The sequence below is a fragment of the Eptesicus fuscus genome, chromosome 9 (genome assembly GCF_027574615.1).
Source record: "Eptesicus fuscus isolate TK198812 chromosome 9, DD_ASM_mEF_20220401, whole genome shotgun sequence".
Classification (NCBI taxonomy): domain Eukaryota; kingdom Metazoa; phylum Chordata; class Mammalia; order Chiroptera; family Vespertilionidae; genus Eptesicus; species Eptesicus fuscus.
In genome coordinates, this window is record NC_072481.1 from 53,843,664 (window position 1) to 54,107,524 (window position 263,861).

The 263,861-nt window shown below is 39.7% G+C and overlaps 1 protein-coding gene and 1 long non-coding RNA gene across 2 annotated transcripts; one reads left to right on the forward strand and one right to left on the reverse strand.

The window, feature by feature from the left end:
- Nucleotides 1-122,522: 122,522 nt before the first annotated feature.
- Nucleotides 122,523-206,928, reverse strand: LOC114230739 (uncharacterized). Its single transcript, XR_003616694.2, has 8 exons — nt 206,851-206,928; nt 198,631-198,741; nt 193,716-193,774; nt 165,468-165,509; nt 164,958-165,010; nt 128,919-129,096; nt 126,205-126,275; nt 122,523-122,576 (listed from the first exon to the last, which is right to left on the reverse strand). It is a non-coding gene; the product is annotated as an uncharacterized LOC114230739 (long non-coding RNA).
- A 6,656-nt stretch (nt 206,929-213,584) lies between these two features.
- LHX8 (LIM homeobox 8) lies at nt 213,585-239,047 on the forward strand. The gene is made up of 9 exons (XM_028142442.2): nt 213,585-213,648; nt 215,573-215,659; nt 216,119-216,280; nt 219,988-220,109; nt 222,139-222,359; nt 222,880-222,983; nt 228,510-228,605; nt 234,824-235,007; nt 238,817-239,047. The coding sequence occupies exons 1-9, from the start codon at nt 213,589-213,591 to the stop codon at nt 238,891-238,893; spliced, it is 1,113 nt and encodes a 370-aa protein (XP_027998243.2). The 5' UTR covers nt 213,585-213,588; the 3' UTR covers nt 238,894-239,047.
- Nucleotides 239,048-263,861: the final 24,814 nt, after the last annotated feature.

Below are 263,861 nucleotides of genomic sequence, written 5' to 3' on the forward strand. Positions count from 1 at the left end.
TAATTGTTATATATAATTGTATTTAATAAACCAAAAACTAAATATTTAACTTACCTGCTTAGTGATTTCTTTGTTCATCAGTCAGTCGGTTTCTTTTGTTGGTCTTGATATTATTTAGCTTGTGTGGGGTGCCGTGAACTAAGATAAGTGAGGGGGAGGGGAAATTCTTTAACTAACCTGCCTATTAGTGACTTTTTTGTTGCTGAATTTTATTGGCTAAATCTTCAATTGAAGGTTGGTATTTTGTACACTTCAGGCCCAAGCAAGCACTACTAACTTCATCTGTCAATCTGTTTCGTTTGTTGGTTTTGATATTATTTAATGCTGAGAATAAGGCCTCACAAAAGTATGTAGAGGGAAAAATTGTGAGTAAAGCCATTGCTATATTTTTCAGGGTGCTAAAAGTGTCTGGTAGTCAGTTCCAGGCACTCCAAATTTCCTGTTCGTAGTGGCACTCCTCTTGATTCTCCAAGCGGCACCTTTCCAGATTCTCAAGCTTTGACCTCAAGTCGACAAACACCAGAGCCCAGATACTGTCTTGAAATTCTGCAAGTTGCATCTCCAAATCATCAATTTGCATCCATTGGAAACCATTTAATTCCAAACTACTGTAGACTACTACATCAGGATACTTAATTATTTTCATGGTCTGTTCTAGACTTCTAAATTGACTAAATCTATCACTAAACTGGTCAAGTAACGAGTCTAAAACATGCTGGTACTTAATATGCAAGAGTTCCATTTTATTTTGTACAGCTGCACTGGCCTTCTGAAAATACTTTGCTACTTGAGGAAAATACTTATAAGTTTTAGTTTCTACATCTTGCTTGAAAATTTTAACTTTACTTTCAAAAGCTTTTATGTATCCAAACATAATGTCAATACTTTTGCCAAAACCTTGTAACTTTAAGTTCAGTTCATTAATATGAACAGAGAGATCTGTAAATAACATCAGGGTGTTGACCCACTTATTATCATTAAGCTGAGGAAAGTTTCCCAGATCCTTATCGTCAAGAAATACCTTAATTTCTTCAAAGCACTCCGCAAAGCACTCAAGAACTTTGCCTCGGCTCAGCCATCTTACATTATTGTACATCAGCAGTCCACTGTAGGTGGAATCAACCTCCAGTAAAAGTGCCGAAAATTCTCGCTTGTGAAGGGGGCGAGCAGCTATTAAGTTAACTATTTTTGTAACAACTGACATTAAGTCGTTTAAGTCGGTGAATCCTGCCTTGGCACATAAAGCCTCCTGATGGATAATACAATGAAAAGGCACAATCGGATGTCCAATAGCTTCTGTAAACAATTTGACAAATCCGACTTTTCCCCCCACCATATTTGGTGCCCCATCTGTCATCACTGACACAACTTTAGAGATATCAATGCTTAGGTAATGAAATGTTTGTATAACAACCTTACATATTTTGCTTCCTAATTTAATTGTTGACACTGATACTAACTTTATCAACTCTTCTCTCATTGTGAGACCATCAGAATATCGACCAATAATGGCCAACTGAGCATGTGATGTGACATCAGTAGTTTCATGAAGAGAAATCGAAAAATATTTACACTTCCTTATGTCTCTCTTTAATTGATGTTGTACGTTTGTGTTCAGTCTCATTATTCGGTCTTTTATGATATTTCTACTGAGTGGTAACTCAGATATTATCTTAATAATTGCATCTTTATTCTGCATATCGTGAAATAGAACTGGTGCACATCTTAGGAGAGTTTCTTTAATAAATTCTCCCTCACTGAGCGCTTTTCCATGCTGAGCTATAGAGTGAGCAATGCTCAAACTTGCAGATGTTAAATTTGTAGAGCCTTTCATAAATTTAAGGATGGAATTGGATTGGCTCTTATAAAGGTGTAGCTGCCTGGAAATGTATTCCTTCCTTTCATCCTCACTTTTTTCCAAGAGCTGGGAATGATTAGTTTCAAAATGTCTATTTATATTCCACGTTCTGCTTACTACCGTTTCAATACATAGAACGCAAAATGATCTGCCATTTTTTTCTATAAAGCCATACATCTCAGTCCATGTCTCTTGAAAGGGTCGGCCACTGCTACTACCACTTCCTTTACTTAACCTTAGTTTTTTATTTTTTGGGTTCTCCATCAAGGGGGCAGTGACAGAAGATAGAATTATAGATAGCTTGTTAAGCCTACAGGCAATTAGGGGTTAACTAGCTTAACTAACCACAAAATGGTGCATATAACTGTCTTTTAGGAAAGGGCAGGGTTAATAAGCAGAAATAGGGGTTAATAAGGATGCACAACAGTAATAGTGGTGAAATGGAGTCTGCACTATGGAGCAAGATGGTGTTCCTTATGTGAATTAAAATGGCTGCCACTATTCCTAATGGAGGGGAACGGCACCCATAGCACGCCACAAACCCTCGCCTCTCCCAGCCTCCCCCTCACTTATCTCAGTAATGATGGATTAGAAATCCATGACACCCCAGAACAGTAGATAATGGTTGCTGTGGTTAACTGTTATTTGGTTACTGGTAATGGCAGGGCCCCTAGAGATGCGTCCCCTGCTGTGTTCCGCTGCTCCTTGCTCTGCCGGCGGAAGTGAGGGCAAAGATCCCGGCTTACCGGAAGTCCCACAACTAGACGCTCTGTGCTGGACTTCTGTTGTTTTGGCCTACAGACCTCTGGCACAGAGTGTCCAAGACTCTAGTCACAAATGTTTCATCCTCAGGAGCAGCAAATGTTTCATCCTCGGCATGCAGCCGCCTCAGCGGCCATGTGTCATCAGAAATGGCTATGCGTGTCAGTGCTGACACGCGTGTCATAGGTTCGCCATCACTGACATAAATGGTTATTTTATGTACTAGTCATACCAAGTTCAGGCCAGAGAGTGAAGGCTACTTCAGTGAAATTGTTTTAAATATACTTCTCCATCAGCCTTCTATTTTAAATACATCAAAGCTACATAAACTGAAAGAATATTATTTGACTGTCAACATTAATAATAAAGTCAGAATCAGGATGGATAAAAAGCATGAACATATGATCAGTATTTCTTATTGGTGATTCTTTTATGTTTAATGCTAGAAATAAGAGTGTATAAAGAAATTAAATGGGTCATACATTTTGGATCATTATTCAGAGAAATATTTATTATTATTACTATAGCTTATTATAATATTTTCTGTGTCATAATTTAATACTTTTATTATTACATTTTTTGTAGTTAAACATTGAATCTCTATCAAATTTTGCACAAATAATTAAGGCTGCCATTAACAAAGAATGATTGCTGGGAATATGTATTCTTGAAGAATGTTTTTAAATTTCAAACAAAAAGAACACTGGCTACTATTTTCAGTTTTACTTTTTTCCCTTCTTAATACCTATAAGTAAGTAAAAATTACTTGCAGTTGCTTTTGGAATTGTGAGGCAGAGTTGTAACTTTTATTTAACAAAAGGAGAGGGAGGAGCAATAAACCTAACTTCAAAGCTTCCTGTCAATATCAAATCTTCCAGTCCACGTCACACAGTTTGCTTGAAGGAAACTGATCTGCTGGTTTTCAAAGCTTTACTTTTGGCAAAGTGCTTAGATGGCAAATTTCTTGCAGAAAACTCACTTCCAATTTATTCCTGGTGCCCTGCCCCTCACAATCCATAGGGGCCATACTACATTAAAACACAAATTGCATGCAAATAGTTGGCCTCTGGGAAACAAATACTGTATTATAAAACAGCACACCCCTGTGCGCTGTGATTGCCATTCATTTACATGGTTTCCAGTGAGAGCGGTGTTTCCAACTGATGCAGAACTGAAAGCGGATCCTGCACGGAACCCCCTTCCCATTCTGCACCTGGCCCCCCTCCCCCGCCCTGCCAGCCCCTCAACACGGAGGGCAGCCCAGGCCTGTTTCCTGTCACTAACCAAGTTGCAGGCTCAAATCCCAAGTCTGTGTTCTGGTTTCCCTCTGGATCTTACTAGAGGTTTATCGACAAAACACAGGCTCCTCATAATCTGTTTGAAAATCCCACCGCATTCAACAGGAAAATATAATCATCCTTTAGTGGTGAACGCCACTGCTGTGTGTTGTCATGGTGGAGTGTGTGTTCTGCAAGTTGAACGCATGCAGGGAAGTGAACTTGGAGGCGTGGGGATGTTTTCACTCGACTAGAGAAACAACCTCCTCCCTGCCAAAACCCTAAGACCTGGTCGCCTTTGGGGAAGGAACTCTCTCTGGGCTTTGCTTTGGAAACCATCTGCTCTCTCCATGAGGACTGGCTCTCCAGGGAAATCCTGGCCTCTCAAAGTCATGGCCTCATGTCTGGGGAATTCCACACCCAAGCTAGCCAGGACTTGGCTAGTCCTTCTAGAAGAGAAGATTTTGCAAATCTAGGACTTTGCATGTGTTTATCCATTGGGCCAAGTGTTAACCAGAGATGAAACTAAGCTTTCTAATTATGCAAATAAGTACTAAATATTCAATCATTCCTCTCTCTCTCTCTCTCTCTCTCTCTCTCTCTCTCTCTCTCCAATAAAGAAAATCCTCACATAGTGTAAACAGTACCTGAATTTCGGCTTCAGTTTTGCCAATTAACTACCACATGGCCAGGGACAGTTGTGAATGAAATCTGGATATTGAATGGGCTGAATTCAATAGCATATGAGCAGAAACCATAACGAAACCAAACAAAGAACAAATATCTGTATTCTTGTTCACTGCTGTCCCTTTAAACTCACTCTGTGGGCTGCTTCTTCCTCACTGCTACAGTGAAATCATAGCAGAATCTTTTCAGCGTGCTCAGATAATGCAAGTATTCCAGTCACTTTTATGCATAATCATAATCTCATTACAGAACTAAAAATGTCATCGTCACCGCTTCTTATTCTTATCCTTATCACTACCACCACTCCCTTCCTCACGCTCCTTCCCCATTTTGGTATTGCTTTAAGGCTGGGAGTTCAGAATGACAGAGGACATGCTTGGCTTCTCTCTTTTCTCCTCCTCTCTCTGTTTTAGACCTTTTCTGGCAGAGATGTAACTTTTATTTAACAAAAGGAGAGGGAGGAACAATAAACCAGGGTGGAGGTGGGGTAATGTGGGAAGACAGGTAAGCAGCAGAAAAGATCTTACCCGAGTAGCATGGAAGTAACCTGTGAGTGTGGCGGTGTTCCAAAGCTGTTTCTTCCTCTTGTAGGATGTTTTCATGAGTTCTTCAAGGATATCTCACTGGATCTTTTCAATTGCAACTTCCTTGATGCTTCCTTGTTGCTTGTTGGCTGCTTCCTTCAGCCTCTGAGCATGTGGCAATGAGCTATCTCAGTGGTCGGCAAACCGCAGCTCGCGAGCCACATGCGGCTCTTTGGCCCCTTGAGTGTGGCTCTTCCACAAAATACCACGGCCTGGGCGAGTCTATTTTGAAGAAGTGGTGTTAGAAGAAGTTTAAGTTTAAAACATTTGGCTCTCAAAAGAAATTTCAATCGTTGTACTGTTGATATTTGGCTCTGTTGACTAATGAGTTTGCCGACCACTGAACTATCTCATCAGAGTTCACCTTCATCCATTCAGTTTCTTAGGGTGGGAGGTGGAATTCCAAGTACCTCCTGTGTGGCCCATATTTGATCCATAAGCACACCTGGTTCATCCTTGTCCTACCATGCTCTGGGTGAAAGCTTTTTATTCTCAAGGTGGTCCTTTTCCTCTCTCTTCTACTGCCTTTAGCCAATCTAGCTCCAGCTTCTCTTGCCATTCTTATATTTCCAAACTCAAGGATAACAGGATATTCCTTCTAAATAATTCCCTTAAGGCTATCTTTCTTATTTAGATTAAGGGAGAGGAGGAATCACACTTTTATCCCACAGAAGTAGAAACGCACAACTTATCAACAGCTTTCTCCAGAGTAATTTCAGCTTTAATTTTGTGTATCTTCAAGGTGGATTATGGATCATGATTTCAAAATCAGGTTCATGTAACTTCAAATCATGGACTCTGAATAAATAAGTCATGTATATTACATCATTGTAGATTCATAGAGCTTGATAGCTCTCAAAAAGGAAATTACAATTAGAGGGGAACAAAGCCTTATGACTAGATTCAGGTTAGGCATTTTTGGCTGGCATTCCACAAAGGTAATATTGTATCTGTCTTAGTACATTATATCAGGAGGCAAATCATGTCTATTTTTCCTATTATATGAAAGTTAACTTTGAGCACTGAATAATATGTGCCAGGCTTCTTCACTATAAAATTACTATTCCTCCTTTGTAATAAATAAATTTCCTATGGAGAGATAGTTTAAGATTATGCAAATACCCACTTTCTTATCAAACTTTCACTGATTTATTTTAGGATCCATGGATAATTCTTGCATGAAACAATCATTGCTATATTAGTTTCCAAATGATGATAAATTAGTATATTTTAATACATTAAGACATAAATAAGGAAGTAAGATAATTCAAAAAAGGAAACTGAGAAAAAAATACCAGGTAAATATAAAAAAGAACCAAAGCAAATGACTACAAATAAAAGGCAACATCATTTAAACTAACTAGTCAATGGGTGAATTAAGTACATATTAATACAATTAAAAAGAGGATTAATACACTAGATCATGAACCAATGAACTTATTCAGAATCCTGTCCAGTGAAATAAAAGATAAAATTTAAAGCAGAAAGCAGAGAAATGGAGGATAGAATAAAAATGTTACATATGTCTAGTAAATGTTTTAGAACAAAAGTTTGATAGATATTTCACAGGAAATAAAAAAGAAAAGAAAATTAATTTTCAATAGACAGTGGTTGAAAAACTTCCAAAATTAATAAAAGACATGTATCCTTAGACTCAGGAAATATAACAAGCAGGATAAATAAAACTAAGTCCACAATACCTAGACCTTAGTGGAATTGTAGGACATCAAAAACTAAAGAAAATTTAAAGAATAAACTATAAAAAAGAACAGATTTGCTACAAAGATTGAAAATTTAACTGACATTTAGATAGCAATAACAGAGGTAAGAAAACAATAGAAAAATATTTTCAAGCTGAAAGAATATTACTGTCAACATAGAACTCTATATCCTAATATATAAAAACCCAGGGTCCGTAACATCCAAAATGACCAAAGGCTTGACCAACCGGAAGTCAGTCTGTGGATCAGGCCCAAAGAGAGGCCCGGGAAGAGAGAAGTAGGGTCTGATCCATAGCCTCCATGGCAACTGTTGATCAGCACTTGCCTCTCTCTCTCTTTCACTCAGGGCCTGGCCAGCAGCCGCACCTCTCTTTCTCTCAGATCTCCGCTGGGGTTGCTGATAAGCCCCGCCTCTCTGATCAGGCTCATTGATAGGCCCGGAGATGCTGACTGGCATAGAAACTGACCAATCAGAACCAAATCTGGGTGAAGTGTGAGGAGCCAATGGCTGCCTAGGTGGCAGAGCTTTTGATGCTGACTGGCATAGAAACCGACCAATCAGAACCTAATCTGGGTGAACTGTGAAGGCAGAACCTTAGGTGGGGGCTGAGGAGGGGTTTTAAGGGCAACAGTTGTTTGGTGTAAGGTGTAAGAAAGCGGTTCAACTTTTTAATGACTGGTTTGGCAGTATAGTGCATATGGCTGGCTATCAGTCCATATATAGGGATTATGTATTTTTGTCTGCCAAGAACATCTCCTCCTGATGAAAAAGGCTTCCCCTCCCCCCCATTTAAGCAATCCTATCTTATATAATCTATCTCTACTACTAAAAGGGTAATATGCTAATTAGACCAGGTCAACCGGCCATCTTCTGGACGTCCAGCTCCACTATTCATAAGCTATGTGAACTTGGGTAAATTATTTAACCATCTGAGCCTCAATTTCTTTATCTGTTAAACAGAGAGGGTGAAGATATAAGTTTTCTCATAGGATGGTCATTGACTTTTACAGTTCCATGACTATTATTAATTTCTAAAATGTCCTTATTCAAATAATCTTGTTCTGTTCTTATAAAGTCTTATAATTTTATAAATATCCCATTTTGGTATTTTACCTCTTTAATCACTTTAAATATATTTCTTTTATAGGGTTTTGGGGAAAACTCTGTATTTTCTGATTCTTAGGATCCAAATTCTCCTTTTTGTTGTGTTATTTCTCCATTTTTTTGATGAATTATTTCTTTGTCTAATCAAATATCTTTTTTTTTTTTTTCATGAGTAGATTTTAGGTCCTCTAGGTACTATGTCCTCTTGGATAATGGCTGCATGGGGTCACCTGATTATCATGATAGCTATTGGTCACTCTTAATTCTAACACATATAAGCTACTCTTTTTTGTGTTTGTGTTGTCAAAACTGAAGGCATTAATTTCCATTACTAAAATTTTTTACATGGCTACCAAAACTGGGGAAAAATTTAAAGGGGACACTTGCCTTCCCAGCACTCTTAGATGATATCATGTAAACACCAACTCTTTCTAGCAAAGTAAAAGTCTGGTCTTGATCATCAGTTTTCCTCTCTTGAATCAAAAGCATACACATTATTAGTCAAGCAATGAATTCTTATTTGCTATCTGAGCTGCAAGGAATGATAGGAAGGGTGTGGAGATGGTTATGGAGAGGAGGAGATAAAGAATGGAGTATGAGCTATTATAACAGTCTGAGTTCTGAGTAAATCAAGAACTTGCAGATAAAATGTACATTACTTATTTTCCCAGTCTCTTCTCTAGAGAGCAATGCTTGTGGAGCTGCTAAGGGAAATAATCAAAGCTATTAGAATCATTTCATGACAACATGCAACTTGCACACTAGAAATTTGTACTAGAGTAATAACCATATTACATTACGTATTAAAAAACAATGTGACCATTGGCCAATGACAGGGTTTTTATAATGTAAAAACCACAAGATATTTTTAAAATAATATAATCCACATGTACTAGATAGCTGTAACAGCACAATAAAGACAAGTTACTAAAAATGTCCTGAATCATAAATCTGAAAATTATAGTGCAACTCAGACATTTCAGGTTCACCCTGAGCCTGAGTAGCCCATAATGGTGATATTTTCTGCTTCAGTTTGCAAACAGGCTTCATAGGATCATTAGAGCATGCACACTTCAGGCTGGGAGCCCTTATCTGGAGCCTCAAAAGTACACTGAGGACCTTAGACAACGAATCCCAAACATCCCAGAATGATCTTCTCCAAGGCAACATTAACATGAGATGTAATTGTATAGAATCTGATTCACTTTCCAGCAAGATTGGAAAGTGATCTGGTTTGGAGGAAGACTTGGCTACTATCAGGCATACTACACTTAGTTTTCTTTCCCTCAAGGGCCTTAGGGGAGGTCAAGTAGTAACAAAATATATATTTTTACCTCCATGCTAAGATATCATTTTTTTCTCCCCTCCCACTCTGCCAAGATTCAAATCCCATCTAACAGTAACACATTACTTAACTACTCCCTGCCTATTTCCTCATCTAACAATGAATATTACCTGCCTCGAGTGCTGATTGTGAGGATTAAATGAGCTGAGCCACAGATGCCACATTACTATACTATAATATGATCACTTTTATCACTTTAGGCCCTCTGGGGGAATAATGATGATGATAATGAAAAGTTATTTTGCAAGAGACTTTCTACGAGAGGCATCTACTGGGTACTTATACTGTGCCAGGCAATTAATATTCATTATATCTTGTTTTTCTAACAATACTCCAAAGGAAGCACTTTAATCCCAATTTTATGGATAATGAGGATGTGGTTCAGAGAAATTAAATAAGTTAACTGTGAGCACACAGCCAGCAAGTTGATTTGAAACTAAATTCTTCTGTCACCAAAAAGCCTATGCTCTTTCCACTATTTCTATGGACCTGAGGAAAATATGACCTAAATACAAAAGCAATCCTGGCCACTTCTGTCTCCCTGGATGAGAAGCAACTCTGGTTGATATAGAGCAGGGACATACATATAGCTAAGTACTGGAAAGAGGGCTGGAAAAAGTCGCAGAGCTTCCTCTGACAGTGAGTCATCTTACCTCTCTGGTTCTTATTTTCCTCATTGGTGGAAAGAGGAACTTGGACTAGACTAGTGCACCTCTCCATTTCATTTCTCTGGGTCTCCATTTCCTCAAGTACGAAACAGAAATGTAAACTTGCCTGTCCAGGGAAATTTGGGAGATAAAAGTGTTATTTTTAAAATATGTTTTTATTGATTTTAGAGGGGAAGGGAGAGGGAAGAGAGAGATAGAAACATCAATGATGAGAGAGAATCATTGATCTGCTGCCTCTGGCATGCCCCACCCTGGGGATCAAGCCTGCAACCCAGGCATGTGCCCTGCCCGGGGAATCGAACCGAGACCTCCTGGTTCATAGGTTGATGCTCAACCACTGAACCACACCAGCCGGGCTAAAAGTGATTTTGTAAAGTGTGTTCTAGTTATCTATTGCTGCATAATAACCCATGAAAACAATGACTTAAAACAATAACAATTTATTTATTTTGATAATAAATCTTGGTTTTGACAAAGGCTTAGGTAGACAATTTTTGCTCGGGTCTCTCATGGAGTTGAAGTCAGACAGGGACTAGGCTTCAGTCACCTCTAAAGCTTCCTCACTCGCAGTGCCAGGGCTGAAACGACCCCTACATCCGGGGAGTGGAAGACGTGGGGCTGTTCTCTTTCTCCAGATGTCATCACTCCATGCAGGCTCTCCACAAGGAAGCCGCAGGACAGCCACACTTCCTACCTGATGGCTTAAGCTCCAACAGTTAGTATCCCAAGGAAAACTGGCAGAAGAGGCACAGCCATTCCTAACCTACACTCCCTTCCTCCGCCTTATATGCATCAAGTCCTCCTCAGATGGGTGGGAGGGAGCATAGACTCCACCCCTTCATAGGAGGCGTGTCAGAGAATTACAGACATCCTTTAAAACCACCACAAATTGCTATAAAGCGTAGGCATTGTTATTATTAATTTTATCCAGCTGCAGATCATTCTCTCTGGGGATTATTAACAGCAAATGTAAAACAGTTCATACCAAGTGGATTCTGAGTCGGCCTGCTCCAAATGTGAAATTGTTGTGTTCTCAGAAAATACCCACCAACTTTTATATTAGCCAAAGTAAAACATAGCCTGGAAGGGAAATTCTCATAAAAATATTATTAAGTGTGATGCTATCTCAAGCCAAGTGCATTTTTAAAAGCTCATATGCTTAAAAAAGATTATCCTGTGTTGTTGTTTTTTTTTTTCTGTCTGTTAACATGGCTAATAAAGAAGTGACTATAAGAAGTATTTGGGGGCATTTGGTGACTCTTGTAAGTGTTAGTGGTACTTTGATCTATGCTCTATGCTGTGGGCCTTTTAGCTATGAAGTATGCAGCCTGTGGAGCAAGAACGGTGGGATGTATGATCTCTCCTGTATGACTTGAAGTCTTAGAACCATAGCAGTCCCATCACTAATGGAATATTAAGTCCTACTGAGAGGCCTAAATGACCACCTCAGGCTTTCAGGGAATTGTCTGTTTATCCAAGACTGGAACCCAGGTGTTCTAACTCTTACTTCACTGCCTATTCTATGACTGTACACAGTTTCTTAAGATGACTGCAAAGCTTGGGTGGTTTCCTACTTGGGTACAATATCTCTGGATAGTAATTACATAATAAATGACATGCTGATTAAACCCATTCTTATCAAATTGACAGTGGTACCAACATATCTTTTCAATAATGACAAGTTTATCTTAGATGTAAATCAGTAAATATCCCCCACTTTCCTTTATTCACTGCTATAAATCCTCAGCCCATAAATTTATGTAAACCCTTCCTGAATTTTTTTTTTTAAGTTTGTGTAAGTTCTGGGGACAATCACCAATTCTAGAACTCCATATTTTTTTTAACCTAAAATGAACTTTAAAACTATGAGGTTACTCATAAAGTTTTTGATGGCTTTTATTTCTCTGTAATGAAAAGGTATAAATATATAAATTAGAGATTCTGTGTCCACTTTGACATTTTGATTATTTTCTCATTCTGTTCCAGCTTCAACTTTCCTTTTTTCATATATCCTCTATAGAAATGTACATTATGGGTTATAGTTTTGTACATATCATGATGCATATAGGACAGCATTACATTGAACAGGTATTACTTCTCTCCCTTTCTGTGCTCCATCATGTAGCCCGAACATTGTCTTACAATCCTTCTGAACATAGCACCCTAGGTATCCAGTATTAAGTGATTAGAATAAGTGGACAATGCGAGGCCCCTTTGAGACATCTATTTCCATACTGTAGTGTAACCACATGCTAAATGCTCACTCTTTGAGACCCTGGTAAAATGACAGTAAAGTGACTAATAAAGACATAACAGAATAATCCCACAAGGACAGAGGATTTGGAAATAGTTGTAATTTGTCAATGACTCAGATACCACATAGAGAAGTGGTATCTGAGTAAGCAGAGTAGGTGAAGCACAGAGTACACAGAGACAGGAATACAACCAGCAAGCAAGTCAATCTTCCTCCAGAACTCTGAAGAGGCTCAGGACCTGGGGCTTGGGCCTAAAGACAAGATTCAAATTCTGTGTGATGTCTTCAAACTTCTATACTCCATGGCATAGAACTCCCAGAAGCCAGATATCACTCTTCCCATTCCTTCGCTCCCAAGAATGGCTTCTGTGCAAAGACCTCTGTGTTTAGAGATCCTTTGATGTAATGAACAGGTCTTTGAACCTACTAACCTGAAGCATAAATGTTGGCAAGGCCTATTTTTTAATCTAGAGCTCTAATGTAGCTTTTTATTGTCTCATTCTTAAATGTAAACTTTCAATCAAGGCTCCCCAGACATTTAAGGAAATTGTAGAACATAAAAGAGAAACCAAGAAGAAAAAAAAAAACAGAAAGAAAGAGAGAGAAAACTGATATTTAAAGGAAAAGAAATATATATATATATATATATATATATATATATATATATATATATATAGTTATCTTCAGAATGGTTTAGGAAGACATTGTATTTTCTAAACAAAAACAAGATATTATAAAAGGAACTAAAAGAAGTAGAAAGAGCTCTAAGACTATTATATGTGACTGCTAAGACATGATATTATATATAGGAAACCCCAAAAACTCCACCAAAAAAACTAAGCTATTATAACTGATAAAAAATTCAGTAAAGTTGCAGAATACAAAATTAATATACAGTGTTCTGTTTCTGTACACTAATAAAGAGAAATTTTTAAAAATCCCATTTATAATTGCATCAAAAAGAATAAGGTACCACCCTGGCCAGTGTGGCTTAGTTGGTTGAGCACTGTCCCATGCATCAGAGGTTTGCTGATTTGATTCCCAGTCAGGGCACATGCCCGGGCTCTATCCCTGGTAGGGGTCATGCAGGAGGCAGTCAATTGATGTTCAGCTGTCACATTGATGTTTCTCTCTCTATCCCTCTCTCTTCCACTCTCTCTAAAAATCAATAAAAATTCTTTTTTTTAAATGAAGAATAAGATACCTAGAAATAAATTTAACCAAGGAGATAAAAGACATGTACTCTGAAAACGACAAGACATTAATGAAATAAATTGAAGAAGGCACAAATAAATGTAAAGATATTCCATGCTCATGGATTGGAAAAATTAATATTGTTAAATTTTCCATACTATCTGAAGCAATCGACAGATTAAGCTCAATCCCTATCAAAATTCCAATGGAATTTTTCATGGAAATAGAACAATCTTAAAATTTGTTTAGAACCACAAAGGACTCCAAGGAGCCAAAGCAATCCTGAAAAAGAACAAATTTGAAAACATAACACTTCTTAATTTCAAACGGTATTACAACCTTATAAATCAAAACAGTATGGCATTACTATAAAAAGAGAAACATAGACCAATGGAACAGAATAGAAAGCTTAGAGACAAACCCCCAAATATATTGTCAATTAATTTATGACAAAGCAGCCAAAGATATAAAATAGGGGAAGAATAGTCTCTTCAATTACTCTTGTTGGGAAAACTGGAGCCTTAGACACCAAAGAATGAAACTGGAACCCTATCTAATTCCATACACAAAGATCAACTCAAAATGGATTAAAGACTTGAACATGAGACTCTAAACCATAAAACTCCTGAAAAAAAAAATGCAGGTGGTAAGCTCCTTGACATTGATCTTGGTGATGTGTTGTTGTTTTTCTTATATATGACACAAAAAACAAAGGCAACAAAAGCAAAACAAACAACTGAGACTATATCAAACTATAAAAACTTCTGCACAGAAAAAAAAAGCCAACAAAACGAAAAGGCAGTCTATGTAATGGAAGAAAATATTTGCAAATTATATATCTAATAAGGGATTAATATTCAAAGTATATAAAGAACCCATATAAGTCAGTAACCCAAACAACAAAAACAATAAAAACCAATCTGATTAAAAATTGGGCAGAAGAACTTTATAGACATTTTTCCAAATAAGACATACAAACAGCCAACAGATATATGAAAAGATGCTAAACATCACTAACCAGTAGGGCAATGCAAATCAAAACCACAATAAGATATCTACCATCTCACACTTATTAGAATGGCTATTTTATTTTTTAATTTATTTTTATTAGCAGTGGTTATTTATTTATTTATTTATTTATTTTAATTTTTTACTGTTTAAAGTATTACATAAGTCTCCCTTTTTCCCCATTGACCTCTTCCCGGCCACCCCCAACCCCCAGCACATGCCCTCACCCCCCACCATCCCCAGTCTGTATCCATTGGTTATGCTCATATGCATGCATACAAGTCCTTTGGTTGATCTTTATTAAAAAAAAAACAACAAAAAACTTAAGTTTTGGCAAGAATGTGGAGAAAAGTAAACTTTTGTGCACTGTTGGTAATGTAAATTGGTGTAGCCATTATGGAAAGTGGCATGGAGTTTCCTCAATAAATTGAAAATAGAACTACCTTATGATCCAGCAATCCCACTTCTGAGTATTTATCCAAAGGAAATGAAAACAGAATATCAAAAGATATCTACACTCCATGTTCATTGTAGTATTATTCACTATAGCCAAGATATGGAAACAACCTATGAAGGCATTGTTGAAATAAGTCAGACAGAGAAAGACTACATGGTATCATTGATATGTAAAATCTAAAAAAAAAAAAAAGTCAAAACATAGAGTAGAAAAGTGTTTTTCAATGCTGATGGTGGGTGAAATAGGGAGAGATTGTTAAAAGGATTCACAAGTTCAGCTATCAGATGAATAAAACCTGAGGATCTAATGTAAAACATGGTGACTATAGTTGCTAACATTGTGTTATGTCACTGAAATTTGCTAAAGTAGAACTTAAATGTTCTTACACAAAAATACTTATATATGTATGAGGTGATGAATGTGTTTATTAATTAAATGGTGTGAATCCATTAACAATTAAAAACAGAGGAAAAGAAGATGTTATGTATGTGCTCCAGCCAATAGAATAAAGAAATAAAAGAAAGACATAAAATTAAAGAACTGGTGGCTCTGACATGAGAGAAATGAAGGAAAGTTTCAAAAAATAGCTTTGAAGAGTACTGACTCTGAAGACTAATAAAATGCAACCTCTACCATGAGAAATAGATGTTAGAGTGCAAGGGAAGCAGTTCATCTTCCCTTAATAGGTGAGCAACAACTTTTTCAAAAAACATTTTGTTAAAGACTTATTAAGCACCTACATATACCAAGCACTGTGCAGGGCATTACAGAAACATCTTATTTAATCATTATAACAATTTTCTAATGAAATTATTTTAATTGGTGGCTTTGATTTTTTATTTTATGCAGTACTAACAGTTCAGTCTGGCATTTGACTATTGGATAAATGTGCATATTTTTTCAATATGTGCCATGCTAAGAATCTCTACTGGAGGAGAATTAAATAAATCATTGGTCAAAGAAAATAAATATCAAAGTAAGCACCATGTGATTTTTTATTAATTATTATTGGTCATTAGAAAACATCTGAACTTTAGCCAAGATACCTATGAGACTAGTTGTATGGAGACCTGAGATCTTATAACTCTGACACCACTGTGTAATGAGCTTTACCTTTCAGGGCAATGCATAGTATAATTAGATTATGATCATTATTAGGGCATGCTGAAGTCATTAAATTTTCCCCTATATTTAAGGTGCTTATTTTCAGAGAAGAAATGAAGCAGTATCTGCAAATACCTGGCTGAAAGCCCTTTGCCTATGAATTGTTTTCTCACTTTTTAGTTATGTTTTTCACTACAGATAGAGGAAGGAGAAACCTGTCTGTCCAAATAAGGTTAAAAGAAGTTATAAACAAATCACAGAGCAATCAGAACATCTCACTCCTTTTTGGACATCTCACTGGAAAATCTCTACCAGGTTCTGGTTGTCATATAAAACTAAACATCTCGTGTCCTCAACCTCACCATTAATGATCTTCACCAGCTCTGTAGTTTCAGATTATTCTAATGATGAGGATTTCCACATTTCTGCAGAAACTGGAAGAAACATGGATTTTATCTGGAATTGCAGGGCAATTGGATTTGATAGAGTTCAGGGCATATAAAATCCTTTGACCAATCTGTCTTTTGATATGCTGGTATTTCTATCCCATTGTGACCAAAAGAATCAAATTAGTATCTGTCCATAGAGGGTAGCTCTCTAAGTTTGGCAAATCCTACCACACAATGAAATGGAGAAATGAAAAGTAAAACATATAACCCAACACATTCCACCAAACAAAACCCATCAAATAACTTAAAGAGCTAAAAGAAAAAAGAGTTTATACCACATTGACCCAGACTACCTTGCCATACTCATTAAACTATCCAGGTTATTTTTTATTCTCAATCTTACATATGTAAAATATAGTGTGTGAAAAAGTAACTTAAATAGTAAAAGCTTAATTCCCAATTTTTAAAACCCTGGAACCTTTTGTGGAAAAAAACTAAGCAAATCATGCTCTCTTCTGTTCAACGCAGCCTAGGGAATAGTGGCCCTCACTCCTTATGTGCTGAAGGCTAACATTATCCACTTCTTAGATCTACAAAGCTTTCCAACACTCACACAGCTTTGCCCTGAATATACATGCACTTAAGAAATACTTCTGGATGATGTTTAAAGCACTAAGAATAACGTGCTAAATAACAACAATCATAAACTTTGGCCATATGCCCTATTAGCACATCTTCAACTGCTATATGAGCAGCCCTAAGCAAAAATTAGCCCATGAAGTTCCTCTAAGTACTCTGCTAAAAATAAGTTTCATTATCTCTCATTTCAATGTCCATGAGGTCACAGCATCTCATATACTCCAAGAGTTTGTTATGTAAGTTGAACTTAGGAAGTTGACATCTTTAAAAAAGTTAATATTTAGATCCAGTAGATCCCAGGAAATATATTAGGTTATCCCCTTCTGGACTGTAAAACATGAGAGCTTTCAGATTACTGGTTATGCAAAATACATGTATAAGTCAATATAGTATAAAGTGTGTTGCAATGGTTTTCTTTTCTTACTTTTTTTCAATTGCTTGCCCAACATGGGCTTAAAGACTTAGGATGGAGACTGTCCTACAGACACTGAACACATATTTATGATTATTGCTAAAAATGCCAGACAGAGCTCATAACCAAGAAATTAGAAGGACCTGAGACATGCTCATCTCATAGTATAATTTTGAGAGTTAAATGAAGTAAAATAAGTAGAGTACAAAGCTTAGTATGTTGTAATGTTCAACATATTAGCTGCTATCCCCTGTCATCTACCTAAAACACTAATTTCTTAATGTTCCCTTTCTAGTATTTTGGTTTCTCAAAATATTTGTGTGTGTGTTTTTTCTCAGCAGTAAGTCATATAACCTTCTTCCGGTAGAACTTTTTAGCTTCTCTGCACTGTCTAAATGTCTATGCCTGAATTAAACTTCCTTTTTTTTTTTTTTCCCCTCAGAACACACCTCCATTGCTGAGACTGCTTGCTGTATCAGGCCTCAGAAACCTCTGATCCTTTGGATGATAAGTAGATGTCACTGGCAGATAACTCGTGCATGGCCCCAGGTCAACACCAAGTTCAGTGCTTCTATGCCAAGGCTTCCCAAACACAAAATGAGAGTGCCTCTTCCTGTTTGTTCCAAGCATGTCACCTTCTTTCACTAAAATATCCAAAGTACCTAAGCAACCTCTTTTCTGCTCTTTCATCAGTCTCCAGGACCTCTTAGTAAATCAATCTGAATCTAGTGAGATGTCCTCATTTAACTGAGATCCTATAAGCCTAGAGCTGGTTGGAGAAAAGCGAAAATATCAATCCCACATTCTTATACATATTCAGGTTTACATATTTTCATCCACAGTTCATCTTGTTAATGTCAGCCTTCATAATTTATTGACCATGTAAAAATATTTTAGCCTGGGAAGTGGAGAAAATGAGTGAGAATAAATCATTCAGTCCTCTTCCATAAGCCACAATGCAGTCCAGAGGACCTTCATTTTTAATTTTGCATTCAAGTGCCAGTTGAGACAAATTGGTTAGTGGTTCATCATGGGAGCAATTCCAGAGCTCATTCATTTAGCCTCTAAGGACTTTTCAGCATCACCAAAGGCAGCCAACATATAGTTGGTGACCTCAGGAAAAACACAATACTCGGAGAATTAGAAAAACGACAATATATGCTTCAGTCCTTAAAATTCATCATCTAATTTCCTCTATCTCTCTTCCACTGGGTAAGAAACATCTGTCAACACATGCACCATTGGCCTATTATTCTTCGTAATGTGGTTATTGAGCCTGACTCTCTACACCCTGCCAGAGGAAAGCTGTTCTGAAACACATGCAGGCACCATGGGGTAATGTAAAACATGCAAGGGTTAAAATCGCTTACCTCTCACCCCCACCCCATTGCATCTACCTAGAGAGAAAACTATGCATTGTTTTAAACAATCTGACTCTTTCCCATAATCCAATATATTAGGAATTTACATTGTAAAAAGTTCACTTTATTATTTTTTTTTCCTAACAAAACAACATATGTTACGCTTCCATTTGAAAGCAATCTCAGAAAAAGGGCCTGCATGTGAATGCAATTGGCTGTGAGTTCACATTTCCCTGAGACAAGATTGTGAGCAAAACACATGTTTTTCCATCTAAGTTAGAGGATGGAAAATCATGCATTATTTTTCAGGCTTTTGTGGCATGCAGTTTAAAATCAATGCATATTTCTTTCATACACATTTTCACAAATGTCTGTGTCGATACATCCGTTCGGACCTGATGTGCTCAATCCCTCAGCACCTGGGGAACTTTTCCTCTTGAAAATATTTTTTTTCCTCCTAACTTTTCAATTTGTTCCCAAGAATTGTAATGATTTTTGACTAGTGATAAGTGAGAAACAGAACCCTCCATCTTCTTTTCCTACAAAAGAAATAAGAACATTTCTACATGTTCACTCTTAACTCCAGGTAAATCAAAGAATGGTTGTTTCCCTCACTGCTACACAACAGTAATCTCTCCAAGTCCTCACAAAACTCACGAAGGAAAAAGAAGGGAACTAGCCACTAACATGTTATAGGTGACATCAGATAATGAGATATCAGCAGGAAGAACCTAATTATAAATACACTGCAAATAAAGAAAAAGAGATCTTTATTTTGTTGGAAAGGTACCTCTCTCTCCCTGTGTTTAGTAAAAAATAAAATAAAATTAAAAAATGAAAGCTTTTGCTAAACTTCTATTTAAAAAAAAAAATTGGCTAGAAGGGAAATTGTAGGCTCTCATTTTAGCTATACATATTGAAGAATAAGGTTACCAGGAAGCCAATCAGACATGATTGGAAAGCAGAGAGAAAAGGACATGCCCCTCGAGTAAAGTAATCTATTCAATATTAGGAATGGCAGAAAGCCAACAATCGATGTGTGCAAAGAGTGACTTCCCTCGGTTACGAAGAAGGAGTAGAGGTAAGCAGGCCGTAAACTATTTGCTGTAAGTACCTAGAGAGATGTAGAGTTTTATCTTTAATTCGTTCAGGTATATGATTGGTTTTGAAGTGAGATGAGCAGAAAAACTATCCACTGAACTGAGAAAGTAAAGTTGGAACATTTTATTCACTTACTCAACATCTGAGTAATTTAAGATGCAGTAGCTTTTAAAATCAAGAACAAAATTTTAGTTTGTAATATGCTGTCATTGATGCTGTCAGAATCAATGTCCTTTTATTTAACCTTTTCTGCATATCATTTCTCATGCCTTTGGCTAAGAGTAAATGTAGTATTTCTAAGGTAAATGACTTTATCACATTAGCAAATGACTTACCTTGGAGAGCTAAGTATTATCTGAAGGCTATGGAATCAGGGTAGAGTCTTGTGACCTATAAAATGTATCAAAACGTATTCCTTCTCTACTCAGACTAAAAGACAAATGCACTTACTTTTAACCAGAAAATAGTATAATGAATGTAAAATAAGGTAAGTAAATTAATCTTTATTTTAAAGTATGTTATAACAAAATAGGGCACTAAAATAATTAAATCTCAGTAGTGAATAGAAATAAGTGGGTTGCATAAATATAAATACTACAAAACTTCAAAAGTTTAGTCATCAGCACTTACTCCAGAGTTTTCAGAGCATGAAGTAAAACTAAGTTGGTGGAAACTAGCATTTCAAATTATAAAATCAATGTTAATCCCTTTTTGAGCACAAATATAGAAACTACAAATTTCAGATAGGATCAAGTATCTTTCGTTAACAATCCCTAAAGGGGTTCTTTTAACTTGAAAATGTGTAACAACAACAAAAAAGATGAATTTAAATGACTTGACTCCTTGTGATGAAGTAACATACAGCACACCAGCATTTAACTTATGTGTAAAGAATCACAGTCATTTATAAGTCACATACAGGCACACAATCCTTAAAACCAATTGGTGAAGCTCTAAGCCTGGAGTGACCATACGTTTTAATTATGTGTCTGATAAAGTTTAATTGTTAATAAGTTCCCCTTTTATTCTCAAAAGAGTCACAATTTAGATTATACATTTTATGGCTACATATCTAAGCCCCCAAATGGTTGATATGGTGTCTCAGTATGAATTCTCTTATATTCCTGTTCTCTACATGTCTTGTCTCTAGTTTGCCCATATTAGTCGGGCCCTTCAGACAATATTAATAGTTCAGTAAAGAGAATGAAGAGCTTATAAGTTCCTTTGTGTGTAATTGTTCAAAGTTTAATCCTTCAAAAAGTCTTTATTCCTCTTCCATAAAGATATCAGCATGTATATGTCTTATGCTCTTACAACTTCTGTTACTAATTGCTATTACTTACTATTTCTGTTACTAATTTCTTCCAGATGTGAAATTGTGCAGTGCACTCTAAGCTTCCACATTTTGGGGATGCATTTACTTGCTTAGAAACTGTCCATCATCACTCAAGACACCTTTCGTCTATTTTTGCCTTCATTCACCATTGTCCCCATCCCAGGGCATCAGCAGCTATGTAATATCCTATCTAATAAAAGAGTAATATGCTAATTGACCATCACTCCAACACACAAGATGGCTGCCCCCATGTGGACACAAGATGGCCACCACAAGATGGCCAGCAGGGAGGGGAGTTAGGGGTGACCAGGCCAGCAGGGGAGGGCAGTTAGGGGCAACCAGGCCAGCAGGGGAGGGCAGTTGGGAGGGACCAGGCCAGCAGGAGAGGGCAGTTGGGAGGGACCAGGCCTGAAAGGGAGGGCAGTTGGGAGCAATCAGGCCTATAGGAGAGGTCAGTTGGGGGGGACCCAGGCCTGCAGGGGAGGGCAGTTGGGAGGGACCAGGCCTGTAAGGGAGGGCAGTTGGGGGTGACCAGGCCAGCAGGGGAGAGCAGTTAGGGATGACCAGGTCAGCAGGGGAGGGCAGTTAGGGGTGACCAGGCCAGCAGGGGAGGGCAGTTGGGGGTGACCAGGCCAGCAGGGGAGGGCAGTTAGGGGCAACCGGGCCTGCAGGGGAGAGCAGTTGGGAATGACCAGACCTGCAGGGGAGGGCAGTTGCGGGGACCAGGCCTGCAAGGGAGGGCAGTTGTGGGCAATCAGGCCAGCAGGGGAGGACAGTTGGGAGGGACCAGGCCAGCAGGAGAGGGCAGTTGGGAGGGACCAGGCCTGAAAGGGAGGGCAGTTGGGAGCAATCAGGCCTATAGGAGAGGTCAGTTGGGGGGGACCCAGGCCTGTAGGGGAGGGGAGTTGGGGGGAACTAAGCCAGCAGGGGAGGGCTGTTGGGAGGGACAGGCCTGTAAGGGAGGACAGTTGGGGGCGACCAGGCCAGCAGGGGAGGGCAGTTAGGGATGACCAGGTCAGCAGGGGAGGGCAGTTAGGATTGACCAGGCCAGCAGGGGAGGGCAGTTGGGGGTGACCAGGCCTGCAGTGGGGGGGAATTTGGGGCAGACCAGACTTGCAGGGGAGGACAGTTGGGGGCAACCAGGCCAGCAGGGGAGGGCAGTTAGGGGCAACCAGGCTGGCAAGGGAAGGCAGTTAGGGGTGACCAGGCCTGCAGGGGAAGACAGGGCCAATTGGGCTGGCAGGGGAACAGTTAGGCATCAATCAGGTTGGCAGGGGAGTGGTTAGGGGGTGATCAGGCTGGCAGGCAGAAGCAGTTAGGGGCAATCAGGCAGGCAGGCGAGCTGTTGGGAGCCAGCAGTCTTGGATTGTGAGAAGGATGTCTGACTGCCCATTTAGGCCCGATCCCATGGGCTCCCAGACATCCCTCGAGGGCTCCCAGATTGGAGAGGGTGCAGGCTGGGCTGAGGGACACACACCCACACCCCTCCCATGCATGAATTTCGTGCTCCAGGCCTCTAGTTATATATAATTAAAATTGAACTCTAAGGATAAAGTACAAACCTCTCCACCCAGGCTGCATGGATGAGGCCTGTGCTATTTACTTCCTCATGTCCATGATGGGTTAGCTACACCTGGGAGTGAGAGAAGATATTTGGAGCCTGATGGTACCTTAGGTACCATTATTACATATATACTGAGTGGCCAGATTATTATGACCACCCCATTAGTACTTCGTTGGGCCACCTTTTGCCTTCAATACTGCAGTGATTCTTCTTGGCATTGACTCCACGAGATGTTGAAAGGTGATGCGAGGAATCTGACACCATGCCTGATGAATAGCACTGTCCAGTTCTGTGAGATTTGATGGTTGTGGAACCAGCTGTCTGATGGCTCTTTTAACTTCGTCCCACAAATGCTCAATTGGATTGAGATATGGTGATTGTGGGGGCCACCTAAGCAAGGTAAAGTCTCCCTCATATTCTTGAAACCACTCCTGCACAATACGAGCACCGTGGCATGGCGCATTGTCTTGTTGGAAGAAGCCATCTCCATTGGGATACGCCATCAACATGATAGGATCAACTTGATCAGCAACAATACTTAGGTATGTTGTGCTATTCAGATGTTGTTCCACACGAATTAAAGGGCCCAAATCATGCCAGGAAAACATGCCCCAAACCATAACATTGCCCCCACCAGCTTGAAGGGTTGTACTTATGCATGTGGGGTGCATGCTTTCATGCTGTTTCCTTGAAATTCTCACTCTGTTATCTGCATGATGCAACTGGAAATGTGATTCATTGGACCACATGACTTTTTTCCAATGCTCGACTGTCCAATCCTTGTGTTCCTGTGTGAATTGGAGAAGTTTTATCTTGGTAACTGCAGTCAGCAAAGGTGTTCGAACAGGCCTTCGTCTTCCATATCCCATATGATGCAGTGTACAACTAATTTGCCTACAAACATCAGGTGGTCATAATAATCTGGCCACTCAGTGTATATTGCTAGAAGGTATCCGAATTTGATGTGCTTGGGCCCATATTTTGGATAGTGACTGGTTCACAGATACTGAGTATGTTCATATATAATCCTGAGTGGTGTCCCTCATACAGTGCCAGCCTCTGGAAATCACTGTGCTTCAAGTTCCTCAGCAAAGCCCTAAAGCCTAGAGCTAGGCTAGACCTGTAATCATTGTAAGGAGAAAGGCTCCCCTGACTGAGAAGATCTGGGTGGTGGGAATGTCAGGAGTCATCAGGATAAAGGCAGCAAGAAGTGAATGACAAAACATCATCAGCAAAGCTGACAGCCACAGCACCTGAGGCATCAAGAGCTGGTCATTTCTGACAGGTTCTGACAGCAGCAACCACTACTACAGAACATAATGTCCAGGATCTGGGTAGAATGGAAACTTCAGCAGCAATAGTAGTCAGAAACCATCAACTTTCACTAGTGGTGGGACAATGGCAGGGATGGGAAGTGAGGAAGATGGAGTTTGGAGTTCAAAACCACTAGACCGGATTCCTATACTCTATTGTCACTAAAGCTGATGTAACCTGTAGAAATAAGAGTATTTCGGATAATGATCAGTTACCTATTTCATTGATAGCTGTTAGGTAGACAAGAGCTTTCTGACACAGTAGCAAAGAAACCATCTATCCTCAGGGTAGCCAAGAGAGTCCCATGTGTCTATCTTATGGTTGTTGAGCAACAATCAAAGAAAAAAAAAAGAACATCTATTGAATGCTTGTCCATAATTATGTAACTTTTTAAAATCCTCACCCAAAGATATGCTTTTAGAAGAGGAAGGGAGAGAGAGAGAAACATTCATGTGAGAAACATTGATTGGTTGATTGCCTCCCGTATGCCCCCAGACCTGGGATCGAACCCACAACCTAGGTATGTGTCTGACCAGGATTCGAACCCACAACCTTTTGTGGGAGGAGGCTCCAACCAACTGAGCCACCCGGCCAGTGCACCATAATGATTTAATTTAATCCTCACACCAACACGGCAAGTTCTATGATTATGAAACCCATTTTCTAGACGACTAAAATGGGTCTCAGGAAGATTTAAGTGATTTGCCCAAGTTCGCACCAATAAGGATGCAGCTGAGATGTGAGCACAGTTCTGACTCACTCCAAAGCCATTGTTTTTCCCACCAGACTATGGGAGCCAGAGACAAACAATGGAAACAATCACCACAGAGACCCAGCCCCGCTCCCTCCCAGCCTACCTCCTGCCCCCTGCAGAGGGAAGCAGATGTGGAGCAAAATATCCACAGTTCTGGACTCTGAAACCTTCCATTCCTGAAACTGAAATTCAAAAACTGAGAAGCTGCTGACACTGCTGCTGAGCCCTGCCAAGTCCCCTGCTCTGAGGGCAGTTTGGTGTAAAGAATGTTGATAATCACTGCAAATGGAGGAGTATGCCTCTTGGCCCGGGAAATGAGGCTAGTGCGTAAGTAGTTTTGGCAGCCGCGTGTATGCTGTGGTACTGGGAGGTACATGCTATTCACATAGAAAATAAAAAATAAAAATAAACAGATTGTCTGGAACTCTTCCAGGATCCCACCCCACCCCCCTTCTCCCCATCCAACCCAATATTCTCAGTCCCAAATGCGGTTTTCCCAGCTAAATGCTTGCAGAAACCAGGTGAGGTATTTGTTGCACGGGTGGATAGTGATTGTATCTCCAGAGTACCGGTGGGGCACCAGGGAGTGATGTGATTTGGGTTGCTGCACATCCAAAGGGGAAAAGGAAGGTCTTTCTGAGGCAAATAGCATCAGTCGTTTCACATGCAAGATGGATGGCCCAAAGAAAGCTAGCCCTTCACAGAAAGGAGGATATAGTGGAAAGTCACTGATGTCAAAGAACGAAGGAGAGTTTGAAAGAATCAAAAGCATAGGAGGCCAATTTCACTCTTTAGTTGGTAGGTAATTCTTTAGATATTTGAATTGGCACCAGGGTAGTTTTCTCTAATTTCAACATGAATGAGGACGGATTGTCCTTAAGATGTCATTACATTAAAGCTGCAGGGAAGATTCCTAACTAATAAGTGGAAATCTATTCCTAGAATTTTTTTTTATATCTTTTCATCGTTAAGTCTGTGGAAAAATAAAATGTTTCCATATTGGCACTAACACTAATTGAGTATCTATTCTGTTCTGGTATCTATACTGGGCTTTAACTGTATTATCTCAGTAACTCTTCACACAATACTTGCAAAGTATTTCACAGATAATAGTTGTCATTTACTGACTGCATTCTCCATAAAAGACATACAATTTTCTCCATTTTATAGACAACAGTAGAAATAATAAGGAAGGAGTATTTAGATACAAAAATAATAGCTATTATATACTAAAAAAGATACTCTATGATATGCTCTATTTTAAATACTTTTCATGAATTAAACAACTCTGTGAAACAACTACTATTATTATACCTTTTTCACTCATAAAGCATTTGGCTTAGGGAGATTAAGTAATTTGCCTAAAATTACCCAGCCAGTGGGGATTAGCATCCAGTAGATTGCATGTCAATGTCCATCATTTTAACCTCTGTATAATATTTCCTTACAACTTAGTAAAGTAAGACTCAGAGAAGTTTATAACCCATCTAAGATAGCACAGTTATAAAGAATAGACAGAACCTAGTCCAGGGTTTTGTTAGTTTTGGTTTTTACTTCAAAGTTCATTTTTTCCCCACTTCATGACCAGGCTGCCCTTCTAAGGAGTGTTTCTTTAGCAATAAGATTTTACCACAGGTCCCGCAATGCAAACTCTTAATTATTAAGACCAATTCAATTATTTTTGTGTATATAATATGGAAAAGAGATATTCCTGGACTTGAAGACTCTGCCTTTTAGGCACACTGAAAAGTTGAAGACAATACTTTCAAGTTAAGCAACCAAAATGAAAGATGTTATGAACAGTGAAAATAAATTGATACTTTTGGCTTTACAAGATATAAAAATAAAATCATGTTTTCTCTAAGGAACAACATTTTCTAAGTCAGCTATATAACTGAGTGGCCAAATATTTGATCAATGCTGAAGTAAATTTTCAAATGATTTATTCCAGGTATATGAGCATAAATTCATAAGGATGGCAAAACAAGTGATCTGTTCTTGCACATATTAGTATGTTCATGTTCATTAGTTTATAGTCTTGGGATAGATCCAGAAAAATATATCCACGTGTATTTCTAAAAGAACATTCTCAAATGGGGCTTTTAAACCAAAGTCAGCAATATGCTGTATCACTTACATATTTTGTTTTGGCATGAATCCACAAGTCATCTTTTATTAGTGGAAGCTTATTCTGAAGTTTTATTGATTATTTACAGCTCTTAAAAGTCAGATGAGTATGTTTTCAATGTAATTTAAATTCCTTTATCATTTTGCCTTTCAAACCTTTCATCTCATTATCCGTGATGAGTTAAAATCAAATGTAAGGAGTAATTTCATACAGAATATATAAGCCATGCCTTCACCCTATCATGAAATAGACACAGCAGCAATCCCTCAAATGCTAACTAAGTTTTGAGTTAAATGTATGCAGTCTTATCATTTCTGAATTCAGTGTAGGCTAGAGTCAGATATGAAATATAATTTTATAATGGAGGTTCTCAAGACCTTTTCTTCCCATCACAATATCTGTAATTGACATTGAGTTGGCTCACAAGGGGAGAAATATTGTGAGAGAGAGAGAATGAACCCCATCTTTATTAGTATCTGAATATTTTGTGTGCTTTTGGCTGGCTATATCACCCAATCCATTTCCTATGTACTAATGGGCAACCACTTAAACAAGATTATCTAGAGCAAACTTAATCTAAAATATTTGAATTATATATACGACTAATGTAATCTGCGTTATGTTGTAATTACTTGTGTATATACTTACATTTCCTATCAAATTATAAGGTCTTGAAGGATACAGATCAACGTCTTAAGCAACTTTGTGTGCTACACAGCACCTAGTACAGTGCAGTTTTAGATGTGGCAAGCAGAGAGGGCCGCACTGAGAAAATGGTGTTTGAAAGAAGGTGAAGGAGCAAGCCATCCCATATTTGTATAAGAGCATTCCAGGCAGAGAGAAGACAGCAAGTGCCGAAGTCCTGCTGTTCCGTTGTGAATAGGCTAGGTGCGGAACAGGAAGCACAGACCAGTGAATCCAGCAGAGCGGTGATGGTGGTTTGGACGAGAACAGTAACATTGGAGGTGTTGAAGAGTAGTTCAGTTCTGGATAACTCTTGGAGGTAGTGCTGACAAGATCTGCTCTGAGCGATTGGGTGTGAATGGTGAGTGAAAGACAGAAAACAAGACAGCTTCAGGGGTTTTGGCCTGGGTAACTGTATGGATGGTGATATCATTTACTGAGATGGTAAAGACTAGAGGAAGGAAAAAGTATTGGAAAGAAGATCCCAGAGTCTGTGGAATCTAGAAAATGTTAAACTTCTCCATTGACATTCTAATTTCTCTCTAAAGCCAAGAGTGAAGCTGACCCCTTTGCTGGGTCCATGCTTGAGGGGCCCTGGCGTGGTCCTCCACTGGCCACACTCCTCTGTGGGATGAGGCTTCTTCCATGAAACCAAGAGGACGTGTCACTCAGCCTCTTTTAGATCATGCCAGGTAGGATTCTTGGACTCCCTGTCAAACTCCCCAATCCCACATCCACCGTCTATGTCTATGTCCATGTTTCCAAGAGCAAGCCAGACTATCAACACATGCACCCCTAGGCCAGTGCATAGCTACGGGATGGGTGAATGCGAGGTCAGAGGGGTTGTGGATGGAACTTGTGGTGAGGTGCTCACACACATCTGTGCCAGACCCTTTGCAGGGTGGGACAGAGCGGGGTGGGAAGAGAATGGGGGTAGGCCACAGGCTAATGGCTTTTTCTGCTCTGCCACATTCTGCCATGGCACTTTAAGGAATCAGAATTTTAAATTCCATGCCAGCCTTACCGGCCATCCTGCAAGTATATTTGTCAAGACAAGAAGACAGTCCGCTTTATTCAACAGTTTAATAGCTTGACTTAAACATTCAGCTATATGGTATCTGGGCCTCCATGTGTACTCTCAGCACAGGCACTGAAAGGCATAGGCTCCGGCCGGCACTGCTGAACATCCTGCCAGCGGTGTCAGACACACATTTATTTTTAGAGGAGACCTGAGAAGTAGGGTCTGGCCTGCATTCCTGTACACAATATCACAGCTTTCTTCTTCTGCGGTAACAGATGCGGATTTATTTTTTCAGATGAGACCCTGAAAGGAGTCCTCTCTATATTTGCGCCCCCTCTCCCCCGAGTCCTTAGCTCAGTGTTGAGAACCCGTGATAAGTGTTGGAAAACTATTGATCCTCCCTAGTCTCAGTTTTCACACCTGAGAAACGGAAGGGATTAGCACTTAACCTCAAAGGCTGCTGTGAGAAAGGTCAATAAGCAAAATGTAAAGCAAAAAGCAAAAACGCTAAGCGTATTGCGTCTCACACATAATAAGCAGTTAAATGATTGTTGTTGCATTCTTAGGTCTATAAAACAATATCTTACTTTCTATGCATTCTTAAATTCTAGAAAAGTACAAACAAGTGCAGAAGCAATGGAAGGTTTTATTTAAGCGTTTTGCCAATTCCCAGTGAGTTCTCTCTCCCTTCAAAACAAGTCACAGCATTCAGATGCCGATCAATAACTCAAGTTCTGTTTCAGTTGCTAGTGCTTGGCTTGCTTTCTGAATCAAATACAGGATTCCCATTAGTATTGATGGTAATTACCCCTGCAGAACGAGGTATGATGAGTAGAGCCCCTGCTGAGGAATTACTTTAATGACTTTGAACTTTAAGAAAGAAACTTAAGAAAGTCACACATGATGACAAGCTCAGGGCTGAACCCCTGCTGCCGCCCTAACTACCATTTTCAATTGGTTCATTCTGAGCAGGGCACTTCTGGACCGTGTTGTTCTTTATGACCAAATAGTGAGAAGCATATTCCAGAGAAAAGTGCCTCAAATTAGGAGCTCAACATTTGGTGGTACAGACTCCTTTCCTACCATAAAATGCCTCAGCTATCAATTCAAAAGCCATTCTAGAGGAAACCAAGATGGCGCCATAGGTTAAACACCTAACCCGCAGCCGGGCACAACAATTTCAAAAATACAACTAGAGGTCAGAACGGTCATCGTCCAGAACCACAGGAAAGCTGGCGGACTGAAATGCCCACAGCTGGGGAGAAGGAGAAGGCCACGGGGACAGTCGGGGGAGCCGCAAAAGCCTGAGGTATGGAGAAACGGACGGAGACACGAGCACGCGCGCCTGCGGGGAGGATGGAGCCGGAGAGGAAGGGGCGGCTGACGGCCTGGCCGGCGTTCACTGGCAGGAAGGAGATAAAGGCTCCGGATTGCGCTGAGCGCCGGCTCCGACTGCACTGAACCCCGTTCAGCTGCTGTGGCGGCGGCCGCGGACTCGGCGCAGCGGCTCTCTGTGAAGGAAGAGACCATCTTTCTGCAGGAGGGGCGCATCCGCGCCACCGACCTGGCCGAACTGCGCAGTGAGATCCTCGAGGCCCCGGAGGCCGCCAACACCGATTTGGAGGATTCTTAGGAGTTCTCATCTTACATTCAAGCCCTTTAAGCCATTTTGACAGAGGAGAATCAAGAAGGCGGCTAAGTTAAACAAAGGAACTGCGAACTCCACCGCGCACAGCAATTTCAGGGGCACGAATGGAGGACAGAGCCTCTGCCATCCAGAACTACAGGAGAGATGGCTGAATGGTAGATTTATAGCTAAGAGGGAAGAGGAAACCAGCGAAATCGGAGGGGATGAGGTGTGGAGGCGCGTGGGTCTGGTTGGTGGCGGGGGAAAAAGGCTTTTGTTCCAAACCTAGGGGAGATTAGCTCTCCATCACACTGAAATCCAGCTTCTGGGGACCCGTGGGAGACCCAGATGCCTGCGGGGAGAGGCAGGACTCTTGCGGAGGTGCCAAGCGCCCCTGGGTCTGGGGGAGGCCGCGCTCCCCTGGGTCCGAGTGAGGCCAGGGGTCCATAGATCCAGGTGAGGCCTCGCGCATCTAGGCCCGGGTGAGCCCAAGTGGCCCTGGGTCTGGGAGAGGCCAAGCGTCCCTGGGTCCGGGTGAGACCATGTGCTCCTGGATCCAGATGAGGCCTCGTGCACCTAGGCCCGGGTGAGCCCAAGTGGCCCTGGGTCTGGGAGAGGCCAAGCGTCCCTGGGTCCGGGTGAGACCATGTGTCCCTGGATCCGGGTGAGGCCTCGTGCACCTAGGCCCGGGTGAGCCCAAGTGGCCCTGGGTCTGGGAGAGGCCAAGCGTCCCTGGGTCCGGGTGAGACCATGCGTCCCTGGATCCGGATGAGGCCTCGTGCACCTAGGCCCGGGTGAGCCCAAGTGGCCCTGGGTGTGGGAGAGGCCAAGTGTCCCTGGGTCCGGGTGAGACCATGCATCCCTGGATCCGGGTGAGGCCTCGTGCACCTAGGCCCGGGTGAGCCCAAGTGGCCCTGGGTCTAGGAGAGGCCAAGCGTCCCTGTGTCCAGGTGAGACCATGTGTCCCTGGATCCGGGTGAGGCCTCGTGCACCTAGGCCCGGGTGAGCCCAAGTGGCCCTGGGTCTGGGAGAGGCCAAGCGTCCCTGGGTCCGGGTGAGACCATGTGTCCCTGGATCCAGATGAGGCCTCGTGCACCTAGGCCCGGGTGAGCCCAAGTGGCCCTGGGTCTGGGAGAGGCCAAGCGTCCCTGGGTCCGGGTGCGACCATGTGTCCCTGGATCCGGATGAGGCCTCGTGCACCTAGGTCCGGGTGAGCCCAAGTGGCCCTGGGTCTGGGAGAGGCCAAGCGTCCCTGGGTCCTGGTGCGACCATGTGTCCCTTGATCCAGATGAGGCCTCGTGCACCTAGGTCCGGGTGAGCCCAAGTGGCCCTGGGTCTGGGAGAGGCCAAGCGTCCCTGTGTTCGGGTGAGACCATGTGTCCCTGGATCCGGTTGAGGCCTCGTGCACCTAGGCCCGGGTGAGCCCAAGTGGCCCTGGGTCTGGGAGAGGCCAAGCGTCCCTGGGTCCGGGTGCGACCATGTGTCCCTGGATCCAGATGAGGCCTCGTGCACCTAGGTCCGGGTGAGCCCAAGTGGCCCTGGGTCTGGGAGAGGCCAAGCGTCCCTGGGTCCGGGTGCGACCATGTGTCCCTGGATCCAGATGAGGCCTCGTGCACCTAGGTCCGGGTGAGCCCAAGTGGCCCTGGGTCTGGGAGAGGCCAAGCGTCCCTGGGTCCGGGTGAGACCATGTGCTCCTGGATCCAGATGAGGCCTCGTGCACCTAGGCCCGGGTGAGCCCAAGTGGCCCTGGGTCTGGGAGAGGCCAAGCGTCCCTGTGTCCGGGTGCGACCATGTGTCCCTGGATCCGGATGAGGCCTCGTGCACCTAGGCCCGGGTGAGCCCAAGTGGCCCTGGGTCTGGGAGAGGCCAAGCGTCCCTGTGTCCGGGTGAGACCATGTGTCCCTGGATCCGGGTGAGGCCTCGTGCACCTAGGCCAGGGTGAGCCCAAGTGGCCCTGGGTCTGGGAGAGGCCAAGCGTCCCTGGGTCCGGGTGCGACCATGTGTCCCTGGATCCGGATGAGGCCTCGTGCACCTAGGTCCGGGTGAGCCCAAGTGGCCCTGGGTCTGGGAGAGGCCAAGCGTCCCTGGGTCCGGGTGCGACCATGTGTCCCTGGATCCAGATGAGGCCTCGTGCACCTAGGCCCGGGTGAGCCCAAGTGGCCCTGGGTCTGGGAGAGGCCAAGTGTCCCTGGGTCCGGGTGAAGCCAGAGCCTGGGTCCGGGTGAGGCTGTGTGCCCCTGGATCCATCCGGGTGAGGCTGGGTCCCAGGCCCGGGTGAGACCACGCGCCCCTTGGGTATGGGTGAGGCCACGTGCCCCTTAGTCCGGGTGACGCCGTGCCCCTGGGTTCGGCCGAGACCAAACCAGAGGGAGTCGGACCTCCGTTACCGCCATTTGTCCACCATCCAGAGCTGGGGGGTCAGTGCTGACATGTACACATAAGGAACTACTGGACATTGAAATTGAGTCTCAAAAGAACTGTTGGTCCAGGGGGAAGCTCGCTACAGTCTGATTCATTTGCCTGTCAGCATAACTATTATTGCTCGTCTCACATTCAGTGCTTATTAGTATATATCTAGTGACATATGATCTCGCTCATCTAGGGGAAATGATGAACAACATAGACTGAGGAACAAGAACAGAACCAGAAGCAAGGAGGCATCGATCGGACTATCGGGCCTCAGAGGGAGGCTAGGGGAGGGTAGGGGGCGGGTGGGGGGAGGGGGAGAGTTCAACCAAAGGACCTGTATGCATGCATATAAGCCTATCCAACGGTTAAGTTCAACAGGGGATTGGGGCATGCGTGGGGAGAGGGGTGGGATGGGAATGGGGGGATGAGGACAAATATGTGACACCTTAATCAATAAAGAAATTTAAAAAACAAAACACAACAAAAAAACAAAAAAAAAACAAAAGCCATTCTATATCATAGTGTAGTAGCAGTGATAGTGGCAGTTGTAATAACAGTATCTACCTATATTACTACCATTACAAATTTCTGATCACTGACCTAAACTGGGGCCTCAACTCTACCTGTCATTTTTAGTATAATCTTGCTATGGTCATGCTGTGATGTAATTATCCTACTGACCATAAAACCATTTATACTTTCTCTACTCTCCATAGCCTTCATTGAGTCACACTGAGAAAAGACCATACAAGTATAAAAATAAACTTTCAATCTATTTGGCATGGAAGCATGGAGCAGACTGATGAATCTCAGAGGGAGGGGGGCAAGGGGGTGGGGAGAGATTAACCAAAGAATTTATATGCATATATGCATTGTACCATGACACAGACAATAGGGTGATGAAGGCCTGACTGAGGCTGGTTCGGAACTGGGTAGTGGGGGGCAAAAGGGGGAGGGGCACATTTTAATACTCTCAGCAATAAAGATTTTAAAAAAGAAAATAAACTTTCTATTAAGTTAAATTATACTTAGTATAACTTTCTGTTAAAATTAAAAATAGAACTACCTTATGATGTATCAATCCCACCTCTAAGTCCAAAAGAATCGCAAGCAGGCTCCAAAAGGTATTTGCACACCCATGTTCATAACAGCACTATTCATGGTAGTCAAGAGGTGGAGGCAATCCAAATGTCAATCAATGGATGAATGGATAAACAAAATGTGGTGCATACATTCAATGGAATATTATTCAGCCTTAAAAAGGAGGGAATCCTGTCACATGCTACAGCATGGATGAACTTGAGGACATTATTCTAAGTGATATAAGCCAGGCACAAAAAAAGACAAATAGTGTATGGTTTCACTTATATGAGGTATATAAAAGAGTCCAATTCATAGAAATAGAAAGTCAAATGGTGGTTTCAAGGAGCAGGTGGGAGGGGGAACAGGGATATTGTTTAATAGGGACAGAGTTTCAGATTTGGAAGATGAAAGAGTTCTGGAGACCTGTTCCACAACAATGTGAATATACTTTACACTGTACACTTTGAACTATACCCTTAGAAACGGTTAAGGTGGTAAAGTGTTTGTATATTTTACCACATAAAAAAATCTGAAAAACAAACAAGGAAAAAAGTTTGTGTTGCAGTTGTTTAACAAATATGCTTTTGTGCTTACTATGCACCATACCCTGTGCAGGTTGAGTATTTTGGCAGTATTTATTTGGCAATCAATATGAGGGAGTTTGGAGTTTGGTACTGTAATGAATTTTAGAAACACAGCAACATAGTTCTAACTGTTTATGCCTTTAAAAGTATTATGTGAAGAAAAGAATGCTCTTTTGCTGGGCAAATCTTGTGTTGATTTCTTTTTCTTTCATTTATACACATCCTCACTTTAAACACCTCTATTGTCTCTGCAAGGCCAAAACATCTACAAGAAGCATCAATTAAATAACAAGAGGGCTGTTAAATGGCCTGACCCTGACAGGCATTCCTTGGCCTGAGATCACATGTATAAATTCTAGGAGGAAGGACCACTTTGGTGTTTAGCTGTGTTCAAGAGCAGATGTGGTCCTGAGAAACTGCTTTATGTGCAAAATTTTGAGTAGCAAAGCTATTTTTTCTCACTTATATTTAAGAATTGGAAAATTGTTTTTATGGAAAACATTTCATCCTGAGACATAGTAGTGTTCTAATTACATCTACACAGGCAGGTTTTCAAGAATGCATCGGCTCCATTGGCAGAGTTCTTTTTTTTTTTTTTTGGCAAAGAGACACAAACTTAGAAATTCTATCAGCAAATTTGTTGAAAAAGGTCTTAAGATGACAGGCAAAACCCCTGACCCACCTAAAAAGAGTTACCAATAAAGCCAAAAGACACTCAAAATTCTCAAACTTGGACTTCAAGTAATCTCAACAAACTTGGAATTTTTAAAAGTTGTTTTCTTTTGTACTTTCTTTTTCTCCACCTTCTTCCCTCACTCTTGAGATGTCATATGTAAAGGGGTTGGCAAATATTTTCTTAATGAGCCAGATAATAAGTATCTGAGGCTTATAGGACATACAGCTTCCATTGCAAGTATTCAATTCTGCCATTATAGCACTAAATCAGCCATATAAAATAAGTAAATAAGTGGGTTTGGCTGTGTTCCAATAAAACTTTATTTACAAAGACAGGTGGAAGGCTGAATTTGGCCTGTAAGCTGTCATTTGCTGACCCCTGTTTTAGGCCTTAGTCAGGAATTCAGGTTTTAGTCTACAGCAGTAAAAACCATTGTGTAATTTTAAAATAGAGAACAAATATGATTTTACTTAGTCTTTAAAAATGTCACTTTGCCTACTGAAGAGAGAATAGATGGAAGGGAGTAACAAGAATGAAAGCAGGAGGCCAGTACAACCTTTCAGGCTATATATGAAGGTAGCTTGAACCAAAGTGGTGGCAGTGAAGGTGACAGAGTTAGGGAGAGGCCAGAGTTAGAGTAAACTTTGAAGTCAGCAACAGATTGATGGTATTTAAAACCATAGTACCAGGTGAGATTACCCAGAGGGAAAGCATAGGTTAAAAGTACAAATAGAGAAGATGGTGAAAGACTGAGCTCTGGGGCATTTCCACCTGTAAATGTGAGGCTCAGTGGCTGAGCATCAACCTATGAACCAGGAGATCACAGTTCGATTCCCAGTCAGGGCACCGGGTTATGGGCTTGATCCCCAGTAGGGGTCTTGCAGGAGGCAACTGATCTATGATTCTCTCTCATTATTGATGTTTCTGTCGCTCTCTCACTCCCTTCCTCTTTGAAATCAATAAAAAATACTTTTAAAAAATCATAGAAGCATGGAACAGACTGTCAAATCTCAGGGAAAAGGCAGGGGTGGATGCTTGGTTGGGAAGAGATCAACCAATTAAAAATTCCTGTGGCACACCAGTGTGTCCTTTGCGGTACAATGGTTGAAAGTTGCTGCTCTAGATTCATAAGTCATTGTTAAATAACTATACTCATGCAGCTACTTTCCTTTGAGTACCCACATAGACTTGCCCATGTGAGAAATAACAGGTCTGCAAACCCATATCTATAGCCCCTTAACAGGATAACTACCTGTTTCTTTGAGGTAGCTTTCAGGGTTACCCAAAATGAATTTTTGTATATCACTTAAGCTATATTTTCATACACACACATATATTTAAATGGGTTTATTGTTGACATACAATAAACTGCACACATTTAGATGATACAATATGATAAGTTTTGACATATGCATATATAAGACCATCATCACAACCAAAATACTGAATATATACATCACCTCAAAAGTTTCATTGTACATAATTATAATTTCTCCCTCTCATCACTTCCTAGGTGTGATGAGGGAACACTTTCTGTCATTATGAATTAGTTAGAATTTTCTAAAGTTTTATTTAAATGGAATCATATGATATGTCCTTTTTTTTGTCTGATTTCTTTAATTCAGCATATTTTGAGATTCATTCATGTTATTGCATATAACAATAGTTCATTCCTTTTTACTGCTGAGTAGTATTAATATATATGTCTATAGCATATTTGTTTATCCATTCATCTTTTCATTGGACAGGTTTTGTTGATTACAAATAAAGCTGCTATAAACATTCATTTAAAAGCTTACCTATGATATATGTTTTCATTTCTCTTGAGAGATATACAGGAATGGAATGACTGGGTAGTATGGTAAGTGTATTTCTGTCTTTTAAAGAAACTGACAAACTGTCTGCTAAAGCAGTTTTACATGCCCACCAGCAGTGTATACAATTTCCAGTTGTTCCATACCCTCACTAGTACTTGATATGGTCAGTCCTTTTTATCGTAGAAATGTAAACAGATGTGTGATGATATCTCATTGTAATTTGCATTTCCCTAATGACTAATAATGTTGAGCATTTTTCAGCATTTGCCATCTAAATATATTTTTTGATGAAGTGTCTATTCAGATGTTTTGCCCATCTTTATATATTCTGAATTCTTTGAGAGTTCTTTATCTATTCTGAATACCAGTCTTTTATTAGAGAAATGGCTTGCAAATATTTTCTTTCAATATTTGGTTTATTTTCCTTATTCTTTTAAAAATCAGAAATTAAGTCCAAATTACCAATTTGTTATTTTATGATTTTTGGTTTTGGTGTCACATCTAAAAAAAATCTTTGACTAACAAAATTACAAAGTATTTTTTGTTTATTTCATTCTAGAACCTTTAAAGCTTTGCATTGAAGCCTATGATCCACTTTGAGTTAATTTTTGTATACAATTTAAGGTATGTATTCAAGTTCTTTTGCACAACACACACACACACACACAATTGTTTCAGTACTATTTGTTGAAAAGACTATTCTTTCCCCATTCTTTCGGTTTGACTTTTGTGAAATATCAGCTGTCCATATAAATGTGGATTTTTGTGAGGGACTTCTTATTCTGTTCCATTGGTCTATTTGCCTAATAAATAGATTTATCTAATAAAATGATATTTGCTTACAGTAGTTTTGTAATAATTTTAAAATCAAATAATGATAGCCTTCAACTTTGTTCCTCCCCCACTCCAAAGTTGTCTGTTCTATGTCCTTTGTATTTCTACAAAAATGCTAAAAGATCTGCTGTGATTTTGATTGGGATCTTTCTATTATTAATTTCTAATTTAATTCCATTGTGGTAAGAGAACATGCTTTGTATGAATTGAATTGCTTAAATTTATTGTGATTTTTGTGATTTGTTTTGTGGCCCAAATATGATGTACCTTGGTAATATTCTGTGTATACTTGAAAACATTTTGCATGCTGCTATTGCTTGTTAGAGTCTTTGACAAATGTCAGTCAAGTCAGTTGACAGTTGTTTAAATCTATAATAGATCTTGTAGATTTCCTACCTGTATTCTTTCAGTAACTGACTCTAGTAGAGATTGCCCTATTTATCCTTACAGTTCTATTGGTTTGCTTCATGTATTTCAGAGCTATCTTATTATGTGAATAAACCTAATTGATTATGTCCTCTCTTGATTCATTGACCTCTTTATTATTATGAATTGAGCTTTCTTATCCATGATAATATTCTTTACTCTGAAATCTACTTGGATATTAATATAGCCATTTCATTAGTGTTAGCAGGGCATATCTTTGTCTGTATTTTCTGTTTAACCTATTTGTGCTTTGTATTTAAAATGTACTTCCTTTAGGCAAGGTAATGCTTCATAGAATGAATTGGGAAGTATTATTTCCTCTTGTATTTATTGGAAGAGTTTATGAAGAATTTGTATTAATTCTTTTTTAAATGTTTGGTGGAATTTACAAACCATCTGGACCTAGACTTTTCTTTGTGGGTAGTTTTTAAATTATTAATTCAATCTCTTTATTTGTCATAGACTTATTCAGACTTTCCATTTCTTCTTGGATCCATCTCTGTAATTTGTGCCTTACTAGATATTTATGCATTTCATGTAGGTTATCTACTTTGTTAATACAGAGTTGGTCATGGTATTTCCTTATAGCCCATTTTATTTCTGTAAAGTTGGTATTAACATACCCTCATTAATTTTTTATTTTCAGTCTTTTTTTTCTTGGTAGGTTTAGTTAAAGGTTTGTCAATCTTAAAGAAGAAACCCACAAATTTTGGTGTCATGTATTTTTTCTATTGTTTTCCTCTTCTTGATTTCATTGCTTTATGGTCTAGTAACTTGGATTTCCTTCCTTCTATTTGCTTTGGATTTAATTTGCTCTTCCCCCTCCCCCCACCCCTTAATATCTTAAGGTGGAAATTTAGGTATTGATCTGCAATCTTTCTTTTTTGTTGTGTTTTTTTGTTGTTGTTTGTTTTGTTGTTGTGTGTTGTGTGTGTGTGTGTGTGTGTGTGTGTGTGTGTGTATTATGAGAGAAAGGGTAGTTTTATTTTAATCTTTCTTATTTTTAACATAGGCATTTACAAGTATAAATCCTTCTCTAAGCATTGCCTTAGCTATAAACTATAAGTTTTGGTATGTTGTACATTCATTTTCATTCATCTCAAAGAATTTTTTAATTTCCTTTGTGTGAGAGAGACAAGATTCCTTCTTGTAACCTTTTGGTTATTTAGGGAGGTTTATTTTCCACATATTTGTGAATTTCTCAAATTCTTTCTGTTATTGATTTCTACTTTTATTCCACTGCATTCAAATAACACTTGGTATGATTTCCACCCTTTTAAATTTATTAAGCTTTGTTTTAAGGCCTAGCACATTATCTACCCTGGAGAGTGTTCCTTACGCCTCAAGGAGATGATGGTATATTCTGCCTTTGGAGGTAGAGTAATTTATAGATGTCTTTTGGCCCAGTTGGTTTAATGTTGTTCAAGTCTTCTGCTTCCTGTTAGTCTTCTGCTTGCTTGTTTTATCCATTGTTGAAAGTGAGGTATTGAAGACTCCAACTACTATTGTTGAATTGTTTATAGTTCCCTCTGACTCTTGGTTTTTCCTTCATATCTTTCCATGCAGGCAAGCAGCAGACTCTTAGCTCCATCTCCTGAACTCAGGAAGCCCTTCCTCCACTATGACATGGAAACTCTCCCAAGACAGTAACATGGGGCAATCAAGAGCTTACCTCACTTGGTTCTTGTCTCTGTAGAATCATAGTCAATTGCTTGACATCCAGATCATTGGAAACTATTGTTTCATATATTTTGTCTCATTTTCTTTGGTAATTTCAGGTGTAAGGATAAATCTGGCCCATGTCAGTCTAACTTGGCCAGAAAGAAGAACATTAAGCTATATTTTAAGTCAAATTTTTGAAGATAATATCATAAAATAGGGGTTAAACTTTTTCTTAAAGGGCTGGAGGACTACCCCCCCACCACCACCACACCCCCAGCACAAAATAATTTTGCAAAATTTGCAAAATAAATATAAAAATAATCAGTGGCCGACTGTGATATTCCACTCGCCTATTCAGGTGTCACCAAAGAAAATACACCTGATGATACACTCATCATTAGTGCAGGGTCGTGTCAAATCCAGAGCACTGTGACCTTCCTCGTGCAACAACAGCCGGTTGGTTTTGTTGATCTGTTTCTGGTTGCTGTTTTCTCTTACCAATATAATTTTTCTTCACAGTCATGTCCCTCAGAGTTGATTCAAAAAAGTGAGCCACACTTAAACTGGCCTTAGTAAAAAGAGATTCGTTATAAAGAATCAAGAGATCAACTGAAGGACTTGTATGCATGCATATAAGCACAACCAACAGACACAAGACACTGGGGGCAGGGGGACTAGGGCAAGTGCCAGGGGGGTAGGGAGGCCGGTAGGGAGGTCAGTGGGGAAAAAAAAGAGACCTATGTACTACTATTTGTAATACCTTAAACAATAAAATTAAAACACACACACACACACACACACACACACACACACACATGCGCGCGCGCGCGTGCACAAAGAATCAAGGATATTTCCAAAACCCTGAGGCAAGAAGTTCAGCTCACACTTTATAAGAACTCTCTGGAATCCCATGGATTCTCACCTCTTCCGCTTACCACATCTGCCTCCATTTGCCTGTTCTGTTTTTGTTGTTGTTGTTTAAATAAAGTGGGTTCTGTGAGCACTTGCTCATCAATACACACAATCCAAAAACTGCCACTGAGAAACAGCAGCCTCAGTCCCTTAGTCCACATGCCTTTCAGGTAAAGTACCTTTTCTAAAAAATGTATGGAAGCATAAAATAAGTTATTGACATTTCTAATGTAACTGAGTATAGCAATAATGCTCACTGTCAAAATTGCTTATGTAGGTATAAAACTGTAGGATTTTTTAAATGCTTCCATATTCTCTTATGTTTACTTCACCTTAACCGAAGAGGAGGCAGCCAGGTGTCATTGATCCCATTGTAGGGCTGCAAAAACAAACTCTGAGACTTTAACTGATTTATTCCAGCAGCAAAGTCAGATCTTGCATCCAGGTTTCTTGGCTTCTAGTCCATTTGCCTTTTCAATACTCACATCCTTAGCCACTGGCTTGTGAAAAGAAGAAATAGTGGTGATGTAGTGGAGGTGATGACAGAGGCCAAAGAATAGGTAAATTGAGTAGCCACCTGACTATTTTAAAACTTGGTTCAGAGTTCTGTCATTCTTTAAACTGATTATTATTCTTGGACCCAACTGTACCATTTTCTCTCTTTTTTTTCTCCTTCCTTGTGAATGCACTAAATTATTTTAATCTGTGTTTTTAAATTTTACTTCACTTTAACTTCCTGTAGTCAGATTCCTCTTCTGATAGTGAACCAGGAGTGACCTGAAAAACTGGCAGAAAATAATGTGGATGATGATAATAATGACAATAACAACCCAAGGCCAGTCATCTATAGGATTAGAGTTTCTTTTGAAACTGAGGAACAGCACACAAAAATGTGAAGACAGATGTTAAATATCTGCCACTAGATGAAAGAATTCCTTATTCAGTGATTGATATGACGTCTGAGGAACTAACTCCATGTGTTAAAACAGAGCAGAAAACGTGAGTACAAAGGTATTATGCAAACAAAGAACAGCATTTCCATGTGTATAAGTTTAGCTGGGTCTGGCTGAAGTGAGCTCTGGGGCACCTTCCCTAACACAGACAAGGGAATTTGGGGTTTGTATCTAAAACATTTTGCATGGTTAGATCACTGTTTACATAAATGTAAGGTGGTAGTTTCCAGTAAGGGTATTCTGAGTGAGATCTGCTAGTGAAGAGATTATGGGCAGGTATTTTAAATGTTTCCAAGTTGTCTGTAGACAAACACAAAGATATGCGATGATAGCATCAGGCTACATCATGTAAAGTACATATTATCTCCATGTCATGTTTCTCCCAACTACAGCTCTGCCATCTGAACACACTGGGGATCAAATCTTGAAGAAACAAATGTACCTACTAAAACAGAAAAAATCTTACCTTATAATGGACAAATATGCAAATTGACCACACCTTCGCTACGCCCAAGCCACGCCCTTCAACCACGCCCACCAGGAAACCGCTGCAGGGAAGCTGGGGTGTGGCTTGGGCGCCAGCGGGGTGCCTTCGCAGATCGCAGGAGCGAGGGGTCGGCTCGCTCCTGAGATCGGGTAGCAGGGACGCTGGGTGCAGCCGAGCCCAAGGCCACCGCCCAGGGCCAAGCCCGGAACCTGAAAGAAGGCAGAAGGCGGTGGCCACAGCCAAGGCCTGGGTCCCCAGTGCCGGCAGAAAACTGGTGCAGGCAGCCAGGTGAATGAAGGTCTATTGCACGAATCTTCGTGCAAACAGGCTACTAGTCTATTCATATGGCTCATAGGCCCAGCCTAGAAAAACAAACAAACCAAAAACAACAACAACCTGTCTATAGCATTTTGATTTAAATTGAAACTGCAGCAGATTATTGCTTCCTAAAATTCTCATTTACATACTTTTAATTGACCACTTTGTGCTCTTTATAAAATGTGCTGTGTGATCTTTATAAAATGAATTCAACCTTGAATAATGTCAATTATTACACTAATAATCAAGAAGACGAAGAAAAGTAATGTCTTCTCCTACCGGGAGAGTGGATATTCTTACAACTGCTAGCCTTCCTTTTATTTAAAGCTTCCTTTTGGCTATGTTAGTTGAGCATGGTCCCATGCACCAGGAGGTCACCAGTTCAATTCCTGATCAGAGCCAATGCCCTGGTTTCCAGCTCAATCCCCAGTAGGGGACATGGTGGAGGCAGCTAAACTATTTTTCCATCTCTCTCTCCTTCTCCCTTTGTCTCTCTGAAATCAATAAAAACATATTTTAAAAAATAATACAAACAAAGCTTCCTATTTAATTCAACACACATAACTTTTGCGACCCCTGATCACCATTTCACCAAGTCTCTGCTCCCCTGTTCACCCCTACCTAAGCTGATACAAGGGACTGGAAGAGTGATGATTCAAACAATGGAAGAAACAACCACAACAAGCTATGAGAATAAAGGAAAAACTGCCTAACAGAAACCGAGTCCTTAAACCCTGAAAGCACAGGATTTAGAATTTGAAAATAAACCCTGTAAGAAAACAGTGAATCCTGTGGGAAAAAAAGAGATTAAATTGAACAGGTGAATGGCAAAGAAGATAAGCGTGGCCCTTCCCCTCATTTGCCATAAGGCTATCTACTGGATGCGACCAAGTAATCTAATCTCTTTGAAAGTGAATTTTGTCATTTGCAAAAAGGGATTATTTAACCCTGTACAGTTCAGGAGTCTGTTAAAGGAATTAAAGGTAAAAGTTCTTAAAAAATGCCCTGGCTGGGTGGCTCAGTTAGTTGGTGCGTAGTCCTGTACACCAAAGGTTGCAGGTCCAATTTCTGGTCAGGGCACACACCCAGGTTGTGGGTTTGACCCCTGGTCAGGTGCATGTGGGAGGCAACCAACCAATCCATGCTTCTCTCTCTTGCTTTCCCTTCCTCTCTCTAAAAATCAATAAAAACATATCCTTGGGCAAGGATAAAAAATAAGTTATTTAAATTTTATTCTAGTCTATAAAGCACTACAAAAATATAAATATAAAGGATCCTTTTAAATTCTTATTTATTGCTTCTTTTATAATCCTCACTCTTGTGTTCTAATTTATCAATCCCTTTCCTCTTTCTTTAGTCTGCATTTAACTTTAAAATGTGGAAGCCTTTTATTATAATTCACACATAGTTGAAAAACCACTTGGTCTGGGTAGTACTTCAGCTCACAGAAGTGGCAAGTTCTGCACATGCTTACCAGCCCACTGTCAGGTCTCTGCACGGGGCAGGGCTAATCTGTCTGCACCATGTCTGGCTCGCGTGGCCACTGAAGGGTCTTAAAGCCTTTTCTCTTCTGGTTTGGTTGGTACTCAAGATGAGCTAAAAACTCCCTGGTACTACATAAAGCACAGTTGCTAGTAAATCTGGGGGGGAGAATGGAAATAATTATGGTTTTGCGGGGTCACTTTAAAAATACAAGCATCTTTTCTATTGTTTTTCTTTTCTTTGAAATAACCCAGAAGTAATGAGATTTCCCAGGGATTAACTTGCTCATCTGACCAAATCTGGCTCAACATCCTGACAATGTCTGGTTAAAAGATGTGACTACCACAAACATAGCTTCTCATCCCTTACACCATGTTTTACTCATTACCTGGCAAAGGTACAAGCCAAAATTCTCGTAAACCTCCTGATTTCCCGTTCATAATTTGGGGAAGTAAACCATGGCCGAGAAACCACATGAAACTCCATTAAATGAATCTAAATAAATTATATCTCTGCAAATGAATCACCACTTATCCAAATTCCATGTACTGCAGAGACAGGACTGGTCAATAAATACCAGACTCCCAATAACCACAACACACAGACTCAATCTCAGGCACAACCCCATGTGAACTGCATGTAAAGAGAAAGCAATACCTACAACTCCTGGTCAAAGCTAGAAATGTGCAGATCCAACAATAGCCCTCATGTTGGTGTAACTGCCTTGGCATACAGGATAAATAAGGAAAACTGAGTCAAAACATTACAATGGATGCCAATTTTAGATAAGGAGCAAAGAAGCAAAGATAACAAGTACTGAGGACTGCTCTGCAAGAGTGCACATGAAGCAACTTAAATTGCACAACTTTTTCATCATCACAGGGAGGCCACTTTCTTGGCAAGGTTGTACTAGATTGTCCTTTATTCCTTAAACAAATGTTTGTGGAGTTAATTGTGTTTCAGGGAGTGTGCTGGGGACATAATAATCAACAAAACTGTTTTTCCTACCTTCATGGGCCAAATGTAATCCACTGCCTTTTTTTTCATAAATAAAGTTTTATTAGAACACAATCATTTGATTACATGTAGTCTATGGCTGGTTTTATGCTAGAATGAGAGTCAATTAGTTGTGACAGAGAATGTATGGCCTAAAAAGCCTACAATGCTTACTGTCTGTCCCTCAATAGAAAATGTTTGCCAATCCCTGGTCTAGGGCGAGAAATGGATAAGTATATAAGAAATTATAATATTGCTTAATAAGAGCTATGATGTGGGAATTTTGCAGTCTCAAATTAGGATTGTAAGGATTAAGGAAAACTGAGGTGACATTTAAACTGAGACCTAAAAATGAACAAGTAGCTAACCAGTTGATGGGAAGAGAAAGTATTCCAAGGCAAGGTCACATGCAAAATCCTGGAAGCCAGAGAGAGCTTGTCCCATTCTGAGGACTGGAAAGTACAGCATGTCAACTTCGTTGAAATAAGGAAAGTGAAGGGGTTTGGCATGAGAGATGATGGCAAAGAGAAAAAAATAGGATCCAGATCACAAATGTTCCTTTACATCACCTGAAGAAGTTTGGAAATTATTCTGAGGGTTTAAGCTGTGCAATGAAATAATCCAACTGTATGAATCTATGGTTTGGTATTTATACAGGATTTATGACAAGGCTTATTTCTGATGTAGGCACCAGGGGGAAAAAAAGCAATGAACTTTGAGAAATTGAGATTCACAAGGAAATGCTAACATTCTAAGAATAGATTACTTCAACCCTCCCAACCCATGGCTCTGGGAGTGAAGTGGTTGGGACAACATAATATTACAAGTTCCTATAACACTTATGTCCAATTCCAGTGTGTGCTGATGGCACAGCAAACACACATCTGAAAAGATAGTTAGTGATGGTACTGAAAAGGAAGCCAACCTGCCTGCCTGAAAACAGGCAACTGAGGGCAGCCTTTCCTAAAGAAAGTCTATGTAAAACCCCCTCCCCCATTTTCCACTCTATCTCATTGGCTGCCCCATCCAGTTTTATGCCCTTGTTTGATCTCTTCTAGACCGCTTAATGTTGAAGTGCCCCAGCACTCAATCTTTAGACCTATCCCCTATTTACACTAAGTTATTTAGTAAATAAATCCAGTCTTATTGCTTGAAATCACATCAATAAATCGTGATGCCTAAGTGTATATCTTTAGACCAGGCTTTTCTCTCGAACTTCAGTCTTACTGTTTTCCTCTTTAATTACTCTTAGGGAAGTTGATAACGACTTTGAAGCCTATTACTGCAGGGAGAGAGATAGGTGCTGGGGGAGAAACCACAAAGGTCCTATAAGAATGACCGGGTCCCAGCCCTGGCTAGGTTGCTCAGTTGTTAGAAAGTTGTCCCAATATGCCAGGGTTGCAGGTTTGATCCCCAGTGAGGGCACATACGAGAGTCGACCAATGTATGCAGAAGTAAGTGAAACAACAAATCCACCTTTCTCTCTAAATAAATAAATAAATAAATAAAGTATTTTTTAAAAAAAGAATGACTGGCTTCTGCTTTAAAAAACTTTTATGGGAAGGGATTCATGCATACAGTTAGAATATCTCTAAGATGCAAGAAAGCAAATTGTTTTTCAGTACAGAATATAAGGATTAGTGTGTGCTAGAGAAGGAGAAATGAAGAAGAAGTCTCTGCATCTCAAAACCAATTGAAATGTATATCCTGCAGTACCACTAGGATTTGGCAAGACGCCAAGAAATTACACATGTCTGGTATATCAAGTTCATAAAGGATTGTAATGAGAGACAAATCTAGGTAAGTAGATTGGGGTCAGATTTTGCCACTTTATTGAGTATAAACCACATTGTTTAACAGAAATGGACAAGATTTAAGATGAGAGAGACTTTATTCAAGAGCTGTTTTAGGAAGATTCATCTGAGGGAAGTCAGAATTAAAGGAGGGAGAAAACTGAAGGAGAGAGAAACTGGTGGCAGAGAGAGATTAGAGAGAGATAGAAGTTGGAGTTTATTGTAATAGCTGGAGCCTGAGGTGATAAAATCTTGAACTTGTATTGTTTGATCCTCCCAATTCCTGGACTTGAAAGGCTTGGCCACAATTTCAAGATGCTCTTGGCCTCGCCAAAGAGAATTACAGCCACCTGTGAGCTAACCCAGAGCTTAAAACACAAATCCCATTTACCTGGTCTTGGCATACTAGGCATATTATAGGAGAGACCATTTGTCTTCTCTTCAGCAATTCACTTAAGATGACCTCGGGTCTAAGAGGTAGAAAATTGGATGCTACTGAAAGGGGCAGCCCGAGAGAGGACTAAGTAGCACACTGATTGTAATGGCTCCAAAATCAAGCTTGCTTCTCTCTTAAAGGCAGAGGGTGTGTGTGTGGTGTTTTCTTTTACACAGTACCCCAGAATCCTTTTACCTATTTTAAAGGTGATTATTTCCATTACAAAACAAACTGGACTTTTATTGGCACTAAACAACATCTATTGCAAAGCTCTGATGGATGTTGGTTAGGCTTAGGGAAGGTTTTTCACTGTTCTTGGAACTATTTTCTCTCATCCAAGATAAATTCAGATTCCCCAGTTTACAGTAAAGCATTAACAAGATACTTACTGAGTCTGCCTAAAAAATTAGTTACTATTGAATAGAGGAATAAATATCTCGTGATCAATTATCCAGTAACTATAGAAAGTAGTTCTGGCTAAAGATTATTTATCTAATCTCTATTTTGACTTAGAATGAAATCTGTAGAGATTATAGTTCAACTAATTTGCCTCAAGGAATACAGAAAAAGAGAATTAAATATTTTGAGATTCTATCATGTTCCAGGTACTTTGCTAAGCCCTTGGTATGTATTACTTCATTCAAACTTTACAGCAACCCTATAAGCTAAATATTACTATTATCATTTTACAAATGAAAAAATAGAGCCTCAGAGAAGTAAGATCACATGGCAAAAATAAAATATATATAAAAATGTCTTAAAACTGGGGTTTTACTCTAAGTCTGTTTCTCAAATTTTAGAAAATGTAGGAGAGGGGACTATGTGACTAATTTCCTAACAAAATATGTAAGAACTACTGATTATCATTAAAAGGAAAGAAAGGCACATCCAACATGTAAGGTACTTTATATGTGCTATCTCATTAATATTAGTCTCATCTTATAAATATGGAAATTAAAGAGCTGGGGTTGAATTCTCTATGAGTCAAACACTCCTGCTGTCTCCCACTGCACCAAATCATAGAAAGCTAGGACAAATGGTCCCTTACCTCATCCAACATCTTCATTTAACAGATGAGTGAGTAGAGGCCAATAGGTTAAGTGATTTATACAAAGGCAAACAAGTTGTCAGTAATCAACAGTTCTTATGATTGCTTCTGAGATTCTTACCAAGCCCTGAGGCCCTTTGTTCTCCTAAATTATGAGAACTGTCACTCGGGATCTATCCATTGAACTATCACTAAATGCCTATCTTTCCCTACACCAAGCATGTCAAACTCAAAGGCTAACATGGGCCAAATAAACAAGGTTTAAATTTACTAGTATGTGGGACACAAAAGAACAAAAGCTTCAATTTTCATAGAAACGTAGCTTTATTTCGATAGAGACATGCTGAATACAAAGGGCTGAAATAAATGAGTAATCGTTAACATAAAATAATAGAACATTTTAATAAAAATTAATATTTTTCTTGAACATTAACTTACCACTGAATAACTGAACAAATTTATAAGCGTAATGCAAATAAACCTATTTTTCTTGTTCTCCGAAAGCTAAGTATTTCCTGTTGCACACACCAAACAAGTCAGTCCAAGACTAATGATGTGGGAATCAGCTGCTAAAATATTCGCTGCTAGTATTAGTGGAGAGAAATGGTGCGCCTGCGCGTAAGATGCGTAAGGGAAATGAATATAACACAATTATAGTAATCAGTCATTATCGGATGTTGTAGTTTGTTATTAATGATTATGTATAACAGAATATTGTGAAAATTAAGTTATGAAATTTTTATTAAAATGTTTCTTACATGCCTTTATATTGGCTGGGCTGCAAAAGTATTCGTTGTGGGCCACGAGTTTGACATGCTTGCCCTACACCTTTCTAGAACAATGATTCCTAACTTTGGGTTTTTACTACTTAGTTTTGGTAAATCTTCTCCTGTTCCATTTTTTCATTTTTGTGCATCTGTGGTGATTCTATCTACCTGGTTGCTAATGATAGAAAATGGAAACCATTCTTAGTAACCCATTCTGTCTCACCCATGGTCAAGTTATGCTGCCTTTATAATAACTGCCCTCCCTTGCAGGCCTGTCCCTCTCAACTGCCCTCCCTTGCAGGCCAGGTGCCTCCCAACTGCCCTGCTGGCCATCTTGTGGTGGCCATCTTGTGTCCACAAGGGGGCAGGATCTTTGACCACATGGGGGCAGCTAATTGTGTGTTGCAGTGATGTCAATCTGCATATTACTCTATTAGATAGGATAGAGGCCTGGTACAGGGGTGGGGGCAGCTGGTTTGCCCTGAAGGGTGTCCCTGATCAGGGTGGGGTACCCTGGGGGCGTGGGGCGGCCTGAGCGAAGGGCCTGTGGTGGTTTGCAGGCCTGCCACGCCCCCTGGCAACGCAAGCGGAGGCCCTGGTATCTGGATTTATTTTCCTTCTACAATTGAAACTTTGTAGCCTGGACAGAGCCAAGCCTGGGGCTCCCTCCGAGGCTGCTGCCTTTATAATATATGTCTGCTTCATTTTGTCTCCTGTCTGCCATTAATCTGGTTCAAATTACCATCATCTCTCACCAATGCAGTCACCTCCTAATGGATACCCCCCACTGAACACTTTCTCTCTCATCACTTTTGTTCTCTAGCTATCTGTTCTTCACAAAACCAGAAGTCAGAGAATCTTTTAAAAATACCAATCCTATGTTTTAGATCTCTTTAAAACCTTTCAATGATTTCTAGTGCACTTGAGATCAAATCTTGAAACTACAAATGGCCTTCAAGTGCTTGTATAATCTACCTGAATTTAGCTCTTGGTTTTGCCTTGTACCACTCTCTCCTTCCATCACTGTACTTCAAACACATTGACTATCTCTCATTCTCCAGATGCCTTCAAAACATCATTCCAGTATTTTACCAGTTGTTTAATTGTAATTTTCAGATATGTTTTTCCTGCTTTCTCAGAGTAAACTGGATACCCCTTTTTCATTTATAAAATCCTGTATATTTTGCTTTGTTGTATCTATCTCAGTTTCTAAATACTTGCCTATTTTTGTGGTTAATTGTTTACTATTTGTCTCCATCTCTAAACTGTGAAGACCATAAAGGTAGAGACTGGGTCTATTTTGTTCTCTGCCAAATCCTCTGCCTTACCAATGTGCCTGATGCATAGTAGAAGCTCACAGATATTTGGTGAAAAGATGAATGACTAAACTTTCAAGAATAACTCAATTATAACAGTTCTAATGGGATTATCTCAAAATATATTTTTTTCAAAATTGGTTTACTTTTATTTTTAAATTAAAGTTTTTATATCACACTTTTAAAATATATATACATATATATATTTAATATGTTTTTTATTGATTTCACAGAGAGGGATGGAGAGGGAGAGAGAGATAGAAACATCAATGATGAGAGGCAATCATTGATTGGCTGCCTCCTGCACACCCCCTACTGGAGACTAAGCCCACAACCTGGGCATGTGCCCTGACCAAGAATTGAACCGTGACCTTCTGGTTCGTGAGTCAATGCTCAACCACTGAGCCAGACCAGCCAGGCTATCCCACACTTAATAGTGGCTAGGAGAATATATTTTACTTCCTGAAAAGTATTTAATGAATGACCACTTTCTCTGCCCATTCCAAGCTCAATTTCTTTTAAAATAATGAAAAGTGAAAAAGATCTGGCATTAATCATTTTCCCCTCAATCTTACTGTTCCCTGATTAAGCCTGGTCCTGGAGATGATAAAATGTCCACAGAGTAAGTGAACAGGGATTCCTGGCTTACATGAACAAGGGCAGCTGTGATAATCTACTCAGAACAAAGGATATGTATATACAGACACAACAAGATGTGACATTGGACTGGTTTCAGATACATAAAGCAGAAGGTACTGATTCATCAAAAGGTATCTGCCTAAGAAATACATGACAGTAAAGAAATTAGAGGCTCTTGTCAAGCATTTACTGACTGACAGACCTCATGATTTAGTTGTGCACTTATGGAATATCCTTGACAAAGTGGCCTGACAAAAATTTTTCTGCTAGTTTCCTGTCAATGAACTGCTCATACTGAGCACAATAAACAGTATTATCATAAAATTCAGGTAATTCAAGAGAAACATATATGTATATATGTGTGTGTTACATACACCTATATATTTATATGTCGATGCTGTTTAAGCAAAAGGCATGGCCCTAGCTGGTTTGGCTCAGTGGATAGAGTGTCGGCTTGAGGACTGAAAAATCTGGGGTTCGATTCCAGTCAAAGGCACATGCCCAGGTTGTGGGCTCAATCCCCAGTAGGGGGTGGTGGTGCAGGAGGCAGCCAAACAATGATTCTCTCATCATTGATGTTGCTATCTCTCTCTCCCTCTTCTTTTCTCTCTGAAATTAATAAAAAATATATTTTTAAAAAAGGGGGATAGTCCTTAGCATCTTATATTGCACAGAAATTCTTCATATAATTTGTTCTGTATGGATATAACCACTGTAGCATATATTCTCATATAAATTTTACATTAAGATTGCCACTAAATCAACATTTAGAGCTACTTTTGCCATGATTTTGACATCATTATAAGTGGTAAACTAGCTCTCATCAACTCTCCTACCTAACTTCCTCAATTTTTGTGTGGAATTAGGCAGAGTAGAAGAATTTAAATAAATGAAATAACCTGCTAACTTTATCTTGCTTTATGAATGTTATAAGTGAGCTCTCAAGTCAAATGTATAAATTTATTATCCCCTGCGAGCCCCAAGGCTTCTGTTTACCAGATGGAAATGAAAAAATGACAGTGCATGCAACATGTGCTCCAGATCCTGCTGTCAAGGCTTCCATAAACTGATATGTCTCTAAACATCCCATCATAGTCCAGATGTGTTGGGCCTGACCTGAAAAAAAATAAGTTATAATAAAACAGCTGCAGGTACCAGCAGGAATCTGTTCAGCTTCCTTAGGAAGGTTGCTTGAAATGTAATGCATGTTAAAATACAAGGCAGTAGAGAGCTAGAGGACATCATCAAAACCTGATTGAAAATGCTTGAAAATGACAGGTTATTCTAAGCCTCAATCATTATGCTCTGGGATCTAGGTAAAAACAAAATTTTAAAAAAGAGCGTGCCTCCATTAGGTTACAGGATACCACCTGGCCAGCAGAGGGCAGGATCAAGAAAACCAGTGTCAGAATGGCTATCATCAACAAATCAACAAATGACAAGGGCTGGCAAGGATGTGGAGAAAAAGGAACCCTTATGCACTGCTGGTGGTAATGCAGACTGGTGCAGCCACTGTGGAGAACAGTATGGAGTTTCCTCAAAAAACTAAAAATGGAACTCCCATTTGACCCAGTGATCCCACTTCTAGGAATATATCCCAAGAAATTAGAAAGGACATATGCACCCCTATGTTCATAGCAGCACAATTTACAATAGCTAAGATTTGGGGAAACAGCCTAAGTGCCCATCAACAGATGAGTGGATTAAAAAACTGTGGTACATCTACACAATGGAATACTACGCTGCAGTAAAAAAGAAGGAGTTCTTACCATTTGCAACAGCATGGATGGAACTGGAGAGCATGATGCTAAGTGAAATAAGCCAGGCAGAGAAAGATAAATATCACATGATCTCACTCATTTATAGAATATAATGAACAACATAAACTGATGAACAAAAATAGATCCAGAGACAGAGAAACATCGATCAGACCATTAAACCTCAGAGGGAAGGTAGGGGAAGGTAGGGGTAAGGGGGAGAGATCAACCAAAGGATTTGTATGCATGCATATAAGCCTAACCAATGGACACAGACAACAGGGGGGTGAGGGCATGAGGGGGGAGGATAAGGGGGTAATGGGGGAATAGGACACATATGTAATACCGTAATCAATAAAGAAATTAAAAAATAAAAAAAAAAAAATAAACTTAAGAAGAAACAACAAAACAGTGGATTTCCTTTTACACTGACCATTAACTTTCACATATCTTCTGCTATGGTCCGAATGAATGTTTGTGCTCCCCCTCCCAACCCCCGGACCCTCCCTTCTCACAATTCATATGTTGGAGACCTACCCCCCAAGATGATGGTATTAGGAGATAGGGCTTTGGGGAGGCTTCACCCTGATGAATGGGATTTAGTGCCTTATAAAAGAGGGCCAAAGAGTTCACTGACCCAGGGGAGGACACAGTAAGTCTTGTGGCTGGGAGAGGGCTCTCACCTGACCATACTGGCACTCTAATCTCCAACTTCCAGCCTCAGGACTGTGAGATATAAATTTCTGCTGTGAATAAGCCGCCTAGTCTTTTGTCATAGCAGCCCGAATGGTCTAAGATGCCTTCTTTTTATCCAGTTCTTACTGCAACTCTGTGACAGATATCACTGCTCCCATTTTGCAGATGAGGGAAATAAGACCCTGAAGATTATAGTGACTTGCCTGGTGTCATCACTGCTGCTAACTGATAGAGCCAGCTTTTACATCCAGTTCTTCATCCACCAAATTTAGTGCTTTTCTCACAATATCACTAGTAGGTTCCATCAAGCTTAAGCTCCTAAGGAACTTTTGAATCTTGCCTTTACTCGCGCAGATCACATTTCTCAGGCCACATCAAGTCTGAGCACCTCTTTTAGGAAAGACGATACAGTAGTGTGAGTGTGAGTGAGTGGTAGACAGCATGGTAACGAATTGAACTGTCGCATCTCCAGCCCTGAGACGCAACTGTCGGAATGGGAATATGGCCTTGAATGAATGAATGCTATCCCCTGAGCCCCTTCAGGCAGGTGCAATTTTTGTTTCAGTTTGTTGTGTACTTCTTTATTCTCTCACACTCATAGCCCTGTTCTCTTTTGCTCTTTTCTTTATTAAAATCCAACCTGTTGTCTTAAGAAACAACTCAAGATAAAATAAAACTAAAATTCACAGTTTATTTAATAGTGATTCACATTATTTCATTATAATGTTACTATTTAAATCTGTCCTTTAGGAGTCAGATGCAACCTTATATCTTTCACAGAGCCTTTCCCCATAACTCTGATCTTCCAAGGATTAAAGAGAAAAAGCTTATCTCTGCCTAAGTGGAAACTTTGGTATTAATTGAGCATAACACTGTTACATAAGATAAAAGATTCTTTACTTATCACATCTTCTAACATCTTATGTGTTATATGCCATTGTGTGTGTGTTTTTAAAGCAAATTATCCAATGCTTGAACAAAAGCAAAGAGGAAACTATATGTTCCTTCAATGTTAGCCTGGAGCATTTTCCAACAGGCTTATTTCCAAGGATTGCTTGACTATCTAGCAGGTGTAGAATTGTTTGAGTGCTGGTTAAGGGACAGAAACTGAAGTTTCATGTTATTTTGCACATTTTCATCCAGTAAAACTTCAAGTTACTTGTGTCTCAGACACAAGGTATACCCAAGGATTATGGCCAGGCTCCCTAGGACATTAACCAGTTTGGCATATAACCTGGCGATCTAATTCCAACATTCTTTCTTCACTGCCTGTAAGGACTCAGTGCTTCAGATGTTCTTTGAATTGGTTTTATTGTCCTTCTGATTCTCTTATTAGTGAATTAAATCTTGGCACATGTCCATTATATATTTGTATGAAAATTATGCTTTTGGACTTTCAAAAAATAATATGAGCACTATGTACTGTAGGCTTTTTTATGAATTCTTAATTAATTCCCAAACCAATCATATGAAGTATTATAATTCCCACTGTAGAAATGAAGAAATATAGAGTTGAAGACATTTCCCTGAATTGACACAGCTAAAAAATGGCAGAGATGGGCTTCAAACTCAACTCTCTGATCTAGAGCCTGAGTCATGGTCACAAAGACCCTTTTGCAGGAACTGTAGAACATCCTAGTCTGCTCTGAGATAGGGACAAAGAGTAGCAGAGGAAAAGTGAATACCCATGAGAAAGGTGCTATTTGTTACTGTGGGTTCACCTAACAGATTGATTGAATATTATTCATATGTTCATTCAATAAATATTCATTTATTGAGCACATATTATATGTCAAGTGTTGTATTTACTGATTGGAGGAGGGCAGGCGATCAATAGTAAAAGATAAATCAGACACAGAATCTATTCTTAAGAAACTTAAAGTCATGAAAAAATAACTTTAAAAAATAAAATATAAGGTTTCCCCCCCAAAATGATTAATTCCTTTGGGTTAAATCTGAAAAGAAAGAAACATCAATCGAGCTGTCAGGAAAAATGGTGTATACATTTTTGGGGACACCCAGTAGATGCACAAAATATTAACGTAATCTGAGTTTGTTAATTTAAGGAGTATTTATTAAATGCTTAATATGAGACACTGTGCTGGATACTTGAAGAAGAAACAGCAGTGAATAAGACAGTATAACCTTTGTATTTGTAGTGTTTATTTTTAAAATATAAATTTTAAATAAGTAATTATAAGAGTGGTATTTTAAAGAATACTTATAGTATGTTTTGCAAGCACATACCTGAAGAATTTTATAGGAGCTCTGTTTTCTTTCAACTCTTCTAAAATGTCAAAAATGCTGAGAATATTAATCTTATAATCAGATAAATATGAATAAACTAGTAGCCCTGCTCATGAATCGGTGCGCCAGTAGCTCACCAGTATCTCACTGCTGCCCTCCAGTAGCTCTCCGCCCTCTGCCCTGCCCTCCTGTAGCTTCCCCCGCTCCGCCTCTCCCCGCCCCCCCTTATAGCTTGCTGCCCTGCCCCCTTCTGTAGCTCTCCGAAGCCCGCTTGTAGCTCACTGCCCCACCCTCCTGCTGATCCGTGATCATGTCATTACGTGGTCCGTCGTTACGCTTCACGGCGTAACGACCATATGCATATTACATCTTTATTATATAGGATATCATTTTTAAAATACAGGCTTAAAAGGGACTTGTGCCACAAGAGATATAGGCAAGTAAATATAAGGTTTCAGAGGAAAGAGAAATTGCTTCCACTACGTGCGATAAGGGGTGCCTCTACCACCTGGTGGCATTTGAAGTGAGGAATGACATCAGAGCTGTGTTATATGCCTCTTTTACATGAGATACTTATCAGTTGTATGTACCAATGCAGACGGGTTTCCTAACTGGGAGAAATGATGAAAAAGGACATTTTTGAAAACTCAGAAGAATAAAAAGAAAACTCATCTATTTGATGGTAAGTGTGAACTTGTGACTTACACTGGTCAAGAAAATGTTAGTACAAGTATGTCACTTCCTTGGAAAAGCTTCAAAAGCCAGTCATTAATGTGTTTTCCTCTCCCCTGTCAAAGTACTTGTAAAGGGTTATGTCAGAACAGAGCCTCCATCAGCATGGGTGCCTGAGTGGTTATACTGAGGAGTATCCATGTTGACCTGTCTCACACATACAGCATGAACTGAGAAACAGACTAATACTGTGCTATGTCACAGGCACCAACCCTGATGAAGGACTTGGATCCACAACATATGCTAGTAGACAACTCTCAAAATTGAATTATAAGGAAACAACACATTTCAATATTTTAAATGGGCAAAGATAGGAATAGACACTTCACCAAAGAAGATACATTGATTGCAAGCAAGCATATGAAAAAATGCTCAACATCATTAGCATTACTAGTTATTGCAAATTAAAACAAATTTAAGATCTCATTAAATACCTATTAAAATAGATAAAATAAAAAATTCTGATCATACTTAATATTGGCAAGAATATGGAACAACTAGAACTCGCATATGCTACCAATTGGAATGTAAAGTGGTATAACCCCTTTGACAGTTTGTCTTATAAATCTACCATGTGATCCAGTCATTCCACTCCTAGGTGTCTACCCAAGAAAAGTGAAAGCTTGTGTCCATACAAATACATGTATATGAATGTTATTGGCAGCTTTATTTGTACTTGGCAAAAACTGTAAACACTACAAATGCATCAATATGTAAATAAATAAATAAACTGTGATATATTATAGCAGAATATTACTCAGTAATAAAAAAACACAAATTATTAATTCATCCAGTACATAGGCAAATCTCAATTATGCTGAGTGAAAGAAACTAGAATCCCACAAAATATGTGTATACTCCATTATTCCATTTATATAAAATTCTAGTAGGTAAACACTAATCTATAATAACAGAACATAGATCTATAGTTACCTAGACATGGAAGAAGGTACAAGAAGGGACAGGAGGGAGAATTACAAAGGGACAGGATGAAACTCTGAAGGTTAATGATCATGATTGTGGTGACATTTCACAGGAATATGTAATTCAAAATGTATCACATTGTATACATTAAGTATGGATTGTTTTCTTATGTGTCAACCAGAGGCCTGGTGCACGAATTCATGCAAAGGCGGGGTCCCTTGGCCTGGCTGGTGATTTGAGCTGATTGGGGCCATCTTGCCCAGTCCCAACTGGGGCCGATGGGGGCTGGCCAGTCCGAGGGAGGGACCTTCGGAGGTTGGCCGGCTGTGGGAGGTTGGCTATGGAAGCGCACTGACCACCAGGTGGCAGTTCTTGTGTTGAGTGTCTGCCCCCTGATGGTCAGTGCACATCATAGCAACCAGTCGGCCAGTTGTAATGGTCACTTAGGCTTTTATATATATAGATTATACCTCAATACAGGTTCTTTGTGTTTTGTTTTTTTTAAAAGAGGCAAATTCATCAAAAGAAGCCACATGGAGTTGTTCCTTGCTTGCATGTTTCTTAGTAGTGATATCTAGCTCTTCTCCCTCCACCTGCAGAGCCACATGTGACCTCCCTGATCCTAATTGCTCACCCCCTTTGGACAACATCCTAATCAACCACTATAAGGTATGTACTAAGGCTGACAGGGTGTCTCCTCTCAGTGCTTGAAGAAATGAAGCCCATAGACCTCACCAGCACTCTGCATAATACTACCGAGAGGTAAACCTTCTCATATCAAACATATACTATCCAACAGTTATCTCAGGATATATCTAACTTGATGCTTCTCCAGCGTTTGGGCATGGATGAATAACTGAAATCAGGAAAAGTTGGAGATCCAAGATGGAATGTCATTGGGTGACATGACATGGTGCCAGGTGCCCCAAAGCATTTCTGAGATGATAAAACAGGAAGAAACTGTAAACCAAAAGAATGTACACATTTTAGTCTCTAGATGATGAAGCAAAACTGTGGACAAAGTGAAACTAATCATACCCCTCAAGAAGTTGTAAAATATTGGCCCCAGATAGCAAAGCCAATGTTGGTAAAGCCAAGACAGAAAATATTAGGGCAATTTTGAAAATGGTGGTGGCTCCTTGGTTCTGCTGTCCATGAAAACCAGGCAGGAAACGTTCGGAGAGCCTCTGCGTGGGTGAACATGTGGAGATTCAAAAGCATGATGCATGTGGGAAGGGCCTGGAAGCTCTGTGTCCTTTCTCCAGACCTTGCCCTGTGCATCTCCTCCATCTAGCTATTCCTGAGTTATATTCTTTTATAATAAACTGGTGACCTCATAAGTGAAATGTTTTTCTAGGCTCTTCACTTGATCTATAGACTCAAGCAATCATAGTCAAAATTCTAAACAGACTATGTGCCTGTGTGTGTGTGTGTGTGTGTGTGTGTGTGTGTGTGTGAGAGAGAGAGAGAGAGAGAGAGAGAGAGAGAGAGCAAACATATGCAAGACTAGAATGGCATATTCTATAGTGTGTGGAATGAGGCGGCCGCATGCTGCTCCTGAGGATGAAACATTTGCGAAATAATGTTTTTTCCTCAAAGTGACACACTACCCAAGTTATGCTCAGTTTTTTGGCGAAGTTTGTCACACCAAGCTCAAAAGGTTGCCCATCACTGTCTTAGGGTCATGAACAGCAAAGATCTACCAGATATGAAAATGTATTACAAAGCTGTAGTAATTAAGTCTGTATAGGATTATTGCTTAAGGAGTTAATTATATGTTAAGAGATGACAGCAAAAAATACAAGCAATTCAATTTCTATCTTGTTTCTATATGCATCTTAATATATTTTGATTTTTCATTTACCATTAGGCTATGTTTCTGTTAAATAATGATTTAACATGTAAGACATAAAGTGTTGATGGATGTCACTTGAAAGAAAACTTCAGGTTTTCTTTCTATAGGACTCTGTCTCTGTGCTTTTTAACCCTTTGCACTCACTTGCTTTTTTCTCGATTCCTGCTACTGAATGCTAACCATGTCGAGTCACACTCGACATCCGAGTGCAAAAGGTTAAAAAAATATTTTATTTTTTTATTGTCTAAAGTTTTACATATGTCTCCTTTTCCCCCAACTGACCCCCCCCCAGCCATTCCACCCTGAGCAAGCCCCCACCATTGGTTATGCTAATATGTGTCCATTGGTTATGCTAATATGCATGCATACAAGTCCTTTGATTGCTCTCTAACCACCCCCCCATCCCTGTGCTTTTAATATTTAATAAACAACATGGAATGATGAGAGACTTAGGTTTCAAAATTAACTTAGTAATTATATTTATGTTTAATACTCTTAATAAACAACATGAAATGATGAAAGACAGGATTCAAAATTATCTCAATAATTATTTTCTTTATATTTTCATATAGTATGTATTCTATAAAACACATTTCATAAGCATTACCTAATTTAATCTTTATAACCAACCTATGAAATAGTGAGAATATGATTTTGGGTGGAATAAGTTGGATCCAATTATCAACTGAAGTCAATAGGAGGTAATGTTCTGAATTGGGTTTTAAAAAATGAATTGAGCAAATATGGATGGGAGGGACCTAGCTTAATGACAATTTTAAAACTGAGTTGTAAAGTGCTGTAAATATGAGACAATCATATTAACCAGAATTAGTAAAAGTGTTTTAGTTGGTTTAATAGTAGCAAAATACACATTTCAAAGGAAGTGATGACAAGCTGGACTCTGCATTGGTCAGATAATACTAGGATGTGTGTCCATTTCTAGGTACCATATTTGAAGGACATTAATAAACTAGAGAACATCTGCTGAAGAAAAAACAAGATGATTAAAACTGTCATGAGAGGGGTGGTTGAGATTAACCTGGAACATGAAAGCTTTCATCAAATATTTAAAAAGGCATTATGTAAAAAAAGAGAAATATAAATACTTAATGTTGGCTCAGCAGACAAAAATGATAGAAATGCTCATTTCAACTCAGTAAAGAAAGAACTTTTCTAACAGTAATTCAAAGTGCTCAATTTAACAGCAAGGTTTGATATTGTTCAGATTAAATACCCAGATCAGTGCCTGACTTTTCATTCTTATTTATTGGGGCATAACTTGCATAAAGTGCACTGATCTATGATGTACAACTCACTGGATTTTTATGTATGTAAACTGCCATCCAAATCAAGATAGAGATCGTTTTCCAGAACCCCAGAGATAAAGGCTGTGTTCTCATGGAGTTTACAGTCCTGAGGAGAAGACAAAGATTAGAGAAGTACAACATGATATGACAAGAGGGAAGTCCTGAAGGCTCTGTGAGAGCATCAAACAGGGAATTTAACCTGATCTGGGGATGAGGTGAAGTATCCCAAAAATGAGACATTTAAACTGAGACTTGATGGATAAGTTAACCTGGCAAAGGATGAGTGTGTTTTGGAGGTTTTTTTTCAAGATGAGTACAATGTATGCAAAGTTCCAGCCTTTCAAAGGCAAGAGAGAGAGCATGGAATGTTCAAGAAATAGAAACAACTATGAAGGGAAACATAGAATAAAATTTCAGATAAATAAGCACCAAGCAACTGGATTATTTTCTTTTAAATGATTCTAAATAGCTATATATATATATATATATATATGGAGAGAGAGAGAGAGAGAATATGCAAATTAGCTGGGACACCATAACAGTCATGACTGCTCAGGAGGAGGCTGCCCATGCAGGTGGGCGGGAGGGGACTGCTGCATGGTGAGGCAAGCCACAGATGGTGTAGGCCCACAGAGAGCAGGGCTGAGCAGGCCTGCAGAGAGCAGGGAGCAGGGCCTGCCCACAGGGAGCAGGGCCTGCCTGCCGGCTGCATCTGTGGCAAGCAGATAGTCCCACAGAGAGCAGAAAGCAGGGCCTGCCTGCCGGCCAAGGTGAGCAGGAAGGCCTGCAGAGAGCAGAGAACAGGCCCTGCCCACAGAGAACAAGTCCTGCCTGCCAGCCGCCGTGGTGGTGAGCAGGCCCGCAGAGAACAGGGCCTGCCAGTGTTCTTGGTAACTTGCATAATAAGAATCCAAGAAGGTGATCTAGGGTTTTTCCACCACACTCCTGGAGATAAAAACAAAGGTCCACTGCTGGAGGGCTAAGAAATGTCATATCCTGCTCTAGCCGGTTTGGCTCAGTAGATAGAGCCTCAGCCTGCCGACTGCAGGGTCCGGGTTTGATTCTGATCAAGATCATGTACCTAGGTTGCAGGCTCCTCCCTGGTCGGGGCCCAGGTCAGAGCTCATGCAGGAGGCAACCAATCAAAGTGTCCCTCTCACATTGATGTTTCTCTCTGTCTTTCCCTCTCTCTTCCACACCCTCTAACAATCAATGGAAAAGTGTCCTCAGGTGAGGATAAAAAAGAAAGAAAGAAATGTCATATCCTATGAAAGAGACATCTTGAAAATGCCTAAAGAAAGTTGTCATTTTTTTGTGGTGAAGGGACTGGAGTCCATGTCAATGAAAACACCTTGGCAGCTGCGGCAGCTAGCAGTGGCAGCAGCAGCAGGCTGATGGAGGCGGTGCCTTCCCCTGATCAGCCTGGTTGCCTCATGCAGAGGGAGGCCAGATTGCGGCTGTCAGTAGGACATCCCCTGAGGGCTCCCAGATTGGAGAGGGTGCAGGTAGGGCTGAGGGACGAATTTCATTCACCGGGCCTCTAGTCTTCTTCATATAATATTGATGAGAAATAAAATAATTGATTCAAACAAACAAGCAAGCAAAAGAATATGGTAATTTTTCTCCTCATGTCTGTTTCCTAGAATGTTCTATTTATGCCAAAAGTCCCCTTCCCTAAATCTGTGCTCTCAATTCCTAAAGTCTCCTTACGTTTTATTTCTTTTTTTTTAATTTCTATTTTATTTCTTGTATCTCTTGGTACCTGGTCTTTCTAGCTTCTTGTTACATAAATATTTCTCTTGGGATTCTGTATGTTTTAAGGCAAAATAATTGAATCCTACTTTCTCAAAAACGAGATAGAAAATGGAAGTAGCAACTGTTATTTTGTTAGAAAACATCTTTGTGGGATAAAAATTATAAAATTACATCTTGTGTCTCAACCCAGAAAAGCAGTTTCATCAAATGCTGTTAATTAAGTATAAAAGAAAAAATATTCTTATTTTAAAAATACTATTAATTACTATAAAGTAAGATATCAAAACGTTTTGTGTGGTCTTTTCAATTATATCCACAATTTCCGTGGCATGCCCTGATTTTAACTTTCTATGAATTCTAATAATAGCTAAATTAAATGAAAGCTTGCTCGGAACCAGGCACTTGTTCTAAGAGCTTCCCACGTGTTTATTCATGTAATTCTTACAACAACCTATGAGTTAGCTACTATTATTATGACTATTTAACAGATACGGAAATTGCCCAGGGTCATCTAGCTAGTAAGAAACAAGTCTCTCTCAGGTAATCTGCTTCAGATCCTCAGCTCTAAAAGAGTGCTTGTTAATAACAATAATGAAAAAAATTATAACTGTAGGAAATATCTGGTTTGCAGAGTTTCTCCTACATATCACCAAGGCCATTCACAGAGAGTACTTTTCTTGCCTAAATAAGTTCCATAAAGAATTTCTGAAAATGGTCGAATTCTAAATTCCCTTCCTCAACAAACCCTATATTTCCCAACATGGACTGATAGTGGTTAGAAGATACCATGGAGCCTCTCTGGAGCTGTGGCAAGTGGAAGAAGAGTTACTATTCATATTGCCATGAGCAATCATAAAGAGTGGGGTTGGTCTGAGGATTTCTACTTCTGTCTTTGCCATTTGGACTTCTTTTGATCAGCTCCATCTCTCAGCTCAATCCACCTCTTACCCAATCCTGGGTTCCCAATGTCACCTGACCTAAAGCACCTTTTCAACTCTCTCCCAACTCTGACCCACTTATCTGCCTGTGTATTAACTGGGGAGCCACTAGTCTCTTATATCCTTGTTGTAATGTAATAATTAAAGCATTAGACTTGGAGTCAGAGCTTCCATCTGCCATTAACTATGTGACCCTGGGCAAGTTTTATAACTGCTCTGAATCATTTCTTCATTGCCAATAGGAGAATGACAATGGCCCACAGAACTGTCAGAAAGAACTTCATATAAATCATAAAGTATTGGGAAAATATAAAATTATTGACACAAAGTCAACTACACTTTAAGGGAGTCTTAGAAATGCCTTAATACCCATAGGATGAATTTTTATGATGAGAATGTCAGGTGATGCAGGTAGCTCATGTAGAAGTAAGGGCAGAGATGATCTTTCTGTGTCCTGAGAAAAAGCATCAAAGCCAGGTATCTCTTCTCCCACACAATTTAAAGTATATGTATTTACCATAAAGGAACATTTATTTTCCAATTTATTAGCAAATACAGAGTCTGAATTGCTGGAGGGTTCAAGAGGCTAGGCTATTAGTTACTACTTTGGTTTGTACTGTCCTAATCAGCCTCCTGAACAGTATATTGTTCTGCATGCATATTCTAACAAACGCCGAGGCCCGGAGAGGTGCCACCGGCATTTCAGCAAGATGCCTTCATCTGGTACAAACCTCAGATTACTGGTAGGAGACTATTTTGTGTTTAGAATGCCTGAAAAATATACTACCTTTTAAAACTATATTTAACTATTGTTTTCTTAAGCATAAGTCACTGAATTTGGTCATATGCCACCTCCGAATTTGTTGATACAAATTTGTATTTGGGGCATATTAATAGCAGAGTATAATCTACAATCCTTGTCCACACTAATTGCAGAAAATGACAGTTCATCAAATTGGTGTACTGAGAGGAAAGTAGAAATGGTTTTGGATTTATAAAGCAAACATAGTATTCCATAAATAATTACAGAGTTGTCACCTCAAAATACCCAGTTGTTACTCAAAAGTGGTCACTATTAAATAAACACATTTTCATCTTATTTTATATTTAATTGATAGTTACAAATTCCCCCCATTTGGGGGCATTTATTTTAGAAAAGTTGCTGTTTTTTTCTTTATTCTTCTGGAAAAAAAGTAATGTGTAAAAATAGTATTAAACATTTATATAGATACAAAAATTTTATTTGTAGAAAATTATGTGCCACTGATGTTAAATGATTTATGAACTAGCTATAATCCATTAACTATAGAAAATTTGATGGATTTTAAAACCCTTGGATATAAAGTAATTCTTTTCTTTGTTTTGTTTTGATTTTGAAATATTTGGCTTTTGAACAAGCTAATGTTATTAGGAAACAGGCTTTTTCAGCTTCCACTGTCTTATGGGAACTTTCATTTTAAATAAATTACTTTATGCATATGAAAAGCATATGTAAATACACAGTTTACAAGTTACTCATATATTAAATTTACATCAGAAAAGGCAGAGAACACACCCATTTCTCAATATAAAACAAAAAGACAACTTTAAATTTTAAGTTTAGTCCTTCTGAATAACACCCAGAAAAAGATGACTGATAAGCTCTTCCAGAAGCCAAAAAAATACAAACATGGAAATTAAAAATGTCCTCTAAAATGAAATTGTAACTAAAATGCTTATCAATACAGGTCTATAAGTATTTGTTTCATGATTTTCAGAGCTAAGTAGAAGGGTTTTGAGTTTGATTCCAAACCTTCCACAACCATTTCACAGCATTATACAACCAAATTACAAGTTCACCTAAAGCTGATGAATCCTATAGTCAGTGTTTTCAGTTGTTCTATGTAAGTTCAACTCAGTGGGGGAAAGTCACAAGGAGTTGATGTTTAATGCTAATTTTGATTTCTAATGCTTACAATAAATTAAGTCAACCACTTTCTAAGTTCCAGACTGCCACACATGAGCTAAACCGCTCTGTGGGGATAAAACACTTTAGAAGCTTATAATTCCTACAGAGTGTTTTGATTATTTTATACAAACTAAACTCAAACAGCAAAAAATTTCACAAGGGAAATCGTTGTGTGGGTTAAGGCCACATAATCTGGTTTCAACTCTTGCCTTTGCCTTGAGTTAAAGGCATACTCATTAACTTGAAACAATAAACTCAAACCTTAACATTTCTGGAAAGAATTCAATTCAGGACTTTGGCAGGATCAATGGTAAATATTACACACAGGCTCAATGTGATCTTATACAGATATAGAGGGCATGGAGGTAATGCAGGCAATGCCAAAGTTTTAAATGAGCACCAGATACATTTCATTTCATATCATTGCCTTAGAGATGTGCACTGCCCACACACACACACACACACACACACACACACAGAGAGAGAGAGAGAGAGAGAGAGAGAGAGAGAGAGAGAGAGAGAGAGTTTTCTAGCTTTCTCAGTACTGAATTATAAACTGTGGTTATAACTTAAACATTTATTTAGACTAGAAATGTAGACTAGAGTTGGAGTGGTATTAATTAAATACCACATTAAGAAAACCCGGGCCCTGTGAAAGTAGACTAAAAAAACAACTTTCTGTTTAGGGTTGATAGTCAAAAAGGAATGACACAGGCTAAGTAAGCAACCTAACACCTCAGCAAAATGTGATTGAATTGGATAAGGCATTAACAAAGAAAAAGGAGAAAAAATTATTTTTAAATGGGTAACAGTTTTCTCCTTCTTCTTCTTCTTCTTCTTCTTCTTCTTCTTCTTCTTCTTCTTCTTCTTTCTTCTTCTTCTTTTTTAATCCTCACCCAAGGATATTTTTTCCATTGATTTTAAGGGAGAGTGGAAGAGAGAGGGAAAGACAGAGAGAAACATCAATGTGAGAGAAACACATCGATTGATTGCCTCCTGCACGAGCTGTGACCAGGACTGTACCCTTGACCGGAACCCTTTGGTACCCAGGCCGACACTCTATCCACTGAGCCAAACCAGGTAGGGCCAGTTTTCTTCTTTTGAGAAAACTAATGTGAGTTGAATTTGGGTGAAGAAATAGTAGGATACAGCATATTGACAAGAGAAGGAAACATTGTAGGAATGAGTACAAGGGAAAAATAAGACCTAGAAGGCAATGAGGCTGAGGAAGGAAGAAATCGTGTTCACAGGTAAGAGCAGTTCAAAGCTCTGCACATATTTCACTCAGGTATGTCTAAAACATAATCAGCCGGTTTAACTCGCTCAAACATCAAATAAGACTACTAACAGATAAGAGAATAATAAAACTTGGTGATGCCAAACAATCTTTTAAAATCATAGCTCTCCCATACTAGCTACACATTTTTCTTTGTAATAACAAGGTTGGGAGTCACTAATTCACACTGAACTAGCCATTGTATATATTTTTAAAAATTATCACATATTTAATCTTTTATTAAAGTTAGACTACTATAATAAACACAAGATCAAATAAAATGCCATATAATTAAAAATAGGTTTGCCAACAAAAAAGAGTTTTGACAAGGTGAAGCCCATCATTCCAAGTTAATCTCCCCAAATTTAGTCACTGTTTTCAAAATTTTACTGGACAGTACACAAAACATCTACTGTTGCCTCCATCCTTACCCCCCGCCCCACACACACACGCTAGCCCTTAACTCAAAACACTATGAACTATGAGAACATCTGTTGAGTAAGCCCTAGCTCTATCCATATTGTCTAATCAAGACAGGTATTTATTGCAATCCCTTTTCTGGGTACCTACCCGAAAACTTTGAAAATTTGTTCATGAAGATATATGTTCCTCTCTGTTAATTGCACCATTATTCATAATAGCCAAGATGTGGAAACAACCCAAGTGTCCATAGATCAATGTTTAGATAAAGATGTGATACAAAAATATAATGGAATACTACTTGGCTATAAGAAAAAATAAAATATTGCCATTTGTGACAACATGAATGAACCTTGAGGATATCATGCCAAGTACAATAAGTCAGATGGAAAAAGACAAGAACCATATGATTTCATTCATATGTGTGATATAAAGCAGAAAACAACAAACAAAATGAACAAACTCACAGACATGGACAACCATATTGTGGTTTCCACAGGGAATGGGTTGCGGGGAGGTTGAAAGGGTAAAGGAGGCCAAATAAATGGCAATGGAATAAAACTAGACTTTGGGTGGTGAGCACACAATGCAATATAAATATTATGTCATTAACCAATGTTATAAACCAATGTCACCCCAATAAATTTAATAAAAAACAAAATATTGGTAAATTGAATCCAACAGTGCACACAAAAAAATTACACACTGTGACCTAGTAAAATTTATTCCAGGCATGTAATGCTGATTCAATATTCAAAAATTAATGTAATCCATTACTAAAGAAAACTCACATCATTATATCATTCGGTGCCAAAAAGCATTTGACAAAATCCAATACCCATTCATGAAAAAAACTCTCCACAAACTAGGAATAAAGGGGAATTTCTCTAACTTCATAAAGAAAATCTACAAAAACCTACAGCTACCATCATGTCCAATGGTGAAAAACTAGAAGCCTTCCCACTAAGATGAAGAACAAGACAAGATACCCCTGGTCACCACAGCTTTCAACAGCACTGGAAATACTGGAAATCCACGCTAAAGTGATCAGAGAAGAAAAGAAAGGGTATAGAGATTGCTAAGAAAGAAATAAAACTGTCTTTGTTCACAGATGACCTGTTTGGCAATGCAGAAAATCCCCAAGCAAACTCCTGAAACTAATAAGTGATTATAGCAAGAAGGAAAAATGAAAAGTGAATATATAAAAGTCATCCACTTTCCTATGTAGCAGCAATGAGCAAGTGGAATTTAAAATTAAAGACATGAAAGCATTTATATTACAGCCTCCAACATGAAATACTTAGGTGTAAACCTAACACGATATGTATTGACACACAAAAACCCCCACACAGCTGTTTATAGCAGCTTTATCCATAATCACCAAAATTGGAAAGTGACCAAATGTCCTTCAGGAGATAAATGAATAAATTAACTAGTACATCCATACAATGGAATATTATTCAACACTGACAAGAAATGAGCTATTAAGCCATGAAAGAATCTTCAATACATATAAATAAGTAAAAGAAGCCAATCTGCTATATACGGTATATTTCCAACTATACAACACTCAGGAGAAGGCAAAAATATGGAGATTACAATGATCAGTGGTTGCCAGGAGTCAAAGGGGAGGGTGGGTAGAATAAGCGGAGCACAGAGGGTTCTCAGAGCAGTGAAACTAGGTTTCAACAGTCACGTAGGTTTCAACTTTCTTTGAGTTACTGAGTCAATTGCTATGCATTTCATCTTTTTTCCATGTTCTGGAACTTTGTTTCTTTTCCTGATCACTTAGTCCTTTATACAGTTAAAAAAAATAAACTATAGTTTTTAGAGCAGTTTTAGGTTCACAGCAAAATTGAGCAAAAATATATGGAGTTCCCCTGTACCTCCTTTCTTCACACATTCCGTTTCTCCCACACTCAACATCCCACGCCAGAGTGGTGCATTTGTTTTAACTGGTGAACCCACATTAACACAACATTATTCCCCAAAGTCCATAATTCATAGTAGGGTTCCTTCTTGGGTTGTACATTTTCAGGTTTTGACACGTATAGTGGCATGTCTTCATCACTGTAGTATCATGAATGAATGAATCGTAATGTAAATATCTGTGTTTTCCGATGGTCTTAGGCTCTACAGCAGCGGTCATGACCCACAGGTTGAGAACCGCTAGCAGGGTCACCTAAGACCATCAGAAAACATAGATATTTACATTATGATTCATAACAATAGCAAAATTACAGTTATGAAGTAGCAAGGAAAATAATTTTATGTTTGGGGGTCACCACAACATGAGGAACTGTATTAAAGGGTCACGGCATTAGAAAGGTTGAGAACCACTGCTCTAGGTAGAGATTGACTCAGAGAGGTTCTGGTATTGGGAACAGTAAGACAAGAACAGGCAATCCAGGACATGAAAATCTAAATGAAAGAAAGTATCCCCAAGATAATGATGAGGATAATCCAAAAAACAAACAAACAACAATAAAAAATTTACAATATCATAGATTTAGAAAGCACAGTCATATTGGATCCAGGAGGGATGTCTCTAAGGGAAAGAAGTGAAACTTAGTTATTATCTATGATGTTTGACAATAACAAGAGGAGCCTTAGAGTTTAGAAAGAAAGCTTGGGGCTGAAGAAGCAACAGGTACATAGAAAGAAAACTAAGCAAAACTAAATGCACAAGATCATTTTCTCCAGGAAAAACAGTAAGTAGATTTTTAAAATGTAATAGATTATTACCTGTGGATCACCTGTGACCAAATTTATAGAGTCCTATTTATATTAACACAAAATTACTTAACCAAAAAAATTTAGAAGAATGAAGGTAGGTAATGTTTGTTTAGTCAGAAAGTATAAGAAAACTAAAGCCTTGTGTTCCATCGTATAAATCACTATATTACCTAAAATTGAAAAATCAAGAATTTACAATAGGATGTTATTTGGATAAATAGTTTTCAATACAATTCCTGAAAGAGGAGCTCTGAAATATAAAATAAAAATTTTAAAAGGCAGCAAAACAGTTTAAAATAGTTGCCTCTGAGGAGCAGGCATTGGGGAGTAAGGAATACTCTAGCCAGGGACTGCTGTTTTTCATCATAAATTAGGTGGCCATCCACCCCACATTTCTCAGAAATGTTCTGTTTTATGCCTCTTTTCCCAGTGGCCTATTCAGTTAGCAACCCTCTTTCATTCTCAAAGGAACACAGCAAATTAAATATTCAACCCAATTACAATATTTGTCATTAGTTTACTTCTAAACTATGCACATTTGTTACTGTTTACAAATAAAAGTGTCTTTGTTTTGTTTGTTTTGTAAGTGGGGCTCTGGAGTTGAAATAACTAGGTTTGTGTCCTATTGTGATTTGAGGCTGGTTCACCAACCACTCTGTGCCTCCTCTTTTTTCACATCTACAAAATAAGAATTATAACAGTTCCCATCTCATAGATTTGATATAGGATTGAGTAGACCCCTTTGCACAGTGCTTTTCACTTGACTCAATAAATATGCTCAGTAAGTGTAACCTACTATTCTATCAAATACCTATGAAATTTGACGTGATGCAGAATGAATCTATTTCCTCATTGTGGATTTTCATCTAAGCCTTTAATCTTGTAATTGGAAATTAGTGACAAGTTTAAAGTTACATTCCTCTTTCTTAAATCTACGGAACACACTGAGCAGGCTCTCTGCATGATTGTTTGAAGAAAAGGCCAAATTTGAAGTTCTGATTACAAAGCAAAGAGCCAGTAAAACTGCAGCCATTTAGTTCATTTGGATATTGTTTTAATCTTCAGATTATAATGAGAGAAATAAATATGTCACTTGTTTTTGTCAGGATCTTATTTTTCTCTCTCTATCTGCCTATTAATCTTCATTCACTACTTGCGAGGACTTTCTGGACAAATAATCATGGGTAAGCACAGACAGCTAGCTATTGTGGGAGCCTGGCTGACTTTCCAAGCTGGGACTGCAAGACTTTCTCAGCCATCACATCCTATGGGATTCTGGGAGTACACTCTAAGGGATCTATAATCTATAGGTTCATCAGACATGGAAACAATCTCAAGAAAAGACACCTAAATGAACGAGGCAATGTTTCCAACATTATTTCATAAGACTCCTATCAAGAGCTAACACTATTTTACAGATCACATAAGGATTAAGTCATTTTTGTAAATTAATTAGAGGACTTTTATAATGTTGCCCAATATCCTTATGGTTGTTATTTCAAGAAATTGCTTAATTTGGGGACCCTTTCCCCCTCCCTACATGGGAGTCCATCCTGTGGGACTCTTCCCCTCTCCCCACGTGGGAGTCTGTACTTGTTGTGCAATAAATCTCCATCTTTGCTATACTAAAAAAAAGTTGCTTAATTTAAAGATAATGTTTAATTAGATGGCTTCTGTGCTTTAAACCTTACATTCTCATTTTTTTATGTGGCAGTTTTCCTAATTTTATTTATTTGAATTCTCACATTTCCCCATGATTTTTGCAAGAATTCCAGTCTATAAACTTCCTTTCTCGAACTCAAAATTCATTTGACAATTTTTTGTTTTGTATAGTAGATTCTTTTATAAGTTATTTCAGCTTTGCTGAGGTATAATCCTATCTAATAAAATGGTAATATGCAAATTAACTATCACTCTGTCACAAAGATGGTGGTGCCCATAGCCACAAGATGGTGGCACCCAGTCCTCTCAGCCCCGCTGGAGTCCCCCAGTCCCGGGGGTGTGGCCATTGAGAGTGGGCAGCATGAGCAGCCTGGTGGAATGCTTGCTTCATCGCCACGGCGACTAGGTAAGCATTCTGCGCCCGGCCACGGATGGGCCTCTGGGCTGCAGAGAGCCTCTGGGCAGTGGGCACTGAGTGGCCAGGCCCCACAGAGAGCTACTGGTGCACAGATTCGTGCACAGGGCTACTAGTTAACAAATAAAATTGTAGTATATTTAAAGTGTACAATGTGATGATTTGATATACATATACATTGTGAAAGGATTTCCACAATCAAGCTAACTAACACCTGCATCTTATTTAACATGGTTATCTTTTTGGGGTGCAAACTATTAAAATCTGCTCCCTTAGCAGATTTCAATTATACAAAACTGTATTATTAACTATAGTCATTATGCTATACATTGGATCCTCAGAATTTGTTCATCTTTTAGCTAAAAATGTATGCCCTTTTACCAACCTTTTCCCAGTTTCCCCATCCTACTCCACCTCTAACCCCTGGTAACTGCCATTCTATTCTCTGTTTCTCTGAGTTTAACTTTTATATATTGCACTAACAATTGTTTTTAGTCTACTTTTAACTATTCTTTAAAAGTCTTACATGTGTAAGCCACACAAAATATTAATCTATCTAATGTCAGTGACCTTGTGTTTACAGCCTAACCATAACATAAGGTAACTTCATTTTTAAACAAGCATTCAAAAACTTAATACATTAAGATGAAAGTTATTTTCTTCAGAGTAGTCACTTTGGAATTCAGTCCCTGTTCAACACTGCTGCCATTTTAAGTACTAAGAAGCCTGTAGTACATTCTTCTGTATAGCCTCAGTAATAGTAACTTTTTTTCCTTTGAAAATGAAATTTATTTTGCAAGACAATTAGTAGTTATTTATCACCAGATCTAGTACCAAGGTCAATGAGCAGAGCAGTGCTGAGACTGTCTTGTAGCTCAAATGGTTTTGAATATAATTCCTGAAATAGGAGACCCTAAATTTTTTAAATGTAGTGACTTTTAGCCTCCTATTGTTTTGACATTGCTGTAGACTTTCCTTATTTCTATATATTATTTTTTGGACTGTTTGTTTTTTTTTGGTCTCATATCGCCCCCCTATACTTCTCCTCAGTTCAATGTAAAATGAAGACACACGATGGGCACTCCACCAATGTCTAGAATATTGAAACGCCTCTGCCCTTCTTTTCTGCAGGAGGCAACCGGCAATCAGACTGAGTCGTAACAAGAACCACCTGGGTAATTCCAGCCACCTCAGAGTCCCTGGATTGAAATTACGGGTTCCATTTCCATCAGAAATTGCCTTTGTTGTTGTTGTTGTTGTTGCTGCTTTTCTTCCTTTTTTAGGACTAAAGACACCCATTTCAATACCTAGTAACAAATTCTAGACAGGTCTGGGTTTCAAGTTCCAGAAAACAAAGATAGAGCTGCTAGAACACTGTGCCCAGATTCTCTCAGCTTTACCTCCTGTACAAATAAATACTCCACTGCTGTCCTTAGCGAGGTGACAAAAACAGCTGCAAGGGGAGGCAAAACCTGTCCTGGCAGTGGCTCAGAAGCTGACTCCCTCTTAAGGATGCTCCTCATTCTGACACGTGGGTCTTACTAGACTGACAGAAGGAGGTGATGTGGTGGTTGGAGGGAGAGGAGAGTTCAGCTCACTGACCCTTGACTAAGCTCTGCTTCTATCTGTCCCCAGCTTTTTCAATTAGGTAACCTTTTCCACTCTGGCCCTGGAGATTCCTATGGGAATGGTGGAGTTCCTGATCCATAGTTCTTCAAATGGGAAGAGATATTACAAGATCAAATAACCCAGAGGTGGGAGGGAGGAAGACAAAAAGGAGAGAAGAAAAAGAGGTGGAGAAAAAATGAAAAGAAACAAAAGTAAAAGAATCTACTGTGATGGATAAATGAGGAGGCAAAGACAGATCTGAGGATGAAGGTCAGATAAATAAAAATTAGTGGGTTTGTTTTTCAATATACTATTTTTTTAAAGAAATATCTTTCCATCGATTTCAGAGAGGAAGGGAGAGGGAGAGATAGAAACATCAATGATGAGAAAGAATCATTGATCAGCTTCCTCCTGCATTCCCCAGGAATCCAGTCCACTACGGGGTATATGCCCCCGACCGGGAATGGTACCTTGACCTCCTGGTTTAGGTACTCAACCACCAAGCCACTCCAACCATGTTAGAAATTGTTTTTATTTAAATTGAGAAAATAAAGAAGCAGAAAGAAAATATTTTTTAAAATATGAAAATTCAGGTGAATTCTGCCAGTCACTGGGGAATTTTTTCCACTGTCTTTTATTCTCAGCTTCTCTCAAGGTAATGCATCCATTCCTCTGCCTGGATTGGGATTAAGAGCATGGATTTGGAGCCAGATTTCTCTAGATCTGCCACTTCCTGGATGTGTGACAATTACTTTACTTCTGCATTAGTTTCCTCATCTGTAAAATGGGAATGTTTACAGTGCCTACCACATGAGATTATTGTGAGAATTAAATAGGGTAGTGCATGTAATACAAAAGTTTTAAGTAGTACGTGCATACTCAATTTTTACTTGTTATGTTTTGATGGTACCAGTGCATAGTTTTGAAAATTAAGTCACCTAGTGGAGGTAATCCAATACACAATCCAATCCAGGCATACTTATTTATGTTTCTATCCCTTTGTTCATACTTTTCCTATCTTGAAATACTTACTTTTACCTCTTTCTCTCAGTCAATGAGAACCTACTCATCCTTTAAGCCCCTATCAGTTCCACAAACACTTATTCCAACCTCCTCTGTGAAGCCATTCTTGATCTTGCCTGTGAACTACTATAACATTTAACATCTGTAAGTTTGGCTAGTGGTTCCCACAAGCTTCATCATCTATCAGTGGGGAACATCCGTCTTGTGAGCAGTATAAGGCCCACAGAATCACTTGGTCTGGCCCTGCCAAGGTATTAGGGGTGAGTTAATTAAATGTTTGACCAAATATAGCAGGCTAATTTTTAAATTGATAATTTTGTATGCCCTGCAAATAAATATCCAAATGGACCTTGGCAGAAAAAATGGTTCCCCATCCCTGACATGGTATCTTGCAGAGAAGTGACTGCTGGATAGCAATAATTCCAGATTATTCTCTCATAGCCTGCCTTGTATTCAGAAGGGAAAAAAAAGAATGGTCAAAATATATGTGTAAGTGCCTCCATGAAAATATATTTCTTATTGTTTTTGGCCACTGAAAATTATAGATGTCTCCAGAATCTCTTGAAGGATAGAGTCTCTTTAGATGGTGGTAATAAAAGAATAAGTGATCTGGCACACATTGCCAAGGGAAACAGAAATATCCAGAATAACTCAACTATAATCTCAATCCATAATTATAACTGCTAACAGACATAACTAAAGGGGCTTTAAAGTCAGATAGAACAGGGCTTATTCCTTGGCCTTCTATGTACTAGTTGTGCAATTCTGAGAAATGCATGAATCTCTATGAGGTTCATATTCTTCATCTATAAAATTAGGGTAACAACATCTTCTTCATAAGATAGCTATGGAGTTTAAAGAATTTACTACAGCATCTAGCATTCAACAAATACCATTTCCCTTCCTCTTATTAGAAGGGAAGTGAAGGAAAGAAACCCCAAATAAAGTAAACTTTTCTTGAACCAAGTGCCTCCTTCTCATGTACAACCAAAGTCAATTTTCATAGTAGACCTTTTTAAATTCAAAGAACCAAAAGTCACGTCAGACATAGCTATGATGGATACTATTCTGAAGGACTGCAGTCCCAGGAGTGTGTTATCTTAGCTGGAAGAGTTAAAAATCACACCCAGAATATGTTGGATAAATAAAAGAAATAGGTCACAAATGGCTTTTTTTTTTCATTTTAACTGTGTTACAGTTGGTTTGCTTACTTTTTATTATAAACAAGTTGTAGAATGGCAGGTCTTCAAATAAGTTTGACCAATTTTCACCTGTTCTTTTTTGCTATAAGTTTATCTCAAGTATAATGAAGGAAAAAAAGATAAAGAATTGAAAGTTTTAAAATATTTTCGCAGTGGGAAGTGCTTCCTCCTGAGATGGGATTTATTTGTCATATCATTAAACTGGAAGAGACTTGTGAGCTAAGGAAACAGAAATCCTCTTAAATACAATGTCCATTTGTCTCCTGTGGAAATTCTATTTGTTATAATTTTCTGTCAGAAAGCTAATACTTTATTGCCCTTCTATACCTTCTATAGATGGATGAAATTAATACTTACAGTCAGACTCAGAGAAAACTGATTAATCAAACTAGTAAGAACCAAGATATGTAAAAGCCAGTGGGTGTATAGCAAAGCCTTGGAATCAGACTGACACATATGACCACTATCGCCAGAGTGGTCAATGTCAGCAGGAGAAAAGTTAAGTGATTGACATTGTGACCAGGCAGAAGTTCCTTAGAGGTGACCTGGGACCTATGCGTACGGGGTATGTATCTAAAAACATACACCCTTGAGAATGGAAGAGAATGAAAAGGGCCCCGTACACATAATGCACAAGTGTGTAGATACAGAGAAAAGGGAGAGAAGCTTAGTAAGTGCGGGCCAGAGAAAAGAGCAGAGAATTGTTGTTCACGGGAAGAAAATGTCCATGCATTTATTTATTCCCTAGACAAATATGTATTGAGCACAAACCAGGTGTTAGATAAGGCAACAAAGATGGAAAGTCAACCCTTGCCTACAAGAAGGATAGTGAGGAGAGAGAAACACGTTCAGTGGGGATGAGGAGGAAGAAATCTCAATCTGCCTGGTAGAAGGTTGTCTTTTTACTAAAACTAGATGGACGAGGAGTTTTCTAGGAGTCCAAGGGAAGTGGTTTCTGGAAAGAAGGATTAATATGTTCTAAATTTCAAAAATGTGAAAACTAATCAGTATTTGGGGAACTGAAATTGGTGCGGAATAACTAGAATATGATGCTGAAGTGAAGTTATAGTAGACGATAAGGCTAAATTGAAACATAAGGGCGACCATTTGAAGAATCGCAGGTGCCATACAAAGAAGTTTAGATTTTTTATAAAATGTATATATATATATATATTTATAAATGTGTATATATATATATATATATATATATATATATATATATATATATATTAATTGATTTCAGAGAGAGGAAGGGAGAGGGAGGGAGAGATAGAAACATCAATGATGAGAGAGAATCATTGATCGGCTGCCTCCTGCACGCCCCCTACTGGGGATTGAGCCTGCAACCCAGGCATGTGCCCTTTACCAGAATCCAACCTGGGACCCCTCAGTCTGCAGGCCAATACTCTTTCCACTGAGCCAAACCAGCTAGGGCAAGAAGTTTAGATTTTATTCTATAGGTATTGAAGAACAACTAAAACTTTTGAGCAGAGTAGCAATAAGATCAGATTTTCATGGTAGAAGTGTCATTCTGGTAGAAGTGAAGATAAAGAAGGTGAGGAAAGAGGTTATAGCAATAGTATAAGAATGTTAAGAGTCTGAAACAAATAATGCAGAGGGATGAGCATGGGAAGAAGGAAAGATTTTAATCAACAGAATCAATACCAGTAGTGTTTATGTATAAAGGGCAGTGATGGCTCTAAAAAAATCCAGATTTCAGGGGTGGAGAGCTGGTGGCATTTGGGGCCATTCATCAAAGTAGGAAATATTGTAAATAGTCAGGAAAAACAATGAATGAGTTTAATTTCCAAACTTTACGTTTACATGCTTTTGTGACAACAAAGTGGCATATAGGTATGCAGAAGGGAGTCTGTAACCCCCTCCATTATAGCCAGAGGACTCCTCATCCATCTAGTTTTAGTAAAAAGACAACCTTCTACCAGGCAGAGTGAGATTTCTTTCTCCTCATCCCCACTGAACGTGTTTCTCTCTCCTCACTATCCTTCTTGTAGGCAAGCGTTGACTTTCCATCTTTGTAGCCTTATCTAACACCTGGTTGGTGCTCAATACATATTTGTCGAGGGAATAAATAAATGAATGGACGTTTTCTTCCCATAGAACAACAATTCTCTGACTCTTTTCTGTTGCTACAGCCCTTGGGTGGCGGCTCTTTTTTCTGGCCCGCACTTACTAAGCTTCTCTCCCTCTCTGTATCTACACACTTGTGCATTATGTGTACGGGGCCCTTTTCATTCTCTTCCATTATATGGAAGATATTGGGGTGGGTATCAAAAGGAACGAGATAATGAAGATACTAAGGACTAAAAACAGGATAGAAACAGACCTATCTGTACAGAATTCTTACAAAAAAAATGAACAAAACCAACAAACAAAGAACCGAATTTACTAGAATACACTCCAACTAGATAAACAGGGATTTAGATATTAGGTGAAGGATTCTTAAGGCTAAAGAATAAAGCCTCCAGCTTCCCCACCAACTGCACCAACAACAGGAACTTGACGCTACTGAAACCCCTGGTACCACCACGGCCAGTGCTGGTGCTCAGAGACAGCCCTGCAAACCCTGCAAATCGCCATCACCGCTGCTCCTACCACCCGCACCAGACAAGCTGAAAGCTCCCTGGACAGCCTCCCAATCAACAGCCTAGGTCAAAGGTAACTGAATGGCAAAGGAAACTTGGAATTTGAGTTTGGACATATCCCTGGGGAAGAGGAAAGGGGAAGTCAAACTGACCCAACATGAACAAGAGAATAAGATCAGAGAGGAAAAGAGGGATTGGGACTCTGAGACTAGAAAGAGATTTTTAACTTTATGGAGAGAAGTTGGCAAATATAACAACAAAAAGATGATCAAATCCATTAGTAGTTTAGCAACTATTACATGCCAAGCACCGTATATGCACTACCTATAAACTTCATAATCAGGCTATATGTCAGGTATTACTATCGCCGTGTTATAAATGATAAAACAAGAATCAGGTAAGTAAAGTGACTAATATCAAAAGGCTAGTAAGTGGCCAAGCCAGGTTTGAGTAGAAGTCAGCCTAAGTCTGCACCCTCTCCATGCACTTCTTCATAATGCTGCCAACATAGGGTACCTGTAGTTAGGTAAACATTCATACATAAATAATGTGGTAAATGTATTTATACTTTAACTTCTATAGTTTAAAGGGAGTTTTAATATTTGCATTGATTCTTAAATTCCCCATTAATGACATCTGTCCTGTGCTGTAAAAATATCTAAGTCCAGGCAATTGCTAATGAACAAGAAGTCAAGAAATGTGGCCACAGAGTAGGGAATGTTTCAGTAGGGAATGTTTCCATCTCTACAATGGAGATCTAGGGGTTCTGTTTGGCCTCAGGAAGATTATGGAGATACATCCTCCTGAGAATAGGAAGATGGATCAGGCCATCATTAACCTGTTTTGTTCTCCTACAACAAAGAAGGCTTTTCACATTATCTCACTTAGAAGTGGAATATAATGAACAAAATAAACTGAGGAACAAAATAGGTCCAGAGGCATGGGTGTATGGAACGGAATGACAGACCTCAGAGGGAAGGGGGTGGTGGAGAAAGGAAGAGATTAACCAAATAACTTACATGCATATATGCATAGTCCATGGACATGGACAATAGTTTGGGGAAGGCTTGGAGTAGGGCAGAGGATGGGTGGATGAAGACAGAGGAGGGGAAAATGGAAGACATCTGTAATACTGTCAACAATTAAAAAAAAAAGTATAAAGGTAAGTCTACATAAGGGACTAAATTTAAGAAAAATATGGGCAGTGTCAAACCATTTTAAGCTTCATGTGTAATTTGTTTTGAGAATGAACTTTATTTACATCTATTTTTTTAAAGAAGGCTTTTCCTGACCAAGGAAGGCTCTGCTTTTGATACACAATTAAACAGTCCTGCCATTTTTAAAACTTCCAGCATGTTTATCATCAGGATGTATTTTTACCTTGTGAATTTCCATTAATTTTTCTGCCAAAGAGTTAAAAGATATGTGTTCTGGCTGAAATTATTTTGGGAAGGATGATAGCAGCTCCCGATAGTAAATCCACATAGTATGACAATTTCTTTGTCTGACTTTTGCCACATTTAAATTTCTCTGTCTAATTATTCTTGAAGATTTCAATAATGTGGACTTATGTGGAATGTGTGCGGTATAAATGATTCAGTTCCCATGAACAATCTTTTTTTTTAAATCATCAAAATGAAAGCATAACAGAGTGATATATTTTAAATGTAAATTGGACTGTGTGAATTCCCTGCTTAAATCCCTTCCATTGCTTTTGTAAGAGAATCCAAACCTCCTGGCCACGATGAAGGGGGCCCTGAATTATCTGACTCCTGCTCACCTCCCCAACCTTTCCTGGTACCACTGTCCTCTGGCAGACCATGCTGTAGCTGCACAGGCCTCCTTTGGATTTCTAAAATACACTGAGGCCTTGTCTACTCCAAGCGTATACGTATATTGTCCCTCTGCTTAGAGTGCTCTTTATCTACTTCTCTGCATGGCTGCCTCTTTCTCAGTCTTTGAGTCTCATCTCAAATGTTGCCTGTTCAAAAAGACCCTCCCTTATCAACCTATCCCTAGTGGTCTACTCCTTACGTCATCACTTAAGACATTTCAACAATACCTGACATTTGCAGTACTTCCCACAATGGATTGGTTGTTTATTTATCTGTTTCTCATCTGTCTCGATCACTGGACTATAGATACATGAGAACAGGGATGCCATCTGTGTGTAATGCTGTATCCTTAGCATGTCTGGCAGGTAGCAGTTGCTCAATAAATTCTTACTAATAGAATGAATGAAACAGAGGAAGAATGGAATCAGCATAGCCTGGGCCATCTATCCTATCATAAAGTGTTCTAGCTTTGTATTCCATGTCACATCTTGGTATTCTAGCCACATATAATAAATGGTCCTGTAGTTCTTGGTTGATTTTTAAGGCCCTGATTCTATCAACAAGAACATCATTATCTAGTTTAACTCCCTTGTCTTCAAGACTTTTACCTCAAAAGCTACTAAGTCCCTATGCTACTCTCAATTGTCCAGAGAAGTGGAAGTTTAGTCCATGGTGTACCCTTTATGCAAGTTAGAACTTAATGTACTCTGTATTGTAATCTACCTGTTACTTCAATGCAGGTATTGTTAGCCATTGGTAAGGCCATAAGATTTCCCCAAAGTCATTTCACTTGTCACCCTGGTGCCAGAAATATGTCTCAGGAGTACTTACAAAGTGGTTTAAGCAATAGATTTGGGATTACCTTTCTTATTTATTCTGAATAAATTGGTTCCTTAGGATATGAAATCATCTAACAATAACAAAAATACTGTTGTAGTCATATAGGTGAGAATTTATTTTAACACCTGGGCAAGAAATTTCTTCTTCATATGTCCTACCCCTTAAAAATTGATCACCATGCTCATAATACCAACTATAAAAATTTCCATCAGGTAATTATAGCTTTTGTTAAAGAAAAATATCTCAAACGTGATGAGGGAGAAACTAAACTAAACTGTGTAGAGCAGAGATTGGCTAGTGTTTGGGCATTCTTGTGCATGTGTTTAAAGTACTTTGTGACCCTTAATCAACAAAGTAATTAAAAAAATAAAAATAAAAAAATAAGTAAAGTACTTTGTGACATTGTTTTTCTTGTGTGTGTGTGTGTGTGTGTGTGTGTGTGTGTGTGTGAGAGAGAGATTGTTTTCCATGTAGTACAAGCCTTATTTTCAAAATAATTTCTTTAATTATACTTCTATTTGAAGGCATAAATTATATTGGATAAGTGATCTTCTTATGCAAAACATACCCAGCGTAAGTATTCAATATCTTATACAATATTCAACCTTATGACATGCACTTTTTACAAATAAACTAAAATGATATTTGAAAAAACAATCACACTGCTTCATCATGGCTGAGAGTGATTTTAAATGGCTTTCAGACAACTAAAATCTCTACTTTCCAAAGAAACCCAGTGTTTTCTGCATTAATCTATAAGATAAACACTCAATTAAAAAATAAGATAAATGTTCCTTAAGTACATAAACTCTTTTTTTAAAGTATATTTGTAGTGAATAACAAGTGTTTTGCATTGTACTGTGTCTCGTATAATGATTTCCAGTACTGTCACACTAAAACATCCCTGCTTTTAGTCTAGCTACTATGAGAACACATCAACATACATCCAGTCCAAAATCTAAAAAATCCCTTATGATGTTTTGCTCCTCAACCCACACACATTCCCAATCATTTACTGACCCCTTAATCTTCCAAATGCAATTACAATACACAGCAGTATGTGTGTGCACGCGCGTGCCTGTGTGTGTGTGTGTGTGTGTGTGTGTGTGTGTGTGTGTGTGTGTGTGTGTGGATAATGATGAGTTAACCTTAATTACATCATTAGGCAGGAGGCCACTGAACTCCTGCTGCCTTCAGGGACTGATTGGAATTTGAAAATATTATTTTCATTTAGGGGAATCAAAATTAAATAAATAAATTCAATTTTAAAAAATGTGGTACCTTTGCTATTGGTTTTTGTCTGTTTATAATTGTGCTCAAAACTGAGTTAGCCAACGGAGTATTTATTATCTTCTTGCAAACACCCAATAATGCTATCTAAAATATGACTGACAAGATTTTTCTGTTTTGCCAGAATATTGCGTACTTATTTCTTAAAGCATTTTCTTTTTGTGCACCTCTAGTTTATTCCCCTAACATTATTCTGTACCTTCCAAAGTATTGTTTAATGTAAGTCATTATTATATGGTGAATGGACTTATGCTTTGGTTTACATTTCTATACATTTATTTCAGGGTGACATTTATGGTTCAACCCAGTCAACTGTTGCAATCTGAGGAAGGCCAAGACCTAACCTGTTATTCTCTGAGTTATTCCTAGCTAAGCTATGAGAAAGGTGAAAAGACAGGAGAACTTAGAAATCTGATTTGTGGTCCTAAAAAGCTAAAAGCATTAGATAAGTCCTTTTACTATTCCTATACAAATCAGACTACTTCTTCATGTAAGCAAGGTTATAAAATTGTTTCTATCCTCCCTAATTAAAGACCTGAAAAACATGAATGTTAGGTTGCTTAGAGAGTCAGGGTCGGGCTTGAGGCACCACAGGCCACCCAGGGAAAATCCAGCTGCATCGCATTTGGAGCTGTCCTATCATAGTCTGGAAAAATGTTCCAATCTCAAAAATATGTCTAGACCACTTTGTTTCATTCCTAAGTGATTCTTAGGTGGAGTGGGGGATGGGGTGGAGAAAAAAATGGGTAAGATGGGGTTAGCAAACAAGCATTCTACATGAAAAGTCTTTTCTAAAAAGAACCCATCAATCTGTAATGAAGCTGATTTACAATTTAAAAAAACTGATGTTGTTGATCATGTGTGTATGTCCCTCATCAGTCTGCGGTAGGGAGTTTTATGCACTGCTTACAAATAAAGAGCAGGCAAAAGGCCCTCCGTGGTCTCAGGGACTCAGCAATGGCCCCAGGCATGTCAGGGGCTGAGTGTCTTTGCAATGGCCTCACTTTCCTGCAGGCATATCCCTTCCTTATAATCCCGGTGCCTCCAACCCGGATTTTCAGATTCTAGTGTGTTGCAGTTTGCATGGGTCTGCTCTTCCCAGCAGAACCACCCCCAATTTAAGATACATCACTATCCACAATCTCTTATGAAAACTTATCTGCATTCACTTCTGACCCAACTAGATAAATGGTTAACATTTCTCTTTAGGAGCAACTAAATGGTCTGGGGTAAAATTGCCACAAAAACATATAATCTTAGAGTTTTGGGGACTAAGAACTCAAAGGTTATTTTACAAATAAGGAAGCCACATTCCCAGAAAGGCTGTCTAATTTCCCCAAAGTTATACAGCTACTTAATAATTTAACTGGGACTAACATCTATGTTCCTCAGTTCCTAATCCATTGTTTTTAATCGATGGCTCCAAGCTGCTTCATGTTTTGGCCTTTTAAGGAAATACCATTTAGACATAGGGTTTCCAATCCCTTAACCAAATGAATAAATAATATGGGCATTTAGGTACTGATACACACTCTTAAGATGTAATATAACCAATCCTCTGAGAATGGTCTTTCTACAACAATTTATTTACACTCCACAATTTATTTAACTGAGTTGGTTTAAATCTCTCCTCATTTGTGGCTGGCAATGCCATCCCTCAACCACAGGAGGAGGGACTGCAGGAGTTTCTTCTAGGAATGCTGGCAAGGGTCATTCCCCTGAAAAGCAGTAAAGAAGCAGTGACTCTGGTCTTTGATTAAATGGGTCACTTAATAGAGCAGATAGAGACAGTCTAGATATCCCGTTATGCCATCCCATTAACACATGTGAGTGCATGAGTGCAGAGGGGTATCATTAGGGTAAATGGAGTTCGTTTGGGGATTAATGCTGTTAACACTGCTGCCCGCTGATAGGAAGAGAAGGCAATCTCAACTTGTTAAACAGCCCACCACCTGGGAAGCTGAACTGCCCACAGTCAGCAAAGACTGGCATGGTATCAAGAATGAGCTTCAAAAAATTCTGAGCCAATGCGATATCATAAAGAAAGGGATGCAGAGAAATCTTTAAAGGGAGAAAGAAAAGATGGGAAAATTAACCAATGTTTAGCTGTCTTACAAAACTTGGGAGTACTGTGGCCTAATTGATTGAATACTGAAAAAAGTATTGGATGCAAAAGTATTTTGGCTTTTTCAGTACTCCTATTTTATAATTTGCCAAGGTCACCTTGTTTGGGTTTTCAAGTAGTCTTTAACTGGCAATTTCCCTCCAAAATATCTCTGTGCTAACCCTCTTAGGAATATATACATAAAATATATCTGTGGATTTCTAACAAGATGGTATACCAGACTGTGACCTCCTTTCCTCAAAATCAACCTTGGGGAGACTACAGACTTACAGAGAGAAGCATAGGGCTGAATAACTAATATGAAAGCAACAAGGAAAATCATAGAAAGAAATCTATGAAAGCCAGTGCGTAGGGTGGCAGCAACCTGGAGCAGAGGCTACTGTGTTGCAGCATTAAGGACTGGTTTAGTGAGAGCTTCCAAATTTTGTACTTTTTTTTTTCCAAATGATTTTAGAGAAAGGAAGAGGGAGCAAGAAAAAGAGAGAGAGAGAGAGAGAGAGAGAGAGAGAGAGAGAGAGAGAGAGAGAGAAACATCGATGTGAGAGAGAAACATCAGTTGCCTCCTGCATGTGCCCCAACTGGGGGATGGAACCTGCAACCTGGGTTTGTGCCCTGACTGGAAGAACCCGCCACTTTTTGGTTTATGGCGTAATGCTCCAACCAACTAAGCCACACCAGCAAAGGCCCATTTTTTTTTTCTTATCTTGGAATGTTCATTATCTGCTTTGTCATCAAAGAATCCACAATAACAGTCCAGGTCACTACCATGGATTAATATCAGGGCAGGATAAAAGTTCTGCTGGAGTGAAAATATACTCCCATCAGCCAGTCACATGCCATAAATCGCTCCTCTATCTCTTCCCTACTTAAAGTTCCAGAGCTAGTGGATTAACACCAAAAAGGATTGCCCTCTGCCCAGGAATATAAAGGAGGTGCATGGTGGAGTGCCAGTGAACCAAGATGCTCTATAAAAATAGGTCCTAGTATAAGTGTTTACAATAAATTGAAATGGGTTTAGAACTACTTAAAAAACAGATTCTCACACTAGTTTTACATTTTTTAAACAAGATTTAAGAACATGCTGTTTACAAGAAATACCATTTAAACAATAGTTATAGAAAGAATAGAAAAGGTAATGTGGCAATTATTCAAAATTCCAAAGAAAACTGGAATTGTACTCATAACATCTGACAAGATAAAAATCCACTGGGGGGAAATCCTAACGAAGAGGGATAATGTCTATACCTTGATAAAGGGAATGAGAGAACAAGAAGACTTAGTCATCATGAACATAAATGCACCAAATGATATAGGCAGATAGTTCTGTGGGGTAAAACAGATAAATAAAAAATTGTAGCCCTAGTCAGTTTTGCTCAGTGGATAGAGTGTCAGTCTGAAGACTGACAGGTCCCGGGTTCTATTCCAGTCAAGGGCACATGCCCAGGTGGTAGGCTGGATCTCCAGTGGAGAGCATGCAGAAAGCAGCCAATCAATGATTCTCTCTCATCATTGATGTTTCAATACATCTCTCCCTCTCCATTCCTCTCTGAGGAATATATATATTTTTTAATATATTTTATTGATTTTTTACAGAGAGGAAAGGAGAGGGACAGAGAGCTAGAAACATCGATGAGAGAGAAACATTGACCAGCTGCCTCTTGCACGCCCCCTACCGGGGATGTGCCCGCAACCAATGTACATGCCCTTGACCGGAATCGAACCTGGGACCTTTCAGTCCGCAGACCGACGCTCTATCCACTGAGCCAAACCGGTTTCGGCAGGAATATATTTTTTAAATTGTAGTTGGAGACTTTAACACATACCTTCTGAAACTGATCAAGAAAATAATATTAGCTGGTAGCTTCTTAATTATATTACAATAAAACTAGAAGTTAATATAATTTTCAATTCCATATGTATTAAATCCACAAAATATATAACAGCTTTGGAAATCATAAAAGAACTGACAAAGTATTTAGAATTGAACAATGAATTTATATTATATGTCATAATATGCGGGGCATATCTGAAACAATGTTTATGGAGAAACTTACAACTTTGAGCGTATTCATTAGAGCACAAGAAAGAGTGAAGAAAAATATAGCTGAGCAAGAAAGTAAAAATAAGAGCAGAATTTAATAAAACAGGAAGTTTAAAAGAAAATAGAGAGAATCATAATAGAAAAAGTTCATTATTTTTAAAAATCATGTTAAATAAACCTCTGACAGGACTGGTTGAAAAAATAGATTAAAATATGCAAATAAACAATATCTATACTTATAATAGGGTAATATGCAAATTGGTTGGGATGCCGTCACGTAAAGAGCGATCAGCAGGAGGGCGGGGCAGTGAGCTATAGAAGGGTGGGGCAGAGATCTAGGAGCAGCGGAGAGCTATGAGTGGCGGTGGACCGGAGGCCAGCTGAGGCAAGCAGCAGCGAGCTACTCACACATGGATTCGTGTGTAGGGCCACTAGTATAGTATAAAAGGGACAAATATATTAAACAATATATAGTATAAAAATATGCAAATAAAAAATATATAGAATAAAAGAGATCCTACATAGACTTTTAATAATAATGAAACAATATGCAAATATGAAAAATTATGTTCAACTAAATTTGAAAACCTCAAAGAAATGGATAAACTTATGGAAAATATAAAATGCAAAACTATATATAAGAAAAAATACAAAACGTGCATACACAAACTTGCATTAAAGAAATTTAAGTGGTGAGCAAAGACTTTTCAAAATAGTCTCAGACCCATATTGTTTTACAGTTGAGGTTGACCAAACTTTCAAAGATTAGTTAATACCCCAAATAGAAAGAGAAAGAAGACTGACCAGTTCATTTTATGATGCTAGTATAATCTTTATTCAAAACCTGGGTAAGGATAATATAAGAAAAAATTATATATCATTTCACTTATAATAATAAATGCAAAAATTCAAAATAAAACATCAGCTACATGAATCCAACACTGTTTTTTAAAGTACATACAGTATCAACATTATCATATAGAGTTTATTCCAAGAGTAAAATAATGTTTAACATGAGAAAAATCTATCAGTGATATACATCACATTAATAGACTAACAAAAAAAAATCACAGATTTTCAAATAAATGCAAAGAAATAGTAATGTTCAACACCCTAATATAGGAAGTAGCAGAAACTTCCTTAACCAGGTAAAGGTTATGCACACAAACCCTTCAACTTTCATCCCATTAGAAACAAGGGTTATCTAACACATATGGCACATAGATATTAAAAGCAGAGTATTGAATAAAACAAGCAACAATAAAATGCATAGCACCAGATTATTACATAAATAAGAATGCATAAATATAAAAATAATATACATTTATAATCCTATCTAATAAAGAGGGAATATGCAAATTGACTGTCACACCATCACAAAATGGTTGTGCCCAGTCCCCTCAGCCCCACCGGAGTCCCCCAGTCCTTTCGGCCCTGTTGGGGTGGGGGGCAGGTGCACGGTGAGGCCAGACCCGCCCTCAGCCTACCCAGCCACCCAGGGCCGGCTAATGCTAGGTCTTCGTATTATCTTCTTCATCAGTGGTTCAAATCTATGTTCCTAATGGTAATTACCAATTCAAAAAAGAAATGGAAAGAATTTTGAGAAAAGAGTCAGAAGAGAAACAGAAGACAGATGAAAAAAATATGACTTGTAAATACATATTTGTTGTTTTCTGTTCAATGTAGACACTTATGTCTTTAAGATTAGGAGAATAAAAGGAAAGAAAATCACAGATTTTCTTTGGAGCTAGAACTTCACATCAATGACACCCCCAACCATTTATCAGAATCCATTCATGCTCAATCTCCTTGACAGCTAACTTTTCCTGCTGTACAAGGTTCTCCATAGCTGCAAGCCAAAATTGGTTGACGATCTCCAGGTTCGACGGCACGTTTGGTACCTGGACAGCACCTATAGTTATTTCTTATCAGAAATGAATTTACAGTTGTATTTTCAGAAAGAGATTTAGCCTTGTTACTTACATCTCACTTTGGCAATCCCTTACTTAAAAAAAAAAAAAAAAACTGCTTTGGCTTGCTAACAGAGCACCCTCCAGGCCCCACAGCCTGAAACCCCCTCCCCACCCTCCCAAGGATCTGTGTTCTTCTGCAGTGAAAGTGCCTCAGAGTTCCATCACTCATCTTGCAAAAAGGAAACCTAAAACTAATCCTCACTTCAGATGAACAAGTACTAATGTCTTCACTCTACTAGACTAAATGAATAATAATAATAAAATAATAATAATAATAATAAACTATAGCAATTAAAAAAAATGTTTAGGAAGAGGCCACAGTGTGGCCATGAAGTCCCATTATCTTCTTTAATAAAATATATCCTACATGCAGGGCTGGTTTCAGGGATGCATGCCCAGTGCAATCTCACAGGGTCTCATGTTCAGAAGGGCCCTGCTCAGTGGTTAATGCTGTGTGAAGGCCATATGGAAACTCTCCCAGCTCTGGCCCACCACCACTGCCACCTTGGTCTAGGACCACGTTCTCCCTCTCCAGATCAGGTGTGCATCCCATTGTGTCTGAGGCTGGCAGAGCAGCAGCGCCTTCAGTGAGTGACTCCATGGGATCTCTTCCCACTCCCCTCACCACCCCCCGTACCCAATAGCACCTCCAGTGAGGCCTAGTGCTGGAGCCTGTCTGCAGTAAATTGGGCAGTAGCAGTTCTGTGCAAAGGGGAGACTGACTTCCCTATCCTGGCGGACGGCCCACAATTTTATTTTGCCTTGAACCCTGCAAATTATGTAGCCAGCTTTGCCTGAGTCCTTCTAGGATCAGAACTCAGAGAAAACATTCCTAGGGGGAAAAAGAAACTTACCAAGTGTAAGACTCTCTTCCCCTCACTTGATCTTCTTGAACATCGATCATTATTGGTCCTAGTAGCACCGTCATGCTGGCTTCTGGGGTTCACTCCTTCCTTCACTACTCTGTAGATTCAAGTGATCCTCTTTATGCCACATAGTGCAAGTGAACCAAGCCAGAAAGTGCAGAGAGAATTTGTTAAATAGTAAAGAAAACAAAAGGAAAAATGAACACAATGCACAAGAAATATAGATGAGCCCTAACCGGTTTGGCTCAGTGGACAGAGCATCAGCCTGTGGACTCAGGGGTCCCAGGTTCGATTTCGGTCAAGGGCATGTACCTTGGTTGCGGGCACATACCCAGTAGGGAGTGTGCAGCAGGCAGCTGATCGATGTTTCTCTCTCATCGATGTTTCTCTCTCATCGATGTTTCTAACTCTATCCCTCTCCCTTCCTCTCTGTAAAAAAAAAATCAATAAAATATATATTAAAAAAAAAGAAATATAGATGATCCATCTGACAGAGTAAAGGTTGTGGACCTAGGATAATGGACTTGTTCTTAGGAAGCCCATGCTTCAACCATTCCACACAACACCCCACTCAGCTCCTCTCACCTCCCCACAAACTTCCCCTTGAAATAGTTTTAATTGTGTCAGACAGCCCTAGTTTGCCCTCTTCTTGTTGAATAATGAATACTAGGGACTGAGTCATACCTCAAAGGAATGGCTGCCTTCTCAAAAAAATTTGTAATGTAATTCTAGCTTTGTAGGCATACCAGGACACCTATATCTTCATAAAGTACAAAATTATTTATTTCCATACTGAGAAATAACTGATAGAGTAGGAGGACTACCATTCCCTAATGTTGGAAATGTTAGGATATTTTTGTTTTCATTTTAAATCCTCTACATTCAAACAATGATGTGTTCTCTGCAATCCACTAAAAAAGTAACATGAGTATTAGTGGCGATACAAAGAAAGTGACGTGTTCAAGCATTCCACTGTTTCTGAGAGTTTTATCCTGTTGTTTTAATTCCTGTTTTTTTTTCCTAAAATGTATGATCTAATTATAAGAATATTCAATGATTTCATCTTTCTTTTGGGTGTTATAGGTTGCTTCCCCCACACTGCCCCCCATATTTCTTCCTCATGCAATTGCTTGACCTGTGGCTACGACAGACTTTTTGTTCCAGTTCATATAACAAAAGGCAAAGCTCTGCCAACTAATTCTGAGTCTCTTAGGCTACTAAGTGCATTAACCTTTGCATTTCACAGATGGTAAATATTTTTAAGTGAACACGGAACTTACAGATGATTGCCAACATTTTATTTTACCAAGTAAAGACATTTAAAAGTTAAACATACTAATAATATAATTTCATGAAAGAAAGGACATTTCAATTCTGAAAGAAGTCCTTGAACTGAACAAATTAAGCAACAGACTGACTTCATTCTCATTTCTCTGGAGAAAACTGAAGAAGAATATCAAAGATCATCACCAGGCAACCTTTGGAATCAGAAGTTGGCAATTTTTCATTCTTACTAAATATTTCCCTCCAAAATTGTAAACTATTTGAAATACTTTGTAAGTTTCATAAACTCTTATATATGACAATACATGAGATTAAACAGTATGAACTCTGTGGCTTTTCAAAACCATCCCAAATTTAAAAATCTTTGAAGTATATATTTCATTTATGCTTTTATTTAATACTAAGAACACTAAACAGAGAGCACTACGAAGTGCCAGTGTCTTCTTTGAATTTCTCTTTATATTCAAAAATTTCATTTATAAAATAATGGACACCACATGACTGAGATATACCATGGGTTACTTTTAATACCTATGACATTAGTTTATAACAAGTAACCTAATGTGAGAAAGTAGGCCTATAGTCTCTTTGCTTAATACCAATATAAGATCTTCACTTTTTTGTTGTTATTAATCCTCACCCCAGGATATTTTCCATTGATTTTTAGAGAGAGTGGAAGGGAGGAGGAGAGACAGAGAGAAACATCAGTGTGAGAGAGATACATCAAAGGGTTGCTTCCCATATGTACCCCAGGAATCAAGCCTGCAACCAAGGTATGTGCCTTTGACCAGAATCAAACCCGGGTCTCTTCAGTACGAGGGCCAACACTCTATCCATTGAGCCAAACCAGCTAAGGCACTTTTTAAGAGACTCTCTTCTATATTTACTTGCTCTTGGATTATATATTTTCTATACATAAACATAGACATAAATGTGTTAGAAATGTTTTTAAATTCTGATGAAGTTTTTTGCTTAACAAATGTTGTGTTCCTATTTGTATTTTAAGCATGCTTGTTTAGAATTAGTGTTATTGCACAGACAAGATATTATAGAGAATGAAAAACTCTAACTTGACCCTCACCTTTCATTGCATAATAATCAATTTAAGATTTATAAGTAAGTATTTATTATACAAGGGTTGGCAAAAGTGGGTTTACAGTTGTGAGTACGTGAAACATAGTTTATTCTTGCATTATTTATTAATTATTGTATTACTTATTTGTATGAACTGTAAACCTACTTTTTCCCCGCCCCTGTATTAAAACAAAGGACATTATTCTGATAACTGTTGGGTCTCAAATGGAGCATTTGACTTTCAAAGCCAGTAAATCAGCAGAGCTCCAAATAGGGGACTCAGCCAACAAAGGATCATGAAGTTAAAAAGTCTCTGTTAATCAATGACAAATTTAGTACTTGTTGCTACAATTACAAAGATAATAGTTCCTTTATGTCAGTGCCTTTGGTTTTGCAGCTGTAAAATAGCTTTGAAATTCAGCATTTCAAGGAATAGAAATTAATAGGAGGTCATTTCTACCAGAGAAATTTTAGGGGCCCATCCTCTCTAATCATCATTAAAAACTAAATCCGTAAGAGAAGAGGCACTTTACTGATTGTCAAGTGGAAGCTATTATTCATTTGATGAAGCTCTTGGCACCGTGCCATTGATTCTGCACTACAGCCTGCTGCTTGTTCGCCTTCATCTCCTGCAATCAGGGTTGTTTCTGCCTGCCAGGAGCTATTTATAGAGCAGGAGGGAGGGTGGGGGGGGAGCAACGCTGATATGTTCTCCTTCTTGAAAAACAACTTTCAAACTTTATAAGTACAGTGTAAATCTATTTTTCTTGTCACCAGACTCTCTGCTTTTCCCGTCAATGCAGACGATAAGGAAGCTGCCTTCAAGACAACTGCCCTTCCTAATAATGACTGTGAGTTTAGTGGAATCACAGGCTACCATCCCACTGCATCTGACTCCCCAGGATTAATAGTCCTCAAAACCTCACACACTGTCCCAGGTCCATAGTGTATATTCTGTCGTTTCTACACGTCTGTGTCCTTCCCAGTCTGTATCTTGAACATTTCTAAAAGGCTCGTCCTGCTTTATTGAAAGCAACTACCTTTTGACAAAAAACACAACAAAAGAAAACAAAGCAAAAACCTCAAAATATAAGTGTAGGAAAATATTTGGGGGCTCCTTTTTTATAGGAGTTGGTTCAAACGGTACTCACTTAGGTGTTGGTGAAATTCTTTGTTCTTCCTACAAGTGCTACAGAAGTCAGATTTTCAGAAATTTTATTTGAAATTGGTCATCCATGGCAATATATATCTCTATTATTTAAATTTATCCACGTGACAAGAACACGGTGTTTTCAGATTTATCTGCAACTCTCATTGTCTTGAGTTACAGTTGTGAACATGTTTTAAGACCTAAACTATTCAGAATCTTTGTTTTGGAAAAGTTTAAGGCTTTATGTCAGCAGTTGAAAACCCCACTTAAAATATTTAACCTCTAAAATAATATAAAGAGAAAATAACAAAATAATAGCATGCATTTAAAATGCTTATCATTAAGGATGACAACAGTGATACTTCTGATTGCTAAAATGTAATGCAAAGGAATTGTATTTGTTATAATAAAAAACAACCAAACCAGAACCTGAGCCTAAATAAAACATATGAAAATGTCAAAATCATGATCTGTGAATTGCCTGATGTAGATTATTTTTTATTATTATTGATTTTTTTTTTACAGAGAGGAAGGGAGAGGGATAGAGAGTTAGAAACATCTATGAGACAGAAACATCGATCAGCTCCCTCTGCACATTTCCCACTGGGGATGTGCCCGCAACCAAGGTACATGCCCTTGACCGGAATCAAACCCGGGACCTTTCAGTCCGCAGGCCGAAGCTCTATCCACTGAGCCAAACCAGTTAGGGCTGATGTAGATTCTTCTGAAAAATGTAGTTTTATCAAATGTTGTTTTAACAAAATGCAATGTTTTAAAAGTAGCCATAGAGGATCACCAATAAATGTTTATTTATAAATAGAACATTGAAGTCCCCTTTTAATCTGTTGAAAATACAATAAATTATCAGTCCAAGTAGTCACTTTGCAGAGCAACTTGAGTTAGCAGGGTGAGAAGCAGATAGAGGATTTGCTTGTTTTAACTTCATAGAAAACCTACATTTCAGCACATCCTTTGGACTGTGATGTTTTCAGAGCCCAGGTTTGCAGCAGGGACCAGAAAGGTATATTAACCAGTGAATCTATCATATCTTTTTTTGGAAATTTAAATGCCTACCACAAAAATGTTCACTTAAAAGAAGCAAAGATTTAAAAAATTCTCTTTTTTTGGAAAAAAACTGTAGAATATGAAGTGAAATTAAGTATTGCGGATCCAGATCTTTTAGCCAATCAAATAGGATAATCAGAAAACAAGTCCATTTGATCCTGAATTGCCCAAAATAACTCTACTTGGCCTGACCTTTTAGATAATTTCCAGTTCCTCCTCTTCACTTTTTGTTTTCAAAACCCTCCTCTGTGGTCTTCCATTCCATAAAATGAAAAAATTGAGACATTTCTAGAACAGTATTTTGAAATCTCTGCCATTTATTTGACTGATTAGCTACCACCAGGGCTCAGAAGGTTAGGCTTGTGGAGCCAAACCCCATCTTAAACATTGGATAATTCACTCAACAAATATTTACTGAGCACCTATGCCCAGCATCATTCTAGTTGTCAAGCTACATCAAGGAACAAGTGGCATGCAATGTTTCTATCTTCATTGAATTCACATTCCAGTAGAGCTTCAGCCAAAACAAAACAAAGATTTTAAAAAAACAACAACACTTTTCTTTTATGAACATAGTCCTATACTTCTCACAATTGCACATTAAATTGAACAGTGACAACTTCATTGAACAGTTACAATTTCTTGAGCACTGACCATATATGACAGGTACTGTGTTAAACATTTTTTCATGCATTAACCTATTTAATTGATCCCTTTTGACCTTAATCTTTAAAAAATCCCCACTACACAGATAAAGAAATGAATACTTAGAAAGGTTAAGTAACTTGCTAAGGTTACACAAATGAAAAGTGGCAAATATAACACAGGTCTCTCCCATCTAGAAAACCAGTAATTCCAAGTAAGTCTTCTACTGAGGACTTAGAAGCATGCATCGATTCATTCAGCATTTATTCAACAAACATTAAAAGAGTGCCTCATATGTGCCAGGCTGTTTTAAACACATGGAATACATTAGAGGTAAAGATCCCTTACCCTTTAGGAGCTTAAATCTTAGTGGGAAGAAACAGACAATAAAAATAATAAATAAGCAAGTACATAATATGTTAAAAAGTTAATACTAATTCATCAGAAAAAAATATACTAGTATAAGGCCCAACTTTTTTTCTATCAATTTGAATTCTTAAGTTAGAAGGAAAGACAATTTAAAAAAAATTTTTTTTTAAAGAAGGAACTCAGGGAACCTATGACTTAAAATGTTGCAGCAGAACACAGTGTTAGGAAGAAGTGACTTCGCATTGGGGTCCTGCCACCTGCTTTCTACCACTCTGGAGAGGTAAACTTGTTTCAAGTCTTTCTTATTTTGAGCATGAGAGGCTTGCAAATAAAGGGCAGAGCAGGGCATCAGTAATTGCCCATCTGGAGTACAACAAACACACGTAAATCACTGGAAAATCACGTGCGGTTTGATGACATTTATCCATTTTGGTTTCCACTGACTGGCATGCCAAACCCCAGACACCAAAATGAGTAAGGTTGGGGACTGAATACCCATCATTAAATTTCCAGTGGTTTAATAATTACCCCTCTTCCTGGGGACATGATTAAACCTCACACAACAGCAAAACTCCAACAAACTAAGTTGCTGGGCATCAGAGGAGAAGAGAAAGTAAATGAAAAAAGAGAGAGAGAGAGAGAGAGAGAGACAGAGAGAGATAGAGAGAGAGAGAGAGAGAGAGAGAGAGAGAGAGAGAGAGAGAATGAGAGTAACAAAGGAAATGAAAGAAAGAAGAGAGAAGAGGCAAAGGAGAGACAACACACAAGGGAAAAAATCTCTTTGGTGGTTATTGTCAACCGTCCTTTGGCTTAAGACAATCACCCACAGGCATGAAACAAAGTGATTAAGCAGCAATTTGAACGTGTCCCTCATTCTCATCATTCCAGGCGATGGGGCAAGTTGCTCTAATATGGTGGGAGCAAAAAGTTGCAGTCCAAGTTTTCCTTCTAGGGGTAAGGATAAGGTAGATCTTGTCAGGATGAAATGGTAAATTTACTCTCTTCCTGGAGTTCTAACTGGCTTTGGTCAGTATGGCTTTATTAAGAGAGAAAAAATAGCATCTTTATTTTAATATTATATGTGGTCCCAGAGTTATAATTGAGCTAAACCTCAGTAAAAGTCCCTTGTAATGCTTGAAAAACACAGAATTCCCACATAACCATGGAGTTTCCAGGCACAGCCTAAGAAAAAATTCCTATTTCTGACCGGACCTAAGAAATATAATTGGCTAAAAGATGATGCTAAATCCTATTTGATATATGATAATAGGGATTATATGTTAACTGATACCAAAGTCAGTGTTCCTTAAAGGGGTGCCTTCTTAATTTTTCCTACTTTATAAACTGAAAATATCCTAGTGGGCCCACTTCAGAAACCATGCTATATTCCTCACCATTGTATCTCTTAATATTTAGCATGGCACTCAACAAATAATAATACTTAATAAATATTTGACCAAAAATGCAAATAAATAATTTTTTTAATATTGTTTTATAATCTCAGAAGAATATGGTAGCATTTCATATATAACTATTGGAATCCCTAAGTTAATTAAGTATCCTACAAAGTACAAAATGACCCTTAAAATCTATTATATTTGGGTATCTCATTTATTTTTATATATTATTTTATTTTATCTTAGCAAAAATGCCACATTACTCTCTAGCCAACATATAACAGAAAGAAAAGATAACTAATATATATTGAGGACTCACAAAAACTGGCATGTGCCATGTGCCTTCGTTTACATTTTCTCATTTATTTCTTAAGGCACTCTGATAAAGTAGACATTATTAATCTCCCAGAGAAAGAAGCATAGGATTAGAGAGGTTAACTTACTTGCCTAAGGTTATACAGCCAGTAAGTTGCCGAACACAGATTCAAACCCAGGCCCTTTCGACTTCCCAGTTCAGACGCTTTCTTTCTGTTACATCAAACTGCCAAAGGGAAACATGTTCAAGCTGCAAAAGCCATCATCGATCTGTCCAACTTGGAGTGTGCCTGCTCTAGCATGTGTGTGTTGTCATTATGATAAACAATTCCAACAAAGGAGAAAAGTGCCAATTGAGTCCAAACACCAAAATATCTTTTATTTAGAGATTTTATTTTAGAATAATATGCGAAGAAATTCTTCTTTCTAAGGGGGTCATTTCATAATAAATGTTTATTTCCTTCTGGTGTTTTAGTTTGGCTTACCTCGAGTCAGATCAATCAGGAAAAACGCTTCAAAGAAAGTCACAGATGGAAGCAAAAAATACACAGAAAGAAGAGGATTGGAAAGACCCCGAGCAGCAACCTGATAAATCCCCTGATGTCCACCAGCGAAGACATGAAAAGCAAATGTTTCTTGATGAATACCAGTTTCCTGGAAGGGGGCAATTATGGTCTTCTCTTCCAGAAAGTTGCTTAGAAAAGCCAGCATGACCCCCGCTTAAGTCTCCTGTGAATAAGCTCTGGAAGACATCCGGGGAAGCATAATCTTATATGAAACGGAGCAATCCTGTGGCAATTAGATTGATGGTGAATCTGAGTCTTAGGGGGAAGGGTCCTGCATTTGTAGGGGAAATAAACATTATTGGTGTTTTACCCATTCATATCACCTGCACATGTATATTTCACACACCACTGAATGAATAGTTACCAGAATTCAAAACTGAGCACTTCTGTCCATGTATGTCTCTGTGTGTGTCACTCTAGCAGAGGAAAAAAAAAAACAAAAAACCTGAGGGGGGAAAAAAAAAGTGTCTTATTTTTCCATTGGCCTAATATAGAAAACTCCCTGCAATAAAGGTGTTGAGTTAAAGAGGAAATCATTTGGCAAAATTTATGAAGAAAAATCAGTTTGATAAACCTCTGGCAGCTTCAAAGTCAAAGTGCTCTGGTTACCTGGCCGAAGTTTCAGCATGGGTATTGGTAACATCTATAAGTGAGACCTTATCAAAAGCAGTTATTGGGCCATAAACAGCAATCAAATCATAACCTACCAAAAACCGGCTTATGTTTTATGTTCATGTTACCAATCTGTACAGCACCTGAGTCTTCCTCACCCTTAAAAAAGAGCTATAACAAATACTCCCTATCTAAAATATATGTTATATGCCCTAACTGGTTTGGCTCAGTGGATAGAGCATCGGCCTGCTGACTGAAGGGTCCCAGGTTCGATTCCGGTCAAGGGCATGTACCTTGGTTGCGGCCACATCCCCAGTGGGGAGTGTGCAGGAGGCAGCTGATCGATGTTTCTCTCTCATCAATGTTTCTAAGTCTCTATCCCTCTCCCTTTCTCTCTGTAAAAAATCAATAAAATATATAAAAAAATAAAAATAAATAAATAAATAAATAAAATATATGTTATAAAAGCTGTTTCTATGCAAAAGAAAATACCTATGTGATTTATTTTGAAGCACAGCAAAAGGTCCACATGTCCCCAAAAGTTGTAATCTTTTCTCACAGACTACTCTTCTTAAACTAAGAAATTAACTGTAATGGCCCTTCTTGGAACTAGGACATAATGTATGTTAATTTTACACACACATACATACCTTTTCCTTTCAGCGCAGAATTTGAGGGGAAATACAAAAATCAGGTGTATTTCAACAGGGGGAAGAAAATAATTTGGAACATCCATGGGGGAAAAAAAAATCAGATAACTAAATACCAATAAGATAAAGATGCCAGAAGATATGACAATAGAAATTTGGAGTAAAGGTAAATTTTTCTAACATAATTAATCTAGCTCACCTTACTTAGAACGATTAAATAATGTATGTAGGGCTCTTTGAAATCCTTGAAAAAGAAGCCATGGACATACAGAAAAAAATTAAGACTACATCTCATAGTACCAAAACAAGTCTTGGCTGAAAGCCCCGTTAGTTCATTCATATCAACAGACTACCATTTTGTAAGACAAAAGAAGAAACCCCCAGGTGCTGGTCAAGGAGCCAAAGAATAAGGAGCAGCCTGCAAGGGCTCTGATTCCAATCAGAATTTAACCTGGGCAGCGGAGGAATCTGGTTCACATATTTCTCATGGGCATCTTTCGAGACACTTAAAGGAGAAAGATTAATAAATTATCTCCAAACCCTGTCCCTAACATGTAGGGAATGAAAAGACTGCCACCTGTCTAGGATTTGAGTTTCAGAGGCATTTTCACTACATCAAAGCATCAGGGGACAGGCTTTGAGGAAAGGCTGACAAGATCAAGAGACTTGCATATTTTAAATAAGACACAAAAATTACAACATAAAAAAAGGATCAGAGCCCCTCTTTATTCATTCACAAATCTGAGAGCCCTTAGTGGGTTAGGCTTAAATTTATACGTCCTGGAAAAGGTACCCTCTTTAAAATGAAGTTTAAGGAGAAACAAACGTATTTCATGGGGGTTTATAAGTTAATAAGACTATTCTGCAAGGTGCTTTGAGATTCAGAGATTAAAGAAAACTGTGAAGCCACATAAAGTATTCACTTTCCCTAGAGTTGTGAGAATGTGAGTGACTTTTCAGCTGTTGTCGAAGAATTTTTTTCCATATTTATTCTTTTCTGGTGCCATCTATACCAACAGCTATACCAAGAGCAATAGCATCTTACATTTAACTTAAACCTTAAAGATAACAAAGGAATATAATATATGCTACTTTTTTTTTAAATTTATCCTTAGATATATTCAGGCAATAGTTATTTTGACCTCAATTTTAAGGCAACTAATATAACAAAAACTTTTTAGTGATTTATTCAAGGTTACACAATAGGTAAGTAGTGGAACTGAGTATCAAACCCTTATCTTTGGACTGTGGGTCCATTACATTTCCTCCCATCAACCTAGATTTACCTACCAAGTAATAATATAGACAACTCTTGTTTTCATTCACTCCTGATTTCATAAGGGAGACACTCTATTCAGACCTGTTAGCTGATTTTATTATTAAAGTACCATTATAGAACTCTCATCACTAGTAGCATAGTGAAGGTGCAAACTACAACTCTTTTAGATCTACCACACCAAGAAAAGTGATTGGAGACTTCAGATTGTTCCTGGATCAACCTACGAGTGACCATCTTGCTAACACGAGGGAATTTCTTCATTCTAGACCTTAATGTGTGAAACTGAGTCTCAGCAAATTTCAGGATGTGTTGATGCGATCCACATGTAGTGTTATGAAAGTCTGCCCGAGCCACGGCCCCAGGGACAGGTGGTTCCTTTGATCTTTACAGTTGTAAAGGAAACATTTGGTGATCAGGCTGAAAAAGCGCCCTGGTGGAAACACTGCAAGGCATTTGTTCAATGACATGAAATTCTTCTTTTTCGGCCTGAATCTCATTCTGCCAGCAGTAAAAGAGTCTAAAGGAGACTTCTAGAAAAATAGAAAGCACTTCAGAGGTAACTGTTACAGTGGTTCTTGCAGTGGCAATAAAAATAGAAGGGAAAAATATCAAGAGTAAGCTATAGTTTTGTCATAGCTTATGACAGAAATCCTCCAAAGAAGTGTATTTCAGTTAAACTTTGCTGGGTAAGAAACCATCCTTAACCTAAATGATTTTTTAAAAACACTTTATTACTTCTCACTATTCTGAGGGTTTAGCTAGGTGGTTCTCTCTTGACCTCACCTCTACTCAATGTGCTATATTTTCCCATGTAGAATCAGCTCAGGGGGCCTATAGTCAAGGTGGGAGAATATACTTCACTTGTTGATGGGAAAAGTCACATTGCAAAAGTTTATGAACATATGGAGACATAATTCTTTGGGATCCATTATTATAGCAATCAATCACACTAGGGTTTTTAACCCCAACTGCACATAGAATTATCTGGGATACTTTTAAACAAATAACAATGACTGGGTCTCACTCCTAGAGATTCTGATTTAAGTGATCTGGGGTGAAGCCCAGTCTTCAGCATTTTTAAAAAGTTCTCCAGATCATTAAAATTAAGCCATATTTAGCCCAGCCAGCATGGCTCAGTGGTTGAGTGTTGCCCTTTTAACCAGGAGGTCAGAATTCAATTCCTGGTTAGGAAGTATGCCCAGGTTGTGGGCTCAATCCCCATTGTGTCTCATGGAGGAGGCAGCTGATGGATGGTTTTCTCTCATCATTGATGTTTCTCTCTCCTTGTTCCTTCCTCTCTGAAATCAATAAAATACATAAATATTTTTAAAATTTAAGCCATATTTAATAACTGCTTTATATCCTGTAGAGCTACCTCTCCTCTCTTTTGGTTTCTATTGGACTGAAAAGTTTTTCCATCCTTTAACTGAGAGTTTTAGCTGAAGTGAGTGTCTTGTAGTCATCCTCTAGTTAGGTCTTGTGCTATCTATTCAGCCACTCTATGCCTTTTGATTTGACCATCTTGCTCACGCTAATGTAAATTTGAGCCATTTACATTTTAAAATGTATTGATTGGTAAGAACTTACTAATGCAATATTTTAGACATCATCTTTCAAACATCATTTATAAATTGATGATTGCTCTATAGTGGTATGTTTGGTTCCCTTCTCTTTAACTTTTGTGTAACTACTGTAGGTGGTTTTGTGTGTGCATGTGTGTGTGTGTGTGTGTGTGGTTACCATGATGCTTAGAAAAAACATCTTATAGATATAATAGTCTATTTTAAGCTGGTAACAACTTAACTTTAATCACATACAAAACTCTACCCTTTTACTCTACCATCTCATATTTTATGTTTTTAATATCACAATTTAACTCTTTTTATATTGTGGATCCATTAACAAATTATTATAACTGTAATTATATCTAATACTTTTTTTTCTTTAACCTTTATATTAGAGTTAAAGTGTTTGACACAGCATCATATATGATAGTGGACTATTCTGAGTTTGTCTATATACTTTACCAGTGTGTTTTATATTCTTATATGTTTTCATGTTACTAATTAGTGTGATATCATTTCAGGTTGAAAAACTCCTTTAATCATTTCTTAAAAGCCAGGTCTAGTGTTGGAAAACTTCCCCAACTTTTGTCTGCTTGAGAGTCTTTATCCCTCGTTCATTTCTGAATAACTATTTTGCCATACTAGGTATTCTTGTTTGAAGTTTTTTTCTTTCAGCTCTTTGAATGCATATATTATTCCCTCTTGTCCACCAAGGTTTCTGCTGAAAAATACACTGATAGCCTTATTAAGGTTCTCTTGTATGTGAGGAGATTTTCTTGCTGCTTTTAAAATTCTCTCTTTGGCTCTGATTTTTAGACAGTTTTATTGTAATGTGTCCTGGAGAAGATCATTTTTGGTTAGAATTTTAGAGTGACAGTGAGATTCATGAACTTGGATGACCAGATTCCTCTGCAGATTTGGAAAGTCTCAGCCATTATTTCTTTAAATATGCTTTCTTTGCCTTTCTCCCTCTCCTCTTCTGGGACTCCAATAACACATCAATTGTTCATCTCAATAGTATCTCATAATTCTGATAGTCTTTCTTTACTCATTTCTTCTTTTTGTTCCTTTGGCTGCTTTTAAATGGCCAGTCTTCCAATTCACTAATTATTTCTTCTGTTTGGCCAAGTCTATTGTTGAAGCTCTCTATTGAATTATTGAGTTCAGTCATTGCATTTTTCAAATTTAGATTTTGTTTGAAGCCATCTTAATGGCTTCTATTTCTTGTTAAACTCATTTTGTTCATGCATTGCTTGTCTAATTTCATTTAGTTGTCTATCTGTATTTTCTTATAGTTCACTGAGTTTCTTTTAGAGGAATATCCTGAATTCTTTATCAGACAGTTCCTAGATCTCCATTTCATTAAGTTCTGTCCTTGAAGCTTTATTAGTTTCCTTTGTTGGTTTCATGTTTCTTTGAATATTATTGACTTTTATGGCCTGAGGCCACAGTAGCCAGTCTGGAGGGTCGGGAGTCTAGGTCTACGGGAGCCTGCCTGATATTGGGGCTTTCCAGGAGCCTGGGACTACAATAACCAGCCGAGTGCTAAGAAGAGTCAGAAGTCTGCAGTAGCTGGATTGAGGTCTAGGTACCTGGTAATGCAGTGGGCCACAGGAGCTGCCTAGGACCATGGGAGGTAGCCAGGCCTTGATGCAGATGGCTGCTGGGGTTCATGATAAAGTCAGGAACTCACTCTACACTCTCTCCCCAAAAGGAGGATATCTTTTTCCATGCTGGGCTGCTCAGGTGTGGGGAAGGAGTGATGCGATAATGTGATGGGGTACTCTTTTTTACCCTCTTCTAAGCATCTTTTCTTATGTCTATGCTCTCACCTGGAATCCTTAGCTGTTTTGAAAGTATTTTTTGTGCAAGAATAGCTGTTCAAATTGATGTTTCTGGAACAGCACATAGGCTAGAAACTCCTATATTGCTGACAGCACTTTTGGGGTTAAACAATTTAAGGTGAACTAAGCCTCAGTTCTAGAGAAATATCTATCTGAAATACAATGAGGAGGTCAGGATCTCCAGCCTCCTGGCTAGTATTCAAGGCTAGATTTCATATTTCATGGGAAAAGAAGCAAAGGGAATGTGGGTAGAATATCTAAGAGCCAGAGCCTGAATGAGGGTCAATAAAGCAGACTGGTCACATGTGATGGAGGTTATGTAGGTTATTGAAGCATAAGACAGTGGCCTCTAATGTATTAATCACATGCCAGGTCCTTAAAGACAACTGTAGAAGAACCTTTTTCAGGTCCTATAAGGAGAGAGAGAGAGAGAGAGACAGAGAGAGACAGAGAGAGAGACAGAGAGAGAGAGAGGCTAACTCTAAATCTCACTGAACTGTGATAAGCCTGAAAATGACATATATAATTATAGACCATGGTGGGAAGTAAGGCAGGCAGGTCCTGGCAAAAATAGTATTTCTTTTGAGCTAAGTGTTACCTAAAAGACACCCTCCCTACAACTCAAAATACTTTTCTTCCAAGGTCGTCTCGTATCTCTTAATTTCAAAAGTGTTTCTTAACCACCTCCTCCCCAACTCTTCAACTGGCAGTTGAGCACTTTGCTCTTTATCATCCTCATTCCCATGACATGTAAGCTATAGAATTTGGGAATGGGAAAAGAATACAGAGCCCAGAGAGAAACAGAGGAATTAGCCATTAGAATAATATAGAAAGAAAAATAGCAAGTGACCACAAGAGGATTAAACTGTGCTAATCTTGACTATAGAGTGTAACAGATACCTTAGGTATAAGTGTATATCATAAGCTGTAATGAGAATTTAGTAATTTATGGTTTGTTTTGGAGGAATTATCAAGAAGGGGGAAAAATGTAAAAGTTGGCTGGATTTATAACAGTAAGCCTAATAAGAATCAAGAACTTTCACATACTATTTAGAAATCCATGATTATGTGGTTAGAGAAATCTTAAAATGCTACGTGTCATTCATGTGAAATTTTGGATAGATGTTTTCTGTGGGTAGGAAATTTAAGTTCAAGTTTAACTTATGAGGAAATGTTGGCCAGAATTCTTAACCCTGGAGCCAAGAGAGCAACTTCAGATATGCTAGTCAGTGATGTATTTGTGAGAAATATGAATCTAAGGAATTTTTAGCCTCTCTTTTTATACTAAAGGCATAGACAGAGCTTAGCTTAAGCAAAAAGGTGAGAGTTTGTATTTTATAGCCTCTCACTTCTTGTTTGTCTGTACCCTAACTGCAATTACCTTTATTCTCTATTCTGGAGATTCAAGCTCTTTATACTTCAGCCCAAAACTGAATTCAGCAAACATTTACATAGAATCTCATAACTTTTTCACATGTGTATTTCTTTTAACCTCCACAATAACTTTCTAAGAGAGATATGAGTTATTAACCCCATTTTACAGATGACATAGTTGAGTTCAAAGAGGCCAAGTAATGCATCTTAGTTCAAGGGGTTTATTCAGTGTTGTGACCTAAATTTAAGCCTCTGATGCAAAGTTTAGCGAATTTCCCATTAAATAATGCTAAGGACACAAAGAAGATAACATACTGTTCCTGCCATCACAAATTTTATATTAAATAACAAAATAGAGCAATATTGGCACTACAAACCAGTATTTAAAAATTCCAACTAAATTATGTAGGTGATAAACACCAAGGATTCAGAGAGGAGAAGGTTCACTGGTAACTGAGAAACCACGGAAAGCTTCATGGAGGAGGCAGTCACTGAGATGGCCTTAAGAGGATTTGGACAAAAGGAAGAAGAGCTTTCCTGGCATAGTAAATTATATAAATAGTAACAAGGAGGTAAAAATATGCATAACATGTTTAAGGGACAGTAAGTAGAGTATCTAATCTAATAATAGACAAATATGCAAATTGACTGCACCTTCGCTACACCCAAGCCACGCCCACCAGCCAAGCCACGCCCACCAACCAATCAGGATGAGTATGCAAATTACCCCAACAAAGATGGCGCCTAATTTGCATATCAAGACAGCGTCGAAAGAAGCCAAGAGCTGCAGAAGGGAGCAAAGCTTCGAAGAAGCAAGCAAGCAGGGGTGGGGGGGAAAGGAGAAGGGAGGAGCGAAGTCAGGGCTGGGGGTGAAGGGAAAAGCAGGCGGGCTGGCAGAGAAGGCGGGGCGGGCGACAAGGGCAGAGCAGAGGCGGGGCCGGGGGCAAAGGGAAAAGCAGGCGGGCTGGAGGAGAAGGTGGGGCGGGCGATAAGGGAGGATCGGAGGCGGGGTAGAGTGCAGCAGGAAATCCTATTGCAGGATTTTTCCTGCAACGGGAACGCTAGTTAATATAATAGTTGCCATTTATTGAAAAGAAACATGGCTTAGTGGTTAAAAGCATGGCCTCTGAGGACAGATGCTCAGGGTTTGAGACATAATTCTACTACTTATTAGCTGTTCACCTGGTAAGTTAATTAATTTTCCTCAGTTTCTCATCTGTAAAATTAGGATAACAATATTACCTCTTTCAGAGGATTGTTATAAGGATTAAATGAGTTTACAAAGTATTTAGAACAGTGTCCAAGCACTATGTAAATTGAGTTAACCAAAAAAGAAGTACTAAAGATTGTAAATATACTGTACTCCGGGCACTGTATTAAGTGCATTATATTATTTCATTTAATCATAATCATCCTCTAAGGTATGTGTTATCTATCTCCATATTACTGGTGAGGAAACTGGAACTAAGAGAGTTAAATTTCTTAAGATCACACAGCGGGTAATTTCAAAATCTAGGTTTCCAACGCAAACGCAAAGCCTGTGCTCTTAACCAGTAAGCTTTACTTTCTGAGTCTAGGAAACAGAGGGAAAATAAAGAAAAGTAGGCTGAGGCCAAATTATGGAGGGCCTTAAAAACATCAGGCTAAGATAAGTAAATAATATACTATAGGCAGTGAGAAGCCACTGAAAGTTTCTGGGCAATAATATGTTTTAGAGAGTTTTATCTGGCCACAGAATTCCAGCTGGATTAGGCATCTCTTGGCCATAGAAGTATCAAGTATACACAAATTTATCCCAAATGATCTTTCAGAAAGTAGGCCAATGTTTTTTGTCCTTTAAAACTTATCCTTAAATATCCATCTATCTATGTAACCCCATTTGGTCTCTAAACCATAATCAATAATAGCTTCAGCACTAAAACCCAAAGGAAAAGTTGAGACTTCTATTACCTAACTCCTAAATCCACACTAACCAAACAATAGTGTTATATTCTACTGCCTAAGTACAGATGCAGACATCCATGTATACCCACAAGTCTCTTTGTGACCTACAACTGAAAGGCATTTAACAACTAGGAAATGGATGATCTGTATAATGCCTCTTGATTTAAAAGCCCAATTCACCTTTCCCAATGCTATCCCCAACTAAAAAGTATTGCTAGAGAAAAATCACACAACCAGGGTTGCTGCTACAATAAGTAATAAGTCCCCTTTATTTGAGGGGAATACATTTCAAGATCCCCAGTGGATGTCTGAAACCACAAATAGTATTGAATCATATATATATATATGGTGTGTGTTTTCCTACATATACAAAACTATGATAAAGTTCAATTTATAAATTAGGCACGGTGAGAGATTAACAACAACAATAATAAAAAAGAACAATTGTAACAATATGCTGTAATAAAAGTTATGTGAATGTCGTCTCTCTCAAAATATTGTGTGGTATTACACTTACCTTTTCACTTAAAGAAAGAACTTTATGGCTTCTCTTTGACATATCCAAATTGCCAGCATCACTACTCTTGCACTTTGGTCCATTATTAAGTAAAATGAGGGTTACTTGAACACAAGCACTGTCATTAAATCATGACATTTAATCTGATAACGAGAAGGCTGCTAAGTGACTAATTGGTGGGTGGTGTATACAGCATGGATACAATGGACAAAGCGATGATTCCTGCCCTAAGTGGGATGGAGCAGGATGGCACAAAATTTCATCATGCTACTGATAATGGAATATAATTTAAAACTTTTAAATTGTTTATTTCTAGAATTTTCCATTCAATATTTTGGAATTGTGGCTGACCATGAGTAACTGAAACCATGGAAAGGGAAACTGTTGATAAGGGAGCTACTGTACTACAAATGCATGGTCTTCAACCTCAGCTAGGCCTGAAGTGTTGCCAGGCAATAAAATCTCTCTCCTATTCCGCTATTTCAAACTTTCACCACTCTTAGGCCTTCTACACCTCTTCCCCATCCTACCATCACCAACAATTCCTACTCCAGTCACGCATGTTCCACAGATGACTTTTTTCTATATTTTTTCTGAGAAAATAAATTTAAATGTAATCATGTAGAAATTTCTCAGTTTCTCACTTATCACCATCATGAATTCATCTGCAAAACTACTTATTTTGAACATCCTTCCCTCCTGGAACAGTAAAATGGTTTCCTTCCCTATGTCCAAAGCTTAATATTTTCATTTGTACTTTGGACTCCCTCCCAACTCTATGATATCACTCCAACAACCAATTTCTCTTATTTTTTAAATTTTCAGTATTCTCTTATCTACTATCTCTTTCACTTTAATAACACATTTTCTAAAAACACTTCTATTATTTAAATTTCTCTTTTAACCACTGTCCTCCCCCAACAATCTCCCTGTTCTTCCTTTCAAAGCCAAGCTATGTGAAAGAATAGTCTTAAGTTCCTTGTGTTCCTTCCTCTCCTCATTCGTTCTTTCGATTTTTCCTTGGACTACAAGTTTATACAGAATGGGATTAATCATAATTTTTGGTTTATGACACTCATCATTGCTTTATAGATGTCCCACTTTTAATTATTGAGTTAGTCAAAATATCTGCTCTCTCTCCTCCATCTTTCCTCACACTTCCCTTTATCGGTTTTTCCTAAAATGCCTTCCCTTAATGAATCTCAAGACCTGAATTCTCATCTCCAACACAACTTGTAAGACATGTGACCAAAGACATTAGAGATGATAGAGCAGAAAGGTAAGAATGAAACTGAAACACTGGTGCAACCTTGGAACCACCACTCTAATCCTGGACTTTGGGCTTCTTGGCATGTAAGAAAAATGGCTTACTAATTGGTTAAGGCCTTATAGCGGGGTTTCTTAAGCTTGTACTTGAGCACAATCCTTAAATGGTCCACTCCCAAGCCTAGCTTCTTTAGTCAGGATCACAGTTCTAAATTCCAGACATACGCCTCTAAGTACTTCCATATTACCTCCATTTAGCATCTCAAACCCAACTTTCCCCAAACTGAACTCATCAATTTCTCCCAAAATATTCACTTCTGTCTGTATCTTGAATATCAATAAATGTTGCCTTTAACTGTCCACATATCCCCAACATAATCCTTGTTTAAAACAGAACTCTACGGCCCCTGCCAATCCTTTCCACAACTCTTCTCTGTCGTGTTCCCCTTTACCACTGCCCAGGTTGGTGATTTAGTTGCTGAGCCCAGTCCTATGAATCCTATCTCATGTTCATCTCAAATATATTCTTCCCTCACTGTTCCTCCTGCCAGTAACACTGCTTTTCTTTGAGTCCTCAATATCTTGGTCTCTGATAATTATCTCCTACCTGGTCTACTTGCTTCTTAACTTGAGCATCTCCAGTTCATTACTTACCCACACTTCAACCAGAGGGACTTCGTTTGGGAAGGAAGCAAAAAATTCTCCTCTCCTCCCAAACTAGTCTACACAGTAAAATAAAATAAATATGAAGTGGCTGTTTCCAAAAAACAAACAAACAAACTAAATGGAACAGAAACAAAGAGGAAGAAAGGAGCTAACTTCTACATCTGGTTGGACAAGACAGAGACCAAAGGTATGCACAGGATAAGGAGAGGATCCATATAGTGAACTAATTCACCAGAAACAAACACTTTGGGCCAGAGGGCCTAGGAAATCCAACAACCCTTTGGTCTTCCCTGCTCTTCATTCAAATCCGGGGAGGGACATAGTACTTCTCCCACTTGTGGTTTGAACTCCAAGCAAATTTCATTTGACTCTCCAATGTCCTTGTGCCTCATTGAGTCCTGAGTTACACCCAAATCTGATAATATCATTCCTCTTCTTAGATTTTTCAGTGATTGTCTACCACTCTCAGGAAAAATGTGAGCATCTTGTTCAAGCCCTATGATCTGGCTATAGTAAACCACACAGAGTTTACTACCCCAAACCTCCCTGGTCACACTATTAAATGTTTCCATGCCTTTTTTGCATGCTGTACCCTCTGTCTGGCACACTATTTCCTTCTACCCTTTCCTCTTTACCGGTAAATTCTATTTATCCTGGATGATGCAATTCAAGCCATTTTCAAATCCACAGTCATTAGATCCCCAGTATAAATTCCCTCCAACTGGATTTCAATATCACTATAGGTAAACTTCTGTTGAAGCATTTCTAAAACGATGAAGTCATAGTTAGTGATTAACTCAATAGGAGAACAAAGTACAACTCTGTTCCCAGGAAAGCTCTGTGCCTCAGACATAGTAAATACCCCCTCCTCAAAGTTTGTTTAATGCCTCTCTTTGCTACCACTTACCGAGGACTTACTATTTTCCTCGCTCTGTAATAATGGCTTTATGTACAATTTTTAAATCCTATTTAAATAATAATAATAGGTACTATTATTAAACTTCATTTTATAAATAATACAAGTGCAGTATAGAGGTTTGGTGATATATCCAAGTTCACACAGCCAGTGACTAAGCACATGTCAGTAATCCACATCCCTACTACTAATAATAAACATTTGTAAATGCTTTGAAGTAGAAATGGCTGCATGAGGAAACATACATGTATGAAAAAAACTATATTCATTCATTCAGTCAACATATATTTCTTAAAAAGAGAGGAATAGGAGATGTGGATCCTACAACTATACTTTAGTTTCTCTCAGCAAGTGTTTTATCCCTTTAAAACAAATTCATAAAATAAGTAAAAATAATTAAAACCCTTTTTTCCTACTAACCCTCAGCGTTTTGTTTTGTTTTTTTCTTTTGCAAGGTGTGTTGCCTGATTTCTTTTGGGCTACCATGATTTTACTCAGTCTCTAGGCATGCAGGTAAAAGACAATGTTCATATCTCAACTAAAATCCTGCATAATTTTATTGGAAATCAGATACTTTCATTTATTTTTTTAAAACATAAGATAATTAGTGAAGAACAGAAAGAAAAAAATGTACAAAATGAGTTCATCATGCATGAAATATATGCAAAAATAAATAGCCATGTTAGACAACTAACTAGGAGAGCTGGAATGAATTAAAACAAAAAATAATTGTACCAAAATAAAAACCAAGTGATTTTCAAGCATCAGGACCCTAAATCCATTACTCAAAAAGGCCCAACACCAACTGAAATGTATGTCCAAATATACCACAAGAAGTAAGTGTATTTTAATAGCATTTAGTCTAAAGCTGAGTGTTCATTTGCCATGGAGACAGGCCACTAAAAACCTGTAGTTTTAGGTGTTTTCAACTGAACCTGAATTTTCAGATGTATAAATTAGTTTATCCCCTTGGAAAGACATGATTTCCTGTTTTTGAGAGAAATGTAGGCTTCTAAAAGCTTATTTAAAAGGTTCAGAAGGCTACTTGGGCATCAAATAACTATTAAAAACAATATTTTGACTATTTAAGTGTAAACGAATCAGAAACATATGGATTAAATTTCCCTTAAATTGCACATGCTCCAAACTGAAGAGCATAAGCATGGGCGAAACCTGTTTTGGATTTCAGAAAGCCCAAAACATTTGAAAAATCATCTGTGATGTTCAGTGAACTCAAGATACAGCTGGATTCACCCATCTCTAATTCACCCCTCTCCTCAACTTCTGGTCTTAATATAAGGAAGGGTGTAAGTACACAAATAGCTTACAGGTAAAACGTCTAGACCTAAATTTAGAGGTGATTTTAAAAAAAATAAAGAAACAGGAATAAAATTTTAAAAATCTTTTTAAAACCTGTGTTTAAAGAAAAGTTTTCCAGTTTTAAAGAAAACCTAAAGTACTCTTTAGACTCTTTCTACAATTTTCTTTTGAGTCTTTCTAATTAAAAATTTAATTTACATAACTCTAGGATGGAGAATAAACTAACATTTTTTGAGCTGCCATGTGTGTCAGGCACTGTGATGAGCTCTTTCACGTGCTTTCTTTCTCTATTCAATTACACCAAAAACCAGCTTTAGGTCCCTGTTATGCACAGAGGAGACAAGGCATTTGTATGTTACTCAATTTTATTCTTTTCACCTTGACCTGTCAGCCTACTTATAATAAACAACCTGGGTGTAAAAGGTCACTGAAAAAAGCATTACGTTTTCCTCAACAAAGTAAGCTGATAATATTAAGAATTGAAGTCCTTAGCTATTAGTAGACCTACATAAACCGGGAGACAGCATTTAAAAAACTGATTAAGGGCACCTGATTTTGGATAGCGAATTACTTAGTCTTTTTGTACTTCAGTCCTTTGTACTCCTCTGTAGAACTGGGGGAATAATATTTACCTTGTAAAGTCATTGTGACTACAGAGTGGGAAATTGTATGGAATGTGCCTGAGAGGAAGTGTTCAGTAAGTAACTATGACATCAGAAATATGTGGATAGTGATGTGCTCAATGCTTATTTCCTGCAACAACCAGTCAGAGCCAGACAATGTCACTGCCTAGAACCCTTCCTTCCCGAGATGAATCCCTCTGATCTCTGGAGACTCTCTGTGATGAACACTTCACCACACAAGCAGTAGGTAACGTATGGTCCCCGCACATCCTGAAGAGGTTGCTTGGAACTACCTCCATCACAAGTTACAACTCTCTGCCGCATGGTGTGAGCTCTGTGGGATGCCATGTGGCTACTTGAAGATTGAGGCTATTGCAGCAGGTGTCGGGTCAGAAGTCACCTGCGTCAAGCAGCGGGACCTGCCGTGATCCGGCTCCTGATCACTGAGGTATAGCACCACTTTATAGGACCCTCCCTTTTCCTATAAAAATCCAGGCGGCTTCTCTGCCCCCAGTTTAGGGACTTGACTGGCCTTTAAGAAGTCATAGTTGTTTCTCAAGTACACCTCAGCTCCAGCACTCTGCTCATCCCCTCTGCCATGGCGGGAGGAGCTAGCAAAGCCCACTGCAGGCATAACTAGAGGAGCTCCAATGCTCAAATCAATTATCTCTCAGAAAAGAGTTGTTGACAGCCCCCTCCCCACCTATCCCTCTTTCTTGTCTGGGGGCCATGCCTTGGCCTCCCTATGACCTTCACCTTTTGCTCAAGGAGGGAGATGGAAATGGGTTGGCTGGGGAGAATTCCAGAACCATACCACAATTCCATAGCGAGAAATGGCCACAGAACATTTTTCTTTGACCGCTCCCTACCTCTAATGCCTCCCTGCCTGCCTTTTCCCCCCTTGGGCAAAGGTCTGATTCCCCATTGTGTCAGCCCATGAGGTTTTCATAAAGCTCCTCTGCAGGTTTGAGATTTCTGAGGTGTGTCAAACCTTGTCAAATTTCCTGGCTAGTCAACTTTCCATTGCCTGTCAGCAGTGCAAACCTGACCAGAAGAGGTGTTCCGGCCAGCAGGGATCTATGAGTCACTTATCTCTGTGAGATTTTAATGAGCTACATTAAGCCAAGCACTCTGACAAATCCCTATACAAGATAATTGGTTATAAATGCCTAGTGAGAGGCTGCACATGGAGTGAAGGTGTTGAGTGTTGTATACTCACCACAGGTAAGAATTTTAAGAGGCAACCTAATGGCTTGAGAGCCTTCTAAGTCTCATTAGGTCTCTCTTTGATTGGGTTGCTCTTTGTTTTAAGTTGGCAGGCTCAGGTCGTAGCTTCAAATCATAGCCAAGAAAGTGAAAGTGACTGGTATTTAACGAAGGGCTCACCCTTCAGGGATGTGCTCGTTGGGAGAGGGAGGAAGAGAAATAATGGGAAAGTGTCCCCTTTTTGCAGCTGGTGATATTCAATTGTAGTTCATCTGTCAAAGGCAGGGTTCACTGGCAAAGTAGAATTCTGGGTGCTGCTTAAGCTTCCATGCCCCATTGTCCACAGAGTTATCATTTAGGCTAGTTTGGGACAAGGCTGCAGGGTCATTGGAAATAGTGATTTACCTGTCAATAGAAGGTCATTGTGTAAAGACATAAGACAACAAAGATTGTACCAAATTTCAGAGCAACCTCAGTCATAGATGGTCAGTACCAGGGGCACATTTGTCAGACTTAGCATGGCAGAGGGGGGACTACACATGTGTTTACACTGGTGTCCTAGTGTACTATAACTGTGATTCAAGGAATTCTGTCCATAGCTGAGAGGTCTCCAGCCAAAGGAGGTGGCCACTGTTGTCTTACTCTAGGAGCAGAGTTCTAGCCTTCAAGAATACAAATGAGAATATCAGGGCCTTGCAATAGCCAAGTTCAGGGAAGATGACATAGCTCTAAGAGAGCTGACTGGAGTACTAGGAAGGGTAACCAGGCAGGCTACCAAGCAGGAAGTAAAGACCCCCAAACCCCTCTCTTTTCCATATTTCCCCTTGGTCACAGCCCCAACATCCCATTCAAATGCCCAAATCAGAAACCTAGGCATCATACATGATACTTCCCTTTTCCACCCCCTCCTGTCCAAACCAAACCCTAATCCTTTAGTTTTACATCCTTAATGTCTTTTGATGTCTCTCCATCCCCATTGTCTTTACCTTAGTTCAAGACACCATCATCTTTGCTCTGTATTACCAAAGTAGCCTCCTCATTGTTCTTCCTGTCTTCCTACCAATACCAATTTCTTACCACTGCATCCCTTTCAGTATATGCGCTAGCCTCTCTGACTACTTGTAGTTCCTTGCATGTGCCATGCTCCCTCTTGCTTCTGGGGTTTGCACATTTCTCTTGGCTAAGTCTCACACCTCCACTTCCTCAAAGAGGGCTTCTCAATTCCCCAAACTGGGTAATAGAGAGCCTGCTTGAAAGGGTTAGGACTCAAACACTATCATAGCTCTCCAGGAACCCTAGGTGATCAAACTTCTGGAGTATATGTTCCAGAGGTCCTAAAGGCCCTCAGCAATCTGAGGATATACCATTCTGTCCTCTAATCATCGTGACTTTGAGTCTGACCCATGAAATGAATCCATTCAACCCCTGCCCATCAGAACCTTTGCTTACAGTGGAAACTGCCGGAACTTTAAACCAGATGAAACAACAACAAAGGCTCTAAAAGTCAGCTTGAGGCTAGAGAGTAAGTAAAATCCAGCCTTCTGTTTATATTTCAGATCTGCTTGATTCCAATTTCTTTGAGCATGCTTGCATCTTTGTTGTTAGTACAATATCTCAACTTTCTGGGAACTCCATCTTTCTTGGGACTTGGCCCCCATAGATTCAGCCTTCTGACTGATTCCCTGGATCTGGTTTCAGCCTCTGCCTTTCCAATCCTACTCCCCCCTGAGCCTGACCACTAGTGATAAACATGATCCCAGGCCCAACATTCAGCCCAGTCGAGTAAAGGTCTGATCTGGTCCAAGTGGTGAGCTGACAATATCGTATATTTTATGGGCTTCAAAATTCCAAACTTCACAGAAATGTTTTCCTTTTCACACATTATTTCATTGTCTTAGTGAATTACTTGTCATAAAAATCTTATCCAGTGAGACCAAAAGGGTTCATCATTTTCTTATCTTTGTTAACAACAACAAAAAATAAATAAAAAATATCCACTCTGGTAAAGACCAGAGTGCTAAGTTCTAGAGAACAAAGATTGTGAAGCCCAGGCCCTCCCTTGCACACCACCCGTAAATATTGTTTCATGTCTCACAACAGCCATCACTGGTGGGAGGTTCTGGCCATAGCAGGCATGCCAGAGGAACTGCAGGAAGGCAGGAAGACTGAGAAAGCAGACCTAGGATTCCTCCTGGGAATAGGACTGCAGGCTAATTCTTCAGCCATCAGTTTTTCCTAAGGCTAGGCCTGTTACTTGAATCCTTTTCCTCCCTTAGTAAACTCCTCCAACCCAAGCTCCTCTTTACTCGCTGCAGGTCTTGCTTCATCCACAATTCCCCTATCGCTCCCAATTCCTCCCTAAAGGAAACATTTGGTTTCTTTGCCTGTCTTTATTTATTTTATTTAAAAATTCTTTATTGTTGAAAGTATTACATATATCTCCCCTTACCCTCCTCACTGATCCGCTCCAGCCTGCCCCAGGCCCTCACCACCCCATTGTCTGTGTCCATAGGTCATGTATCTATGCATACAAGGTCCTTGGTTGATTATCTCCCTCGCCTTCCCTCCAGGATTCCGCACTCTGTTCCATGCTTCCATGTCTCTGGATCATGCCTGTTTTTAAATGGGCCCTTTGTAACCATGGCTTTCTTCCTAAAGTCCTAAAATCATTTCTTATTTTATTCATGATAAGGCTATAAAACCTCTATAAGCTTTTCCCAAGACCCTTTAACAAACCAAGAATTTTCCAGAGATAGTGTCTAATGTTCGTTGGATTTGTATTATAACTACATTCTTGCCCTACTCTGGTGGGGCCCAGGAAGGCCTGAGCTTGCCTGCCCTGCTGTCCTTCCACATGTACCCATGCTGATGCTGAGGTGAGTTTGGACATTAAAATTCAACTTTTTTGACATCACTATTTTGGTTGCATCTTCCCTATGATCTGCATGTTAATATCACTTATCTTGCCCTCCTATAGTTCTAGTGGTCTCATAACTCAGTTACAACTTTTGCTATCTGAGGGAAGGAGCGGAGGAAGGAAGAACAGCCTTAGGATAAAGTTGATACTCTGAATGACCAAGACAAATGGAAAAAAAAAAACAAGTGGACAATCCACTTGCATTAATTACACTCACAAGGCTGTGCCACCATTACCACTATTTCCCAAACCTTTTCCTCACCCCAGACAGAAACTTCGTGACCATTCAGCAATAGCTCCCATTTCCCCTGCTCCCCAACCTCTGACAACCTCTAATTTGCTTATCTCTATAAATTTGTTTATTCTAGATATTTCATAGAAGTGGAATCATTCAATATTGATCCTTTTGTATCTAGCTTATTTCACTTAGCACATTTTCAAAATTCAAGGTTTGTAAGGTATGGTACCCATTTTCAACAGTGTATTCACAACCTGATTCATATTTTGTGTATCAGATTATACATTTTGTATAGTATTTAACTTGAAACTTAATAAAATCCATTTCATTTGAATATAGTTTGTGTGTGTGTGTGTGTGTGTGTGTATGTGTTATATGATGCACACTGTAGTTTCATAAGCCTTGAGAAACTGATTCTACAAATATATATAGACACTAGAGGCCAGGTGCATGAATTCGTGCACCAGTGGCCTGTGGGGTCAGGCCAAAACCAGCTCTCCAATATCCCCCAAGGGGTCCCAGATTGTGAGAGGGCTCAGACCAGGCCGAGGGACCCCACTGGTGCATGATCGGGGCTGGGGAGAGATGCGAGAAGTTGGCTAGCTGGGGGAGGGACTGCGGGAGGGCTCCAGGGCATGTCTGGCCTGTCTCATTCAGTCCTAATCAGCCTGTCCCCAGCAGCAAGCTAACCTACTGGTTGGAGCATCTGACCCCTGGTGGTCAGTGCATGTCATAGTGAGCGGTTAAGTGGCCTTAGAATATCATTAGCATATTACACTTTGATTGGTTGAATGGACAATTGGACGACCAAACACTTAGCATATTAGGCTTTTATTATATAGGATAAATGCATAGAGTTTATTTTATTTACAAACTGATACATACATTCCTCTTATTTATTAAATCACTAGCTTTGTGTGATATATAAATATTTGTAAATAGATTTCAGAAAGAAATTAAAATATTGTGAAAATCACAGACTAATAAATGTTTATTGTTTAAAAAGTCCTTTAGAACTTCATTGTATGAGAAGTTCATTCCCTTTTATTGCTGAATATTATTCCATTGTACCTTCATGGATTTATTTATCCATTCATCTGTTGATGAACACTTGAGTTATTTGCACCCTTTGGCTATTATGAACCATGCCACAAGAAACACTCACATACAAGTATCTGAGTCACTGCCTTCCATTCTTTTGGTTCTATACCTAGGAATGAAATGGCTTGCTCATGGTAATTCTGCATTTGCTTTTTGAGTAACTGCCAAACTGTTTTCCACAGCAGCTGCATTTTACATTCCCACCAGTAACATGAGTGTTCCAGTTTCTCCACATCCTTGACAATATTCATTATTTTCATTTTTAAAATATTATTATAGTCATCCTAGTAGGTATAAAGTGGTATTGCATTGTAGTTTTGGTTTGCATTTCCCTGATGCCTAATGATGTTGAACATCTTTTCATGTACTTATTAGCCATTTGAACCTCTTGAAGAAATGTGTATTCAAGCCCTTGCCTAAATTTTAATTTTATTGTTTATCTTTTTGTTGTTGAGCTGTAGGTATTCTTTATACATTCTGGATAATTTTTTATCACAGATATAATTTACAAATATTTTGTAGATTGTCTTTTCACTTTCTTAACAATGTTCTTTGATGCCCAGAAGTTTTTAATTTTGATAAGATCTAATTTACCTATTTTTCCTTTGTTACTCTTGCTTTTGGTATCATATCTAAAAGTCCATTGCCGAAGCAAAGGTAATCATTTTTGCTACTAAGAGTTTTATGGCTTTAACTCTTATATTTGGGTTGTTTACCCAATTTAAGTTAATTTTTGTGTATGGTATAAGGTAGAGTGTTAACTTCATTCATTCGCATGTGGAAATCCAATTGTCCCAGCACCTCTGTCAAAGAGAATATTCTTTCCCACTGAATGGATTTGGTACCCATGTCAAAAATCAATTGGCCATAAAAATATGAGTTTACTTCTAGAATCTCAATTCCATTCTATTGGTCTGTATGTCTTACGTTATGCCCTTACGTTATGCCCTTCATGACTCTTTGAATTGCTGAATTAACAACCCCTGAAGGCTACTATGTTAATTTTCTATTGCTGCTAATTACTACAAACTTGGTTGTATTTTTCCCAGGTCCTAGAGGCCACCCACATTCTTTGGTTTATGACCTTCTTCTATCTTCAAAGCCAGCAATGGTAGGTTCAGTCTTGCATTGAATCACTGAGACTTTTGCTCCATCACTCCTTTGCCTCCCTCTTCCACTTTTAAAGCCTCTTATGATTATATTTGACCCACCAAGATAACCCAGTATAATCTCCTCATTATAGGTCAGTTTAGTAGCAACTTTCATTTCTCTTTGCCATGTAATATAGCATATTCACGGGTTTAAGGAATTAGGCCATGGACACCATGGGGAGCGATTATACTGCCTTCCACAGCCACTCCAGTTCTGGACTTATAGTCATTTGATACAATAAATTTCCTTCTGCTTAAAGCCAATGTAATTTGAGGCTGGACTTAATTTATTCACCATGGTCTCCCTATCACTACTTAGCACAATGCCTGGGAAAAAAGTGTATGATTGATAAATACGATTGAAAGATGGATTTTTTTTTTATATCCTTAGTGCATGATAGTTTAGGCCAGATTTTCAAACTAGATCCACAGAATCCTAAAGTTGCATTTCTGTGCCTTGGGGACCACTTGAAGTAAGGAGGGGAAATTGCTGAGCAGAAGGCTGAGTTGGACCTTCATAAGAAGGGATTCTACTGCTGTAGGAAGTTTAAATAACACTGAGATTAGGTCATTGACAATATAGCACAATTTCAAAATGTTTGCCTCATGAAGGTGTTGATTTTATAAGATAAACTGAACCAGCTGTCTAGGTGAGCTACCCCTGTCATGGGAAGGACGTGCTTCACCTGGTGCCCAGCTGAAATTGGGTTGAGTAGAACTGGAGCATGAGACGGTCTCTTTACAACTCAGCATTCTAAATATAGTTTCCTGTTCAATCATCAAATATTTTCTTCCAATTAAGCAATTCCTTTGGCCCAGTAAGTTCCTCAGAGCTCTTTGGAATTCAGTTGGAAATGAAGAACTGCCTTTTCCAAGCTTACTGAGAGAAGAAAAACAACAGTCAGCATTATTAAGTGCTGGCTTACTCTGTGCCAGGCACTGTGCAAAGCAATTTACACACATGATTCCTCATGTGTACCATAATCCTACAAGGTACACAGGATCTCCACCTTACTGATAAGAACATTGTAACTAATAAGTATTAAATAATTTGACCAAGAACACAAAATTTGGTAAGAGATCTTTTAATATTGCCACCATATGCTAACCTTAAAGACACCTATAAGAATAAAGGATCATTTGTCTTGCTGTCCTAAAATGACCCTTTCACTTACATAATGTGCAGTGTCATTCACAGAGATTTCAGATTTATGTTTAAGTGAAAAGTAAGGTATATGGACTGGAAAATCTGGATAAAGACCACACCTTCACTAAGATATAAAATTTCTGGTTGACTTTGGGATAACCAATAAGTTATCTGTTGAAATCTCTACAAAATAAAAAAAGTTTAATATGCTTCCCAAGTAAATCAAATAAGCAGTTGACTAGAGGCAGTGTAACAGAGATTAACAGCCAACTCTGAGGACAGCCAAAACCTGGGTTTCGTTTTAAACCCAGCTGTGTGACCCTTGGCAAACTCATAACTCTGTTTGCTAAGTTATGTGTTCTCGTATGTTAAACGGGATGATAACAGAGACATTGAGGGGCTTAGGGAGGATAATGACAATTGACAGTGCTTGAAATAATCCGATACAGTAAACACTCAAAAATATTGGCTATCAGTATAATTGAGGGATTTATAAAGCTTTGGGAAATGAATTTTAAATATTACTTTTCATCATACAGTTGCAGTAATAATTAGTAGCAGTGATAATGAATCAGTAAAATAACCATAACTCTTCCTTCTTTCTTGATCGTCAATTGTTCCCTCTATAACAATGATCCCATAGCTTCAAATCTGCTATGGGATCATAATATGCTTCATCTTAAAAAAAAAAAAAAAAAAAAAACTCTCCTGTGTACTACATTTCCCTCTAGTTATCCTCCAATTTTTATGTTCCCCATTAAAACAAAAATCTTCAAAATCCTGTTTATACTCACTATCTGTATTTCACCTCTCATTCTCTCTTGAAACCACATGAATGAGGTTTTCTTCCCAACACCTCTTTGAAAATTGCTTTTGTCAAGGTCACCAGTGGCCTCAATACCAAATCCAATCCTCAGTGTACTAGTCCTTTAAGAAGCATTTGACAGTTGATCACCTTTCCCTTTTGACTCGTTTTCTTCACTTTACCACCATACAACACTCTCTCAGTCTTCCTTCTACTCTTTCTTCTCAGTTCTTTTCAATCTTCTTGACTGGTTCCTCTTCATCTTGCAGAACTTTTACTGGAATGCCTGGGCCTCAAGCATCTTTCTGTCCCTTAGCTAACCCCACTTTCTAGTGATCTTATCAAGTTCCATGCTTTAAATGCCATATGTAGACTAACAGTTCCTACATATTTATTTCTAACTCTAACCTCTTTTTTGAATTTCCGATTTGTATATCCAACTGCCCACCAGATTTCCTCATTTGCATACCTGGTAGGTATCTCATATATCACATTTCCCAACTTATAATCCTGTTTTCTTATTTCTACTCCCTACCTCCACCCTTCCTTAACTATAATGGAAATTCCAATTTTTTCATTTGTTCAAGTCAAAAGCTTCTTTGGCACCCTGCCCCACCACTCCCAGTCTCATCCAATCTATAAGCAAATCCTTTTGGTTCTACCTTCAACCTGCCTTCAGTCTAATAATTTGCCCTACAATTGAATAAGCAGCCAGAGTATTCTTTATTTTATTTTGTTTTGTTTTTTTTTAAAAATATTTTTATTAATTTCAGAGAGAAATGGGAGAGGTAGAGAGAGATAGAAACATCAATGATGAAAGAAAACCATTGATTGGCTGTCTCCTGCATGCCCCACACTGGGGATTAAACCCACAACCTGACTGGGAATTGAACTGTGACCTCCCTGTTCATAGGTTGACGCTCAACCACTGAGCCAGGCCAGCCAAACAGAGTATTTCTTATTTTAAAATTTATACCAGGTAATGTCATTCATCTGTTTTAAAAAAACCTAAAACAAATCTTATAATAGCTTCCCATTTCATCTATATATAAAAGCCTAATATGCAAAGTGTCCCCTTGGGAGTTTGACCGACTGGGAGTTTGATCGCTTGCTATGACATGCGCTGACCACCAGGGGGCAGCACAGAATGAAGGGAGGCCTCAGCCGGCAGCTGCTAGGGACCCTATTCGTGCACAAATTTCGTGCACTGGGCCTCTAGTTTAGAATAAAATACTAAGTTTTTACTATGGTCTACAAGGCCCTTCATGATGTTGCCCCTATTTCTCTGATTTCATCTCCCAATATTCTCCCCCTAGCTCACTCCATTCTAGCCAGACAGAATGCCTTAGTGTTTCTTGAATACTTCAAGGATTTTCACTTACTTATCTTTTTGAAACATTGTTACCACTTACTTCTATGCACCTTGCCCCTCACTTTATTCAAGAATCTGCTCAAATGTTGCACTATCAGAGAAACCTTAAAATAGTCTTCCCATATTCATCACTCTCTATTCTTCACCTTGCCTCATTTTTCTTCATAGTAGTCATCACTACATGGAATATTAAAATGTTTAATATCTGTCTTCCTCATTTTAAATTTCATAAGTCCATGGAATTTGTCTTTACTATTAATTTCTATAGCCTAAAAGCATGGCATATGCTTTTAGGCTATAGAACAGTACATGACACATAATAGAAGCTTTCACACACAAAAATATGTGTTGAATTTGGATCATTTGGTAAGCCCCTACTATGTAACCATTATCTTAGTCAATCCTTACAACTACGTGGAGCTAAACACTTGGGCATTGATATCAGAATGTCATGATTCTAACCTACTCTTCTACTAGTTGTATCAAGTTGGACAAGTTACTTAGCCTCTCTATACCTCACTTTCCTCATCCGTATAAGAGGAAATAATATCTATTTCATAGTATTGTTGTAAAGATTAAAAGGAATAATGTGTGAAGATTTTTGCACAATGCCTAAAAGTTGCTTAACACTAATACAAATAAGAAAACTAACAATCAGAAAAGTTAAAAACCCAAAGTCAAACAAATAAATTATAAAAATAGAGAGTAGGCTAGGCATGGAATCAAAGCTCTAATGCTGGATGATTTGCTTATTTGTGTTTGACTGGTTGTTTTTGAAACTAAATCCAGCCAAGCAGCTTCCCCCCCTCCATTCGTTCCTATATCTGAAAAGCCGACTGAAGCATTTGTTTCCACGTTTTATGAGATCCTGTTCAGGTTTCCTGTTTTCTGGAATGAGTACTATCATTTTTCTAGTTTCATTTATTCACACAACAAACACATGACTAGGAATTTATAATCTACTTGGGAACATAAGCCATGTGTGTTGATGACAAGAAAATTAGGAGAACTGAGAGAGTGCTAAGAAAATTCAGGGGTGAGAGTCATACATTTATTTCTTTGTCAGTGAGAACACCCTCTTATTCCTTCCCTCACTCCCAATCCATGTGGCCGTTTCTTTGTGAAGCCCGTGCTGTGGAAACACAAATACATTAGAATAATTAACAAACAAATATACTTTCCTCCTACGCGGTAAGGACGCTTGTTTAAGTTCCTACCATCAATTTCTCAAAACAAAAATGCGTAGGTCATCTTTGAGGGAGTCAACCAGAACACTTACTATTCATCTCATCTGGTTTGCACACTCTTCAGTGGTGCCTCTGGGTACATTACGAAAGGATCTTTAATTAAGAGCAAACATGCTTGGGTTTTACTTATCTCATGTTCAATAATCAGACGAAAGAGTTCATGAAGGGGGGTGGGGGGAGGCAGATACTATTTTTCCCCAAAACTTTTTGTCTACTTCAGCAGTTATAAAAAAAAAAAAAAAGCCACATACATTGTGTAGGATTATTTACAACCTCTGGAGAGAATGAACATGCAGCATTCGTGTGCATGGATACTGTCATGTGTTAAAAGAAACACGCTTGTGGTGGGGCTGTAACTACAGAATTCTGAGGTTGGATTTCAGGGTTTATTGGGGTAAGGGAGTGATTCATAGGGATGTTGATATTTTAGCATTTCCTATTCAACATGGGAATTGAGATTATCCTAGGAGAAATGAAGGGGAAAGCTATATGTCTTAACTTTTCTTCTTAACAAGAGTGAATTTGCAGTGATGTCAAGAATTGGACAGTCCCTTTGCCAAATTCCTGTTTTATATATGAACTTTTTTTTGTCACCTTATTCCTTTCAAAAAAGGTGTTGCCAAGAGTCATTCCTGTCCCGGCGTCCAGTGCCAGCTGCTCAGTGTGAGAGGGCTGGCTGCGAGGCACAGCTGCTCCGTGGGTGTTGGAAGAATTCCTGAGTGGAAGCCTCTGTGCCTCACACTGAATAAAACTGTCTGATATTTACCACCACTTAATCTACAGGCCCCGCCTCCTTCTCTTTATGGTAACTGCACTGGGTTATTTTTACTACATCTGGACTACAAATATTTTAAAAAATGCAACAGTTAACGGTAGGGCTGGGACAATAAGACAGAACCCTTGCCATGACTGCTTTCCCTCAAAAGCCTGGAACTTCTGATTCTTACGATTCTGTCTCTCAAAGTGAAACCCCTAGGCAAACCTCTCTAAGCCCCGGAATTAAAAAATTAGGAATTATAATGTCTACTATCAAAAAAAGTTGCCAAGATTTAAAGCTATAACTTTTATATAGCATGTAGCACATGCAGCACAAGGGACATAAACAATAAATGTTAATAGGAATGGAAATCGAGGGCAGAGGTTTGTAGGCTAACCTGATTTCTATCCTGCTCTATCACGTATAACTGTGTGAACTTGGCCAATTTAATTTCTGCTTGATTGGAATGATTACCTATCTCTTATATGTGTGATAATACAGCTAAAGTGCTTACCATGGTGCCTGACACATTGTAAATGCTCTATACCTTAGCTATTATTATTAATTCATTACTTCTTGAATGCTTGTATAAATAAAACATTCTAGCATACTTTCAGGAAAATCTTCTGTGGATAAGTTCATTTATTTTCCTAGAAGAATGAAGGTTGACATGAAACTCTATATAAGTAGGAAGGATCTCCGAATTAGATCATTTTAAGATCTCTTAGTCTGGACACATACATCCCAGCAAGTATGTATAGAAGACATACCTGATCCAAGTCCTATTAAGAAGCCCATTCGTTCTCTGAGCTTTCAGCTGTCTTCCCCTAAAACGGGCAAGACAGCCAACGGAAAGGAAGCTCTTATTTGGGTCTCTTTGGGCTCTTGCCCTCAGCTAGTCCAAGCTCCTGAACCAGTTCCTTTGGCTCCTTGCTCAGCATATCTCTGTACCCAACTTTCATGAACTCATGCCTCCTTCTGCTGTAGCTACGTTTTTGGTTTTTAATTCTCCTAGAATCCAGAGTCATTTTATCTTATGGACATGCTTGTTTTCCTATCTCCAGTTAACTCTTAATAAAAAGATACAGACACACAAAAACTATCATTCAATGCAAGTACACAAAGACACACCCACCAATGCATGCAGTCAAAGCAATTGGAGAGAATTCACTGGAGATGCAGATAGAATTACAAACCTTCCTGCACCAAAGGGGTTTTATGGTTGTTCCTGTGTTCAGTGAAGGATATGATATAATGAAAAAAAAGTCTACCTCATGAAGAGATTGCTGCATGAAAATCAATTCAAACATATTGTCCTGGGTTAGAGCACCAGCCCACAGACCGAAGGATTTCAAGTTCAATCCCTGGCCCTGGAAAAGGCACAAGTGGGAGGTAACCAATGGATGTGTCTCTCTCATTTCAATGTTTCTCTCTCTCTCTCTCTCTCTCTCTCTCTCTCTCTCTCTCTCTCTCTCTCTCTCCACCCCCACCTCCCTCACTTCCACACTCTCTAAAAAAAAAAGGTCAATGGAAAAAATATCCTTGGGTGAGGACTAAAAATAATAATAATTTAAAAATATGTAAATCTTAAATTTTTTGAAAGAAATTTAATTCACTCATTCACTTTTTCAACAAATGTGTGGAAAAATAAGAATAATGGCTAACATTTATTGAGAATTTTCTATGTGTCAGATATTCTAAGTACTGAAAAATTATAATCATAATAGGAAGTTGATGATCACAAGATCTCCACCTTACTAAGTAAACTGAAGTTAAATAATTTCTCCAAAGCTGCATGGTTAGTAAATGAAGAAACTAGATACTTACCATGTGCAAGGCACTTTCCTGGAGGCTGAGGTTACAAAAGTAATAATATGTAGGCCCTGCCTTCACAAAGTTTATATTCAAGTGAAAAAGACCAAAAAAAAGTAAACTGATAAAATTATTTCAAAAAAGCACTAGAAAATGAAGAAACTGCTTTTGGTAAGGTATTTATTATGGGCCAAATTATGTCCCCTCAAAAAGTCATATGCTGGAATTCAAATATTTACTAGTCACTAGTACTTCCAAAAACTAAGGCACCAGAGATACTAAGTGACTAGTCCAAGGTCACACAGTAACACAAGAGTCAGAACTTACACCTACTTCGCCTGGTACCAAAGCCAACATTCTTTCCATTATACCAGCATTTCCACCTAACCAATGTTTAAAAGGCTTTAGGAATCATAAGGCTATATCTATGCATGAGAAATTATAATCAGGGTAGAGTTCTTCATCTCTTCATATGTTTCACATGCCTGCCCCCACAGCTTCCTCTTCTTGTCCTCAATAACGATGGTGTTATATTATGGGTGTTTTTTTTTTATGTTTTCTTGAATAAAATATTTTAATTGCTTTAATCCCCCTTCACTTTAATTGGGTAGACCCATGAATTCCCTTCAAAATGGCTTGGAACTTAACTGCAGCCTTTGCAAAATGGAACCTCAACAACTACCTCCAGTGCTTGCCAGCAGGGCATGGGGACGTGGGGCGGGCAAGGGAGAGTTCCATGTAACACATGCATTCTAAGTACAAAATTACAATAATTAGAGATGGCAAAGACTGCGCAGTCTATCTCTAGGAAGGTCAATGAAAGATTATAAGAATGTTTAGTCTAGGCCTGGTCCCATTCTCCCAAGGCCACATAAAGTGAACCAACCACAGATGCCTTTTCTAGCAGACTATTGCATGATCTAATTAAATGTATTTTAGCATACTTGTACCATGTCATGACCCATAACTCAATCATATTTCACAATCACTTCTTCCCACTGAAGCATTGGAGAATCTGAAAATATGAACAAAGCACACTGATTATCTATTAGAAGTCATTCGATAAATATTATTTTTTTCCTTTTTTATTGTTTAAAGTATTACATATGTCTTCAATAAATATTCTTGAGCATCTACTATGGAGCAGTCCCTCTGTTAGCACTGTGAAGATTTTAAAAATAGTTAAGAATAAGGCTAGCCCTCAAAATGAATTTGTAAAACTAACAGAATGATGTCATCTTTACCTACACCTATAAGTTGAGGCAGAATTTATAAATTATGGAGAAAAAGTTCAGATAATAAAGGGCCAACTTTCAGATAAAGAGGAAAAATGAGCAAACATAAGAAAAACGGAAGCATTTTAAGGGGATAATTTTACAACAGTTTGCATGTCAGGCTGAAAAGCACTGGCTCTATTTTGTAAACAATACAGAGCTAGCAGAGGTGTTTAAATCAAGAAAAGTCTAACAGTGAATGCCTGTTAGACTAGGTACCAAATTTGACCTATATGTATGAGTTTATGCTTTGATCACTACAATCCAAACATTTACTACATGCTAACATGAGGAAACTGAGGTTTTAGAAAGTGTAAATAAAGAATCAGCAATGGAGACTGGTGCAGCCACTGTGGAAAACAGTATGGAGTTTCCTCAAAAAATTAAAAATGGAACTGCCATTTGACCCAGTAATCCCACTTCTAGGAATATATGCAACAGCATGGATGGAACTGGAGAGCATTATGCTAAGCGAAATAAGCCAGTCAGAGAAAGATAAATATCACATTATCTCATTTATTTGTGGAATATAAAGAACATCATAAGCTGATGAATAAAAATAGGTACGGAGACAAAGAAGCATCGAACAGACTGTCAAACTACAGCAGGAAGGCAGGGAGGGTTGCAGGGGAGGGAAGGCAAGATCAACGGAAGGACTTATATGCATGCATAACCAATGGATACAGACACTAGGGGGGTAAGGGCATGTGCTGGGGGTAGGGGAGGCCAGGGGAGATCAATGGGGTGAAAAGGAGACATATGTACTATTATTTGTAATATTTTAACCCTTTGCACTTGCTTGCTTTTTTCTCGAGCTGCTACCGATGCTAACCGTGTCGAGTACACTCGACATCCGAGTGCAAAAGGTTAAACAATAATAATAAAAAAAAGAATCAGCAATGGAATGACATGAACAGAATTACACTCCAGAAGATAAGTCTAGCAACCATCTAGGAAGAACTCTCATTTATTATCAGAAGCATGTGGAAAGCAACTTGATCAGATAGAAAGAAACCAAGTTTGGAATCAGAAAAATCCACAAGTAGAATATTTGCTTTATCATTTATTAGCAGTGTGGCATGAGGAAGTTATGCTTCCACTCTGAGTTCATCTTCTTAGATACGGGATTATTATGTTTGTTCAGTGAGGTAGCATATATAAACCAACAAATATTTATTCTAGCAATATTTATTTACATGCCTTTAATATGGCATTGTTTATGTGAAAAACTGAGATTAAAAAATCAATAAGACACTAAAATACAGTCCTATACTTAAAGAACTAACAGTCTAGTAGAGATAACAAGCATTTAAGTACATGCATATAATTATTATGTAATAAATATAACAATAGAAATAAGCAGAAGATGCAGATGGAAAATAGAGGTGGGAATGAATATGTATTTTTAAAGATGTGCAGGGTAGGGGGTTTAGGGAAAACTTCCTGCAGAAAGAGACCGCTCCCATTTCCAAATGCTCAATAGATGTTCCCACCTCCTTACATACACATTTGTAGATAATAAAGATGTGATATGCAAACGGTCATTATGCCATGAAGCAAAACGACAGACCGCATAACGACCAGATCACGGATCAGCAGGAGGGTGGGGCAGCGAGCTACAAGCGGGCAGTGGAGAGCTACAGGAGGGGGCAGGCAGCAAGCTATGAGGTGGGGCAGGGGAGGAGGGGGGCGGGAGGAGCTACTGGAGGAAGGCAGCAAGCTACCGGTGCACGGATTTGTGCACAGGGCTACTAGTTTGTAGATAAGACCCTGCAAACCTCAAGACTGCTACTTTCAATAGATTTCAGGGGGAAAAAAGAGTTGCATAAAACCATAATATCCATGTGCTTTTCTCCTCTTTATTCTCTTCTAGGACCCTGGAATTTTAAAAGTGGATAGGAACATAGAGATCCCAACCAAATCTCTAATTGCACAGGTGAGAAAGCCAAAGCCCAGGAAGCACAGAATGATCATCATCTTTGGAGCAGTGATAGCATTGCTCCTCTCTCCAAAGGCTTAGCCAGGCCTTTCTTTCACTCTAACTTTGCTGTCGTCTACATCTCATCTACTCCAAACCCCTTCTTTCCTCTGTCACTTAACCCTCCATTTCCTGATAAATCACATTAAATAACTCTGAGAGGAAATGGCAAATTGTCTATCTTCGTTAATACTGATAATAACTACTCTCTTCAGGTTATTTTCCTTTTTTTGATAGACCCTCAACAGGTTCTAGGCAGTACAGCAAATAGCACAAAGAGTAACTGATGTGACACAAACGGGCAGTGAAAAAATTTTCCATGCCATGTTCCTACATTTTTGAAGCCTGACACATGAGGAAAAGAGACTACTACTACTTTCAATTGTTTGAACTCTGAGATACCCACCTCACTGAAATCCAGGCTTCTTTGATTATCATACTGACGGGTGAAAACATATCCATGACACTTTTGGAGAATTACGATGAGCCCAAAATGTTTTTTATTTTGTATTTAAGCTTCCATTTCTCAAAATGTGAAATACTTTTCTAAAAGTCTCACAATTGTCGTTTTCTTTAAGCACTGTCTGTAATGAAAATAGGAAAAGGGTTATTTGGATTCTGCAAAAAGAACTAAGAAAACAAGGTAAATTCTATAATAATTTTAAGTGAGTTAAGGCTAAGTCAAGTGTGTGCTCTTGGCTTATTTAAATGGCTGTTTTTGTTTTCTAACTTGGCCGACACTGACTTTGGGTGTCTGCAAAGCCCAAATTTGCTAGGTATTTGTTAACTCTACCATCCACTCCATGTTATAAATATTTAGCTAAAAACATACACATAAGCCTTCTGAATTTGCATGATACATTTATTTATAGACTGTGTAGATTCATGGTTGAAAAAAAGAAAGAAAACGCACTCAAATTGGTCAACAGCTCACCCTCCAACTTTCTGTAAGAGAGGCCTGATAATTTGAACATCTACTCTTTACTTACCTCGAGAGTTATTTTACTATAACTATTTAAAATTCCTAAATGCAAGAATATACAAAGTCATATATTTCCGAAAAGGATGCAAAAGATGGGAAGATATTTTTGTTTTCCTCCTGCATGTTTGCAAATGCTCTTTCACAACTACATATGTCAAACAGTATTCAAGCATTATAATTAAGTATTCCTTGTCTATTTTATAGGAAATGATACCTGTTTACCATATCCCAATGGTTTCCAAGCACCTACCAGTTTACCATGCAGTTAATCAGATTAGTAAAAAGGAATTGGGGGGGGGGATATCTGATATTAAAATACAAGCCAACTTATTAGGGATGATGAAAGATGACTTAGAGAAAGTAAGGAATGCAAAAACGTTCTCTATCAGTACAAAGAAAAAAGAATGGATGTTTCCTCAAAACAAGGGGAATAACAGCTATACTCAGTACTGTCTAATTCACAGCTATCAGAACATTTTGGTTCTTTTTTCTATTCCCATCCCACCTCTGGAAAATGATCTATTCACAGTGGAGGATAAAGGTTACTAAATAAGACTATTATAGAAGGTATATAATTTAGTCATTATATCCTACATCTATATAATTTCTATAACTGTTTGATATAAATAATAGAAAACACTTCAGTATGTTGGCTCTGTGTGTTCCCCCATTATACTGTTTGTAAGTTACAATCATTCATTTCTAGCCTAAACTTGTCTTTGTACATGGTATTAAAAGCCATAGTCAAGTTAGATCGAATTGGGTTATACTTTATGCAAGGGTCATCTAGAAGTTTAAATATATAAAAACAACCATCCCTCAGAAGCTAACTCATATAATTATACTTCTCTAACTTCCATAACTTGTTATTGGCATGCTATTTCTTATGTTAAAATTCTTGCTAAGCATCACTTATTTAGAGACAAGAAAATCTAACAGATGTTTTGTGTTTTGCCAGTGTACTGTTTAAATTCCTATTTCTCAAAGATCTATAGCCAAAGAAGTTCAAGTGAACTATAAAAAACCTAGCAATATGAAATGTGATTTGTCACCATTACATTCCACATGGCAGGCAAGCTGACTCCATTGTGAATTTTGGAGAAAAAAAATTGAACTAATTGAGAAATAGTTCAAGTTTTAAAAGTCTACTACAAATGCATGTGTTTATCAGTAATATTGTAAATGGGGTGTTACTCACAGAAAGTGTCAAGGCAATTAGATTTTATTGGGCTGGGTTACATAACGCAAAGAGAGCTGAACCTGCAGCCAAAATAATTAAGTTTGAGTCCTCCATTGATGTGCTGTGTGACCTAACACAAGTCACTTAATTTCTCTGTATTCCAATTTCTCATCTGTGTTTTTTTTTCATTATCAAATGAATTGAATTTAAAAATAATATAAGGTAGGTGGAGAATATTTGGAAACACCATATAAATACAGATAATTACTTTTCTTATTTTCCAGGCATTTCAAGAAAAGGATTCTTGGCTTGTGTTGCAGATATTGCTGTATACATATTTACTAGTATAGACAATTTATAATTTGTTCAACTTATAGTTTGAGCTTAGAATCATATGGAGAATTGCAGAGCTTACCCTTTCCAACACAAATCTCTATAGCACAAAACATGGAGGAATATGTGTACATGGAAATCTCTACATGGCCAAACTCAAGCGAGTCTAGGAAATCTCAGTGTCGATTAGCAGACTCTCTAAAAATCTGAAGTTTCTTTATTATTGCTTCAAATATCCCATTAGTTTAGAAAAGCTGGTCATCATTGTTCTGGAAATTCTTACCCTGATTCACTCACTACTGAAAACCTTAGCTATTTCTCAGTCTATTCAAGCTGCTATAATAAAATACCACAGGCTGGGTGGCTTATAAACAACAGACATTTATTTCTCACAGTTCTGGAGGCTGGAAGTCCAAGATCAGAATGCCAGCATGGCCAGGTTCTGGTGAAAGCCTTCTCCCAGGTTGTAGACTTCTCTCTGTGTCCCACAGGGTGAATGGGCTAGGGCTCTGTGAGATCTCTTTTGTGAGAACACTATTCCAATTCATGAGGGCTTGACCCTCACAACCTACTAATAATCACTTCCCCAAAGGCCCCATCCCCTAATGCCATCACAGTGTGCATTAGAATTTCAAAATATGAATGGGGGGCATCAACATTTAGACCATAACACCTTCCAACTGTAGTCATAATAGAAAGAAAAAACTGAAAGTCAGAAATTATAAAAATTTAGCAATTTCTCCAAACAAAATACATATCTGAAGCTATTGTCTCCCCTTCTTCCTGTTTCTAATAACATGTGCTAGCCAATTTTTTAAGAAATTAGTGTCTGATTATATTTCATTATTCAACCTACCCAGCAAAGTAAACACTGCGGTGACTTTAGAAATACAATATGAAGAGAAATTAAGAAATTACAACTAGCCAGAATATCTTATTAGAAACAGAAAACATTTTGAATATTCCACAAGTAACTTTAGTGCTTTTCACTACAGAATAAGCCATAGTGATGGCCCATATTGTTATATATGTATGTAGGTATGTATGTATGTAACATTACTGGTAAATCTTCAGTGGAAACTCTATACTATATGATTAAAACCCCCAAATAAAGCAGGAAGCCCAGAGTAATGTCATAGCACTGTTATAATTCCAAGACAAAAAGAATGCTAGAAGTAAGCTAACTAGCTTTTTTTTTTTTTTTTAATATATTTTATTGATTTTTCCAGAGAGGAAGAGAGAGGGATAGAGAGTTAGAAACATCAATGAAGAGAAACATCAATCAGCTGCCTCCTGCAGGGGATGTGCCCGCAACCAAGGTACAGCCCTTGACCGGAATCGAACCTGGGACCTTCCAGTCCGCAGGCCGACGCTTATCCACTGAGCCAAACCGGTTTCGGCAACTAGCTTTTAATGCAAAACTAAAAAGAGATTACAACATCTTCTAGCATATCAACAGTCTTCTGCTTCTTTTGTACGTCTCCTAACACCTAACTGGAAATATATTACAAATGTACTAAATGGTTATTGCTATGATCTGAATGTTTGTGCCCCCACCAAATGCATATGTTGGAATCTTAATGCCCAATGTGATGGTGTTAAGATATGGGGCCTTTGGGAGGTCATGTGGGTGGAGCCCTCAAAAATGGCATTAGTGCTCTTAATAAGAGACCTGACAGAGCTCTCTACCCCTTCCACCATGCGCTAATACAATGAGAAGTATGCAGATCACAAGAGGGACCCTCATTCAACGAGGCTATCACCCAGACTTCAGACTTGCAGCCTCCAGAACAGTAAGAGATACATTTTTATTGTTCCTAAGCTCCTCAGTCTGTGATATTTGGTTATAGCAGCCCAAACAGACTAAGACAGTTCTTGATGAAATAAAGGCTACCATAAGCAAGATTTCAGGAACTGGGATTTACATATATTATAATTAATGTAATCTGGAATGACGTATGCTAATTAATCAGTGGTTTGAATAAACAGTGATGTGTATCCCAAACAGTTAATGTCATTAGTTAAATCATTAGAACATGTTAAAACTTTCCATAATAAATTGGATTTTTATTTGCCAGACACTATTAAAACCTTTATATGTATTAACTAACTTAAACCTTTTACAACCTGTGGAAGGAAGCTAATATTACCCCACTTTATAGATGAGAAAACTAGTCACAGGGCTTATAACTGTTGAAACCAGGATTCAAATCCAGATTGGCCTAACTCCACAGCTAATATTCCTAACTATTACACTATAACTTCCTCCCTTTATGGACTCCTGTCTCTGAATACCAATTATTATGGCATGAAATGCATAGAAGAAAAACACCTGCAATTGACATAATGCTGAGGGAGTAAGCTTTATTGTTCCAAAATCCATGTCCCCAGGGTTCAAAGGCTGGTGGAACAACCAAAGGAAAAATCTCTGGCTAAATCTGGCTAAATGAGGCAAACCCTGAAGCACCTGGCAGGGCGGGCAAGCCAGAAAATGTTGATCCAATAACCTGCCTGTCTATAGCAGCTAATCTTCCAGCAAGATGAGCTGACTGCAACTCTGATGCGAGGCAGCTGTGCAAGGTTGCTTCTGCGTAGCCAGATTGCTATTATCGTCCTTTTATGGTGGAACGCTGTAAACTACCCTATGCTCTAAGGTCAACAGCAGTTTCCACAGGCCTTTCTAGTCACTGCCAGGCCAATTGACAGGGGACACATGGCTAAGAGAGCAAACTAAGCAACTTGAGCATAAGCTTAAGAGCTGGAGTGTGTTGCCTGCAAGAATGCATACCCATCAAACTTCCAAAACAGATGTGCAAGCACACAGCCAGACTACAAGGTTTGCTTTCCTCTGCTTCGCATGTTGGCCAGGCTGAAGAATATGCTTGCCAACAACAAACCAACTACCACAGCTGGACTGTCCAGCAACTTCAATCTGAAGAAATAGTTCAGAACATTTCCTTCACTCCATGGTCCTTTTCCATTAGTTATTTAAGAGCTTTTTAAACTAAACCCCAATAAATTCCTTAAATAAATTTTTATTAATATCTTTATCCATGGTAAACTGAAAGTGACCTTAAAATCTCTTTAAAATAAATGTTAATTTTTCATTCAAGTGAAAGGAAAAATAAGATAATTAATAGGAGAAAAAATCAATTTGGAATGCCACTCTTTAAAATATTAAATGCTACATGACATCTATATGCACTCACTAATGAAGAAAATATGTTTGTTTGTATGTTTAAATAATAGCAATGGATGCATCCTAGATAATAAAAGCCTAGGTGGTGTCACGCCCTCATGCGACACCCTCACATGATGCCCTTGTGCGATGTCATCACAAGATGGCTGCGTGCACAGGGGAGGTGGGGCCTGGTGGCCGCTCTGCATGGTGAGGCTTGGGGGTCCATGGCTCTGGGCAGTGCAGCGGAGGCCAGTTCCAGCATCTCTGCCACCTTGCGTGGAGGAGGCGGGTCCTGGCAGAGGAGGTGGGTCATGGCAGGGGAGGCCTGTTCGGGGTCATCGGACTGGCAAGGGAGGGCAGTTGGGGGCAATTGGGCCAGCAGGAGAGGGCAGTTGGGGGTGATTGGGCCAGTAGGGGAGGGCAGTTCAGGGCCATTGGGCCAACGGGGAAGGAGCAGTTGCGGGCGATTGGGCCAGCAGGGGAGGGCAGTTGTGGGTGATCGGGCCAGCAGGGGAGCAGTAAGGCATCAATCAGGCTGGCAGGAGAGCGGTTATGGGGGCAATCAGGCTGGCAGGCAGAAGCAGTTAGGGGCAATCAGGCAGGCAGGCAGGTGAGCGGTTAGGAGCCAGTGGTCCTGGATTGTGAGAGGGATGTCCGACTGCCGGTTTAGGCCCAATCCCACGATCGAGCCTAAACTGGCAGTTGGACATCTCCCAAGGGGTCCCAGATTGGAGAGGGTGCAGGCTGGGTTGAGGGACACCCCCACTCTTATGCACAAATTTCATGCTCCGGGCCTCTAGTATTATATAATCAGAAATACAACTTGTGTAGGTATTTTTTTTTAGTCTCTTGAGCTTGGTAAATAGGTTTCAATTTATGGTTTTTCCAAGCTATATAAATTAACTTTATTTCCTTTAAATGGATAAAAAGATATCAGATGTACATGAATATTTTTATACAGTTTATAGAGTGGTAAAAGTGCCTTTTAATAACCATTACATCAGAAAATCAAGTAAAAATATACTCACCTTAATTTTTAAGCAATTTTTAAAAATAATCCCTTTAAATTCCCAGAAAACATTTCTCATTCATTCATTTAGCATATTATCTATTATGTAAAAAGTATATACTGGTGTTTTAATTCTCTTTATCTAAAGATCATTATAATTTTCTACCCAACAGAAATACTCTAAGACTACAAATCCTTGTTACTTCTATCTTTACATGTAAATCTCAAAAATAATTTAATTACATTAAATTGATTATATTGAAATAATTATTACATTTGAGGCTATGATTCCCCTGTGTTACTAGTCAGATTAATTAACAAAGCAGCTTCAAAGATTTTTCATAGCAATACTGAAGGAAAGGTCTGCAAAGGTGAAGAAGATATATGTATATGCCAAACCATGTCTTCAGCAGGAGAATCCTTTGAGAGTAAATAAGTCTGCTTCCACATTCCAGATTTTCTTATTTCCTCATATCTCTGTGAGGTAGAGATCAGCAGAATGCAGTTATTGCACATATCACTGCAATGACACTTCTTGGATTTGAATACCAGCTTTGCTACTTGCTAGCTGGGCGACCTTGGACAAGTTGCTTGAACTTTCCAAGTTGAGTTTCCTCTTCTGCAAAATGGAGCTAAAAAAGTACCAACCACATAAATTTACTGTGAAAATTACTGAGAAGTAGTAAAAAGTCACTGCACTTATATTTAATTATTATCTCTGTAAGATGACCCAAGAGAGTTGATGAAGGCATATTTACATTAGTGAGTAGAACAGATGGTAGGAATAGCATTTAGGTTTAATGTTGTTTCTAATGATAAACAGAAATTGCACTTGAATAATGTCATTCAAAATAAAATTCTCCTTTCATAATAAGGCAATCATTAAAGACTCCAACAACATTGCTGAAAAAAATTTATGTGAGGCAGGTAGGGCTAGGCATTCTCAGGAGAGTACATTTTTCCATTAGCTTTGATAAAGGTGAATAGGGAATAATGCAAAAAAAAAAAGCATTTCTGAAATGGTGAAGTAAAACTCAGAAAATCCACTCCTTTATAAAGCAATGCAAACTCTAGAAACACTTGCCAAAAACAACAATGTCAGAATTCAAAATTAACTAAAGGTTTGCAACAATCCAAGGAGAGTTTATTTAAAAAACAATAACAATGATAAAAGACAATTTAACTAACCACTAAGCCAAATGAACAGAGATTTGCTTGAGTGGCCACATATAATAAATACAGATTTTACAAAATTAATCCCAGAAAGTCACAACAAACAATCAGAAGCAACAATCAATAGCGACAATTAACCCTGGAGAAAGGAGGATCTGACTTCAAGAGTTCATATAATATTTTAAATTCCGTGTTTTGTTTGGTAGTTACAAAATAGTCATGGAGATGTAAAGTACAGCATAGGGAATATAGTCAATAATATTGTAATAACCATGTATGGCACCAGGTGCATACTAGAAATATCAGGGGGGACACTTTATAAAAATATGACTATCTAACCACTATATTGTACACCTGAAACTAATCTATATATATAAAAGGCTAATATGCAAAGTGTCCCCTCAAGAGTTTGACCAGGAGACCAGGAGTTCGATCGCTCACTATGACATGCGCTGACCACCAGGGGGCGGTGTGGAACATGGTGGGCAACTAGCAGAGGCAGCAGGGTGCTGAGGGAGTGAGGGAAGGAGGAGGCGGGGAGGTGGGGAGGCAAGGGAAAGTGTGCAGTGCTTGCGCACAGGTGGCGAGGGAAGGAGGAGGAGGGAAACCTGTTCAGCCCTGACTGCTGGCCAGGCCTAGGGACCCTACCCATGCACTTATTTCATGCACTGGGCCTCTAGTATACAATAATATTTAATGTAAATTATCATTGAAAAACAAAATTTTATAAATAATAATAATAAATAAATGTTTTTAAACAAAAAACTATGAGACATGCAAAGAATAGGAAAGCATAAACCATACACATGGCAAATAGAGCTAACAATGTAAATTATGCCTGAGGAAGTCCAGATAAAATGAGAATTGTAATCCCCAAGGCAACAACTAAGAAGCTCAATGAACTTTAATTATATAACTCAAAGAGACCCACACTTAACCAGCTCATAGTCAAAATATCAAATACCAGAAACAAAGACTATTCAAGTAGCAAGAGAAAAACAACTCATGATATTCAAGGGATCTTCACTAAAATGAACAGCTGACTTCTCAACAGTAACCATGGAGCTCAATATGAGGTAAGAAGACATATTCAAAGTGTAAAAAGAGAATAAATGCCAACCCCAAATTCTATAAATACCAAAATTATCATTCAAAGATGAAGAAGAAATTAAGACACTTCAGATTTTAAAAAACAAAAACAGATATTTTGTCATTAGCCATACAAGAAATAGTAAAGAAAGTCCTTTGGTCCAAAATAAATGGATACCAGACAGTAACTCAGATACACACAGAGAAATAAAGAGCACCAGTAAAGGTAAGTACATAGGTAAATAAAAAGACTGTAAATAGGTATTTTTGTTTGTAACGCTTTTATTCTCTTATTTAAAAGACAACAGCATAAAGCAATATATATGTGCTGATGTGCTTATGTATAAAGATATAATTTGTATGACAATAGCACAGATGAGAAGGGAATATAGCATTATTACAGCAAAGTTTTGTATATTTATATTAATAAAAGGGTAATATGTTAATTAGACCAGACATCCTTTCAGACAAAGCCACGGTGGCAGGGGCTGAGGCAGAGGTGGTTAGGGGTGATCAGGCCAGCAGGGGGGAGCAGTTAGAGGGTGATCAGGCTGGCAGTGGGGAGCAGTTAGGGGGTGATCAGGCCAGCAGGCAGAGGTGGTTAGGGGCGATCAGGCAGGCAGGCAGGAGAGCGGTTAGGAGCCAGCAGTCCCGGATTGCAAGAGGGATGTCTGACTGCCGGTTTAGGCCCAAAGGGATCAGGCCTAAACCAGCAGTCAGACATCCCCGAGGGTTCCTGGATTGGAGAGGGTGCAGGCTGGGCTGAGGGCCCACCCCCCGTGCACAAATTTCATGCGCCAGGCCTCTAGTCTATAATAATCTATAATAATAAAAGCATAATATGCTAATTAGACCAGACAACCTTCCAGATGAAGCTGGGGCTGCGAGGGAAGCTCAGGTTCTGGGTGCCTGCCAGCAGCCAAAGGGAAGCCCAGGTCCCGGGTGCCAGAGGGAAGCCGGTGCCAGTAGCCGGGGAAAGGAAGGCCTACTCTTGCCTGAATTTCGTGCATTGGGCCTCTAATTATTAAGATAAGTTGGTATTAATTTGAACTAGATTATTTCAAGATAAAATGAGAATTGTAATCCCCAAGGCAGCAATTAAGAAAATAATCCAAAATATATATATATTTATATGTGTATATATACATATACATATATACACACATATATATATATAATAAAAGAAACAAGTAAATTAAATTGGCATGCTATAAAATACCTATTTAACACAAAAGGTTGAACAAATAGAAAAAAAAAAGAGGAATAAAGAAGACAAGATATATAGAACACAAACAGAAAAATGTTAAGCATTATTAATTCCTACCTTATCATAAACATACATTAAATATAATTGAATGAAATGTTCTAATCAAAAGGCAGACATTGGCATAATTGTTTTTAGAAAATGATCCCAATATATGCTGTTTAAAAGAGATACTCTTCAAATTCATAGACATAAGTTATATGTAAATGAAATGAAAATTATTACCATGCAAACACTAACCAAAAAAGGATTAGAGTGACTAAACTAGCATCAGACAAAACATACTGTAAGATAGAAATGATTGATAGATGCAAAGCAGACATTTTATAATAATAAAAGGACCAATCAACCAAGACGACAATAATTATAAACTCATATATTCTTAACAACAAAACCTCAAAATACATGAAGCAAAAACTCACAGATTGATGAGAGAAATAGACACATCAACAATAATAGTTTAGGGACTTCAGTATCTCACTGTCAATAATGGAAGAATTAGAAGAATAGCAAAGAAATAGAAGACTTGCACAATACTATAAAACAACTAGATCTAAAAGATATCTATAGAACATGCTACTCCTCTTTAAGTAACTAGAAAAAGAAGAGCAAATTGAACCCCCAAAAAAGAAAGAAACAATAAAGATTAGAGCAAAAGAATTAATGTAGAGAACAGAAAAGTAATTTTTAAAATCAATAAAAACAAAAATTAGTTCTTTGAAAGGTCAATAAAATTGACAACTTTTAGTAGTCTAACCAAGAAAAAAAAAAAGACTCCAATTACAGAACTAAAAACTGAAAAGGGGGAACTACCAACCTAAAATGAAAAGGATTAAAAGGGAATACCAAGAAAAACTGTATACCAAAAAATTAGGTAACCTAGATAAAATGGAAAATTTCCTAGAAAAACACAAACTGCTGAAACTAACTCAAGAATAAATAGGGAGAAACCAAGATGGCGGCATAGGTAAACACCTAAACTGCTGCCTCGCACAACAACTTCAAAACTACAACTAAAAGACAAAACGGACATCATCCAGAACCACAGGAAGGTCAGCTGAGTGGAAATTCTACAACTAGAAGGAAAGAGAAAAGCACACTGAGACTCAGAGGAGCTGCAGGGGGCAGAGGTACTGAGACGCGCGTGCGTGGAGAGGACTGGCAACTGAGTGCGCAACTGGCTTTCTCAAGCGGGAGGGAGACAAAAGCTCCTGACTACACTGAACTCCAGTTCCAGGCAAGACTCTGGGGACCCAGACTCATTCAGGGAGAAACTGGACTGTCTGGCTGCGGGCGGAACTCGAGGGCGGCTTTCTCTCAGAGGTGCTTGCAGCGATTACCATGGGACACTGAGGCACAGGGGCCTCTTAGGGCAGGGCTGATGGGAAACCAATGCTGTCTTTTCTGCCCTGAGACTCCGTCCCATCCAAGCAAAGCACAGAGGCTTCTGTAAGTCTTGTCTCATAAGGGTGTATCCAGCACAGAAGTTCTCCCAGCGTAGACACAGCTGATCATCACAGCAAATTGGCCTGGAGGTCAATTCCTCCCAGTGATACCAACAACAATCTAGGCTTAACTACAACAAGACTGTGCAAACAGCCCACAAAGGGGTGCACCAAGAGTGTCCACCTCAGTTAACTGGGGAAGCTGAGCCACTGGGCCCTATAGGACAACTAGCACACAAAGCCACTCTATCAACTCAGGGAAGCAGCCAAAATGTGGAGACAAAGAAACAGATCACAAATGAAAGAAATGGAGGAAAGCAAACGACTGGATATGGAGTTCAAAACTACGGTTATAAGGTTTTTCAAGAATTTTCTAGAAAAGGCCGATAAATTTAGCGAGACCCTCAAGGATATGAAAAAGGACCAAGTAAAAATTAAGCATACACTGACTAAAATAAAAAATATTATACAGAGATCTAACAGCAGACTAGAGGATTGCAAGAATCAAGTCAAAGATTTGAGATACAAAGAAGCAAAAACACCCAACCACAAAAGAAAAAAGAAAAAAGAATCCAAAAATATGAAGATAGAGTAAGGAGCCTCTGTGACAACTTCAAGCATACCAACATCAGAATTATGGGGGTGACAGAAGAAGAGAGAGAGCAAGATACTGAAAACCTATTTGAAGAAATAATGACAGAAAACTTCCCCCCCCTGGTGAAAGAAATAGACTAACAAGTCCAGGAAGTGCAGAGAACCCCAAACAAAAGGAATCCAAAGAGGACCACACCAAGATACATCAAAATTAAAATGCCAAGAGCAAAAGACAAAGAGAGAATATTAAAAGCAGCAAGAGATAAACAGTTAGTTACCTACAAGGGAGCACCCATACGACTGTCAGCGGATTTCTCAACAGAAACTATGCAGGCCAGAAGGGAGTGGCAAGAAATAGTCAAAGTGATGAATAGCAAGAACCTACAGCCAAGATCACTCTACCCAGCAAAGCTATCATTCAGAATTGAAGGTCAGATAAAGAGCTTCACAGATAAGAAAAAGCTAATGGAGTTCATCACCACCAAACCAGTATTATATGAAACTAGTAGCCCATTTGCAAGGAAGAATCCTGCAAGCAGCCGTTGCGGCAGTGGCCGCCGCCTTTGCGGCCACCACGCCTGCACCCGCTCGCCACTGCCGCCCACCCCATTCCGCCCTGCTCTGCTCCGCCCGGGCTTCCCCTCTGGCAGCCACCTTGCTTTCCGCTTTTCCTCCCTCTTCCTTCTAAGTTGTCTTCAGTTTTCACTCCTCCCTCCCTCAGTGTATGCAAATTAACTGCCATCTTTGTTGGGTAATTTGCATACTTGCCCTGATTGGCTGGGGGCGTGGCTTTGGCTGGTGGGCGTGGCTTGGGCGTAGCGAAGGTGTGGTCAATTTGCATATTACTATTTTATTAGGTAGGATGCTGAAAGGTATTCTTTAAGAAGAGGAAGAAGAAGAAAAAGGTAAAGATAAAAATTATGAATAACAAATACATATCTATCAACAAGTGAATCTAAAAATCAAGTGAATTAAAAAAATCTGATGAACAGAATAAACTGGTGAATATAATAGAATCAGGGGCATAGAAAGGGAGTGGACTGATAATTCTCAGGGGGAAATGGGTGTGGGGGGTGTGGGAAGAGACTGGACAAAAATCGTACACCTATGGATGAGGACAGTGGGGGGCGGGTAAGGGTAGAGAGTGGGGTGGGAACTGGGTGGAGGGGAGCAATGGGGAAAAAACGAGGAACAATTGTAATAATCTGAACAATAAAGATTTATTAAATTTAAAAAAAAAGAATAAATAGAAAATCTGAGTAAACCTGTAGCAAGAGACCGAATTCATAACTTAAATATTTCCCACAAAATAAACCCCAGGCCCAGATGACTTTACTGGTAAATTCTACTAAACATTTTAAGAAAAATTAATATTAATTATTTGAAAAAATTTTCATAAAGACATAGAACCAGAGAGAACACTTTCCAAGTCATTTTATGAAGTCAATATTACTATGATACCAAAACCAGAAAAAAAGACATCACACAGAAAAAGAAAACTAAAGGCCAATATCCTTTATGAATAAAGAGGTAAAATTCCTCAACAAAACACTAACAAACCAGTTCTAGCCACATATAAAAGAATTATACACCAAGTGAGATTTATTATAGAAATGCATGTTCATTTAACACCTGAAAATCAATCAAGGTAATGTGCCATCCTCTCTAATAAAATGGTAATATGCAAATTAACCATCACTCCACTACATAAGCCACACCCACCGGCCAAGCCACGCCCACCAGCCAATCAGGGCGAGTATGCAAATTAACCCCAATCCAAGATGGCTACAGCCACAGTGAGCAAGGTTTCCCAGGTAACAGAGCAAGCCAAGCTTTCCTTAGCCATTGCAGGCCTAAGCCTCCACTCAAGCTACAAAGTTTCAATTACAGAAGGTAAACAAATTCAAACAAATGGCGGCAAAATGGAGCTTGAGAGAGCAGGCCAGGGTTGCCGGCGGCAACAGGGGAAGCAAAGCTTTCCGCACACCCTGGCCGGGCTCACCCGCTTAAGGCTACAAAGTTTCAATTGTAGAAGGTGAATTAACTGCCACAGAGATGGCTGCCGCCCCGGAGGGAGCAGCAGGCTTGGCTCCGCTCCAGGATAAAAAGTTTCAATTGTAGAAGGAAAATAAATTCCAGATACCAGGGCCTCCCCTTGGGTTGCCAGGGGGCGTGGCCGGCCTGCAAACCACCATAGGCTCCTCGTTCAGGCCGCTCCACGCCCCAAGGGAACCCCACCCTGATCCGGGACGCCCTTCAGGGCAAACCAACTGGCCCCCACCCCTGCACCAGACCTCTATCCTATCTAATAAAAGAGTAATATACAGATTGATCATCACTGCAACACACAATATAGCTGCCCCCATGTGGTCAAAGATCCTGCCCCCATGTGGACACAAGATGGCCACTACAAGATGGCCAGCAGGAGAGGGCAGTTGGGAGGCACCCGGCCTACAAGGGAGGGCAGTTGAGAGGGACCAGGCTTGCAAGGGAGGGCAGTTGGAGGTGATCAACCTTGCAGGAGAGGGCAGTTAGGGGTGACCAGGCTGGCAGAGGAGGGAAGTTGGGGGCAAACAGGCTGGCAGGGGAGCAGTTAAGCATCAACCAGGCTGGCAGCGGAGTGGTTAGGGGGTGATCAGGCTGGCAGGCAGAAGTGGTTAGGAGCAATCAGGAAGGCAGGCAGGCAAGCAGTTGGGAGCCAGCAGTCCTGGATTGTGAGAGGGATGTCCGACTGCCCCTTTAGGCCCGATCCTGGATCGGGCCTAAACGGGCAGTCAGACATCCCTCCAGGAGTCCCAGATTGGAGAGGGTACAGGCTGGGCTGAGGGACAACCCCCCGCCATGCACGAATTTCGTGCACCAGGCTTCTAGTATTAATAGAATAAAGGACAAAATTTTCATGATCATCTCAATATATGCAGGAAAAAATTTTAACAAAATCCAATTCTTTTCACTGTAACAATATTCAACAGACTAGTAATAGATGGAAACTTCCTCAATGTGATAAAGGGCATCCATGAAAAACCCACAGCTAACATCATACTTAATGGTGAAAAACAGAATACTTTCCATATAAGATCAGGAACAAGACAAGGATGTCTACTGTTGCCACCACTATTTAACATTATGCTGAATGTTCTAGGCAGATCAATTAGGAAGAAAATAAAAGGCATTCATATTGAAAAGGAAGAATTTAAACTATCTCTGTTTACAGATTTTTAATATAGAAAATCTCCAGAAATGCATTAAAAAATGAAATATTTGAACTAATGAAATATGTAAGTAAGGTACTAGATATAAGATCAATAAATAGCCGAAACCGGTTTGGCTCAGTGGATAGAGCGTCGGCCTGCAGACTCAAGGGTCCCAGGTTCGATTCCGGTCAAGGGCATGTACCTTGGTTGCAGGCACATCCCCAGTAGGGGGTGTGCAAGAGGCAGCTGATCGATGTTTCTCTCTCATCGATGTTTCTAACTCTCTATCCCTCTCTCTCCCTCTCTGTAAAAAAATCAATAAAATATACTTTAAAAAAAAAAAGATCAATAAATAAAAATCAATTGTATTTTAAATAGTAGCAATGAAGACTCCAAGAATAAAATTAAGATAACAATTCTGTTTACAATAACATCAAAAAGAACTAAACATTTAGAAATAGATTTAACAACAAAAATGCAAGATGTATTTTGATAACTATAAATCATTGTTAAAATAAATTTAAAAATCTAAATAAATGTAAAGTCATCCATCTTCATGGATTTGATGATATAATTTTGTTATGATGGCAATACTCACTAAATATATCTACTAATTCAGAGCAAATCCTATTGAAATTCCAGCTTCTTTTTGAAGAAATGACAAACTGATCCTAAAATTCATATGGAAATGCAAGGGACCCAAAATAACCAAAACAATCCTATGTAATAAAGAGGGAATATGCTCATTGACCCTCACACTGTCGCAAAGATGGCAGCGTCCACAGCCAATAAGAAGGGAATATGCTGCTGAAACCGGTTTGGCTCAGTGGATAAAGCATCAGCCTGCGGACTGAAGGGTCCCAGGTTCGATTCCAGTCAAGGGCATGTACATTGGTTGCAGGCACATCCCTGGTGGGGAGTGTGCAGGAGGCAGCTGGTTGATGTTTCTCTCTCATCGATGTTTCTAGCTTTCTATCCCTCTCCCTTCCTCTCTGTAAAAAATCAATAAAAATATTTTTTTTAAAAAAAGAAGGGAATATGCTAATTAACTGCCTGCCCTCAAAGATGGTGGCACCCACAGCCAATAAGGAGGGGATATGCTAATTGACTGCCACACCCTCAAAGATGGCGGTGCCCACAGCCAGTCCCCTCAGCCCCACTGAGGTGGCAGGTGCATGGCAAGGCCGGGCCTGGGCACCTGCCTCCAGAGTCACCCAGTCCCCTCAGCCCCCTAGCCGTCCAGGGCCAGTCCGAGGTGCAGGCAAGCCTTGGATGGCTGCTTCCCAGCCTCCCAGGGCTGCCCAAGTCTCAGGTAACCAGGACCGGCCGAGGCTTGTGCTGCTGGCAGTGGCAGCAGCAGAGGTGTGATGGGGTGTCGCCTTCCCCTGATCTCCGAGTCACCTCCCGCCCCTGAGGGCTCCTGGACTGTGAGAGGGGGCAGGCTAGACTGAGGGACCACCCCCTCCAGTGCATGAATTTTCATGCACCAGGCCTCTAGTCTCTCTCTATATATATATAAGCCTAATATGCAAAGTGTCCCCTTGGGAGTTCTACCAACCAGGAGTTCGATTACTTGCTATGACGTGCGCTGACCACCAGGGGGAGGCGCAGAATGAAGGAAGGCTCCGGCTGGCAGCCGGCAGCCAGGGAAGGGAGGACCTACCTGGCAGCTGGCAGCCACTAGGGACCCTACCCAAGCACAAATTTCATGCACTGGACCTCTAGTCTTGAATAAGAATCAAGTTGAAGAATTTATAGTTCTTAATTTTAAAACTTAAAGAAATCAAGACAGTGTGGTATTGGCAAATGACTAGACAATTGTTCAGTGGAATAGAATTGAGAGTTCAGAAATAAACCCAAACTTTATGATCAATTGATTTTTGACAAGAGTGCCAAGACTATGCAATGGGGAAAGAATAACCTTTTCAACAGATGGTGCTGGAGAAATTGGTTATTCACATACAAAAGAATGAAGGTGAACTACTACAGCATACCATATGTAAAACTTAACTCAAGATGGATCATAGACCTAAATGTAAAAGCCAAAACTCTTAAAGGAAAATATAGAAGTATTTCCTCATGACTTTGAGTTCGGCAATGGTTTCTTAAAAGAACAAAAAATAGATAAATTGGATTAATTAATTATCAAACACTTTTATTCAAAGAAAACAACCACCCATGGGCTGGGAGGAAATATTTACAAATCTGTTGTATGAAGAATATGTAAAGAAACATCACAAATTAATAATATAAAAATAAACAACCCAAGTGAAAAATGGACAAAGAATTTCAATAGATATTTCTCTAAAGAAGACATGCAAGTGGCCAAAAGCACATGACAGGATGCTCAATATCATTAGTCAGGAGGGAAATTAAAGTCAAAACCACAATGAGAAGGCACTTCACATCAACCAGGATGGCTACAGTAAAAAATTTAAAAGAGAAAAAACAAATGCTAAGAATTACATTCAAGAAATGGAAACCCTTGTGCATGGCTGGTAGAATTATAAAATGGTCCAGCTTCTTTGGAAAACAAAGAGTTTTCCTCAAAACTCTCTTAAACACAGAGTTACTGTGAGACCCAAGAGAAATAAAAGCCTATGTCTATACAAAAACTTGTACATAAATGTTCACAGTAATGATACAGGGTGGGCAAAAAGTAGGTTTACAGTTGTTCATATGGAAAGTAATACAATAAGTAATAGACAATAATACGAGAAAAAATGCTGTTTCACATATGCGTCACTGTAAACCCACTTTTGCTGCACCCTGTTCTCATAACAAACAAACACAAAAACAGCCCAAATGGCCATCAACTGATAAACAAAGAGACAAAATTTGGTATATCAACACAATGGAATAAAAACAAATGAGTATGTGTTACAATACATGCTACAACATACATGTAACAACATGAAACATCCATGCTACAACATGGATAAATTTTGAAAACATTATGCCAAGTGAAAGAAACCAGTCACCAAAGACTGCATATTGTATAATCCATTTGTATGAAATGGTAATCCATAAAAATAGAAGTAGATTATTGGTTGTCAGGGGCTGGAGGAGGGATATAAGAAGTGACTGCTACTGGGTTTTTGGACTGATAAAAATATTCAAAAGTTAGATGGTGATAATGGTTATACAACTCTGTGAATAGTGTACTAAAAACCACTCAATGGTACACATTATGAGGGTGAATTTTATACTATGTGAATTATATCTTAATAAAATTATCCTATATAATAAAAGCCTAATATGCTAAGTGTCTGGTCATCCAGTCATCCATTCAACCAATCAAAGCATAATATGCTAATGATATGCTAAAGCCTCTCAACTGCTCCCTATGACATCCACTGACCACCAGGTGGCAGACAGTCAACCAGTTGACCAGTCACTATAACGTGCACTAACCACCAGGAGGCAGACACTCCGACCAGTAGGTTAGCTTGCTGCTGGGGTCTGGCCAATTGGGACTGAGCGAGACAGGCCAGACATGCTCTGGAGCCCTCCCACAGTCCCTCTCCAGCTGGCCAACCTCTCGCATCCCTCCCCAGCATTGATCATGCACCAGTGGGGTCCCTCGGCCTGGCCTGTGCCCTCTCACAATCCAGGACCCTTTGGAGGATGTTAGAGAGCCAGTTTTGGCCTGATCCCACAGGCCAGGCAAAGGGACCCCACTGGTGCACGAATTAGTGTACTGGACCTCTAGTCTATATATATATAAAAGCCTAAGCGACTGTTCAATCATTTTGACCAGTAGCTATAATGTGCACTGACCACCAGGGGGCAGACGCTCAATGCACAGGCATGGAAACATAGAACAGACTGATGAATCTCAGAGGGAAAGAGGGGAGGAAGGATGGCGGGAAGAGGCTAACCAAAAATTTTATATGCATACTAGAGGCCCTGTGCATGAACTTGTGCACCTGTGGGGTACTTTGGCCTGGCCTACAGGGACTGGGCCAAAACCAGCAGTCCAACATCCCCTGAGGGGTCCCGAATTTCCTGCATCGGGGCTCAGTATCTTAATAAAACTATTATAAAAATAGTCTTTTTATACAACAAAGAAATGCAACTGTCATAATGATTTCTTTAAAAAGTGAATAGGGTGTGGCTCCCCTCTGAATGTGTGAATAGATGCCACTCTTTGTTTTCATTCTTGGCCCTCTTTAACAAATAGTCAGACCTATGTAAGTTAGGCCCTCACTTGACAAAAACAAGCAGAGGGAGGAAAAATAAGAGAGTTGCAATTGATTGGCCTGCCAAAAACATTTCCAGCCAAAATCTCAATCACTGAGAGCACCTGACAGATTCAGAAAACAACTTCTGGATCCATCCAAAAACCTGGAACTGTCATGAGAACAATTTATCCACTTTACCTTTCCTAAGAGAAGTGCTGAACACAAGAATACCAGATTGCTCCATACCAGACGAGGTAAACAGACTGTCCTAGAAAACATGATTTGAAGGTAGCTCTGAAAACAGATCCCAAGTTGTCCTGAAAGGTTTCAGTGCTGCTGCTAACTACAAAAATCACCTCAGCATCTATTTTCCAATTTGTAAGTACTGGACTCTTTTGTCTCAGTTTTGTTAGTGGAAAGGGACAGAAAAACTGGTAGGCTTCAACCCTGAAACTACCATGTACAGCCGTGTACCGTACCTACATTCTTTCAATTCTTTCAATCTCTCTGGACCTCAATTTCTTCATTCCTGAAATAAGGATAAACAAGGTCTGGTCTACTTACCAAACAGAGTGGTTTGAAAATCAAAAGACATAATGTATGTGAAAGAACTCTGTAAATTTTAAAATTCCGCATAAAACAGAGTAATTAATATGAGCTCTGGAATTAGGTCGAGGCTAAGGTGTCCTGTGAACCCCTGCACTTTGCTTTAGTAAGTAAAGGGAAGAGGAAGGGATTTTTGCTAATCCTGGAAGGAACCGTAGTGGAGGGGAAAGAAAAGAACAGCAGGGATGCTTCTGTGGAATTCTTTGTTACCACTGAGCGCTGGTGTGAAAAAATCTTCCCCCCCACCCCCCACAAAGATTCAAGTCATGTTCTTCAATTCCAAGAACCAGAATGTTTAGTTACTCATCTCTGAACTCCTTTACATTAGTATGGAGAATAAAAATCCAAATTATTAATAATTGTTCCATTTAGAGTGTCTAAATATATGCTTTCACTTATCTGGCCAGCCAAAGTGGCCTGTATATGCTAAGAAGCAGAATACTATGATTGAAGGAGCTCAGTTGGACTAAAAGACTAGAGGAGACGTGGAGTTCTGTGCACAGTTTGCAGTCTGATCATGGGCAAATCACTTAATCCTTTGTTTGAGTATCTCTGTCTATAAAAGAGTAGTAATTACTAGTATATCGCCTTATCTGCCACATAGAGTAAGATTGATACCCAGGTTTCTAATTTGGACTAGTGAGTGAAATATGGACTGAGATGGAAAATACCAAAAGAGTAATAGGTGGAAGTTGAGGCAGAAGGGGAGTTGAGTTTTAATATGTTGATTTGAGGTATATTTAGGGCTTCTGAATGGAAATGGTTAGTGGATATTTATATATATATCTAAAATGCAGGAGAGAAATCTTATCTGGAGATACAAACTTAGCAATTATCAAAACATATATTATATTTGAGCCATGAATGAAACAGATGGATAACACGGAACTCTACGAACACCAACATTTAAAAGATGTTCCTAGGTTTCATTCTTTTGCATGTGGCTTTTCAATTTTCCCAGCACCATTTATTTAAGAGGCCTTCTTTCTACATTGTATGTTTTTGGCTCCTTTGTCAAAAATTATTTGCCCATATACATATGAGTTTATTTCTGGTCTCTCAATTTTGTTCCATTGGTCTGTGCATCTGTCTTTCTGCCAATACCATGCTGTTTTGATTATTGTCACTTTGAAGTGTAGTTTGAACTCAGAAAGTATGATACCTCCACTTTCGTTCTTTTTTTCCCCTCTCTCTCTCAGAATTGCTTTGGTTATTCAGGGCCCTTTGTGATTCCATACAAATCTGATGATTTTTTAATCCTATTTCTTTTAAAATTGCCATTGGTATTGTGATGGGGATTACATTGGTTCTCTATATTGTTTTGGGTAAGATGAACAGTTAAACTATATTCTTCCAATCCATGAACATGGAATATCTTTCCATTTTTTGTGTGTGTGTTTTTCAATCTCTTTTAATAATACTTTGTAGTTTTCAGTATATGGGTCCTTCATATCCTTTGTTAAGTTTATAGCTAGGTATTTTATTCTTTTTGTTGCAATTGCAAAAGGAATTGTTCTTTCCATATCGTTTTCTGAAATCTCATTGTTAGTATATAGGAATGCAATGGATTTTTGCCCATTGGTTTTGTATCCTGCAACTTTACTGTATTTGTTTATTGTTTCTAACAGCTTTTGGATAGGGTCTTTGGGGTTTCCTATATAAAAGATCATGTCATCTGAGAAAAAAAAATGTCATGCCAGATAGACCCGCCACACTCCTCCTCCACTAATTTTTGAACACATTAAAATATCAGTAGTTGCCTTGAGTCTTTTGAAATCTTGTTAAATGACTGTACAGTTATCCATTCACTTAACCATTCATCCAACAACTATTTTTTTGGAATACCCACTGTGTGCCGTTACCCCCATTGACTGTTAGTCAGCTCTTCCAGACTTGAATGATACATAAATTTAATTTATGTACCTGTGTCATTCCCCAAAATCATATGAAAATATTTACTGTAATCAGTATGCAGATACCCACAAAATTTCCTATTTAGGTTACTTTCTTGGTAAAGAATTTATAGAAATAGATATTAATGCTTGGTGCTCCAGTTAGCAATTGATTGCCTCTCAGCTCCAAATTCACACATCACTGACTCTTCTGCAGCCTGTAAATATTTCTCCTTTGCCAGCTGGCACAGTGTTAAGCGTTGCCAGCAGAGCACACTAGAGGAGGAAGGGGTTTCTATACCTAGTTCCAGTGTACTTCCCTGGGAAGGCTCCTGCAGTGTGAAGAGCTACTAGAGTACCCAGAGGACAGTAATGTGTGGCACAACCCTGTGAATGACCTCCCTCAGCACTCTGTAAGGCAACTTGTGCAGTGCTCAGCTCCTGGTGGTCATGAAGCTCGACAGTACCTGGAGCCAACAGCATCTGGCACCATCCCTGAATGGCTCCCCTCAGGCACCGCTTCAGAGGACTTTGCACTAATTTCTGAAGTACGGCACCTCCCTTTGGAAACCTTCCTGTGAAGGCCTTTCGGAAGCTTTAAAGTCACCTTAACTTTGTTAAGTTTATACCTAGGTATTTTATTCTTTTTGTTGGACCACCTTTCCGTGGATACCTTTCTCCACACCCAGAAGAGCACCTCACTCTTCCACTGTTCAGTGAACTGCACACCCTCCAACAAAATCTGAATCTCAGCCCAGAGTGGTAGAGGGTCTCTTCCTTGGGTGCTCTATCTCAGACCAAGGGATAGTAGCTGCTTCCTATGCCTATTCCAGGATTCTTTTGAATTCTCTTAACCCAATTGCAATCATTACTCCATTGCCTTTTAGAGTTATAAATTCCTTATATTAAACTTCTCCAATTCAAATTACCAAGTGGTTTTGGTCTCCTGATTAGATACTGCCTGATATGGAGCCGAAATAACAATTGGTCCAGGAGATAAGCCCACGAGGCTGGGACAATTTTTTAAGCTTATACTGTTCACAGTGAAGAAGAACCACAGCATTTGGTGGGTGTCCTTGGGCTTTGGAGATAGTATTGCCACATTTGGTTGTGATTTTCTAACCCAGCCACCAAATAGTCTGTAAGGTTGTCAATTTTGAGTTTGATTTCTTAACAAATCCAAGGTTGGTGCAAGCTTCCCTGTCACTTGGACTTTGTGACTCAACAGATCTATTGGTGTTCCAAATATTGGTGAAAGATAGGTATGCATACACTTTACTATTCCTTGTGAATCTGAGTCAGGAATTTGAATAGGGCAAAACTGGAATGGCTCATTTCTGCTCTACTTTAAGCCTGCTGGAGCTGGCGTGTCCAATATTGCTTCTTCATTCATATAACGGTTGCCTCTGCTAGACTGGTTCACACAGCTGGGGAGTAGGTAGAATGGCTCAAGTGACATCATTAGTCTGGAGCCATGTTCTCACAATCATCTAGGTTCCTCAATTTTTCTCCATATGGATTCAGGGCCTCTTCCTCTCCATGTGACCTCTCCAATGGGGCAGCTGGAGTTCTTATGTAGCAGCTCAGGGCTCCAAAAAGGTCAAAAATGGGGGCTACCAAATCTTTTTATTGCCTGACCTCTTACAATGGAATATTATTGTTAAGTTAATTAAGCAAGGAGGCCATTAGACTGGCCTCCAACCTTAGCATCCAACAGAAGCAGTCCAAAATCTAAGCCTGAAATGCCTCAAGATTAAGAAATAAAAATCTAAAAACAATTACAAACAACCAACTAGGCTTTCCCAAATAAGGCAACCACTTAGGCTATAACCAATCAAATTATTCCCTTGCTTTGATTCTGTCTGTTCTCTATAAAAGTCTGGCCCCTAGCTACTGTTGTTGGATTGCTCCTAAACCACTCTGGTTTAGCACTGATGGATTCAAATCAGTTTATGCTCAAATAAACTCTTAAAATTTTTAATATTCACCAATTTAACTTTTAACACTATATAGCAATTAAAATAAATTTAGTGTTTCTAGTGTACCACTATGGATAAGTTTCAAAAATAATATTAATAAATAAAGTTTCAAAAGGACACATAGAACAGGATAATGTAAAATATTGAACACATATCAATATTCTGGATATGTACACATGTAGCAAAAAATATACCAAGAGATGATAAATCCCAATCTCAGAATACTAATGTAAATTGCATTGATGCAAGAGAGAAAAGAAAGTGCTAGGAGAGTGGAACTTCAAGTATTTCAATTATATTTATTTATTTTTAAGAGGAATATGCTAAAATTTCTCAATCTATAATCTGTGGGGGATACATGGATGTCTATTATGTTATTTTCCTGGACTTCTATATGCTTACAATATTTTATAATTCAAAACAATACATTTAAAAAAAATAAAGGCACACAAGAAATTTCTCTTTCACAGTCTCATACATAAGGACTCCACTCAACAGTTGAAGACTTTAAAAACATTTCTGCTCATTTTTATTACTTACAGTTAAATCAGCATGGGAACACTAGTTAAGCAGACATAGAGAAAAGTTAAAATCTATACCAAGACTGGAAATAATAAAGCAAATAATTTCTACTAACATACAATGGGCTTTGTTCAAGCTTTATATGTAATATTTCTTGAAGGATACACCAAAACGTGCTCACTAGCAGTGGCTTTGTTAAGAGAAACAGAGGCACTAGTAAGTAGGAGTGGGATACTTAACTTTTTAACTGCTTAATTGTGCAATTCTTGAGTCTTTTACCACTTGAACCTTTCCAAAGTATGCAATTTCATATATGTAAAGGAACAAGGGGGAATTCAATATTTTCTTCCATAGTGTCTTGCTTCCTTTTAAGTGTAAATGCTCTGGGAGAAGTAACACTGTAAGTGTATAATATTCTGGGGTAAATTAGTTTACAGGTGACATTCTTCAATAACAGAGTGGCAAATACATGCCACAGGTGCCACTCCATTGCCCTTGGCAGACATCGCTCACCTATGGGGCACTCTTTCCTGATGAACCTAAAAATCAACAGAATGCTCCAGGCAGCCATTGTCAATGGATCAAAGACAGCACTCAAGATGATACTTGTATAATTACTTGATACTTTCTCTGCTTTATCCTATTTAAAAAATTGTAGCCCTGGCCCATGTGCTCAGTGGTTAGAGCATTGACCAGCACACTGAAAGGGCAATGGTTCTATTTCCCATCAAGGTCACATACCTGGGTTGCAGGTTTGATCCCTTGATATCTCTCTCTCTCTCTCTGTCTCTCTGTCTCTCTGTCTCTCTCTCTCTCTCTCTCTTCTTTCCTCCCTCCCTTCCACTCTTTCTAAAACTCAATGGAAAATGTATCTCCCGGTGAGGATTAACAACAAAAATTTGTAGACAAAATGAAAGAAAAAATGTAAAAGAAATTTTGATCTTCAACAAACTATGCAGAAATTTTTATCTTCAACAAAAAACTATGCATTGTCTAGAAGATACCACTTCGGGTTATCTAATTTTAGTCTTTTATTGTCTTTGAGCTATTTTACTACTCTATAAAATGTAAGTAATTAATAAAGGTGCAAAATACGACTTGTAAGATAGAGATTTAATAGACTCTTCTCTTCAACTCTGGAAAAATCAGTTTGGCCTTCATTTGCATGTTTGTTTCAATACTCCTGATCTATAAATCCAGCTGTTTTACAGATTCTCTTTTTTACCAGTTATAACATGCGCCTGGTTGCCTCACTGAATGACTTAAATAAAATCTTTACCACATGTTCATTTTTATATCTGAATAAGAGTCATAAATTTACTTTTTAAAAAACGTTTTTACAATATGTTTTATTTTATTTTATTTTATTTTATTTTATTTTATTTTATTTTATTTTATTTTGAGAGAGAGGAAGGGGGAGGGATAGATAGATAGAAGCATTGATGAGAGAAGCATCAATCGGCTGCCTCCTTCATGCCCCCTGCTGGGGACCAAGACCATAACCTGGGCATGTGCCCCGACAGGGAATGAAACCAGCAACCTCTTGGTTCATGGGTCAACACTCAAGCACTGAGCCACACTGGCCGGACATAATTTTACTTTTTTTATGTTATCTTTCATCACACTATAGGGTAAAAGAATGAAAGGGGGTGTGTCAAAAGATCAAGAAAGACTTCTCCTTTAGGGCAAACTTCATCTACTGCAATATTTTCCTTTACAGAAAGATTTCCTGCACTGCTATTCAAAGAAATATTCCAGCAGTGTAGAAAGTTCAGGCATCTTTTAAAAATATGTATATACAATATATCCACATGGATGAAGAAGATATATTTGAGCATCAGTCTGGAGAATAATCAAAATTCAAATTCAAAATATGTTATCCACAGGGGCACTGCCCAGTTAATCCAAATACCAGTTATATAATATTCACAGGCACAACCTAAAAGCATTTGTTTTCTTTTAAGATTTTTGAAATGTTGGCTTATTTCTAGCAGGTTCCTTCCAGATCAGCTTTGGCCATATAGCTTTAAGACCATTCACAGGATTCTAGGGTCAGGCTGAGCACACCAGACTCTCCAAGTGGGAAAGTTAATGTATGCCAACAAGAGCCTTCTCCCCACTCTACCCTATCAACCATCTCCCACCCGATTCAAGAGCCTTGTTTCTATACCAAGGGAATAGCAAAGCCATGTGGTGTTTCTTTGGTTTTATACCATTATGGCATAGGACAAAGAATTCCCGTTTCCATAAATGACATGAACTAAGCCATGCTTTCACTTAACACTTATTTGAACTAAAGATACTTCAAATAATGTTTTAAGGAACTACATACACAATGCCAGTCCTTAGTTTTCACAAAGTAGGTCTCTCATTAAAGTTTTTTGAAATTCTGTTCTACACTTCCATCCCAAGCCTGCTCCCTAGAATTGCTTTTAACCGCAGAGCTTTCACAGCAAATGAAAAAGAGTGGGGAAGAAGAAGAAGAAGAAGAAGAAGAAGAAGAAGAAGAAGAAGAAGAAGAAGAAGAAGAAGGAGGAGGAGATTTGTAAATACAGAACTACAATGTCCCCTGGGCACACTCTTGGAGAGGGGCTGGGCCAACTAAGGTGACTGAAGAGTTCATAATCACTATGAGCTTGCTAGGACGTTCATGAAAATATTTGACTATCAATGCATGTAATATATGCGGAATGAATTTTCAAAAGCCAGACTACATTGTTTACATAGCATTGGAAATCTCCTCACTGTCTAGCTTGTCGAGTGCAGTTTTGAATCCAGAAACAAAAGGAACACTTAAAACCATGCTTAATGGGGGTCCTAAAAGCAAAATTTTCAAGATGGAGCAGCCATGATATGAAAGTAGCAGTTTAGCTTTTGGTAAAAATATTTTTTCCTCTAGATTCTCTTATTTTCCCACTCAGCTACCTATTCTCAAAAATCATTTGGTTATTGCTGAAGTTAATAATTGTTCTTTTTAAAACTGAACAAATTTATTTGGTACCAGGAGTGCACGGAGCTTTCACATTTTATTAATTCCATGTTTTAGATATGAAAACTCACCCAGGGGAGGTAAATTGCCAGTTGGCCCAAGGTCACAAAGGACAGGGTTAAGCAGATCCGGACTTGGTTTTGTGTGTCAGACAGATCCCAAAATAAATTTTGTTACTTCAATACCTTTAATATTTTCCTTTTAGTAGTATTTGTGTTTACAGAATCCTATCCAGTGCAGTTAGCGTTTTTCCATGCCTACCACATTGGCAATGGAGTATTACCCCAATATACATCACACATTTATATACTAATCTCCATTTCCATTATTATCATGCCAGTTCAAGACAAAATCATCTCTTACCTGAACTACTATAACAGATTTCTAACCAGTCTTCCTATTTCTAATCTTCCCTTTCCTGCCATACAAGTATATTTTCTTTAACATAAATCAGATCATATAATGCTACTGCCAAATTCTTTCAATGATTTCCCATGGCACTGAGAATAAAATTCAGATTCCTGACCTTGACCTAATGACCTGATTCCTGGCCCAGTTCTCCACTGTCACATCCTACTTTGTATTCTCCCACCAACTATACACCGAGTGGCCAGATTATTATGATCTCTGAATGCATAATAATCTGGCCACTCAGTGTGTGTGTGTGTGTGTGTGTGTGTGTGTGTGTGTATATATATATATATATATATATATATATATATATATACTAGAGGCCCGGTGCACGAAATTCGTGCACGGAGGGGGGTTGTCCCTCAGCCCAGCCTGTACCCTCTCCAATCGGGGACCCCTCAAGGGATGTCCGACTGCCCGTTTAGGCCCAATCCCTGGGATCGGGCCTAAACGGGCAGTCGGACATCCCTCTCACAATCCAGGACTTCTGGCTCCCAACTGCTTGCCTGCCTGCCTTCCTGATTGCCCCTAACCGCTTCTGCCTGCCTCTCACAATCCAGGACTGCCGGCTCCCAACTGCTTGCCTGCCTGCCTTCCTGATTGCCCCTAACCGCTTCTGCCTGCCAGCCTGATCACCCCCTAGCCACTCCCCTGCCAGCCTGTTTGCCCCCAACTTCCCTCCTCTGCCGGCCTGGCCACCCCTAACTGCCCTCTCCTGCAGGGTTGATCACCTCCAACTGCCCTCCCTTGCAGGCTTGGTCCTTCTCAACTGCCCTCCCTTGCAGGCCGGGTGCCTCCCAACTGCCCTCTCCTGCTGGCCATCTTGTGGTGGCCATCTTGTGTCCACATGGGGGCAGGATCTTTGACCACATGGGGGCAGCTATATTGTGTGTTGCAGTGATGATCAATCTGCATAGTACTCTTTTATTAGATAGGATAGAGGCCTGACAGGGGTGGGGGCCAGCTAGTTTGCCGTGAAGGGTGTCCCTGATCAGGGTGGGGTACCCTTGGGGCGTGGGGCGGCCTGAGCGAGGGGCTTGTGGTGGTTTGCAGGCCGGCCACGCCCCCTGGCAACGAAAGTGGAGGCCCTGGTATCTGGAATTTATTTTCCTTCTACAATTGAAACTTTGTAGCCTGGAGCGGAGCCAAGCCTGGGGCTCCCTCCGAGGCCTGAAGCCATTTGTGTTGGGGTTATAAATTGAAACTTTGTTGCCTTAAGCGGGTGAGCCTGGCCAGGGTGTGTGGAAAGCTTTGCTCCCCCTGTTGCCGGCGGCAACCCTGGCCTGCTCTCTCAAGCTCCATTCTGCCGCCATTTGTTTGAATTTGTTTACCTTCTATAATTGAAACTTTGTAGCTTGAGTGGAGGCTTAGGCCTGCAACGGCTGGCAGAAAGCTTGGCTTCCTCTGTTACCTAGGAAACCTTGCTCTCTGTGGCTGTAGCCATCTTGGTTTGGGTTAATTTACATGCTTGCTCTGATTGGATGGTGGGCGTGGCTTGTGGGCGTGGCTTATGGGTGTGTCGGAGGTATGGTCAATTTGCATATTTGTCTATTATTATATAGGATATACTAGAAGCCCGGTGTACGAAATTCGTGCACGGCAGGGGGTTGTCCCTCAGCCCACCCTGTACCCTCTCCAATCTGGGACTCCTGGAGAAATGTCCGACTGCCCATCGGGCCTAAATGGGCAGTCGGACATCCCTTTCACAATCCAAGACTGCTGGCTCCCAACTGCTTGCCTGCCTGCCTTCCTGATTGCCCCTAATCGCTTCTGCCTGCCTGATCACCCCCTAACCACTCTGCTGCCAGCCTGTTTGCCCCCAACTTCCCTCCTCTGCAGGCCTGGTCACCCCTAACTGCCCTCTCCTGCAGGGTTGATCACCTCCAACTGCCCTCCCTTGCAAGCCTGGTCCCTCTCAACTGCCCTCCCTTGCAGGCCAGGTGCCTCCCAACTGCCCTCCCCTGCTGGCCATCTTGTGGTGGTCATCTTGTGTCCACATGGGGGCAGGATCTTTGACCACATGGGGGCAGCTATATTGTGTGTTGCAGTGATGACCAATCTGTATATTACTCTTTTATTAGATAGGACAGAGGCCTGGTGCATGGGTGGGGGCCAGCTGGTTTGCCCTGAAGGGTGTCCCAGATCAGGGTGGCATTCCCTTGGGGCATGGGGCAGCCTGAGCAAGGGGCCTGTGGTGGTTTGCAGGCCGGCCACGCCCCCTGGCAACCCAAGGGGAGGCCCTGGTATCTGGAAATTATTTTCCTTCTACAATTGAAACTTTGTAGCCTGGAGCGGAGCCAAGCCTGCTGCTCCCTCCGGGGTGGCAGCCATTTCTGTGGCAGTTAATTCACCTTCTACAATTGAAACTTTGTAGCCTTAAGTGGGTGAGCCCGGCCAGGGTGTGCAAAAGCTTTGCTTCCCCTGTTGCCGCCGGCAACCCTGGCCTGCTCTCTCAAGCTCCATTCTGCCGCCATTTGTTTAAATTTGTTTACCTTCTATAATTGAAACTTTGTAGCTTGAGTGGAGGCTTAGGCCTGCAACGGCTTTGGAAAGCTTGGCTTGCTCTGTTACCTGGGAAACCTTGCTCTCTGTGGCTATAGCCATCTTGGATTGGGGTTAATTTGCATACTCGCCTTGATTGGCTGGTGGGCGTGCTTGGCTGGTGGGCGTGTCTTATGTAGCGGAGTGATGGTTAATTTGCATATTACCATTTTATTAGAGAGGAGATATATATATATCTTTAGAGGCCCGGTGCATGAATTCATGCGTGGGTGGGCTCCAGCCAGCCTGGCCAGAGGGAGGGGACATGGGCGGTTGGCCGGCCTGCCTGCTGGTCGAACTCCTGGTCGAGGGGACAATTTGCATATTAGCCTTTTATTATATAGGATATACACTGAGTGGCCAGATTATGATGCATTCAGAGATCATAATAATCTGGCCACTCAGTGTATATACTGCAGCCGCACTGGCCTTCTTTCTATTCAGCAACATCAAATAAATTTCGACTCAGGGCCATAGTACTAGCTGTTCCAGTTTCTTGCCAACTTAAATTTTAGCTCATGTCACCTTCTCAGCAGACCTTCCTCTCTACCAGAGTCCTTTATTTTGGTTTCCTTATAGTGTTGTTTATTATGAATTTATTTTATATATGTTTTGCTCATTTATTTTCTGTCCTTCCCCTTTAGAAGTCTGTCTTCTTTTATTCACCACTGTACCTCTTTGTTATTAAAAAAAATTTAATTAATATTTGTTGAGTATGTGAATGTGTGAATGTGTGAATGAATGAATAAAGTTACCAAGGCTTAATTGGTAACATTTCACAAATAGTTATTGTATGTTGCGGGGAGATAGACATCAAGAAAAGATTTGTTCTTCAAAGGGAGAATGGCTTGTTGGAACCCTTTGAGAATCTGGTCATGCACAAATTTTCACAAGCCCCAAGAAGCTCATCTAAGACACCCTGCAAGGCATGAAACCCAAGTTTAGAACCCCTGTTTTAGCACATGGTCCCAATATATTATCTGGGCTTACATGATGCTGAATAGTTTGGCTATTGTTTCGTTCTCCCTCCCCATCATCCATATCTTTGCAATCTAAATTCAAGCCACACTAGGTTACCTACCAGGATTTCACTTGCCTCTAAACGTTTCTCTTCCCTGTACCTGGAATCCTCTCCAAACTCCCAACTCTCCCTTTTATCTAACTCCCAGTCATTTTTTAGAGCACATCATTTCCTCTGGGAAGTCCTTCCTGATCATCAAGTATGAGTTCGGAACCTTAAAATAACTTTCATGGTTTATTTTGTACTTCTATCAAAACACTTCTATAAATTACTATGATTGTCAGTTCATATTATGCACAACCATCAGTTTAGGGAATATATTTGTTGTATTAGTCATGGTATCAATAGTGCCTAGTATAATGCCTCACAATTAAGGGCCCAATTAATATTAAGGGAATTAAAATAAACTTTTCTGAGTTTCATATTTCATCTCCGAAAATAAATATGATTATCGATCATATTTTGAAGGACCTTCAAATTAGAGGTTCCAAATTTGGTCACACATTTTGTTCCTGACTTTAAGAAAAAAACTTTTCAGAGAATAATACAGATTGTGTCAAAGTCTAAACTGTGTCTTCCAAAATGCTTTGAAATAACAAAATAAAAGGTAGTGAAACAATATGTGTAGTTGTAATAAAAACAGTAGTTTCTCTCCTACTAGATTAATGTTGAATTTGCCAGTCTGTGGGATGCTTTTTGCTATTTCACAAAAACCTGTGAGGCTATATAAGTCAATCAGTCTGCTTCTAAACTAAGCCAGCTTAAACATTTTTGTGGGCAAGGTGAAATACAGCAGTAATATAGCATACTGGTGGCGACCAATGAACCTGCTGAACTCACAGTATGATCAGGAAGCAGAGCTTGGAAGGAATTTAGGGTAGTAATAAATGTTGCTACGAATATTCTCTACATGGCTCCCTCCGATCTTAGCAGCAAAAACACTTTTAGAGACAAAGAATCTTTTTTCAGTTTATTTCTATTGTTGAGAGTATTACAAATGTCCCCATCCACCAACTCCTGCCTCGCCCCAGGCCTTCACCCCATTAGTGTCTGTGTCCATGGGCTATGCATATACGTATATAAGTCCTTTGGTTAACTAGAGGCAAAGAAGACTAATACTCTACTAAGAAAAGCTCCTACTAATCCTACACTCTTCTAGCCCCATTCATCTCCAAAGGGCCCTAAATATACATACTCCCTTTCTCTCATTTCACATACACATGAGGACCCCAACCAGGGAGTGGCTCTGTACTCAGAATTCCCATTGTGACGATTCTAGTATTATGGAGGAGAACTGTTACTTTGAAATAACATGTGCTATTCCTAAAACAACTCATTTTTTGTAGTTTATATGAGAACCAGAGATGAAATATGACTATGAGCAAAATAAGCAGAATCACAATTCAGAGATATGGCTTAGAAAAACAAAATAAAAGAGCATGTTTACATAAATTATAAGCACTCCAGGACTGGGATATTATTCTCTCGCCAACACTGTCAACCATTTATATAACATTGTGTACACTTGCGGCAATATAAGATGAATAATAATAATTAATACAGTATGATTGTTCTGAATTCCACAGACTTCTCCTTACTGGATTCCTGCGGCCTAGTTTTTTAAAAGGTCGAATCGTAACTGACCATATATATTTCCCAACCCTTGCTTGTTAGGCTTCTTTGTGTCTTATAAACCCACTAGTGATTATTTCGAACAAATTCCCGCTATGTCACTACGAACAGGCCATGGACTTCAAAAAGCGAAGTTGGATAGCTTTGAAATCCTTGGGATGTTGGCCAAGAGCTTTGACCTCAAAGGAGTGTGATTTCATCGATTTCTGGTGTCAGATGGCTCAGAAATGGAGAAAAGAGGAAGGGTTAGAGGAGTAGAAGAGAGGATAAAGAAATTAATCCTGAAGCCATCCCAGTATCATTTAAAATACCAAGACATCAAATTCAAAGGTATCTTTTTTTTTTTTTTTTTTTACCTTTTTAGGCATTTATTGGTTGAAGAAATCAACAAATGAACATGGGGAGTCCCTACTGAAACAGCTTTCTCACTGGCTTCCTGCCTCAAATCTTTTCTTCCTCTCCAATCTACCCCCCACGCTTCTGACAGAACCATCTTCCAAAAGTATCGTTCCAGCAATGATTTTCCATTAACTTTCAAAGAAAACCAAGCTAATCACTGCCTGTACAATAATTCCTTAGCATGGCCCCAAAGATCCAGGGACTACATTTCTAGTCCCAGTCTCCTTCCACTGCCCTCCACACATCCTGTGTGCCCAGAGTATTAATCCTCCCCGCGCTCCCTCAAACATCCCTGGCTCTTCAATATCTCAGTGCCTTTATTCTGTTACTCTAAAACACTCCTCACTTTGTGAACCTGAAAAACCGACTCACCACTCAGGATGCTATCATGCCTGACTCTCCTCTTAGGTTACTTGCTTCCTCCTTACCAATTCTCAGTCCATTTATAAGACTCCACAATTGCATGTTATTTACTTCATGTGGTCGTCTCCTTCAAGAGACCAAGTTCATGGGCAGTGATGGGCTTCTTCAGTCCTGAATACAGGTGACCTTATTCAGCCCTGGGTCAAGCATCGTGTCTAACACACAGTAAGAACTCAGTTAAATATTGTTTAAGAAAAACACTGAAATAAAATACAAAAATTATATATTCTTATCAGAAAACACAGTGACATTCCTGGCAATGCAAATCTCCCACTGTCTTTAGCATTTGCCTCCAAGCAGAATAATAAGCAATAAATGCCTGGTACAAACAATTAGCCTATCCAGCAGGTGCTGGCTCGATCCCTGAACACGGTCCGTAGTTCCATGCTAGACTTCATTTACTTTGTGAGGCCCAGAAACGGACTCCCACCCCCCACTCAAGCAGTAAGCATAAACAATACCAAGAGCTAAATCCAGCAGCCTCTAAGTGCACTTAAGTCCCATTCAAAGTCAAGGGAAATTATGCATACATGAGAAGTAGAAAGGGAGGGGAGATAAGAAAGATGGCTTGCTGCTTCTTGGAAAAGAGGAAAAAAGACCACAAAGGTTCAGTTCCTCAGAAAATTGTCACCTATTTGCTGTCTCTTTTTCATCTTCTTAGGAACTTATTGGATTAGGAAAGACCTTTGCTACTCGACTGTATCCTAAACTCCCAGTTGCCTTTGCATTAGTTAATGTCGGAGCTTCCTGGTTAATTGTGGCGGGTGAGCAGCGGGCTGCACAGATGTCAGATGTCCTACTCTATCAGATGAAGAGGTTCCTGCCTCAGGCTGTTTATATATGACCTACCAGGATTTCCTGCTGCATGATGAAATAATTAGGGGGCCCTCCGTGAGGAGAATAATGTTGCAAGTAAGTTGTAACAGCATTACATTAAATAACAAAAATGAAACATTTGGCCTTATCTGCATCAGAATCTCCCTAAGCTTTATTGTGAACATTCTGTTTCTCATTTTTATAATATTCATGTGGGTGCTAATTTTAATGCTCACTGGAGAACACAATCAGTTTAGCAAGGCTTTCTTTAATGCTTGTGCTACAATTTGAGTCAAGAGTAAACAGGGTGGGGAGATGTCTATTTTGTGTGTTTAATTTTCTAAATAAAGTTTGTCTTTTGCCTCTTATAACAAAGCAATTCTATAGACTCAACAAAACCTGATGGTCTTTAAAAAGAATTAGTAGTATTTTCTAAATTGATAGAGTCTTAAATCTTACTGAATTCTGACTTTGACCCAGAAAATAAGTATACACCCTCTTTATAATATTTTTTTAAAATTTTAATCCATAACAGGTATTACCCACATACAATTTCCATGACTTAGGGACATTGCCCTATATACAAACACGAATCAAGATTAAGAACAAAAATTCTAAGCAACTTTGATCATTAAAATGAATTGTCACGAATTCTAGAAACACATCTCGGCACATGGGGCAAATCAGACCAAGTTATATTAGCATGGTTTCCACTATCATCCTGTGCATCCCTCTGCATTAGTTCTTAACACCTTCTCTGATAATGAAGCATCCACCTTATATAAAAACTGCTGCTTGAAATTTTAACCCTGCTATTTGGCTTCTGTAAATGCTTGCTTGCTTAAATAATAAGGAAAATAAGACTACTCCCACTTCAGAGAGGCCATTAAACCTTCCCCGGAGGGGGTTATCAGTGCTGGCACCAGGCCAGGCCTTGGGTTGAGGTCTCAAGGCCCCAGCACATAGGGGCTCTTTAAGAACTTGCAAAAGGGGCCGGAAACACCCCATATTTGGGAGACAAAAAAGGTAAAAACATATAAATAGGGAGAGTTCCTGCATGTTGGGGCCCAGAATTTGAGAGACATTTTCCTCTGGACCCGCGCGCAATAAATGTAACTCCAAACTCTCTGAGCATTGCTTGATTTATTCCAGTTCTCTGTAACAATAAGACTGCAAACTCCTTGGGGGCTGTTTGTCTCTGCATTTTTGTATCTCCTGTCCCTAATACAATAAGTACTTGGCACAAGTAAGTACTCAATAAATTTCCATTAAACTGAAATATACAGTGTGGAGTGAGGAATGGAGAACAAGAGATCAAGAAAAAGGTAATGGTCATTAATGAATTCCTCACTCCTTTACATTTTTTCCTATGTAAGTACAATGTAATCTTTCTATGGAGGTACAATATCACCTTCATCCCCTTTAACATCTCCCCTGCTATAATTGTTCTAAAAAGAGTAAGGATCCCCAGCCCCCTCCTCTGAATAGTGGGCTAATACTATCTGTTTATATATAAGGAGTAAAAGAATTATACTAAATTACTAAATAAATAGAATCATAAATTACTAAATAAAATGAAAATCCACCTGAGTTTCATTGCTTGAAGATCATACACCCATGAAGATGGCCTGGTGAATTCCTTAAAAAAACAAAACAAAACAAAAAAAACAAAAAAAAACAGAGAACACAGTTTTAGAGAAGAAGGGAGGTTTCCTACTGCATCTAGGGAAGATTTAAGAAAAAGAAGACTCTGTGAGAAGTAAAAGAGCAAGTAGCTTTTGTCACAAGTGTCATTCTGATCCATTAATAGCAGCTACCATGTAGAGGTAGTGTCCAGGTTGTGTGACAAATCCCAGCAATTAATTGATGGTGCCTGCCTTAGCCTTGGAACAAGTGGCAATATGAGTATTCACTCTCTGTACCCCAGCAGCTCTTCCCAATAACCAAGAAGGCTGCAGTTATTTTAGGGGAGAACTGGAGAACAAAGAGATGTTCAAACAACAGTCTTTGAAGGAAAGCAAAAGTTCATTTAAGTACAATTATACCCAGGTGTGGCACTCTTTGCCTTGTTTCATAAACACTTAATGAGCACTTACCTATCAAATAATACTCACTGGCCTCAAGGAATTAATGGCCACCTGTAGGGGGAAAGACAAATAAATAGGAAATTTTAATATAAGGTGATTAATAGTATAAAAGTCTACAAATAATGTTAAAGAAGTTCAAGTTGAAGTGACTAATTTCAGCTAAGAAGAGGGACATCAGAAAATATTTTCTAGAGAAAGAGATCATCCAAAAAAGGATTTCAGGATAAGTTAAATGTGAAAAAAAAAAAAAAGGAAGAAAGAAGAAAGAAGGAAGGAGAAAGAAGACAGGAGGAGAATGGGGAGAAGGAAGAGGAGGAGAGGGTGGAGGAGGAAAGGCATTTGGGCAGTATATACAATGATGTGCAAGGAAATGTCCTTGGTTCAGTTGCACTGCTGAATTCAAGTGATGTGGAGGATGATTAAAGAAAATGCTAGAGAGGTGAAGAACAGTCAGAACTCAAAGGACTTTGTCAATCCAAAGAGACTGGAGAATTTTAAGCAGGACAGTAACTTGCATCTCTTCCTTGACCTGCATCTCCTATCCCTTCTCTACTGTCTCTGCTCCCTCACTAAATAAGCGTATTTATGTCTCCCCTCCATGAAAAAGAAAATATATTTTGATCCCACATTTCTGTATCTTTTCCAGTATCTTTCCTTCTCTTCCCATCCAAGCAGACAAGCTGAAAATACCTATACTTTCCATCTCCACAGTTCTTAATTTATGAATAACTGCATCTAAGAGGAAATAAAAACAATGACTTTTGCAAATTCAGGTGCCTTATGTTTCTCAGGAGCGTGAAAGCTGAGCAACATCCTACCCTGCTAAAGAAGAGGTAAATGTCTAGAAAGAACAGTCCCCCTGAGCTGCAGAAGTGGAGGTGAAATGTGTTCAATCCAGTCAGGAGCTCCTCAGAAATGCAAATTGCCCACTTGAAATAAGAAGGCACCTATTGTTCAGCCTTGATTGCCTCTGCAGGCCTACAGGCAAGGGCGAAAAATCCTTCAAGGAGAAGGGAGTCTAAGTAAACTGCACACATGGAGGAACAAATAGAAATGAAGCCAAACTCCAACAGGGCTTCCATTTATCATCTGCAAAGCGAGCAGGGATTATAGAGTAAAAACCATTTATGATTCTGCATTCTTTGTAACGTAATTATCTGTGCTCCTTTTTGTTGTCCCTATTATCTCATAGATGTTGATAAAGCTGAAAATTTTAATGTGTCCTGTGCAGCCCGACCTCACCGTCAATAAATGCACAGGGTGATTACAATTAAATGTGTCTCTAGTCATATAAATACTTTATGCCAAGAGCATATATTTATAACAGGAGAAATAACAGCTTTCACTTTTCCCCATCATTTAGACATATCCTGCATGTAGATGTTTTGTTCCTATCTTGCTTCTGCAAGGTCTGTTCTTTTGCCCTGGAGGAAAATATGGTGATTTTTTTTTTTTCTAACTCAGTTTTATTCCTAACTCAATTTCTTTTTTCAAGAAAAAGAGTTAGTCACAAACAAGTATTAAAACTCTCAAAGTCTGAATTTAGAACTTTCCTTCACAAGAAAATAAACAAGGTGCCACTTTTTCTAAAATAATTCTCATCCAACCTGTTTACCAGCTGAGAAATAAAAGATCTTGGTATTTAAACTTGAAACTCTTTTTCATTTCTCTATCCCCATCTCTTTTTCATCTTTATAAACAGAAGTCTACAATTACTATACTAACAAAGAATACAGCTGAACTATACACAGGTTAAACCATTCTAAATAAAGTACAGAATAATAAATAATAGAATAGTCAAAGGAGCTAGCATAATAAACACACGAAGAGCTACACCACATCCTACAATGTAAGATGTCTCCCATTTCTAAGTCTTTTCAAACTTCCTGAGTGAAAGAGACCATAAAAAGCATAAGCTAACAATCATAGAAACTGGCGAGATCACATAGTCCAGCCTCTTAGCTACATTGAAAGCCCCCATTAATCATAATAACGATAGCAATCATAGCGGTGGAGACAGTAGTGGTTGTAGTGGTATCAACAATTACCATTCCTCAAATATTTACAATGTGCCAGGCACTATGCTGACTGCGATAAGCACACTATCTCATTTAATTCACATAACGATATGGTTGGATGACTATTATTCCCACTACAATGAACGTACAGGTACAGCTCTGATGGGTGACGGGCTAGCTTCGGCCCCGACCATTTTTTCATACGAGAACCTGAAAGGACAGCCCTTGCTATCTGAAAACAGTTGTGATTGAGAACTTTTTCCTCGTATGGAGCCCAAACTGGTTTCATGAAACTTCCAGTCATTCATCTTGGCACTTTCTTACAAAAACGAACAAAGTCCAACCTTCCTTCCAAGCAACAGCTCTTTAATACTGCCTTCACTTGTCTTTGGGGCTCCCTAATCTGGTTTGGTGTCCCTGCAGCCAGATCTAGCACCACCGCGAGGCTGACCAACAGAGTCCGCTCCTGAAAATTCAGTTTTGAGCCAGTTCTGAGATGAGACTAGCTCCGGACCAGGAGAACTATAGAGAATGCCGCAGCCTTTACCCTTTATCACAGCCAATTATCTCTAACAGGGGCCTTTCTCCGGTTCAGGGTTCTGGTCCCTATGACAAATCCCGCCTTAATTTCGTGTCACTCTGAATTCTTGAATGATCTCTAGTAGGAAATGTAAGGCATTAGCAAACTCTGCAGAGCAAATAATTCCAGGTGTCACTCTTGTACCCTTTAAATAGTATCTTGATGGCAATACTCCCGGTATTTTAAAAGAATTAGAACTGAAGTTACAAATAACTAACATTCATTAGTGATTGCTGTAAGCCAGGCACTATTCTAAGTACTTCACTGATATTCACTCACTTAATTCTGGCAACAATCCTATGATATGGGTATGGTTATTATCACCATTTTAATAATGAAGACACTGAGGCACAGAAGGAAGTTGGCTAACTTACCCAAAATCCTGTGTAGTTCTGTAAGAGCTGGAAAACAAATCCAGGACCTATGACTGTAGGACTTTTAATCACGACAGTATACTGCCTCCCAGTAGATGCTAAACTCTTCCCAGGCAAGCGTCTGGGCACTGTTTCCTATAGTTCGGCATGTTTCAGCAATTTGCCGCAGAGAAGAGCAATCTGGTGCGGCAAAGTGCTTTTCCTGCTCCATTACCACTTCCTCGTTTGTAAATTACCACATCTTTCTACTTATATGGGTGGCCATGCGGTGATCTGGGAGGGAGACTTTGACTCAGCATTCAGAAATCAGGAATGCAGGCTGACCAACAAAACCTCAGTGTGAACCAGGCCTTCGTGAGAAGTGAGCAAAGAGAGATGCCACTGCTTCCAGTGGTGCTGACGGTACAGTCCAGCCAATGGGCTGCTGTGGCCACCACTGCCCCAGGCAGCTTTGCTCTGCAATGAAGACCCATTTGTCAACTACCTCTGCATTTGGTTCCATCTGTATCTTTTCAGATCTATTTGCTGTCCGTTACAGTCAGGAGATGGGGTCTGCTTTGCAAACTCATTATCCTGGACCTGAAAATACAAAAAGCCAGTTTTGCTTGGAGTGGAGCCCACTCGAGTTTCTACAGCCAAGTTTCAAGCCCACAACTGGAGCTAGTACAGTTGTATAAACGAGAGACATTTGACCTTGTGGCCTTTCTTATCTAAACTGTGAGGACAGAATATAAGAAGATAAACTCTGCCTTTCATATTCGGCACAGCTATGGAACTTAAAGAAAAGAAAAATGACTCTTTATGGAGATTTTTCTATTCACCGTAGATTTTTTTTAAGTGAAAAATAAGGCTACTTTTAAGATATCTCACCTTCTGTTCAAGTGCAATTTTATATCATAGTCATTTCTCACCAACTGTAATAACAATCTACCTGAATAGTTATAACTCAAAGGAAGAGCTGTGTCTATTTTGACCAATATGATTATAACTGAATGAGTTGGTCAGTCATCTGAACAGAAAGTTTATAGTGAGCTATCCCACATACAGGCGATTTTAACATAAACCATTTTCTCAGCTCAACTAAGCAGTGGAGATCCTTATTTTAGAATGGAATAAATCTTCCCGATCTTGGCTCTGCCTCTCTTTTTTGGCTCCCTCATAACTACTTGCAGCTTTTCGTTGGTTGTTTTTCCCCCCTTCGCATCCTTTCCTCCACACACTCCCACTCAACCCCAACCCCTAAAATACAAATCTTTCTTATACATCAGAATCCATTTGGCAAGCTAGACTACTGATTCAGGCTTCTTTTCCTGACTTAAAAAAAAAAAAAAAAAAAAAACAACACTTATCAGTTTTTCTGTCCCTAAATCCCTATGCTGTGATAGGGAAAAATGAGAAAACTTGGTTCTCCCATTATCTTTTTTAAAGCAAAACATACCTAATCAGCACACACACACACACACACCCTAAATCCCACAATCTTTTCCAGTTTCCAACAGGATAATTTCTTATTTGAAAAATGCAAATATACCTTTACTTTGAAAAGAGATAGGAACAATTTATCCACATGTATCTTTGCTGCTGTTGAAAAGAAGCTAAAGTATACTGAGAATTCACCAACATTCTCCATCTTTGTCATGTGGTAATTCTGAGTAGCCCCCAAAGAGAGGCATTTTCTCCACACACACATCTAGGTTGTAGCTCTGGCTACATGTGGTCTTGTAATGTTTCTTTCATTTAATATGTTATCCTTCCAAATAGTTTCTTACAGCCTATTAGCACCTCTCCACAAATTTTAGCAGCTTAGAGCCCATAAACTCCTCTTAGGCATCTCAGTAGTTGGTTTCTTACCCAGTGCATAGAGGGCTGGTTTGTTAGCATTTCACTATCTGGAAAAAAACAGAATAGAACAAATTCTCTGACCTGTGGGACAGAATTAGGTGCATGAAAACCTGTTGAGAGAAACGCAAAAGCTTCTATGGGAGAAGGCATGCAGTTGTGGAAAGTATCAATATTCACCTTCTTACTTCACCCTTCTCTGGTGTATGCAACGTTATTTGGGATTGGTGCCTGCTCTATTCAGTAATCCAGAAACTGTTGGATTTTTGTGGGGTTTTTGTGGGGGTTTTTGTCCCTTTTTCAAAGTAGAGTAGAGTGCTAGAGGTACTAACCAAGAAGACATCTGCCCTGGCTACATAATAATCTTCTTGAGACAAAGCAGGTTTTCTGGCTATAGCTGTGCAGATTGTGCACAAAATTAGCCAGCCAAGGGATCACGTGGGGCTAAAATCTACCTTTATTCAGCTGGACAAACCCTGTACAATCAGGCTGTGACTGCTGGGAGGAGGCGCCTTTTCCTGATTTGTGCAAAGGCACCAATGGGCTAGTGCTTACCCTAGAGACAAAGACCCGATCTGCCTCTTCGACTGCCACGTCTTCGTCATTTTGAATACATGACAGCAACTTAATAATTATTTGGTGAATGAAGGGAGAGAAAGGAAAGAAAGAATTCTCTATGCAAAGTAGCAATAAGTGCAAAACTCAAGCAGAGAATCTGAGATAAGGGCGCCTTTCTTTGTTTTCACAATGTGCACTGTTGGATCTGGAAAGTCCAAGTGAAAGAAAAATGAGAATCCTTTGTTGTCTTTGTGTTTTTATTCCTCTATCCAAAAATAATCATGACAAACACAAATTGTATTGAGGTATATTAATCTAAAACCTAATTTTTATCATCCTGACACTTACCAGTCTGGCCAAATGTTTTTAACTCCAAAAGTATATAAGATTCTTAATAGTTTTTTTAAAAAAAAGAACATTTCAGATAACCTTATGAGACAATACACCTCATCAAAGATACAACTGTATAAGTTCTACCTGTAATCCAATACAGAAAGTAGTGTGATTTTTAAGTTGGGGAGCAAAACAAAACTTCTGTAAACCTTTACTTATTGTACTAGTGGCCCGGTGCACGAAATTCAAGCTCAGCGCCAGCAAGAGTCGCCTCATTTGCACCTTTTCCCGCCTCTATCAGCCAGCCCTCTGCGTCATCATGGTTCAGCACCTCTTCTTGGCAGCATGCCTGCAGGTTGCTCCCAGTCCATTCCAAGCCCTGGTGCCTGCTAACTGTCCACTGCCCTCTCCTCACCAGGGACTGGGCTCAGTGGGCTGGTGCACAGGCATCCCATTTTCATTAAAATGTTCAACCCCAGCCTGCTCCAACTGTGTCCACAGGAGGCCCGGGGCAGACAATGATCCCAGAGACCCTGGCCACCCCCGCCTACCTGGGTCCCCGATGGCGGGCTCGACCCATCGGGAAGCGTCAGGCTCAGCCCGCCTGGCCTGCCCAGACCCAGATGACTGCCTGGACCCGCGGGCAGCGTCAGGCGCTTCCCACATGGCCTGCCTGGTCCCCGATGGTGGCCTGGACCCCGCAGGTGGTGACAGGCCCTGCCCACCATGCCTGCCTGCACCCCGATGGTGACCTGGACCCCGCAGGTTGGCGTCAAACGCAGCCTGCCATTCCTGCCCAGTCCTAATGGTGGCCTGGACCCTGTGGGCAGCATCAGGTGCTGTCTGCCTGGCCTGCCTGCACCCCGATGGCTGCCTGGACCCTGCAGGTGGCATCAGGCACTGTCTGCCATGCCTGTCCTGTCCCTGATGGCGACCTGGACCCCGCAGGTTGAGACAGGCGCTGCCCGCCATGCCTGCCTGGTCCCAATGGCGGCCTGGACCCCGTGGCGGCATCAGGCGCAGCCTGCCATTCCTGCCTGACCCCGATGGCTGCCTGGACCCCGCAGGTGGTGTCAGGCACTGTCTGCCATTCCTGTCTGGTCCCCGATGGCTGCCTGGACCTCGCAGGCAGCATCAGGCGCTGTCCACCAGGCCTATGCATATGCAAATTAACCGCCATCTCTGTTGGCTTAATTTGCATATCGCTCCTGATTGGCTGTGGCCGTGGTGAAGGTACGGTCAATTAGCATTTTCTCTTTTATTAGTGTAGATTAGTTTCCTATGGCTGCAGCAACAAATTACCACAAACTTGGTGGCTTAAAATAACAGAAATTTATTCTCTCAGAGATCCAGAGGCCAGAAGTCCAAAATTAAGGTGTCAGAGTGCCACACTGTCATTGGAGGCTCTGGGAAGAATCCATTTTTTACCTCTTTCAGCTTCGGGGTGTTTGGCATTTTGGCCATGGCTACACATCTCTCTGGTCTGCCTTCATAGCGCCTTGTCTTCAGTATGTGTATCTTCTCCTCTGCCTGTTTATAATCTCCCTCTGCCTCTCTGAGAGTATGTGATTGCATTTAGGCCTACTGGCTAATTCAAGATAAGCTCTTCCTCTCAATATCATTAACTTAATCACATATTTTTTCCATATAAGGTAATATTTAAGGATTTGAGGATAATGAAGTGAATCTATGTTTGGAGGTGCCATTCTTCTGCCTACTCTATTATCTAAATAAATACTTATATTCTTAGTTTTTATGGCTATATAGATTACTAGAGGCCCAGTGCACAGGATTCGTACACCTGTGGGGGGCATGGCCTGCAGAGATCGGCCTGCTGTGGGAGCGCTGCTCATCCAGGTCAGCCGAGTGGTTGTGGACCTGCCCTCTGAGCATCTCTCCCTGGTCCGGCATCTTCCATGGAGCTGGAGCACTGGCCTCTCCAGGGGATCCAATTGGGGCTGGGCCCAGGGACAATAGCACTGAGAGGTGGTGGCAGAGTAGGCCTCAGTCATAGCGGCCTACTACCTCCCAGCCTGCGGGGTCAGTTCTGTGAGCACAGGGGTGGTGCTGCATGGCCTGCAGGCCATCCAGAGGAGGCAGCAGGGAGCAAGAAGGAGGAGCCTGGGGTGAGGAGGCAATGATCACAGCCCAGGTTCCTGCCCATCGGCCCGGGGTTCACAGCAGGAGCAGCTGCTCATCCCTGTTAGCCAAGCAGCACTCCCACTGTGGTAGTGCACTGACCATCAGGGGGAAGCTCCTACATTGAGCATCTGCCCCCTGGTGGTCAGTGCACATCATAGTGACTGGTCGACCGGTCGTTCTGGTCGTTCTGCCTTTCGGTTGCTGGGCTTTTATTTTATAGGATAGTCATTTTAGGAATTCTCTTGAATCAGCAAAAATTCCTTACTTAAAGGAGATCTTCATTCAAAATCTGAATCCTAATTCAATTACAATGCTTAAAGAACATGTTTCATTTGTGTATAGTCTGGTGAATCTCCTATACAGATTCTGAAGAAGATAAATTTTTGCAATTGTGAAATATTTTCTTTATAGATATTACTAGAGGCCCGGTGCACGAAATTCGTGCACGGAGGGGGGTTGTCCCTCAGCCCAGCCTGTACCCTCTCCAATCTGGGACCCCGCAAGGGATGTCCGACTGCCCGTTTAGGCCCGATCCCTGGGATCAGGCCTAAACGGGCAGTCAGACATCTCTCTCACAATCCAGGACTGCTGGCTCCCAACTGCTTGCCTCCCTGCCTTCCTGATTGCCCCTAACCACTTCTGCCTGCCAGCCTGATCACCCCCTAACCACTCTGCTGCCAGCCTGTTTGCCCCCAACTTCCCTCCTCTGCCGGCCTGGTTACCCCTAACTGCCGTCTCCTGCAGGGTTGATCATCTCCAACTGCCCTCCCTTGCAGGCCTGGCCCTTCTCAACTGCGCTCCCTTGCAGGCCGGGTGCCTCCCAACTGCCCTCTCCTGCTGGCCATCTTGTGGTAGCCATCTTGTGTCCACATGGGGGCAGGACCTTTGACCACATGGGGGCAGCTATATTGTGTGTTGCAGTGATGATCAATCTGCATAGTACTCTTTTATTAGATAGGATAGAGGCCTGGTACAGGGGTGGGGGCCAGCTGGTTTGCCCTGAAGGGTGTCCCGGATCAGGGTGGGATTCCCTTGGGGCGTGGGGCGGCCTGAGTGAGGGGCCTGTGGTGGTTTGCAGGCCGGCCACGCCCCCTGGCAATGCAAGCAGAGGCCCTGGTTTCTGGAATTTATTTTCCTTCTACAATTGAAACTTTGTAGCCTGGAGCAGAGCCAAGCCTGGGGCTCCCTCCGAGGCCCGAAGCCATTTGTGTTGGGGTTATAATTGAAACTTTGTTGCCTTAAGCGGGTGGGCCTGGCCAGGGTGTGCAGAAAGCTTTGCTTCCTCTGTTGCCGGCGGCAACCCTGGCCTGCTCTTTCAAGCTCCATTCTGCCGCCATTTGTTTGAATTTGTTTACCTTCTATAATTGAAACTTTGTAGCTTGAGTGGAGGCTTAGGCCTGCAACGGCTGGCAGAAAGCTTGGCTTCCTCTGTTACCTAGGAAACCTTGCTCTCTGTGGCTGTAGCCATCTTAGTGTGGGTTAATTTGCATACTCACTCTGATTGGATGGTGGGCGTGGCTTGTGGGTGTGTCGGAGGTATGGTCAATTTGCATATTTGTCTATTATTATATAGGATGCTAAACTTTTGTATTACAGTTATTTCTGAGCCAGTGATGCCAAAATACTAGGCAAGTACACATCTGACAAGCATCCCTTGTTGGTTGTCAAGTTCAGCTCACATCTCAGAAAACTTTAATGAGCTGAACCAATTGGTACTTTGCTATTGCCAAAATGGTGTGTTCAATTACAATTTTATCAGATAATGGTGGTGGTAAAATCTACTCATTGTATTGACAACTACAGTGTAATGCTTAAAAGGTCTAGAATAAAGTTAAGTGAGAGATTAGGGATAAAATAAAAGGAGAGATGTTAGCTGTCCACACAGATTTAAAAGGAGCTAATAATAGATTACCTATATCTTTACACCCTGAGAGGTCATTGTTTGTTGTTCTCAATGTACCCAGAGTATAACAGGGTCCTGAATACTGACCTAGGCCAGGGGTTGATTCAGGAATGGAGCATTACACTCATTAACAATGTGGAGTGTGTTTTCCAGGGACCATGGACACAGGTCTGTCTATTCTTCAGGAAAATAGATCTTCCAAATAAAAATATCTGGAAGACTGACTTATAAAGTACTTTTGTAAAAAAGGAATCTGAGCAAATTATGTTTGGAATGGTATTTCATCTAAACCATGGACAATCTCAGGCACACATTAACATTTTCTACAGATGGCTAATCTCATGTAAAACTTTATGAGTCTTATTTGCCTTACATATACAAAGTGGTCTTATTTCCTAGTTTTAGGGGCTCCTCACTTTGCTCCAATGTACTGACTATGCCTTGATTCGTTGGGTTGCAACTGAGTAACTGAGTTGGGGTTCTCTAATGCAAGTGTTTTGGCTGCTTTAACAGTAATTCTTGAACAACTTGAGCAAATAAGTAGATTCTACTTAAGGTTGATAGTAAAGTTGAAATCAATCCAGCTAATCCCAATAAATAGCTTTGATGTAAAGTAAATCTCTTACCTTGACATTGATTCTGTCAGTTACTACAAGCTTAATAAAATGAGGCGAAATCTATACTTACAACAAACATCTTCAGTAAATTGCAGAAAATGAGTACACAATGCAATAAGGAGTCCTCAGTCTGAACCAGACCTAAATCTAATGATTCCCAAATGGAAGAAAGAAGTGTGTATGTGCGCGCGTGTGTGTGTGTGTGTGTGTGTGTGTGTGTTTTCAAAAGGAATTATGAAATCCTATTGTTGACTTTTATAAGAATAAGTATAAAAAATTATCGTTGTCATGTGGTCTTAGTTCAGTTCACAGAACTGTTCTTGTTCTACTTTCCTTTCCCATTGGAAGTAATATAATTTTTCTTTTTATGGTTTTAGAAAATGCCTTTAGGACATTAGGCTTGTGCTAGTCCAGTAAAAGACAGAACTTATCCAATGGCATAGGGATGGTTCACTAATTTGTTCACAAAATATTTTGAAATGGGATATAAACTTTTAAAAATACAAAATATTATTTTCCACTGGAACTGTAATCTTGAAATTTTAAGAAAAAAAATTCCAGGTTCTAGCAAAAAGACACACATTGACTTGAACCATATTCATTTATTCATTTATTAAACAAATATTGTGTGCGAGGCAATTTTCTAGGTGAGTAAAAATATATAGCCCCTGCCTTCATAGAGTTTATACTGTAGTAAAGTATTAAATTCAAATTCTAGCATATCAAAGTATATCTATATTTCCTGGTCATATTTTGATACTTTTTACAATAGCATAGTGTCAATGAATATTATCTGTGAAAAGCCTGGATCTTGGTATATACAACATACAGAAAGCAAGATGAAGGTAGATATTTGAGGACTGCCATCTAGAAGCAGAAGTGGATTATTTGCTACTCTAAAGGCAGAAATAGATGGATTACAATATGTTACATTTTGACTCAACCTGAAAAAAAATATACATTTAAACTAGAATTGCCCAACAATGAAGATATCAATTTAAAAATTTGACCATCTATCAAAAAAAACTACAGAAAGAATTATTGCATTTCATGGAAGACTATCTCATTGATCACCATAGTATCTTCCAGTTTTAATATACTAGGATTGGTATATTTTAATATCCTAGGATTGGTTTTGTGAATAAATCAACAAAAGAAAAATTACTTACATTTTTCAGATTGACTACATCAAAAAACTATATCATCTTATCAGAAAATATCTTAACTCTACTTTACATAAATTAATACTATATGTGCTAATTCTGTGTTAGAGCTTCTTAAAATGGTTTGAATTTGTTTTTTAGGCCCAGTTTCTACATGAATTAATCTTCAAGAATATTTTTTTAAAGTAAAAATAAAGAATTTTTTATCATTTCAGTAAAATATTGAAACAATATTGAAATCAACTTAATTTGATTTCTTCATTTATCACCAACCTATTCTTCACCATTTATAATTTTTAGTAAGGCATTGAAATATTTCTTCCAAAAAGAACATATAAACCTTGTTTTCCACAGCCACACAACGCTTATGTCTCAAGTCCTAAGATTATATTTCAATAAAACTATTTTCATTCTATGGCCATTTTGGTTCAATATTCTGTCAGATTTCATAGTTTCATAATAGGTCGTTCCTATTGTCCTATATTTCAGCAAAGGTGATTTACTAGTATATCACTGAATAGGGCTGACCTGGGCAACTAACCTGATATTGTAGAAGTAATAGTATGGCACTTCTGAGGTTAGGTCATAGAAGGCATTGCAGCGTCCACCTTAGGGTCTTGAATCACTCATAGGGGAAGCCAGCCACCATGTCCTCAAAACACTCAACTAGCCCTGTGGAGAGGTCCAGGTGGGAAAGAACTGAGGCCTCCTATTGACAGCTAGAACTCTTGTGTAAGTCACCTGGGAAGTAAATAAAAGCTTCAAATGAATTGCAGGCTAGCTGACCTATTGATCACAACCTCATGACAGAGCAGAGACAGAACCCCCAAACAAGGCCACCCTTGAATTCTTGTCTGGGAAAATATTTGAGAGATAAATGTTTATTGTTATTTTAAGCCACTAAGTTTTGGGGGAGGTTTGTCTTATAGCAAAATATAACTAATACACAGCATAACCCATATCTCACATATATTTATGCTATTATTAATATAGAGGACATATATTGCTCACTTGTAAAAGTCTAGTTTATGGTGGTGGTTTTTTTGTTTTGTTTTGTTTTGGTTGTTGATTTTACTTTTATATATATATCTTTTTTCTTACAAAATCTAAATATTTTGAAGATTAATTGCATAAGAAAATGTTCATGATACAATGAACAAACTCTCTATACAATATGAATGACTCTAAAATGTTTGTTTATGTAAAAGTGGTGAAATAATACATAATTTCCTTATATACAGCGGTTAATTATTGCTGCATAACAAACCACCTCCACGTTTAGTGCTTAAAATAACACAACCATTTATTTGCTAACAATTTTGCAATATGTACTGGGTACAGTTGGGATGCTAATGTCTGCTCCATATGGTATTAACTGGGCTCACACATCTGCAGCCAGCTTGCAGCTTGACAGGAGCGGAAGGATCCAAGATGATTCATCCACAAGTCAAGGGCCTAGGCTGATACAACTATAATGGCTGGGATCTGGCTGAATTTCTCTTGGTAGTCTTTCTGCAACAGGGCCTCTCTTTCCATAAGACCTCTCATTCTCAAGTAAACTAATTCAGGTTTCTTTACATGATGTCTCAGAGTTGCAAGAAAATGCTGCAAGGCTCTGTAAGGCCTCAACCCAAAACTTACACAATCCCATTTTCATCAAATTCTATTAGAACAAACGAATCATAAGGCCAGCCCAGATTCAATGAGAGAAGACTACACAGGACTTTGAATTCATGTAGGCATGGTTCACTGGTGACATTTTTAATAAATTACCACACAGAATTCCCTTATTCTCCAATATTCTAAAATAAGAATACATTGCTTTTACTTTAATAAAATAATAATTTTAAAAATTTGATAAATGTTTCTAAATTAATAAATATGACATAAAATTAATATCTTGGAAGAGAGTCACTGCTAAACCTGGTTTCAAGGAGAATAAATCTAATCTCAACTATCTCACCTAGGAACGTAGAGTTATTTTGGTTGATGAATACATTGGGTTAATGGAAACATTTAATTATTGTTCTTACAACAATTTCGTGTTTAATAGGTATATGTGATGCCTAATTTAAGAACTTCTAGGAATAGAGGCCTTCAATTCAATCACTATTTTACATGCTTCATTTTGTCTGCAATATTTACGGTGGTTACAAGCACAGTGGTTAGGGTAGGAATCCTAACTTTGAAGTAATACATAATGTTATATTACTCCAAAAGAAAAAAAAAAAAAAAGAAGCCTCATGAAAAGGACAAGTCTTCAGAGGAAATAGGGATTTTTTAATCAGTTAATTCTTATTTAAAAACTTACAATGCAAGACCCTAACTTTGGCACCGTGGGGATTGCCAAGCAATAAAAAGACAAATCTTTACTTAAAAACACAATAACCAGAGGAATCTGATGAGTCTTAAAAGATTGCCACATAAACTTTGTAAAACATTTTGTTGATATAAAGATTATAAATATAACAATCAAATTTAGCAAATCCTTTTTTTCTTAAATAATAGGACTAATGAATCCAGGAAGATGGCTTTGGTAACCAAAAATATGCTGGCCACACAGGTTGTAGTGGATATAATAATAGTACCAAATCTTGGAAGAGCAGGGGGGTTCTTGAGCTGCCATTTTCTCTGTTCTTTCCCAGCACTGAGCCATTAACACTTTTGCCTTTCCTGTGGCCCAGAAGCAGCAATCATGAGTTATAAATTTGGTTTCAGTAGGATAAGTGTCTCAGAAAGCCAGCATGGTAAACTTGAGCTCAACAACCTCCAGCTTTAAGTCTCTATACTTACCCCACACCATGCACCAACCCTTCTCAAGATCACTGAAGTCAACATAATATGATCAAGAAACAATCCTAGAAGAACTTCACATCAGAAATGGAGCATAAGGAGTTTATACAATTTTTATTATGAAATGTTAGGAATTAAAAGGCTTAGCATAATCATTAGAAATATTATAACAATGGTAGCCACCATTTATGAAAGTTCTATATGTATTATTTATCACTATAAGTATATTACCAGCAAGAATTCTATGAGAAACATATTATTATTATAACTCCTGCCACCTTATATGTGAGGCAACTGTTTAAATGAATTGCCCAAGGTCATCTAGGTTGTAGGTGGTAGAGTTGGGATTCCAGCCTGATGCCAAATCTCTTCCCACTTATGCTAAGCAATGCCTTCTTAATTTAAATAAACAATTATCATTTTCAGTTTTATTTTTAATTACAGTTTACATTCAATATTATTTTGTATTAATTTCAGGTGTATAGCATAGTGGCTAGACAATCATATACTTTACAAAGTGTTCCCCCCAATATTTCTAGTACCCACTTGGCAACATACATAGCTATTAAAGTATTATTGACTGTATTCCCTATGCTGTACTTTACATCCCCATGACTATTCTGTAACTGTCTATTTGTACTTCTTAATCCCTTCACCTTTTTCACCCAGTCCCTCAAACCCCTCCCCTCTGGCAACCATCAGTCTGTTCTCTGTATCTATGATTCTGTTTCAGTTTTGTTTGTTAGTTTATATTGTTCTTTAGATTCCACATATAAGTGAAATCATATGGTATTCTCTCAAAAAATAACCCATTTGATACAAACGACTATTTTAAACATATAGATCAATCTGACATTCTAAGTTACTTTACTGGTTTCTGGGGCATATATAAATTGTCTTTGTCATCCTGAAAGTTCTCTACATTTCAGATAGATTACAAAAAAAAAAAAACCCACACACGTTATCTCAATGTTTTCTATTTCTTGATCACCATTAGTATTGTCTGTTTTATAATAACAACTCCTATAAGACAAAAGGGTTCAATTAAAATTTATTGATTGAATGCATAAATTCTATCTTTAGGTTTTTAGTAAAAAGTATCAACTTATAGTACCCAGTAAATATCAGTGATTATTACAATTACTTCAGTTAAAAAGTACCAAAAGAATGAGGTTTGGTGAGGTCCAAAAATATTTTTTTTCAAGTTTAAAGATTTTGAACCTTAATTTCAAGCCTGTTACAAATATAGGACTCATATATCATCTACCCCCAACTATACTTGAAATCCTGAGTTCAGAATGTTTTATTAGATTTATGTCTCTTTCTTAAACTTCTTTACATTATAGATTTACATTATTTTAATGACTGAGTCAGAGGAATAATGAGTTCAAGCGATAACAAATCTACTAGAAATTACATTTAAAACTCCTAAAACTTGGTGAAGGAGTAACTGCAAGGGCACATTTCCAGGTCATAGAATCAATTTGACTAAAAATGTCAGCGGAAATCAACTCCTATTTGTCCAATTAATTAAATAAATAAATGTAAAGACTCGTACTTGATATGTACTAGGGCACGGGTGGGGGGAAGGTGAGAAAACTAGACTAGAGGGATTGAGTCCTCTTGCTTTTCCAGCCCCCTTTATTTCTGGGAGTCCGTTACATCCTAAATTTTGTTTGAGTTTGTCTCAGTTTGCTTCATTCAGTATATTTCCAAGACTTTTCTTGATAATAGTTTTACTTCCCTGTCTGCCTGCTCTTGGCAACAGCTGACCTGGCTGCAAGCCCAAAACATGGTAAGTGACAAATCACTACCAGATGAATCTGCAGGTCTTACATAGAGTGTTTCCTCCAAGCTCAGAACACTTTGAGGCCCAATAAAATTACTGGAATGATTCAGAATCACAGTGAGATCCTTATTTTTGGTGGAAATCCTCTGGTTCTCCTAGATGGTAAAGCATTAATGAAGAGTCCCATTAATTTTCAAAATAGGAAAATAGAAAATAAGTTGTGACAGGCCATTAAAATTATGATAGTGACTAGAAAAAGTTATTAAACAAATGATAGCATGATAAATTTGTAGCTTTTAATTTATTTTCCTCGCAGTTTGTCTTTAATAAAAAAATTATTTTAGAAATATGCATGATAATTTTTATTAAATCATTAGAAACTAAATTTCTAAAGGAAAAAAACTTATACAATCTCACCATTAAAATGTTTGACTATATCCTTTTTAAAATTTTTTAAAGTTTTAATATTTCTAACCATACAGTATTGGTATATGATATTCTAATCAACAAATAATAAAGTTTTATTTATTTGTTAAAACTTTATTATTGGGTTTATGGATAGGATTTTTAGAATATGCATACAATAATTTTTCTAGGATCTAATGAATTGAAATATAAACAAAAACAAAAATTTAGTCTACAGTTGAATCCATAATAAAAACAAATCTACCCATTTGAATCACAGAGAAATTAACCTTACTAATTCTAAGTCAATATTATAATAATGTATAATTTTCATCTCTTAGGAGATTTAAGAATCTACCTTTCTCAGTCCCCAATTGTAATTATCAGATTTTAAAATCTTACTTTATTTCACATGCTACATAACTTCTTCTGCAAAGCAGTAGGAAAACCACTTCCTCAGTATATGTGGTATGATGTTGGGGGGAATGCTTATGTTATATTCGATGGTTATGCATATAAGGAAAAATGTACAAGGTCTATCAAATTAAAACTGAAGATTGGTAAAATGATTCATAAAAGAATGTTTAAAAAGTTATTAATTGCCCTAACCGGTTTGGCTCAGTGGATAGAGTGTCGGCCTGCGGACTCAAGGGTCCCAGGTTCGATTCTGGTCAGGGGCATGTACCTTGGTTGCAGGCACATCCCCAGTGGGAGGTGTGTGGGAGGTAGCTGATCGATGTTTCTAACTCTCTATCCCTCTCCCTTCCTCTCTGTAAAAAAAAATCAATAAAATATATATATATTAAAACTTATAAATTAATTTGTGGATGTTTAAAACAATGCATACTTTGCCCTCCACTTTGCAGACCTGATTTATTCTCGGGCTTAATGATGCTTATACAGGTTCAGCTCTGGGCAAATCTCAAGAATCCAAATCCTATCTAATAAAAGGTTAATATGCATATAGACCAGGCGTCCTCAAACTACGGCCCGCAGGCCACATGCGGGTATTTTTGCCGTTTTGTTTTTTTACTTCAAAATAAGATATGTGCAGTGTGCATAGGAATTTGTTCATAGTTTTTTTTTAAACTATAGTCCGGCCCTCCAAAGGTCTGAGGACAGTGAACTGGCCCCCTGTTTAAAAAGTTTGAGGACCCCTGATATAGACCAAACAGCAGAATGACCACTCACTATGATGCGCACTGACCACCAGTGGGCAGACACTCAACACAGGAGCTGCCCCCTGGTGGTTAGTGCTCCAGAAGCCAGCTCACAGCTGGTGAGTGCAGCGGCAGTGGCGGGAGCCTCTCCCCACCTCCGTGGCAGCGCTAAGGATGTCCAACTGACGGCTTAGGCCCACTCCCCATGGCAGTTGGACATCCTCGGAGGGCTCCTGGACTGTGAGAGGGCACAGGCCCAGCTAAGGGACACCCCCCGCCCAGTGCACAAATTTGGTGCACTGGGCCTCTAGTCCTATCTAATAATAGACAAATATGCAAATTGACCGCACCTTCGCTATGCCCAAGCCACGCCCACCAACCAAGCCACGCCCACCAACCAATCAGGACGAATATGCAAACTACCCCAACAAAGATGGCGGCTAATTTGCATATCAAGACAGCGTAGAAAGAAGCCAAGAGCTGCAGAAGGGAGCAAAGCTGCAGAGAAGCAAGCAAGCCAGGGGGAGGAGAAGGGAGGAGCGGAGGCGGGGCCAGGGGAGAAGGAAGGAGAGCGGGCTGGCAGAGAAGTTAGAAAAGCAGGGGGGCTGGCGGAGAACTCGGGGCGGGGGACAAGGGAGGAGAGCAGGCAGGGCGGGGTAGAGTGCAGCAGGAAACCCTATTGCAGGATTTTTCCTGCAACTGAAACGTTAGTTTCTCTATAATTCTCTTCCCGCCTAAGCATCCTCATTAAATTTTGGTGTAGTGCGTTCTTGCAATCAGAAGACGTAGGCTTTAAATTCTTTGCCCTTTACTAACTAGGCAAATTTAAGAATGTCACTAAGCAGGAGCCTTAGTTTCCATACCTTGAAAAGTGGAAATTTGATAATGGCTATTTGATGATGGCCTATGTAAGAAGAATTATTTTGGGAATCAAATCAACTTGAGATTGCACACAGGTAAAAACTACAGAGCACTCCATGAGACAAGTGTTGCTTCTAGGACTGCTGTCTCTGGCCTGGCAATGCTGATGCTGCATCCTCTCTTCCAATTCTCTTCCCTTTCTTAGGAATCAACCCAAAATATCCTCCTCCTAAATCTTAGGATTCAATCAGTTATGTGATAAGAGACCTAGAGCACTACCTGGGAAGTGTAAGTGCATTTCTTGGGGCTTTCTAAGAGCCCCGTTTGCCACTGTGTTGTCTGACTCGTTAGTAAGTTTCCCCATTGTAACTGAGGCTTTGGAAGAGGAACCATAAAGCCTTACTTATAAAAGGTTTTGGCAAACTGACCACTTCCACACTTTCCTTGAAACTGCAACCCAGACAAGGTAGATGTGATTTTGAGGTGAATATACCTATTTCCTACAGCAGGAACGCATGCAGGGGAATTACTGACATTAAAACAAACCAAAAAAAAAAAAAAAAAAAGTGTATAAAATGAAACTGTAAAGTTATCCTTTTTATCAGTGAAAAAATATATATATAAATTACTATGCAATATTCACTCTAACCTCATCTCCCCCTCCCCTCCCCAAAAGTCCTGTTTGGCTGTGAGACTGACTTCTGGAAGTTATTTTTTTCTAGGAAAAAGTCTAAAGGAGTTTCGGGGTTTATTAAGGTTACCATTTCCTTAATGCTGTACTCATGATGAAAAAGTCACGGCCTATGCTAAAGACAGAAGTATTAATCCCTTATCCGCAATCCTCTGTAACCATCGGAAGGAGTGGGGTACATTGTGGGGGATGAGCATTTTTCCTGAAGGGGCAAACTTTCACTCTTTTGAAACTTTGCCCAGTGTACTAGTATCAAGAGAATTTAACTATCTTGTTTCAGGGGGGTAATATAAAAAAAAGAACAAAAGCAAAACAATGCAAGCTTTTTAAATTCGTTAAGAAACTAGCTACAGCACCATTTTTTTTTGTCATTATTGATTACAACACATTTTAAACTATGCATTTGCAATGAATGCTCTGTTCCTCAGAAAAACAAAACAAACCAAAAAATTACAATTGCAAGACTGAGATAAACTCCTTGGACCTTTCCAATTCGAAGTTTTCTTCCCAGCTTCTCCCTGTCTTCCTCCCTGGCCCGAAGCCACTGCTTGGGGAAAGGCCACCCAAAGCTCACACTGAATGAATTCCAGGCAAAATTCTATAGCCAGCCTGACTTTTCCTCTAGTGCAGAGTACTACAGTAAACAATTATAATAGCTGAAGCAGCACTGTCCACAGGCACTGAGAGTTTAAGGTTGATGACCCTACAAAATAAAATTTCAGCGGGCTGGAGATGGAAGTAAAAGTAACTTCAAAGGGTCACGTCTAAACGACACCTTCCTGCCTCAGGGAATTGCTTGATGCAGATGAGAGAGAAGGAAAGCCTGTCAAACCTCATTGGCCATAGGGAATGGTACAGGGTAATTTCTTCTGATAATGTCACCCAAAAAGGAAATCCTACAGACTAAACCGATTAAGACCTCAAGGGAAAGAGCATATGAACAAAGTGGATTTTTGTTTTGTTTTATGCTTTTGGAGGTCGTGGGGAGGAGAAGGGGTTGTGGATGGGATTTTTAAAATTGATTCAGGATATTTTTTTTGGTAGAAAGAAAATGTAAGTAAATTTGAGGGGAAAAATTGTTGTGATATGTAACAACAGACGTCTTCTACATGATCCCCCATTAGATATTTATGAATTTTTAAGTACTTGGTTCCCCACAATCAGAAATCAAGTGCCTTTGCAAAAAAATGGCTATTTCTTTAAAAAGAAATAAAGTTGATTTGGGTAAGTTTGGGGTAGTTTAAATCTTATTGTGTGGTTCTGAGATGACAAAGGAATACTAGTATATGGCTTGTGATTAGCTGAAATAATTTTATGTGAATACATCTTTACTATGAACACATGTTTTAGCATTCATTTATTTATCTGTAAACTAGAGGTCCAGTGCACGAAATTTGTGCCTCGGTAGGGTCCCTAGCGGCTGCCAGCTGTCGGCTGGGGCCTCCCTTAGTTCTACGCCACTCCCTGGTGGTCAGCGCATGTCATGTCATAGTGAGCGATCAAACTCCCAGTCAGTCGAACTTCCGAGGGGACACTTTGCATATTAGATAGATAGATAGATAGATAGATAGATAGATAGATAGATAGAGACTAAAAAGATAAGTAGGAACATTTAATCCTAGTACTTTCAAATTAAGTTGTCATATGTGAGTAGGTGTCTTAGGCTTTTCATGGTATATATATTTTTGGTACTATGTATTTTTATTTGAAATAGATTTTTTAAATGTTTTAACTTATTTCATTGTCTCCTTTTGTTCAATTTTCCCTTGTAAATTACCTGTTTTAGAAAGCATAAGCGCTTTAGCTCTAATGGAATGTGCTTGACATTCCAAGATTATACTTCTGATGATTCTAGCCACAGGTAGGTGAACAGGCTGTGAAAGGTTGATCTTGCCAGCCATCCCCAGCATGTTATAAGAGTGTTCTTTGTTTAAGAACATCTAAATTTTTCAGACTCTGTAGCTAGTTACAACCCATAGGCAGCTAGTCAGGTAGGTCTATCTTTCTATTTACTACACTATCCTGCATTATTTAGAAATAAGCTTTGCTATTCCTTTTTTTTTTCTTCACTGATTTTGACACTACTATGAGTACCAGCATTAATATCTCCACGTGTTTTCCTAGCACAGTGAAACAGTCACCATCTACACAGTCCACCATGAGGCTGCACTTTTCTGCAAAATCAGGTTCATATATGATAGTCATGACTATTTTAAAAGTTATCCATGATAATCTGAAACTTTGCTTTATTCAGAAGCATGAAACCATACTGTCAAGAACATTTGCTAGCCTTCTTTATTTGGTTTTCTGCTTTTCTTTGAATATATTTTTGAACAGATTGACTCAGGTATCAACATTCTAATAAACCACCAGTGGTTATTTGTTACTAAAGAAATTACATGCTTCTGTAAGAAAACCTCCCTAATTTAGGTTAAGAGAAAAAAGTTCTCCCCACTGGCAAAAGGCTGATTTGAAATGTAAAAGCTCTTATACTTTTAAATTATTACTTAAGTTATAAGTAATATATGTTATTATTTAAGTAATTATTTTAAGGCTAACAAATTTCACACAGGAGATACCTTTTCTTTTTTAATTTCAGAGAGTGGGAGGGAGAGAGAGAGAGAGATAGAAACAGGGATGAGAGAAAAACATCAAGTAGCTGCCTTTTGCACGCCCCCTACTGGGGGTCAAGCCCAAAACCCAAACATGTGCCCTGACCTGGAATCCAACTGGTGACCTCCTGGTACATAGGACTATGCTCTACCAACTGAGCCACCCTGGTAGGGCAGAGATGTTTTTTAAAATTTGCTTACTAAAAATTCAACTGCTGCTTGTTTTCCTGATTGTAAAAGTAATTGGGGATACAAGTTGAAAAATTTTGGAAAATGCAAAATTATTTAAAGAAGAAAAAAATAAACCCCACCATGTGACACATTTCAATTATTGTTTTCTCTCCATATACTAGTATTATTTTGCATATAGTTAAGATCATACTTTTTGTACTTATGACATATCATAAAATTTTTTCATTTGAATATCTCTTCTGAAAAGTAACTTCAATAACTATAAAATATTCAATTCTATAAATATACTTAATATTTATAGAATTTAATATTTATAGAACTTATAGGTAATATTTATATTACCTATTTGGGATATCTTGCTTCAAATAGCTTGCTATTAAAAGCAACAAAAAAGGGCCTAGCTGGTGTGGCTAAGTGACTGAGCATTGACCTATGAATCAAAAACTCACAGTTCGATTCCTGGTCAGTCCACATGCCTGGGTTAGAGGCTTGATACCCAGTGTGAAGTGTGCAGAAGGCAGCCAATCAATGATTCTCTCTCATCATTGATGTTTCTTTCTCTCTCTTCCTCTCTGAAATCAATAAAAATATTTTTTTAAAAAGCAACAAAAAAGGTTGTAGTCCTTTTTGCATAAAATTGAGTGAACATTGAGGATTATTCCCTCAAGATAGATTTCTAGACATGAGATAGTTGAGGCAAAGGGTATTTTTTAAGGTCTCTTCTCTCTAATTTAAAAATAAGATAATGCTCTTTGGTTAGTAGAGGTAAATTAAAAAGCAATAGGAAGAAATACCATAACTTTCTTCCTTGTGCAACCACATTCTATCATACTTCCTTCCAGTCTTTTCCTTTCGTTTTAACATATTTGAAGTTATTTTGTATATATCTTTTGTATCCAGTTTTTCTTATCTAACTTATCAGAAGCATTTTCAATTATACTTATTATTCATGACTGCATTAAGGTCCATCATTTAAGTGAAACATAATTTACCTAACTATATTCCTAAGAATTTGAATTATTTTATAATTTTTCTTGGTTTACAAAAGGCTGTGCTAAACATTTCTGATTAAAAATCTTAGTGAGAATTCTACATTATTTCCTTTGCACAGATTATAAAAATGGGAAATGCTGGATTATAAACATTTTATAAAGCTTTCTTGCTACATATTGTTAAAAGCTGACTAGACAACCTTTGCCCTCACCAGCATTACATATCTTTTAAGGTTTGCTAACGTGATATGTGTAATCTCATTAGCCTTTTATTTGTATTTTTTCAGATATTACAGAGGTTGAAATTTTTTTCTTGTATCTTAACCATTTGTAGTTCCTTTTTTTAAATAAAATAGTCATGCTTTTTGTCCATTTACTACTGAGATTTTGTATTTTTCTTATTGAGTTATATGAGCCCTTTACAGAAAAACTTGTCATTTATTTATCACACTGCAAATTCATTTCATTCTATTAGAAAATTTATTATTTAAATAATACATAAGACAAATTTTATATATAAATGCTACATCAAAAAGTTCCTGAAATATTTAAATATTACTAAAATAATATTGTGTAAATGATTCATGAGTTTTCTCACATAAGGAAGGCTAACTTCCATTTACATGAACATCTACTCTAAATTAGCAGAGTTTAAATTAATAAGGCTTTTCTGAAAGCAGATGTAGTGCACTACCTATCTGATGTTTCTCTAAAAACAAGGAATAGTTATAAAATGATAATGGTAATTTACATGGTTTTTTTCCACATAGGAAAGCTTGAGAATGTACAAAGATACAAAGATACTACCAGATCCAGACACTCCTGTGTTGGGGTTTCTTTTGAGCATAAAAGTATTTCCAGAACACAAGAAACAATGTACACTGAGTGGCCAGATTATTATGATCTCTGAACGCATAATAATCTGGCCACTCAGTGTACTTATGTATAAGGGAAAGCTTGCAAATCTTGTTATGTCAAGGGACAGGGAGATAGTGGCCCCCTGCCTCTAGCTAGTAAATCCTCTGCTTCTTTCTAACTACCCACAATGCAGTTCTTATACATGGAAAAACGTTATTTTAAAATCCCAACTCTGTAGTCAGTCTACACTGAGTGGCCAGATTATTATGCGTTCAGAGATCATAATAATCTGGCCACTCAGTGTATAACATCTATGGCATCCTTAACTATGCAAGAGTAAAATAAGCAAACAAGTGTCTTATAATGGTTTTTCTTAAGTGGAGAGAAAACAAAACAAATTTTGCAAAATCCTTCCATTTATTACATTAGTAGTATGGAATAAATTTCACAAAAATACTAATCAATTCACTCAAGATTATAAAAGAAAATTATTATTTTAATCATAAATATGGGTATTAGGCCAATATACGCACTTATCATAATTAAACAAATTCTCAATGGCAGTTTGTCTTTCTAATTCCATAGTCTTTTTAAATACTTCTATTTAATTATATTATATATTTTGAAAATTATAAAAAGCTAATTAAATTAAATTATTATTCATGTCCTCTTATTCTTTTGCTTTTGTGGATATAGCAAATTTTGAGTAAAAAAATACATTTAAAAATACTTGGGAAAGGAGTTTGAATCACTCATTTTAGAAGCCAATGAATAATAAGAATTTCTTCATAAGCAGCACCACTACCCACAAATGTTTTACTCTTGAAGTTTAACCAAGCATACACATCAGACTGCATTAGGTAAAACTTTGTCAAAACAATCCAAATTATTTTCCAAAAAAAGGAATTCAAAATAATTGATATCTTTTTTCTGGTTGAAAAAAAATATGATGCAAATTAAAGCTAATCCGGATAGTCTCTATCAGTAATAAATTAGAGGTAAGGGAATGGTAAAAGGCCAGCACCCATAATCTAGCTTCAAGATATGACTCTTCCTAATTTCTTCATAAAGGACTGATAAATTTTCCATGTTGTTCTCTCACTAATGTGCTCATATACTAGCATTCTACTGGCTAAAAGCAGAGCCATTTCTTCTCATTAACAATGATAACAACAATACGCATTTTAGGAACCTACACTTTTTCCATGGAATCTAACAAAGTGTAGAAACAATCTTCAATCATTTAAAATATAAGCCAGTCTGCCATATTTATAGTTATAAAGAAATAGAATAAATTGTAATTAGCTCCAAAACATTTTTCTGATTTACCCTCATGGTTTGGGGGGGGGGGGGATTGCTTAACACAGCACTACATATTTATATTTATTAGAAGGAAAAATGTTAGTAGTCCTAAAAATGAAGCCATGAGGTCATCATATCTACTATTACCATTAATCAAATAAAATAGTTCACAAATAATAAATATTCTGGTTCAAAATTATACTTAAAAAAACACAATTATTTCAAGCAGAGATCCATGCACAGCTTTCTCTTCAAGCATTTCTGCATCATCTAAGTACCTCACGATTATTCCTGTTCTTTTGTTCTTTAAGTCAAACTTTAAAAAATCTGCCTCTAGTCACATACACAAGAGCTTTCTGTCTACTGATTTGGACATCATGAAACTGCTGGGGCCATGCCTTTGACAAAACAGATGGAATGCAGCTAAGAAAATAAAAAGTAAAGTTTCCAACTCTGAATGCACTGTTACTTTGTCTAAACATACCTCATTATCTCAAATTATAAAATATAAAAATGTATCTATTTCTGGCATACCTTATGAAATGCAAAAGAAAACAAAATAAGCTAAGCTCTTCATTGCAATGTCTTTGTAGTTTGATTGAACACATCAATTATTTCAAAATGCCTTTGTCAAGTTTTTGGTAGGGTATTTTTTTTCTTGGTAGGGTTTTTTTTCCTTGACATTGGCTTTGAACATTTTGGAGCAGATTCATTTCTTATTTGTGGTCACACAAAGGAATTCATATAAAATTAATGCCTAAATTGTAACTCTAAATTTTAATGCCAAGATATTTATAATAACCTATAATTATAATTAATGAATATGTATTATAATATTCTGTTAACCAGACACAAATATAAGTAACAAAAGATCAATAATGTGAACTATATTTATAATTCTCCCATATTTAAAACATCATAATCAACTTAATTATTATTATTTAAGTATATTGGTTATGAGGAATAAAACTGCATATTCTAATAGTGTTTAAAATATAAACTAGTACTATTTTGATTTTGATTTTTACTTTAAGAAAAGCTTACATTTAAGAGCACTATTTCCTTAAAACAAAGACATTTATTATGTAGTTTAACAGGAGAAAAATAAACTCAAAATTTCTACAAAATATTTGTACTTTTTAAATTTTCATTTTAATAGTAATTTCAAGTCTATATAGAAAATACCTAAAGAAATATATCACAATTTTAAAGTGGTTATTTTAATATTACTAGTATTTTTTCCAGAAAATGTTTTACTTTGCTAACTCAATAACAGAAGTTAATTTTTGCTGCCCTAATACTGTATTTCCCTTAACAATATTAACAGCTTAACATGGAGAATCAATATGTTAGTAAAACAAAAAACAAAATATACTGAAACCCTTTGCTATTTTACCTTGAAAAAAAGACTCACTTTCCAAATTCTTTATCAAAAATACAGAATAAAATTGTACTTAGAACTAAGATTCTATTAAAATCCTCCTTGTTTATATTCTAATTCTGATTAATTACTTTATACAATCATGGATAATAAAGTCAATATATTACTGACCAATCTTCTAAAAACATATTTTCTATAATGCAGTTGTTTTTGAATCTTTTTTTCTGAATGGACTAAATATCAACTCTATTTGTGTAATTTAAATGAAATGTTGGTTATTCTCGCTATTAGTTTAGTCATTCATAAATCTCTACTTAGCATTTCTCTTTGATAATTAAAGACAATATGTTTTATCAACAGTATTATTTTAAACATTTTCCAATTTTACAAGGAGAAGAGCAAGAAAGAAATGCCTTAATTATAAATTATAAATATTTTATAATTATAAATTATAAAAGTTATAAATATTTTAATTTATAATAATTTAATTTAATTTATAAAATTATAGATAAATTATAAATATTTTACTTGCAATTTAAATATTGCTGAGACTTTTGGTTTAGTATTCTCTTAAAACAAAAAAAAAGCCACATATAGCAATAGATACAATAAATAGTAAGATAGCTAAAAATAAGTTATACTTGAATATTAAGCATATTTTCATTTTATTTCCCTTTTCCTCCAGATGCCTAGAATGCCATTCCAACGACAAAATGCTAATTAAACTATAATATCCTGTATAAATCTAACAGTAGCATTGGCTGAAAGACAAAAGATGACACTTTACCCATTGCATTTTCATTGAACTAAAATATATGAACTAATTAGTTAATCGTGGACATTTTAATTGCATCAAATATAGTATTTACTTGTAAATTGCTAGATTTGTAATGAAGCCTTTCCCTATATTTAAAGTTCTGCTAGAAAAAAAAAGATACTAGAGATCTAACCTAAAAGGTTCAGCATTGAATATGTATAAAATTGCATGTACTATATAATAGCTTTCTTTAAAAAACACCAATATTCTAAAAAGTCTCTAGAATTACTACCATAATACTAGAGACTTTGGTCAGTTACCTATTGCCAAAGGTAACTGTTGAACATCAGAGAGCTTAAGAGGTTACCAATTGGTCAGTCTTATGGGAACAAGTTGTGAAAAGAAACTGAGTCAAAAAGAAAAAAGTGTCATCTACCGTAAGTCCAGGAAAGTTCCCCCACTCTAATTTGTGTGCTCTAGAACCCACCCATGCCAGAGAGCTACAGACTATCACACTTAACCTCACCATTAAAAGTTTACTTTTAATTGAATTTATTGGGAGTGATATTGGTTAATAAAATATATGGGTTTCAGGTATATAATTCTATAATACATCCTCTGTATATTGCACTTTGTGTTTACCATCCCAAGCCAAGTCTCCTTTTATCTCCACCCCCTTTTCGCTTTGGTAATCACCATACTGTCATTTGTCTGAGGTTAAAAAATCTTTTAAAACCAGAGTCTAAGCCAGGAGAGGCAAACACCTGAAGAAAGACATTTATTGTAAAGTTTTAAAAAATGCAGCCTCCCACAATTACCAAAATAGTGAGAAAGGTCTAGATAAATGGAATATAAAATAGAAAGTTTCAACTAGCAGAGATCAAGCATGACTTATTCTAAATGCCTGGCTGACAAGATTCAGCGATATATACTTAACCCCTGGATTTCATCATTTTCAAAAGCTCTCAAGTTGAAGTTTTTAATTTCCTCTTGATTCTAGTTAGGACAGATGTACATTTCAAGGGACATTAACAAAAACAAGATTAGTAGCTTTACTTTAAAATACAAATTTTCATAAATTTTTTCTTTACTAGTACATCAAAATTTATTAACACATCAAAATTCATTTTAATTTATTCTTTATTTCTCAAGAATCACAAAAAAAGTAATCTATGAGGAGTATTTGCTCCATGTAAACCCACAAATTGGAAAATATAAGCAAAACAAGTGAACAATAAAGCAATAGAGAGAGAAAAGGCAATATCCCAAAGCAAATTCTCAAGAGCACTTAGGACATGGTTTAAGGTTTAGCAAAAAAGAAAGTCTAAATTCTTTATCAGACTCTGAATTAATGACTGAGTTGCAATTAATATTTTGTAAAGTGAAAAATGGTAACCTGACGATTTGATTGATTGTTACTTCAGAAGTACAAAATCTTTTCTTAAAGATGGAAACTTCAGGTGCATCATGATAAGCAAGCCAGTTTATTATTTTTTTCTCTGACCTAAACTACCAGATTAGCTGGTAAATAGAAATTATTGACAGATTATTTGGAAAACCTCTTTGCAAAACGTTTTTGTAAACAGCATGTTTGTGCTGAAAGTGAGATACGTAGTAAATACTTAAGGTTAAGCATTCTGAGATTTACAACTGACTCTGAAGCCAGTAACTTCTAAGTGGTGTTTATCTGCCTTTGATGTGTGTGTTTTTTTTAAGTTCTTCCTGCCCTATGGACTATCAGGTTTTTAATATTGTTGTTTCTTAAATTGAAACTACAACCATCAGCTCAATTAGGTATAGGTTGTAGGAGGAAAGTAAAAATCTCATTTTTCCCTAATTATTTCCACATCCTTTAGGATCTGACCATGAATTTATTCATTTGTGCAACAAATATTTATTGAACAGGCCATCTTTCCCATTCTCTTGCTGTCAGAAGGGCCCACTGCGGCTCTGCTCATCACTTAGGGTATCTATACTCTACATGTTTTTAAAAACCAGTTCTATCTACTGACTCTCTTGGGGGAAGAAGAGCCTTAGTGCCACAGCTTTTTCCTACCTAAAGGCCTGGCTGCCAAGGGAAGACCAACAATCAGGAAAAATTAATGGGGGGAAATGTAATTAGCACCTGTAGGTATGTAACCTCGTTCAAGCACTATCTGTTTATCATTCGCCATCCCAACGAGACTTCCCAATGAGTTTTCTCTAAGGACATCTTTTTAGATCTCATGTTATAAACTCTTTAGAAAGTCCCAAGCAGTTCTAAATCCCTAGGTTGCACACTATATACCAAAGTCAAGTCACTTGAATTTAGATATGAATTACGACAGAAACCACTAGGAGACTTCCTCATTATGGTCCCTAAGTGCGAATGAGCCCTTATCACTGTGGCTGTTAGTTTGTTTGTTTAAATTTTTGTTTATTTGCATTTAGAATGTTTCCTACAATGTATGCTTTAGAAATTCATCAAGTTACCAACAATTTGTTTATTGCTTTATGTTTTAAAAACATCTCTGATACATTATCTCATTTGATCATCACAATGACACTCTGAGTCAATCAAAGAAGGTATTATCTTCATTTTCTATATTTAAAAAAACACAGAACGGTCACAAGGCCAGTAAGTAGCAGAACTGAGTCTTTTAAGTTTAAGTTCAGAGTCTTTGTTTAAATATATTTTTATTGATTTCAGAGAGGAAGGGAGAGGGAGAGAGATAGAAACATCAATGAGAGAATCATTGATCAGGTGCCTCCTGCATGCCCCCTACTGGGGATCAAGCCCACAAACCAGGCATGTGCCCTGACCAAGAATCAAACTGTGAGCTCCTGGTTCATAGATCAACGCTCAATTACTGAGCTACACCAGACGGGCCAAGCTCAGATTAAAAAAAAAAAAAAAAAAAAAAAAGACATAATGCAGAGATCTCAAGCCAGCATTCTTCATAAGTGTCTTAACACTCAAGTTTTTAAAACCAAATTAATTTGAATGTGCATAACTAAGGTATGTCACAGGCCTACCACTCTCTATTATATTTTATTGGGCCAATTCTCACATTCATATTACCACATGGAAAGTTATTTTCATTGAGATCCCTTCAAAAAGAACAGCAACTTATTTCTTCATTATTCCATTCATTTGTTCATTAAACACAGTACAGCCATTATTTGAGGCACTAGGAATCTCAAGCTCCGTAAGATATGGTCACTGCCCTCAGAGCATTTTTGAGCTAGTGAGGACATCAGATAAGCCTATCTGGACAACAGGATAGCAGAGAGAATGTACAAGTGTCAGCCAAATACTAAGGTCAAGTATTTAAATTAGAATGAGGGATCAGATCCTGGAGGTATTTATTGTAAGCCTATTATGTCTCCACTAGAGGCCCGGTGCATGAAATTCATGCACGGGGGGGGCGGGGGTGTCCCTCAGCCCAGCCTGGACCCTCTCCAATCTGGGACCCTTTGAGGGATGTCCAACTGCCAGGATCGGGCCTAAACGGGCAGTCGGACATCCCTCTCACAATCCAGGACTGCTGGCTCCCAACTGCTCGCCTGCCTGCCTTCCTGATTGCCCCTAACCGCTTCTGCCTGCCAGCCTGATCACCCCCCTAACCACTCCCCTGCCAGCCTGATTGATGCCTAACTGCTCCCCTGCCAGCCTGATTGCCCCTAACTGCCCTCCCCTGCAGGCCTGATCACCCCTAATTTCCCTCCCCTGAAAGCCTGGTCACCCCTAACTGCCCTCCCCTGCAGGCATGGTCACCCCTAACTGCCCTCCCCTGCAGGCCTGGTCCTCCCCAACTGCTCTCCCCTGCAGGCCTGGGTCCCCCCAACTGCCATTCCCTGCAGGCCCGGTCACCCCCAAGTTCCCTCCTCTGCAGGCCTGGTCACCCCTAACTGCCCTCCCCTTGCAGGCTTGATCGCCCCCAACTGCCTTCCCTTGCAGTCCTGGTCCCCCACAACTGCTCTCTCCTCCTGGCCTGATCTCTCACAACTGCCCTCCCTTGAAGGTCTAGTCCCTCCCAACTGCCCTCCCCTGCTGGCCTGATTGCCCACAACTGCCCTCCCTTGCAGGCCTGGTCCCTCCCAACCCCCTCCCCTGCTGGCCATCTTGTGGTGGCCATCTTGTGTCCACATGGGGGCAACCATCTTTGACCACATGGGGGCAGCCATCTTGTGTGTTGGGGTGATGGTCAATTTGCATATTGCTCTTTTATTAGATAGGATTGCCTTTCTCACTTTGGTTTTCAAATGACATCCCAGAGTGCAGTTTTCAAAGTTTAAATTCTAACTTCTTATTGACTTTCTGTAATATGGAATAACAACTATAGACTTAGCTTCAGCTCAATTTCAAATCATTACAAATTTGTGTTAAAAAAATTGGTAACTATGCTTTGGAGAAGAGCTTAAGGCCACAATTCTACCATAGATTAAAAATATTTTCAAATAGATCTTCAATTCATAATGAAAAGATAGGTAAGAGAGATACCTTATTTCTGATCAATAAAGAGAATTATATCCTATATTATAACTATATTAAAGCCACTTCAAACATTTTATTTAACACTATGTATAGGGTGTGTTATAAATAAACATGCTCTTTTTATATCAAATTCAGGAAAGGTCAAAAGCTACATAACCAAAATTTACCTAAAAGGAACATATCCAGTTTTCTATGTATTACCTAATACTCACTAAGCATCTGGATCTAGAAAAATAAAATTATATATACATGTATTTTTATATTTTTTATTGATTTCTGAGAGGAAGGGAGAGGGAGAAGATAGAAACATCAATGATGAGAGAGAATCATTGATCGGCTGCCTCCTGCACATCCCCCACTGGGGATCGAGCCTGCAACCCACGCACATGCCCTGACCAGAAATCAAGCCATCATCTTCTGGTTCATAGGTCGATGCTCAACCACTGAGCCACACTGGCCAGGCAGAATTATATTTTTTACTATTTGTTGATTTGTTAAAAGAGTTCTTGCTCAACCACAACATGAAAACTGTTTGAATTTCACAAATCTTGGAATTTTTACCAAAAACCCTAATTCAGTCAGAGATTGTCATGTGACATTTTTATATTTCAGTCTTTAAACTCTTACCTAAAATAATCAGTACATATAGGAAAAGAGCTAATAAATGTGCTAATTGCTCCTTGTTATACACCTTGACCCATTCTTGGTACATCATTTAGGATGCTCTTGGTTGATCTGAAAAATCTACTTCAAGATAGTTTAAATCATTGAGGTAACGTAGAGGTATAGGTTAACACAGAGGCTCTGTTTCTCCCTCATTTTCTCAGCTTTGCTCTCCTCACTGCTCCATTTTCAGGTATCTTCCTTGGCATTTCCTTCATGCCACAAGCTGGATACATTTGCTACATGCTTCCTAGGTTATAACTAGAGAAAATAGGGACTCCCCAACATTCTGAGAATAAAAAAATAAAAAAAAACTCCCAAGAATCATTTTGATCAGACAATCTTGTCTCATTCATTCTTTCAATTAATATTTATTGGTCACCTACTGTACATCAGGTACTATTCTTGGTTCTGGAAACACAGCAATGGACAAAACAGATCCCCAATCTTCATGGAACTTAAGGGCCTATCACCATCCCTTAATCAATCAGAGTGAGGATAGATTTACCTCCATTAGTTTGCCACTCCTGGAGTGACGGTTAGGATCAATCCTAATCAAAGTATGGTGTAAGAAATAGAATAGATATTGACAAGACAACTGCAATATTTATCACTCTTGCCTATTAAAATTTTGGCAATGTACATTGATAATTAGTTGAATTCATACATGATTCTATATGAGTTAATATATATATATGAAAATAATCTATACCTTGCAGAGAATGGAAGTAATTCCTTGCTATTGTCAAATGGGTTTCAGATCCCAGCCATACATGATGACAAAATTTCTGTTCTGCCCAGCTGCTATTGAGATGTCAACCATCTAAAAAAAAAAATGCCATGCCAATGTTTTTACCACCATAATTAATATCAGGAAATATGTTGGATAATTTTTTTAAAGACATCTTTTGGGAAAGTAAAATATCATCACACATCAGAAGAAGCCTACAGTGCCCTTTCACCTCTGCCATGCCCACAGTCTTCATCCTTGACTTTAGGTCACTGCCCTGCAAATACCTATTAAGGAGACCTGAATAGAGAGAATGACCATTCCAGCCCAAATTCCTTATGTCTACCAGGAGGAAAAAATAGTCATACTCGTGATGGGTGATAAGTCTTCTTGTAATAAAGTAGAATATGTTGAGCTTATTAACAAATGACCTAGTAGATCCTGTTACTAGTTTCTAGCACTGCCTCATCTGCATCATTAGTGTGGTTTATTTAACACCAAACTCTCAGACTGAATTACTGAAAATAAGATGCCAGAGCTATAGCATTAGGAGAATCACATTCAGCTGTGCCTATGATACGACCTAACCTCCAGCTTGAATGAAAATGCTCAAGAACAAGGCAGCATTTGAGCTTGGCTTTGAAGGTTGAAGTGGAAGGATCAGGAAGCCTATTGGGAATTTCTCATTCTGTTAGACTTGGATTCATACCATGGGCTGAAGTCAGAGTTAACTTCTCTTAAGATAATCATGTCTAGCTTTGGAGAAGGAACTGCTCTGCTGGATAAACACCAGAGTTAAGCCTCAACTTGACTTCAGCCAATGAACTATGACATGGAGGTACTCTTAAACAGGGATACAACCTGAAGAAAAATTTCCTTCTGAAGGACTGTCATAACTAAGATTTCAAAGCTGATTTGGGGAAAACTCTTGAAACTCTGTAAACAGCGATTTACCATTAAACGCTAGAAAGATTTATTTTATTTTATTATTTTTTAAAAATATACTTTTATTGATTTCAGAAAGGAATGGAGAGGGAGAGAGAGATAGAAACATCAATGATGAGAGAGAATCATTGATCAGCTGCCTCCTGCACCCCCCCTACTGAGGATTGAGCCCACAATCTGGGCATATGCCCTTGACTGGAATTGAGTCTTGGACCCTTCAGTCCCCAGGCCAGCGCTCTAGTCGCTGAGTCAAACCAGCTAGGGCATATTTTTTAAAATTATAACTTAATCTGATGACCCTTATCTTCCCTCCCCCAAAAATGGAGAAACTGGGGGCTCAGAAATTTATGTGATTTCCCCAAGATCATCATGCAGGTAAAAATCAAAGGGGCTGAAACTGAAATGCAGGTCAGTAATCTCTAACGGTAAAAACTTTCATTTCAACATTCTGCCTTGCTACAAAGCAAGGGGTTAAGGAACATGGGGAGTATCAAAAATGAAATGTGTGACAACAGCCAGTAGGAATCAATTGCACATAAACTGATCTATGATTATGGTGAGGCAAAACGAGATGTAATATCCTCTAAAGGAACAAATAATACAGACTTACTCCCCAAATCATGATTAAACAGAAGAAATTAAAATGCAATCTTTCCTCCAGGGTAAAAGGCATTCGATTAATCCAATCAAATGATTGCTCCTTTCTCTCCTGATAATTTTCATCAATGTATATAAAAGAAGAAAAGTATACTTTAACCTCTAAAAGTATTAGAAACAGTAATTAAATTTAACTTGGTTGTAATTTTGGATAGTGCTAAAGAAATTTTACATCTACATTTTTTTTCACTCTAAATTCCCAACAAAACTTTCCATAAACAAAAACATTCAACTTTTTAAAAAGAGTCTGCTAAACAATCCTCAATTTGTTTGTATGAAAAATAAACTCAGCTGTGTCGTTTGGGGATGATTAATTCCCAAAGCTAGCAAATAATATGTTGGGAAATAGCAGATAACTGACTTCAGTCATCCATTGTCTTAAATGATAGCCTTTGTAGAATCTTCTTCTCTTCCAATCACCTATACTAGTTTTCGGTCAGAAAAGTATAAAATTAGGAGAGAGGCAGAAGGCGAGAGGAAAACATTAGTTTCAGAGTTTAGAATTAAATAAACCTAAAAAGATTTCCCAGCTCTATTACAGTACCTCACCGCTACTCTTTCAACGGATTCTACAACAGACCAAGGGAGAAATTCTGACTCAAGACTCAACATAATTGAGGAGATATTTCAAAAACAGCATGTTAATGCTGTCCCCTTCCCACAACTGAAAAAGTCATATTGCCTTCTGGGGTAGTTCACTTTTGTTCCATAGAAATGACAGCTTTTAAATTTTTAAAAACATATAGAAAGTATTGTGGTGAATTCATCTGCTACTTTACCCATTCAAAGCCCAAGGAGTAGAACAAAATCTATAGAATTGCAGGGATGAGCTAGTTGTATTTTTGCCAGGAATTGGGAATTTTCTGAGAGCAAGGACCACCCATGTCTTTTTCTTTTTTGTATCCTCAGCACCTGGAACATTGTAGGTGCTTGATGAATTGAACTCACAAAGACGTATATAGTCTTCTTTCAGTGATTATTGACACTCATTTTGAGACATTCTCCCTTTTAGACTGACATAACTGCAAACTGGTTTCTTTTTTTTAAGAAAACGCATCTAGTTACGTATTCTTCTAATCCCAGATTTTACATGAGTATAACTATGAACTAGACATGTGTAGGAAAAGGCATTAGACCTTAAAGAAGCACATTGAAAATTGGTGCAGAACTCCAGATTGACTAAATCAGGTTTGTTATTTTATCCACCAAATAGTCTAAGCAGATTAATTGGAACCAGACATGTGAAGATTCATCAAGTTTGGTTTCTTATAACATCAGTTATTAAAAGAGAAATTTATAGGTTCCATTTCAGCACATCTAAGTGAACAGTTTGAGGAAAATGTAAATCTTGATAAATAATATCTTAGAGGTATATGTAGGCAGAAAATGTTATGAGACTGGCTCCCTTTCTATAACCAGATTTATCTCACAGTAACAAGGTACTACATTCCAACTGTCTTGAATAAATAATCAGCTACCCACATTACCATGGATATGTTTTATTTAGAAATTAACACCAAAACAAAGATTTGTTTTCCCAAAGAGAAAGAGACTATACACCCCTAAGTAGTTATCTAACAAGAAGCACAGCTTTAGTCACATGCAATAAAAGCAGTCTGCCTGTCCATGGAAAAACTGAAAGAATGTGACAACCTGCTTTTGGCAGAACTCATTCAAAGGAAACTTCTTTGTCAATTGAAGAATATTGATTTCCAGGAATGAATGTCAGAAGGTTATTAACCCAAGTGTCAAGGTTTATATTTCTGGACTTATAACTAAAATATTATGCAAAATTATTATTTGAAGGCTTTACACTAGGGTATACACATTGAATATAAACAAAATAGGTCAATACATCAACAGGAGTGTTGTTTTCTAGAAAATATATTTGAAAACATAGAGCCAGTACTCACTTTTCAAACCAATTCCAATCTATAGTCATGCCACTATTAGATATATATATACTTAGACAGCAAATATAGATACTTGATTTTTTTTTTGAATTGTCATAAACAGCTCTATTTCTAAAGAGCTCAGAAGTAGGAAACATTGCCTGCTTTTGATAATATAGTGGAAAACCTTTCTGAGTGGCCACAAGATTTAAAAAAAAAACCAACAACTTCAGTTAGGCTCAATGATTAAGTTCATCTGTATGTGTTACATTAAAAATATATTTGCTACAGTCACATTACAATGTTATTCTACTTTATTATTTTTATAACCAGTTTTTACACCCTTGGGAATAATGTCAAAAATATAAATTTCTAAATTTAATATATATAATGAAGAAATACATAAATCATCAGAACTATACATTAGTTCCCAATAGCCACATTCAACTTCTTATGTGTGTGTGTGGGGGTGGTGGGGGGGTGGGTGAGGTCTGTTTGTAACAGTTGTTTATTTGAGTAGTTATTTGATTTTAATTTAATTGTTTTGTTTCCAAATATTTTTCTTTTTTTTAACATATTTACTATTTTAATAATGTCCCTTCTATCCAACATTTAGCTAATCTGCTTGACCTGAGCAAATGTGTTTCTGATGTCTGTCAGCAACTATAAAAGCATAATTTCATTAAAGTATATTATATATGCTCAGTACTGAGAGAACATTATAAAATGAAAAAGTTTGGCTAAAGTTCAACTGGGCATCAAATAGCACTGGTAAGGATGGTCTCAAACAGATGGTGTAAAATCTTGCTAACACAACAGTGTGTGCTTAACACAGGAACAATATCAGAAGCATATGTGCTACAAATGACCAAAGTACCAAACAGAAACAATAAATTTGGGATATACATTAAAAATGATGCCCTTACCAATTGAAGAAACAAACAAAAAAAAAGAAACAAATGCACTTCCTTGTCAAATAAGAAATGCTACTGATATTTTTCCAGCTCAAGGTTGGCATCCAAATATTTTCCTTTTGGCTTTCTCATAGACATTGTTCTTAAAACTTTATAAGGCCAGAATTAAGAATATAATGTTATGCACGTTAAAAAGAACTAATCATATAAAAGGAAAATAAGTCCTCGATTTAGACATTTATGCATCCTTTGAAACTGAAAATATTCTCATTCAACAGCTCAGAAAAATCCTCTCTCTCTCTCTCTCTCACACACACACACACACACACACACACACACACACACACACTCACTTTCAGAAGAGCTGGATACAAGTACCTGGCCCGTTACAAGGATTTGCCCAAGCATTGCACAAGAGTGTTAAAAGTACCGAGGGCCCAAGGACTCTGGCTGGCACAGAAACTAAGGCCAAGTCAGGAAACAGGGATTCCGGGAGCGGCCCTTGCCGAGGCTGCACCCCAGCTCCGAGGCTGCACCCCAGCTCCGTGTGGCAGTGGGGCCAGATGCCTCAGCTCCTAGCCCTGCGGGGCTGGCCTCCCTGCAGACACTGCGCACAGGACGGGCCTCGGTCTGCCCGTCTCCCGCGCCCGCCGGCAGCCTTCACCCCCTGCTCTGGCATCCGCAGCCTTCACCCCCTGCTCTGGCATCCACCTCACCAACAGCCCAGCCTGGCCAGGCCTGGCCCGTGGCCTGGTCTGCGGTTGGCTCGGGTGTGCGGCTGTGCGCGCTGGGACTCAGGAACAGTGGAGCCAGAATGACCTACCTATGCCGGAGGGGAAGAAGGGCTTGGGCCTTGGGTCTCCTTCAGGCGCGCCCTTTCCCAGGACAGGAACCTTTTAAGCTCTAGAAGTAGATCTGACTCAAGAAGCCGAATATTTCGAATTTGAAACCCCAGCCTCCTCCCTCGCGTCGCCCACGGAACAGGGCGCGAGGAGGGCGGTGGTCAGACCCACCTGGGCCACAGCCTGACCCAGAGCCTGGCTGGGGGAGGTGTTGGGGCGCTGGGGGCGCCGGCCACCCTCCTCCCGCCTTCTCCCGAGTTTGGATCAGTGATGTGGGGGTTCACACAGGGTCTCCCGCCTGTTTTGGGGCCACAGCACGTTTCCGGGCGTTCGCCTTCGTCTCCCGCTTGGTGCCCACACGCGTGGGCGCCTCCCCGGAGTGCACCCTGCGCGCCGGGTCCTTCCCGGGGCTGCCGCGGGCGGGACCTAGACCAACGGGGCTGAGATCGGCCTGAAACCGCCTGGACCTCCGAGGGCCGGCGCCCGCTGAGCCCGCCCAGGCCGCCCCGCGGGGAAGGGTCTCAGCCCCCACAGGAGGCCACAGAGGCGGCCTGCCCGCCTCCGCGCAGGGCCTGGGGTTACCAAGGAAATGCAACAATATTTATAACCAGCGGGAGATGAGAAAGTGTTCGCCCAGCACGCGATCTACCTCCCTCCCCAGGCAGCTTCCCATCCCTCCAGCCCATCCTCCCCGCCGGCTCCGTGAGTGGGTCTGACCCCTCCTTAACCAACAGCGCGGTCAGGTCCCTCAAGCCTTCCCTCCACCCCCCTCCCCGCCCCCTCCCTGAGCTCCTGAGAGTATTCTCACTCTGGGACTTTCAGCGGGGGAGAGGAGGGCAGGGAGGAACACACCCTGCAGCAGGGCTCACAAAATATCCTTTCATATACAGTATGTAGCAGAGTCGTTAGGATCATGGAATGGGTTTGCATCCACACTCCGTCGCTGCTATGATGTGAGAACCTGGGCCTTGTCTGTGAGCGTTATGTTGCCCATCTGTGAATCGGATGGAATAATATTGAGCTCATAGGTGATTGTGCAGAATATAGGTGACAGCATTTGCAATCTGGGTGATGCCAAACAATAAATGGTATTTCTTATTAAAGGGTAGCTACATATAGGTACACATTCTTTTGGGGGAGGGGTAATGTAAAGAATCAGGAATTAGGACTCCGTTTACCAACTTTCCCCTCCCCCCCACCACCTACCTTTAAAAGACACCTTTACAGCCCAGCTGGTGTGGCTCAGTTGGTTGAGTGTGGTTCCATGCATCAGGAGGTCTAGGGTTGGATTCCTGGTCAGGGCAAGTGCCCAGGTTGTGGTTGCAGGCTGGATCCCCAATAGGGGGCCTGTGGGAGGCAGCCAATGGATGCTTCTCTCTCATTGATGTTTCTCTCCCTTCTTCTCTCTCTAAAAGCAATAAAAACATATTTTTTTAAAAAAAAAAGAAAACTTTACATGGACTGATCCAAGTAGTTTTTAATGTGAGAGGTTTCCCCCACAATATCACTAAAATTAATGATTGAAGCAGGGTAGAAGTATTCTGAAAGGAGGGGGAGGAAGCAACCTTGAAAAGGCACTGTGTGTATTAAAAGCTTCACAAGAGACTGGTGCCTAGGATCCCTGGTGACTTTGAAACTAAAAACAATAATAAATGCAAAGTATAAAGCGCTGAGCCCAGTCAAGGTGTTATTCCTGAAAGATGATGCAATACGAAGGCACATTTTTAAAAACCCCTGAGTCACTCCAGGGGAAGGAGTGGCTATTAGAAGGAAATGGGTGCTATTAAACACCCTTTAAAACTATTTTGCCACCTTTGCATGCCTGCAGCAGCTGTGGCTGAGTTTGCAACCCTTCCCAGTGCATCTGCCAAGAGACCCAAGTCTTCAAGATAAAGCCTAGCACTGCCCCCCTTAGTGTCGGAGTAAATTCTACACCACAGGTGTGGCACAGCCATCCCAGGCTGGGAGGCCTCTTCCAGCCCTTTTCTTGGACCCTACTCCCAGAGTCCCACCGCTACTGTTCTGGATTGAGATCTGTTTCTGCTTGGGAGGGACTGGGTCTGCGTAGAGACTGGGTGGATCCACCCAGGCACCCAGGACACAAGATTATGACCTGGCAAAAAGTGAGGATCTGTCAGGCTCAAGACTTGATCTACCACCTGTGAGTCTCCTCCCTATTCTTCCGCCGTTTTACAGACTGAACAGTGATGAATCCCCTTTTCAGGCCAGTGAGGCCTGAAAGCAGCAACATCTGGCTCCCTGTGACCTCGGCTCCCATCCTGACTGTCCCCCCTTCTTGCCCTGGGGCAGGCCAAAACTTGTCAACTTACTTATGTCTAGACTCTAGACAATAAACACAGTATTTCCACGTGTGTAGTCAGAGACTTACCCAGACTACTGGGGTCCAACACCTTCCTACTCCAATTCCTGAAAGCCTCCCCCTTTATAAGTGAGGTCTCTTGGACAGCCAGAGTGGCTTTCCGATTAAATTGCAAACACTGAGGTTTGCAGAACCCTCCCGAGGGGAATGAACCATTGCACCTGAGGATCCACTGGAGGTTACAAGTCCCTTGCCCTAGATGAAAAGTGGAGCCCGGGGAACTTCCACAATTTAAATTGTCACGATCCCTATGCCCTTCCTTGGCATGCTATGCTCTTCTAGGGATTAAAAGATTGGGTTCCTGGCAAGAAGGTGCCAATGTACAAAAGTAGGGAGCTAGCACAAACACAGAAAGGCACAAAACCCTGAAAGCACTTTCTTCCATTCAAAAAGCTCTCCCCTATCTCCGGGTGCCAGGCACTGAACTAGGTTGCAGGGAGTCAGAACAGCAGGGTGTTCATAGACTGCAGCTGCGGGAAGATCTGTTGGGGTTGACTTTATTCACTTGATTGTGTCGGATAAACTATTCTAAAGATTTTCTGTAGTATTGATAGAGGGGGCAGGGAGATAACCTGTGCACAACTCCAGCGGGGCACCGTGGCTTCTTGGGACTCCAGGCAGTGACCCAGACTCTGTCGAAGCCAAAAGGGAAGTTCCAGGAATGAGTGCAGACCTTTGCACCTGAAGAGGTATGGAGCAGTGGCCACTTGTTCAATCCAGGCTTTGATTCACTGGCTGATGATTGGTCAATGGATTCTGTAATTTGCAAAGAAAAAGGAGAGAGATTTTATCACTGGTTTAAAGGCTTGCCTTCTTTTCCTTCTTCGTGGCTGTTTTATTTGACAGGCCAAACCATTCTACATGCTTTGAATAGCCAGAGTGGAGGTGGGAAGAGGGAGCTCTTTCCCTCCGGATAGCAGATGCCTACAGCTGGGACTGAAGCCGGCATGGGCAAGAGGCTGGCAGCTGGACCACCTGTGCCTGAGTGGAAACCCAGGCCAACGGGGCTATGCAAAGAACCACCTTGAGTTGAGGTAAAGGAATCTATTAGTCGAAAGTGTCTGTTTCTGAACCCACTGCGTGGTTAAAAGGCGGACCTTTAAAATGAAGAGTCATATTCTGACCCAGCCTGGTAACATGGCCTTAGGGAGGTTACTGAAGCAGGGTTATGCACGTCAGTGCCAGTAGGATGTTTGACAAGTAATAAGCAAACAGCTATGATTACTGCCACTTTCACAATATTCAGATGCACAAACGGACCGAAGTCAGGGGACCAAGCATTGAAATGTGCCAGATTTACTCCCAAATAAACCAGTGACGAAAGGGGAGAGACAGTTGCTCATCCTGGGTGCTTGCGCCCAGATGCCAGGGGAGACGTGGCTCCCTCCCAGCTGCAGGCCTGAGGGCCTAGTGAGCTTTAGAAACGGCCCACTGGAACCTCAAGGTCGGTGCTGAGGAGCAGCTGCCGGTCCTCTTCCGGGATCCTGCCCTCTCTAGGGCAACGACGGAGGGCACAGGAGGAGCTGAAGGAGACTGCCTTCATGGAGACCTACTATACCGATGTGTGAACACATTTCAACGTCATTAGTGCGATTAGCTCCATTTTACGGATGAAATCTGAAGTGTTAAGTTGTTACATACTAGTAAATGGCTTGAAAACCCACTATAGGTTTGACTAATTTCAAATCCTGTCCTCTTACTGTAAGAACACCTTTGACCCTGAGCTTCCCTGAAGGAAAGACGGGAAGGGGGCAAGGCGGTGGGGGGTGGGGGAGAACAGTAGAGAGGGGGAGGAAAGGAAAGGAAATGTTGCCACCAGGACCAGAACTAGGCTCCTGTAGCACAAATCCAGATAAGGGGTTAGTTAACTGTTTTTATTGATTGGTTTTAGAGAGAGAGAGACAGAGAGAGAGAGAGAGAGAGAGAGAGAGAGAGAGACATGGATTTGTTGTCCCATTTATTTATGCATTCCTTGGTTGATTCCTCTTGTATGTGTGTGCCCTGACCTGAGATCCAACTGCAATCTTGGCCTCTCCGGACCAGCGCTCAGTGCCAAAGTTATTTGACTTTTACAAAGTTATGTCTCAAGATCATTCCGCAGACAAAAAGCATCATTGTACCAGATACATCGGATGATCAACAACTGGATGTGGTAGTACCGCAGGGGAGAAGCGTGGACACCGAGGTTGTGGGCGGGACAACTTGGGCTTCCGTGGGGGCACTCGGCACTCACACTGGCTGCCAACCTGAGCTGGATGTTCCCTCACCAAAACCGGGTTGAAGCCTGCAAATAGGAGGCCCACACAGCTAGCTCCAGATCACACCACCCTCCCCACTCCTCCCGAGGAACATGGTCTGGCGCCCGTGTTTTTGCACTCAGATCAAGCTTGGCTTTTTTTGCCTCCCTGGCTGGGTTTTAGTCCACTCTTAGGGATCCTTGTGGAATACGGGGTTGAAGGAGGGGAAGCCTGCGGGGTTCGGGTTAACGTGCTCTTTCTAGATTAGTGAGCTCCAGGCTAAACCCACCCCTAACGCCTAGGACTTGGAGGAAAAGTCCGGGCAGGGGAGAAGGAGGTTAAAGAGCTGTTGGGGTTTTGTTTTCAGCTTTTCGGGTGTGCCCCCCCCCCCACCTAGTAGTTTGGTTTTTACAGACTTGTGTGGGTAGAGATCTGAAGAAAAGGGTCCGAATCAGGTTTCCCCTGATCCTGTCGTGTGCTCACTCTGAAAGATAAAATGCCTATAAAACCAACAGCTTCAAACCGCAAGCGTGCTTAAGGCAAGGTTGTCGGCTTGCAAATGTCACAACGAGTAAATGCTGCAATGGACTTCCGCGCTTTGCGCAGTAGCATTTGGCCCAAGAGCGTCACAGACTGCCCCTGGCCTAATTTCTGGCTATGGAGCCCCCATAGGGCTCCTAATTCTCTCCTATCACCCGTCCTGTCGGCGAGAAACCCTTTGCTCTCTCCTTCCTCAAAGGGCCAGGCGACTGTACTCTGGCTCTGAGGCGGAAAGGGGGGAGGGGGGGGAGACGCGAGAAGGACGGGTGGGAGCGCTCCTGCTGAAAAGAAACAAGGAGTCCAGTGCAAACTTGCAAACCTTCTCCAGTGCAGAACTTGGCTTTCGGTTGTTGGGTCTCTGGAACCGCTGGAGACAACTGGCCCCAGTGGCGCATCTGACTGCAGTTAGCAAAACAAACGTCCGGAGGACCGGGTTGGAGCAGATACCCAAGTCCAGGTCTGCGGGTCTGCGAGCCAGTGCGTTCCCGCTGTCCCGTGCCCCGCACGCTGGCCTCGCCGGAAGCCCGTCCAGTCTAGGCCTTGGTGCGCAGTGGGGGCGAGACAGTGGGTCCAGAAGGAACCCTCGCCACCTTTGTCTGGGCAACCTCCACTGGCGTGAAGAAAGCGCGCATCCCTTTCCCTGGAAACTGGGTGACACGGTCTGAGAAAGAGCCTGGGACCGGTAAGTCCCAAGGTGAGCGCATTTCCGGCTCCTGGACCACTGAGGGGTGATGCGGCGCCTGAGCTGAGCAAGTTTGTGCAAAAAAAAAAAACTTTGGAAGCTGTCTCCTTGAGTCCCTTTCCCGTCCATATTAATAATGGTTAGACGGGGTGGGCGAAGATCCAAGAATCCCCTTTCCCAACCCTATAGCTCTTGTGACCGCGGCAGTTTCAGAGCGCGCTGGGCTTAGAGATTTTTGTTACTTTTATGGGTAATGAAGGCGCCACAAGAATCAGCCAGAAGCTGCGCCTTCTTACCGGCGCAGAGGTCTCCCCCAACTCCACCCTCCGACGGCCCGCTGCCTGGCCCCTGGCTCGGATACCTGGGACGGGGGAAGGGGGCGTTAGTGAGGGCCGTCCACCCGGGAAAGCGAAGGACCCCAAAGGCCGGCGCCTGCTGGCCGGGGAACCCTGGACACATCTCTCCCGTGACCACGTTTTTGTACAGGCCCAGGTCTGCACGCGTCCGATCTCCAGGCGCGTCCTCCAGCGCTGCTGGGAGGACGGGGAGCCGGTCAGGAAGCCAAATTCCGGAGGCGGCTGGAGTACCTAGGAAACTCCAGGTTCAGTTCCCTCAAACCTGTGGTTACTCGCCGCAAGGAGCTCAGAGGCAAAGGGTTCAATAGTCGAGTTGGTGGGGACTTTCCCTAGGTAAAGTAATAATTTGCTAATTCGGATCTATTGCTTTTAAATATCGAGTTGCAGAGACCTCTGTCAAGGCAGGCTTAATTTCAGCCCACTGATGAAGGGTGTTTATAAGCGGCTCCTGCGGTGCCAGCCGAGTGTGAAAACATCACTTTTATGCCTTTTGATAAGAACTGCCGAGGTGGAAGGCTTATTAGGCGATTACAAATTTCGCAGCTGCTCGCAGCCCCATTAGGTGGCTCTTGGAGGTGAGTGGAAGCTGTGGGGGTCAGGGCGGGGTCCCTGCTCTCCAGCCCCGGGCCTCCAATCAAGGCCTCGGCTCTACGGAACCTAGACCCCTTCCCGACCCCCTCGGGCTTTAGGGAGACACACCCAGTGCCTCCAACTGGTCTGGGAGCCTCGCAGTCCGGGACAGGAGGCTCTCTCCCAAGTCTCTCTGGCGTTCTTTACCCTGGCTTCCAAAGGTGTTGGCTGTCCCGCCCGGTGTGACTTGAGATTTCCGATTTTCACTTAAAGGAGAGGCGGACGTGTAGAAATTTCCAGTTAGTACGTAAAAACCGCCACAAACAGGCAGATTCCTCTCACCCCTTTAGACGCTTAAGATGATGTTTTTTTTTTGTTTTTTTTTTTTTTTTGGTCTGTCCTCGTTCGACCACATTTGTTCTCCGTTGGAGTTTGGGCTGAAAACCCTCACTGCGAAGACAGAGAGAATCCTCCTGACTTTTAGCACACGTGCCGAACTAGGAAGAGAGACTCTGCAAAGCAGCCGTGGGACTTTTCCTTGGTCCCAGCCAGCGGAGGAGGAGCGTGGGGAAGAGGAAAGGCACTGGCTCGGAGAGCCGGGCCACCGGGCAGGAGAAACCCCTCTCTGTGCTCGCCCCTGTCAACTGGCCTGGAGGTCGCTGGGCCCAGAACCCGCGCGGGACGCTCAGCCTTGACATTCAAAGCAAATACCTGCACACCCCTCCTCCCCAGACCCCCACCGAAGGCCTACACAGCGCCCGGGCAGCACAAATAGACTCACCGGCCAGAGGCCTACGGAAGGGCAGGGCAGGATGCGCGCAGTTACCAGGCGGAGAGGTCCGCGTCCCGCCCGGCGGCCGGGAGTAAGGCGGCCGCCCGACCAGCGTTTAGGTCTTCTTTTTATGTCTGACGATTATTCTTCCTTCCCAAGCCCAGAAGCCTCTAAAAAATGAATCATTTCCTCCACTTATGCACTGATAGGAGCTCTTAGATCAAGATTAGTATTTTGAAAACCTGATTGAGAGCCGCCTGATTAGGCGAGGGTGGGTGGAAAGACCGCATAAACGCCCGCGCCCCCGCCCCACTTCCCCAAACGGCTCCAGCGCGCTCCGAATCTCCAAGTGACCCGCGATCCATTCTCCCCGAAAGTAGCCAAACAGCACCCCCAGATTCATTTGGCAGACCCTAACCAATAAAAAACGGCAACCAAGTCTCCTCCGGGCTGGGTCTTTATTTTTAATTCCGCTTTCAATCCTGCTCCTTACGCGGCCTGACAAAGCCGGCGTTCGGCACAACTCTCCATTCCGAAGAGTCGTCTCGCGACCGATGCTGTCTTATGGAAATGCATGATGTGGATTTTTTTTTCCACAAATATTCAGTTTTGCCCTTGATGAAAAGCTCAAGTCTCTCTGGTCCCCAGGTACAAGTTAGCTTTTTGAGAAGTCGGTCCACCTCAAGCTTTCAATCCCCCTCCTCCTCCCCGGAAAATTTAAGCAAGATTTTCCAGAGAGGACCCGCGGGGTGGGGGGTGGGGTGGCTAATATTAACGCGGGAGAGCTGAGCGAAAAAGAAAACAATGGTGATAGGAAAATGCTCTAGGGACCCTCGGCTTTTATGGGAGAAAAATGTAATTGAGGAAAAAGTAGATTCGCAGTCTTTGCTCGGTCCCAGACTGTTAGACCGGGAAAGGAGATAAGAATATTAATAATTGAAGCTACATCACATACTTTTGTTAAAGGCCTTTAGAAAACAGACTCCAAGTATCCTTTTATTACTTAATGGTTCAGAAGTTTGTTTTGTTTCTTAAAAGGGGGGAAAGGAGAAATAAAAGTATTGCTTAAAAGTTTCTTACCAAATTCTCCTTCATACGCGAAGTAACAAAGTAAGAATTTACACTCTAAAGAAGTTATTTAAACAGACACACCCTCCAATCCTAATATAAAACTAAGGTATTCTGAAGACCATCCCCTCTCCGCAAACCCGCAGCCACACACTGAGGCTGAATCTGGCCGCTCTGAGGGCTTAAACGTTGCCTAGGACGAGAGAAAAGCGCAAGACTATGAGCAACATACTTTTGCCTTTCTCATCGCCTCGGCTTCACATCTAGTTGCAACTGCTACGCTTTTGTGCTGCTCAAATGTTCCTTCTTTATCTCAATGAGAAAGCTTTTCGCCAAGGGAGCGCCTCCCGCTAGATCCGTCAGCCCCAGGCTGCCAGGGGGCGGCTGCGGTCCGGGGCGAGACCCGAGAGGTGCGCATCGCAGGAGGAGGACTGAAGCCTCCCGTCTCCCAGACCCGCTTCCCCCTGGGCGGCGGCGTGGTGCAGAGAGAGATGTAACCTGAATCTTTGTTTAGGTTTTGGTTGGGAAGCGAGAATTAAAAAGCCAGGGCAAAAGCGGAGAGCAGATTTTTTTTTTTTTTAACTCAAAAGTTAACAGGGCCATTCCCAATGATTTTTTTTTCCCCCCTTTAATACTGAATCTGGACTAAGTTGGCTTGTCCTGATAAAGATCTTAACGTGTAGAGAAGGCGGGTTTTCCTGCAGGAGGTGAGGCTCTTCCTCCAGGAAAAGACTCCCCCCCACACACACCCACACACACCCCCTTCCCTCCCTTTATGTAAGGTTCCACCCTCTGGAAAACAAACTTTCCCCCCCACCCTTTTCTTTTCCTGGAGGGACAGACCTCAGCGAAGTTGGGGAGAAAAACATCTTAAGAGGAGTCTGTCCACCCGAGCACGGGTAGGGCCAGGGCGGCCTCCTCGGAGGAAGACTGGCCGGTAGCGTCTCCCTCTTCGGGGTGTCCGCTTTTACCAGCGCCTTGGGGCGGGGGAGGGGGCGATCGGCGGACGCGGGCAGCCTCTGACCCTCCGGAGTTGGTCTGCGACGAGCAGCCCTCGCAGGGCCATGTATTGGAAAAGCGATCAGATGTTTGTGTGTAAACTGGAAGAAAAGGACGTGCCGGAGCTGGCCGTTCCCCCCGAGAAGGTGAGCGAGGCGACGCCGGGCCCGACCCGCTGCATCGCGGTTTCCTGGAAACGCGAGCTGTCGAGGTTCAGGAATTACCTGTGACGGCCTCATCTTCAGACCTGACAATTTTTTTTTTTTTTTTTTTTGGTTACGTAGTAGCTTTAGTCCGTAATCATTGCCTCCCCTCCCCACAAGCTCTCTTAGCCTGAAGCATGGACTTGGAGACTGTAATTTGGGAGAGGAAGCCTCGAGCCTAAGGCGCGCTCGGGTGCAGATGTGAGTCGTGTTTTTTTTTTTTTTTGTTCTGTTTGCCGAGGCGATCGTGGCGGTCGGGGAGAGAGAATGGGGAGGTCCGGGAGGCCGTCGGGGGGGACCAAACAGAGGCGCCCCTCCGCCCGCGGACGCTCGCGGGGGCCCGAAGGCGTTGCCCCCGGCTGCGGGGCAACCCGCGCGGGCGGGCCCACAGCGAACACAGAAAAAGATACGCGGCTCCCGGAAGGCCTCGGGGGACCCCAAGGCGCCCAAGAGTGCGATTTGACTTAAAATTCCTCAAAGAAGCAAGCCCCAGAGTACGCGAGTCGCACCGGTGGTCTCTAGGTCGTGGGGGGAACTGCCACGCTCTCCCCTCACTCTGGAGGCGGGACCCCACGGGTGTCTCCCAATTCGGATTCGAAAGTCAGCTAGAGCCGGCTTGAGCGCCTCTGCGGGGCACCCGCACCCGGCCCCGCCGACTTCTCTTTGCTGCGGGACACTGGCGGGGACGCCCGGCGAACACGGGGCTTTTCTGCCTAAACGCCCTTTGTGCTGCCAGGACGCGGCCTCGGGCGGCCGCGTGGGTCCCGCGTGGGGAGCGCCCGCGGGGCCGGGGTGCTCAGGGCGACAGCGTCCCGCCCGGTGCTGTGGGAGGGACGGAGGCGAGGAGTCCGAAATACCGAGCTGTGGGCCGCTGGAGTTTTCGAAAAAGAAAAGCAGAAAACGCCCGGAAAGGCTGCGTTTTCGTTTCAGAACAAAACTCTAGCCAACGCTTGGAAACATTTGAGTAATGAGCGTTGTTACTTTAAAACATTTTGACCGAGGTTGGGTGAGTTTTTTTTTTTTTTTTAATAGCACAAATTAAATTCAGCTGGATATTTTCCATTATTCGATACGCTTTCTGCGCCGGTTAAAAATAATCCTTCAGTAGCTCAAATGTTGACTTACTGAGCAATAAGTGGCAATTTACACCTGAAAGAAACGAGTGTAAATCACTCGCGGCTCTAATTGCTGCAAGTTTACGAAAGAGCCGCTGGCTCGGTCGAATCTGAAGCATTTTCATTCAAATTGTCATCGGAACAAGCACCAGGCTTCTTAAATCCCGCTGTAATTAGCTTTCAAGGATCCTATTAAACCTCTTCACCTTTCGGGCTATCCAATTCAAAAAGCCCCCTTTTTTTAAAAAAAAAAAATATGTCTTGCTCTTTTAATTGAGGTTATTAAAGAAATCAAGTTTCTTCCCCCATCCCCTCCTCAGTCCCCCTTTCTTCTCTCCCACCCTGCCTCTTCCCTCTGCGCACCCCACTTAGCCCGGCGATCCCAGCCCCACCGTGATTGACGTCTAGAAAGAAAGTGCTTTGTGCGGGGGATGATTGCTCTTAACTTGTTACCCCCGGCAGGGGGGCGGGGAGCCGGCGTGCCCCGGTGAGAGCTGGGGAGCCTGCGCCCCGAGAGCTCCGCAGCGCGCCCGGCGAGCCCTCGGCGCTCGGGGTGGCCGCCTCGCCACGCGCCGGGGCTGCGCCGCCGCCGCCGCCAGCGGAGCGGGGCCGGGAGCCCTGACGGCTGCACGCACGGCCCGCGCGCCGGGCCTTCATTAGCCCGCCCCCCGCGCGCGTGGAAGCTGAGGCTCGGCGCCGAGTGTGCGGGCTCTGAACTTCTCCTCTGTTTCTCCCCCACTCCCACCCCGCAGTGCCAGGGGCTCATGTCGGAAGAGTGCGGGCGGACTGCAGCCCTGGCGGCCGGGAGGACTCGCCCAGGCGCCGGGGACGAGGGACTGGTGAGTGGGGAGGGGCGCAGGTGCTGGCAGACCTGGCTGTGGCGGGGAGGCGGCCCAGGGAGAAGGGCCGCGGTTCCGCGGTCCCGCGCTCCTTCCCGGCTCCCCCCCCCCCCCCCGCCCTGGCCCACGGGGGAGCGGGTGGAGGGAGGGTCCGGGGAGGGGCGGGGTGGAAAGCTGAGCCGGCGCGGCTAGCTGGGCAGGGTTGTGGGGCTCCCTGGGTCCTGGAGGTCAGGGGTCCCAGCCCCAGTGGGTGGTGGCTGGAGCTTGGACTCTGCACGGGGGGGTGAGGGCGGAGAAGTGAGACCTCAGGAACTGGGCAGAAAGTGGGGGTGAGGGGGGGGGGGGCTGCAGGAGAAAGGAGGGGGGAGGCGGTGGGGGAGCCCCAGGGATCCGTGGGATAAGAGGAGGAGGAGGAGGGGTCTAGAACCGCCTGCGACCGCGCCTCGCGGCTTCCTGCAGGTGAGCCCCGAGGGAGCGGGGGACGAGGACTCGTGCTCCTCCTCGGCCCCGCTGTCCCCGTCGTCCTCGCCCCGGTCCATGGCCTCGGGCTCCGTCTGTCCCCCTGGCAAGTGTGTGTGCAACAGCTGCGGCCTGGAGATCGTGGACAAGTACCTTCTCAAGGTAGGGCGGAGCCGCGAGGCCCCGGGAGCGGGCTCCCCTAGGAACCCTGGGAACAGGGGCGCGTCGGTTGGTTCCCTCCTTTCCGTTCGCGCTGTTCTCCCCGGAGGTTGTAGGCTTTCGGAGCAAAACGGACCAACGCGGGGCAGCGCCTGCGGCGGGAAAGAGCTGGGGAGGGAGTCTTAGAGTCAGTCTCCCGAGTTGTTGCACGTGAGCTCCTGCGCGCCCGTGTGGGTCTGGAGGTGCCGACGCCGCCGTGCCTCGGTGTCTGTGCCGGAGTCAGCCGCCGAACTGGTGGAGGAGCAGAAATGGAGCAAGCCTTCTTCCCTTTCTGAAACCGGGTCCTGCCTGGTGGTTTGTCACGAGCCCCGGGTTCCGCGGGTCCCTCGCCCCGGTGACGTTCCCCGCGCCGGCCTGCTTCTGAGAGTTCTAGGTCGGACTCTGTTGGCTGATTCCACTTTGCAGTGTCTACTTGGGTGAGAACCATTGTACATTGTCCTAACGGCTCTTTTCTGGACAGATTTTTTGTTGTTGTTTTTGTTTTTCACATATAGTTTTCTGTTTATTTACTGTTACCTGAAACCATTTCAGTTCCCTCACTCCTGTCGTTAAGATTGAATACTTAAAGGCCACCCAATGCTTTAAAAAAAATGTTATCTCCGGTGTGTAGAAGGGGGAATGGAAATGGATGCCAAGTTAGGAAGAGAAGAGAGAAGCCTGGGGTGAAGTGCCGCAAATGGTTTGAGAGCAGACTGTCTGTCTTGATTTGTTTTACTTCTCTTAAAATGCTGTGGGGGGAGTTCTGGAGGATAAATTCTGGCAGGCACGGTTACTCATGGCACTGCCTGCAGGATCAGGGTCCCATGTGTCTTCATCTTAATGCTATGGGTTTTCAACTTCAATCGCTCTTTAAAACCACTATTTAAACTAATGATCTCTCCTACACTGAATTAGTAGCAAACCAGTTCACTTTCTATTCTGTCTCCACCAAACCCCCACCCCCAGCTTTTCAAACAATAATATTATTTATGAAGAGTATGAGTTCTTTAAAATGTCTGCCTCAAGCAGAACTGCTTCACCTGTAAAGTGGAAATGATACCCTATAGATATAACCCGGATAAAGCACCAAAAGAAGTTTTGGTGAAAACATTGAAAAGTGACTGAGTTCGTTTTTATCAGTGGTTAATTCTTACAGCTGAAAAATTAACATGGCTTTCTCTTTAAATCTGCATCCTTAAGATCCCCGCCTTTCAATGTTTCTAGACATGGGGCCTTTTAGGATGTTTAAAAAGCATCTTTTGGATCAAAAAGGAGCTTATTTTCAATGAGACCCTCTCAATAATTAGTATAATGTTTAAGAATGTTTCTAAAGGGATCTATAAAGGCTTTAACACTTCATAGTAGAGAGGATCCAAGAAAAACCTATTACAAAGTGACTCTTAACACACCCTCTGAAATAGTTTCTAGTGTTCATCATATATATGTTAAAATATATTTATATATTATTATATATTTGCATTACATGAAATATCTAAGTTACCTAAGCTTTCCTTTGTAATAGGACTGGAGTCCTCCCAATGAAGTCTTATATTACAGTCTTATTCTCCTTTCTTGTACATATTAGTATATTAGCTCTAACAAAAGTTTAATACTTTATGATTATATAAAAACTCTGAATGCTGAATTCTCCCCCCCCCCCATTTTGAGTCCTTATCCAGACATATTTGAATTAAAATCACTGGTTAAAAAATAATTATTATGGGATGTAGTAGAGTATTTGAGGGTATAAATTGCTTAATATAGAAAAACACTATATCATGAGGCAAATAAAATGGCATTAGCACAAAAAAGTACAAGAGGAAGTAGATGCATCTATTGCCCCATCTCATACTTCAGTGCCCTGTTGTTTGGGTGGGTTTTCTGGCTTGGTCTTACACACATGTACAGGTACAGATTGGATCAATACCAGCCTTCAGGGAAGGTTTATAGTCATCAGAATTTCCTCTCTTCACCTTACTTTCCTCTGGGGGTGGGAAAGGGAAGATGAAAGAGGTTGTTTGATTGTTGTTTTTTTAAAGTAAACTTTGAGGAAAGTGGAAAATAAGGCACTGGGTCTAGCGTTAGGGAATTGGAGGGTTGTCATAACTCTGCCTTAAAGCCTGAATCTACCTTTGTTTTGTGTTTGTTTGTTTTTAAAGGTTGGATAAGATAAAAATGCAGAAGAAGGCCCTAAACAGTGTAATGTGAAAGGAAGTCCATACTTCTAATCTTTAAATTAATTGGGCCCCTTTTAGGAAAAAATAGAAGAAGAAATATCTTTATTTCTAGGGCAGTATTCACCATTGTTAATATTTTTTATTACTTTTTTTTGCTGTTTTCCTGTATACTGAATATATACATCTTTTATAATAAAACTAAAACTTAAGACGTTAAAAAATTTACCCAAATGATACTCTCATTAATGCTTTGGAAAGAGACACATAACTAAAAGCCAGTGAAACTTTTTTTTTCAGCTTCAAAGTATCTTTTATATTTCATGAACAGTGGTGCTAATCTGATAGAATTTGGACAGATCATCTTTATTATGAAATAGTGTAGCAAAAGGTATATTTCATATTTTCCCAAATTATCTAATTCCTATTTTTAGCATTAGATCCATTTGTAGAGTGTAACATTTGTTTTTGCATCACTGCTGTTCTTTTACATTAAATTTAATTAAGCATAAACCTAGTTATTGTGTCCATTTAACAAGAACAAATTTTAGGAGACTGCATTAAGGCAAGTTCAATCCAATACACATGTTTATTCTCCAAGGTTAAAGTTGTGCTTATAGAGTGATGGCAACAGTTTAAGGTGAGGGGTAATTATGATTTGTTCCCTGAACTGATAATATTTCATCTTCCTACTTAGAAAATATAAAGGGCTGTGATTTATTAAATCACCATTTTATGCCTCATTTCTTGAAGTATAAATGGCAAACAATGCTTGGGTGCCTTTTTAAAACCACTTATAATTAGATTTATTATTTTCTCCAGTAGTCAAATCATTAAGTAGGGTTTGCAAAACTTTACTCCTTGATTCTCTTATTTAATGTTAAACGGGAGCCAGGGCTTCTGCTATATCAACATTTAAATCTACCTTAGCATTTCTGTTTTGTAAGCAAAATGGATTCCCTGACTTCTTTGTAAGGGTAAGTATTTATCTTAAGAAAACTTCTTTTTCAGTGTCTTTCTCTCTCATTTTAACCAGTGCACACTGTATAATAATTTGGCCAAAAAGTAGATTGAGAAGGTATGTGGTTTGGTTTTTTTGGCTAACAAGTTTCATGGTGGGAAGAATTTGGTAAAAGAAAAAATAAACCAGTATGCAGGACTTTCAAGTGTTCAGGAATTTTCCCTGTGTTCATAGAAGTTCCATTTTTAAAAAAACAAAAACGAAACAAAAAAACACCTGAAGTCTTTAAAGGAATTAAAAAAAACAATACTTTTTAAACACAAAATGTAGAATATGTTATTGTGATTTTCTGGTTGGGTCTAAGGGAGTATATCAACACACATATTTGTGTAAGTTGCACCTTTTCAATGGAAACATTCAGAGTGTGCCTTAAATCATGAAGGGACCAGCTTTTTAAATTGCCTAATACACAAAACCAACAACTATCCCCTTAAGTGTTAGAATGAGTTCTCATCCTGACCCTTTTTCCTTCACAGGTGAATGACCTGTGCTGGCATGTTCGGTGTCTCTCCTGCAGTGTCTGCAGAACCTCCTTAGGAAGGCATACCAGCTGTTATATTAAAGACAAGGACATTTTCTGCAAACTTGATTATTTCAGGTACTCTGTGATTTTTTTTTTTTTAGTAAGTAGATATCTAAGAAATTATTATGCAAAGAGAATTTTGTAAATAGACTTTCTTGTCCAGTTTTATTTATTGAAGCCCAGTTTTTCTTATGTAATAGATTTCAAAATGAGAATGCTTTATATCTTTGAGGTATCATTTGTATTACAACAAATAAATCAGTGTGTTAGATGTTTTAGGACTTCAATATACAAAAATGATTTTTAGATAATTATTCCCACTTTGGTAAATGAAATTTTTAGGTATTAAGAACTCCTTTGCTGTGCACAGATATAAAGTATGAAATATAAGATGACTTATTGTGAGAAAGCCCCTGGTTTGGGAGAGTGGTAAGATGAAATAATTATGGGGGGTGGGGGGGACCCAGGTTTTGTTTAAGCTTTGACCTGTTTACTATAGGATGATTCCTAGTTATACACCTATAAAATGTCAGCAGTTTGGAGACTGTGATAAACCAAATTAATCAGAATTGACTGTTCCAGTATCAGAAATGCACCAAATCTAAATATTTTGCCTAAAAAATCCTGTTTCTTTTGTCTGTTCTTTGACCTTTATTTTGTTGAGATTATATTTGCCTGAGTTATTAAATGTAACATTTTCTCTGAGTCATCTCTTTGTAATGATTTAAATGGACAGTTTCTTCCAGGATATAACTCAACTCTCAATGGATAGATGTCTAGAAATTCTTAAGCATGATTTAAAAAAATTACCATATTTTTAAATTTGCATTTCCAAATGAAGAAGAATGTTCATTGTGAAATTGGGAAGTTAATACTGCATAATAAAGTTTGTAATACAAATTATGTTGTTTATACCCAATTTCAAAAACTGATTTCAGAGAGTTTAGTAATTGATTTGAATAAATTGCTAGGTAATTTAAAGCAGTTCATGAAATCCAGAGTCCTTTATTTTATAAAGGCACAGAATTTTATAATTACCAAAAATGTATATTTCTCATCAGATATGCTTTCCATTTCCTCAAAAAATAGTAGCAATTTGCCTCGTCTTTCACTTAGGATATGCTAATCTTAATGTTTTATGGTAATCTAAAGTCTTTTGAGAGATTTGGTTTCAGAGGCTTACTGAAGGTCTAGTTCTTCGGGATGTTTTTATGCTTCATATTTTATATTCTGAAATGTTCTTTTAGGATTCAGTTTTTCAGGTTAATTTTTTTAAATGGAAATACCTGTTAAGATATATTAATGAATAGACACAGACATATATACTTATCTCGGACATGGGTATGCCAAGCCATGACTACGATAGTGAAAGGAGACATGGCAAAGAGTCACTTGGACTAAGAGAAAAAGAAATATTTACATCTGGCATTTTGTTAAGATTAATCTGCATTTAATGTTCAGATGTGTCTCTGGAAGTTTTAGGTAATATTTCCCATCTCCCTGTGATTAGCAACGCAATCGTTTATTCACCAAAGGAAATATTTTCTGAGTTTTCATTCTTCCCAGGGTGAACAATTATTGTTTTCCTCATTCTTTTATAATAGCAATTTCAAATATTATAATGTTTTAACTTAAAAAAATGGTATTTAAAGTATTTTCTAATGATCTCAACTTGGTTTTAAGAGATCAATATTTATATCTTCAGTGGTGTGCTTTTGTATTTTTAGGTTTCAATCTGGAGTGTGTGTGTGTGTGTGTGTGTGTGTGTGTGTGGTATCTTGGGTCTCTTAAAATGCACTGATATTTGTTACAAGAGAGATATTGAAACTTGTATTTCATTTATTTTAAAAGAAAAAAATCCAATCTTCCTTTAAGGTAATAATGAGAATTTTCTGTTTTAAAAATAGGTTTGAATTATGACCATATCTCATCTTGATTGCTTACCATACTGACTCAGAAAAATAATCAATTCCTGTTTTATTCTCAAAAGATTTAAATACTTAGCTTAATCCAATGAGTAATGTAACGCATTAGTTTAATCTCAAACTGATGAATATGTCACCAAGCATTAAAATCTTCACCTCCTACCCTTCTATTTATGTAGAAGGTATGGAACTCGCTGCTCTCGTTGTGGGAGGCACATCCATTCTACTGACTGGGTCCGGAGGGCCAAGGGCAATGTCTATCACTTGGCGTGCTTTGCCTGCTTTTCTTGCAAAAGGCAACTTTCCACGGGAGAGGAGTTTGCTTTGGTGGAAGAGAAAGTCCTGTGCAGAGTGCATTATGACTGCATGCTGGATAATTTAAAAAGAGAAGTGGAAAATGGTAAATATATACTTAAAATACTTTTGAGTCTTTTGGAACAGTGAATACAGGAATAAAAACAATTTTTCCTCCAGATCCCTTTAATGCATTATTTTGTGCAGTGTAATTGTGGTAAAACTCATTAAGCACTTTACTGTTAGTGGCGGTCTCCATCTGTTTATTTACAGGGAAAGCCATGCCATGTGTATTAGCATTGTGCCGTATTCTCAGTCTAAAGGCTTGAGTTTAGATTCTGATTTGCTTTTTGTAACTAGTCCTTTCCCTGTCTTTGCCTTCCTAAGGATGAGCTTTAGATGTGTACTTCTAACGTTTTGCACTTGTGACTAAATGTTCAAGACTACATGTGGATTACTGTTTTAACAGTCTATTTCTAGTGTGTTTAAAAACTTAACGCAAGGGGTTTGGCAATCTAGAAGATGTATAGTTTTACTCCAAGCCAATAGATGTAAGAAACCTATTATTGCATGACTGCTGAACCCATCTGAGTTACCAACATGTGCGGTGTGTTTTTTAAATGTAGGTAACGGGATTAGTGTGGAAGGTGCCCTCCTCACAGAGCAAGATGTTAATCATCCAAAACCAGCAAAAAGGGCTCGGACCAGCTTTACCGCAGATCAGCTCCAGGTAGACGTGACAATGAATTTATGATTTTTGAAGCCCCTCCCTACCCCCAAAAAACACAACTTTATGCTATCTAAAATCATGTTTATGTTTTCAAAAAAGGTTAGCTTATGCTTTGTGTGGAAAAAACTTGGTGAGTGTATGAAATATACATTTGGCCCTACAATATTTATCAATGTTCGTTCAAGCTTTGTTTTTCTAGGGTCTGTTGGCATTGACATCAAAGTGGAAGCAAAATGTTAGTCTGTCCTGACTTCCTGATAAAATCAGTTTAACCCAGGCATTTACATTACTACATATAATTGCAATAGCAAACAAAATATTTGGGGATTCAACAGAAAGAGTCATACAATATGTGTGTGAGTCTATGGGACACTGACGTGTTCATCTTTTTAACAAACCGCAATGAGTCTTTTAATGGACAAAGATTATACATTTTCTGAGTAGGTTGATTATGTCCCCTGAAAAGGGAGGGATTATTTTCAGCTTAGTTGCCCTAAGTATAATGGTCATAGATTTGGTTTATGAGAATTGTCAAGAAAACTATTAAATAATTACTCCTTACTTTATATTTAAGTCTACACATATAATGATTCTTTCTGGCATTTTTTAAGGTAAAAAAATTATGTGTTCTAAAAGATTAATGTGGCTGAAGTATTTTATGTTAAGGTAAAGTAGCATTTATTGAGCACCTATTATGTATTCTTGGGTGTTTTATACATTGTATCCATCTGAGCTAAAACTTTAAAGGATATTTATATAATGTTAACAAATAAGTGAAGGTAATTTTTGAAAAGTCACATGTAATATTTTAAGGCTTTCCAGTATTTAAGCTGAATATAAGTGTTTCAAGAAGATAATTTTTATTTTGAGAATGCTTAAAAAAGAAACCTTGCTGTGGCACAAATATTCCAAAGCAACTTAATGATATTGGAAAGCAATCTAGCATTAAAATCTAAAGCCATTCTGAAAAATTTTCAGATTGTTTTGGACTTCTTAACTTAGGCATAGAATACATGGTCAATAAGTAATAAGTGAAAGATAAGACAAATGAAAGAAATATCTCTGCTTGAACCTTGCTTTACTGGATGCCTCATTGGATTGCAATGAAGATCACAAAAAGCCCTAACTTAGGAGACATGCGTACCTGTGGGTGACCTGGCAGCAGAATACCCAGTAGCTAAAAGATGTGTGAGAAAGTGGAATCTCTAGTAAAAATATATTGTTTTTAAAGTCAGCCATTCCCATAAAGGCTGGCTATAGTTTTAATTATAAGACTGATAACTCTAACATCATATAAAATTTATTATTAAGATTACAATTGTGAAGTTTTGAAACCACCTTAGGTAATATCATATAGGAAGATAAATATTGATTAAACTAAAAGGGAATGATATTTGTGGAGAACTTTGTGCTCCAAGTCCTATGACAGGCATTTTCTCCCTTAATTCTTACAAGTCCTTGATGTAGGTAGCCTCATCCAAGAGGTGCAGGAGCTTTCCTCAGGGCAGATTGCCAAGGGAATGGCAGAGCAGAGATATGGACCCTGCTCCCCAAACCTCTGGTCTTTTCATTTTGCTTGGCCTCCGAGGAGTCTATGAGTCTGTGCCTAACGAAACTCCATTTAATGGTAGCAGCAGCTAGAACAGAAGAGTGCGATTCTGAATCTTGTAGATGGCCTTATAGTTTTACTTGCAAATGTACACAAACTATTTAATCATGCATTATTATATGAAAATGTGCTGTGGCCCTGGTCAGGTAGCTCAGTTGGTTGGAGCAACGTCCCGTACACCAAAAAATTCACAGGTTCGATTCCCAGTCAGGGCACATACAAGAGGCAAACGATCAATGTTTCTCTCTCACATCAATGCTTTCCTCTCTCTTCCCCCCACCCCTCCTCTCCCTCTATAAAAATCAATAAACATCCTCAGGTGAAGGTATTTTTTAAAATGTACTGTGAATCATGTTTTTAAAAATTTGTATCAGAATCATCAGTTTTGAAAAATGAAAGCAGAAATGATATGCTTTCAAAGCATGCTCTCATTTATTCAATCTTTACTAGTATTTACCTATTCTAGGAATGACTGAAAAAAATCTGGCTCCATTCTGTCCTCAAGTGGTTCTTTATAATTTAGGAATCTGGAATAGCTATAGATTTTTAACAACTTGAATTATTATATTTTGTTAGAACCTCTAATAAATCAGGTGATGTACCCTCATTGTCAAATTGTCCTACCTTTCAGTAAAATAATAAAGTATGATAGGTGATCAGTAGGTCAAGATCATACATGAAGCAGCAGAGTTAAACAGAGTAGAATTAAAAAGGGAGGAATAAACAAGAAAAATTTCCAAAATTCTTTAGAAACTTTTGGGAAGAAAAAGTCATTTCACACTTACACAATAAAATACAAAATATTTCAAATATTGTTTTTTGTTTTTTTTAGGAGTGATATTTAAGAAGTTTCAGTCACTATTATGGTTTGCCTGTTGTAGTTAGATGCACTTGCTCAATGATCATTAATGCTAAACGCGCCAACGGTAGCACCTACTTTAATCTACTTTCAAATCCAGTTGGTCTGCTGCTACTTTGCAGAATCCTGACATTTCTGGTAGAATTTCTGGCCTTAAAATGATGAGTGTCTCTACAGGCTTATTCCTTGACCATGTTAAAAGTAGGGTGGGTTTGGGCATCAGTAGTGACTGGAGAATAATAAAACTAAGTTCAAATTCAAAGGGTTGTGTGTGTTTTTTTCTGAGGCTAAACACTGATAAGTACATCTTACTTTTCCTTTAGTATAATCCAGTTCTAAACCATCAGTGTTGATTTAAGTGTTGCTTTATTCCTTGATGAGAAATTGCTTTATTTAATGTAATTTGGTTCTGTGATTAAACTTGTGAATTTGAAATGCATTTGTGAAAAGCATGCTGTTTTTGTTCTATAAATGATCAATAGTGGCTTTGAAAGCAAATGCTTTTCTCCTTCAAAATTAAAAAAAAACAAAGATAATTAATTTGCTCATTCGTTTTTCTCTTTGAGATTTACACACTCAGCTTCCTATAAACACAACTGTATTTGCATATGAAATAACACATTTGAAGTAGAAAAGGAAGAATGAAGTGAACTGGGTGAAATTATGAACTTTTAGTCTGATTCTACCCATTTTTAAACCAAAAATATAGGTACTGTTTACAGTGAATGTGTGGACAGAGTTGGACAGGAAGCCAGGAAAACCTTATTCTAGAAGAGTCACACTAATCAGAGAGAACTTAACTGAAAAAAATTACGTGATTTGAAAACCTCATAAGGTTTCCGAGAACAACATTGGTGAACCATACTATCTTCAGATTTTCCTCCCATTGTCAAGGTTCATTCTGTCACAAACACAAGCACAAACACTATTGACAGGAAGGGGAATGTGAAGAAGAAGACATTCCCTTTGCCCTCAGAAAACTCGCTTTCTGCTAGGGAAAACTAAATCTGCCAATGCCTCATTCAGCCATCCTTTGAAACGGGCACTGGCAAAAGATAGTAAATATTATATGAGGGTCATAGTGGAGAGTGTAATTCAGATGGCCTGCTGCAATGGTGTCCAGGCCAGCAGAGCTTAAAGTCTTTAGTTGGGTTGGTCACCCACCCTCATCCCATGCCCATGGACATGCACAATCATGTTGCATGCCAGACTCCCTATCTTCTTTCTAATATAACATCAGTGATGAGAGAGAATCATTGATTGGATGCCTGCTGCACACCCCCTACTAGGGATCAAGCCCACCACCCAGGCATGCACCCTTCAGGAATCCAACCGTGACTTCCTGATGCATAGGTTGACACTCAACCACTGAGCCACACCGGCCAGGCTATAATTCTTTATATTTTATTAGAGGCCTGGTGCATGAAATTCATGCACTGGGCAGGGGGCGGGGGTCCCCTCAGCCCAGCCTGTGCCCACTCGCAGTCCGGGAGCCCTCAGAGGATGTCCAACTGCTGCAGAGGCAGGAGAGGCTCCTTCCACCACCGCTGTGCTCGCCAGCCATGAGCCCAGCTTCTGGCTGAGCGGCACTCCCCCTGTGGGAGCGCACTGACCACCAGGGAGCAGCTCCTGCATTGAGCGTCTGCCCCCTGGTGGTCAGTGCGCGTCATAGCGACCGGTCATTCTGCCGTTTGGTCGATTTGCATATTAGCCTTTTATTATATAGGATAATACTCCCCTGGATTGATTGACTTTTAACTAATAAAATAGAAATGTCCCATTTGATTCCCATGGTTAAACTTTTCTGAAAAAAATCTTAATTTACACTTTTATTCTGGTACTCCCCCCTCCACAGCACTCTCTCTATATCTCTTTCTCTCTCTCTGAACTTTTATAAGATTTTATTTGAGTCAAACTGTGATAACATATGCCAGGAAGCAAGATTTCAAATACTTTCCACACCTCTCTCTTAACCTTGTGTTGTTGGTAGTTAGGGGCATGTCTGAATCTCTGCCCTGGGAAGTTGAGATCAGGAGCATTTTTTTTCATGTACTGCTATCTCACTTAGCACAGTGGTTCCAAGCCAAAGAGTCACATCAGAACCACCTGGGGACTTTTTCAATGTATATATGTTTAGATCCTGAGGAATTCTTATTCAGTGCTGATGGGTGTCTCTTTTTAAGATTCCAGATATTTCTTTGCTTAAAGCAAGTGCTTAAAACAATTAATGATGAAATGGTTGCAATTAAGTGGAGTACATTTGTTGTGCTGTTTACTATTTGCAGACTAATAAAAATTGTAGTAGGGGCCTTGAACCTATTTAGCTCAATAGAGGTTAGAGATAATTGTATATGAATTTTGTATTTTTAAAAGTTTTATAATGCTAACACTTTTTAAAAATCCTCACCTGAGGATATGTTTATTGATTTTGAGAGAGAGAGAGAGAGAGAGAGAGAGAGAGATATCATTTGGTTGCCTCCTATACACGCCCCAACCGGGGATTGAACCCATGACCTAGCCATGTGCCCTGATAAAGAATCGAACCCGCAACCTTTTTGGTGTATGGGATGATGCTCCAACCAACTCAGCCATCTGGCCAGGGCTCTAATGCTAACACTTTTTTTGCAGGGGGCGGGGGGGGGGTTATTTTGTAAAATTTTATTTTATTTTTTAAAGTATTACAAATAGTAGTACATATGTCTCCTTTTTCTCCCCCCATTGCTAACACTTTTTAACAGAACAGAAAAAAACTAAATAGACTTAATACTACTTATGCTTGTGGGTTATAAGTATGGAAAGAAAGAAAAGGTGAGCTTATTTTTAAAGCATAGTTGAGAAACAAGTTTTTATGTTGAAATTAATTATTTTTTTAAAGATCTTAACATAGCAATTTACGTGTAAATTTACAAAATGTGCACTCTTTTCATTTATACATACATCCCCATATTGACTTTCAAGTAATAAAATATAAGTATTTCCTTGTGCATGTCTTCTCTCCTATCATCAAGATGCAGAAGATTGATTCTTTTTAGCTACTTACCACTTACATATCTTTTAGGTGATGCAGGCACAGTTTGCTCAGGACAACAACCCAGATGCACAGACGCTCCAGAAACTGGCAGAAAGGACAGGCTTGAGCAGACGTGTGATACAGGTGATTGTTTTAAACATTAATCAAGAGGTACAAACATTTCTATTCTAGGTCTTTATGAGTGTGCATTGCTTTGTGAAGACTTGCGAAAGCATTAGTTTCTCATGTTAGGTCACTTCACACTCTAAATCATTTTTTTCAAAAAAACTTGGTAATTAGCCTGCTTGGGCTGGGCTATCATTTGTTAAGTGACTCCTTGTACAAGTTGCTTCATTCATTGCTCATAGCAAACCTAAAATCCTCAGGCTAAAAATGACAATGGATGTTCCAAGCTAGATCTGGTTCTAAGGTCAGTGTTTTTTCCTACTTTTCTATGATTGTGTATGTGAGTGAGTGTGTATGTGTGTAGAGGGTGTTGATGGCCTTTGTTAAAGATCCAGGTAGAGGGAGTGATGTGAACAAAATTAGGGGAGGATGAGCTAGACCAAATTTGTCAGAATGTAAGATTTATGTTTGCAAATTGTGGGAGAAGAAATTGGTGAAGCCGACCTTGGAGAGGTATGTAAATGCAGAGTTCTTTTCTTCTCAGGAGAAAGCCACAATATGTGATTTTAGGAAGAAAAGGTTGTTGACAGCACATGGGATGAATTAGGGTTGGGAGAGGGGAGATAGAAGTAAGCAGATTAGTTGGGATGTCCAGGAAAGGAGTAATTTTTTTTTAAAAGAAAATAATGGGTGAGGTAGCCTAGAATTCATCGAGAAACATTTTATTGACTGTCCACTGATGGCAAGTGCTGGATGCTGGAGACACAAGAAAAGGACCAGACACTGTAATGGGGAAGCAGAGACAAGTCAAAGGTGACTCATAGATTTGAAGTCAAAATATTCATGGAAATGGAGCTATTAACAGGAATATTCAGGTCAAAAGAAAGCTAGTTTGGTAATATGGAGAGAGATGAATTCCCTTTTCCCTCTGCTAATTCTGCAATGATGGTGCCATTGGGCATGTAAACAGATATTTTTTGAGGATGAACAAAACTCGAGCAAAAAGATCTAATGCGGCCGAAACCGGTTTGGCTCAGTGGATAGAGCGTCTGTCTGCGGACTGAAGGGTCCCAGGTTCGATTCTGGTCAAGGGCATGTACATTGGTTGCGGGCACATCCCCGGTGGGGGAGTGTGCAGGAGGCAGCTGGACGATGTTTCTCTCTCATCGATGTTTCTAGCTCTCTATCCCTCTCCCTTCCTCTCTGTAAAAAATCAATAAAATATATATTTTTTTAAAAAAGATCTAATGCTGTGAGATTGGGTAAAGACCCTTTGGAAAGGATTATAGACAGTAAAAAGTGAAGAATGGATTTTAGGGAGAGAGCAGGGCAAGAGGTGCTGTTTGAGTGGAACATAGTAACAGCCAGAATAAATGAGTAGAAGCATCATGGAGGCCAAAGGAGTGAGGTGGGTTCAAGATGGAGGTGGTCAACTGTGCCAAGTTCTTAAAGAGAGATCAGGGAAATGGAAAATACTTTTAAATAACATTCAGAGTTCAAAACGTTTGAGAAATTAACGCAAGCAGAAGCAGGTCTCTGCAAAGGAATGCAGGAAAAGGTAGATTTCACTCATGATGTAGAACTTTCCCAGTAGGAGAGTCTCTACAAAGGGCATGGACTGCCCTTGGAGGGAATGATTTCCTGTGGCTGGAAGGGAAGCTTCCTTCGTCGAGGTCCTTCAGACACAATATATTCTGCAGCAGCTGTCAGATTCATGACTACTATGTTTTCAATTATTTTGAAGTTGAAAGCAAAGTAAAATGGAGGGTTTTCTAAGTCCCTTTCTAATTATTTGAAGAAGTAAAGACCTCAGACAGATAACTCTCATATAATTTTTAGGTATTTCAGTCACCGGTATTATGAGCAAGTATATATTGTTGGATAGTGGCTTTTAATATGTGAGGATTAGGGAGAGAGTGGGGTGTGGGGAAGGGTATGAGGGGAAAAATGGTGATGGAAGGAGACTTGACAGGGTGGTGAACACACAAGGCAGTGTATAGATGATGTGCTGGAGAATTGGGCTCCTGAAACCTGTATAATTTTGTTAACTAGTGTCACCCAATAAATTCAATAAAAAGGAAAAAAATATGTGAGGATTGAATTTAAACATTTTTGACAAGATAGCAAAGGAAGGAGTACTAGCATTCAAATATATACATATGGAGTCTGTAGAAGTAGATTAACAATTGTTCTTATGGAAAATAATACAATAATGAATAAGTAATAATACAAGAATAAACTGTTTCCTATATTCACAACTGTAAACCTACTTTTGCCTCATAGTATATTATTTGTATACTAAAGGCCCAGTGCATGAAATTTGTGCACTGGTAGGGTCCCTAGTGGCTGGCAGCGTCTGGCTAGCTACTCTCTCCCTTCCCCTGGCCGCCTGCCACCAGCCAGGCCTCCCTCCCTTCCCCCTGCTGGCCCCGCCCCCCTGGTCGAACTCCTGGTGGAGGGGACAATTTGCATACTATGCTTTTATTATATAGGATATACGTGTGTGTATAAGTTAAACATATAGCCCTTCACAGTATTTTTGAAGAGTTAATTACTGTGATCTCAAATAGTAATCATGATCTATTTGCCCAGCCTACTTCCTAGCACTGGGCACACTTTAGAAAATTTAAGGAAAAGAGTTTTAATGACTAGGCCTTGATTCTAATATGCAAACTAGGTTGTATGCAAAGATTAGATAGAAACAGTGGTCTGATACATAGAGACAATCCCACCTTTACTAGCTAAAGTCTGCTTGGAGAGACATGAGTAACAGATCAGATTGTCATTGTACTAAGATCATAGAATGAAGATGGATGATTTTATTTTGAACTCTGTATCTAAGTATAATCACTGTTCACATACCATTTCAGATAGGTGAATTATGAGTTGTGTACCTTTAGAAAAATAATAAAACTGTTCTATTTCTTTCAGTATTCTTTCAGTATGTTTACTGGAAATATCTTTTCATACTAAGAACTACATCATTTTTATTGCTGCACATATTGAGCATAGAATAATTTAGTTTACTTCCAATTTTTTATTATCATTTGAATGCTTAAGTGAACAATATTGTATACATACTTCGCATGTTTGTTCAATAGTTTTGATAGGATACATTTATAGAAATGGGATTATTGAGTCAAAAGATAAAACATTTTTAGGGCCTTTAACTGATACCACAAAAATCAGTTCCAGAAAGTCCATACCAATTTATTCTGCCAGTAGTTACTTATGAAAGTTGCTCTTTCCCAACTATGTGAATCCTTATTGCTATCCTTCTTTAATGTCCTTTCCAATTTGATAGTCAGAAAATCTCATTGTCTTTATTTTTATTTTTTCATTATCGATACATTTTTAACATTTTGTAATTTTAAAAGTTATTTTAGCCCACTTTTCTATTGGGTTGTTTCTTTTCTCCCCATCTTACTTTTACTGACTTCTACTTATCATGTTAAACTTTCATAGTTCATCAATTTTCCTTTTTTATTGAATTTATTGGGGTGAAATTGGTTAACAAAATTATGTAGATTTCAGGTATACAATTCTACACTATATCATTTATGTATTATATTGTGTGCTTATCACCTAATCATCAATTTTCTTTTCATTTTCCCACCACATAGAATTTTTTATATTTTTATGTATTGAAACCTCTCAATAATTTTTTCTTATAGCTTTGGCCGTTTTTATGTTTCTCCACTGAGAGAGATATCAATATTGGCTTTTGTTTCCTTAAACATTATGGTTTCAGTTATTCACACTTATACTTTAATTTATCTGGAATTTATTTGGTTACATGTGAGGAAGGGATTTTTCTATTTTTTTTCTCCTAAATGATTACTCAGCTTTCTTAAGTCAGTATCACGCCATGCTTTCCAAATAATTTAAAATTCCATAATATTTTCATACATTATTTTTATATTTGACTCTTTGAGCTTCCAAAGAGATTAATTTTATGCATTAGTCTTTTCTTTTTCAGAATGTCTACATGACCTACTTCTAGCTTATGTAATTTACAATATAGAATTAAAAAAATATTAAAGCAATAGCTCAGAAGAAAATGTAACTCTTGTTAGAGGTTTGCAAAGCAGAAGGAGTAACTTTTAAGTCAGTGAGGAGTGTCAGAAGGACTTGTATTTGAATTCTGAAGCTGGTAGCCCTCATGTCAGAAGTTATTTTCTGAAGTCTGGTATCAGCTATATTTTGCTGTGCAAATTACATGACACTTTGTGTTTACAAATCTCTCTCTGCTTACTACCTGTTGATGATCTTTCCAAGGAGCTATTTGATTCAGCATTAAGGTAGCTATTTTGTTTTTTAGGTCATGCCTTCTTCGTATCTATTTCCAAAGCCTGGTATTTTTTTTTAAACAGCTGAGTAGGTTCCATCCAATATTTAATCTATTGGAGACGTAAGATACTTGGAAGAAACTCAGGGAACCACAGTGCCTTGTATATTAGGTTCCATGTGGCCCTCTGCATGCATGTCCTCTGGGTGCTGTCCAGGAACAGGCAGGCAGCAGCAGTTCCCGTTTACACGGTGCAGAATGTGTGAGTGTATCTCCGTGGCTGGGTGATGACAGCAGTGGCACCCATTGTTTCAGAGCCCGTGGAGAGAACTGTGAGTGGAGACTTTGGATGTGGTCTCTGTATAGGTATCTAAGGTCTAACATTCCAGAAGATGGGGGAGAAGGCTGTGACTTCCCACTCCTTTTCTTCGACACACGTCTAAGTCTCGTTCCTGAAACATTCCTTGGGTACTCCCTTTCAGCCACCTGCTCAGGGCTGCACAACCCAGTATGTCATTCATTTTTATTTCTTTAGCGTTAAACCTTTGAGTTTATACTTTACCAGCCCTCTATTTTTGAGTCCCAAGAAATTTTGGGGTCTTAGAAATAGGCCAACTTCTTTTTTTTTTTAAGACACTATTCTTTTAAAAAATATATATATTTTTATTTATTTCAGAGAGGAAGGGAGAGGGAGAGGGAGATAGAAACATCAGTGATGAGAAAGAATCATTGATCAGCTGCCTCCTGCATGTCCCCCATTGGGGATTGAGCCCACAACCTGGGCATATGCCCTGACCGGGAATCAAACCATGACCTCCTGGTTCATGGGTCAGTGCTTAACCACTGAGCCACAGCAGTTGGGCAAGCCAACTTTTTCATATAAATCTTTTTCCAGCTTCCTTCTTTTCCATGTTACTTAGCCCCGATTTCCTTTTGCCAGCCCTGGGCAGAGATATATGCCCCTGACCTTTACCCGGCCTTTGTCCCAGACCCCAAATTTTCTTATCTTATTAGTTTCCTTAATTTTTTTTCCTTCCACTTTCTTTCTCCTCATGACAAAATCTTTGGTGTGATGGCACATAAATGCTATGATATTTTAATAGAGTAACACTTTATAGTCAAAATTTTATCTAATGGCAGGGAGTTCAGACATAGGCAGTTTATTGCTGGAAGCACTCAGGGCAATCTAATCTTACTCACCTGGCCTGCTTGCCCTGAATTTGCTTTCTTTATTTCTGTGAAAGAGTGACAAGAGGATGGTTAGCTCTTTACATTTTGTGGACAGTTTCACAAGTGGATTTGTTTGTATTTTATTCTACTTAAGTATTACTAGTTTTTTTCTTATTGAAAGCCTGACCTTAACATGCTTCTTAGGAGATAGCCTATATTGTATTCACTAGGAAAAATTGAAGCCAGCATGTTAAAATGTGCCTGGAATCACTGAATCAAGGGGTTTGTAGAAAGCTTTAAGTTCTCAGTAGGGATTTTAGGCATTTGAGAAAAGATTTGAAATAAGTCCAGCAGGTGTCTAAGAATACATTTAGTAGTGTTGTTGTTGGGTTTTGTGTGGTGTGTTTTTTTGTTTTTTTTTTAAGTTCTATTTAAAAGGTTTTTTCTGTTTTTCTTTTTTGCCCCAAGTGCCAGTAGTTAAAACCAAGGAAACTTCGTTTGGAATTCTTTGAGTCCCATGCCTCTTTTTATTTTGGAAAGCACTAGTTTAGTATAGAATTGGCTTTTAAGTAAATCTTCAAATAGTTATTGAGTGAAGAAAATGACCATTGATATTTGCACAAAAATGTTTCTCTTCTGTCTGCAGAACTTTCTAAAACTTATTTAGCTTTATGCTGTGCTTGTATGGGAGAGTCACTGAGGTTGCATCCCTTTCTAAACGGAGTTGTGATGATCTCAGAAGCTGATGTGACAGAGGTGCATTGCTTTTCTCCCTCAGGTGTGGTTTCAGAATTGTAGAGCGCGCCACAAGAAACATGTCAGTCCCAACCACTCCTCCTCTGCCCCAGTCACATCTGTCCCACCCTCCAGGCTGTCTCCGCCCATGTTAGAAGAAATGGCTTATTCTGCCTACGTGCCCCAAGATGGGACGATGTTAACTGCGCTGCATAGTTATATGGATGGTAGGTATCCAAACATTTAACAGCTGTCTCCCAAGCAGTCGATATCTGACAACTTCTAATATTAGATTATTGATGGGATTCACAGTTTGAAATATTACCTCAGTAGTAGCTGAAAAATATTGTGTGTGTTGCGGGGAGGGGTGTAGTAGAGAGCAAAACTACCCAAACATTCTTATTTCTGTGACTATATTTTAAGGGACAAATTGAACACTCACTTTTCAGCTAAAGTACAAATATCGATAAGGACTCTTAGTGCTTGATTTCTACTTAGGAAACATTTTTGTTTGTTTTTTCACCTGATAAATATTTAAATAATTTATTTTCATATGGTCAGAGAAAGTATTCACAGTCAAATTTTTAGATTGGAGTTTACTTAGTTTATTAAAGAAACTTTTTTATTGGAATAAAACATACATACAGAAAAGTGCACACATAGTAAGTACACAACTTGATAAATTAATAAAATGAGCATATCCATGTAAATACTACCGAGATGTAGTAGTGCACCATTAACACCCCGAAATCCTCTCTTATGTACCCTCCTAAAGTAACCTTGCCTTGACTTCTAAAATCATGTTTTAACTTTGCCTCTTTGTGAGCTTTATATAAATTGAACCATACAGAATGTATTCTTGTGTGTCGTCCTTCTTTCAATTGCATTGATTATGAGTCTCATCTGTATTGTTGCAAGAACCAGTGATTTGTTTGTTTTCATTGTTATATAGAATTCTACTGTAGGACTATACGACAGTTTGTCCACTCTATGGCTGATAGACATTTGTGCTGTTTCCCATTTGGGCTTTTATAAACACGCTGCTATGGACTTTATTATACATGCCTTTTGGTACACGTTAATTCACACTTGTATTTGGTATGTACCTGGGAGTGGAACATAGGGTCATAAGCTATACATATATTCAAATTTAGTTAATTCTGCATAACAGTTCCCATAGTGGTTGGAGCAGTTTACACTTGGGCCAGCAGCATGTGAGAGTTCAAGGTACTCCACATCCTCACTAACACTTAGTATGGTGTGACTTCTTAATCTTAGCCTATTTGGTGGTTGTGTAGTGCTGTCTCATTATTTTAACTTGCTTTTTCTCAGTGACTGATCAGATTGAGCATTTTTTTTTCCATTGGGCATCTATATATCTTTTCCTGTGAAGAGCCTATTTATATCATTTGCTTATTGATCTATTAGCTTGTCTTTTTACCTTGATTTGTTTTCATTCTTGCTATGTTCTGCATACAAAGTTTTTTTTTAATGATTATATGTGTTGCAAATACCTCCTCCTGTTCAGTGGCTTGCCTTTTTCTACTCTATTGAGGTATGTTCGGTTGAGCACAGTTCCTAGTATTAATGTAGTTCATTTCATCAATATTTTCCTTCATGGGCCGTGCTTTTTTTGTGACTTGTTCAAGAACTTGTGCTTACTCAAAGATAATGATATTCCACCAATGTTGTCTTCTAGAAAATTTATTTTTATTTTGACATTTAGATTCTCAGTCCATCTGGAATTGAATTTTGTATGTGGTGTGAGATTAGGAGCAAAGCTTATTGTTATATTGATGAAAAATACTTATTTCCTAGCTGCTTTGTAGCAGCACATTTGATATAAATTAAGTGTCCATATAATGTATGTGTCAGTTTTATTAGTGTACTTATTTTTATATTAGTACCTAATTGTTTCACTTAAGGTAGGCTTATAAGTCTTGATACGCAATTGAACAAGTCTTCCTATTTCATTGTTATTCAAGTTTGTGTTACATATTCTTGACCCTTTGCATTTCCATAAGTTTTTCCAGCTTGTCAATTTCTACACCCCCCTCCCCCCAAAAAAGAAAAAAATATAGATATTTTGAAACAATCCATCCTAGGAAACTACCATCTTGATAATATTGTCTTTCATATCATGAACTTAATCTGTCAATTTATTTAGGTCATCTTCAAATGCTCTCTTATATTGTAGACTTTACTGTTTAGTAATCTTATACATATTTTGTTAGGTTTATTCCTAAGTATTTGTTTTGATGCAGTTATAATGGATATTTCCTCTGTATGTAGAAATCTAGGTTGGCAGATATCTTTTTTTCAGCACAATGATGACATGATAACATTGTTTTCTGGCTTCCATTCTCTCTTGTGTAGAATATGGATGGTTAATTAACTTGATACTTACTGTTGAAGTCAGCTATTGGTCTTATTAATGTTCCTTTGAAAGTAAATGTCTTTTTTTTCCTCAGCATTTTTCTCTCCGTTGGGTTTTCAGTTTTATTAATATGTGCCTAGATATACTACTTGAATATGTCATTCGAGTATTTCATTATGAAAAAGTCTCAGCTTTTGTCTCTTCAAATACTATTTTGGCCCTTATGAAAAAATTTCATATTTTTCAGCCTTTGATCTTCCATGCTTCAATCTGGTTATTTCCTTCTATTTTCCAGTTCACTAATTCACACTCTACCTAATATATAAAACTCATCCATTGAGTTCTTAATTTAGTTTTTGTAACTTCAGTTTTAGAATTTCCGTTTCATTATCTTATACAGTTCCAAATTCTATGCTGAAATAATCTATTTTTGTCACTTTGTTCCATAACAAAATTATTGTTATATTAATTTTAGTTATAATAATGTCCATGTCTGATAACTCTAATATCTGGATTTTTGTGGGGTCTGTTCTATTACTTTTGTTTTTTCCTCTTTGTTTTCAGCCAAGCCATGTCTTGTTATTTTTTTTTATTGCACTTCAGATGTTGGGTAGAAAAACTAGAAATAATTTTAGCCTCTGGGTAATATCTTCCACCAGAGAGTATTTAGTTTTGCCTTTGGCAGGGAAGTAGGCTAGGGAAAGAGCAACTTAATCCAATCAGGCATCAGTCCTCAGAAGGGATGGTGTATTTCTGGGTGGCTACAAGTTGGATTTAGCTTGTTGAAATCCCCAACAAAACCTGTGTTTTGTTTTATTTTGTTTCTGCTGGTTTTAACTAGGGCTTCTCTTCAGTGGACCCTTTCACCATCCAGCCTAAGCCTAACTCCTGAGTTCTCTGCTAAACTTCTCAGACACGTATTTTCAAATTGTCACCAACTTGGGGAGAAGTAGCCTCATTCTATTTCTCTCCTCTCCTGGGAGTTGGCCGCTTTGGTCTCTTTCATTTGCCTTAAGACACATTTTTAAAAATATTGTCTAGCTTTCCTAGTTGCTCTCAGAGGGAGGTTGTGTTTGAAGCAATGCAGCCCTTGCTGAGAGTGGAATCTTCATTTTAAGTTTCAGATAAATAAAAAACCAGAGCCTATATCATTGTAATCATTTATGTACACTAGCATTAAAATTGGGTGTGTTGACTTGAAAGACTTGTGTTGACTGAGTCAAGTGTTTATTTTGATGTATGTTTAGGGAAGAGGCAGTTAGACACTCATAAATGAGAATTTGGTTGGGGGAGTCATCCTATATACAGACACCTTCAATATGAAATCTGGCAACATCTCTGCAGACAAAGCTCATGAGTCTTTCTAGCTGAAGGGTAAAGTGCAGTGAATGGGGTATGGATGGAGGACATTAAAGTGGCAAAAGCTTGTTGCCCAAAATAAAGATGTGGGGGTAAACCCATCCTAGATTCTCATTTAATAATATACTCATGATGCTGAATAAGTTAATGCTTCTGCTGAGGCCAGTGGAATGAGTGTAGCTGGGTGCCCTCAGCTGTAATGAGTAATGAAAGCACATTGCCTTGGCTTGTTTTTGTTGGTTTTAAGTCAGTTTTATTCACCCTACAAAACTGATCCACAAATTTCTTTCTATTTTGTAGCTCATTCACCAACAACTCTTGGACTCCAGCCCTTGTTACCCCATTCAATGACACAACTGCCAATAAGTCATACCTAATTTCTTTTTCAGGGATAGAAATGATTAAGGATATAAACTGGTCATTTGTTATGTATAAAATACCATTGAAAAGATTAATGTTAATTTTTTATTTAACACCTAAAGCATTTCCAACATCACTTTGCTGCCCAGGTATGTATCTACAGTTGGCCTGCAAGACACTTTTATTGATTTTTTTCATTTTTTTGTAAAACTTATGTTTACAAGAAGAAAACAAATCAAAACTTTTTTTTGTATTGTCTGGAAATAGTTCACTCTAGTGTGTATCTGTTAATTTATTTGTCATCAAAAGAGCACTTTGCCTAAAAGAAAGGACTGACAAGTGTGCAAAATGTTTACAATCCTTTGTGAAATTGTAGTTTATCATTAGTTTGTATCTGTAAGTTATTGTTATAAATATTACCTGTATTTTTTTGGTACATACAACTTTATACTTTGAGGCTTGTATCTGTGAATTTGCAACTGAAATTTACTTTGCCACCATTTTTGGAATGAACTGAATAAAGCTTCTGTTGTAGCATGCCAGGCAGACACGTTCTTGTGTTTGTGGTTGATGAATTACAGCTGTAAATAACACTATGGTTTAATAAGCCCACCATTCTAAGTTTATTAAACATTTTCCATTATTGTGAAAGTTCCAACCAATTTGTCCTTTTTGTGTGTGTTTTCCACAGTAGGTTGACTCTAATGTCTTTCAGATATAACAACTTTTATTTTAACAGATCATTTTGTTTTGAGCTGCGTTGTGAGTACATTTTAATAGGCAACTTATTTGTTGGTGATTACACTTACTCAACAAAAGAACACATGAAAACATCTAATTTGGCAGCTGGTCTCTTTTGGACTCGCTAATAAAATTAATGTGAAAGAAAAGGCAGAGCGCTTTTCAAAAACAGTCTTCTGGGGTATCCCAAGTCAAAAATGAGAAATGCGCCGTAAGAATGTATGTCTTCAGGGCTGATCAAGGGGGCCTAGAAGTCTTTGGAGTTCCTGAGCAACGTTTCTCGGGCAGAAATTCTATTTTTTCTTCCTGTGAACACTCTAGGGGTTATGGTTCTGAGCTGAAACCTGAACCTCAGGACTTTATCCTAGGTAGCAGTGGACGCTTGTCTGGGAATTACAAAAGTAAGTAGTGCTGCTCTCACTCATTTTTGGATTTAAGGAACTTAATCAGTACCCACTTCTTCTCTTTCATATACCAGTCAGGACAAATAAAAAGGTAATGAGAAAAAAAATCTTAAGTATCATAAGTTTTTAAGTCTTTATTTAACTTAGCAGATTTACATCTGGTTGAGGACTGGAAGTAATAATGGAATATTTGTAATTCTATTCTGGTAATCATAAATGCAACCAGAAAGCGATGCTGTGGAGGTAACTTACTATCTGCCTCAACCCTGAAGCAACAAACCTACATTTCACTAAGGGAGAAAATAGGAAAAAAAGGTGTTTTGTTTTGTTTTAAACTGCTACACCAGTTAGAATCCATTTGGCCAAACACAAAGAGCATAGTCAACAGTCACTGTATCTAATCTTGTGAAATTGACACTAATCTCCTTGGGTTTTAGTCTACCTGTCCCAGGCACGGAGTGGTGAGGTCAGCTTTACCTTTACCAGATGTCGAGGAAAGCGCTTGTAGTCCAGCCAAGCTCTGCACTGTGAGCGGCTCATAGCATTTCCCAGCTGCATCTGATTGGCATCATTTAGCTCCGGAGGCGCTTGATTGCAAATGTTAGTTCCTCTCTCTTTTGTCTTTTTTTTTTTTTTTTTCTGTGCTCACCACCCTCTGACTGTTCGGAGAGTTTTTACAAACCACATCACTACCCTTTTTACTCCCAAAGATGAATGCCCAAAGTTGAGGTAAATCCTCCATAACAAAGAGGTTCAAAGCTGTCAAAATGTATGAGATTTTTTTTATCCTGCATCTAAAGTCATTAATATTAATAATGAGATAGATATGAAAGTACTACAAAATTATATGTGATGCAAACATATGGTTGTGTTTTCATTCCTGTTGGTGGCAGTCGCAGGTCCTAATTTTATAACTTTAAATTAGGAAAGAATTGAAGTATGTTCATATTAGCAATGCTCAATGTACTAGTAAGCATGCAGGCAGCGGTATTTATTTGCTTAAAATTGGGGGTGCTCAAGCACCTTTTGTGAGGATTGGAGGTAGACTTTTGTTGGACTAGCAAAGACCTGGGTAACAAGTAATTATCTCTTAGGCATTCAGAGATTCATGAGCTGAAAGATGGTAAAAATAACTTTTTTGCTATGCAAATCAATTGAATCACCAATTCAGAGATTGAAACTGAAGTTACACTAAGTCAGTACCTGTAAGTGATTCTTGTTAGTAGGTAGCATTAACATTTAGTAGTAATTTTATGTTATGCAAATATCATTCTTCAAAGTCCACAGTACTTTTTGATAAGTACATCTGTTTTGAATATCTCATAATAAACCTTGTTAGAATCATAGTTCATGCTTTTAAAAATTGTTACAGGCATTTGAAAGCTGATAGCAGTACTATTTCTTGACTTGTAAATGATGTATGTAATTACTCTAGTGGCATTATGAGACTAGAGGGGATCTTGGGACTTTGTTAGGGCATGGGGGACTTCACCTGTTAGTTCAAGAAATACTTCTATTTTATTATTTAAAACAGGAGTCATTTGAATTGCAATTCACTAAGTACCAGAAGTGTATTAATTAGCTCAGGAAAAATTCTCAATGACCCCCCACCCCAGCAGATAAAGGAATTGAAATGAACACTATTTGATTTTTGCTCTTTTGAACTACAATTAAATTTTTGGAAAGAGAAATAGATTTGAATTCAAAACAAGTTCATGTACACTACATCTGTGTGAATTCAATAGCAGTAAATACTATTTTATAATCTGTATTTCCCTTTTAATATAAGAAACATTTTTTCAAGTTAAATATTCAGCTACAACATCTTAATTGATATATAGCATTACATTGCTAGGATGAAACAATTTATTAGAATATTGGTTATTTCTATTTTTATTATAATAAACGTAATCTAACATTGTGAGTACTTTTAATATGCCCTCTTTAAGTGCCTTAGATGTATTTGTTAAATATTCACAGCCACCTCATGAAACAGGTTCTATTATGACCAACGTTATTTTACAAACATGGAAATTAAAAAGTAATATGTACAGTAGCTCAGTGAGAAGCAACAAAGCCAGAATTTGAATATCTTAGCTCAGTGATTCCAGATACCACATTCTTAACTTCTTAATTTCTGTACTTTAAGCACTTTCTATTTAAGTAGTACCATGCTCACCATAGCTACTTTTTTATTCACATCCTATTTCCCACATATAAATTCTTAGAAGTGGAATGTATGTGCATGCATAGTTTTAAGAATCCTGAAAGTCATGAATTGCCCCCAGAATGCTACACAAATGTACATCTCCACCTGCAGTGTTTGAGGTGTTTCCCAGAGCACTTGTCTGTCCTGCCTACCAAAGGAATTAGTAATATCTTAATTGTTTTTCCAATTTGATGGCCATAAAGATAATATGTGTTTTTTTTAAATCTTCTTTCTTTTTATTTTTAAATTTACCATGTTAACCTTTTTTAAAAAAATTATTTTTGTTAATCTTCACCTGAGGATATTTTCCCATTGATTTTTAGGGAGAATGGAAGAGAGAGGGAAAGACAGAGAGAAATACCAATCTGAGAGAAACACATCCATTGGTTGTCTCCTGCATGCACCCTGACCAGGGCCTGGGCCAGGGAGGAGCCTGCAACCAAGGTACGTGCCCTTGGCCGGAATCGAATCTGGGACCCTTTGGGTCTGCAGGCCAATGCTTTATCCATTGAGCAAAACTGACCAGGGCAAATAGATAACTTTTAAAGCCTGATATTTCATTAATTACTTGACATGAGATTTTAATTTGCATTTAAGAGAACTAGTTTCTTATAAAAGGGTTTGTAAAGAAACACAAGCTACCACTTTTGCCATCTTTCTTCCTGCAGTTATTCTGCATACATGGCTCAGTGTGCATTGTTTAGGATTTGTTCACTGAGGCCTCATTCACTTAATATCAGGTATTTTACTTCTGAACCCAGCACTCTTGATACCATCATATTTTATTAACTTTGTTGATGATTATACTGGAACCTTTATTTATATGGCCTTTCACCCATTTCAAACACTTTTCTAGATATTATCATGTCCCCATTCAACATATGGGGAGACTGAAATTTAAGAAACTTTGATTAACAAAATTAGGCCTTTGGTTTTCATATAAAAGAGTTTTCCAGAGCACCAGATTATTTTTATAAATCTGTATAGATCTCAGGAGAATAAATTCATAAGTGTTTCCCAATTGCTTGGATTTTATAAGCAACTCTAAAAAAGAGATTTCCATAGACTCAGGGGATGTAGGAAATATCCTTCTTCCTTTCTAAATTGTGTCAACATGTACAGTACTTACCAAGAATCTGTGCTTGGTCGGGGCTGAGAGCAGAGCTTCGGTGTGGACTGTGTATGTGTGTGGGTAAGGGGATATCACAGGAAGAAAAAAGGCTGTTAAGAAATAAAAGAAGATGCCCTGGCTGATCTGGCTCAGTGGATAGAGCCTTGGTCTGCAGACTGAAGGGTCCCAGGTTTGATTCTGGTCAAGGGCACATGCCAGGTTGCTGGCTTGATGCCCAGTAGGGGGCATGTAGGAGGCCCCCTCTCATTGATGTTTCTATCTCTCTCCCTATTCCTTCTTCTCTGAAATAAATAAAAATATTTAAAAGAAATAAGAGAAGAGGCCCTGGTTGGGTAGCTCAGTTGATTAGAGCATCACCCCAATACACCAAGATTTCAGATTCGATCTCTGATCAGGACACATACAAGAAGCAACCAATGAATTCATAAATAAGTGGAACAACAAATCGATGTTTCTCTCCCTCTCACTCAAATTAATAAATTAAAAATTAAAAATGGAAATAATAGATTGTGAGTCCTGAGACCAGCTTGCTTTCCATTCCACTCTACGGTATAATATGGTAAACACTGTTGACTGAATAAAATTGACAGGAAAATAATCATCATAATGCTCATGCTTGAGCATAACTTCAAAATTCCAAAAGAGCTCTCCTTAAATTATCAAAATATTATTCTGTCCTTTCTTTCTTTAGCAAATATCTCTTATATACCTGTGGCATTTTATTTAGCATGAGATTCAGGACACCTGGATTTTAGCACATTCTCTGACACCAATAAACTATATAACAAGGACACAGTCTTTCTGAAGGCCAACTTTCTTAACATTAAAAGGAATGTTTTTAATGAAGCTACAGAGAGATGATGAAAGGAAAATACAAGGTAAAACATAATTACTAATTTAGGAGGACAGTGGCAGGAGATCAGGCAAACCAAGGCTGGGCTGCACTACCCTACCCCAAGCTACCCAGGGATGACAGCTCTCTATCCATTTCTTTAAATAAAGTCAGAGGTTAAAGCATCTATGCTGGTAAGGAGTTCCATGTTCTCAAATGAAGTTCTTTTCTTATCCCAACCTCAAAATAATAAATAAATAAATAAATGGAAAACATACTTGCTGTCTCCCTACTCCCTTCTTTTATCTTAAAGAGTTTTTGAAGATGTCACCTTCTGTAATTTGGGTGTAGACAATCTCTATATAATTTAGTTTACAGATGTGATTTGAATGTTTGCAAAAGCATTTCTTTCCTTTTTTTTTTTTTTGAATCCAAAGGAATTATGCTACTATATTTGAAAAAGGAAACTGTTGTTATAAATTCTGTTTCAAAATATTTACTTCCCAGAACCAGGGTAAAGTCTCTGGAGAACCAATACAAGTTATTAGCTCATTTCTTTCCGATGCACTACAATAAGTCTGTTACTTTGCCAGTATGGTTCTGAACCACAGGATTTCGTCTTTGGTTGAAACTCCTCCAAGCAAGACCATGGGCAATGCTCCTAGTTTATCATTCATTTTCTGGAACATGGCCTGGTCCAGTTCACGACAATGGTTAAAGCATGTCTCAGGAGTCCTGGGGGGGAAAGCTAGGTCCTCAGCAGGGCCTGGAACTTGCAGAAGAGCAGTAATAGAAGGTGGAAGAAGGAAAATTCTAACGAAGACATGGATCCCACCCTCTGATAGGCTTGTACTCATGTTAGGATACAAGAAGAGAGATGGTGGTGCCGTGGATGCAGCCAGAGTCTGCAGGGAATTCATGGGCTCTGAGGAGTGTTCTGAGCTCACATAGGACTGGAGACAAGGTGCCAGGCACCAAAGAGGGCAGAGTCGGGTGCTGGTGAGTTGGCTCGGGAGCAAGCAGGCCAAAGGCTGAGTTGCTGCCTCTCTGTGTCATTTGCCTGCTGGAGTGCTCCTCTGGGAGCAGACGTCTTTCTGGCCCTTCTCTGTGAGGCATAACTTGGTTCTGATCTGTCACGGGCATGTGTGTTCACTGTATGGCCGCACGCGGGGCCACAGAAGCCACGTCACAGACAAAACCAAGACAAGGAGAAACACTGCAAAGACTTTGAAGTCATATAGTCTGAAGTCCTGGTTTGCCACACCCCACCAGGGTGACTGTGCACAAACTATTGAACTATTCTGCGCCTCAGCTTTCTCATACACAAAATGGAATAATAATAGCACCGTTCTCAAATGGTTATTGTGAAGATGCAATACAATAATGCCTATTAAGTGCTTAGTAAGGTGCCTGGCACATAATAAATCCTGAATGTTATCTATTAATTATTATTCTTTGGAAAACTAACTTACCACCAGAGTGAAAAATGCCGCTGGCTTTCACGTAGCCTTCCTCTTCCCTTCTTTGTCTCCCTTCTCCTAGCTCAGTGGTCGGCAAACTCATTAGTCAACAGAGCCAAATATCAACAGTACAACGATTGAAATTTCTTTTGAGAGCCAAATTTTTTAAACTTCTTCTAACACCGCTTCTTCAAAATAGACTCGCCCAGGCCGTGGTATTTTGTGGAAGAGCCACACTCAAGGGGCCAAAGAGCCGCATGTGGCTCGCGAGCTGCAGTTTGCCGACCACGGTCCTAGCTAATTACTATTCATCTCCTAGGACCCAGCTCAGGTACCATCTCCTCCAGGAAGTTTCCCTGCCTGTCTCCCACTTCTCACCCTCTCCCTATGTGGCTCAGTTGCAGCCTCTGTGTTCCCATGATTTCCTCAGTGGATATCTCCCTGCTTCCCTCATTTTATTATAATTATTAATTCTCAAGTTTGTCTCAAGACTAGACTTTGAGAGACATCAGAATAAGGGCCGTCCATCTGAGGGTGTCTAGAACACAGCAGAGGGCACTGACAGCGCAGGCTCTGACCAAGGGTGGCTACATCTTGCCAGCTTGAACTCAGACCCCTGAGGGCAGGCTTTCCCCTGCTGGCTCCTCAGCCTGGGCTACACCATGGCCATGGAAGGTCTCCGACTCTGATGGGCCTGTTTCTTGTTCTCTTCCACTAAGCAAAACAGACAGTTGGGCCATTATCGAGTAATTCAGGCAAGAGAAGCAGCCAAGGCACATGTTGTTATCTGAGTTACCCAAATTGGCTGACTCCCCAGCCTGCAGTGACTGGGTAATTGCTCAATCTTCCACTTGGCTTTTGCTGTGAAAATGTGGCCGCAGAGTCTTTACTTTTCTGTTGAGTGGCTCCTCCCATCATCTCCCTAATAAAGCTGAAAACATACAATCCACCTTTCACCATGTCCATAGTAGCTGTTCCAGCCTGTCAGCTCACCCCGTTACATTAGTATTCCAAGTGGGCCGAAATGTTTGGATGGGGGTAGTTGGCAATTGGTTTCTCTGTGTTTTTTTTTTTTTTTTAGCTGTGTTCTGAATAATCTGCTGTCAACTCTTCTCTTTTTTAGCATGAAAAGAGAAGAGGCCACGCACATACAGGATACACACATGCACACACACGTACAAACAACTCAGTCATAAGTTTTACATGCTGTAGACTTTCTATATTCTGGCCGCAGGTTCAAGATATCCATTTCCCAGTAATCTGTTGCCATGGCTCATTGTACTTAAGGAACGATCACAGGGTTTGGTCGCAGATAATTAGAGCCTTGTTCCCACCCCAGCCTAGTCCAGCCTTATTACCTATGTGACCTAGGGCATATCACTTACCAATTCATTACACGCTATTTGTTTTACCCTTGAAATGTCTTGAGAATCCACCTACTTCCCCACATCTTTACCACTAACATTGCGTGCAAGCCACCCTCTCTCATCTAGACTATTAAAATAGCTACCTGGTCCACAACTGTTTTCTCGGTTTCCACCCCTTCTCTCCTAAAATACATTCACACAGCTCTATTTAAAATGTAGGATAGCCTTGGCCCAGTAGCTCAATTAGAGTATTGTCCCAATACGCCAAGGTTGTGGGTTTGATCCCTGATCAGGGCACATGCAAGAATCAACCAATGAATGCATAAATAGTGGAACAACAAATTGATGTTTCTCTTTCTCTCCCTTCCTCTCACTGAAAAAAAAAAAAAAGAAAGAAAGAAAAAAAAAAAAACCTTAAAAAAAACAAACACCCAAAACCTAGGATAGCACTTCTGCTCAAAACTCCCCAGTGGCTTCCCTTCACATTCAGAAGAAAATCCAACACCCTTTATGGCCTTGAAGGGCACTTACCATCAGGTGGCTACCCCCACCTCATTACTTTTGACCTCATTTTCTGCCTTTACCCCCACTCATTCACTTACTTGCTCACTTGCTTCCAACCTCACTGGCCTCCTGGTCTACAGGAGAGTGGAGGAGATAAAATAGTACTTAGAGATCTAGGACAAGACACATTGAGTCTGCCACTTTCTGTGTGACCGCAGGGAAGTTGTTTAATCTCATGGAGCCTGTTTTCTCTTCTATAAGTGAGTACACCACTACCTACATTCAAGGTTACCATGAGGGTTAAAATGAGATGGGAAATATAAAGCAGTTAGTCCAGGATCTGGAATGCTGTTGGCCCTAAGTCAAGAAGTGGTAGCTACTGGAGTGGAGGAGTGAGGCGAGGAGGAGGTGGAAGGAGGAGCAGGTGGTCTGAACTGAGAAAGCAGCGTTGGAGTATTCCCTAAAACCCTAACACAGAGTCACACTCTCCCTCACAACCCGGGCTTCAGCTTCCAGCCCAATTTCTGCTGAAGTTCAGTCCAAGCTGTTTCTTTTGATGTTCTTAGCAGAAGTATTTATACTCCTAGCTATCGCTTAGCCATCTCCATGCACCGTTAATCTCCCCTGCACAGCCACCCTCCCAGCCCACAGCTCTACTGCTCTGGTCTAAAGGAGGCCAATCCCCAAGAATTTATTCCTCCGAAGCCTGATTGATCTTGATTGCCTCTCATGGCCCCTGTCCAAGTTCTCAGCTGTGGGTTCCATTTAATAAAGGCTCCACTAATACTGAGGGGGAGCTCTCAGTCTTTGCCGGTGAAATTGGCTCACTTACTTTTCAGGCTTCACGGTGCTTTCCTGGTTTCACTGCTAAATGAACACTGGTAGCTGGACAGCCCTGCCCACTCCATTGTTAGCGTTTTCAGCAGATACCCCAGGGCTACACTTCTCCATGGCCAAAGAAGTGGCCAGTGTTTGCTATTAAGGCTCTCACCTTTGTAATAACATGAATCCATACTAGCCCAGGTCTTATGCCAGCAGAATAATTTTGCTTTGTTCAATGGTAAGTTTAAGACTTCCGTGCTCCTGGGTTAAGAGTTTATTTTGGACTACTGAGTCTCAGAATAAGTAGATTTTAGACCAGGAATCTTCTATAGTAGTTGGAATTTTATTAAGCTAAATGAGCAGATAATGTAAAATGATGTTTAATAGGCCAGGGAATTGGGTAAGTGCTGTCCATCGGGTGTAGTGGTATTTACCTCTTTTCCGCGTCCATCTCCATCACGGAAAAGGTACTGGTCCGGTTGCTGAGTGGAGGAGCTGGGGATTAAGAAATTAAAGAAAGAAAGAGACCAAGAGGCAGAAATAGATTATAGCTAGGAGCTGGGTGGGACGCCATTTCTCTGATGGAGAAGCAGCATGACCACCCAAGCCACGCAGCGCGTTTATTTTATAGACCTAGATTTACATATCTAGTCCCGCCCCGGCCAACACCTGGGCTGCTATGATTGGGGAAGCATGTTCCCAGGGTGTGGCTCTGCCTACACCCTGAGTTCAGCTGACGATAATTAAAGAAAAATGCCCATGTGTCTTCCCAGGTGGCCCTCTACATCCGGGCCTAAAATAATAGTACAGAATTAGTTGGCCAACAAGTCAAGGAAAACTAAGAAGATAGCTTCCCTGTGAACTATATTTGTATTTCATTTTATTATTTTTTATTTGTTGTTGGCAGATTACAAACGTCCCCCGTTTCCCCTCACCCTTAGACCCCCTCCACCTAGCCCCTGCCTCTTGCAATCTGTGAACTATCTGGACTGGCTTTTTAAACTTCTCCAAACTGACCAGACTGTCTAATCTTTCAGAGGCTATGTGGACCTCAGAGCTCAGAAACTGCAGCGAGTGCTTTAAAATCAGTGAAATGTGTGACCCATCTATTTCTTTACAAACCAATGACTCAAAAAAGAAATATGTTTTAACAAGTACTCTAATTCAAAGGGTCTATAACTTTAAGATAGAGTCATCTGGAGACTGGGGAGATGTTAGGAATTGCGATTCCCAGAGATCCTGGTTTGCCATATCTGGGATGGGGACCAGAAATCTGTCTCTTATAAGTACCGCGAGGGATTCTGCAGCAAATGGTCAGAAGTGATACTTTTGAGAAACTCTGGGACAGGAGGAGGAAAATTAAACAGTAGTTTCATGATGAATGATTTCCCCTCTGCAGACACTAATTCAGTAGTGTTTGCCCTCATTAAGCTACTGTTCATTTATCAGGGTCTTCTGTTAGCTGGGGGCTTAAGGTACATTATGTTTTCTGCTCACAATAATACCACTGGGTAAGTTATTATCCTTCCCACTTTATAGAACATACAATGGAGGTTCAGGGTGGTCCAAAAAGCTTCCTAGTAAGCTGGAATTTGAACCCATATTTTAGATTTGTTTTTAACTTTATGTGTTATACAGTGAAGGCTGAGAAAGGGTGAGACAGGTGGCCTGGGAGCAAACCAACCAAGGCGCACTCAGAGCTAAACTAGCCCCGAGGGTTGAAAACATTAAAACAAACATTTGGGTCTATTTTGTTTACACCAAAAATTCCTTTTGCTGTTTTTTATTTAATTCCATGAAAAATTTTAACCAAGATGCTATTTGGCGCTACAGAGTTGCCAAAATGTGAGTCAGCCTTCTGGATGAGAGTGCCTGGTACCCCACACCCACATATCTTCAAATATTCAGACGTTTTGGCTAGTCACAGAGACACTGGTATGAGCCTAGGTTTCTAATTCTTAGGTAGGAAATCTGAGTCATCAAGAGAAGGGGCCAATTTATTTTATTTTATTTCTTTTGGAGGGAGATATATTTCCTCCACCTGGTATTCTAACCTGCCTGGATGTAACCACTGCTTCCAAAATGATAAGGGCCCAATATACGGTTGTACTGTCCGAGGTCATGGCTGTATGAGAATTCCTTTCCCAAGGAGATAAAAGGTGTCAGTGTTAACAGACATGACCTCTGCGCCTCAAAAAAAAAATAAATATAATATATATATAAATATATATATATATTTATTGCCCAGACCAGAGCCATAACATTAATGCTTTGCTTTGCTTTTTAAGATGTACCTTGCTTTTAAGATGGTGAAGCTTGGTGTGAGCTGGAAGACAGCTCTAGGGAAAGACTGCAGTCTCATATCAGATTTCAATTGAATTCTTATCAGCTTTCCCTTCCCTTCTTCTTTCCTCCCAAGAAAGAATGATAAGCAGGGTGACAAAGACCATCTTAGAGACTGACTGGCTCAGAGAGAAGGAGCTGGTGAACCTGAGGCTTTGCTGAAGGACCAAATCGAGTGGCTTCAGCTCCTCCATTTAATGTTGAGCCAGCATCTCGGCAGAACGATTGGTGTTTGTGTCGAGATCCTGCACCAGACACTTCAGGGATGCTTTGGTTGAACAATGGCAAAGAGATTTGTACAGCAGCTGCTTGTCTCATCCTCAGACTTTGCAAAACTTCCCCATCTTTCATCTCTTGAAGCACAAGAATTCCTCTGTGGTAACAATAATTTAATTCCATTATTATATCCTTATCCATTGGGTAGAGTTCTACCGTCTTAATTTTATGACCATATAGCACACAAAGACTGCATGGCACAGCTATTGGACTGCTTTGTAGAGACATGTGGGGCATTCTCCTGAGACCTTCAGTCACACTTGAGAATATAATTCATAAATTATTTTACCCTTGACAGTCCAGGCCTAATAACCATTGCTCAAGCAGGAGATTTCAAGGGACTAGGGATCATTTGATTGTAGCCACCATTGAACTTGTCCATCCAAATCCTTTTAAAGCTTCCTTTGACAAAACATAACTTCTAGCCATGGTGAAATGAGGAGAGACCGGCTGGATAGAGAAGCTTATCTCTGCCAGTGTAAGAACCCTCCCCGCCCTCCCAACCTCATCTTATTTTCCATAACTTGGGGTATGAAACACACCATTTCCCTTGCCAGGGTATTCTTAGGCTCAGCAGGAATTTGGTTGGACGTATTTTCCTGGGCATCTGCTTGAGTCCCCCTGCCTTAAATATTTTAAAATCTCTCTTCTTTGAGTCATGCTCACAGACTACGTGCTGGGAAAAATGCTGGAACAATCTTTAGAGATCATCTCATCCAATACCCTCATTTCACTCTCTGGATCCAAGTTTCCCTCCCTTCCAACTTCTCCTTAGAAATGAAAACAAAAATAATCCAGTTTGGGCCCCTCGCCCGAATCTCCGAAGAACACCCTGGGCTCTGCCAAATGACTTGCTTGCCAGCGGCGTCTCTATGGCACCGCCGAGTGCTCCCAAGTCTTCATGACACTACCTGCTTGTACCTTAAAATAACTTCAGCTGGGAACCTGAGCCTCAAACTCTGACTTCCGGCCTTCTGTGCCTGTTCAGCTGAGTCTCTTTCTTTTAAAGAAAGAACTCCATCATTAAGACCTGATCGTGACAGTGCTCAGCCTTTTCTGGGAACCTTTTGGGAGCCCCTGTTTCTCTAGGAACACAACCAAGGCAATGGTACTGCCTGACATTTAGTGAACACTTATTATGTGGCAGCCACTGTGTCGAGTGCTTACATCTGTTAACTTACTTTAATCCTCCTCACATCCCATGAGTTAGTTATTACCATTCCTATTTCATATTTGAGGGAATTGAGTGTAGGTCACAAAACTTGTAAGTGGCAGAGGCAGGATTTAAGTCGACAGTTTAGCTCCAGAACATATGTATATTCTTTAAAAAATTATATATATATATTAAAATATATATATATATATGTTTTTATTGCTTTTAGAGAAAGAGGAAGGGAGAGGGAGAGAGAGATAGAAACATTGATGAGAGAGAAACATTGACCAGCTGCCTCCTTCATGCTCCATACTGGGGATTGACCCTGCAACCTGGGCATGTGCCATGATAGGGAACGGAACTGGAGACCTCTTGGTGCATGGGGTGATGCTCAACCAACTGAGCCACACTGGACAAACCATATGTATATTCTTAATTGTTGTATATTCTTAATTGTTACACCAAAAAAACTAAGGTGTAAACAAAAAATCAGCTTATGTTACCAACTCAGGTAATAAAAAAAGGGCAAAGGACCTGATCTTTTAAATATTCTAGTGAAATAACTGTGAGACCTCTTCCTAACCACAAGTTTGTCCTTGTTTCCTATCATGCTAGCTTCTAGGATCTCAATTACACTTCCTCTGTCCAGAACTTCTTTATTAGCATGGCCCTAAAAGAGGGAACACTTTTTGTCTGTTGAAGATTACCATTCTTTTGGCTGCTGTGCCTTGTGGTTTCACTGAAACATTGGCAGCCTAATGACTTGATCATGAACCCCACCAAGCAGCCTGGCAGTCCTGTCCTCAGAAGAAGGGTGATGGCATCAGGGCCCTGCTTCTGGCTGCTGGAGCTGGGGGTCCTCCAGGTATAGAGGAGAAGAGAATGACTCTCTTCTGATCTCCACCCTTGTGTACTCAGCTCTCTACTTCCATAAATTCAAGTTCTCAATTGTTTATAGGCTGGTTCTATAGCTTCTCTGTTTTACACCTATGCACGCACATATACATGCACACCACAGCCATTGTGGTCATGCTCATTTCTATGCGCCACCCCATTCCCCTAGGTCTGCACTCTAGCTTTGAAATCTCTGCCTCGATATCCACCCTACTTCCTGTTTCAGGACAAATGACATCTCCTCATGAGAAATCATCCCACCCCTTCCCTAACTCAAGGTAGGACATGATAAAGTGCTACAGTGAATGAGTACCAGCAATGATTGTGGCATCAGGGTAGGCACTAGACTTACAGGATTCAAAGCAATACTACCAGGTAAGTATTTAACAGATGAGAAAATGGAGATATACAAAATTTCAGTAACTCACCCACGTTCCTCAAGTGAGCAAATGGCTAACCCAAAAGGAGCTATTTTTTTTTCACTGTAATTGGAATCGGAAGCTGCTGATGAGCTGTGATAGCAGCTCTGAACTCCCGGGATCAGGGTGAACCTGCCGAGACTGGTCTCTTGCTTAGAGTAGGCAAATGAGTGGATGGTCAACAGACAAGTCGTTTCCACTGGTGCCCTACAACCCCTGTCCTAAGTAAGCCTTTCACTGAGCAGCATGACCCTATTGCAATGAAATCTTACGTAACCCCATTGGAGGCCGAGGTGTAGGAGCCACAGCACCACTTGAGACATCCCTCCTGTCTCCACCAACGGCCCCCGAGGCACGGTCACAACATTGCAAAACAAGGTCAAAGTAACGTTTGGAAACAGCTAACTGACTCCAGTCCCCAACTGAGCATGATAAATGGTGTCCTATTTATCTGGAAAAGTCCTCTCTTGGGTAATACGGTGTTCACATGAAACTCTTCCTATTTCAGTTTCTGTTCACAATAGATGCCAAATTCCAAAATAAATTGTGAGACAGACTGCTATGGCTAAGAAATTGTCAGAACACTTGTCTACAGCAGATAAGGTATAAAGGGGCCAAGTGTTTGGAGATTGGAAAGGATCTTGTGGGGGGAGAGGGGGATTAGCAAGTTCCTTCCCTACCATGATCTCAATTCAAGGGAAAGTGACTTCAAGGGGTTCTCCTGGAGAGCTGGCCACCTGCTTCCTCTGGTTGGCAGACACGAGGAGCCCAGGGAGGATGAAGAGAGAGAGGCTTGGCCCACTGCTTTGCGAATGGTGCAGAGGAAGAACGCTGCATTGTGAAGGACCTGCACTTCCAGACTGTGTGTGTGTAAAAAGCAAGCCACACTGGGGTGTGTTTTTTAAAGATCTTGTTTTATGGGTGCCCACAAGGCACTCAAGCCTCAGCCAGAGAAAAGCTGGAGGAAGATTCCTAGGGGCAGAGGGAAAAGGAGAAACTGTCAGCCTAGATGCAGTCACCCAGATGAAGGGACCTGTGGCCATAAGACCACGTGGCAAAGCAGCCCAGTACAGCCTTTCCTGTCCCTTCTCTCTCCTCCATTCCTTTGCTTCTACCTGGAAGGGTCAGAAATCTCTGTGATGGAGCCGGGGGAAGAGAAGCCCCAATGCAGGAAGGGCCATGCCCCTTTCGCATTCCTCAGCATTTTTATTTACTTTATTTGTTTATTACTTTACTAGAGGCCCGGTGCACGAATTTGTGCACCAGTGGGGTCCCTCAGCTGGGCCAAAACTGGTTCTCCAACATACCCTGAGGGGTCCCAGATTGTGAGAGGGTGCAGGCCAGGCTGAGGGACCCCACCGGTGCATGATCAGGGCCAGGGAGAGACGCAGGAGGTTGGCCAGCTGGGAAGGAATAGCAGGAGGGCTCCAGGGAGTGTCTGGCCCATCTTGCTCAGTCCTGATTGGCCAGACCCCAGCAGCAAGCTAACCTACTGGTCAGAGTGTCTGCCCCCCTGGTGGTCAGTGCATGTCATAGCAAGCTGTTGAGTGGCCTTAGCATATCATTAGCATATTACGCTTTGATTGGTTGAATGGATGACCAGACACTTAGCATATTAGACTTTTATTATATAGGATTTTATTTTTATTTTTTATTGTTTTTTTGCATTTTAATTTTTTTATTGATTAAGGTATTCCATATTTGTCCTCATCCCCCATTACCTTCCCAACCCCCTCCCCCACTCATGCCCTCACCGCCCTGTTGTCTGTGTCCACTGGTTAGACTTATATGCATACATACAAGTCCTTTGGTTGATCTCTCTCCCTTACCTCCACCCTCCCCTACCTTCCCTCTGAGGTTTGACAGTCTGATCGATGCTTCCCTGTCTCTGGATCTGTTTTTGTTCATCAGTTTATTTTGTTCATTATTTCACACTAGAGGCCCGTTGCACGAAATTTGTGCAAGGGGGGGGGGTGTCCCTCAGCCCAGCCTGTACCCTCTCCAATCTGGGACCCCTCGAGGGATGTCTGACTGCCTGTTTAGGCCTGATCTTGGTGGTATCGGGCCTAAATGAGCAGTCGGACATCCCTCTCACAATCCAGGACTGCTGGCTCCCAACTGCTCGCCTGCCTGCCTTCCTGATTGCCCCCAACCGCTTCTGCCTGCCAGCCTAATCACCCCCTAACCACTCCACTGCCAGCCTGATTGACGCCTAACTGCTCCCCTGCCAGCCTGTTTGGGATAGAGGCCTGGTGCAGGGGTGGGGGCCAGCTGGTTTGCCCTGAAGGGTGTCCCGGATCAGGATGGGGGTTCCCTTGGGGTGTGGGGCGGCCTGAGCAAGGGGCCTGTGGTGGTTTGCAGGCCAGCCACGCCCCCTGGTGACCCAAGAGGAGGCCCTGGTATCTGGAATTTATTTACCTTCTACAATTGAAACTTTGTAGCCTGGAGTGAAGCCAAGCCTCCGGCTTGCTCTGTGGCCGGCAGCCATTTCTGTTGGGGTTAATTCACCTTCTGTAATTGAAACTTTGTAGCCTTAAGCAGAGGCCTGGGCCTGGCCAGGGTGTGTGGAAAGCTTTGCTTTCTCCGTTGCCGGGGGCAACCCTGGCCTGCTCTCTCCAGCTCTGTGGCTGCCGCCATTTCTGTTAAGATTTGTTTACCTTCTATAATTGAAACGTTGTAGCTTGAGTGGAGGTTTAGGCCTAGCAAGGGCAGGTGGAAAGCTTGGCTTCCTCCGTTGCCTGGGAAACCTTGCTCTCTATGGCTGTAGCCATCTTGGTTGGGTTTATTTGCATACTCGCCCTGATTGGCTGGTGGGTGTGGCTGGTGGGCGTGGCTTAGGCATAGCGAAGGTGCGGTCAATTTGCATATTACCCTTTTATTAGGTAGGATAGATGAGTGAGATCATGTGATATTTATCTTTCTCTGACTGACTTATTTCACTTAGCATAATGCTCTCCAGTTCCAACCATGTTGTTGCAAATGGTAGGAATTCCTTCTTTTTTAGTGCAGCATAGTATTCCATTGTGTAGATGTACCACAGTTTTTTAATCCACTCATCTGCTGATGGGCACTTAGGCTATTTCCAAATCTTAGCTATGGTAAATTGTGCTGCTATTTTTATTACTGTAAGTAGCTGTAGAACTTTCTTTTACATAAAACAGAGCAGAAAAGTCATGGGCTTGTCCACATTTTTATCCCATGTAGGATAACACTATTATCAAAGAACAGATTTAAAGACACTGTGTGAAATGAAAGTCAACTTTTATTTACGTCTATACCCACACACTCTGTTTATCTAACATACTGTTTTTTTAATATTATGAACTAGAGGCCCTATGGGGTCCCTCGGCCTGGCCTGCGGGGATCAGTGGACCTCTGTGCCACTGCAGCCTGGCCTTACCTCCAGCTTGTTGGGCTCCAGACTGCTGTCCATGTTGATGCTGCACAGCACGAAGTAGTGTTTGAAGAGGCAAGCAGCCGGGGAGGAGCCCAAGCCTGGGCTGGGCACTGCACTGCTCCCGCTCATCCCGGCCCCACAGAGGGAGTGTCCATAGCAGAGGCTCATGCTGGTGCAGCTGTGCTAGCCGGTTGGCTAGCCAGTCCTATGTCAGCTGAGCGGTGCTCTCGCTGTGGGAGTGTACTGACCACCAGGGGGCAGCCCCTGAATTGAACGTCTGCCCCCTGGTGGTCAGTTCACATCATAGCTACTGGCCAGTCATCTGGTCGTCCAGTCGTCCAGTCACTTAGGCTTTAATATATATAGACTAGAGGCCTGGTGCACGAAATTTGTGCAAGCGGGGGGGGGGGGGGGGAGGGCGGTGTGTGTCCCTCAGCCCAGCCTGCACCCTCTCCAATCTGGGACATCCCTCTCACAATCCAGGACTGATGGCTCCCAACCGCTTGCCTGCCTGCCAGTCTGATCACCCCCTAACCACTCCCCTGCCAGCCTGATTGATGCCTAACTGCTCCCCTGTCAGCTGGTCGCCCCTAACTGTCCTCCCCTGCAGGCCTGATTGCCCCCAACTGTCCTCCCCTGCAGGCCTGGTCACCCCTAACTGCCCTCCCTTGCTGGCCCAATTGCCCCTAACTGCCCTCCCCTGCCAGCCTGGTTGCCCCTAACTGTCCTCCCATGCAGGCCTGGTTGCCCACAACTGCCCTCCTCTGCTGGCCATTTTGTGGCGGCCATCTTGTGTCCACATGGGGCTGGCCATCTTGTGTGTTGGAGTGATGGTCAATTTGCATATTACCTCTTTATTATATAGGATTATATACTCCGTGAAGTCTTCCTATGGATTCTAGTCCAACCTTTAAGAATTCACAGATCAAGACTTTGTATATGACAATTTTTGAAACATTGGCAGAAGCTTGTCCTGTCTCCCCTGAACTTGTGGTCATGCTCATTTCTATGCACCATGGCTTCACAATTGCACCTCCCCTGGGTTCCTTCCTCTGCCACTGCTGCCCTGGGTCTTGCCTCTCATCCATATGGAGCCCAAGACTGTGTCCAACACTCCATCTGTAGAGACTCTATTCTCTTTGGTTACTGCAAGGAGCATTCTTAATGTTCTTCAATGGTAAAATGACCTACCTCTGAGCACATGAGGACTTCTGAGCATGGCTTTCTCCTCCCTCAATCATCAAGCTTGGGTTACTAACCTCCATTACAAAAACATCTGCTAAGATTGGGTACTAGTGACTGTGGCCACAGCCTTCAACTTTCAGTCCCACTACCAGACAGTTTTACCAATCCCCTTCTCAACACACTCTGTGGGCATTGTTTGCTTTTAACTTTTTTTTCCTCCTTCAAAGAAGATTTTATATTCTTCTCTACTTATTTTGCATTGACTTTGGCATGTATCAGTGCTAACCATTCTTGACATTTTGGCCTGTTCTTTAGAAAAACCCTTCTACAACATTTCAACAGGAACTACCCCCTAGAAATGGTATCAGATAGCATCTACCATTGTAGACAGCACCATTGCTATTTTCCAAGATATCTTTATGGGAAACAGATGGCTCCTGCCTGCACCATCTGACAGATAAATGGCGTTATCAAAACATAAGCAGGCTGCTTATTTCTTGGGATGAAGAAGAAATAAAACACCAGTGAGTAAACAGAAAATTACAATGCTTTCTTTTCTCTTGTTTTCTTGTATTTAATCAAACCATTTTCTAAAGAGAAAGTTTACCACAAAAGTGTGGATGATTTGAATACAAGTTACTAGATCAGCCAAACATCATCATAACTATAATTCAAGTCTTAACGTGAAGAGAAAGGAACTAGCAGCCCATTCTCCTGATTTCAGCACAAGTGACACATGTGGCTCATGTGCACAAAGTAGTGTATGGATTGGGTGTCAAAAGGCAAGTTTTCATTGTCAAGGCCATTGTCCCCCAACCTTCCAGAGATTTTCAAATTTCACTGGAATTTGTAAATGCTATCAAGTTAGTACAGTAGTTTTAGTTTCTCAAATACATTCATGCAAGTTTAATTTAGTGCCAGATTCCAGAATGGAACAAAATACAAGTTAAAGTCTTTTTGGTAACCCAAGCTTGTTTTTTCCCTCCCTCTGTTACTAAGCACTTCCCCGAGCAGCCTACCTTCTCCACTGAAGGATCTGTCCAGAGACCCCCATTTACCCATTGTTGCTTACAACGTCAGTGCTGAGACTACTTTTATATGAGGCACTCTCAAAATGAAAGTTTATTAAAGCCTTGAAGAATAAATTATAATTTCCTCTGAGTGTATCTGCAGTAGGGATTCCTAATTCTAATTGGGCAGTCGCTTCAGCTGTGGACACTGTGGATAATGTCAAGAGGTGTCTCAAAATTCTCCTCCAAAAAACCAAAGAAGAATTAAAATGAAAAACTGTCATTTGGACCTCCTCTCTCCCCACCTCCTTCTACCAAATAAATTTCAGTTAAACAGGTAATAGCAAATAGAAAAATCTAAAATCAAAATCATCATTCTCTCTCTACAAAGTAGCTCTTCTCCCCCAATATTTTTGTTTTCTTTTCTTTTGTTAATCCTCACCAGAAGATACTCTTTCCATTGATTTTTAGAGAGAAAGGAAAGGAGGGAAGGAGGAGGAGAGAAAGAGAGAGACAGAGAGAGAAACATCGATGTGAGAGAGACACATCAATTGGTTGCTTTCCCCATGTACCCCACTGAGGCTGGGATCAAACCTGCAACCCAGGTATGTGCCCTTGACTGAGAATCCAATCCGATACCCTTCGGTGCACAGGCCACTGCTCCAACCACTGAGCAACACTGGCTGGGCTCGATTTTTAATTTAGGTTAATTGGACCAGTTTGCCTAACACAAGAGGTACACAGTAAATGCTTCTTTGCTTGGATTAGATAACCTAATATTTGCAACATTATTGTATTTTAAAATTTATTAGCATTTGCATGTATTATCTAGGCCTCACAATATCCTTTTGGAGCTCTGTATGCTGAGAAGAAAGAGATGCTAACATTTAAGGACATGGAGTTGCTTACTGGAAAATTGAAGTCAGGAATCATTAACTTGAATTCATTTGTTCTCTTTCCCAGATTCCACTAATCCTATATAATAAAGAGCTAATATGCAAATGGTTGTCACGCCCTCACACCCTCATGCCCTAGCATCCTCGCACCAGGGCCGGGGGACCTGAGGCCATGCCCCCTATCCTGGCACTGGGGCCAGGGGACCTGAGGCCATGCTCCCTGCCCCAGCACCAAGGCCAGGGCACCAGAGGCTGCGCTCTCCGCCTGGTGGGGCTTAACAGGGGACCTGAGGCTGCGCCCCCCACCTGGTGCTGGGCCAGGGGACCTGAGGCTGCGCCCCCTGCCCTGTGGGGCTTGATGGGGGTGGGGCCGGCCAGGTCTGGGTCTTGCATGATTTTGAGGTGCACGCGGGTGGGCGGGGACTTGACTCGGGGTCCTGCGGCGCACCCCAGACTCTGACAGGAGGAAGATTTTCATATACATTTTACTAATTTTCTTTCATCTCTGACACTTCTATTATAGAGAAAGGGCAAATAGCAATATTAAAATATTTCCTCTAATTCCCTTTTAATGTGCACGAATTTCGTGCACCAGGCCACTAGTATTATATATGTATATATACCTAAATATTTATATTTATATTGCAACATATTAACTGAAATAAGAAAACTCAAGAAATAAAAACATATTTCTAATTATGTTGATACCATATTTAGTAGTCCTTTGCTGGAACTAAAATCTCATCAGAGCAATATCAAATGTTAGTAGTGTCATAAAAATAATGGAAAATATATTAACTGACTTGATTTAAAATGTATTCTATCGATCAAGAAAAATAATATATCTTCTCTGAAATTGATGATATATATCATTGTGTTTCTCCATCACCATATTCTAAGTTCTATGAAGGCAAAGACCAAAACAATTGTGTTCATCATTGTACTCCCAGCACCTTGCTATGCCCATTAACTGAATGAGTATGAATACTGATTATTTTTTAAATATATTTTATTGATTTTTCACAGAGAGGAAGAGAGAGGGATAGAGAGTTAGAAACATCGATGATAGAGAAACATCGATCAGCTGCCTCTTGCACAACCCCTACTGGGGATGTGCCCACAACCAAGGTACATGCCCTTGACCGGAATCGAACCTGGGACCCTTCAGTCCACAGGCTGACGCTCTATCCACTGAGCCAAACCGGTTTCGGCAATACTGATTATTTAATCAACTGCTCAGTAATAGTTATTATTCATTTTTCATTTATAAAGAGGTGGGTTCTTAAACAAGAATGAGTAAGACATGGTCCTTCCTCAGGAAGTTCACAGCCCAACAAGGAAGACTGGCTAATAAATAGATGTTTGTGACACACAGCAGTCCATGATCTTGGAGATGTTTGAGCTGAACACACCTGAGAGAATGTCTGGCTCCTCCCTGGGTAATCAGAAGCTTTTCAGGGAACACTTTCTTTTTGCTGGTTCTTGAAGCCGGACAGGCCAGAGAGAGAAACTGTGAAGTATACAAAGACTCCTCAATAAAGAAATCTGAGAAAAGAGTCTTTTCTTGCAGGAACTTTAAATGTCATCATTATCTAAATGGACTCTTTGGGCTTTTGTTTTGTTTTGACATTTAGAATCATACAAATTATTCTCCATTAATCACATTTATTTCCTCCCTGTATTTTTGGCTTTAAATACAAAGCCGCAGACAGATTGTTCCCCTAAGCCACATTCTCACGTGATGATCACTTTTTCCCAAATCTGAAAATTGTGATTTGAAGTGATAGTCCGCCTTGACCGCATTTGGGTCCCTCTGCTTATTTTGTTTTCACGGTGCTATTTTCTATGTTGTGAGATGTAAATATCATTTATCAACCAGTATCATTTATTTATCTTGTCCTAAATAAATAACTGCTCAAATGAAGAAATAAAATCAAGATTCTTTAAAACAAACCATCAAAACATCATTTATCCTAGTCTGAAGGGAGAAAAGAAATGTAAAAGTACACTTGGTAGAATCAATTGTAGTAGACCGTGAACATGTTGGTCTTATTCATTTATATCTTTATATTCAAGAACTGGAAGTTCCTCTTAGAGATAAACAAAACGTTGCTATGTTGAAAATGTCTTAATGAATAACATAATCCTCTTTGGGGAAAAAGAAGCCACCAAGTCTTGTGCTAAAAATAGTTCTATTATGTTGCATGAGTATTAACATATTTACTTCATATTTTGTTCAAAGAGTTAGAGTTAAAAAAAGAGAAGAACTGATTATTATGATGATCCCATGACTCTATATAATTGTTAAAATTCACAGAATCATACATTTAAAAGGTTGATTTTATTGTATGTAAATTAAAAAAAAATAAAATGATATACATTTTTTTTCCCCAAAGAAAATAGGTAAGAGTGAGGAAAGGGGGGGAAAAAGGACTTTCTATTTTATCATTTGGAGAAAATAAACTCTGAGCCCTTCCCCCTGACACTGCCCTGGACTCCTTTCCAGAAGGCAAACACTAGGTACATTTCAAGCAGAAAAATTAAAGCCAATTACCCACACAGCCAGGCCAAGAATGAAGAGCAGAAAACTTGGGATTTGACAAGAGGGAAAGAGATCCAAGACAGGAAATTGACTTGGTCAGGCGTGTGGAAAATCAAGGCAACCCAACAAGCCGTTAATGGAGGTCCCCAGAAGACAGCCCTGCCTCCGCCCCGCCCTCCCGCTCTCTCCCGCTGGGAGGATTTAGGCGGAGGAGCTGTGCCAGCGGCTCCAAGGGAAGCGCAGTCGGAGCACGTTTCCCGGTGAAGCTGCGGAGGAGGTGCAGGTGGCACGCTGGAAGCAGCTTCCCCGGGAAGCAGAGAGGGAGGCAGCCCCAGCCAGTGGCCCTGAGCTCTGTCTACCGAGGGCAACGCAGCTCCACGGAACGGATATTGCAGCCCCAAAGCGGCACCAGGGGAAACCCAGATAAGATGGCTTCATTCCCTGAAAAGAATAGAAGCAGCGTCCTTTCTTGTCCCCGGTTACTGAAACCCATTGAGAGGCAAACACATTAAGATGCTCATTAGAAATGACCTAAAGATAATGGAACTGAAAAGCGTTAAAAAAAGGATATGGAAGTGGATTAACATCGTTGGATAGAAGCCAGAGTTAGATCAGCAAACTGCACAAGGATTAGCCCAAGAGGTTAGAGACTAATGCGTAACCCCCAGCCAAGCACTTCTGTTAGCCCACCAGTCTGTGCAGGGCTAGAACTGATTCTCAGAGAAAATGCTGTAGTTTTACATGAAAAGGAAAAAAAAAAAAAAAAAAACATACATAGCCCACCTTCCAAGACAAAAATTTAAAAATTGCTGCATGTTTGAATCCTATCTACCACTTACTAGTGGGGCGCGGGCGGGTGTGTGTGTGTGTGTGTGTGTGTGTGTGTACATTTTTGTATTTGTGTCTCATTTTCTCCATCTGCAAAATGGGGGAGAATGTCCGTGCCTAGTTCATAGAGTTGTTGTATTAAGTGGTGCTATCTATAAAGCATTTTAAACACTGCCTGGCACATAGTGCCATATAAATGCTAGTTAATATAGTTGTCACATAAGAAACACTCCAGATTATAGTTGGTCTGTCTCAGTATGTAAATGCCAAGTATATTCTAAAATAACCCTGAAATCTGACCAAGATCTGTGAACTTGGTAGAGGCTTATTATTAAAATTCCTGGAGTTTTCTTGCTGAGCCATTTATTAAGACCTCCACTGATTCTTTTGAGATTTGTAGCCATATCTTCCTTGAACCCAATTCCAGGATTGCTAGTTCCCTAGACCCTTATTATCAGAATAACAATGAGGTGGAATCAATCCTGGCCTGGCTGTCAGGTCACCTGGCATCCAGTGATTTCTCTGAGTCACCTGTCAAAGTCACTTTCCTTTCTGAGCACATGATTGTTCC

What these genes read in the sequence shown, in the direction of transcription:
- LHX8 (XM_028142442.2), top strand. Translation starts at nt 213,589, where the DNA reads ATGTTTGTGTGTAAACTGGAAGAAAAGGACGTGCCGGAGCTGGCCGTT. An exon ending in TGGCCGTTCCCCCCGAGAAG is followed by an intron (nt 213,649 to 215,572) that starts GTGAGCGAGGCG and finishes CCCACCCCGCAG; the next exon opens with TGCCAGGGGCTCATGTCGGA. An exon ending in GCTGCATAGTTATATGGATG is followed by an intron (nt 235,008 to 238,816) that starts GTAGGTATCCAA and finishes TCTATTTTGTAG; the next exon opens with CTCATTCACCAACAACTCTT.